Source organism: Manis javanica, chromosome X (genome assembly GCF_040802235.1).
Source record: "Manis javanica isolate MJ-LG chromosome X, MJ_LKY, whole genome shotgun sequence".
Classification (NCBI taxonomy): Eukaryota; Metazoa; Chordata; class Mammalia; order Pholidota; family Manidae; genus Manis; species Manis javanica.
In genome coordinates, this window is record NC_133174.1 from 113642213 (window position 1) to 113930570 (window position 288358).

The following is a 288358-nucleotide window of genomic DNA, read 5'->3' on the forward strand; positions in this document are numbered from 1 at the left end:
TCAATTACCCCTTGAAAAATATGAATTACAAACACTTTACCAATTGAAATGCAATAGCATCCTAGCTTCCAGAAGGAAAATAGACAGGAGCTGCTGGAAATGATCCTAATCATGATGCTAATAAGTAACAGCCCAGTATGTAGTCTGCAAAGCAGGCCAGCACCTGCCTCTTTGCACCTACTGTTATGTGATGTTTTCTTTCCCAATTTATGGTATCCTAGCAACCATCATGCATGTTAGTCCTAATGGAGCTAAAAATGATGCACTGGGAAATCTGGCCCTAAGGGCTTCATGCTCCAGGGAGGAACCCTTTCTCTTTGGAGGGCATGTCAAAAGCCAAATAGTTGTATGGGAATTGGAGTCATTATCTTTGCTCTGAAATTTCATTGCCCTTCCCAATCCTGTGTAATCAGATGGCCTGTAATCCAGGTTTAATTTAAATAGATGGCAGTGCTGCCAAGAGATCCTAATTCCACATGAAAATTCAATAGCACAGCAGACGGACCTCGGGATATTGTCTGCTAGAGATGACCTTAAGTTTAGCAAAAGTAGGCACTGACAGTGGCCCTACATTTCCACATTATTTACTATTCGTTGATTTAAGATGGGAAGGACACTTGAAATTTTCATTTATCCCTGGACTAGTAAGGCTTTAAGTCATTCTCAGCCATTTTCATTTTACATGAATAAGATTAGCTATCAACTCCATTAGGGACCTCTGATAGAGGCTGGATCTTTGTTGATATAGAGAAGGAAAAATTTGGAACTACGGTCAGACCTAAGAGCTGGAGGAAAAAACACATGGAAGAAACCTGGAGAGAAGTCCACCATCTTTAATTCTGTCCCAGGTTGTAAAAAGTCAGTGATCAAGTACTTTCAGGGATTTTTCCAGATAAGCCTTATATGAGGAGGTAGACTATACCTGAAAGACTAGGAAGTCCAATGTAAACCTGAATGGTCCATTAGTATCACAATGTTGACCACAGAGAGATTTTATAGCTAAGTAAGGCAGTACTGATTATTTGAGGGAGTCTCTCCTTTCTGGCCCTGAACTCACTTCAGCAACTCCAACTTCATCTCAGTCATAATGTACATTCCATCATCACTGAGTACAACCTGATCCATGATCCTGAATTCTAATCCTCTTTGACCACAATCTCCTCTGCTCCTAGGGCTCTCTACCCCTTATTTCCTGCCAAATGTTCTCTTTTTGTCCCATTTCTTTTAAAATCCTAAATAGTCCCCATGTCTCCAAGCTCTTTCATTCCACTGCGGTTTCCCTCCGTACTCACCTGGGCTCTCTGGGCAGCTGTTTAGAGGATGGGATTGCTCACTAACACTTTGGGATCCTTTAGCCACTCAACAATCTGTCAAAATTCTTTCCAATTCAGGCCCTGGATAGCCTCCATCAAACACCTTTTTTTTTTTTTTTCCTGAAGTGCTGAGTGTTTCTAAAGAAAGTCACAAAATCATGATGATGTGATTCCCTGTGGTCATACTAGCAAGTTTCACCTGGGCCTTCTTGGCTGTTCCCCTACACTTCTTTTCATAACTTGCTGGCTTCCTTTGCCATTTATTAATTCTTTTGACAAACCTTTATTAGATGATTATCATATTTCATCTATGGGCCAAATACTAAAAGATACAGTGATGATCAAGACTGACCAAAACTCTTCCCTTATGGAGTTTATCATTTAGTGAAGGAATGTGAAAAGTAAACATGTTTTTAAGAAGCAATTTCATGAAAGCAAGTTCTGTGCAGAACAGTAAGTGCAAGAGAAAATGAGATAAGAACAAGCTCAGGGTGTTCAAAGACAGAATGAAAGTTAGTGTAGGTGGACATCAAACGGAGAGGACGAGTGAAAAGATGTAAGGTCACAGAGATAGGCAAGTGTCTTACCAATGGGTTTTAGCCCCGGGCAAGTTTGCTATGGATTCAGTGTGATCAAAGAAATTGGCAGCAAAACGTTCTTTGGGGTGAAAGGGTTTATTATCCGGCTTGTTCTCCTGGTGGTAGGTCAGGCACCAGCGTCTCTGCCTCTGCCCAGAGCAAGGGCTGAGCTCTCTATATAGCACAATAATACCTTATTGCCTAAAGGTGTGGAAGGGCAGCCCAGCAACAGGCCAGTTACATCATCAGGTGATTAAGTTCAGTGAGGATCCTGGCCATAGGAACCCCAACTTCCCCACACTCCAGCCCTCCAGGATTCTCGCCTTACAATCTACACACTTTCAAACTTCCACAGTGGTCCCTGTGCAAGAAAGCTGGAGCACTGTAACCAGATTCCACAATAGCAACAGAGGATAACAACAACTTAGAGATAATAAAAATTAAGATACAGCAAGATTTTGATACAGGAAACAAAAATTAAAATAATCCTCAAGCCAGAGGAGGTTCCCAATCCTCAAAGACTTTAGGGGAGATAAGACACATGTTTTAATGACACCAACATAGGTAAATCTTGTCCATCAGGTAGGATGCATGCAAGAGAGTGATCCTGTGATAGGACTGTAGCAGGAAGGGGGTCCCTTCCAGGTCTAGTATACCATACTTTTACTCCTTTCCCCGTGGGGGTTACTGAAGGGTCTATAGATAGTGCTACTGGAGGTGCATGCACTGGCCATAATGATAAAACAAAGCTCCCCGGTAAGATGCTCCTACCTTTTGGCTGTTCAGGATATACTACTGTTAACTTTGGCAGCCACTCTGCTGTTATTCCAGGAATATACAGGAGACCAGCTTCCAGGCCTTGTCCCCAAGGTGCCATGAGAGCCAGCCATCATTGGTCCATGTGTCAAAAGGTCCAAGGTCATGTCCACTCAGTGGAGTCTCCAGGGTTCAGTGCAGTTGGTGCTGGCAGCAAGATGTTATTCTGGTGGCTGAACCTCGGCTTCAGTGATTCTTCCTTGGTTTGTACTTGCAGTTGTACAGGGGAGGCAGCCATGTGTGTTAGCATGTCTACAGGGCTCAGGGCTCCCTTTCAGGCTCTCTCATTCAAATGCCATAGTATGGTCCATGAGCGGACTGACCATCCCTGCAGACTATTGGTATCTGACTTAATTCTGGATTTTAACAAGCCATTGTGCCTCTCTATCATCCTGCTGCAGTAGGATTGTATGGCACATGAAACTTCCATTTGATTCCCAGCTGTTGCACCCATTCTTGTAGTGTATGTCCAGTAAAATGGGTGCCCTGATCGCTCTCAATTACCTGTGGTCAGCCATAGGCAGCAAAGAGATGCTCCAGGCCTTTTTTGGTCATCTGCTGGTCTGCATAACACGTAGGAAAAGCAACCAGAAGTCCAGTAGCTGTGTCCACACAAGTCATGGCATACCGATGTCCTTCTGACACAGGTAGGGGCCCAATAGAGTCTATCTGCCACCTAACGAGGGGTATAGGCCCCTTAGCTATTATCCCATGTTGCTGTGGAACTCAGTGTAAATCCCTTTTGGAGCACATGACACATTCCTGCCAGGCTCTACTAACTTCTTCGAAGTTTAAAAGCAAGTCCCACTGATAGGCTACAGCCCACATTGTCTTTTGCCTCACATGCGACAAATGCTGATGTAACCATTGGGCAACATCAGAGGCAGGCTTTCCTTCTAACCAACGTATCTGGGCCAATTTATCTGCTTCATTTCCTGGGGATGCCAGCGGCAAATGACCTGTCACATGGTATACTGTAATTATTTTAGTCTGACCACAGGCCCATAAGTCTTGCCACAACTCTTGCCCCCAAAGGGGTTGGTGACCAACTAGCCAGTTGGCATGGCACCAGGTTGGTAGCCACAGGGTCAAGCCCTGATAGACAGCCCAGCTGTCAGTGCAGATACCATAGGGGAGGGCTCCTGGCTAATCACAAGCCACATGGCATGCAACTCTGCCCATTGGCTGCTCTTCCCCTCACCATCTTCCATCCATATTGTCTCAGTCTTAGGATGGAAAGCTATGGCCCTGCATTCTGGGAGCTGCCCACGGCTGGAGCCATCCGTGTACCATTCATCTTCAGGTATAGGAGCTCCTCCCTCCTGATAGGGACTCTCTGCTACTAATGGCTCAAAAGCAAGTTCTTCCTGCTTTTCTCTAGTATATGTCAAAGGCCCCAACAAGCATTGGAGTTCTTCACTCAAGGGGCTACTAGAGAGGGCACTACACTGCTGTAGGTAAGCACCCCACTCGGGTAGTGTGGGTGTTCATGCTACACCATTCCTTGGCTTTTGGGTCCAGTCTCATACCCACCCCAAGAAGGGATAGGTGGTTATTACCTTTATCGGGGCCATTCCAGTGATGGGGTATGTAGCCAGCAAGGCATGATACACGGCAGCCAGGTGTTTTTCTATCAAAGTGTATCATACCTCTGCCATTTTCCAGAGTTGTGACCAGAATCCAGTGGTTGGCAAGTTCGTTCAAGGCACTGCCAGAGACCACAGCCATAACCATCTTCAGTGACATGAACATCCAGCTCACAGGGCCTTGATGGGTCTATCACACTCAAGGCCTGCATGGCCTTGACTGCCCGTTTTACTGTAGTAAAGGCACATCCACATGTCTCATCCCAGTCCCACCTGATGCCCTTTCATACCAACCGGTATAAGGACTTCACAATTTGTGCCAAGTGTGGGATAAACACTCTCCAGTAGCCTAGAAGACCCAGAAACTCCTGTAGCAATGCTACAGTTGTAGTGGTAGGAAAGGCCTGGACTTTATCTATAACTGCTTCTGGTATAACTTTGGTCTTACCCGACCAGACGGACCCCAAGAATCTGACAGACAGACTAGGTCCCCGAACCTTGGTACTGTTCACAGCCCATCCTTTCTCCTGTAAATGTTGCAGCAGTCTAGGTGCTATACCTTTTAGATCTGAAAAAGAATTGGACTTGAGCATGACATCTTCAATATAATGGTACAGGTGCACCGTGGGCAGTTTCTCCCATGTAGCCAAGTCCTGGGCTACAAGTCTGTGACAGATGGTGGGGCTGTGGAGGTATCCCTGTGGAAGGATGGGGAAAGTCCATTGTCGTCCTTCCCACGTGAAGGCAAACTGCTCCTGACCTTCATGCTCAATATCAATGGAAAAGAAGGCATTAGCAAGATCTACCACATAATGGTATGTTCCTAGTTCATGGCTGAGGGTATCCATCAACGCTGGAATAGAGGTGACAGCAGCATGCATAGGGGGTATGACTTTTTTCAGTTCTCTGTGATCCACAGTCATATGCCAGGAGCCACCTGGCTTTTTTACTGGCCACACTGGGGAATTGAAAGGACTATGGGTGGGCTTTATAATACCCACTTTTCCAGCTTCTGGAGAGTTTCTCCAATCTCTTTATGTCCTCCAGGCAATTTGTATTGCTTGGTATTAGTCACCCACCAAGGCACAGGCAAAGCTATGGGCGGGTGCCTAGCATGTCCCCTCAGAACTGCCTTCACCACACGTACTCTCAGTCTGAACTCACCTGCAGTGGTCTGCAGCCATTGACCCTGCAGGATATCAATCCCCAAAATATACTCAGGGATAGGAGATATATACACAGTGTATTCTTTTGGGGGGTAGATGCTCTATTCCCAAAGGAATTTGGGCTTTTTTCACTCTGATAGCCTTACCCCCATATCCATCTATGATAGTGGGGGTCCCAGGGAACTGCTCAGGGTTACCAAGAATCAGTGAACATTCCGCCCCTGCATCTACTAGAGCCAGGACACATTGTATGTTCACTGGGGACCAACTGATAGCTATTTCAACATGTGGCCTCCGGTCCCCTCCCTGGTCCCTCAGGACAGATACCTTGACCTTCCCCTCAGTCAAACCATGTTCTCCAATCACCTCCCTATGTGGGCTCAAGTGAGGTTGGCTCGCTCTCCAGCAGGAAGTCTTGCAAACACACAGGCTGTACTTGTATCTCTGTCTCTGACCTCTTCCTCTTTGGTCTTAATGGCTGGAACTGCTGCTCTGGTTTCAGCTGTTGCCATAGCTCTAGTAAGATCCTATTTGACTCCCCATCTAATTTCCTTCTATCTACCCCTGCCTGTATTAAATCAACCACATCTGGATCCTCATAACCTTCTTGGGGCCCTGTAAATTCTTCTCGTGAGTAACAGGTCTTATTTCTTTGCAGATTCTCGTTGCTTCAGCCTCTCGTAAGTCTGCTACTGTACGTGTCACCTTGCTTATGGGCTGCCCTAAGTGAGGGGAAAGAATGGCCACTAGAGACCCAAAGAGGGATGTGGGAGCCGTTTGAAGTACAGTATTTCTTATCCCAGTAGTGAAAATATCTTCACCTCGGTTATAATTCTCTGGACTATGGATGGCATTTCTTATGCCTAGCTCTTGTAGCACCTGTTGGAGCTCAGCATATGTCTGCCATCTAACAGGAGAGGATGGTAGATCACCCGGATTGGACCACACAGCTCGAAGTGCAGCCATAAGCCAATCCAGGAGGGAGTGACTCCCTGGGGTCTGATGTGCATTTTGTAATTCTGCCTCAAGGCAGGCTGCACTGTCAGGGAAGACAGCTTTCCCAACTCTGGTCCGGACAGAACAATTCCATCCACCCCCAAGTCTCACAGACACAGGAGCCAAGATGATATTGACTCCGAGGGCTTCTGCCTAAACCAGGAGCCCAAATCCACCAGCTCAGCCTGAGTATGGGGTGGAGCATAGAGTGCTCCAGACCTGGGGAGGGGGCTGCTCCTCTCCTGGGGGAACTTTCAGCTTCTGGGTCTTTATTTTCTTTACAACCACTGGGCATGCTTTCAATACAGGAGGGGCCAGTGCCTCTGGCACCACCCCTTCATCCTTCCCCAGCTCCTCCATTTCTGGGGCTGATGGCACCTTTCTCTCCCCTCTCCCGAGTGCCTCCTCTGGTACAACCTTTACCTTTTCTACTGTGTCTTGCAGCAATGCTAGCACCGTCTTTGGAAGCTCTCTTACCTTTACCTCAATCTTTTGCAGCTGATGTTCTCCTGCCACCTCTGCCTGTGCTTCCCTCGGGAGTTCATCCTTTTCCTTGATGGCCTCTTCCTCCTTTAGAACACATGGCAGCGCTGCCGTCTCATCTCCAATGGCAGCTTGCTGCCAGTGCTCTTGTATCAATGCCATCTCTTTTTTCAGGGCATCCACAGAAGTTTTCAGCTTGGGTTCTCATGCCGCCATTTCTTGGGTCTCTTCTGTAGACCTTTTTAATACTGTGAGAAACAGCCAACCCACAGTCCCCGCTGCCTCACGGGCACTCTGCTTCTCAAAGGATCTACTTATTATATCAAGGGCTACCCCTACTGCCTCAGGTGTCACCTCCACTTGCCTCCAGTCCTGGGGTGGGGCCCAGGCCTCTAGGAGGCAAGCCACCTCAGACCACATACCCATTGGGGGACGATACACTGTGTCCCCATTCACAGGGGCAGCCTGCTGAAGCACCCCTCCCATAAGGGCAGCCTGTCTTTTTCCTTGGTCAACAATGAACCCTGCCGACTTTCGCCAATTGTCTTGCCAATGGGTTTCATCCCCCAGCAAGTTTGCTATGGATTCAATGTGACCAAAGAAATGACCGTAGAACATTCTTTGGGGTGAAAGGGTTTATTACCTGGCTTGTTCTCCCGGCAGTAGGTCAAGCACTAACGTCTGTGCCTCTGCCCAGAGTATTGGGCCAAGAGCTTTATATAGTGGAATAGCTTATTGCCTAAAGGTGTGGAAGTGGTATCCTAGCAACAGGCCAGTTACATCATCAGATGGTTTAAGTTCAGTGAGGATCCTGGCCATGGGAACCCCAACTTCCCCACAGCAAGAGACCATGAAAAAGACTTAGAAATTCATTCTATGTTCAATGGGAAGCCAGTGGAGAGTTTTAAGCCAGAGGTGATAATATCTGATTTACGTTTTGAAAGGATCACTCTGGCTTTGTGCAGTGGATGTAAGAGGCAAGTGAGAAAACAGAGGGACCAGTTGGGAGACTGATTAAAGACCCTTCTGAGAGGTGATATTGGCTTGGACTAGGGTTATAGCAGTAGTGATGGTGAAAAGTGTTTAGATTTGAGGAAGTCAAAGGCTGAATGGCATGCCCAGGGTCCAATAAAATGACAGCTGTTACCTTTACAAGTCACATTTAAATTGTCATTTTTCTTCATCTGAAGGAGAGAATGTATGTCTTCTCTTTTGCCGAGCCTTCCGTATTTGGTTCTAGCCCAGATGCAATTATAAAAAGAAAGAAATGCTATAAGCCTCTCTTCTCTCCTTGAGTGCCCTTTACCTGTCCCTTTCCTGGGCATGCCTTGCACATATTTCTTGCTCCTCCTTCTCATCATCCAAACTACCTAAGCCTTGCCTCTTCTGTCCACAAAGGTGACTCCAAGGTGAGAATCTGAGTAAGCAGAAAGAGCTACAAGGAGAGAGGCTACTAAACTGATTTGGGGCCTGAGAGCATCTTTGGAATTCCTCACAGAATACCACATAGTACTGATCTCAGCAGCTACTACTGAGCTAGGTTTCCAAGAAGGCACTTTTGACTACCTTTTTATGGTCAAACATAGAAATACCAGACTTCTTTAAAAACAGAGTTTTGGAGGAGCCAGCAGACCCTGTCAGGTTATTTCATATTTGCTGAGCACCAGAATGGTTCAGAAGGAAATAGAAAAATGATCCTAATCTGCACACTTTCTCTGAGCTTATACTGTCTCTTATTGAGTACACTCAAAGCAGTGCCAGTGGTAATGTATATTACCTTGCTAATCTCAACATGACACTTGTGAGGACCACATTAGTAGTCAGATTCCTCATTTTCCAAATCAATCAACACAGATATTTTTACAAGCATGTACTAGTTTGAGGAGCCATGGCCTAAGTTTTGGCCTAAGATACAGATGTGTGAGTTATAACTCCTGTATTGGGGATACAAGTTGAATGTATAAGAAACACTTTAAGACCAAAGCAACAACTGATCATGTGCTAACCTGGATCATACAGATTCTAATTTTAGCGTGAGTTCTAAAACAAGCAGCAATTTTGATTTAATGTTAAAGTTTAGACAGACCTGGGAAAGAAAAAAGCCTCCTGTACTCATTTCATAAATAATCCAGGATCTGAAGCCCAGGCAGATGAAGTAAATTAGTCTTCATGGTCACAGAAATGGTCTCAGAAAATTCAGTGGTAGTGTCAGGACAGGGACCCAGGTGGTCTCTAATGCCAGTCCAGTGTTGTTTACTCTAAGACACTTTCTCAGCAGTCATGTCCTTAGTGTGCTTCTCTGTTGCTGCATTTTATTGGTCACTTGTCTGTGATTCTATTAACATAAGAGAAATGGCTGCAGGTTCTTTAGCCATTTAAGCACTTCACCCAGGAATGACTTCATTATGGATATCCTAAATCTAGGGCCCAATGTTGTGTGACACAGGCCTCTGAGATACATATTCAGCTGCTCTTGGCATCTATCAGTAATCTCCAAGCTCTGCTCCATGCTCATGTAATTACTTAACAAAGGATTGATGGTCAGCACCATTTGTGAATAAGACTCTGAGCTGGATTGTAGGAGACTTGGTCCTTGTTTGCCTGGAAAGTTCAGTCTACTGGGGAAGACATGCATGCTGCTCATGATGGGGGTCTTAGTATGGTTCCTAGCTTGATTTTATAAGAAAGGAAAAATAGAAAACATAAGCATACATATAAAAGACATGGATGAACACACATATATATGTCACTGTTATGTGCACACAGCACACACACACACACACACACACACACACACATATATATATATATATATATATATATATATATATATATATGTGTCACAGTTACATAGACACCCCCCCCCAAATTGTCACATATCCACAACAAAGAACTCCATCAATTCAGGTTTTATATCATTATTTTGAAAAATATGTGGTTAAGCAAACCCACATACCCTGGTTAAATAAAGAAGCTAGCTGAACTTGAGTTTCTCCCACATAATGCAGAGGGAGTGTTCAAATTCAAATATTGTTCTCATTTAATGTGGACTGTGGTTATTTTGATGAAGACTGATCATTTCACTTAAATATTCACCTAACAGTAGGGCTATAAATTGTATCTTATTCTTGATTTTCCTCTGTTTTGATATTACTTGTTGATATTATTTAAGCTTGACACAGGGATAAGAGTAGGGGTAAGTGGTAAAGAAACTGGTCATTATTGAATATCTCCTGTATACCATATGCTTTATAGAAATTATTCTCATAATACACACCCTGTGAAGTCTGTATTATGTCAATATAAACAATGAGGTAACTGAGGCTGAGATGGGATTGGAAAGCAGATATGTCTGACTCAACCTCATGCTTCTAACCATATATAGACATTTTGAAATATTCTGTTTTGATTCTGACCATTGGGAGTTTGTGGGGGAACTGGAGCTTTAAAGAAAACTTGGGTAAATATTCCAAACAGTTCAATTATTTTTTAAACTATTTTGATGGCAAATATTGTAGATAATGAATAAAATTTGAAGAGAGCAACATTTAAGCAAAGCCAGAATTTGCTTTTAATGAGCTTGTCCAAGGTCTTTAGTTGTTTCAGATCAAATGTTGAATATTTTGCATAATTAGTATTCATCAGAGCTTAGTTATTTTTCAGATTTAACCTCCTTTGGTTGAATACATGTAATCACTGGACCTTTATCTAAACCAGGATTACTGGGTAAAGATAGTAAAGGGAGACTATAAAATGAATATGAACTAAGATTCAGAGAAATTTCTGATTAGTTTCTGACAATGAGAGTTTTAGTCAAACAGTGAATATTTAGATTTAAAGGCAAGTGGGGATGGTTGTACATTATAGCTTTTGTGAAAAGCAGCTATAGAGTGTTGACATATTCATCACCAATTCTCCTTTGCTAATGTACCTTCTTGAGTGGTAATGTGAGAGATGTCAAATCACCATGAAGAATTCTTACATTATAACATTTTAAATCTTTTCTGCATAGATGATTTTTCAGTAAACCCTGACTTACCTGTGTTATTCTAGTAAGCATAAAATACCAAGTTAGCCTTTTAGAAAGTTCTGATGTTAAAGGAATGAGGAAATTAGATCAAAGAGTTAAGTTATCCTACTCCTCTGCTTAAAAGGGTAGGTGGTAACATTGGTTTTCCTTTCTTTTTTTTTTCCTGAGTCATAGAAGAGGCAGTGATTTATTCTTCTAATAACACTTCTTTAAACTCACAATTTTTTCTAATCACCAAAGTAACACTGGCATATTATAACAAGAAATACTGAAATATGTTTAGCATAAAACTGGTCATCACCCACCCTCATTGTTGAAGTTTAAGGTATATTTTTCTAGACTCATATATACTTTTATGGGGGGCAGAGTATATATATATTTAGACTTCAGCTAACTTTATTTCTTTCATTATTATTATTATTTTATTAAGGTATTATTGATAATACACTCTTATGAAGGTTTCACATGAAAAACATTGTGGTTACTACATTCACCCATATTATTGAGTCCCCCCCATGTCCCATTGCAGTCACTGTCCATCAGCATAGTAAGATGCCACAGAGTCACTGTTTGCCTTTTCTGTGCTACACTGTCTTCCCCATGGACCCCCCCCATGAACCTCCAAACCTCCTTGGAGTGGAATTCCAGGGTCAAATGGTATTTTTATTTTTAGTATTTTGAGGAACCTCCATATTGCTTTCCACAATGGTTGAACTAGCTTAGATTCCCACCAGCAGTGTAGGAGGCTTCTCCTTTTTCCGCATCCTCTCTAGCATTAGTTGTTCTTAGTCTTTTCGATGCTGGGGTGGCACTGGTTTTTGATGAAACATTTTTAACCTGAATATTTTTTTGTTAGTTAGTAGGTAATATCAGTTGAAATTTGAATAAGTTGAATAGTTTGTTAGTAAGTTAGCTGAGGTACATTCCAATAAAGTCTCAATTAAATTAAATCCAGTTCCCTTGGATCCTTAGTTATACAAAATTGTGGTTTGTTGTCGTTACCTATCCCTTTGGAAGAAAGAAAAGTAAGTAAAATATTGTCATAATTAGGCATTTAATGGAAGAAAAATATCTCCATAGGATGTCCAGGGTTCATATATTTGCACATAATGTCCTATATCTCCTGTATGATCTTCTATGTGCCTAAGCTTCTGGAGAGTAAATACTAACGATCAGAATGATGACTTTTTAAGATCCTGAGGCAGCAAGGGATGATTCAGTTTTATCCTTTAGATTCTATGTTCTAAAGCATAAAAATGTACTGAGATATTCTGGAAAGATTTTCCAACCAAAAGTGTGAAATTAAAGAGAATTTTTACAGGGTATGACAGAATCTTGGCAGGTTAGAACAGTGGACTGAAACTAACAAGAAGATGTATAATAAAGGCTAATGAAAAGTTCTGAATTCAACTTCCTGACCCCTCCAAACAATAACAAAAAGACTCAAGTGAGGAAGCCAAGGCTGAAGTGACTGCATGTGAAAAAGCCTAAGGGTTTTAGTTGACAGTAGTGGCAAAAACCAGTTTCTGCTGATGTTGTAACCAAAAAGGTAATGAAATCTGACAGCACATTGTATCTTTTCTAGAAGGTTATGGTCCCTCTATTTCTTGTGATGCTCAGTTCACTTACATAACATGGTGTTTGTGATAGATAATTTTAGGGACAATATTGATAAACTGTGGTGTGATAAGCAAAGGTGACCAGAATGGTTAAAAATTTGTTTAAGCAATGGTTGAAGGAACTGAGAGTGTCAAACCTCAGTTGAGGGTATAAGGCATATAGTCTCTTTGTAACTGATGAAGTGCAGATGTGTAAAAGGCAATAAATTTATTTTGTGTGGCTCTAGAGACTTTCACTATGTCCAATGGACATTCAAAGAGAAACCTTTATGGGTTCTATGAGTTGATTCCTGTACTCTGCAGGGGGTTGTAATAAAATGACCTTGCAGATACCTGCAAGTTATGACACTGAAATTTCTGAAATGTATCCAACTGATTGTTAATCCTCTCCTCACCTTAAGCCTGACTATACAAATTTCATTTGGCTGGAAGAGAACAAAATTACACCAAGTCAATTTGAGTTGGATTGCTTCCCACCAACTGTCAGCATTTTCTACACTTTTCAGTTAACTGTGTTGCTTTGTCTTCATGTATTTGATTTTTCTATCTTTGTTGCTCTTTCTCTGTCCCCTAATTTTTAAATTATTTTTTTGGAGATGCGATTATTTAGACTTAGTGAGGCCTAAATTACAATACAGTTATACAGTATCAAGACCATCAGCAGTGTTGTGAGATGATTATGGTGACATAAATCTATGAATTGTGAATTTCAAAAGTTGAGTCCCCTTTTTTCCTGTCTGGAAACTAGTTTAAGTCCTGGAAGGAGGAACAATAACTTTTGGGTTAATTTGTAAGGTATCTGAAAAAAAATAGAACTACATTTCTGAGAAATGTGAAAGTAATTGCTCAAGGAAAAAAAGATCATCATTTTGCAGTTTCAAAGGCAGCAGTGGCAGCAACAGCAGTAGCAAAGAGTCTTAGCCTGGAGTAGACACAGTGACCAGGGCAAGAGGTTGCATGACAGAATAGCATTAAGCCATCCCATAATCTCCTTTAGCCCTGCCCTCCTCAGTACAAAATGCTTCAGGCTAATAGCTTCTCAGCTTAATTGGTAGAAGATACATGTAGTCTGTCACTATTAAAAATAGTTCAACCTTACTAAGCACATGGAAAGATGTTCAATGTCAATAGTCATCTTGGAAATGCAAGTTAAAACCATAGTGAGATACCACTACACACCCACCAGAATGGCTAAAATTAAATAGATTGACAATATCAAAGCTTTGTAAGTATGTGAAGCAACCAAGACTTTTGTACTTTGCTAGTAAGAGAATAAAATGTTGCAACCACTTCGGAAAACTATTTTGTAGTTCCTTATGATTCAACATACACCTATCCTGTGACCCAGCATTTTGACTCCTAGGTACTTTTCCCAGGAGAAATCAAAATATATGTCCACAAAAGAGACTTATGCAGACTTTTTAAAACAGCTTTATTTATAACAACCCCAAGATGGAAACCCCAATCCAAATGTACCTCAACAGATTGGATGAATGAATTATGCTATATCCACTCATTGGCATACAATTCAGCAAAAAGAATGAATTGCTGATATATGCTAAAACATAAAAAAGTCTCTTTAAAAAACCACTTTATTAAGGTATTATTCATATATAAAGGCTGTATGTAATTAATGTATACACTTTGATGAATTTGGAGATACCTATATATCCATGAAACCATCACCAGTCACTGCTATAAACATATCCATTACCTCCAAAAGTTTCCTCCTGCCCTATTTATTTGGTCATTTATTTTCTGTGATAAAAACACTTAAGATCTATTCTCTTTTAGCAGATTTTTAAGTATACAATTCAGTGTTGTTACCTATAGACACTATGATGTACAGTAGATCTATAGGACTCCTGAAACTTTGTATCCCACTTCCCCCTCTCCTAGCTCCTGGCCCTGTGTTTGACTCTTTTATATTCCTCATATAGGTGTGATCATGCAATATTTGTTCTTTTGTGTCTGGTTTATTTCACTTAGCATAACATCCTACAGGTTCATTCATGTTGTTGCAAATGACAGGATTTCCTTCTTTTTTTAAGGCTTGCCAAGAATATACAATGGGATAGTAGGTTCTCTTCAATAAATAGACCAGTCTCACATACGCAAGGTTGAGTGAAAGGAACCAGATACAGAAGGGTATGTACTGTGTAATTCCACTGAAATAAATTTCGAGAACAGACAAAACTATGAAAATGGTGGTTATCTGGGCTAGGGGTTGTAGTGATTGACTGGGGATGGATAACAAGAGAACTATCTTCTGGGATAATAGAGAAGTTCCGTATCTTGATTGAGATGTTGATTACAGGGGTACATACATTTGTCAACTCATTAAATTTCCATAGAGATGTGCATTTCTCTCTATATAAATTTTAATCAAATAAAAACAATTTAAAAATAGGCCAAAATTTAGGCAGTAGAACCTTTTATGTCAATCAAAGCAAGAACCATGTGCTTAGTAGCTTGATATGGAGATGCAACTTCAAGAGGCTCCCTAGGTAGGCCTCTAACCAGATCACCATACCTAAATCCCCTCACCATATACAAATTCTTTAGTTTCTACTAGGTTGACTCCTACAGAAACTAGCTGCTCAGAAGAGGACATAATCTTCAGAAGCCAAGAGATCCCTGGATGGACTGGATATTTGACCTTTGAAACAAGCCAATCTAAAAGAGGAGATAAAGAGTAGAAGGAACTGTTAGAAGGGTACATTTGAAGGGTATACAGAGATTAAAGCCTTCCTTGTGGCTTTTCATGGAAGCCATTTTTGAGAAAGGAAAAAAGTATGGCTTTAGAACCAAACAGGCTTGGGTTATCATTTATGCCTTTTTATGTACTCAAGCCTTAGTCTATGAAATGGAGCTCATACCATCTCCCATAAACAGTATAAGGGAAGGTTATAAATAACTATATATCATCTGGGTCTGTGGGAAACATCTAGTTCAGCACTTGTACATGGGTAATGGGAGCTAATATTAACATTGTTCCATCCTCTGCTATTGCCTCCAGAGTAACCCCTACACTTTGACATGTCTCTCTCTCTGCTCAAACTATCAGGCCCTCCCCGAAGGAAACTCTTTTCCTCTTCAATATGCCAATATATGCCCATCATTCAGGCTCTGACTCTTCTGAACTTCTCTTTGAAAAGAGCTGCTCTTCCTCTTAGGCCTGGTGAATTCCCCCCAAGAACCTTTCCCCATGCCTAGGCCTAAAGATATCTACCTTATAGTTATCTTACAAAGTAGTACAAATTAGATGACTTTGATATTGGACAGAGTTTGGTTTGAATGCTGGCTCTCCCACTTAATAGTTGTATGAGTTTGAGAAGATAACCTTGCTGAGGCTGGTTTTGCCTCTGTAAAATGAAGATAATAATAATACCTCACAAGATTAAATTATGTATGTATAAAGCACATAGAATGATGTCTGGCTCAGAGTAGGTGCCCACTACGCAGTACTTGTTATTAGTAGGATCAAAGGTCCTAACCTGATCCATCTGTATGGTGGACCCACTTGATTGTACTCGTCTTCTTTTCAAATGTATTATCTTGCTATTTCAATTTTATTCTTTGTTGCCCAGTGCCCAATGTGAACTAATTATCACACATATACTCAGTCTGTGATATGCCTGAGCCCTTTTGCCTGGTTGAGACTTCTGACTTGCCTTAGCTTGGATACCACAGCTGGTCTGCTCCTTCTTAACATCCAAAACTATAATATATGCTTTTCCTCTTGGTCAACCTATACCCCCTTTACCTCATTTACCCCCTGGTACTCCAGCTGCCACCTTGAACCTTTTTTCCATGAACCAAACATGACCTACCTGAACTTGGCTCAGTGTCCTGGCTTCCTTTGGCCGGCCTTGTCCTAGTACTACTTTTAGCTCAACACCCATATTGAATTGCTATTTACTTTTCCCTTTGTCTTAGATTCCCAATTATGTCTTATTATACTGGGAAGAAAAGGCCGTGCTCTTATGCATTTGTTGTTCTTTTTAGTGACAAGTTTATATTCAGTCAACACCCATTTTCTGACTGATAAAGAAAAACCAATGCTACTGCACTGTCCAAGATAGTAGCTACTGCTGCATGTGGCTATTTCAGTTTAAATTAAAAGTAATTAAAATTAAATACAATTAAAATTTAGTTGCTTAGCTGCACTAGCCACATTTTAAGAGCTCAATAGCCACATGTGGCTAGTTGCTATTCTAATAGATTGCTCAAATATGGGGTCTCAATTAGGACATTATAAAATGTGTGTTTATAGCATCTCGAAACTCTGCTAGGGAGAGAATGTGGAATGGCAGATGAATTTTGCCTCTGGCCTGATAGTCAAAAGGGGACAAGTATAGTTAAGGTCATGGACTTGAGAGCCAGATGACACAGGTTAAAAACATGTCTCTAACATTTACTAGCTGTGTGACCTTGGGTGAGTCTCTGTTTTTGTCTATTTCTGTATTGGTGAACTTTGCCTGACTCAGCCAGTTTCATGTGAACATTAGACAAGAATATATTTATACATATATACCTACAGAATTTAGAACAGTGTCTGGTGCATAGTAAGTACTGTGTTTGTTGTTATTGTGAAATTGGGGGATAGTGTTTTGGAAACTGGATTTTCAGGCAATGCTTTACCAGCAGTTTTTATACATTATGAGCAGCAGAAGCAGTGGCTTAAAAAATAAGGATTTGATAAAGATTTGAATACCAGTGATTTGCTATAGTAAGGATGCAAAAATCAGGCTGCATGTCTTATACTGGGGACTGTATCTGGCTCTCCTGGGGGAGGAGGAAATGGATATATTTTACTTTCATGCTGAGTTTCAAATCCTGGGGAGATCTCCCAAGTGAGAGTGGAATAAAACAGCAAGAGACTCAGGAATGGTCAGAGGGGAGTATTAGGCTAGAAAATTAGATTGAAAAATAATCTCTTTAAAGATAGCAGTTTCAGCAGGTGGGGAACACCCACTGAAGGATATATTGAGAAAACAAGCTGAGTTTTAGTAAAAGACATGAGCTAAGAGTAGTGCTGGGCAATGAGAAGCTTAAAGAAATACAAAAAAAATGTCCAAAGAGATATTAGAGTCTCTTACTTTTGTCTCTCCCCCTTTCAGTGCTAACCCACTACCCATAAACAGTGGTCCTTCCCCACATGTGATGAGGGTCAAAAATCTTTGAGCCTCAAAATTTTTTTCTTACAGGCCTAACTCAGGATTTGGATATTTTACCATAAAAGAATTTATTTGACTTACAGTACTGAGTAACAGTGTTTTAAAAGTATTTGCGTAAGTGAGGCCCAGTCAAGTCCAGTTTTTGTTGGTTGGGCTGAAAGACATCTGAGCAGACATGTTACTCTTGATTTCCTTCCCCACTTCAAGTCCATCTAACCCATCATTCCCTTCCTCCAGCAAAAATCCCTTTGGTCAATTTAGTCATTTTCTTGTAGGGGTAATGGGAGTGACTGATAAGTGCAGGTGGACTATCCCCAGGAAGAAGATCAAATAACATATCAGGGTACTTTTGTGTGGCTACAAACAGCACAGAACCACTTGGGATTGAATTATTTCCAGTTAACACTTTTTAAACAACTCAATTACAGTCTCCACAGAAAGAAGCAAGAGAACAGTATCTATTTAGTGAGATGTAAGTAAGTTATTATGAAGCAAGGTAAGTGTAAGGAGGTTAAGTTAAAAGACATGACACTACAGTGGTAGCCAGGGGCCTAAACATGAAAAGCATGCTGTGCCATGCTGAGAACAGAGTTAGCAACACAATAAATATTGGTTAAATATATGAGCATTGGATAGTTGTGGTAAAGATTTTGGATTTCATACTGATGGTTATAAACTCTTGGTGCAGAGTTGGAAAGAGAAAAGTTTTGAGAGATAAATAGGATTGTTGACAAGTCTTGATTGTGTTGGAAGGGATGAGAGAGAGATGGAGGAATCAAGATTGATTCCCACACTGAGAGCCATGGTGCCATTCATTGAGAACACTGGAGAAGGAAGAAATTTGAGGTGGGCTAGATGATAAGTCTAGTTTGGTAAAAGTTGAGTATCAGTTGTTTATGGGTCATCAAAGTGGAGTTTTTCAGTAGGAAGCCAGATAATGAACTGGGGCTTAAGAATATAATGGAGCAAAAAACACCAATTTGGAAAATGATTAGCAAAAGGCAGGAAAGTAGATGGTATTTCCTAGGATGATTTTAGGAATGAGAGCCAAGGAAGAAGCCTGGAGTATATTAATATATAAGTGATGGAGGAAGTCAAATGAGCCAGTGAAGGAGAATGAGGAGAAACAGTATATATGGCACATAGAAATCAAAGGTTTTTGCCTTTAGAGGTAATTGCCGATCTTAGTAAGATGATTTTAATAGCAAGAGTATTTCAGTAACCAGACTTTACTGGGTTAAGACAGAAGGAGCGACAGTAAGTGTAAGTTACTCATAAAAGATGCTTGGCTAGGAAGAGGTGAAGAGAGCAGGTAGTATCTAGAGGGAGATAGAGTTAAGGGACTGTGGTGCTTTTTTATTGGATTTGGAGTTTAAAAGCATATCTATGGCGAAGACTGAGCATATTTCTTGACTGATGGAAAAGGTGGTTGCTTGGGAGAAGTTGAGAAAGTGAGATTGTGGCACCCTTCCTTTCACAGAAAGGGCACAGAAATGAAATTTTGACTGAGGTCACAAAAGCTACAGCATTATTGGAGTGAGCCGTGCCTGAAAATCTCATCTGGTGCATGAGTGATCATTAATTGCCTCCTGTATTGAGCATTAATGAGAAGGCGGTGGTGACCATTAATTAGGAGGTGTTTGCAAGATGAGAAAAAAAGAGTTCACTCTTGGGAAATTCAATGGATGACATTAAAGGACACTGGCTCCTAACGGAATTAAAGAGGGGGAGTTAGTGACATGAAAACTTGAATAAAAAGGTGTCATGAAATGATATCCAGTTAGGTGAAAGAAATCAGAAAATTCCCATCTTGAAATGGCCACTAAGCTTGTGTGTAAACAAGCAAAGGTAAATGGAGGATTGAAGTAATTGTTTTAAAATCTCAAGGTCCCCAGCCCCATTATGGAGAAAAGATAAATTTGTAAGATCAGGCAGGGCTTCTCAGGAGTGTACAGGGCTCTGGGTCAATCCCTGGGGTTTTTGAAGCACAGAAACAATAACACTGCTATCTACCTATCATATTCTACTGATTTCCCTCCCCCTATTTATCCAGAAGGAACCAGATTATAAGGAACATAAAATAAAAATCTCAAGGGAAAAGAGGACAGAATAAAGTGTTTACAAAAGGCCTTCCTGTGGGTGTAGCTCCAGGAAGTTAGAGCAGTCCCTTCACTTTCCTTAGGCGATGAGCTCTGTAGGCTATTTACGCACACGAGATTCTGCCCTGGCTTCCTTTATTTGATCATCAGGTGGGTTCCATCTTCTCTCAGCTACAACCTTAATGTAAAGCTCCCTTTGGGTTTCCCCCTCTTTCCTTAAATGTTGCCTTGCCTGATAATTTGGATATTGAGGAAACACAATTGAGACCATGGAGTACTGATTTAAAGTCAGGTGGGTAGATCTGCAAGGCTCACTGCTTTAGGTAGCTTTTGGAGAAGTTCCTTGACGACCTGGAGAAGCTCAATTGCCATTTATTCATTTATTCATTCTGTCAGGGAATATTTGCTAAACACTGGCTGTGTTCCATGGCACTGGGCTAGGTCCTTGGTATATAGCAGTGAGTGAGACAGGCCTTGCCTTCCTGGGGATCATATGCTACTGGAAATTTTGGCTGCAGAAATTTCTTAGGTCTTCACCCTTTGGCCCAGTGTCTGATGTTGCCAGGCCCTATATTCGACAAAAGACTTGACCACTTGATCCTGCCCTGTGATGTGACTTCATGCTGCCCCACTCAGCCTGCCTGCTCACTGGCTTGCCTCATTCTTGCATTTGGGCTCTCTGGTACATGGGCCTTGAGGTACAGGCCACGTTGCTACTGCTGCTTTGCACAACTGAGGGATGCACCAGTACAAAAAAGCTCTTTTGCATCAGTCTTGTTTGTCCAGGCTGTACCGCCAAATTTGGGGAGGAGAAACAACAGAGAATTAGAAAAGTCAGGAAAATATGTCGGCTATTGGCCACACTGCTCTTGTTAAAGTTTGAGACATTGAGCAAGTGAAGGCAATCTCTCCTCTGTACCTTCATTGGGACAATAAAAGAGTTAAACTAGAAAAGTAATTCTCAATATTTTCAGTTATGAAGGAACCTTTTTATCATAAAAAAATTTCACAGACTGCTGTAATAGTAATGTGTACTTAATGTCCCTGGAGTTGAAACTTAACAACAGTAAGACTATACAATTAATATGTTCTTTAATAATTCTTTGATAAAATGAATATGTTCTTTAATGCACAGTTTGAAAAATATAGTACCTAGTTCATTCATTCAGTTATCTATTTGCCCACAATTTACTAGCATCTAAGATGTGGCAGGTACTTTGCTGAGTAGTAGGGAAACTAAGATAGATAAGCCAAGGTCTCCACTTTCAAAGACTAATGGCCCATGGGAGACAGGTAAGTGAACAGACAGTTGTAGCATGACAGGTTGTGTGGTACAGGAACAGGATGCTCTGGCAGCTCAGAGAAGGAGCACCTGATGCTGTGAGAGGTCATCAGAGAAGGCTTTCCTGCGAAGGTCATGTCTAAACTAAGGCCCAAAGCATAAGCAGGAGTTAGGCAGGGAAGGAGAGGGGGTAAAAGGCATTTCAGGCTGAGGGGACAGTAAGGCATGTTATTTATCCTGCCTACAAATGATTCTGGTGCATATAGGTTCCTGTGATGGATAACGCCTTATCTCAGGGTCTTTAACACATAGGATAGGAACTGCTGCACTAAATATATATTAAGATTCCTCCTAATTCCTACAGTTGATGCTTCTGCATTTCTAACTTTTTACATGATTACCATATGCCCATTAAAAAATGTAAATGCAAACTAAAGGGACACAACCAATAATTCCAGAGAATGGACTTCCAGTGAAGTCACATTTTCTTTGCTTAATTAAATTATTGAGACTTTGAAGTCTCCATCTGCCCAGGTCCTCTCAAAAGTGTCCCCACTTTATGAGAACCTTCAGGAGTGCTCTGGATTCTTCCTTGTCAGGGACTCTGCCCCTGCTGCAGTTGTTCTCAGGATCAGTGGCTCTGCTCTGTGCAGGTATTTTCTGCTCACATGCACTGTTGTACCACTACTCCAACTATGGAGTGAAGATCCTGTTTGGTGTCCTGTGTGCCTCACAGCTGATGAAAGGCTGACACTTTCTTAGCAGAACTGGATATGTAATTTGTGGGGCTCGGTGCAATAAAGAAAAGCTCTTGTTCAGAAATTATTAAGAATTTAAAGGTAGCAACCATAGAGCATTAAATTCATTGCAGGCCCCTCCTAAGTGGGTAGCTTTGTACAACTGCTCATATTGCACACTCAGGAAGTTAGCCCTTCAGAACATTTTACTGAAAGTTTGAGAAACATGGAAGGGAAATTTCCCTACCACCATGAGTAGTATGTGTGGCTACTCTCATAGCCCATAGGGCCAAATTCATAATCAGGGTTTCATAAAAGGTATCTCTCTGCCCAGCTTTTGCCTTGCTTCTGTGTGGTCAGGAGCTAGCTAATTGCCAATCCCTGCCCTGAGCCATAAATACTGTGAGCATGCTTACAGAATAAGTTCCAGGCCAAGCTCCAGCTCCTTCCTTGCCCAGAGAGAGAGAAAACATTTCCCCTTCCCTCTAAATGAGGAACAATTTCCATGTTCTTATTTCTTCCCCCAAGCCCTGTCCTTTTTAAGGATGACTGCTAATGGGAATGTCAACTCCTCTCAAAAGACAACTCCCACTCTTGGTTGAAGCCTTGTCTAATTGTGCCCTTACTCTTTCACCCTAAAGCCCGTGACATCAGAAGGTGGTTTATTAGGTATCTGCATTTCTCAAAGTTTTGGTGATTTGGTTTCAAATTTAAAAGTGCAATGCATGGAATACAACCAGTGCAGTCCAACTTAAGCCACACAACCACTATTGTGGTTCTCCTTTCATAAGAAGTGGAGTTACATGGCAGGTAATGATCACCCATATACCTCCTCCCTGTAGCTCTCTAGGGCTCAACTAAGCTACCCAGTGAAACTGCTAGACCCTTCCACATCTCCAAGTGAAACGCAATGAACCAAGCACAGTGTTGTCTACATTTATAGAAACCCATGACCATACCACCCCCAAACCAATAATGTCTGCAGCACAGCTGTGACTCAGTCATATTATAACAGTTTACATTATGGGAGAAAACAGCTACTTCAGAGTCTAAAACATCTACATTCATATTACTTTATAGTTTTCTCCACAGGAAAAAGAGGTGTTTTATATTTGTGTAACAAGTGGCCATTCAGGGGACTTTTTCCAAAACAAAAGAGCAGTCTGCTCCAAAGGTGATTTGAGTTCTTACCAATTGAGAGAACGAAAAATGGCTTGTAGTTTCTACTTGACAGTGTCTTCCTCTTGTGTCGATCAAGAAGTTTAAAATCTTAGAGCCAATTTTCAGTCAGGATAAGCTATCTGGAGAGGAAAAAGAAATACATTACTCATAATTCTGTTATCACTAAAGAACTTGGGAATGTATTTATCTATTTCTGTTGTCTTTATTTAAAAAAATTAAATTGTCCAAGAACATCACAAATACATCCTAGCCACAAATCCTAAATAAAGAAGAAAAAATGAAAGTTCCTATTGGGCCCTCCTGCCCCACTCTCACTCACTTGCCTAGAGGTTAACTATTGAAAAGAGATTGGTTTGCACACTCTCTGGTCTTATTTTATACATTTACATATGTAGGTATGTATATGCAACACATGAAAGTAGGATAATACCTAGAATATGAATGCTTGCTTAGAGGACACACATTTCTAATGGTCATAAACACTGTCAAATCTCCCTCCCAAACTGCATGACCATTTCACACTATGGTGTATGAAACTGCTCGTTGCTTTGCATTCTTGCCAGCACTGGATGTAATCAATTTTTGATTTTTTCCAATCTATTTTTATACTCCTTGCACTAATGCCATAACTGTTTTTATATACAACAGTTAAATTTGATATCAAGTAGGGTGTGTCCTCCTTCTCTAGGCTTCATTTTTCTCACCTGTGGAATGGAACTACAATCAGTGTCCTCTTCATAGGACTGCTGTGAACTTTAGAGGGAAAGCCGAGGTCAGATCATGTACAGCCTTTACAGGGTTTGGTAAGGAGTTTGGATTTTATTCTGAATATAATAGGAATTGAAACAAGGTTTTAAGGATGAGAATGATGTGATTTGATATATGCTTTAAAAGGACTATTGGTGCTGCTAACTTTGAAAAGAGGCCCACATACTGGCTTGCTACCCTCTCTTCCAGAGAAATTTCTGCTGGGATGGTCACAAAGAGAGATGATAGGGAGTAGTGTCATGAGATTTAGGACATGAAAGTGCAGGACACCTGGTTAAATTTGAACTTCAGATAAACAATGAATTTTATTTTTGCATATGTTTTCCCAAATAATGCATGTGGCATACTTCTACTAAAAAGTTATTTGTTGTTTATCTGAAATTCAAATTTAACCGGGTACCCTGCGGTTTACCGGGAAACCCTAGCAGGGCAGTGGTTTCTATGTAAGCCATTATGGCTCCTTTTTCTTCCTTTTTTAAACACTGATTTTAAAATCTTTTCTGATTTCTCATGGCCTTTTACTTATCCCTTTCTTAGTAAACCCCTTGATAGCAGGGTTCATTCACTGTTGTGCCAAACACAGTACCTGCATGTAGTAATTACTCAGTAAATATTTGTTGCATGAAAAATAAAGAGATATATAGAAATGGGAGGCAGGGATGACTTGAATAACCACAATCTCATTATGTTTGGTTTTCCTTCTGTATTTCTGAGTCAGAGTAATCTGCAGAGTCCCCTGAGAGCTGATTCTAATTAGAGCATTTGGTGATATATGGAACTGGGGATATTAGGAGGAACTGGTCTCCATTGAATAAACTTCCAGTCCAGTGATGACACATAATAGCTTATGAGCTCTCAGACTATGTGGGCTCTTCCCTTCTTTGCAGCAGCATCACTATGCCTGACTGCCTCATTCTACTCTTTGTTTCTAGAGGGAGACAAGATCAAATCTTTTGAATACAATCCTGTCTCTTAGTTCTTTAAAGTTACATGTCAAAGCTTTTTTTTTCCTCTTCTTCTGAGAAGGGTAAAGGGAAATACACTGCCATCCCATGTATTTTGTGAGGTGCTAAGTGGTTCATCAGTGGTTTCTTTTCATTAGGCGGACTCAAAAAGACAATTCTAATGACAATGGCTGAATTCTGTTGGGAGGGGGCAGAATGAATTCGTATTTTTCCCAGGAAAAGTAGTTAATGCTCAATTTCTTGCCTTTGAACTTGGAGTAGGGAAGAATGAGGCTGGAACATATGGCTTCCTCTGCCACTCCCATTTACCGCAATATTTATAAACTCTCTCTCTCTCTAAAATCTGTTGTGTATTATATACTATATATATATATACACACATACACATATATATGAATATATATGTATATGTATGTATGCATGTAAATATATACATCTCCAGGTTAAATGTACTGGAAATACAAACACTAAAAGCTATCTTATAGGAGAAAAAATGACACATGGAGCCTGAAACTTGTACATAGAGGGGGAAGAAAAACCAAAGGTTGAGGAAGGAGTGAGGATGGATGGATCAATTGAATATATATCAGTATCAATACCACTCAGAGTTCCATCTCCAATGCGTTAGTTCCTCCATGAATTTTAGATGTTGCCCTTTAAAATTGATGTCTCTCTTTGTGAAGAGCAGCTTATAATTAATTTGAGACTGTCAGTAGTTAAATGTATATTCAAAACTGGGGTGCCTGATGTTGGAACTGATGTCTTGACATACATGTGCATAACTTGTCTTTATGAAAATGAACAATCACCGGGGTTATTTTGGTCAATGTATTTTTAGATTTCTACATCAGTGTCACCTTGGTTTTTCCTGGTTTAGATTTGTTCTATTTTTATCTCTTGGATTATTTGAACATCTGAAAAAGAGAGGACATTACATATTTGAAACAGCACTGTCTAAATACCATGGAGTTTGAGTCGGGTCCTGAACTGGAACATAACCAGGGATGCAGCTGAACAGGTAGTTCTATCATTTGTGAGGAACGGCTAAAATACCTTGATTGATCAGTTTCACTGCTTCCTTCCAGTATGGGCTTTGATATCCCACCTGCATATGTAAATTTCAAAATACCCTGTTACTAGGCAAAAAGCCATTCCAAATGTGGATCCCAGGTGTGATTGTCCTGGATCCTGTGCTTTAGAGGTTTCCTCCTGGGTCAGCTGAGTGGACAGCAAGTCAAAAGATGGCTGATAGGGAAGAACAAGGTAAATTTATAGAATTAAGAGGAATTGACCGCTTCACTTTTGTCAGAGAATTTTATATACCTCTCCAAGAAACTGATAGATCAAGCAGATAAAACTCAGTAAGGATATAGAAGACTTGAATAACAAAATTAACAAGCTTTATTCAGTGGGCATATGTAATTAGAATCCTGTTCCCAACTATTAGAGAATAGAAATTCTTTTCAAGGACATAACAAACTGACCATGTACTATATCATAAAACACATTTTAAAAAATTTATAAGAATTAGTACCATATGGATTATATTATCTAACCAAAATGCATTTAAGTAAGAAATAAGTAACAAATTGTAGCTACCCCCCATATATTTGGAAATTTAAAAGCATGTTATTATCTAAGTCGTGGATCAAGAGAAGAAACCATAGAATTAGAATTTTTCCAGAACTGTAATAATAAAAAAAATAGTGCATACCAATGTACAGTGGAAGATTACAGATAGAGTGATGGTTAAAGGGATTATATATAGTCTGAAATGCTTATATGAGAATTTTTAAGAAGACTGAAAATTAGTAACTTAAATATCCAACTTAAGAATTTCACAAAACAACAAGATAACTGCAAAGTTAGTATATGTATGGAAATAAATGTAAGAGCAAAACAAAAGATATGGTGTTACATAAAGCAGCATTTATTGAATGTTAGGGTCACTTTGGGGGTTTTTAAGCATACAGATATTCAGGCCTCACCCCAGACCAATTAGATTAGAATCACTGGGCATGTGTCCTTAGGCATCACGATTTTTTTTTGTCAAGCATTTTCAGTTGATTCTAATATGTAGAAAGGACTGAGAACAACTGATAGGTGAAAAGGATAAACAGAGAAAAGTAAGATTCTAAGAAAAGGACTGAACTTGACAATTTTTTGGCCACACTGATCACAAAGGGAGAAAGCATAAAATATAAGAATAAAGAAAAATGGAACAAAACTACAGATACAGTAGATATTAAAATGAAATTAAGTAATATTGTGAATGACTTATTGACAATGAATTTGAAAGGTAGATGAAAGGTAAAATTTTCTTTAAAAATAAACCATCAAAACAGACTCAGGAATATATATTGTCAATTATTATTTTTAAATCTTCCCCAAAAGAAAACACCATACCTATATGGTTCATTTCTGAGATCTATGAACTATTTAAGCAACATATAATTCCAATCATGAACAAAAAATAGAAAAATAGGGAACACTCTAAAATCATCACTTTATGAGGTTATCAATAAGCTTGTCAAAAGAACAGATAAGGTTGACATGAGGAAGGAAAATTACAGATTGTATCACTCATTAACATAAATACAAAAATCAAAACCAAAATACCAGCAAACTGAAGCAATATATAAAAAGGATGCTACATAATCACTAAAGGTTTTTCTTTTAGGAATTCAATGTTACTTCAACATTAGAAACTCTTTTAATGCAATTCAACACTATCAGTTTAAAGAATTAAAGGCACGTGATAAATCATCTAATATGTGCAGAAAAAAATAATCGTCCATTCGTAATTTTTAAAAATTCTTAGCAAACTAGGAATATAAGAATACTTGATATTCTTCACTTGGTAACAGGTAGCTGCAAATCACCTCTAGGAACCCTCATAATTAACCATGAACCATTAAAGCATTATTTTAAAATGAGGAACAAAACAAATGATACTCATGATCACCACTTTTAATCAATGATGTAGGTGGTCCTGGCTAGTGCAATAAAGCACAAGTATAAAGTTATATGAATAAGAAAGATAATAACAAAAATTCCATTATTTTCAGGTAAAATGATTACTTACTGAGGCAATCAGAAAAGAACACTTTTTAAAATTAATAAAAGGTTAGCTAGGTTGCTGGATACAAGATAAATATGTAAAAATCTAGACACCAACATTAACAGGCAGCAGCAACAATTAGAGAAAATGTTACTGATTAAAGTTAAGCTACTCTTTAAAATGCTACCATTAAAAAATTATAAATGATAAAAAGTTTATTTTTTAATCTGTGTATTTTTTAAGGTAGCAGTGATATACAATCTTATGAAGGTTTCACATGAGCAACATTGTGGTTAGTACAGTCACCCATATTATCAACTCAGTTATTAATTTTGCAATCACTGTCCATTGCAGTTACTGTCCATCAGTGTAGTAAGATGCTATAGAGTCACTACATGTCTTCTCTGTGCTACACTGCGTTCCCTGTGCCCGCTTAGATTATGTGGGCTAAATGTAATGCTCCTTAATCCCCTTATCCCTCCCTTCCCACCCACCCTCCACAGTCCCTTTCCCTTTGGTAACTGTTAGTCCATTCTTGGGTTCTGTGAGTCTGCTGCTGTTTTGTTCCTTCAGTTTTGCTTTGTTGTTATACTCTACAAATGAGTGAGACCATTTGATACTTGTCTTTCTCTGCCTGGCTTATTTCACTGAGCATAATACTCTATAGCTCCATCCATGTTGTTAAAAATGGTAGGATTTGTTTTCTTATTATGGCTGAATAATATTCCATTGTGTATATGTACCACCTCTTCTTTACTCATTCATCTACTGATGGACACTTAGGTTGGTTCCATTTCTTGGCTATTGTAAATAGTTCTGTGATAAACATAGGAATGCATATGTCTTTTTGAATCAGGGATCTTGTTTTCTTTGGGTAAATTCCTAGGAGTGGAATTCCTGGGTCAAACGGTATTACTATTTTTAGGTTTCTCAGGAACTGCCATATTGCTTTCACCAATCATTGAACTGCTTTACAGTCTCACCAACAGTGTTGGAGTGTTCCCCTTTCTCTGCATCTTCACCAGCATTTGTTGTTCCTTGTCTTTTGGATGTTGGCCATCCTAACTGGTGTGAGGTGATATATCATTGTGGTTTTAATTTGCATTTCCCTGATAATTAGTTGTGTGGAGCATCTTTTCAAGTGCCTGTTGGCCATCTGAATTTCTTGTTTGGAGAATTGTCTCTTCATATCCTCTGCCCATTTTTTAATCAGGTTATTTGCTTTTTGGGTGTTGAGGCATGTGAGTTCTTTATATATTTTGGTTGTTAACCCCTTGCTGGATATGTCATCTACAAATATATTCTCCCATACTGTAGGATGCTTTTTGTTCTGCTGATGGTATCCTTTGCCATAAATAAGCCTTTTAGGTTGATGTAGTCCCATTTGTACATTTTTGCTTTTGTTTCTCACGCCCAAGGAGATGTGCTCAGAAAAAAGTTGCTAGTGTTTATACTCAAGAGATTTTTGTCTATGTTTTCTTCTAAGAGTTTTACAGTTTCATGACTTACATTCAGGTCTTTGATCCATTTCAAGTTTACTTTGTGTATGGAGTTGGACAATAATCCAGTTTCATTCTCTTACGTGTAGCTGTCCAGTTTTGCTAACACCAGCTGTTGAAGAGGCTGTCATTTCCCCATTGCATATCCATGGCTCCTTTATCGTATATTAATTGACCACATATGCTTGGGTTTATATCTAGGCTCTCTATTCTATTCAATTGATCTATGGGTCTGTTCTTGTGCTGGTACAAAATTTTCTTGATTACTGTGGCTTTGTAGTAGAGCTTGAAGTCAGGGAGTGTAATTCCTCCTGCTTTATTCTTCCTTCTCAGGATTGCTTTGGCTATTCTGGGTCTTTTGTGGTTCTGTAAGACATTTAGAACTATTTGTTCCAGTCTGTTGAAGAATGCTGTTGGTGTTTTGATAGGGATTGCATTGAATGTGTAGATTGCTTTAGGCAGGATGGCCATTTTAACAATATTAATTCTTCCTAGCCAAGAGCATGGGATGAGTTTCCATTTGTTAGTGTCCTCTTTAATTTCTCTTTAAGAATGTCTTGTAGTTTTCAGAGTGTAGGTCTTTCATTTCCTTGGTTAGGTTTATTCCTAGGTATTTTATTCTTTCTGATGCAATTGTGAATGGAATTGTTTTCCTGATTTCTCTTTCTGCTAGTTCACTGTTAGTGTATAGGAATGCAACAGATTTCTGTGTGTTAATTTTGTATCCTGCAACTTTGCTGAATTCAGATATTAGTTCTAGTAGTTTTGGAGTGGGGTCTTTAGGGTTTTTTTATGTGCAATATCATGTCATCTGCAAAAAGGGACAGTTTGACTTCTTACTTACCAATCTGGATGCCTTGTATCTCTTTGTTTTCTCTGATTGCCATGGCTACGACCTGCAGTACTATGTTGAATAACAGTGGGGAGAGTGGGCATCCCTGTCTTGTTCCCGATTTTAGAGGAAAAGATTTCAACTTCTTGCTGTTATGTATGATGTTGGCTGTGGGTTTGTCGTATATGGCCTTTATTATGTTGAGGAACTTGCCCTGTGTACCCATTTTGTTGAGTGTTTTTATCATGAATGGATGTTGAATTTTGTTGAATGCTTTTTCAGTGTCTATGCTTTTTCAGCATCTATGTAGATGATCATGTGGTTTTTATCCTTCTTTTTGTTGATGTGATGCATGATGTTGATGGATTTTTGAATGTTGTACCATCCTTGCATCCCTGAGATGAATCCTACTTAATCATGGTGTATGATCCTCTTGATGTATTTTTGAAATCAGTTTGCCAATATTTTGTTGAGTATTTTTGCATGTATGTTCATCAGGGATATTGGTCTGTAGTTTTCTTTTTTGGTGGAGTCTTTGCCTGGTTTTGGTATTAGGGTGATGCTGGCTTCATAGAAAAAGTTTGGAAGTATTCCCTCTTCTATTTTTTGGAAAACTTTACGGAGAATGGGTATTATGTCTTCTGGATATGTCTGATAAAATTCATTGGTGAATCCATCTGACCCATGGGTTTTGTTCTTGGGTAATTTTTTGATTACCAATTCAATTTCACTGCTGGTAATTGGTCTGTTTAGATTTTCTGTTTCTTCCTTGGTCAGTCTTGGAAGATTGTATTTTTCTAGGAAGTTGTCCATTTCTTCCTGGTTCTCCAGCTTGTTAGCATATAGATTTTCATAGTATTCTCTAATAATTCTTTGTATTTCTGTGGGGTCCATCATGATTTTTCCTTTCTCATTTCTGATTCTGTTTATGTGTGTAGATTCTCTTTTTCTCTTAATAAGTCTGGCTAGTTGTTTAACTATTTTGTTTATTTTCTCAAAGAACCAGCTCTTGGTTTCACTGATATTTTCTATTGTTTTATTCTTCTCAGTTTTATTTATTTCTTCTGTGATCTTTATTATGTCTCTCCTTCTGCTGACTTTTGGCCTCATTTGTTCTTCCTTTGCCAGTTTCAATAATTGTGACTTTAGACTATTCATTTGGGATTGTTCTTCCTTCTTTAAATAGGCCTAGGTTGCTCCATCCCACAGAAGTTGGGGCTTTGTGCTATTGTTGTCATTTGTGTCCACATAATGCTTGATCTCTGTTTTAATTTGGTCACTGATCCATTGATTATTTAGGAGCATGTTGTTAAGCCTCCATGTGTTTGTGAGACTTTTCATTTTCTTTGTACACTTTTTTTCTAGTTTTATCCCTTTGTGGTCCGAGAAGTTGGTTGGTAGAACTTCAATCTTTTTAAATTTACTGACACTCTTTTTGTGGCCTAGTATGTGGTCTATTATGGATAATGTTCCATGTGTACTTGAGAAGAATGTGTATCCTGCTGCTTTTGGATGTAGAGTTCTGTAGATGTCTGTTAGGTCCACCTGTTCTAGTGTGTTGTTCAGTGCCTCTGTGTCCTTACTTATTTTCTGTCTGGTGGATCTGTCCTTTAGAGTGAGTGGTGTATTGATGTCTCCTAGAATGAATGCATTGCATTCTATTTCCTCCTTTAATTCCATTAGTATTTGTTTCACATATGTCAGTGCTATTGTATTGGGTGCATATATGTTTTATAATGGTTGTATCTTCTTGTTGCACTGCCCCCTTTATCATTATGTACTCTCCTTCTTTATCTTGTTACTTTTTTTGTTTTGAAGTCTATTTTGTCTGATGCAAGTACTGCAACACCGGCTTTTTTCTTCCTATTGTTTGCATGAAATATCCTTTTCCATTCCTTCACTTTTAGTCTGTGTATGTCTTTGGGTTTGAGGTGAGTCTCCTGTAAGCAGCATATAGATGGGTGTTTTGCCATTCTATTACTCTGCATCTTTTGATTGGTGCATTCAGTCCATTTATATTATGGTGCTTGTCAAAAGATATGTACCTATTGACATTGCAGGCTCTGGATTGGTGGTTACCAAAGGTTCAAGGGTAGCTTCTTTACTATCTAACCGTCTAACTTAATCTCTTATTAAGCTTTTATTTCTGCTGCCTATTCACGCTGCCATCTTGAGCCTCTCTCTCCAACATGATGGTTTGATTTATATATATTGTGGAAATGACTACTGCATTAGGTGTAGTTAATATCAATCATCCCATATAGATATGGTAAAAAGATAAAAAACGTCTTTCCCTGTGAGGAGAACTCTCAGGATATACTTTTAAGAACTTTTGTATGTATCATACAGCAGTCTTAACTTATAGTCATCATGTTGTACATTTCATCCCTAGTACTGATTTAATGTAACTGGAAGTGTGTATCTTTTGACCACCTGCCTCCAGTTTTTCCTACCCTCAGCCCCACCCTGCTCCCAGGCTCTGGTAACCATAATTCTGATCTCTTTGTCTGTGAGATCTGCTTTCTTGGCTACTTCCATCCTATTGGGTCACACCCAAAGTGATATCTCATTTTAGTTTTGATTTGCATTTCTCTGGTGGATAAATATGTTGAGCATCTCTCTGTGTGCTTATTGACTATTTGTACATCTTTTGGGAAAAAGTATCTATTCAGATTCTTTGCCATTTCTTAATTGGGCTATTTGTCCTTGTATTATTGAGTTGTAGGTGTTCTTTATATCCTCTGGATCTAAGTCATTTAACAAATAGGTGATTTCTAAATATTTTCTCCCATTCTCTGGGGTGTCTTTTCTATTTCCTCATGGTGTCCTCTGAAGCACAGACGTTTTTCATTTTAATGATCTTCAATTTATCTTTTTGTTTGTTTTTATATGGTTTTGGTGTGATAGATAAGAAAGCATTGCCTAGTCCAAAGTCACAAGATTTATACCTATGTGTACTCCTAAGATTTTTACAGTTTTAGCTCTTATGTGTAGATCTTTGATCCATTTTTAGTTAATTTTTTGTTGACTATGTCAATATGTTTTTATTATTATGTGTGTAAGGCAACGGTTCAGATTCTTCTGTTTGCATGTGGATATCCAGTTATCCCAGCATCATTTGTTGGAAAGACCATCTTTTGCCTCCTAAATGGTCTTGACACTCTTGTTGAAAACCAATGGACCACAAATGTGTGGGTTTATTTCAAGGCTCTCAATTCTATTCAATTGACCTGTAAGTCCATCCTTATGCCAATATCACACTGCCTTAACTACTGTAGCTTTGGAATGAGTTTTGAAATCAGGATGTGTGAGACTTCAACTTTTGTTGTTCTCTTTCAGCATTGTTTTAGCTATTCTGGGTCTCTTGTGCTTCCATATAAATTTTAGGATAAGCTAGCAATTTCTGCAAAGAAGCTAGCTAGAAGTTTGGTAGAGATTACATTGAACTTGTGGATCAATCTGGGAAATATTGCCATCTTAATAATACTAAATAACATTTAATTAACAACATCAAAATGAACATGAACATATATTACTTTTTTAAATTTATTTTTTATTTTTCTTAAAGCACTTTATTAAATGTCAATGACTTTGCCCAAGGCACCAGCCAGTCTGGGACTCTGCTGGCTGTGAGCAGACCTAGCGCCTGTCAGCCCAGGCCCAGGGACCCAGGTCATGTTGAGCAAGCTACTGCCTGGCCAGGGCAATGTGTGAGAAGGTAGTCTCTCTGAAAAGGCTGCTGAGCAGCAGGTTGCTGTGGAGCACCATGTCCATGATCTCTGGTGTGATGTGCCTACTGCCTGTGTCTGGGCCTCGTTGCCCGCCAGCTCCAAGACCTTAGGCGTCAGGTACTGGATTACAGCTGCTAGGAAGACCGGCATGGAAGGGCTCATGTGCTGGCTGTATGGCCCTCCCTCAGGATGTGTTCCCCATGGCTCACAGAGAACAGCAGCTCTGCTCAGTCAGTGTGAGAGCGGGTCATCCTCTGGCCACCAGATGACGCTCGAGGGCTCCTATGCCACGGCATGTTGGGTGTTGGCTGAGCTTTCTCCAACCAGCCTAGCTTTGCGGTGCGGAGGGATGTGGTCTGATGAGGTGCGGTCTTATGTGGTGGGATGTGCTGCGACGAGGTGCGGTGCGATGCCCTACAGTGCGCCAGTTGACCCCAACCTCTCAAGACAGCTGATACTCAGGACAGTACTCCGTATCCTAGCGACCATGGACTAGCCCCTCATTCCCTCATTGGTCGAGGAGCATGCTTTGTGACATACCTCCGGGAGGTCACTGCTCTCGCGTTGGCCCCTAGCAGGCCTGGGCCTGCAAGGGTAAGGTGCAGGCACGAGCCTGTCACCCTGCTCCCTGACACCTCTCTCTGAGGGAACTCTACATCCTTGCCAATACTTGTTACTGTCTGTCTTCTTTGATTACCAATTTTATTGAGAAATAACTGATGTAGATCACTGTATGAGTTTATGATATACAACGATGTTTTTTTATAGTTAAAGTAAGAATTTATTAGCAAGCAGGCATAAAATAATTCATATAAACTGTTTTGTAAGGTTGGCAGTTTTAGCTCTGTCCTACTAGCTGTCACAATGATATCTTCATAAAAGGTTCACCTATAATGGATGAATGAGGCAACTCAGTCCCAGTGGACAAAGGCCTATTTATTTAGTTAGATAGATTTTTCTTTTTATTATTTTATTTTGCTATCATTAATCTACAATTACATGAGCAACATTATGCTTACTAGACTCCCCCCATCATCAAGTCCCACCCACATACACCTTTACAGTCACTGTCCATCAGTGTAGTAAGATGCTACAGAATCACTACTTGTCTTCTCTGTGTAGTACAGCCCTCCCCATGCCCCCCCTACATTATGTCTGCTAATAGTAATGGCCTTTTTTCCCCCTTATCCCTCCCTTCCCACCCATCCTCCCCAGTCCCTTTCCCTTTGGGAACTGTTAGTCCATTCTTGGGTTCTGTGACTCTGTGGCTGTTTTGACCTTCAGTTATTTCTTTGCTCTTATATTCCACAGATGAGTGAAATCATTTTATACTTATCTTTTTACACCTGGCTTATTTCACTGAGCATAATATCCTCTAGCTCCATCCATGTTGTTGCAAATGGTAGGATTTGTTTTCTTCTTATGACTGAATGATATTCCATTGTGTATATGTACCACATCTTCTTTATCTATTCATCTGCTGATGGACACTTAGGTTGCTTCCATTTCTTGGCTATTGTAAATAGTGCTGCGATAAACATAGGGGTGCATATATCTTTTTCAAACTGGGCTCCTGCATTCTTAGGGTAAATTCCTAGGAGTGAAATTCCTGGGTCAAATGGTATTTCTATTTTGAGTGTTTTGAGGAACCTCCATACTGCTTTCCACAATGGTTGAACTAATTTACATTCCCACCAGTAGTGTAGGAGGGTTCCTCTTTCTCCACATCCTTGTGAACATTTGTTGTTGTTTGTCTTTTGGATGGTGGCCATCCTTACTGGTGTGAGGTGACATCTCACTGTGGCTTTAGTTTGCATTTCTCTGATGATTAGCGATGTGGAGCATCTTTTCATGTGTCTGTTGGCCATCTGAATTTCTTCTTTGGAGAAATATCTGTTCAGATCCTGTGCCCATTTTTTTAATTGGATTATTTGCTTTTTGGGTATTGAGGCACATGAGCTCTTTATATATTTTGGATGTCAACCCTTTATCTGATATGTCATTTTGAATATGTTCTTCCATACTGTAGGATGCCTTTTTGTTCTATTGATGGTTTCCTTTGCTGTACAGAAACTTTTCAGCTTGATATATTATCACTTGTTCATTTTTGCTTTTGTTTCCCTTGCACAGGGAGATATGTTCATGAAGAAGTCACTCATGTTTATGTCCAAGAGATTTTTGCCTATGTTTTTTCTAAGAGTTTTATGGTTTCATAACTTACATTCAGGTCTTTGATCAATTTCGAATTTACTATTGTGTATGGGGTTACACAATGATCCAGTTTCATTCTCTTACATCTAGCTGTCCAGTTTTGCCAACACCAGCTGTTGAAGAGGCTGTCATTTCCCCATTGTATATCTATGGCTCCTTTATCATATTTTAATTGACCATATATTTTTTGGATTAATATCTGGACTGTCTATTCTGTTCCACTGTTCTCAGTCTGTTCTTGTGTTAGTAGCAAATTGTCTTGATTACTGTGGCTTTGTAGTAGAGCTTGAAGTCAGGGAGCATAATCCCCCCTGCTTTATTCTTCCTTCTCAGGATTGCTTTGGCTGTTCGGCATCTTTAGCGGTTCTGTAAGAATTTTAGAAGTATTTGCTCCAGTCTATTGAAGAAAGCTGTTGGCATTTTGATAGGGATTGCATTGAATTTGTAGATTGCTTTAGGTAGGATGGCCATTTTGACAATATTAAATCTTCCTAGCCAAGAGTATGGAATGAGTTTCCATTTGTTAGTGTCCTCTTTAATTTCTCTTTAAGAGTGTCTTGTAGTTTTCAGGGTATAGGTCTTTCACTTCCTTGGTTAGGTTTATTCCTAGGTATTTTATTCTTTCTGATGCAATTGTGAATGGAATTGTTTTCCTGATTTCTCTTTGTGCTAGTTCATCATTAGTGTATAGGAATGCAGTGGATTTCTGTGTATCAATTTTGTAACTTTGCTGAATTGAGGTATTAGTTCTAGTAATTTTGGAGTGGATTCTTTAGGGTCTTTTATGTATATTACCATGTCATCTACAAAAAGTGTCACTTTAACATCTTCCTTACCAATCTGGATGACCTTTATTTCTTTGTGTTGTTTGATTGTTGTGACTAGGACCTCCAGTACTCTGTTGAATAAAAATGGTGAGAGCAGGCATTCTTGTCTTATTTTCAGTTTTAGAGGCTCCCTATCAGAAAGCTTTTCACTGTTAAGTATGTTTTTAGCTGTGTATTTTTCATATATGACCTTTATTATGTTGAGGTACTTGCCCTCTGTACCCATTTTGTTCAATTTTTATCATGAAAAGATGTTGAATTTTGTCGAATGCTTTTTTAGCATAGATGGAGACAGTCATGTGATTTTTTTCCTTCTTTTTGTTGATGTGGTTGCTGATGTTGATGGATTTTCGAATGTTGTACCATCCTTGCATCCCTGAGATGAATCCCATTTTATCATGGTGTATGATCCTTTTGATGTATTTTTGAATTTGGTTTGCTAATATTTTGTTGAGTATTTTTGCATCTATGTTCATCAAGGATATTGGTCTGTAGTTTTCTTTTTTTGTGATGTCTTTGCCTGGTTTTGGTATAAGAGTTCGATGCCTGGTTTGGTATAAGAGTTTGGAAGTATTCTCTCCTCTTCTACTTTTTGGAAAACTCTAAGGAGGATGGGTATTAGTTCTTTACTAAATGTTTGATAAAATTTCGGTGAATCCATCTGGTCCAGATATTTTGTTCTTAGGTATTTTTTGATTACCAATTCAATTTCGTTGCTGGTAAGATTTTCTGTTTTCTTTTGCTGAGTCAGCCTTGGAAGGTTGTATTTTTCTAGAAAGTTGTCATTTCTTTTAGGTTATCCAATTTTTTAGCGCATAATTTTTCATAGTATTCTCTAATAAATCTTTGTATTTCTCTGGTGTCCGTATTGATTTTTCTTTTCTCATTTCTGATTCTGTTTATGTGTGTACACTCTTTTTTTCTTGATAAGTCTGCTTAGGGATTTATCTATTTTAGTTATTTTCTCAGTGAATGAGCTCCTGCTTTCATTGATTCTCTATTGTTTTATTCCTCTCGATTTTATTTATTTATGCTCTCATCTTTATTTTATGCTTCCTTCTACTGATTTTGGGCCTTATTTGTCCTTTTTCTAGTTTTGTTAACTCTGAGTTCAGACTGTTCATATATTATTGTTCATTTTTGAGGTAAGCTGGTATTGCAATATACTTCCCTCTTAGCATGTCCTGAAGATTTTGTGGCATTGAATTATTCTTGTCATTTGTCTCCATATATTGTTTGATCTCTGTTTTATTGGGTCATTGATGCATTGATTATTTAGCAGCATGTTGTTAAGCCTTGTGTGTTTGTGGGATTTTTCATTTTCTTTGCATAATTTATTTCCAGTTTCACACCTTTGTGGTCTGAGAAGCTGGTTGGTACAATTTCAATCTTTTTGAATTTACTGAGGCTCTTTTTGTAGCCTAATATATGATCTATTCTTGAAAATGTTCCATGTGCACTAGAGAAGAATGTGTATCCTGCTTTTAGATGTAGTCTTCTGTAGATGTCTATTAGGTCCAACTGTTCTAATGTGTTGCTCAGTGCCTCTGTCTCCTTACTACTTTTTGTCTGATTGATCTGTCTTTTGGTGTGAGTGGTGTGTTGAAGTCTCCTAAAATGAATGCATTGCATTCTAGTTCCCCTTTTAATTCTGTTAGTATTTGTTTCACATATTTAGGTGCTCTTATGTTGGGTGCATAGATATTTATAATGCTTATATCCTCTTTTTGGACTGACCCCTTTATCATTATGTAATGTCCTTCTTTGTCTCTTGTTATTTTCTTTGTTTTAAAGTCCATTTTGACTGATACAAGTACTACAACTCCTGCTTTTTTCTCCCTATTATTTGCATGAAATATCTTTTTCCATCCCTTTACTTTCAGTCTGTGTATGTCTTTGGGTTTTAAGTGAGTCTTTTGTAGGCAGCATATAGATGGGTCTTGTTGTTTTATCCATTCTATAACTCCATGTCTTTTGATTGGTACATTCAATTATTTACATTTAGACTGATTATTGATAGGTACTTATTGCCATTGCAGGCTTTGGATTCATGGTTACCAAAGTTCAAGGGCAGCTTCTTTATAATCTAACAGTCTAACTTAACTTGCTTTTTATGCTGTTTCAAACATATTCTAAAGGGTTTTTTTTCTCTCTTCTTTTTCTTCCTCCTCCACTCTTTATATATTAGGTGCCATATTCTGTACTGTTTATGTATCCCTTTGACTGACCTTGTGGGTAGTTGATTTAATTTTGGATTTGCTTAATAATTAATTGGTCTAATTCTTTTACTGTGGTTTCATTTTTTCTAATTACCATTATTTAGCCTTAGGAACACTTCCATCTAGAGCAGTCCCTCTAAAATACACCGTAGAGATGGTTTGTGGGAGGAAAATTCTCTCAACTTTTGTTTATGCAGTTGTAGTTTAATCCCTTCTTCATATTTAAGTGATAATCTTTCTGGGTAGATTATTTGTGTAGATTAGTTCTACCTCATCTAATCTGCTTTTAAATCCCTCCATTGAGTGTTTCATTTCAGATACTGTATTTTTCAAAGTTTCTATCTCTTCCTTGAAGTCCTCCCTGAAGTATTGAATATTTTTCTGTAGCTCTGTGAGCATGTTTATGATTTTTATTTTGAAATCTTTATTAAGAAGATTGGTGATTTCTATTTCACTTAGCCCAGTTTCTGGTTTTGAGGGATTTGGGTTTGTACAAATGTTTATGCCATTTCACATTTCTAATGATTACTATGGAATAATATCTTTGTGTAGGCTGCCTTTAGTGCCCAGAAGCTCTACTTCCAGAGCTGCCAATCACCTAGATTGATCGTGTGGGTCACAGACAAGTGGTGCTGGTGACTTTTGGAAAAAAGGAACTCTTTCCTGCTTCCTGGCTACAGTACCTTCTTCCACTGCCAGGGCCAGTGGGCCAAGCATGCAGGGAGGAGCCTCTGCATTATGCCCTTGTAGTTGCTATAGGTGGGGCTGCCTTCTGGCTGGCCTGGTATGATGGCAAGGGCAGCAGTTTTGCAAACTAGTGCCACCCAGGATGAAGTAGTGGCAGGCTGAGTATTGCGGTGGGGGGCCTCAGTGCTTTGTTGTCAGCCAGAAGGATGGAGCACCTGAAGCTCCTTAAAGTTCCCAATCTGCTGGACTGAGTGTGCTGGGAAGATTTTGTCCACCTGTTCTTTCTCCCGAGCAGCAAGCTCTGTGTAATCCTTGCCCCTTTAACAGCCCTCTCTCTATTGGAATGTCTTTCAAAGTGCCCACCTTTCTTTTGTCCCAGAGCAGTCGGTTGTGAGTACCTGTTCTCCACAAGTGGCTGGAATCTCAGTCTCTCTGACTACTCTTCCTGTCTTTGCTTTCCGACCCAACCTATCTCCAGAGCACCATATAATGTGGGTTCATGCCCCAGAGAAGATCTCCAGGGGTGGGTGTTTAGCAGTACTGGGCTTCTACTCCCTCTCATCTCCATTTCTCTTCCTCCTGCCAGTGAGCTGGGGTGGGGTGAGTGCTTGGGTCCTGCCAGATCATGGCTTTGCTACTTTACGCTTTTCCATGAGGTCTCTTTTCCCCAGATGTAGGCCATCTTCCTGGTTGCTCTTTCAGGATTAGTTGTGTTAGCTGTATTTTTTGTATTATATGTGGTTTTGGGAGTAGGTTTCTGCCTCACTTCTCACATTGCCATCTTTTTCACCTTCCCTGATAAAAAGTTTTTGAAAGTTGTAATGAATCTATGTAAAAATGTGTAATGGAGAATATTTAAAAACATTTATGTAAGCCATTAAGTCAAGAGGTCTATCTTATTCGTGGAGAGAAAAACTAAGTTTTGTAAATATGTCAATCCTTTCCTAATTTATCATTTCTAATAATCCAAATGAGATTTTCATGGAACCTAAAAATCTGAATTTAAAATGTGCAAATCATTAAGGGAAAGATAGGTAAATTTGGTGACAGTAAAATTAGAACTTTGTTCATCAAAAGACATCATGAAAATGAAAAGCCAAAAACAGGAGGTGATAGTTGTAACACATTTAAAAGACAAATGATCAGAAGCCAGAAAATATAAATAATTACCGAGAATTGAAAAGAGAAAGATAAACTACTCAGTAGAAATATGCATATGAAGAGACATTTCAGAATAGGAAGCATAATTGTTGAATAACAATATGAACAGACCACAATGAGATACCACTTCACAATGGAAACCACCCATTAAGAAAGATAAAATGAAAAAGATGGACACTATAAAGTGTTGTCAAGGTTTTGGAGCAATTGGAGCTCCAAATTTTGCTGGGAAGAATGTAAAATGATAAGACTACTTTGGAAAATTGTCAGATTCTACTCTTTGACTCAGCAATTATACTTCTAGTTATTTCTCCAAGAGACATGAAGAGACTGTCCACAGCACACTTTGTTCAGGAATGTTCATAGCAGATTAATTAATAAAGACACGAAGTCAGAAATAATCCAGACGTACATCAATGGAAGAATCAACAAACTGTATATTCATACAGTGGAATACTACTCAGTATTAAAAAAGAAAGTACTACTGATACTTGCCACAATATGGATGAATCTCCAGAAAATGCTGGGTAAAAAGTTCTGACACAAGAGAGCATATAGATTGTATGGTTTTATTTATATTAAGTTCTACAATAGGAAAACTAATCTACTGTGATAGAATTAAGTCTGGTGGTTATTGCTGATCTGGGATGAGGGAATTGGATGGGGACTAAGAAAGAACAAAAGGAAGCTCTGAAGCAATAGATTGTTTGATAGCTAGATAGAGATCATCTGGGTTACACAACTGTATGCATGTGGGAGGAATGACTTAAGGTTCGTACTTTTTACTGAATGTAAATTATCCCTCTTTTTTCAAAAGTCTTATAAATACTGAACTTGATTATTTTGTGGAAATAAAAAAAATTAAAAGGTTACTTTAGTTTTAGGATAAAATTTCCTGTGCGAGTCCATGTTCAAATTTTTAAAAATCTGTATCTTAACTTAAATAGAAGAAATGTAGTGTTATTTAAAAAGTAGCTCTAGTTTTGGTAAAAAGCACTTAGGTTGATGATGGATGTGAAGAGTTGAAATAAAATTATTTTATGGATAAAAACAAAAAGAAGTTTGATCTCATCAGTCATCATGGAAATAAAAATAACCTCACTGAGCTAATATTTTAAGTCTATCATATTGTCCAAGTATTTTAAAGCCTAAGAACATCAAATGTTTGTAAAGTGTGGAACTATGAGGATCCTTCATAACTGCTAGTGGGAGAGAATTTATATGGTTGTATTTGAAAATAATTTTCCATTTATTAATGAATTGAACATATGCCTAATGTATGATTCAGAAGTGGTATCACTCTAGACATACATGTTCAGTACTTTTTCATCTTTCCTAGAAAAAAGCCCGAATTCTAACAGTTGCCTAGAAAGTTCTATAGAATTTTTCTGCCCCACCTTGTCATTACCTATCTGACTTCATATATTTTTACTTCCTTCCTTCCTCACTCAGCTCCAACCTCATAATTTTCTTTGCTGTTTGTTTAAAACTCCAAAAATGCCCCATCTTGGGGCTTGTGTGTTGGTTGTTATCTCTGACACAGTCTTCACACAGAACAGAATGTCTTGCTCTCTCATCTATTTAGAGCTTTACTCAAATATCACCTTCTCAATGAGCCTTACTTTGAGCATTCTATTTTAGAATTATACCCTACCAATATTCCCTAACCCTTTTTCTGCTCTGTTTTTTGTTTGTAGCACTTGGCATCATCTAGTATGCTGAATATTTTACCTGTTTATTATCTGTCTCCCTCCACTGTAATATAAACTCCATGAAGCCAAACATGCTTGACTGCTGGTTTACTACTGGAATCCATTAACCTAGATTAGTTCCTGGTTTTAGTAGGTACTCAGCAACTCTTTGTCAAATGAATGCATGGATGTTCATAATAGCAGTACTTTTAAAATGGAGTATTTTTCAGAGCAGTTTTAGACTCACAGCAAAATTGAGCACAAAGTACAAATAGTTCTCATATACCACCTGCGCCAACAGAGTATTTCTACAATCAATGAAACTACATTGACACATCATTATCACCTAAGGTTCAGAGTTTATATTGGAGTTCACTCTTGGTGTAAATTCTGTACAAGATTTGACAAATGTATCATGATCTGTATTGATCATTGTAGTATTATACTGAATAGTTTGCTTTATAAATCCTCTGTGCAACAGCATTGTTTTTAATAGCAAACATCTGGAAATAATCCACTTACCCATTGACAGGAGAATAGTAAATAAAATATATTCGCACAAGGAAAGACTATACAGTGGTGGAAAATAATCAACTATGACTATACATAGGAGCATGAATGAATCTCACAAATATGTATGGTAAAAAGAGTCTTAAGAATGCAAATGGTATGATTCCATTTATATAAATTAAAACATGTAAAACTGGAAATACAAATTTTCAGGCTCCATATAAATTTAGTGAAACTGTAAAGGAAGATAAAATCATATATCAATATGTTTTAGGATAGTGGTTATTTTAATGTGGGAGGGGATGGACCAAAGCCATCTTCAAAATTATTGGTAATACTCTCTCTTAAAGTAAATGAAGGTGACATGCATTTTTGTTTTATTTTGCATCTTTATGCCTTACATATAGTTCATATATATTATTTTGTACACATCAATATTTCAAAATTTTTAAAAAACCACAAATAACAAACTCAGAGGGTGCTACTTCAAATGGAATGGCCAAAGAGTCTCTATGAGTAGATGGTATTTGAACTGAAACCTGAACAATGTGAAGAAATAAGCCATTGCATAGATCTAGGAAAACATGGGTTATAGACAAAAGGAAGAACAATTCTAAAGACGCTGAGCAATGACTGAAGAAAGCCCAAAGAAGAAAAGGGTTGGAGAAAAGGAAGAGGAAAATTGACTGAAATATCTGTAGGACTGAGGTGGAAGAGGCAAGATTTATTCTGGATAACCACAGAAGGGTAGAAATAGGGCCAATGGGTGAAGCTATAAGAGGATAACTCGGTACAAGATGAGGAAGAATTTTTAAGAATCAGAGCCTTACAGGAGACTACTTCAAGAAATAGCAAATTCCTTGGCACTGAAGTGATGCTTAGTAACTTGGAGGGTTATCATGGCTCTTTTTATGTGTATATTTTATCACCCCTTGTTTTCATTTCCTCCTCCATGTGCAATGCTGGTGCAACTAATAGTTAAGATGCCCTGATTTACTCTAGCCAAGTGGCGAGCTTGAAACACAAGCTAAATTCCTTTCTCTGTCTCTCTCTGTCCTGGGGACTTTCGGTCTCCATTAGCACAAGTACAGAGGCAGAAGATCCATTCCATAGGGCTTTCTAGTGAATAATATTTGTACTGGAGAGTTTAATAGTGGACATCAGGTTTGATGCCAAGGACTTGAAGCTGTATTTGCATAGCATTTCATTTTGCATATGATCGACATGATGTAAGTTATCCTTATTAAAAGAATAGAATAGCAAATAAACTCTCTGATGGCATCCATTGGCCCACTCTGAAAAGACTGTTGGTAAGCTTCTGTTTTCTTGATCCCTGGAAGTAATTTGAGTCCTGTGCCCATTTTGGTCCAAGTTCTTTAACTGAGTCTTACATTTCATGATACACCTTTTGAATAATTTCCTTTTCAAAAAATTGGTTTCAATTCAGTCCTCAAACTCAAAATACACATTTTGCTTTCTTTATATTCATTACACAGCGAGTATGGTGCAGTATTACTTGCTTCTGATGGTAAGATCTCAGAAGTGATGGAAACATTCACTAAACCATAGAACCTTTCATTTGGCCTTTGGTGACCATTATGAATGGTGAAATTAATTGAAATTAGATGGTTTGATCATATTTTACCTTTATTTTGGTCACTGAAACCATCCCATACCACTGTTGAGTCCCTGTGGGCTGTGCTAATAATTTGAGATAGTCTTTTAGTTAATTTAGTCTAATTTTGCAGGTGCTGTTAGGAAAAACCAGCTGGCTTGAATAAAATTGCCCTCTAGATGACAGCTAGCATCAGCTTTTTGAGGGTTTTCAGAATAACAGATGAGATAATAGTAGGTTTTTAAAATCCCAGTTTAGATCTGATTTTACTGCATTTAACTAAAATGATTTTGCAGAACCAATTATGATACAGTTCTATCCTGAATGAATTTTCCCTTCTCCTCTTTCTCCATTTTCTCAGCACATGAGATTTCTCCTTCTCCTTCAGTCTCTCCTGTCTCCTTCCCTCCCTTCCTTCCTCCTTCTTTCCCTTTCTATGTCTCTCTCGTACACACACAAAGAGAAGATAAGACAGTCATATAGGTAGTGGGCAAACTTCAAACCATCCTTTGTGCAACAGGAAAGCTCAATTTTCAACGTCGTGATTGCTGATTATAAAAATGCGTGATGGGCCTGTATTAAAAGTTATTCAGGCCAAGCCACCACAATGATTACTTAGTCATTTAAGTGTCACATTCATTCAAAATTCTAATGTTGCCAAACTAGCTCAAATATTTGAAAGAATGTAATCAGTCTCTTCTACTTCTAAGATCTTTAAAGAAAATTAACCAAGTATATTCATTTATATCCATGCATCCTTGTTTTAATAAACTCGTCTTTCCTTTACCTTATTTCCTGAAATATCCATAGTTACTCTTTTGGGTTAAATCCTTCCTTAAAGTGAAGATAGGCCAGCTTGGCAAGTTTTGGTTTAGTAGGAAATATGTGAAAGAGATTTATGACCTGTAAAGAATTCACGGATGGGATATTTTTAAAATGATGCTATTATCCATCATTAAACCCCCTCCTATAGCAGGGTATTCTATTTTTTATTAAAGTACCATTGATATACAATCAAATGAGCAACACTGTGGTTACTACATTCCTCTCTATTGTCAAGTCCACACCACATACCCCATTACAGTCACTGTCCATCAGCTTAGTAAGATGCTATGGAATCACTACTTGTCTTCTCTGTGTTGCACAGCCCACCCTGTGCCTCCCCCCCACATTATACATGCTAATCATAATGCCCCCTTTCTCCCCACCCCTTTATCCCTCCCTTCCCACCCATCCTCCCCAGTCCCTTTCCCTTTGGTAACTGTTAGTCCATTCTTGGGTTCTGTGATTCTGCTGCTGTTTTGTTCCTTAAGTTTTCCTTTTTTCTTATACTCCATATATGAGTGAAATCATTTGGTACTTGTCCTTCTCTGCTTGGCTTATTTCACTGAGCATAATACCCTCTAGCTCCATCCATGTTGTTACAAATGGTAGGATTTGTTTTATTCTTATGGCTGAATAATATTCCATTGTGTATATGTACCACATCTTCTTTGTCCATTCATCTACTGATGGACACTTAGGTTGCTTCCATTTCTTGACTATTGTAAATAGTGCTGCGATAAACATAAGGGTGCATCTGTCTTTTTCAAATTGGGCTGCTGCATTCTTCGGTTAAATTCCTAGAAGTGCAAATCCTGGGTCAAATGGTATTTCTATTTTGAGCTTTTTGAGGAACCTCCATATTGCTTTCCACAATGGTTCAACTAATTTACATTCCCACCAGCAGTGTAGGAGGGTTCCCTTTTTTCTACAACCTCACCAACATTTATTGTTGTTTGTCTTTTGGATGATGGCCATCATTACTGGTGTGAGGTGATATCTCATTGTGGTTTTAATTTGCATTTCTCTGATGACTAGTGATGTGGAGCATCTTTTCATCTGTCTATTGGCCATCTGAATTATCCTGTGCCCATTTTGTAATTGGATTATTTGCTTTTTGGGTGTTGAAGCACATGAGCTCTTTATGTATTTTGGATGTCAATCCTTTATCGGATCTGTCATTTATGAATATGTTCTCCCATACTGTAGGATACCTTTTTGTTCTATTGATGGTCCTTTGCTCTACAGAAGCTTTTCAGCTTGATATAGTACCACTTGTTCATTTTTGCTTTTGTTTCCCTTTCCTGGGGAGATATGTTCATGAAGAAATCGCTCATGTTTATGTCCAAGAGATTTTTGCCTATGTTTTTTTCTAAGAGTTTTATGGTTTCATGACTTACATTCAAGTCTTTGATCCATTTTGAATTTACTTTTGTGTATGGGGTTAGACCATGATCCAGTTTCATTCTCTTACATGTAGCTGTCCAGTTTTGCCAACACCAGTTATTGAAGAGGCTTTCACTTCCCCACTGTAGATCCATGGCTCTTTTATTATATATTAACTGACTATATATGCTTGGGTTAATATCTGGACTCTCTGTTCTGTTCCATTGGTCTACGGGTCTGTTCTTGTGCCAGTACCAAATTGTCTTGATTACTGTGGCCTTGTAGTACAGCTTGAAGTTGGGAAGCGAGATACTCTCTGCTTTATTCTTCTTTCTCAGGATTGCTTTAGCTATTCGGGGTCTTTTGTGCTTCTGTATGAATTTTAGAACTATTTGTTCCAGTTCATTGAAGAATGCTGTCATTAATTTCATAGGGATTGCATTGAATCTGTAGATTGCTTTAGGCAGGATGGCCATTTTGGCAGCATTGATTTCTCCTACCCAAGAGCATGGGATGAATTTCCATTTATTAGTGTCCTCTTTAATTTCTCTCAAGAGTGTCTTGTAGTTTTCAGTGTATAGGTCTTTCACTTTCTTGGTTAGGTTTGTTCCTAGGTATTTTATTCTTTTTGATGCAATTGTGAATGAAATTGTTTTCCTGATTTCTCTTTCTGCTAGTTCATCATTAGTGTATAGAAATGCAGCAGATTTCTGTGTATTAATTTTGTATCCTGCAACCTTGCTGAATTCAGATATTAGATCTAGTAGTTTTGGAGTGGATTCTTTAGGCTTTTTATGTACAATATCATGTCATGTGCAAACCGTGACAGTTTAACTTCTTCTTTACCAATTTGGATGCCCTTTATTTCTTTGTGTTGTCTGATTGCTGTGGCGAGGACCTCCAGAACTATGTTGAATAAAAGTGCTGAGAGTGGGCATCCGTGTCTTGTTCCTGATCTTAAAGGAAAGGCTTTCAGCTTCTCGCTGTTAAGTATGATGTTGGCTGTGGATCTCTCATATATGACCTTTATTATTTTGAGGTACTTGCTCTGTATACCCATTTTGTTGAGAGTTTTTATGATGAATGGGTGTTGAATTTGTCAAATGCTTTTTCATGTATGGAGATAATCATGTGATTTCTGTCCTTCTTTTTATTGATAAAGGGATGATGTTGATGCATTTTTTAATGTTGTACCATCCTTGCATCCCTGGAATGAATTTCACTTGATTATTATGTGATTCTCTTGATGTATTTCTGAATTTGGTTTGCTACTGTTTTGTTGAGTATTTTTGCATGTATGTTCATCATGGATATTGGTCTGTAGTTTTCTTTTTTTGAGGTGTCTTTGCCTGGTTTTGGTACTAGAGTGTTGATGGCTTTATAGAATGAGTTTGTTTTTTGGAAAACTTTCTGTTTTTTGGAAAACTTTAAGGAGAATGGGTATTATGTCTTCTCTAAATGTCTGATAAAATTCAGTGGTATAGCCATCTGGTCCAGGGATTTTATTCCTGGGTAGTTTTTTTTCAAGGTAATAAATCCAGGGAGAGGCTTTCATTTAGAGATAAACTGAGAGGACAGAACTCCTGGCTCATGCCAGGGAGGGTCAAGAGAGCCCATAGTTGTACATTGTCTAGAGGTTTTATAGGCAGTTGGGGATATTTAGTAATGTGATAAAAGGAAAGTGGCGCAGTTGTAAGAGGAACGGTTTGAATGAAGAACAGGGGAATTTTTTCCAAGGCCAGAGATAGAATTCAGACAGAAGCTGCCATGGATAATTATGCAGATGTTTATACTCTTAAACACCAGTTTCTGCCACTGCCTGGGAATCATCCTGCTAGTCACCCACTGTAAGAAATCTTATCTGTGAGACAAGATGTTGTGCAGGTCATCTCCAACTCTCATATAGGCAGCAGCCTAGATGGAGGTTCATTGAGCGCCATTGAATCAATCAGCTGAAGCCAAGATCCAAGACTACTGTCTACTTGTCCTGTCTGTCCTCGGAGTCCACAGATTAGGATAGGAAAGTAGGAAATTGGCTCAGCCACTCCCTGACATTCCCGTCCTTCTGGAGGTGGGGGATCAAGGAGCGGCAGACACCGGGAAACCTTTCACCTGAGACTTAAGACTGGTAGCCTATACTAATCATCTTTTAAGTGGCTAATGGGTGCTCAGACACATTTTTATGATAAAAAAATGTCAAGAATAAGAGCGAAGCATAGTTTTCCCACCTTGCGGTGGTGAGCATTGGGTTCTATGAAATTGATGAAGTTAGAAGAGAGTTAGGAACACCCCCTGCCTCATTCAGTGGCCAGAGTGGCCTGAGAAAGCAGGCTGGAAGTCAGAGAAAGAGATAGAGAGACACTCCTCATGGATACCCAGTCGGCTGTCAGGGTCTGATTCCAGACACCTGGACCTTTGAGAAGCCGCTGAAGTGTAGCCTCAGCCTAGACTCCTGCAGTTGCCCACGGCTTTCCTCAGTCCCTCGCATCCAAGGAGATGCCTCTGAAAGGGAATCCTGGCCTCCACTCAGCTGACTTTCCCATCTCCCAAGGGAGATGTAGATCCACTGAGGGAGGTGCAGGGGAACCTGTCGCTCAACACTTTGAGATTGGCAGCTGAGCTAGTCCCGTTTAAGTGGCTGACGAGTGCCCTATGTTGTGTGCCACAGATGGCTTCCTTCTATAAGGACAGGGAAAGAAAAAGGCAGGCTCAGATGCCACTACTCACCTCTGAAGTTATCCTGGATGAACCCCCCAAAATGATGCCAGTGAGCTTGTTTGCAGAGTCGAAGAATGAACTTAGAAAACACCCAAGGTAGGAGAGCCAGGGAGAGGCTTTTATTTTGAGATAAAGTAAGAGGACAGAGATCCTGGCTCACACCAGGAGGGTACAAGAGAGCCCTGTTGGGTAGTTGTTTGATTACTGATTAGATTTCATTGGTGGTAATTGGTCTGTTCAGATTTTCTGATTCTTCCTGAGTCAGTCTTGGAAGGTTGTATTTTTCTAGAAAGTTGTCCATTTCTTCTAGGTTATCCAGTTTGTTAGCATATAATTTTTCATAGTACTCTCTAATAATTATTTGTATTTTGGTGGTGTCCATAATGAATTTTCTTTCTTATTTCTGATTCTGCTTATGTGTGTAGATTCTCTTTTTTTTTCATAATAAGTCTGGCTAGGGGTTTATCTTGTTTATTTTCTCAAAGAACCAGCTCTTAGTTTCATTGATATCTTCTATTGTTTTATTCTTCTCAATTTTATTTATTTCTTCTCTGATCTTTATTATGTTCCTCCTTCTACTGACTTTGGGCCTCATTTGTTCTTGTTTTTCCAGTTTTAATAATTGTGAATTTAGACATTCATTTGGGATTGTTCTTCCTTCTTTAAATAGGCCTGGATTGCTATATACTTTCCTCTTAGAACTGCCTTCGCTGCATCCCACAGTAGTTGGGGTGTTGGGCTGTTGTTTTCATTTGTCTACATATATTGTTTGATTTGTGTTTTAATTTGGTCATTGATCCATTGATTATTTAGGAGTATGTTGTTAAGCCTCCATGTGTTTGTGAGCCTTTCTGTTTTCTTTGTAGTTTATTTCTTGTTTTATACCTTTGTGTTCTGAGAAGTTTGTTGGTACAATTTCAATCTTTTTGAATTTACTGAGGTTCTTTTTGTGGCTTAGTATGTGGTCTATTCTGGAAAATGTTCCATCTGCACTTGAGGAGAATGTGTATCCTGCTGCTTTTGGGTGTAGAGTTCTGTACATGTCTGTTAGGTACATCTGTTCTAGTGTGTTGTTCAGTACCTCTGTGTTCTTAATTATTTTCTGTCTGGTTGATCTGTCCTTTGGAGTGAGTAGTGTGTTGAAGTCTCCTAAAATGAATGCAATGCATTATGTTTACCCCTTTAATTCTGTTAGTATTTGTTTCACATATGTAGGTGCTCCTGTGTTGGGTGCATAGGTATTTATAATGGTTATATCCTCTTGTTGGACTGACCCCTTTATTATTATGTAATGTCCTTCTTTTTCTCTTGTGACTTTCTTTGTTTTGAAGTCTATTTTTTCTGATACAAGTACTGCAACACCTGCTTTTATTATCCCTATTAGTTGCATGAAATATCTTTTTCTATTCCTTCACTTTTAGTCTGTGTATGTCTTTGGGTTTGAAGTGAGTTACTTGTAAGCAACATAAAGACAGGTCTTGTTTTTTATCCATACTATTACCCTGTGTCTTTTGACTGGTATATTCAGTCCATTTGCATTTAGGGTGATTATCAATAGATATATACTTATTGTTATTGCAGACTTTGGATTTGTGGTTACAAAAGGTTCAAAGGACGTTTCTTTACTATCTAACAGTATACCTTAACTCACTTATTACACTATTAGAAACACAGTCTGATGATTCTTTTTTCTCTCCCTTCTTTTTCTTCCTCCTCCTCCACTGTTTATATGTTAGGTGTCATATTCTGTACTCTTTGTTTATCCCTTGACTGACTTTGTGGGTAGCTGATTTAATTTTCCATTTGGTTAATATTTAGTTGGTCTACTTCCTTTGTTGTGCTTTTATTTTCTCAGGTGATAGCTATTTAGTCTTAGGCACACTACCATCTAGAGCAGTCCTTTTAAAATACACTGCAGAGATGGTTTGTGGGAGGTAAATTCCCTCAATTTTTGCTTCTCTGGAAATTGTTTAATCCCTCCTTTAAATTTAAATGGTAACCCTGCTGGGTAGAGTGTTCTTGGTTCGAGGCCCTTCTGTTTCATTGTATTGAATATATCATGCTGCTCCCTTCTGGCCTGTAAGGTTTCTGTTGAGAAGTGTGAAGATAGCCTGATGGGTTTTCCTTTGTAGGTGATTTTTATTCTGTCTATGGCTGCTTTTAATAATCTGTCCTTGTTCTTGATCTTTGCCATTTTAATTATTATATGTCTTGGTGTTGTCTTCCTTGGGTTCCTGTGTTGGAAGATCTGAGGACTTCTGGTGCCTGAGAAACTATTTCCTTTCACAGACTGGGGAAGTTTTCAGCAATTATTTCTTAAAGACACTTTTTATCCCTTTTTCTCTCTCTTCTTCTTCTGGTATACCTATAATGTGAATATTGTTCCATTTGGATTGGTCACACAATTCTCTTAATATTCTTTCACTCCTAGAGATCCTTTTTTCTCTCTCTGCCTCAGCTTCTCTGTATTCCTGTTCTCTTATTTCTCTTCTATTTACTGTCTCCTCTACCTCTCCTAATCTGCTTTTAAATCCTTCCATTGTTTGTTTCATTTCAGTTATCTCCCTCCTTAATTCATCCTTTAGCTCTTGAATATTTTTCTACAGCTCTGTTAGCATGCTTATGACATTTGTTTTGAAATCTTTTTCAGGAAGATTGGTGATTTCAATCTCAGCAAGCCCTTTTTCTGGTGTTTGAGGGATTTTGGACTGGATAAGGTTCTTCTGCCTTTTCATAGTTCTGGAGAGATGAGAGTGGTCACTGCAATGTGAGTGTCAGCTGGGAGGACAAAGTTCATTCCTGCTTGCTGGTCACTGTGCCTCTCTCTGCTGTTTTTGTATGTTAACCATGCACAGGGAGCAGTCTCTGGGTTAATCCTCTAACCTTCTGTGGGTGGGGTGGCCCTTGGGATGGCCTAGGGCAATGGCGGGGTCACCAGCCAGTGGTGTGGGTTCTGCCATGAGACCATAGCCCTTTCATGTTTCCCAGTCTCAGTGCCTGTCTCCACCGTCTGTGCTGGTTAACTGCATGCAGGGAGCAGCCTCTGGGTGTGGGATGGTTAGCCACATGAAGGAGGAAGCTTCTGTGTTAAGCTTTATGGTTGTAGACGGGCTGCCTTCTGGCTCATCTGTAGCAATGGTAAGGACAGCTCCTTTTCACGCAGGTGCCAATGGGGTGTAAGGAGCTGCTTATCATGGTGAGGGGACTTGAGCTGTGTGCCAATCAGGGGGATAGTTTGCCTGAAGCTCCTGAAAGTTTCCAGCCTTCTGGGCTGAGTGTGCCAGGATGATTTTGTCCACCTATTCCTTCTCCTAAACCCTTTCCCCTTTAGCAGACTCTGACTGTTGAGTAGTCTTTTAAAGTACCTAGTTTTCTTTTGTCCCAGGGCAGCCCTTTGTGGGAACCTGTTCACAGTCTTAGTCTCAGAATTTGCTTTTCAGCCCCTCTAATCTCCAGAGAACCATGCAATATAACAGGGTATTCTTAAAACTATTGATGAGAATCAAAGGTTTGGGAATGCTCAGTAATTTAAATTGGTAATAGGAAAGACAGGATTTAAGTTTCCTTCTACAGCTTCAAATAGACTAACTCCATTTTCATCTATTATGTATTTAGGGCTTCTGTATAAAACTTTGTTAAACAAAACATTCAACTGTGGGCTGAAAAACACTTTACAATCACTGCTCTAACAGGAAAGTCATAATTCTGGCAATGGAAAGGATCATAGAGGATGTCTCTTCCAACCATCTCATTTCACAGATAAGGAAGCTGAGGCATAGATTATGTAGTTTACCCAAGGTCATATAATTAGCCAAGGGCTGTAACCTCATGATCTTGGCTCTGCATATGGTGTTCCCATTTCCCAGAAATACTCTTCCTGGGCTTCTTTTCTTGCCACGTTTAGATGAATTCTTATGAATGAGAACTCATCTAATGGTGAATGAATATCCATCTAATGATGGATAATAACTTCATTATAAAAATAAGCATAAGTGGTCAAAATTTGACCAATGGGCCAAATCTAGCTTGTAGGCAGTTTTTATAGATAGTTTTTTTGGATACACAGCCACATTTCCTATTGTTTGTTGGTCTTTGTGTGCTCCAAAGTGAAGTTGAATAGTTGTAACAGATACCATAGAGTCTGAAAAGCACAAAGTACTTCCAAACTAGCCCTTACAGGTAAAGTTTGCCAACTCCTGACCTGGAGCCTAAAGTCTTTTCTAACCTCAAACATCTACTGAATGGAATCAAAAGGAACAAAAAATGAGGTTGATGACATGTTTTATGGCTTCTTGCCAGCACAGTGAATCCTTGAAATCGCCCTTTTCCAGTTATCCCTTTCTTTGCTTGCCAGTTTCCACGCTGCTCCAGGCTGCTAACACCTCCCCCACATCCACCATTTGCCAGGCCATCTGCATACAATTGGTTTCCCTAGTAATAATTCTGGCACTATTTCTGTTCACTCTTAGCCTAGCTTCTCATTTTTTAAAGTCCCTGCATCTATTTTTTTCATCAAAAGATATTTTGTAAAATACAGATATTCAAAATGCAGCAAGATGTTTTTTAATAGAGAAGTTGCTTCCTCACAGGGAGCCAAACTTCAGATGGTGACCTGCTTCATTTGCTTTGTGGCCTGTGGGATATTTTGCACTAAATGCAGAAGTAAGCCTGGCAACACTGATAAGAATGTCCCAAAGCCTCTGAAATCTTATAGGAGTATTCCTGTCCCTTTCCAAAGAGTTGTGTAGTCTGGACCCCTGCTAAAAGCTAAGGAAGGGCTTTTGGAGAGTAGTGGGTGGGGATTTAAAGGACTACATTTAAACTATAACCATGCGTCAGAAAGGGCCTGTGGAGTGTACAGTAAACCTTGATAATACTTTTCAATATTGTTCACTAATGCTAATTGAGCACTTAATATCTGATAAATGATTTACTACATATTTAATGAGGGGAATCAATAATTTTTTCCACATTTTTTAGGTGATGAAGTTGAGACTCAGATCAGGTGATTTGCCCAAGGTCACACAGTAAGTAGCAGTCAGAATTTGGACCTAAGATTTGTCTGGTTCCAATGACTTTTCTTTTAACTATTTCACTAGACTAGCCTAACTTTTTAATGGACACTCATACAAAACTTTTTAATGCTAAGATGCAGAAACAGAAACTGTTCTTTCTGTGACAGCAGATGAAAGCTCTTGGAGGAGTAATGTCTTTGTCAGAAGACTATTCTAAAATCTTTCTATTTGCTGATCTTTCATACATAAGACATTTAGGTTATAGTCAGAGGTTGAAAGTGTTTTACAATTACTCTATTAAATAAATTCAACCAACATATGCTGAGTACCTGGTATGTTCTAGGGACTGTGCTGGCTCCTAGTCATCTAGAGGTATCAATAATGCAGTCAAAGTTCTCAAGGAGTTCACAGATTGGCTAAGAAGATAGATATAGGTAATTAACAAATACTCATTGAATGAAAGAATGAAGCATTAGGAATACTACAGTGGCTGAGACAGGACTTCTTTCTAAATTTCACAGTTCAGTTGGTGAAGCAAATTATGTAGATAGTAATGAGTGTGTTACATGATAAAGAAAATAGAAGTGCGCATAAGGTAAGGAAATAGGAATTTGGCAGATAAAGTGGGGAAGGACATTTCTGGCAAGGAACCTAGAATGTATAGTCTCATAGATTTGAAATAGCACAATGTGTTAGGGGATTTTTAGGTAGTTCAGTACTCCTGGAGGGTTTCGGAAAGGATGTATATTTGGACAAAGAGAGGAGGAGACCCAGGAGTGTTTTTTTTCTCCCATTTCACCAGCATTCACTGAGTATCATTTGTGAGGGGTACTAGAATAAGATTTGTAGAAGTCATGAGAAATAGAAGAAATTTTATAGAGTGCTATGCTCAAGATAATAGTCTCCTAGAGATATAAACAACTTGGGTACACAGCAAGTGTGTGCACATGTGGTTGACACAGAGTATCTGAGATCTGAAGACTGGAAGGTGATTCCCTGACTTGGATAGAAAATTTGCCCTCAAATTATATTTTCCCCCTTTTCCTAGTCTCCTATGTGTCTTACTTTATGCCATGCCTCTTCTTTTTCTGTTTTTTTTTCAATGCCTACCTTTTCTCCAACTCCTCTCTTGTTTCTGTCGACCCTTTTCTGCTTTTTCTCTACTTTTTTCTGAGAGTATTAGGGAAGTCCCCTAATTAGAATCAGTCTCTCTGTCTCTGTCTCTTTCTCTTTGTAAGGGCTTAGAAGGAGAAGAGGGAAATATTTTTCAATGCTTTTCATTCTGACATCAGACACAGAAATATCACAGTCCACTCATGTGCCAAATAGAAGTTTTTGGACCTAAATCAAGTTGTGCTCTTTGAAGTTTAGATAAGATTATGCAAGGGTGCTATCCCACATTCTGTTGGAAGTTCAATGCCCTCTCAGGTTTTTTTTTTTTTTGTAAATTTAAAGAGACTCACATTTTGTTATCACTTTGGTTCTAAGCTATTGCTTCCACTGAGTTCTCATTCTTACCAGCCTCTTTCTCCCAGGCCAATCCAGAATTGGGGCCACAGTCACATTTCTTTGATTTCCACAACACCCACCTACCTATATAAGCTTTTGCATTTGGGGAAATTTCACATCACGAATACCCTTTTTTCTTCTCCATCACTGCAGACTTTTATTCAATTCTTATGCAAGGGCATTTAATTTGCTGTTTTTAAACTTTTACTTTTCAATCCAGACCCTAATAGTCTTATCTTTTATATCCAGTTGACCATCGTGTTATTTGTTAAAAATATTATCATTCTTTTTCTGAGGGACCCTGTGCAGTTATTAAAATAACATTTTTACCCTGATACAATAATAGTTAAAAGGATATCTTTCTCCTGGGGGTTCTGCAAAGCTCCCTCAGGAGCCATTAAGAGACTGGGGAGAAGATAGAGGCTTAGGCAGTAGGAATCCATACATTCACAGCCCTGCTTCAAGATACCAGTTTCCTTTTGATCTCCTATATATTTGATTTCCTAACCATTTGGGGTGAAAAAAAGTTTCCACTCCTAAAACAAAATTTGAAAACCACTGGTTTAACAGTTGAAATTTATTGACCACCCAAAATAGTATGACTTGGAGATACATAAATTTATTTCAAAGGAAGGCACAGAACGTCAAGGATACTGGATCTACAGTATTGAAAAATGTTCAAGGTAAATGAGGATGTTTAGAGGTCATGTCAGATCCTCAAGTTTGACATAGAGGAGAACAACCAGATCTTTTGGGGAAGTCACCAGAGTCTAAATTCTTGGTAGAATGAACTCTGGGGCATGATGGCATTTCTGGGAAGAGAAGCCCTTTCTGCTTATGGCAGAGTTTGGAGTCCTGATGTATCATGTTTGTGTGGGACAGGAAGACTTGCTAAAGGGACAGCTAAAGATAGAGCTGTATTTCAGAAGCCCAGCTCTTAGTTTCCTACTAAGGCATGTGATATAGGCACACAGGCAGATAGAGTTCAGAGCCCCTGTAAGTTTCAAGGCCCTTGTAAGTTTCAAGAAGCTCCAATCCAACTCAGCTATTCAAAAGTACACTCAGTTAGATAGACCTCAGCTCTGATTGGTTATGCCCTATGCAAATGAAGCATTGTACTTTCACCCAATCAACAGTAGGCTGTGATGTCATTAGTTCAGTTCTCTATTAGGTCCAGATGGGGTGGGACTTCCTCATTTCAGTAGGCAATATAAACCCCAGACAGTACAGCCCTCATGGCATTCTTCTATGGAGACAATCTTGAGTAGCAGGAGCTTTCTCTTTTCTCTCATTAAAAGAGCTTTGCTGGTTGCTCTGCACTCTTGTCTTCTGGCTTCATTCTTCATCACCTCTGAGACACAATCTTGGGAAAAAAACAGTGTTCTCAGCCAGTAACACTACCTTTATTTTTCCCTAGATGTCAATGATGAACCATTTGGCATGCGAGTTAAGGATGATTTTTGTATGTGATGCCATCCTAAAATTTTCTTTCCTTCATCTATTCCCCTGATCTTGATCATACTTGATAATGTGAGACAGGACACCAGCTGTCTCCCAGATGGATTGGTTTGATATGCTGTTATTATTTAAAAAACACAAAATTCTATTTACTGTGCAGTTTTTTCTGATGAACCCTTCTGAGTAATTAAAAATAACTGGTGGGTTTCCTGGGATTTGAGAGATATCTATGGCATTTTAGCTTATTCTTCAAACTGAGGTAATTGTGCACATCTTGTTTAATTTATGGATTATTATCTTCTATAAGGTAGGAGTTGTGTTTGATTTATCTTTACATTTGTCCTCCATAGTACTGGGCAAATGTTAGGTGTATAGAAATAATTTGTTGAATTGAATTTGTGCTAAAGTAGATCTTGGCCCATCACAGTATTCTATTATCCTCAGAATCTTATTATGTCATCTCATTTATTGTGCTTAAACACCAATAGCACAGGTTTCATGATAGACATTTGGATCATCTTGCCATAGTTTTGACTTCTTGTTTGACCTAATATGTAGATTGTATGATTCAGAAAGTCTCATCTTGATTTTGCTGCTGTGACTTAAGCATCAGGGCTTCTTTTTGGGCAGTGACCTGAGATATATGATATCCATTCAATCCAGAGTAGTTAGTTTTGATACCATCATTTTTGGCTATTCTCATTGGGTTTAACAGATATACTCAATGTCTGAAGCTATAACAGGGCACAGAAGTTTAAAGAGGAAGGAATTAGACATACAAGCAACCTTGTTACTATGTACTCTAAATACAGCCCCTTTCTGACCTACATCCTTCCCTTCTTGGTTCTCTAAGTCTACATCCTAGTTCCTCTTTTTTTATTACAGATCAGGTTAGAGATTTCTCTAAGCTTCCCTGGGTATTGAAGGAACTGGTGACTCAGTGTTGTCCACTAATTCCTTCTTCAGCTTGCAAAAAACCACACCTCAAACTTAGGGCTCTTGAACCTCATAATACATCTCTTCATAGTAATCAGTGTTAGAGAATCCTTCTCTTGCTTCTAACCTCCTCTCTTTTACTTTAATTTTTCTTCCATACAGAGGCCTAAGCTCCTTTGATCTTTTGTCCTGCTGAATCCTGGCAGCCCTTCAATCCACTTGCTCTAGTTAGCATGCAACTCTGGTTCTTTGCTTCTCTACATAGTTCCATGTAAATCACAGAATTGTGAGAAGGTCACATATTGAACAGAAGGCTACCAAGATGACCTAGACAATGGGAGAACATTTCTTCCCAGCAGGTGAACTCAGATATGAAAAAATCTGGATTCATGCAACAAATAAATGAAGAGATAATTTTTCACTTTACAGAAGGATTCACCATGGGGTTCCTTTAAATAGCTGGTTTCCTTAGTGCATGTTATGATGTTATTCTGTTGCAAACAAATTCAAATCCAAGTGCAAGTTTTCAGAAAATAGTAATTATTATGACAGCTGGTAAATTTTATAGATTTTTCTACCTTGAAAATAAATTTAAAACAATAGTCCCAGAGTTAATATATACGGCATGATGAGTGAGATCAGTGTTTCACCCCATACAACAACCTGCAGCAGAATCACTTACAGTACTTTAAAAATGTAAACTCTCTAGAAGAAAGGTCTGAGAATTGGTACGTTAATGAATTCCTCCAGGTGATCATTATTCACACTGATGTTTCTGAAAAGCATTAGACTAGATTATTTCCTGCCTGAATCTTTCCTGCTTGTCTTTCCTTGGCTTTAAGGCAAAGCTCATGACCTTAGCTGTTTTAGCTGTTTTATCAATAAGGAAAAGGTGATACTAAATGTAGGGAAAATGAAAGTTGTTATGACCATGATCCTTACCTGACCCTGAACTACGTCAACTATGATGATGTAGTCAGCCTACTGCGTAGGCTAATGCTTACACACAGTTGGCAATAAGCCATTATTGTTGGTGGTACTATATAAGGAGCTCCATCCAGTGCTCATCCTGTAGGGAGAGATGGAAACAGATTAGGAATGCTCCAGAGGCAGAAATGATTCCAGCAATTGACCTGCCACCGTGAGAATAAAGCCTGCTATAAACCCTTTTACCCCTAACATTCCATTGTTGTTATTTGGTTTCACCAAATCCAGAGTGAACTTTACTCAAGGCAATTCCCCTCAGGTGAGACATTAACTTTGACATTGTAAGAAGACAGGGATATTAGGAATAGGGATGGTGAAGGTGGTGAATATGTGTTAGTGTGTATGTGTATAAAGAAAAGAGTCTTAAAATATATAAAGAAAAATCTGGAGAATGGCCTTATGTACACCCTTTTCACTTCTGTTGTATCAGACCCTATGTGATAGGTGAGTAGGTGTTATGCAGCGGATACAGCTCTTCCAACTTTTGGCTTCCTGTGTTTTTGACAATGTGTTCTCAAATAGTTTTGTACTAAGTGATGCCTGCCCTTTATAGATCCCTACTTCTTTTCTTTATTTGCTTTATTACTATCTTTCTCTCTCTCTCTCTCACTCATGTCAATAAAAAGCCAGTTACCTTTTAAATGGTAAGCTTTGTGCTTATCATTATGTCAAGCTTTGAACAGAGAGATGGTCATGGTAGTGAGGGGACTGAGTCAACCAAGAAGCTGTTAGAAGGTCCAAAGTGATGTGGAGTGACTTTCTGACCCAGAGACTAGAAAAAGTACAGTGACGAGCATAAGGTAAAAATACCTGTTATAACTATAACACAGGTTAATAAAGATAGCATTACAAGCCTCCAGATATCCCTTTATATTCATTATTCCCATTAGCTTCCCCAAGGTAACTGCTATACTAATTTCTAAGTCAATAGATTAAGTTTGCTTATTTGGAATTTTATAAAATTTGAAGCAAATAGTTTGTACACTTTTGAATATGGATTATTTCATTCAACATTGTGTTGATATTTTTTATTCTGGATATGTACCCTTTGTCAGTTATATGTCACAGAAACCATCTGGTGGCTTGTATATTTGCTTTCATAATGGTGTCTCCTTTTGAATAGAAGTTACTAATTCTAATAAACTCCCATTCACTGTATATTCCTTCAGGTTAGAAGTCTTCTCCCACCCCCAAGGTCTTGAAGATATTGCCTTATGTTATTCTGTGGAAGTTCTGTTGATTAATTTTTCAGATGTTAATCTGTTATTTTTGTGCATGGTGTTGGTGTCATGTCTCACTTTTTCCCTATGGATATCTAAGCAATCCAATACTTCCTTTTACCACTGCTTTCCAGTACTACATTTGTCATTAATCAAGTGTCCGCATATGCATTGGTTTGTATCTGGACTTCATATTATATTCCACTGATTTCTTTGTACCAATACCACACTGTCTTAATTATTGCGGCTTTAAAATAAATACTGGTTATCTGATAGTATAAGTGCTCCAACATGGATTTTTCATTTTCAAGATTGCTTTGACCATATTTGGCTCTGTATTTCCACTTAAATGTTGGAATTATGTTGCTCATTTCCACCAAAGCAGTAGGATTTTAATTAGAATTGTAATAAAACTGTAGGTAGATCAACTTGGGAGAATCAACACCTTTAAAATACTAAATCTCCCAATCTATAAACTTGGTATATTTCTCCATTTATTTCAGTCTTCTTTAAATTTTACCAACAATGCCTTATAGCTTTTCTGTATAGAATGAATTTTTCATTCTATACTTACTAGGTGGTTTTTTTTTGTTGCTATTGTAAATGGTACCTTTAAAAAATCTGTATTTTTATTATTTGTTTATACTGTATAGGATACAATTGATCTGTGTATATGAACCTTGTATCTACTCATGGTGCTTATTATTAAATTATATTAGTTTACTCTTAGATTCCTTTATATTTTCCATATATGCAATTTTATCATCTGAAAATATTGAGAGGTTTATTTCTTCCTTTCCAGATTTTTAACATTTAATTGTTTTTTTTCTTTGACCTCTTGCTCAAGTGAATATCTTAAGTACAGTGCTGAACACAAGCAATGATGAGGGATATCTTATTCCTTATCTCAGGGAATAAAGCTTTCAACATTTGGCCATAAAGTATTACATTTGCTGTGTTTTATGTAAATCCTTAGCCTAAAGTTGTTTCTTTTTATTATTAGTTTGTTAAGAGTTATTTTTAAAAACCATGAATGGATTCTGAATTTTATCAAATACTTTACTACATTTTAAGTGATCTTTTTTTTTCTTGATTTTATTCATATGGTGAATTGCAAAGATTTGTTTTTGAAAGTTAAACTAGGCTTGCATTCCTAGAAAAAATCTAACTTGGCTTCTGTTTTTCTTTTAGTTCTATCAATATTCATTTCACATATTTTGATGTAATATTCTTAGGTTCATACAAATTAAAATGACCACATCTTATTAATAGAATGTTTCATCAAAATACAGTGTCTCTCCTCACCATCAGCCATGTGTCTTACATTCAAGTCAAATTTTTCTGTTTTACTAGAAGTATGCCATCTCTTTTTGTCGAATGAAAGTGCAATATTTTTTCTAGCTTCTTTCAATTATTCTCTTTTAACTTTCAGCCTTTTTGTGTCTTTATATTTAAGATACATTTTTTGTGAGCAGCATATAGTTCTTGTTCTTAATCAAGATTGGTAATCTATGTATTTGTATTGGAGTTTTAATGTCATTTATATTTAATGAAATTATTGATCTATTTAGGTTTAACTATACTTTCTAACTAGTTGTTTATATCTTTTATTTGTCCCACCATTTCTATGCTCTCTTACCTTTTCTTTATTGCCTTATTTCTTTTAAGCATTTTCAGTTGCAGTATAGTTCACATACAATATTCTGTTAATTTTTGGTGTATAACATACTCAACAATTATATACATTATGAAATGTCCACCATAACAAGTTTAGCAACCATCTGTTACATGCAAAGTTACCAAACATATTCCCAAACATATTCCCTGTGCTGTACTTTTCATTACAGTGACTTATTTATTTTATAACTACAAGTTTGCACCTCTTAATCCCCTTCACGTATTTTGCCCATCCCCCTACACCCTTCCCATATGGTAACCACCAGTTTGTTCTTGGTATTTATGAGTCTATTTCTATTTTATTTGTTTATCGTTTTGTTTTTTGGATTCTATAGATAAGTGAAATAATATGATATTTGTCTTTGACTTATTTCACTTTTCATAATAACATTAAGGTCCATCCATGCTGTTGTGAAAGGCAAGATTTATTCTTTTATAAAGTCTGTTTCTTATGGCTGAGTAATATTCCATTGTGTGTATACTGTGTCTTCCTTTTCCATTCACCCATTGATGGAGACTTAGGTTGCTTCTATATCTTGGCTATTGTAAATAATATTTCAGTAAACATAGGGGTACATATATCTTTTTGAATTAATGTTTTTGTGTTCTTCAGGTAAAACCCATGGATAGAATTACTGGGTTGTATGGTATTTCTATTTTTAATTTTGTGAGGAACCTCTATACTGGCTGCACAGTTTTACATTCCTACCAACGTTGTAGAAGAGTCTGTGAAATAGTTTAAGTTTTTTCCTTGTACCTGGATCCATTTCCTTGCTTTTTAATAACAATAACAGTTTTGAAGAATACTGGTGGGCTGTTTTATAGACTGGCCATTATTTGGGATTTGTCTGATATATTCCTCATGATTAGACTAGGGTGGTTGGTTTGGGGAAAAGGAACACAGAGGTAAAGTGACTTATCAATTTACAATTAACCTTAATCATCTGGCTGAAATAGTATTTGCCAGGTTTCTTCATTATAAAATTACTCTTCTCTCCTTTCCATATTGTTCTCTTCTGTCATCATTTTTGAATATTTTCACTGAGAGTAGAATTTTAAGTTAGTTATTTCCTCCCTCCCTTTGAAAGTATCTTTTGTGTATCAGTTTTAATGCTGTGTGAACTCTTTATGAGTTTCTGTTTGTGATGATTTTTAGCACCTTCACTAAGGTATGTTTCTAAATGTGGTTTTATTTGTGTTTGTCCTGCTTGAATAACTTGAATCTGTGCTCTCTTAAATATGTGCCCTGATGTCTCTCATCAGTTTTGAAAATATCTGTTATTTTTTCAATATCACTTCTACCCCATTCTAGTTCTCCTTTCCCTTTGGGAACACTATCATTCATTTGTTAGACAATGTCACTATGTGCAATGTATGTCTTGAAGTCCATTCTAAGTCATCTGGTGTTTTGTCTAGTCATGCTTTGGTCAGGTCTATTTATTATGTACTTTCATAACTTGTAGTTTACTAATAATTTCTTCTATGTTGTCTAATTTGCTTTTAAATACTGGACTGAGTTGTTAATTTGACTAATTGTGTTTTTCAACTCTAGAGCTTTCATTTTATTTTATAATTTCCAGCACCTTATCACAATTTTCCATCTTACTGTTTAATTCCTTAAACCTATTGATCATTGTTATTTCAATTTTCTGTATATTTTTAATATCTGGATTGCCTATGAATCTGTTTTAGTTTTCTTAGCTTTTGCATAATTGTCTTTTAGTATGATTGGTTATTTTTGATTGCATACCCCACTTCAAGTACGAATAATTGTAAAAGTATTCAAAACTGAATGATGTTCCCTTTCTCTAGAGGGGATTTTTTTGTTGTTGTTTCTGGCATGCAGTTAGGCCAGGGGCTTTAAAGTGATTCAGTGGCTGTAGCCATTTGGCACTTCATCTGTTTCTGCTGAAATCTTACTGTTAAGGCATAGCCATTTGAAGATACCAATTGAAAACCTGTAACATTTAGCAGGAGCTCTTGGCAGGACCTAAATCCCAGTTTTTGTCCTCCCATCCGTGTGAGATTACAGAACATTTTTCTTAGCTTCTCAGCCTCAGTATGATACTTTTTCTTTCATAATTGGTAATTGCCTTGAGATAAAGAGCAATCCCGAAGTCCAGGCTCACCTCTTCCGATTTCTCCCTTCTTTCAGATCTTGGCCCTGCATTCTCTCTCTTGTTATCTCTTTAGTGTCTTCAAATAGATTTTGCTTTGTTTCACTTTGTCCCACTCTCCTAAATGCTCACAGTGAACAGCATAGTGAAACACCATAGTCAACCATTAGTGAATGTGGGATGAATTCTTGGGCCATGCTGTGTGATAATCTGATTCAGTAGGTTTGGTATTGGGCTAAGAATCTACACTTAAGGAAGAGCTGCACAGTGACTGTGACCTAGGTGGTCCCAGACTGTCCATGCAGAGAAGATTCAAGAAATGCTGTTGTTGACTTGTATATGGCATATGGACTATCAGGGAAAATGGACTATGTCCTTTAAGGCTCCCTGTAGCCCAGAGTATTTGGTAATTCATAAGCAAGCTTCAAGTCTATCATTCCATAATTCTCAAATAAAGTGTGCTGAGTCAGATTTCAGAAGAGCAATTATCCTCTAGCTCTGTGCGGTTGTCCCATTATAATGCACCAAACAGCACCCTGAACACTAGTGTTGACATCTTCCCATATCCTGATTGGTACACATAGTGAGAGGAGAAATCATATTTGTTTGGATTGGAGAAAGTAAGATAGGGTAGTTTTTATAGAGGAGGTTACATTTGAACTGGACCTTGAAGGTTTTGTGGACTCATACAGAGATTTAGAGAAAGAACACTCCAGAAATAAGCATCAGTAGGAGCAAAGGCATGAAAAATTAGGACAATGGTTCTCAACCTTTATTGTGCATGAGAATCACTTGGAGAGCTTTTGGAACAAGCAAGTAAAAGATTCCATCTGTGGAGATTCTTGCTTAGTAGTTTTGGGGTGAAGTCCAAGATTTTGCTTCTTTCATAAGTTCGCACAACGATTGTGAAGCAGGTACTGTATGGACCACACTGGGTGAAATACTGGTACTGGTTACAGTGGAAAAGACAAAATAACTATTCTATATGAATTAATTAGAAAAGATTTCAAATTCTAAGTTATTTGGTTCATAGTTACATAAATTACAAGGATGCTGTGTATTAAAAAAGAAAAATAATTTGTAGGAAGGAAGTCATTTATGACATTTAAGAAAGTAATTCAAGTACAAATGTAAGCAAAGAAACCGTACTTTAGGGAAACTGGGTGTTATTTGCCCACGAAGAAAGATGAAGCTTCAAAGCTATGGTGTACAGCTATAGTATCTCAGGAGTTCTCCTCCACTCTCCTTTAAGGAACGTAAGGTGCATAGAGTAATGTGTTGTGATTCACCATACACTTAAAGTTTCTATATGACCTGCCTCCTGCCTGTGTCTCCTAGCTCATATTATTTTTGTTTTATTCTTTTAACATTGTGAATCAAATCTTGTCACCCCTTTGTTTAAAACCTTCCAAATTCTTCCCATTAGAATTAAGGCCAAATCCCTTTTTCTTTGCCTACAACACTATTACCTGGCCACAGGCTTTTCTCTAATCTTATTTGCTACCAGTTGGCTCCGTGTTCACTGCTTTTCTTTCTGTTCCTATAAAATTTTAAATTAATTCCCCTTACATGGCTTTTGAATTTGCTATTTTCCATGCCTGGAATTGTTTTTACTGTGATCCTGATCTCTGCCTGGCAGGCTCCATCTCACTATTCAAATCTTAGGTCAAATGTCATTACCTCAAAGAAATCATCCCTTCCACACTATATGCATCTTCAGTAGCCTCATCCCTGTTACCCTTTATTCTGTCACCTTGTATTCTATCACGCTGCTAAATAAACTTCTTTCATATTGCTCACATAATATAAAATTATATTTTCTAGTTATTTTCTTCCCTAACAGAATACAAACTCCCTAAGTTTGGGGACCTACCTTATATTTTATTTTATTTTATAATTGATGAAGTTCTTGTGCTTAGGAAAGAATTAATACATAGTATCAATATATATTTGTTTAAAAAGGAATGAATTCAGTAGCCATTACCAAAGTTGTCCCTTGGTCTCATCTCTTACACTTATCTTCATATGTCTAAAAATCTGTGAATTTTTTTTTGTCTCATAGAGATATTTTCCTAGGCTAAAGCTCCTAGAGGCTTTTAAAATGAAATATACCCCTGAGAAGTATAATGTCTTAAGATCTGAACAACTTTATATATCCCAGGCAGAATTTTGGGTTGGGGGCAAGACAGGAGGGAGCTGAGACTGAACATTCTGGAGAAAGGGTCCATTATAGGGAAGATAAGCCTAACTGGGGTACCACAGTAGTCAATTCAAATATTGGGTACAGTGAGAGACTAGAAAGAAACTATACATATAAACTGTATGGACTTGCAACTTGGCCAAGGGCCAGTTTTGGAATGAAGGAACTCTTTCTCCATCTTTCAATTTGTAAACGGTTTTCATTTCATATCCAGGCTTTGTACCTGCCCCCTCTTCGGGAAACTGTCTTTTCAAATTCCTGGGACTTATTTGTCATTTTCTTACATGCCACAACCAGTTGTGTCTGTTGTTGCATTGTCCTGTTGACATAACATAATCTACTATGACAGACACAACTACGGTATCTCAGTGACTCATAAATGGGAGACGACAGAGGGTTGGATTCTGGAGAAGTGTGATGGCACATGCCTTTGCTGACAGAATCTTAATGACCAGATGTTGTCCCAAACCTTCATTTGTGGGCTAAAGCTTTAGTGGTTGGATTTAGACTTTTAGTGGAGATAGTTGGTTTAGCAACACAAGCTGAGAATCTAATGTGAACTAAGGGCACCTGCAAGCCAAGACCCCAAGATGTTTAACAAAGTAGTAATAATACTAGATAATATTTATGTGGCTCCTACTATGTGCTAGGCACCATTTCTAAGTGTTTCACATATGCTAGCTTATTCAATCTTCATGATCCTGTGAAGTAAGCAAGCCACAGAGGCACAAAGGAAACTGAGGTTATGAGAGAGTAAGTGAACTGTCCAAAGGCTCACAGCTATGGAGTGGTGGTGCACATACGGAAACTCTAGTATGGCTACCAAACCTCAGCTCTTAATAATGACCATCCTAGTCTATTGGTAAGCCTGGATAGAATGGTGTTATAGTTGTGGTGGTAATAATAATTATAATAACTGTCATTATTCTGTGCTCTGACCTGTGCTAAGTACTTTGACTCCATTATTTCATTTAAACCTTACACTAGTTCTATAAAATAAGTACCGTTAGAAACCTTAGGTCATAGATGGGGAATGTGAGGCTCAGAGCATGTATACTGTCTTACCCGAGGTCTTGTATTTAGAAAGTGGGGCAGCCAGGAGTTGTTCCCATGCTTCTCCAAATCTGGTTCCTCAAAAAATCAGATCCTCTTATCACAGGCCCATGTTTCAGTTACCTTATGGGCCAACATTTAACAGTTTCCTTTGTCTCACAATGAGGTTCTCTGACAAGGTGGGAGAAATCAATGACCCGTTCCCTCAGCTGGCTGTAGGTGGGGAGCTCTCCACTTCTCTAGCCAATTCATCAGAGGTAGCAGTCTGCCTAATGGTCAGCCCTGTAGGAGGAACTGCTCTTGGAGGGTTTTCAAGGCAAGCCTTCTTTCTCCTTTCTACAGCCCCAGTTTTTTCATTGCTGTCTTCATCTACAAAGACAATATATTACATCTACCATCCCTAAATGTTGCTTTGAATTGGTTCTCTAGCTGTATGCAGAGAGCAAACTGATGCCTCCGGCTTTATCTGGGCCCTGTTGTGATTTTTCAAACAGCTGGTCAAGATTAGGGACTCAGGCTGTGGTCAGAGTTTAAGGTCCCAGTCTTATCCAAGGTTAAGGTCTGAGGCAGTGAGGAGGCTAAAAGCAAACTCATGTCTCACAGTGGGATTATCCCTATACTTAAGAGTACTGTCCTTTAGCCAGTTTCCAGCAAGGCAGCACAGATTTCAATTTCTGGTCTTAGTGCCATTTGCAGTGCAATTGAGATTGCCCAAAACAGTTTTTCCTGCTCCCACCTGCTGCCATATATTTGAGTTCCCCATTACTTCTACCCCTTCTCTGAAGTGTGCAGTGAAATGAACCTGTTTTATTTTCCTCACACACAGAAGTCAGCGACTCCCTGTTGGTTCAGTGAGACAAGGCAAGGGTGGGCAAGCATCCCAGCCACCTATTGGGATGTGGCTTTTATAAATCCTTTTGCCTCCCACCCTCACCCACATCCCAGGTCATCACTCAAGTGGCCTGGTAACATCTGCAAAGGGCTTATCAAAGTTAGAGACCAACTCCCTTCCCTACCCCCAACTCAGATATATGGCCACATCTATCGGGAGGGGAACTTGAGCTGAGCTCAGTTGGAATCTCCTCTTTGCATGCCCCCTGCTTCTGTTCCTAATGGCTTCCTTTGGCATTAGCTGCACTTCGCTCCCGGTGGACCTCTTCACCCGCTGAGGATGGACTGAGATGGGTATGCTGCCTTGGTTTTATGAAGTAGCAGTAGTGTCTTCTTGCTGTTACAGCAATATGAAGGTCAGCCCTTTCACAGGGAAAATACAGTTTTTTAAGCCTTAAAAAGGGCATCAGATCTCATTATATCTCTGCCACAGCAGTACGTAATACCTCAGACCTGGCCTATTGATGGCAGAAGGAAAGGCATTGTGAAGAAGGCAATCCCAGGATGATGGGTGGAAGAGATGGCATATCTGCCCTTAAAGGAAATGCACGATTGTCAACTCTATTTGCAAAGAAACAGCATTCTCTTTACTTGCAGTTTTAGTCCTGCTTCATGGCCTGCACTCCACATGGGGCTTTGTGTCTAGGCCAGTGAGTTCCAAGGAATTGGTACGTTTGTCACTCTGTGGGTGTGTGGAGGACAGGAGGGCATGTGGGCAATGCAAAGAGAAGAACTCATCAAAATTGGGCAGCGGACCCATGTGGCTTAGAAAAATATTTACTATTATAGCAATTTGAATGGTGAAAAGTAAAGTTTGATCACTTTTTCTTGCCTGATGGAAATCAGTAGCATATACACTAGCTTCCTCCATGTAGTGATTCTCAAATGGCTGGGTGGCAAGACCCCCTAAGATTTGTCACCACAGCAGGAATGGTTTTATGTTTAAAAAAGGTTGTAGGAATTAAAAACAAATTGAGATGGTCAGTTTTATCTTCCAGGCCTCCCTTGCCCATGCATTCCCCTGACGGATGGCCCTTTGAGTTCACGGGTATCATGCACAGTAGAACCAGGAAGAGTGCCATGACTGACAGCACCCTACCTTCCATAAGAGGCAAGCTCAGAGTTTATCCATTTATTGGTCTTTGCTTTTTAATCTCATTTAGCCAATTCCCAGAACAATCCCATGAAATACAGGAGTATTATTGTGGTCATTGCACCTTACAGAGCTGGAAATAGATTTGGAGGAGTTAATTCCCTTTGTAAGGTCTAACAGTTTCTTCGTGGCAGTGTTTGTATTCAAATCAAGGTCTTTTTGATTGGAGATCATGTGCTCATTTGTTTTGCTTCACTGACCTCTGCTTTCCCAGATTAATTGCCTCTACTTCACAGTGCTTCAGAGTAATCTGGGGAGAGAATTGTTGCCTCCCTACTGTACAAGGCACAACAAATTGTTCCAGGAGCCCATAGAGGGGAGTTATTTTCCCATGGTCCATCCTCAGCTAGAGCATCTTTCTTTCCTGTGGAATGCATTTCATTTCTGAGTTGCCATGCACAAATGTGGCCCTACATGTAAGGCAAAGACCTGAGTTTGATGGAATCTATCCTGCCCATAAGTACTACAAGTGCAATATGTAAGTGAGGGACAAAAAGTCAAGGATTGGAGGTAGGGACCAGAAAATGTGAAATAATTGGGGCAAGTGCCAAAAATAACAGCCTTTGGCAGCAGTCATTGTGGGGATGTGTGCCAGCAGTGCCCTTAGTTCTTGTTCTTTGGCTGTGGTCAAAGATGACAGAGAGTCTTGTGTCCATAGCATATGAATCATATCCTCTCCTTGCCCCAAATGTCTGTAGAGGTTCCTCCACAGAAAAATTTCTATTCAGCTATCTATCCATCAGTCTCTTCATTATTGAGTGTCGGCTGTGTGCCAAGCACTGTGCACTGAATTTTGTAATTGCTGCGTTTGCTGCTGCATTGCAGGTGGTGAGATTAGAAGGGGCATTAATCTCTATGGGAACAGGCCTTTATAGATACTAATGTAGTATATGAAGCTTTTGCCAACTTCCTTTGGTTTGTTGTGTTAGGCAAAAAGACAGAAATGAGCAGGATGAAAAGGAGGGAGGGCCCCTCAAAGATGACTCAGGGAGTTGATCAGATAGAGACAAAAAGCCAGAAATGACTCAGAGAGTTAATCAGATGAAGCCATAGGGTCCAGGAGTGACTCAGGAAATGTCCAAGGTCTCACCAGATAAGAAACATCAGAAGCACAGGCACAGCACAGCCCCTGTCCCCATTTCGCCAATCAGAACAAGCCTAGAGAGCTAACAGCCGTCAATCAAGGACCTCTCTGTCCTGCCAAAACCACATAAAAGATGTCTCAGAATGAGCATCTGGGCCTGTCTTATCTTAGGCAGGCCCACTCTGGTACTCTATGCAGAGTGTATTAAAACTTACTTTACTTTCTTAACTTGGCTTCTGGTCTCACTATATCTGACTTCCCTGTGACACTGAGCCGAGTCCTTTCCTTCTTAACCGTTGGTCTGCCAAGTATGGACCACCACTGCTAAAGCTTTTTCTCCAGCAGTGTGAGGGATGTCTGCCTTTCACGATAGCTTAGTCTTTCTTGGTCTGAGCTGATGTAACCTCCTGTTGATGAATTTTCAGAATCAAAATTCTTTTCTAGTTTTCTATGAGACCACTGCTTCAGAATCACCCACAATAGTTTTTGTTAAAGTGCAGACTCCTACATCCCATCTTAAATTAAAGGAATTGGAATGTCCAAGAAGTTGAGCCTTGGAATATGCATTCTTATCACAGTGATGGTAAAGAACCATTGCTCTAATTGTTTTTCTTCCTCCATTCCAGGTAGACACATGAGTCCTCTTTGATCTTATTGTTTCCTACTTCCAGAACAGTTTAGTGTCTCCAAGAGATGCTTGAGAAGATCTTTTATGTACCTGAGAATTAACTGCTAGTCATTTAAGAGAAATACTTGAAGCCATCAAGGTAATTAAAGCAAATGTATATCACCCATGCCCTGAGGAGTGCAAGGGAAGTTAGGAAGAAAATGTGTGGTCAGTGCCTCCCGCTTGCACAGGATGGCCCTGTAACTAGATCTGAATGCCAGCCCGTAGCCACTCACTAACAACACGTCTCTCATTTCAACCTCAAGTGCACGGGCTTGTCAGTGGGATGGCTTTCTACATCCCAGTTCATCAGCTCCATTGACTGGTGGAGACACTTTTACCTAAAAAAGAACCTTACATACACCTGGCCTTAAAGGCAGAGTTGGGAAGGAGAAATTGATTTCAATTTCCAAGTGTAATGGCTGAAAGTTGCCAGTATATTGTTAGGGTGCAGACTACTGTTATTTTGGAGCACACTCTGGCTCCCAAGATCATGTGCAAGACATGCCTAATAAAATACTAAAAAATAATAATCTTATAAGGGAGAGGTTCCAAACTGTAGAGGTGCCCTGCAGATGTTTAGTGCACTTTGAATACTTAAAAAAGTCAGTCACTTTTACTTGAAGATACTAGTCTTGATGAGATCTAGCGGTGGATACAAAGAAGTCCAAATATTATTAAATTAGAAAAAAAACCCATTTGACCCAAGGAATCGCTTTATCTCAGGTAACCATAATATTCATAGTGCAAACTGGGATAGCTTTGAGAACAGAAAGGGATGCTATTAATCAAGCCAGGACAATAGGCATAAACTGGTGATGCTGGGGTTCTTGTTTGCAGAGTTGAAGAATGAACTTAGCAAACACCCAAGGTAGGAGAGCCAGGGAGAGGCTTTTATTGAAAGATACAGTGAGAGGACAGAGCTCCTTGCTCGCATCAGGAGGGGACAAGAGAGCCCATAGTGGTGTGTTGTCTAGGGGATTTATAGGCAGTTGAGGATTTGGGGGAACTTATAAAGGGCTTAGGGTGTGGATTTGTTTAAAGTGGTTTAGGATGTTTGTCCTTGATGAGACACTAAGTCCCTTTTAGCATGCTAAAGTGTATCTTACACAAGATTATAAATGATTAGCATAATAAAAACATGGGCTACTTTCCTTTATCTGGGGAGTATCAACTGATTTCACTGAAGAATGACTGTAGAGCTCAGTGTTTAACACAGAGTTTTGGTATAGGGTTTCCTTGCATGTAGTTACATTGCTCTGAGTGTAAATATTCTGCCTTGCTTTTTCTGGAGGCCCTCACCCTACTCTGACTACACCCATTGTCCCTGTCTCACTGGTATGTAAGTAAACCTTACTTACATGCCATTTAGCCTGAAGTAGGCATCCTCTGGTATATAGCCTCATCTCCTATTGCAAGGAGCTATACCAGTCAGCATTTTGGGGTACAGCTACACAAATAGATTTGGAGAGAAGATAAATATAAAATCAGCCTGTTTTTCCCTGCTTTGTTCTGAATGATGAGACAGCCTTTTATTTTCTTTTAATTAGCCAAATGTGACTACTGGGAATGTGTTGACAGGTGACTGGATGACCCATCAACCATGGCAACAGTCAGTGTTTTTCAGCTGATAACAGCCAAGTGAAAGGTTTTATATATTACTCTATTTGAGACCATCTGCTAAGCAGTTCCATCACAAAAAATAAGCTTAAAATGCATATGGGCCATTTGGGGCCCAAGTTTGGCTTCAGGATTTAGAGCATTTTGAAGCCCAGTTAATGTCAGGAAGACTCTTTGCCCTTCAGTTCTTTTCCTATATTATTTCAGATACATGCTAACATACTCACATATGTTCTCAAAAGCACAAGAGCTCAGGCACACATGTGCTTGCCCACACATGCATGCTATGTAGCATCTGGTGACCAAACAGCCTGATGGGGATATCAGGATCTAGTGACAACAGAGTGTGGCCCAATGTCAGATCTCTAGCATGGAGGATATCATTCAGTTCTCTGTCCCCTGGGTGTACCAGCTGCTTTGGGGAAGAACTTACTTCCATAGGGGGAATTAAGGGAGGCACCTGATAAGGAGCCACCTCTTTGATTCAGATCCTTCCTTGTTCTCCATTGCCTTTCCCACTTTGTTCCCTGTAGTCCAGATCTTCAACTTTCAGCAAGCTGACTCACAAATTTCCCGTGAGTGAGTACCTCTCACAGAGGATATAATTGAAGTGGTTATTTTATGCAAATGCAGGGCTGACTGACCCCTCCAGAGCCCCAATGCCACACTGTAAAAATCGTCTATAGCTCCTGTTCTTTGACTTCCATGGGTCTCTTGGGGACATTCTGGCCTCTGTATCACCAAGCCCTGTGAAGGTTGCCCAAGATTTAGTTGCCTTTAGTAGAGGATCATTTTCAGAAGTTGGTAGTGAACTTGCAGGAGCTGATGTGCAGAGTATTTAATATTGATTTCCTGTCTGTACTATTGGTCCCCAGAGCTTAGGCTGCCCCAAGGATATGAACTAAGGTTTTACAGATATTTTGTAACTCCTAATTACCCCTTCCTTTCCTGTGACTCTCTCTACAGAGTAGCCTAAGGTTGCTAGGTGATTGGGGTATTGTTTTGTTTCTTCTTTCCAATCCCCAAACCAGTCAGCATTGTCCCTGACCCTCATGGAACACCCTGGGAAACACAAAAGTTATGTTACAGGACCATAACTTGCTGTAGTTTGAACATACTAAAGAGATCAGCTTGTCTAACCACTACTCCTGCAGTTGGTGCACTCTCCTCTTTATGTTCAAATTTGGCTTTGGGATTGGAAGTGCAGGAATTCAAATGTAATTAATTTTAGGAATACCTTACTCTCTCTTTAACTCTTTCCTTCTTTTAATCACTGTTATCCTTTTTACCATCTCTCCCAAGACCAGCACAGGCCCCATATTTCACACATACTTTCCTAACTGTCAGGATTTGATCTGGTAATGGCTTCCTCTTAATTGCTTCTATTTTCCACAGTCAGAAGTGAGAGTGTCACAGGCCTTCTTTTTCCTTGAATTGGGTTAAACAACTAGCCATACTTATTCTCTATATACTTATTCCAGTGTGGGGGGAAATAGAAAGCATAGGCTCTTTCTGAGCCACTGAGTCCTAAAACGTTAGAACCCACCAAGGATAGGAAACCATTAGTTTTGTTATGAAAAAAATGGAAAATCTGGACTGGATCGCTGATGGAAGAACCAAGTGGCACTCGGAGGTCTTGGAGGGTTGAGGTTTTATTTTACACCGGCGGACTCAGAGGAGAATAAATCTTCAAAGGTCTGAGTCCTGAACAAAGGCAAGGGGAGCAATTTATATCTTTCTGCTTCCGTATCTGTAACATTTCTACGTGTGTAGCAAGCAGGCAGCAAGCAGGGTGAAAAAGGAGTTAGGGGGAGTGAGGATGAAGGGGTGGGGGTCTGGGAGTGTTTTGATGTTTCTTTTGAGAAGTGGAGGGGGCCACCTGGACTCGATTGCTGACCTTGTAAATGTTAAATGTTTTCCTTATCAGTTTCTGTGCATCCCAAATCCAAAGCAACATTCAAAACCTGCTACTCCTCAGTTCTCTTTCTCCTTTTTAGGACTCACTCTCCTTCAGCAATGCTTTTAGTTCTATTTAACAGAAATCTTCCTGTGCTTGGAACTACAGTGCCTATCTTTCTCCTCCATTGGATTATTTTAGTTCCTTGAAGGTGGCAGGCAATGAATTAGTCATCTCTGTGTCTCTAAGACCACCAATAGTGTCTGACACACAGAGATATCCAAAAAGTTTTGCTGAATTGAGATTTAAGACATTTTTAAGTGGTATGTTTATTGCAGAACAGCATAATGCTAGATATCACAGTGATTTCATAAACAGCTGATATAGATCCCTGATTATAACTCCATTCTTTAAATTAAAAAATTCAAATGCTTACTATGTTTCAGGCATTAAGGAAATAGCAGGGATTTTTAATGATGTTGGTTTGCAGAGATGAAACACATATAATGTAGATGTTACATCATACTCTGTGCCTGGGTAGCTTGACTTTGTTGTTGATTAGGTCCCTACATTACACTCACGTAGCAACCTCAACCCGAATGAATAAAACTCTAAGTGCAAATCTATGACATTTCTGTCTAGGTCTCTCTCTTTTTAGAGCCCCCAACACTCCCTAACACCTCAGCTCTGATTATCTCCTGATATCTCTCACCACATTGTAATAGGAGAGGACTCTTCTATTTTTTTATGGGTCAGGAACGTGAAATCAAGGAAGGCTTTCTGGAGGAGGCTGTGTTTAAGCTGGGCCTTGAGGGACAGGCAGAGATGAAAGGACAATCCAAAAAGAAATATTATTAAGAGCAAACATACAAATAGTTTACGGAAGTGGCCACCAGCTTTATTTTGAATTGAGATTAACTGGTGTGTATAGAGTCTTTATAAAAAGGTAGATTCTGGACACTCCTCTTCATCTTCAGAGATTTTGATTAAGGAAGTTTTTTGTAAATAGAAACGCAGTCTCCTTTTTAGTTTTCCATTTCAGTGATTATCTCCATTCTCTTCACTGACAATAGACTATTTCCTTCCCCTATCCATAACCAATCCAGACCCGTTGATGGAGACACAGTACAGTTTTTGTCTCTTTAGAGAAGCCCTTCTAGACTGAAGCTGCTAGATATGTATCCTCCATTGTTCTGAAATCTGATCTAAAGCACTGATTGGCCTTACCAGGTATTTGGAGACTAGTTTTCCTAGCATCTTATTTTAGATAGTGAAAGTTCCAGGTTGAGAAAAATCCTGTTTTCTTTGAATTTCCCATACCTTGCACAATGCCTATGCATAGTACACAATATGTAGATGTTTATTAAATGGATTTGGTTTAATATGGCAGACTGACTTTAAACAAAACTATTGGTTGCAATGGGGACTTCTGGGTACTGAGTATATATGCGATCATAACAACTCCAATAATGGAGATTGAACATGCTAGAAAAGGAGTGAATGGAAGTAGGCCTTAACAGATTTTCTGGCTTGAGTCAGGGTCTGAATAGTTCATGATGGATTTAGAACCTTTTTATGAAAGGCTTCCTGGCAAGGAGAAATCATCCATCTCTGTAGTAGTGATTTTCCTATTTTCCCAATTAATAGTTGCTAAAGCCAGAAAGCTATGCCAGGCATGCTGGGGTGTGTGTGTGTGTGTGTGTGTGTGTGTGTGTATGCACATGCTTGTCTTTGAATACTGAAAGTATTACTAAAGAAAGCGTATTCTATATGTCATCTTGCACCTTTAATAAAATTCATGCCCATGAGCTCATGTCTTCCATTTTATTATTTTGTTTGATATCACCTTTGAGGGTGAGAAAAATTCCTTTGTCCTTTCTGAAATTTGGTATTTATTCTTTACTTTTGAAGGGAGGGTAGATGTTTATTGAAGGAAAAGAAAGAACTCTGGATCAGAACCTGCCTATCACTGTGAGAGAAATTAATATGTGGTGCTCCTCTTAATTTTTCACTTAAAGCCAAAAGCCTGAGCACTTTTTATATCATTCTGTGTCTAAATCACCATCTCTCTAGAAATTTGAATGTTGTTATTAGGATCAAAGGCAGGTTTGTCTACCAGTGTCAACATTTCTATGCACCTTGTTTGGCACAGGGAAGTCTTTGAGTATCTGGATTACCTCTACTTTTGGACTTGTAGAAAGACTGTATGCAATGACATATGAGCAGATGTGACATGCATCACTTCAGCATGGTTGCATTTAGTTGCTGGCATATGACTCTCCAACCCTTTCTTACAGTGCAGACAAGATTATGGAGGCAGATGTATATATGGAGGGCTAATAATAAGCCATCACGTGGAAAACAGCTACCCTGAAGAGTCACTTGGACCTATAATACATTTAGCATGAGTGAAATATAATTAAACCTTTATTGTTGGAAGCAACAAACAATTGAGGATTATTTATTACTGCAGTATGGACTAACCTATCCTACCATAAGCATGAAAGAAATACTGTTTTTGCCCTGTAGGGGATTACTTTCAGCCAAAGAAACATAAGAGTTATTTGTCTCTTTTCTCAGCAATAGTTCACTCATTTAATTCATAAATAGCCTGAATTGTGAATGGCCAACACAATGCCATCATCTGGATCATCCTGATTTATCTTATTTTATTTCTATTTTTATTAAAAATTTATTGAAGTATAATTAATATACAATATTATATTGGTTTCAAGTGTACAAGACAGTGATTCAACAGTTACCCACATTTTTAAATCCTCACCCCCACTAGTGGAGTTACTATCTCTCAACATAGGAAGATGTTAAAGAACTATTGACTGTATTTGCCATGGTATACTTTCAACCACATGACCAACTTATAGTATGACTGAGATTTTATGCTCCTTTATCCCCCTTACTCACCCCAGCCACCCATCCCCTCCCCTCCCCCATGGTAACCACCAGTAACTTCTCAGTGTCTATGAGTCTACTGTTTTGTTCACTCTGTTTTATTTTTAGGTCCTATATAAAAGTGAAATCATATGGTATTTGTTTTTCTCCACTTGGCTTATTTCACTTAGCATACTGCCTCTTGGTCTATTCATGTTGTTGTAAATGGCAGTATTTCTTTCTTTCTTATGGCTGAATAATATTCCATTGTGTATATGTACCACATCTTTATCCATTCATCTATTGAAGGACACTTTGGTTGCTTCCATATTATGGCTGTTGTAAATAATGTGGCAATAAACATAGGGGTGCATATATCTTATCGAATCAGAAATTTTGTTTTCTTAAGGTAAATTCCTAGCAATGGAGTTACTGAGTCTTATGGTATTTCTATTTTTAGGTTTTTGAGGAACCTCCATACTGTTTTCCATATTGACTGCACCAATTGACATTCCCACCAACAGTGTAGGAGGGTTGCCTTTTCTTCATATCCTCAACAAAACTTGTTATTTCTTGCCTTTGGATAGTGGCCATTCTAACTGGTATGAGGTGGTATCTCATTGTGGTTTTGATTTGCATTTCCCTGATGATTAGCAATGTGGAGCATTGTCTATTGGCCATCTGTATGAATTGGAAAATGTATGCCCATTTTTTTTTTTTTTTTTTTTTTTTTTTTTTGAGAGGGCATCTCTCATATTTATTGATCAAATGGTTGTTAACAACAATAAAATTCAGTATAGGGGGGTCAATGCTCAATGTACAATCATTAATCCATCTCAAGCCTAATTCTCGTCAGTCTCCAATCTTCTGAAGCATAACGAACAAGTTCTTACATGGTGAACGAATTCTTACAGAGTGAATAAATTCTTACATGGTGAACAGTACAAGGGCAGTCATCACAGAAACTTTCGGTTTTGATCATGCAATATGACCTATAAACCATCAGGTCAAATATGAATATTCATTTGATTTTTGTACTTGATTTATATGTTGATCCCACATTTCTCCTATTATTATTATTATTTTTATTTTTAATAAAATGCTGAAGTGGTAGGTAGATGCAAGATAAAGGTAGAAAACATAGTTTAGTGCTGTAAGAAGGCAAATGTAGATGATCAGATGATCAGGTGTGTGCCTATGGACTAAGTATTAATCCAGGCTAGACAAGGGCAGCAAGACATCCACGGATGCAGAAGATTTCTCTCAAAGCAGGGGGGGTGAGGTTCTGAGCCTCACCTCTGTTGATCCCAAAATTCTCACCTGATGGCCCCCCTGCGACTGTGCCTGTCTTAGGTTGTTCCTCCCTTGAGGAATCTTACCCGTCTCTGGCTAACCAGTCATCTTCCGGGGCCATACAGGGAAATGTAAAGTTGGTAAGTGAGAGAGAAGCCATATTGTTTGCAAAGGTTAGCTTTTTACTTCTTTGCAGATTTATGCCCTGTGGCTTCTATGCCCAGCACTTGTCTCGAGGTATCTTTACCACCTGGAGGAATTATGATACTCGGTAAATTCGATATGAGGCACGAATTCTATTTAAAGTTTGTAATTAGGAAGGAAGAAGAAAAGCTATAGATGTAGCATATGAAGGAAACTTGGGAGGATTGATTATTTCTTTGACATATCTTCTTGTATAGTACCTTTAGTATGTATAGGTTTTAAACTACTAACTAATTTGCACACACATATTGACATAATAGGAATACGGTGACATAAACAAAGCAAATCTATAATTACCAGCCATCTCCAGTGAAGCCAAGAAAACCATTTAGGCACCCTAGGCATTTGTGAAAATTTATCTATGATATGATGGATATTTTCCAACTGTACTTGAACCATCAGACAAATTAAAGCAGCCCATTTCTGGGATCTGTTCACATCCCATATGTTCTTTTAACCATAGATAGTCTATAGTCATGAGATTTTGGGGTGCTACAACTTGCACCCCTCCCAACTCCTGGTTGAGTTCCAACAGTACAGATCCAGTCAAATTCGTTGTCTCACTGTATGCACATGCCAGCCTAGACATCTCCCTCCTCCTTCTTATGGCAAGTCCAGGAGATGGTGGGCTGGATGCAGCCACAACCGCAGCATCGTCCGGATCCCTGTGGAGGCTTTTTGATGATCATCCCCCGGCACGAGTCCTCCAGAGAGTGCTGATGCCGGAAGCTCCTCCTCATATCGTATCTTAGTTCATTTTCTGGGTATCCAAGCTAGGCCTTGATTTTCTGCGTAGAAACAAACAGACCCTTTGCCCACACTTTGACATGCCCTCTATACCACTGTGCAGAACTCATTGGAGGTCAGCACACAGTAACTGCTTTTTTTTTTTTTTTTTAATTAAGAGAAAGGAATATTATCAGAAAAGAGTACCTCCATAGCTGATCATCTGACACCCTTTAAGTGATCAACATTAAGGATATTTAAAGCATGCGTTGATCTTTGATTTACCAATAGTTTTATCCTGTTAAGGAGTAATCCCCCTTTTCTTTCTTTCTTTCTTTTTTTTTTTTAAATTTTTAATCTACACTTACCTGAAGAATACTATGTTTACTATGCTCTCCCCTATATCAGGTCCCCCCTAACAACCACATTACGGTTACTGTCCATCAGCTTAGCAAAATGTTGTAGAGTCACTACTTGTCCTCTCTGTGTTGTGCAGCCCACCCTCCCCTTTCTCCCTCCCCCCCATGCATGCTAATCTTAATACCCCCCTTCTTCTTCCCCCCCCTTATCCCTCCCTGCCCACCCATCCTCCCCAGTTCCTTTCCCTTTGGTACCTGTTAGTCCATTTTTGGGTTCTGTAATTCTGCTGCTGTTTTGTTCCTTCAGTTTTTCCTTTGTTCCTATACTCCTCAGATGAGTGAAATCATTTGGTATTTCTCTTTCTCCGCTTGGCTTATTTCACTGAGCATAATACTCTCCAGCTCCATCCATGTTGCTGCAAATGGTTGGATTTTTCCACTTCTTATGGCTGAGTAGTATTCCATTGTGTATATGTACCACATCTTCTTTATCCATTCATCTACAGATGGACATTTAGGTTGCTTCCAATTCTTGGCTATTGTAAATAGTGCTGCGATAAACATAGGAGTGCATCTGTCTTTCTCAAACTTGATTGCTGCGTTCTTAGGGTAAATTCCTAGGAGTGGAATTCCTGGGTCAAATGGTAGGTCTGTTTTGAGCATTTTGATGCACCTCCATACTGCTTTCCACAATGGTTGAACTAATTTACATTCCCACCAGCAGTGTAGGAGGGTTCCCCTTTCTCCACAGCCTCGCCAACATTTGTTGTTGTTTGTCTTTTGGATGGCAGCTATCCTTACTGGTGTGAGGTGATACCTCATTGTAGTTTTAATTTGCATTTCTCTGATAATTAGCGATGTGGAGCATCTTTTCATGTGTCTCTTGGCCATCTGTATTTCTTTTTTGGAGAACTGTCTGTTCAGTTCCTCTGCCCATTTTTTAATTGGGTTATTTGTTTTTTGTTTGTTGAGGCGTGTGAGCTCTTTATATATTCTGGACGTCAAGCCTTTATCAGATCTGTCATTTTCAAATATATTCTCCCATACTGTAGGGTTCCTTTTTGTTCTATTGATGGTGTCTTTCGCTGTACAGAAGCTTTTCAGCTTAATGTAGTCCCACTTGCTCATTTTTGCTGTTGTTTTCCTTGCCCGGGGAGATATGTTCAAGAAGAGATCACTCATGTTTATGTCTAAGAGGTTTTTGCCTATGTTTTTTTCCAAGAGTTTAATGGTTTCGTGACTTACATTCAGGTCTTTGATCCATTTTGAGTTTACCTTTGTATATGGGGTTAGACAATGGTCCAGTTTCATTCTCCTACATGTAGCTGTCCAGTTTTGCCAGCACCATCTGTTGAAGAGACTGTCATTTTGCCATTGTATGTCCATGGCTCCTTTATCAAATATTAATTGACCATATATGTTTGGGTTAATTTCTGGGGTCTCTAATCTGTTCCACTGGTCTGTGGCTCTGTTCTTGTGCCAGTACCAAATTGTCTTGATTACTATGGCTTTGTAGTAGAGCTTGAAGTTGGGGAGTGAGATCCCCCCTACTTTATTCTTCTTTTTCAGGATTGCTTTGGCTATTCGGGGTCTTTGGTGTTTCCATATGAATTTTTGAATTATTTGTTCCAATTCATTGAAGAATGTTGCTGGTAATTTGAGAGGGATTGCATCAAATTTGTATATTGCTTTCGGCAGGATGGCCATTTTGACGATATTAATTCTTCCTAGCCATGAGCATGGGATGAGTTTCCATTTATTAGTATCCCCTTTAATTTCTCTTAAGAGTGACTTGTAGTTTTCAGAGTATAAGTCTTTCACTTCCTTGGTTAGGTTTATTCCTAGGTATTTTATTCTTTTTGATGCAATGGTGAATGGAATTGTTTTCCTGATTTCTCTTTCTATTGATTCGTTGTTAGTGTATAGGAAAGCTACAGATTTCTGTGTGTTGATTTTGTATCCTGCAACTTTGCTGTATTCCGATATCAGTTCTAGTAGTTTTGGAGTGGAGTCTTTAGGGTTTTTTATGTACAGTATCATATCATCTGCAAATAGTGACAGTTTAACTTCTTCTTTACCAATCTGGATTCCTTGTATTTCTTTGTTTTGTCTGATTGCCGTGGCTAGGACCTCCAGTACTATGTTGAATAACAGTGGGGAGAGTGGGCATCCCTGTCTGGTTCCCGATCTCAGTGGAAATGCTTTCAGCTTCTCGCTGTTCAGTATAATGCTGGCTGTGGGTTTATCATATATGGCCTTTATTATGTTGAGGTACTTGCCCTCTATTCCCATTTTGCTGAGAGTTTTTATCATGAATGGATGTTGAATTTTGTCAAATGCTTTTTCAGCATCTATGGAGATGATCATGTGGTTTTTGTCTTTCTTTTTGTTGATGTGGTGGATGATGTTGATGGATTTTCGAATGTTGTACCATCCTTGCATCCCTGGGATGAACCCCACTTGGTCATGGTGTATGATCCTTTTGATATACTGTTGAATTCTGTTTGCTAATATTTTATTGAGTATTTTTGCATCTACGTTCATCAGGGATATTGGTCTGTAGTTTTCTGTTTTGGTGGGGTCTTTTCCTGGTTTTGGTATTAGGGTGATGTTGGCTTCATAGAATGAGTTTGGGAGTATTCCCTCTTCTTCTATTTTGTGGAACACTTTAAGGAGAATGGGTATTATGTCTTCTCTGTGTGTCTGATAAAATTCCGAGGTAAATCCGTCCGGCCCCGGGGTTTTGTTCTTGGGTAGTTTTTTGATTACTGTTTCAATTTCTTTGCTTGTAATTGGTTTGTTTAACTTTTGTGTTTCTTCCTTGGTCAGTCTTGGGAGGTTGTATTTTTCTAGGAAGTTGTCCATTTCTTCTAGGTTTTCCAGCTTGTTGGCATATAGGTTTTCATAGTAGTCTTTAATAATTCTTTGTATTTCTGTGGAGTCTGTCGTGATTTTTCCATTCTCATTTCTGATTATGTTGATTTGTGTTGACTCTCTTTTTCTCTTAATAAGTTGGGCTAGAGGCTTATCTATTTTGTTTATTTTCTCAAAGAACCAGCTCTTGGTTTCGTTGATTTTTGCTATTGTTTTATTCTTCTCAATTTTGTTTATTTCTTCTCTGATCTTTATTATGTCCCTCCTTCTGCTGACTTTAGGCCTCATTTGTTCTTCTTTTTCCAGTTTTAATAATTGTGATGTTAGACTATTCATTTGGGATTGTTCTTCCTTCTTCAAGTGTGCCTGGATTGCTATATACTTTCCTCTTAAGACTGCTTTCGCTGCATCCCACAGAAGTTGGGGCTTAGTGTTGTTGTTGTCATTTGTTTCTATATATTCCTTGATCTCTATTTTGATTTGTTCATTGATCCATTGATTATTTAGTAGCATGTTGTTAAGCCTCCATGTGTTTGTGAGCCTTTTTGTTTTCTTTGTAGAATTTATTTCTACTTTCATACCTTTGTGGTCTGAAAAATTGGTTGGTAGAATTTCAATATTGTGGAATTTACTGAGGCTCTTTTTGTGAGCTAGTATGTGGTCTATTCTGGAGAATGTTCCATGTGCACTTGAGAAGAATGTATATCCTTTTGCTTTTGGATGTAAAGTTCTATAGATGTCTATTAGGTCCATCTGTTCTAGTGTGTTGTTCAGTGCCTGTGTGTCTTTACTTATTTTCTGCCCGGTGGATCTATCCTTTGGGGTGAGTGGTGTGTTGAAGTCTCCTACAATGAATGCATTGCAGTCTATTTCCCTCTTTAGTTCTGTTAGTATTTGCTTCACATATGCTGGTGCTCCTGTATTGGGTGCATATATATTTAGAATGGTTATATCCTCTTGTTGGACTAAGCCCTTTATCATTATGTAGTGGCCTTCTTTATCTCTTGTTACTTTCTTTGTTTTGAAGTCTATTTTGTCTGATATTAGTACTGCAACCCCTGCTTTCTTCTCACTGTTGTTTGCCTGAAATATGTTTTTCCATCCCTTGACTTTTAGTCTATGCTTATCTTTGGGTTTAAGGTGAGTTTCTTGTAAGCAGCATATAGATGGGTCTTGCTTTTTTATCCATTCTATTACTCTATGTCTTTTGATTGGTGCATTAAGTCCATTTACATTTAGGGTGACTATTGAAAGATATGTACTTATTGCCATTGCAGGCTTTAGATTCGTGGTTACCAAAGGTTCAAGGTTAGCTTCTTTAGTATCTTACTGCCTAACTTAGCTCGCTTATTGAGCTGTTATATACACTGTCTGGAGAGTCTTTTCTTCTCTCCCTTCTTATTCCTCCTCCTCCCTTCTTCATATGTTGTGTGTTTTGTTCTGTGCTCTTTTTAGGGGTGCTCCCATCTAGAGCAGTCCCTGTAGGATGCCCTGTAGAGGTGGTTTGTGGGAAGCAAATTCCCTCAGCTTTTGCTTGTCTGGGAATTGTTTGATCCCACCATCATATTTAAATGATAGTCGTGCTGGATACAGTATCCTTGGTTCAAGGCCCTTCTGTTTCATTGCATTAAGTATATCATGCCATTCTCTTCTGGCCTGTAGGGTTTCTGTTGAGAAGTCTGATGTTAGCCTGATTGGTTTTCCTTTATAGGTGACCTTTTTCTCTCTAGCTGCCTTTAAAACTCTTTCCTTGTCCTTGATCCTTGCCATTTTAATTATTATGTGTCTTGGTGTTGTCCTCCTTGGATCCTTTCTGTTGGGGGTTCTGTATAATTCCATGGTCTGTTCGATTATTTCCTCCCCCAGTTTGGGGAAGTTTTCAGCAATTATTTCTTCAAAGACACTTTCTATCCCTTTTCCTCTTTCTTCCTCTTCTGGTATCCCTATAATACGAATGTTTTTCCTTTTGTATTGGTCACATATTTCTCTTAGTGTTGTTTCATTCCTGGAGATCCTTTTATCTCTCTCTATGTCAGCTTCTATACGTTCCTGTTCTCTGGCTTCTATTCCTTCAATGGCCTCTTGCATCTTATCCATTCTGCTTATAAATCCTTCCAGGGATTGTTTCACTTCTGTGATCTCTTTCCTGACATCTGTGATCTCCTTCCGGACTTCATCCCACTGCTCTTGCATTTTTCTCTGCATCTCATCCCACTGCTCTTGCATTTTTCTCTGCATCTCATCCCATTGCTCTTGCATTTTTTTCTGCATCTCTGTCAGCATGTTCATGATTTTTATTTTGAATTCTTTTTCAGGAGGACTAGTTAGGTCTGTCTCCTTCTCAGGTGTTGTCTCTGTGATCTTTGTCTGCCTGTAGTTTTGCCTTTTCATGGTGATAGAGATAGTCTGCAGAGCTGGTACAAGTGACCGCTGGAAGAGCTTCCCTTCTTGTTGGTTTGTAGCCTTTTCCTGGGAGAATAGCGATATGCCCATTTTTTAATCAGGTTATTTGGTTTTTTTTGGTGTTTAGGCATATGAGCTCTTTATATATTTTGGATCTTAACCCCTTATCAGATAAATTGTTTACAAATATGTTTTCCCATACTGTAGGATGCCTTTTTGTTTTGTTAATGGTGTTCTTTGCTGTACAGAAGCTTTTCAGTTTGATGTAGTACCACCTGTTCATTTTTTATTTTGTTTCCCTTGCCTTGGGAAATGTCCAGAAAAAAGATTGCTCATGCTTATGTTCAACAGATTTTTGCCTGTATTTTCTTCTAAGAGTCTTGTGGTTTCATGCATTACATTTAGGTCTTTAATCCATTTAGAGTTTACTTTTGTGTATGGAGCTAGACAATAATCCAGGTTCATTCTCTTGCATATAGCCATCCAGTTTACCCAACTCTATTTATTTAAGAGACTGTCTTTTCCCTATTGTATATTCCTGGCTTCTTTATAATATATTAATTGACCATATAAATGTGGGTTTATTTATGCACTTTTTAGTCTGTTGCATTGATCTATGGGTCTGGTCTTTTGCCACTACCATACTATTTTGATTACTGTAGCTTTGTGTTATAGCTCGAAGTCAGGGAGCATAATACCCCCACCTTTGTTTTTCTTTCTCAAGATTACTTTGGCTATTTGGGGTCTTTTGGTTTCATATGAAATTTAAGATTATTTTCTCTAGTTCATTGAAAGATACCATTGGTATTTTGATAGGGATTGAATTGAATCTGTTAATTGCTTCGGGCAGGATGGCCATTTTGACAATATTACCTTTTCCTATCCATGAACAGAGATAGATTTCCATTTAGAGGTGGCTTCTTTAATTTCTTTCATCAGTGTCTTACAGGTTTCAGAATACAAGTCTTTTACCTCCTTGGCTATGTTTATTCCTAGGTATTTTGTTCTTTTTCATGCAGTTGTAAATGGAATTGTTTTCCTGATTTCTCTTTCTGCAGTTCATTGTTAGTACATAGGAACACAACAGATTTCTGTGTATTAATTTTGTATCCTCCAACTTTGCTGAATCCAATTACTAGTTCTAATAGAGTTTTGGTGGAATCTTTAGGGTTTTCTATATATAATATCATGCCACTTGCAAATAGTGACAGTTTAATTTCTTCCTTACAAATTTGGATGCCTTTTACCTCTTGTCTGATGGCCATGGTTAGGACTTCTAGTACAATGTTGAATAGAAATTGTGAATGTGGGCATCATTGTCTTGTTCCTGATCTTAGAGAAAAAGCTTTCAGCATTTTGCTATACAGAATGATGTTCATTGTGGGTTTGTTATATATGGCCTTTATTAAGTTAAGGAATGTTCCCTCTATGCCCATTTTGTTGAAAGTTTTTATCATGAACAGATGTTGATTTTTGACAAATGCTTTTTCAGTACCTATTGAGATGATCATGTATTTTTATTCCTTCTTTTTGTTAATGTGATGTATGACATTGATTGATTTATGAATATTGTGCCATCTTTGCATCATGACCACTTGGTCATGATGGAAGATCTTGTAATGTGTTTTTGAATTCAGTTTGTTAATATTTTTGAGGATGTATGTATCCATAGTTATCAGGGATGTCAGTCTAAAATTTTCCTTTTTTATAGTATCTTTGTCTGGTTTTGGTATTAGCGTGGTGCTGGCCTCATTGAATGAGTATGGATGTATTCCCTCCTCTTCTTGTTTTTGGAATATTTTAAGAAGAGTTGGGATTAGCTCTTTAAATGTTTGGTAGAATTCAGATGTGAAGCCATCTGGTCCTTGACTTTATTTTGGGAGGAGATTTCAATTGCTGATTCAATTTTGTTACAAGTAATTATCTGTTCAGATTTTCTGTTTGTACTTGGGTCAGTCTTGGAAGGTTGTACTTTTCTGGGAATTTGTCCATTTCTTTTAAGCTGTCCAATTTATTAGCATATATATTTCCTAAGAATTGTCTAATAGGTTTGTATTTCTGTGATATCAGCTTTGACTATTCATTTTTTGTTTCTGATTTTGTTTATTTGTGTACTCTCTTTTTTTCTTAATAAGTCTGGCTAAGGTTTTGTCTATTTTGTTTATTTTATCCCAGAACTAGCTCTTGGTTTCATTGATTTTTTTCTGTTGTTTTATTATTCTCTATTTTATTTATATCTGTTCTGATCTTTATTATGTCCTACCTTCTACTATCACTGGGTTCTATTGTTCTTCTTTTTCTAGTTTCTTTAGTTGTGAGTTTAGACTGTTTATTGGGGATTGTTCTTACTTCTCGAGGTAGGCCTGTATTGCTATGTACCTCCCTCTTAGAACCACTTTTGTGGCATCCCACATATTTTGAACAGTTGTATTTTTGTTTTCATTTGTCTCCATGTATTGTTTGATTTCCTTTTATTTGTTTATTGCTCCACTGATTATTTAGAAGCATGTTATTTTGCCTCCACCTTTGTGGACCTTTTTGTTTTCTTCATGTAATTCTTTTCTAGTTTCACACCATTTTGATATGAAAAGATACTTGATACAATTTCAATCTTTCTGAATTTATTGTGGAACTTTTTGTGTCCTAATATGTGATCTCTTCTGGAAAATGGGAATGTTCCACATACACTTGAGAAAAATGTGTATCCTGCTGATTTTCGGTGGAACATTCTATATACATCTGTTAAGTCCATCTGGTCTAATGTGTTTTTCAGTGCCTCTGTTTCCTTATTTATTTTGTGTCTGGGTGATCTGTCCATTGATGTAAATGGGGTGTCAAAGTCTCCTAATATGATTACATTGCTGTCTATTTCCCTCTTTAGGTCTATTTCTATTTGTTTTACTTACATATTTAGGTGCTCCTATGTTGGGTGCATAGATATTTACAATTGTTATATCCTCTTGGTAGATGGATCCCTTTATCATTATGTGGTATCCTTCTTTGTCTCTTATTACTTTCTTGGTTTTGAAGTCTATTTTCTATGATATAGTACTACCACTCAGTTTGTGTATATCTTTGTGTCTGAAATTACTCTCTTTTAGGCAGCATACAGATGAATTTTGTTTCTTTATCCATTATGCTATGATATATCTCTTTTTGGTATCATTAATATACAATTACATGAGCAACATTGTGGTTACCAGATTCCCCCCATTATCAAGTCTCCACCACATACCTCATTTCAGTCACTGTCCATCAGCGTAGTAGGATGCTATAGAATCACTACTTGTCTTCTCTGTGCTATACGGCATTCTCTTGACCCCACTACATTATGTGTGCTAATCATATTGCCCTTATTCTCCTTCTCCCTCCCTTCCCCTCTATCCACCCCAGTCCCTTTCCCTTTGACAACTGTTAGTCCATTCTTGGGTTCTGTGAGTCTGCTGCTGATTTGTTCCTTCAGTTTTGGTTTGTTCTTATGCTCCACAGATGACTAAAATCATTTGGTACTTGTATTTCCCTGTCTGGCTTATTTCACTGAGCATAATACCCTCTAGCTTCATCCATGTTGTTGCAAATGGTAGGATTTGTTTTCTTTTTAAGGCTGAATAATACTCCATTGTGTATATATACCATATCTTCTTTGTCCATTCATCTACTGATGGACACTTAGGTTGCTTCCATTTCTTGGCTATTGTAAATAGTGCTGCAATAAACATAGGGGTGCATATGTATTTCTGAGATTGGAAAACTGCATTCTTAGGGTAAATTTCTAGGACTGGAATTGCTGGGTCAAATGGTATTTCTATTTTTAGTTTTGTGAGGAACTTCCATACTGCTTTCCACAATGGTTGAACTAGTTTACATTCCCACCAGCAGTGTAGGAGGGTTTCCCTTTCTCTGTATTCTCACCAGCATTTGTTTGTTCCTATTCTTTTCTATGTTGGTCATCCTAACTGACATGAGGTGATAGCTCACTGTGGTTTGAATTTACATTTCCCTCATAATTAGCGATGTGGAGCATCTTGTCATGTGCCTGTTGGCCATCTGAAATTCTTCTTTGGAGAAGTGTCCCTTCATATCCTCTGCCCATTTTTTAATAGGGTTATTTACTATTTGGGTGTTGAGGTGTTTGAGTTCTTTATATATTTTGGATGTCAACCCTTTGTCAGATATGTCATTTACAAATATATTCTTCCCATACTGTAGGAGGCCTTTTTGTTCTGCTGATAGTGTCCTTTGCTGTACAGAAGCTTTATAGCATGATGTGGTCCCAGTTGTTCATTTTTTATTTTGTTCCCCTTGCCCGAGGAGATGCATTCAGGAAAAAAGTTGCTCATGTTTATATTCGAGAGATTTTTTGCCTATGCTTTCTTCTAAGAGTTTTATGGTTTCATGACTTACATTCAGGTCTTTGATCCATTTTCAGTTTACTTTTGTGTATAGGGTTAGACAGCATTCCAGTTTCATTCACTTACATGTAGCTGTCCAGTTTTGCCAACACCAGTGTTTGAAGAGGCTGTTATTTCCCCATTGTATATCCATGGCTCTTTTATCATACATTAATTGACCATATATGATTGGGTTTATATATGGGCTCTCTAGTCTGTTCCATTGGTTTATGGGTCTGTTCTTGTACCAGTACCAAATTGTCTTGATTACTGTAGCTTTGCATTAGAGCTTGAAGGTGGGGAGCATAATACCCCCAGCTTTATTCTTCCTTCTCAGGATTGCTTTAACTATTTGGGATCTTTTGTGGTTCCATATGAATTTTAGAACTATTTGCTGTAGTTTGTTGAAGAGTGCTATTGGTATTTGGATAGTGATTGCATTGAATCTGTAGATTGCTTAAGCAGGATGGCCATTTTGACAATATTAATTCTTCCTATTCATGAGCACATGATGTGTTTCCATTTATTGGAATCTTCTTTAATTTCTTTCATGAGTGTCTTGTAGTTTTCAGAGTATAGGTCTTTCATTTACTTGGTTAGGTTTATTCCTAGGTATTTTATTCTTTTTGATGCCTTTGTGAATGGAATTGTTTTCCTGATTTCTCTTTCTGCTAGTTCATCGTTAGTGTAGAAGAATGCAACAGATTTCTGTGAGTTAATTTTGTATCCCGCAACTTTGCTGAATTCAGATATTAGATCTAGTATTTTTTGGAGTGGATTCTTTAGGGTTTTTTATGTACAATATCATGTCATCTGCAAACAGGGGCAGTTTGAGTTCATCCTTACCAATCTGGATGCCTTTTATTTTTTTGTGTTGTCTGATTGCCATGGCTAGGACCTGCAGAACGATGTTGAATAAAAGTGGAGAGTGGGCATCCTTTTCTTGTTCATGATCTTAAAGGAAAAACTTTCAGATTCTTGCTGTTAAATATAATGTTGGCTGTGGGTTTGTCATATATGGCCTTTATTATGTTGAGGTACTTGCCCTCTGTACCCATTATGTTGAGAGTTTTTATCATGAATGGATGTTGAATTTTGTCAAATGCTTTTCAGCATATATGGAGATGATCATGTGACTTTGGTCCTTCTTATTGTTGATGTGCTGGACGATGTTGATGGGTTTTCGAATGTTGTACCATCCTTGCATCCCTGAATAAATCCTACTTGATCATGATGGATGATCTTTTTGATGTATTTTTGAATTTGGTTTGCTAATATTTTGTTGAGTAGTTTTGCATCTACGTTCATCAGGGATATTGGTCTGTAATTTTCTTTTTTTGTGGTGTCTTTGCCTGGTTTTGGTATTAGAGTGATGCTGGTCTCATACAATGAGTTTGGAAGTATTCCCCCTTCTTCTACTTTTTGGAAAACTTTAAGGAGGATGGGTATTAGGTCTTCACTAAATGTTTGATACAATTCAGCAGTGAAGCCATCTGGTCTGGGGATTTTGTTCTTGGGTAGTTTTTTGATTACCAATTCAATTTTATTGTTGGTAATTGGTCTGTTCAGATTTTCTGTTTCTTTCAGGTCAGCTTGGAAGGTTGCATTTTTCTAGAAAGTTGTCCATTTCTTCTAGGTTATCCAGTTTGTTGACATATAATTTTTCATAGTATTCTCTAATAATTCTTTGTATTTCTGTGGTGTCCATAGTGAATTTTCCTTTCTCATTTCTGATTCTCTTTATGTGTATAGACTCTCTTTTTTTCTTGGTAAGTGTGGCTAGGGGTTTATCTATTTTGTTTATTTTCTCAAAGAACCAGCTCTTGCTTTCATTGATTCTTTCTATTGTTTTGTTCTTCTTGATTTTTTTTATTTCCACTCTAATCTTTATTATGTTCCTCCTTCTACTGACTTTGGGCCTCTTATGTTCTTCTTTTTCTAGTTTCGTTAGTTATGAGATTAGAGTGTTCATATGTGATTGTTATTGTTTCCTGAGGTAGGCCTGTATTGCAATATACTTTACGCTTAGCACAGCCTTCACTGCATCTCACAGATTTTGCGGTGTTGAATTATTGGTGTTGCTTGTCTCCATGTATTGCTTGATCTCTGTTTTTAGTTGGTCATTGATCCATTGATTTTTTAGGAGCATGTTATTAAGCTTCCATATGTTTGTGGGGTTTTTCCTTTCCTTCGTGTAATTTATTTCTAGTTTCATACATTTGTGATCTGAGACACTGGTTGGTGCAATCTTTTTGAGTTTATTGAGGCTCTTTTTGTGGCATAGTATATGATCTATTCATGATAATGTTCCATCTGCACTTGAGAAGAATGTGTACCGTGTTGCTTTTGGATGGAGTGTTCTCTAGATGTTTGTTAGGTCCATTTGTTCTAATACATTGTTCAGTGCCTTTGTGTCTTTACTTACTTTCTGTCTGGTTGATCTGTCCTTTGGAGTGAGGGGTATGTTGAAGTCTCCTAAAATGAATGCATTTCCCCCTTTAATTCTGTTATTATTGTTTCACATATGTGGGTGCTCCTGTATTGGGTGCATAGATATTTATAATAGTTATATCCTCTTGGTGGACTGACCCTTTTATCATTATGTTATGTCCTTCCTTGTCTCTTTTTACTTTCTTTGTTTTGAATTCTATTTTGTCTGGTACAAGTACTGCAACTCCTGCTTTTTCCTCCCTAGTATTTGCTTTCAGTCTGTGTATGTCTTTGGGTTTGAAGTGAGTCTCTAAAAGGCAGGATATAGATGGGTCTTGTTTTTTTATCCATTGAGTGACTCTATGTCTTTTGATTGGTGCATTAAGACCATTTACATTTAAAGCTATTATCGATAGGTGTGTACTTATTGCCATTGCAGGCTTTAGATTCATGGTTACCAGAGGTTCAAGGGTAATTCCCTTACTATCTAACAGTCTAATTTAACTCAGTATGCTATTACAAACACAACCTAAAGGTTCTTTTTTTTCCCTCCTTTTTCTTCATACTCCATTCTTTGTATGTTAGGTATCGTATTCTATACTGTTTGTCTATCCCTTGGTTGGCTTTGAGGGTAGTTGATTTGATTTTGCATCTGCTTAGAAATTAATTGTTCTACTTTCTTTGCTGTGATTTTATTTCCCCAGGTGACAGCTATTTTGCCTTAGGAATACTTCCATCTATAGCAGTCCCTCCAAAATGCACGGTAGAGGTGTTTTGTGGGAGGTAAATTATTTCAGCTTTTGCTTATATGAAAATTATTTAACCCCTCCTTCAAATTTAAGTGATAACCTTGCTGAGTAGAGAATTCTTGGTTCCAGGCCGTTTTTTCATTGCATTAAATGTATCATGGCACTCCCTTCTGGCTTGTAAGGTTTCTGTTGAGAAATCTGATGATAGTTTAATGGGTTTTCCTTTGTATGTGTTCTTTTTTCTCTCTCTAGGTGCTTTGAAAAAGTATGTCTTTTTCCTTGATCTTTGCCATTTTAATTATTATATGTCTTGCTGTTGTCTTCCTTGGGTCCCTTGTGTTGGGAGATCTGTGCACCTCCATGGCCTAAGAGACTATCTCCTTTTCCCAATTGGGGAAGTTTTCAGCAATTACCTCCTCAAAGACACTTTCTATCCCTTTTTCTCTCTCTTCTTCTTCTGGTATCCCTATAATGTGAATATTGTTCTGTTTGGATCAGTCACACATTTCTCTCAATATTCTTTCATTCTTAGAGATCCTTTTTTCTCTCTGTGCCTCAGCTTCTTTATATCCTCTTCTCTAATTTCTATTCCATTTACTGTCTCTTCTACTACATGTAATCTGCTTTTAAATCCCTCCCTCCTTTGTATGTTTCATTTCAGATATGGAATTTCTTAATGATTGAATCTGTCTTCCATTCGTTCCTGAGTATTTGAATTTTCTGTACCTCCATGAGCATGTTTATGATTTTTATTTTGAACTCTCTTTCAGAAAGATTGGTGAGTTAAGTTTCATTTGGCCCTTTTTCTGGGGTTTGTGAGATTTTGGTCTGAACCAGGTTCCTTTGATATTTCATATTTCTATGTGGTGCCATCTAGTGTACAGAAGCTCTAGTCTCTGTGGCTGCTCAACTCCTGGAGTGAGGTTGGGGTCACAGGGGAGTGGCACTGGTACCTGGGAGGAGGAAAGAGCCATTTCATGCTTCCTGGCTGCAGTGCCAGTCTCCAGTGTCAGAGCCAGTGGGCCGAGCACACAGGTGTAAGCCTCTGTGCTTTGTGTCTATAGCTGCTCTAGGCTGGGCCTCCCTCTGTCTGGCCTAATGCCAGCACAGTGACTGCCCTTTTGTGAGCTGGTGCTGGCAGTCTAGGAGGAAGGTGCAGTAGGCTGCATGTCACAGTGGGGGGCTCGGAGCTGAGTAGCTAGCCAGGGGGATGGAGATGGAGTGCCTGAAGATCCTCAATGTTCCTGACCTGCTGGGCAAAATGCACTCAGACAACCTTGTCCAGCTCTCCCTTCTCCCATGCAGCAAGCTCCCTGCAAACCCTGCCCCATCAGCAGCCCTCTTGCTGCTAGGAAGCCTCTCAGACCACCCCCCTTTCCTTTGTCCCAGAGTGCCCAGATGTAGATCTCTGTCCTTCACAAATGGCCAGAATCTCAGTTTCTTTATCACTCTGCCTGTCCCAGCTCCTCAACCCCACCAACCTCCAGAGTACCACACAATGTAGCTTTGTGTTCCTAAGCAGTTCTCCAGGGCTTGGTGTTTAGCAGTTTTAGGCTTCCACCCTCTCCCCACTCTGTTTCTCTTCCTCCTGCCGGTGAGCTGGGGTGGGGGAATGGCTTGGGTCCCACTGGATCAAGGCTTTGGTATGTTACCCAGTTTTGCGATGCTGCTCTGTTCTCCAGGTTTATGCAGTCTGGTGCAGCCTTTTTTCCTGTTGCTGTTTTAGGGTTAGTTGTATTAACTGTATTCTTGTACTGTATGTGGTTTTGGGAGGAGTTCTCTGTCTCACCTCTCATGCTGCCATCTTGAATTGATCTTCTCCATGCTGTGTCTTTTGATTGGTGAATTCAGTCCAATTATTGATAGGTATGTACTTATTGTCATTTTATTAGTTGTTTTCTGGTTATCTTTGTATTTCTTCTCTGCTCCTTTCTTCTTTCTTATACTCTCTTCTTGTTATTTTATGGTTTTCTTTAGTGTTATCCTTAGATTTCATTTAAAAAAAATTTTGTGTTTCTATTATAGACTTTAGATTTGTGGTTATCCTAAGGTTCATAGTTTCCTAAATATATAATAGTGTATATTAACTTGATGATCACTCTATTTTGAGCACAATTTAAAAATACTACCTTTTTATTCTTCTCCCTCTTCCACACTTTATATATAAGATGTCATAATCTACATCTTTCCATATTTTCCTTGACTGATTTTGTGTATAGTGGATTTTAGTATTTTTTTTAACTTCATGCTCACTTAGTAAGTAATTGGTTTTCTACCTTTACTTTTGGTTTATTTTTGTTGATGAAAAATATGCAGGGTTTGAAGTACTTCTATCTTCAAGTCTCTTTAACATACCCTGTAAGTCCAGTGTAGTGGTGGTGAATTCTTTTAACTGTAGTTTATCTGAGAAACATTTATTCCTTCGTTCAATTATGCATAATAATCTTAGTGGGTAGAGGATTCTTGGCCGTAGGTTCTTCCCTTTCAATACATTAAATAGTTCATGCTATTGCCTTCTGGCCTGTAAAGTTTCTGCTGAGAGATCTGATATGTTCTGGAGTTTCCCATAAATGTAACTGTCTGGCTCTCTCTTGCTACTTTTTAGATTCTCTCTTTATCTTTAATATTTGCAATATTAACTATTACATATCTTGGTGTTGTCTTCTTTGGGTTCCTTTTACTAAGAGCTCTCTGTGCTTTTAGGACCTGGGTATCTATTTACTTCCCCAGATTGGGGTTTTTTTCAGGGATTATTTCTTCAAGTGAGACTTCCTAACTCCTTTGTCTTTCTCTTCTCCTTCTGGGATCCCTATTATGAGAATATTGTTTCTTTTGGAGTTGTCACAGCTCTCTTAGCATCATCTCATTTCTCTTCTATTTGTCAGTCTATTATTCATTCCCTCTATTATATTTTTCATTTTGGTTTTCGTATTCTTCAGCATCTCTTGTATCTCTTTGTTGAAGTTCTCCCTAAGATCATCAGTTCTTTTCCCCAGATCAGTGAGCATCTTTACAACTGTTACTTTTAAATCTTTATAAAGAATATTGGCAATGTACATTTCATTTAGCTCTCTTTCTGGTATCTTATGCTGTTCTTCTGTTTGGAGTGTATTCCTCTGCCTCCTCATTTTGTCTGTATTTTTGTGTTTCTTTTTTGTATTAGATAGATCCTCTTTGCCTAGAATGTAATCCCCAAAGCCCAATACAACATGGTCTCATGTTCCCAAAGCAGATCTCCAGAGCCAGGTGTGCAGACTTACTGGGTATTTGTCCTCTCCCCACTCTGTTCCTCTCCCTCCTGCTTGTGGACTGGGATGGGGGAAGGGATTGAATTCTGATTGATTGTGGTTCTGCCACTTTACCCTTCTCCATGTTGTCTTCTCTTCTTCACTCAGTGTAGATGGTCTCTTCTGCAATCTTTAGGTGATTTTCAGGGTTAGTTTTATTTGCTGTAGTTGCTTCCCTGAGTGTACATAGGAGGTATCTGCTGTCCTCAGTTCCTCTTGTTGGGAAAGTCTGTTGAGAAATTCAATAATAAAAAGGGAGAATTGAGGTCATGTGATACCGTTTCTAGAGAGAGATGCATTACATTAAGGTGTAGAATGTGCTTGGCTGTTTCAGACAGCATCAGCATTATATGAAAACTTTCTAGAAATCCAAGTTTTTAGACCCTCACCACAGACTTATTGAATCAGAAATTCTGGAAGTAAAGGCCAGCTATCTTTTTTATATTTTAATTTTTTTAATAAAGCAATTTGTGTTTCAACAAGCCCTTCAGATGATATTATGATATTGCTACACTAGTTTGAGAACCTAAGGTAGAAGTAACAATTTTTCATTTTATAACTTCATGTAAAATATTATATGAATGTTGTGGGTAATAGTTTTGTGTTTGGTGCCTTGTCAATCTCACTCACTATGTCATCACTATTTAGATAGGAACTTGCCTTTGTGACTTTCATGCTTACTCAGATTGTGAATGCAATTCAGGACATGACTGCCTATTCCTAACCTTTTGAGTAAGTAGACTAGTTTGCAGTCTAGTGGACATGACTTTGGATCATTGGAAAAGGATGAAGATTTAGATTATTGCTTGTCATATTTCCTGACATTTCACCATTAGAGATTCATATGATACTTTTCTATGAAGATGTTAACAGTGTTTAGAGGAGTATACTTTCAACCATTATCACCTAGTACCCTGTTGAGAACAAGACCCTTAGGACTGGCCACAGTGGGACATGTGAGGATAGAATATAGAGTTAAAGACAGATATTACTAACTGAAGAACACTGGTCCCATCTCTGTGTACCATACCCAGTGATACTGCTGTTAGTCACTCACTGTGAGCCTCAGAGCCCAAAGCAAAGTCCTGATCTGGGTATTCTACTTATACCTCTCATATGCCAGTATTTTTGAAATAAACTTTTCAGTCCCTTCAGAACCATCTAATAGATATAAAATACAACATTAAAATGGAATGTTTATATTCCAATAATAAAAAATATATCAATTCTAGAGAATAGAGTGTATAGTATAGGTTTTCTAGAAATGGACAAAAAAGTAATTTGAAATTGAATGACCATATTCTGTATGGAGCAATTCCCAAGCAACATGCTTCGCTCAGCCCACAGGTCATCAGCAGAAGGTAAATTAAAGTTTTAAAAAAACTTCTTAAAGTTCAGGGACTAAATGTAGCTGTTATACCCTTTAGCCTACAGTTAGATGTTTCCAGAGGACAAACACTATAATTTTGACAGTACAGGTGCATAGCATATAATTGTATAAAACAACACAGTATGTATTTACTTCCCTTTCAAGTGCTTCAACATTTACCATTTACAATTTCAAACAACTTTCAGCAATCTGTACATCTCTAAATATAACTAAAACATTTATTTTGGCTATTTGGTGCTGTTCATCAGAGAAAAGCCCCATGGAGACTGAGCTGAATCATTTATAGAAGTCTCATGCCAAAGAGCCTTTGTATTTCTAAACACACCACACCAGCTACATCCAAGCACACGAGTATGTGCATGGTAGCCATTCAGTTTCTAGTTTACTCTGAGAAGTGTGGGAAAATGAAAGACACTTCTACGAATTTTTCTTTTTAGACTAGTGTGAGGAAATGCTAAAATAATCAACATTTGGTGTCTGGTAGCAAAACTAGTAGACCCTCTTTTCCAAAACACAGACTAAATAAGAAATGTCATTATCCCAAATGTTCAGCATTTAATTTTAAAAAATAAACTACTTGACTCTGGCTTAGCGCTTTGCCTTTGTTGGCCCTTTACTCTGGGGAGGGCTTCTGTGAAGTTAAGGACAGAGAAGATAGGCAATTTGTCTCTTGGCCAGTGGCTGGCCAAATATTGGAATAAATCAACCCAGGAACAGCAGTTCTACGATCACAGACCCTGCCTTGGGCATAGTCATTTGCAGAGCTCTGTCACCTCCAAGTGTGCAAAGTCACTTTACCTTTGATGAAGATGGGCTTGTGTAGCTGTTTTAGAGAGGCTTGCTTCAAACTTTTCTCTACAAATATTTCCTGCAGCTGACCACAGGTGGGGACTAAATTCCTTTAAGAGTCATGAATTTCATTCTCAGTAACCAGTGTTGCTGCCTAAATCTGGAATCGAGCTCTGGGGCCAATGAAGTCTAGATTCTGAGTCCTCAATCACATTTAAGTTCCTGGTGTCTGTTGCCCATTGATCACAGGTACTTTTTTTTTCTCACTGACTTTCATGTATTTGAAAAGTCCTCAGTGGCTGTGTATGGAAGGCCACATAACAGCATCAACCAGTGCATAATGTGTTCCTTTTTGTCTGTATGTAAAATATCCCTAGGTCTAGAAATAAGGTGTTGGAGTCCCATTTCTTATGTTTAATGTGAAATTGTCCTTACGCGTCTCGTGGCCTTAGTACCAAATGTGTAGGTCAACATATAATCCACCTGTGTTCGCAGCCAGATGTGGTTTTTAGGTTATAACACTGGCGTACTCATCCATATTGACACATGTAATCTCTGGGAAACATTTTCTGATATTTGTGAAGCCATTCCCTGACTTTATCACCCTCATAGGAAGAAAAACTACAGAGTCTTTCTGTGACTTCTCATGGTTCCTCTGTGTCAGTCAAAGCTTGCAACTCAGAGCCAATAACAGTGTACACATTGATGAAAAAATATACAACAGAAAAGAGCCGAATCCTTAATAGCGCACACTAGTATAACTGTCAACTAGCTTTTGTGAAGCTGAGTATCCTTTGTTTTGAGATTTAGCAAAATCCATGTATTACCTATTTGAAGAGAGCCACTAGTGCTAACAGCTCCACCTGAATGCGTAATTCTCTTCAACCCCTTTCAAAAGAAAAAGCCATATTTAGGGACAGTCATGTTGCTTCTGGAGCATCCCCTCTTCATCAGTGAGTCTAATCTTTCTGATTTGAGAGAGATGGTCATGGGGCCCTATTAAATCAAATCAGTGATACATGAGATTCTAATCATGCATTCAACGTTGTGTAGGTTTCTCTATTTCTTAGCAGATGATGGAGACCTGGCATAGGATGAGGGTTCATGAAGATCCCTTCTGCTTGGCATGCCAGCCTCAGCTAGTAATTCAACAGAAAAGCTGCTTGAGACTGGCACTGGGAACAAGGCAAATTAGGATAAATGTTGCCCAGGCCTCAATTGGAAACTGGATATGCTACTGGGAAAGTGCTCTTTTGTTTCTTGAAAAAAATAAAATATATGAAAAAAATGTTCTTTAGCTTTTTCAGAAAAAAAATTCATCAGCTTCAGCTTGACCTATTATTTCCAATGTCCCAAGAGAAAACAGCTTAGGTGGTAAAAGCCAGCTGGTAATTGAATCTACAAAAAAAATCACACTGTGACATAGGCTCAAAACTGCTTGGAGAGGTGAGATACATTGGGAGGAGGGAAGTTCTACACTTTCTGACATGCTTCCAGCTCTTTCTTAGCTATCCTAGGATAAGTATACAAACTAACAAGCAGGTTGTTACTTCCACACACCCAGCCCTCTTTGAATTGGGAGTAATGTAGGGTATAAGGATCAACTTGCTTCCCTCTGCTCTTCCAATATTTCCTCCTATCCCAAGAATGAGGTGATGTTCTTAACACCCTTTCTTTCATTTCCTCCACATCCCCCTTGGCTACTATGATAAACACATTTGATGAAGGTGTTAATGGTAGATAATGAGAATTCATTACTATTCTGAGGCATTTTTCTACTTTCTTGATGGGCCTTTCACACCTTCCTGCCTTAACATGGAGAAGTAAGAAATTTGGAGATTTCAAGTCAATGCAGTAAGGACTTGAATTAGCAGTATTTTGGAATAGAGGATTAATTACTGTCTACTCCAGCTATTCAAGATTTCTAGCTACCACTCCTCATGTGTCACCCCACACTCCTGCGGTCTGCAAGCCCCACCAAGCAGAGAATGAATGAAAACCAACCCAGAGTTGAACTTTGTGGATTTTGCTTCCCGGAGCCTTGAAATTCAGAGAGAGGGAAGAGTTAATTTAAAAATCTTTATAGCGTAGCACTCCCGACTCCTAGTTCCTTCCTTGCTATTTAAACAGAGACTTGACATTTCTAATTAGGAAGTTTTACATCCAGGCAAGCGGAATTTACCCCCAGCTGGGAAAACATGGCTTAGTAAGAGTTTGACATCAGCCCTCATTGATCTGAAGATTATCTCCCGTTTGAGACTGAAGAGCCTCTGGGAGACCAGGGAGGGGAAGCAAATGTGGGAAACTGTGTGGAAATGCTTTCTTTGACTTCGAGGTTAGGTGGATTAAGCCTGGCAAGCAGAGACTTGGGAGAAGAAATCGTTTTTCTTTCTTCCCTTTGCTGCAGCCTTCCTCCCCCAGCTCTCCTTGTCAATATTCCAGAATCTGAACTTGCTAAAGGAAAGCAAAGAACTTGTTGATCACAGCCATTGGAAAGATTTTCACACTGTTTTAACTTCACTGACAAAATGGCTTATTGCTTTGTTGTTTTCAGAGATTCAGTGGGGATATTACAAGATGTTTGAGCTAGATGGGGAGAGCCCTCAGGAGAGTGAGTTGCCTTGATTTCTCTCCCTGGACCAAGTGTATTGGTCGTCATTGGGAAGCCGACCTCCAAATTGGGAACTATACAGGTTCTCTCCCTTCTCTTCCTTTACTTGGTTTCTTCCTTTAGTGCCTTTGACATACCAGGATTTCGCTTTACCTATGTCTTCACTCTGTGGCTAAGAAATGTCATGTTATGCCCTTTATGTCCATAGTGAGTGCCTGTGAATTGGCTTACCTCCCCTTTGGGATGTCTTATGGGAGGATTTCCCTGTAGTGAAGTATCTTCTTTATTAAGAAGAAAATTCTGGTTTGCAAACTCCTTAGTCCAGGTGTTCAGGGGCATCTCTGGGAAGTGCAGTACGCATTTTTAATTCCAGACCTGGTTATAGGCCACCCTAGTCTCTCCTGAGACTACCCATTTCTAATTCCTGACTCTGCTATCATTATGGATGGTAATGTGACATAAATAGTTAACTTTATGTTGAGCTCCACTGCATATCTATTGTTCAGTAGGCTATATTTCTTTAACTGCTAGAATTTGTAAGGCTTCCAGACTACCACACCTTAGAGTTCTCTTGAGAAATGTTAGTCAGAAACACCATTCAGGACTCTACTTGATTCCCAAGATAGCTTGACAGTGCCTTGAAAGAGGGCTTGTAAAGGCTTAATCTTATTTTGCTTGGGATGAGTTCTTATATGGCTTTAGGAGTTGTAGTGTTTGGTTACCTCCTTCTAGAGGATAATCTTTTACATAGGGGATGTGACAAGATTCCTATACACAAGCCTCTAATAAGTCCTAGTATCCTTTTGTAAATTGACCTAGTGTCCTGCAGTTCTAGAAAAATATAGAAATTTGACCATAATAAGGAGCTAGGATTTAAATGATAAACCTATTAATGGAAGAGGGCCTTGCTACTATAGCGTACCTTAGAAGTAAACTTTCAGGGATAATGTCCTTGCCTTTGAGTCATAGCTTAAAAATGGCTAAGGTAGTGGGGGAGTTTTATACCAAAGAGAGCACTGAGAGAATGAGTTTAGGAGATATTTATGGGTATTTAAGGCCTTATAAGTCCTTTGAACTACTTTAAGTAGGTAGCCACCTGCATTTCCTATACATAAGACTTCCTTGGACCTATAGAAAAGAGGCCTGAGGGTGAAACAAGTGAGAGCAGTGGTAGCAGCAAATTGCGTGTGCCAATAAAGGGACCAGAGTCCTTTCTTGGGGGGCACAGGGTCAGGTGAGTATCAGAGTTCAAAGCAGACTGTAGTGAAAAAGCCAGTGTTGGAATACACATGAGAAGTGGGCAAGTCCCTCTGAGCAGGAAGCCAATTATACAAGACCCAGGTAATAAAACCATCAGAGCAGCAGGGTCATAGCTTTGACTAATACTTGGGTATTAGGTGATCTTCAGGAGTTTTAAGAATAGAGGAAAGCAGATGGTCGGATGCTAGTCAACCAGTTAGGAGCCAGGAATCAGGAACATCCAAACAAGTGAGTCAGGTAGACAACAACACAATTCAAAACACCAGTGTCAGGAGACAGAGCATTAAGTCAGCCTACAAACTTTGAAATATTTTTTTGTGAAGAGAGAGCCCATTTTTAAGTCTCGGTGTTGAGGTAGAAATAACTGAAAACTGCTGACTCGATTGGGGAGTAAAAAGCTTGAGTGATAGGCAGTTTCTCACAGAGCTTGAGTTACCTGTTCTGTCACCCTTCCCAAAAGCAAAATGTCCCCTTGTTCAGTGTTTGGTACATAGTGGGCATTTGTTTAATGTTGAATAAATAAATTGTAATTTTATGAATAATATAAGGACATTAAGAATAAATTCATCTGCTTTAATTACAAGAATTATTTTATTTACAAGTAACTCTGTTCATGCGAGCAAGGGCCATGTCTACCCAGTGCTTCATTGCCTAGCACAGTGCCAGGACCATATTAGATACTAAATGAATATTTGTTAAATGGATGAGTGTAAGTATATGTAAGGGTTCCAGTTGGATCCCATGGGTTGAAGATCAACTTGGCAGCTATTTAGAAATACTGTACCATGTTCTTGATTTTTTCCTTTCTGGTCTGATAGCACAATAGAGGGCAGAAGAGGAGCACACAGGGTTCTCTCTAACTTGCACGTTAAAAGATGGGAATGTGTGTATTTTGTCTGGGCAGAGAAAAGAGCCTTTTCTCTTAGGCAGAATGCAGAGTTTTATTTTCTCTAAATCCTGTACCACATACTAGTTTTTGAGGATGGCAGGGTGCTGTGGCAGTAGAAAATAGTGGTAAAGTATGATTCAATTTATGTAGGTTAGATTTGCAAAGAGCACTTCAGGAATATGGCTATATTGTAAAACATTACACACATGTGGAAACAGCATTATGGATCATTTTTCAGAGGTATTGAAGCCACTTTTTATGATGATTATATATTCCCAATTCGCCTTGGTGGTAAGCAGCATAAAGTATGATTTGGAAGAACCAAGGGGTATGGGTTCAAGTGGGGCCTAAAGTATAAATCTAAGATATGTACGTGTTTTCCTGTTTGGGATAGCAGGCAAACTTGGTACACTGCTTCCTTTTTTATTTATTAAAGATGAGGAGAGCGGGGAGGAGGCAAAACTGTGTAGTCAGCGAAGTTTTTCTTGGAAGCTTCAGCCTTCCCCTTCTGTTCCCTTTGCTCCTTGACATACTCTTTTTCAAGTTCCAAGTATCCTGCTGCTTTCTACCTTCCTACCTTAATTAACCAGGAAATGATTTGATCACTTTAGTTTCACTATATCCCTGTGATGGTGATTTTTCTGCCAGGTATGTTTGCACTTCAGTTCATATCAGTGGCTGTTGAGCATCCACTGCATACAAGGTACCAGCTGGGTTCGCTGTAGCATATGTAAAACCTAATGGATCATGGACCTGTGACCATGGGACCTCGAGAAATTAACAACTTAATATTGAAATAGAAGAGATGAAAGATGGGCTCTAGGATAACTCAGAGACAAAACTGTAAAACATGCTATAAACAAAATTCAAATAAAACATAACAGGAGTACATGAGAAGTGGATTATTCTTAGCAGGTTTTTAATTTGGACTTGGAAGTTTATTATCCAGCAAATAGGGATGTTGGAGAGGGGCATTATGAGCAGAAGTAAGAGCAAAGGAGGACAGGCACACTAAAAGCAAAGTGTAGGATGTGGTCTGAGAACAGTGAGGAGTTACACGTGGTCAGAATGTAGAGTGCATAAAGAGAGTGTTATGGGAGATGATGACAAGAAACTTCAATTATTAAGAAGAATAGTTTAATAGATTTCATTTTTTACAGGATGGCGATCCATCAGTTGCTTTTGAAGAGAGGAGCTCTAATTTAGGAAGGTAAGTCTGATGGGACTATGGGTTGTCCCATAGTCTGATGGGTTGAAGTGGGGAAGCAATTAAAAAGCTCCTGTGATTACTCAGGTGTTATATGATGATGCCCTAAGCCAGTATATAGCAGAGAAGATGGAAAGGTGGAACAGATAGAGACAAGGGGAAGAAGATCTACAGAATTTTACTGACTAACTAGAAATGATAGATGAAGGGGAGGGAGGCTTTAAAGATGGTACCATTACATCCATCTTGATCAACTGGGAGAAGGGTAATTCATAAGTCAAAGTTAGAATCACTGGATCAGCTTGTTGGAGGAGATAGCTGGTAAGATCTGGCTGGGACATGCTGAGCTTAGTTGGTACTTGTATAGTCAGATGGAGGTATTCAGGAGGCAGCTGCAGATGCGTGCAGTATGATTCTCAGGTGAAAATACAGAGTGAAAAATACAGATTTGGGAGAGATGATCATAGGTGTGACCATTTACTCTATAGGACTGGCGATATCACCAAAAGTGGGTATGTAGTATAAGAAAAGAAGAATGAGGACATTTCCTTGTTGAACTCCCATAATTCAGGAAATAGGAGGAGGGAGAAGAGCTCAAGAAGGATATCTGATCTGAATAAGAACAATTCAGAGCAATCTGGTAGTGAGTTAAGTGCATGCTCACTAGCCCATCTGTTCCTTGAGGGCAGAAATTTTGTTGTATTTGTTAGTTTGTCTCACTATCGTAATTATTCAAGAAATACTTGCCAAAGGGATGGATGAGTATCACAGAAGCCAATGGGGAAGACTACTTTTCACAGGGATGAACACTGACAAATGTGGTCTGAAGTTGAATAAAATTGCACCTGAGAATGGCTCTGTATGCGATAAAGAGGTCTTTCATTGGTAATTTGAGCAGAGCAGTCTCTACAGAGAGGTAGGGGCAGAAATCAGATTAGAGTAATTTGGGTAGTGCATTGGAATTAGACATGAAGAAGCAGAACTGAGTATAAACTACTCTTTTAACAAAGATTTGGAGTGAAGAGAATGGGAACTATGGAACCATTTTTTCATGGAAAGGATTTTTCACAAGAGGTTTCATGCATTTAATAAATATCCATTGATTGTCTGCTGTTTCCTAGACACTGCTGGATGCTGGAATGTTTTAATTAAAGGAACTTGCAGGCGAAAGAGAAAGGATCAATGCAAAGAGAAATGACTGAAAATAGAAGAGGCAGAAGGGCTGAACTGACAGTAAGGTTTTAGAGGAGGCCTGAAGAGCTAAAAGGGACAGCAGAGATTCAGCGATTAGTTTTCAGAGAGGTGGATACTTCTTCCTTTGAAACAAGAAGTAAGAATGAAAAGAAAGAAAGGTGAAAATAAAGGAAACTTTGAAGTTGGATCACTGAGAGTTGAAAGAATTCATATGAATTTTTTTTTCCACCTCAGAAAAGTGAATAAAAGAGGTCATCTGTTGAAGTTTAAGGCTTGGGGGCCTTGAGAAAAGTGGAATATCTTTGGTATAGGCACCTTGAAAAATTCCCCAAGTGGGCTAGACTGGTGAAAAATAAAAGCATTCTCAAGAAGTTCTAAAAGTCCAGTCAGGGTTGTACAGTGGAGGTTCACGTGAAAGAGATCGTCATGATATTAACATAACTTCCCCAGCAATGCTTGCCTGCAGGAAAAGGAAAAGAGAAAATGCCTAACTGTATCATTTTCATAAACAATTGATTTGGGAGTTTAGTGAAACCATATACATGAAAAACAAAGGGGTTATAGTTTTGAGGGTACTGGTGAGAGAGAAAATGATTGAATACATTTTTCCCAATTTGTTGAGCATCTTCTAGGCCAAACACACTGTGATAGATGCTTTTCCTACATGTTCTGATTTAAATGTCATGATATGCCTGGAAGGTGAGGTTCTTATTATACTTACTATCCAGTTTATAGATGATGAAACCTCGACTGAGAAAGGTTGCCTAAAGTTTCACAGTTACTTTGAAGGGGAGCTGGAATTCAAACTCTTGTTTGACTATCTCCGAATACCATAAATTTTAAGTCTTTAGCAGTAGAGTAAATGTATTGTCTGCCTTGCTGTTAGAGGGCTATTAGGTGGGAGTGGGATATGGAATTAAGGATATTTGGGAGCTAGAGAGGCTTTTCCTTTGTTCCTAAAAGAGTTCAACACCTCCTTCCTTGTTATCCCTGAAGGTAGCTCCTTGATGCTTAGGGCTTGGGTCCAAGATTCAGTCCTATGGGTGCCCTTCTCCTTCTACTTGCTAGGATGTTATGCTTTAGAATGCTTTAACTTTGAGGTTAGAATGACCTGGTTTGCATCTTGTTACATACCAGTTATCAAACCTTGTATGACTTATATAACCCCTCAGGGTCTTAGTTTGTTCTTCTGTGTAATAGAGACAATAACTACCTCATAGGATTAAACAAGAAAATATTTGTCAATCCACTAACAGTGTTATATGAGCTCAGTAAATGCCATTATCATACAAAACTGTCTTCATTACTATTATTTTTCCCACATTGTTGAAACTGACCTCTCTCATCGCTCCAACCTAGGATTCTTAGATGCCTGGGAATGCTTCTCCAAGAGCTGTGATCATATTCACTTCCACTTCCAATCTGTGAAGCCTAGAAAGCAATTCAAAATCTTACGGTCCAGCATATCAGGTGCCTCAGAACATCTGCACCCAGGATATTTGGCTGGGTCCCTTGAGGCTTGGGGATGGAGCATAACAGAAGCCAGGTGCCCTGGCTCTTAGTGGGTGAAGCACAGGAAGACTTAGTTCTTGAACAAGGCAGAGAAGAACAGTCAGTTGAAGGGTAAACTCAGATGTTAGAGGCTAACATCTGAAACCTGTGATTCATTTAGTTGTGTGATGAGAATGATGATTAAATGGGGTCAGTATAAATTGTCCACAATAGTGCTAAAGAACTAAAATTGCAAAGAGAAATTAATGAAGGCATTTTCATCACTCTACTTTTTAGTCCTTTCTTGATCTGGCTCTTCCCTTGTTTTCCAACATTATTTCTGCTTCACTTACACTCACTCCAGCAGTGATGAACTGCTTGCCTTTTCTTCACACACATTCCATAATGGTTTTGCTGCCACTACACCTTTGCTCCTGTAGTCTGATTGTACTCATTGCACTTCCATTCTTTTCAGAGTGCACTCCTACTTCTCTGTTAATAATCAAGTCGTGTATCACCTCCTCCACAGAGATTTACCTGCCTCTACCTCACATTTTCCAGACTGCATTGTGCTCTCAAAATCATGGCACTTCTAAATCATTCTATCAGATGGTCTTCTCTCTCTGGACTTTGAGCTTCTGGAGGACTAGGGTGGTTTCTTATTTATCTTTGCACTAATAACATTTAGCATGGCATTTAGCAGAGAGTTAATATTCAGTAAATACATGTTTAAAAAACATATGAGTTTGCATGTAGCACAGTAATAATTATGGAGATCATTTAGTGTATATTGGATGACAACTTGGTTGAAAGTTTTATTGGATTACAGTGGTGATATCTTTATATGTTTGCTCAGTCTTCATAGTTTGTTGCTGATATAGCATGGCTGTCTGCTCACAACTTAAACACATTACTGGGAACACTGCTTACAAGGCACACATTTTTCTTTATAGTCCTTTGTTCTTTAACCTCTGGGGATTTCTGAATTACTGTATACCATCTAGTTTGGAACAACAAAGAATGCAGCCTCTTGCAAAACAAGTTAAAAATACATATATAATATTTCAGTGGCTACGCTTCATTGTATAAGTAAAAGCCGATTTACCTGGCCTCCTATCACCAGTAACTCTCCATTAACTGGTCCCTTTCCACAGTTCCTATTCAAAGAGAGCTGATGTTCATAATATGAGCCCTGAGACCCTGTGGCTTCATGATATGCTGTCTGAATCATGAAAAGAAAGTTCAAGCTCTTTTCAGTCTTGTTTCCATATAGAATATATTTTCTTTCCCTATTCTTTGAAAGTTGTCTTATGCAGAATGGTAATTATCAAGTAGAATCTTAGATTAATCACATCCCTTGACCATGCCAGAAAATAGATTTCTTTAAACAGGTCTGATGACAGTAATTGGATTATTGTGTAGAATTTAAATAGTATGCCAAGTATGATTTCTGTCTTTAAAGTTAGGAACCTAGATGCTGTTTCTTTTCCTTCAGAGAGTTATTTTAAGGATTAATTAAGTGATACCTGGATCACACCTCTGCCCTTTCAGAGAAGGGTGTTAGATAAGTGCAATGTCACCAAGTAAAGCAGGTGTCACTTCTGCTAGTCAACATTGAAAAAAATCTTACAGTTTTCATCTAAGTGATGCAGATAATTTTCCTCTTACAGTTAAGGTCGACCACCTCTTGCTTCAATTGGATATAGAGTTTTGAATTGGTGTCTTACTATGTATGCTTTTCCTCGGCTCTGTGACTGATACTATGTTGTATCTTGGAGTGAAATGAATCCTTCCTAATTAAGTGAACAATACTCCACATGACAGGTTATTGTCATTTTGGGGAGATTGATTATTTCCTTCTGGCAATATGCTAATACATGGTTACTATAACATTAAATGTTTTAGTGTGTCCTTTGGCTCAAGTGTCCAGCTCCATCACAGCCAACTGACCCCAAGGTTTATAATATAAACCAAGCTATAGGGCCCACCTCTGGGAAAGCAGATTTTAAAGAATGGCATGTGCCCTGGCCAACACCCCACATGATATCTACTAAAGTGTCCATAGTACAGGCAGATTAAGTTAAACAGATTTTCTTCCTTGGGGAAATTGGAATCAGGATCAGAGGTTCCAGCTATTCTCTTTTGGACTGTCTTGCCTGAGGGTTTCAGCCCTGGGCAGGTTTACTGTGGATTCCGTGAGACTGAGACATGACAATGGAAGTTCTTGGGGTAAAAGGGTTTATACCTGGCTTTATTCTCACCACAGAATCACGTCTGCATCCAGAAAGTCTGCAGGTCTGTAATCCACCTCCATCTCTGCCTCTGGGTTTCTCTGTCACCTCATAGCCTGCAGCCCCAGAACAATGGGCAGAGCTCTTTATATATATAGTCAATAACTTATTGCCCACATATGTTCAAGCCTGCACCTGTGAGCATTGCATGTGTGCAGTGGGCAAGCAGACCAGGGTCAGATGAGAATCCTGGCCATGGAATTTCCATTTTCTCTACATGGATACTCAATGTAGGACATCATGTGAGGCTGAGGCTGGAGTGGCCTTGTTTTGGCTATGTGCACATGGAACAGAAAAAGCCAGGAGGAAGAGAAAGAGAGAAAGAGTTTGTGTTATGGACTGAATGTTTGTGTTCCCCCCAAATTTACATGTTGAAGCACTATTCTCAAATGTTATGAAATTTGGAAGTAGAGCCTTTGGGAGATGATTAGGTTTAGGTGAGGTCATGAGGGTGGGTCTCCATGATGGGATTAGTATCCTTGTAAAAAGATAAGAGTGCCAGAACTTGCATTTTCTCTCCACTATGCAAGGAGACAATGAGAAGGCAGATGTCTACAAGTGAGGAAGAGGGGCCCTCACCAGAACCAGATCTGCCAGTATCTTGATCTTGGATTTCCCAGCTTCCAGAACTGTTAAAAACAAATGTTGCTTAAGCCATCTAGTCTATGGCATTTTGTTATAGTAGGCTGAGCTAATAAAGAGAGAGAGATTAGGAGAAAAGGGCCATTTGAAAAAGACCCAAAGAAAAGAGACAGGCATCTTTGTCTTGATCAGCTTTGCAGTACCTAGTTCCAGGTCCTCATGAAACCTGTCTGTGCTCTCCGACCTGGGGTCTGTGATATATTCTTATATTCTTCTAATAAATTCCACCATCCCTTTTTGCATTGAAAAGTTTAATTGACTTTTTGCTCTGTACTCCCGTATGAACTCTAAATAAGATAGCCACTGGATTTTCATGGAAAAAATATAAACAAAAACAAAATGACACTTTTTCATACATATATTTTAAAACTGGATGGATATTTTATATTGGAAACTTACCTAGTGTTTATAAGGATGATATAAATAGCTGACTTTTATGCAGAAAATATAACAAAACAGTTGTTCAATTTCATTTTTTACCTTAATGCTATTGAGAATTATGCTGCTTTTTCCACATTTTGGGGCATCAGTGCATCTTTAAATGTGGGATAATTATATGTATACACACACACATATACACAAACATGCACACACATTACCCCATTTATATCCATAGTGAAGATATTTAAAGGTCACGTTGCCTTTATGATTTTAGCGCACTGTTGCTAGAGACTGCTGATCTTTAATTAAAAGGTCAAATCTCTCATTTTCCTCCAGTGACTTATGATTATTTTCATTACTAATGAGCTGAATTTGTCTTATTTAATAAAGCTGGATTCAAGTAATTATTTAATCTCTAGAGCTGTGGAAAGATTTCTGAAGACTAAATTGAACTTAAAATATTCCATTTCATTCAACTCTATCCTTCATTATATACATTGTTAGAAATAGTCAAAGAGTATTTTGATCTGCACCTTTTCTCTTTGTGCTTGGCCTCTTGTCCAGACCATCTTGAATTTCTTGGTTCTTAGAACCAAGGCTGAAGGCACATTTGGCTTTGGTGCCTGACTCATTCCCTTAAGCAGCATTTCACTTCACAGGCTAATCCCAAGAACCTAATGCCCTCAGACTCCTGCTGGCTACTGGAGGTGCTGTCTTTTCTAAGCTCCACCCTCCTCCCAGGTCTCATTATGTACCACTTACTACCCCATATCCTCATGCAAAGTTGTAGTGGCTGAAATCTCATCCTACAGGAGTTCTTTTTTTATCTGCTGTTATCATGTGATAAATCAATTCTCATGATGATGTCTACAAACTACAGATGCTTTACCCTGGTGCAACTGAAATTGAAATTGAAATTGGGGCTCCTGTCTCATACACATGTAGTGACTTAACCTATTAAAACACATGATAATGAAAATTTGGGAATTTGGGGTATGAGGTGGGGTAAGGTAGAAGGCTCTTTTCCCTTTTGAATCCTAGTGTTGACTTGGGGAGACATTGAAGTGACCTCATAGGGATACAGGAAGAAGAATAGAGCTGCAACTCTGGAAATAACTCTCTTATTCTACTGTGGCACTTTAGTGAGGTCTTTGGTCTGTGTTATCATTTCATTTACTTTATTCATTCAGTCAGGAAATCTTTACTGAGCATCTACACTATTTTGCTAGGCATAGTGCTAGCTGCTGGGCATATAATGATGATTAAAACCTATACATTTTGCCCTCAAGGAGTATGCAGCTAGGGATAGAGAGAGAGAAATGTACAACATTTTCATGTTAACATGTCATGTTATCATTGCTGTTGATAAGAAAAACACAGAAGAGGGACACCTTATCTATAGCTGGGAATTCAGGGAAGGTTTCTATACAAAGTGACCTCTAAGACGTGCTCTAAAGGATGAGGAGGAATTAGGGATGAAGTGTGTATACATGTGACAGAGAGAGAGGGAGGGAAGGAGAGAAAGGGGTGTTGTAGGTAGGGGAAAGAGGGAACAGAATGTGCAAAGGTTTTGAGGTCTTTTAGGGAATAGGAATAGAAATGAATTTGGTAAGGTTGGAAGGTAGACTACAATAGTAGGCATAGGCAGTAAAAGAAGCTGAAAAGAAAAGCAGGGCCCAAAATGTGAAAGGCTTTTTATGTTCTAGTAAGGTGTCTGAACAGTATCCTGAGGAAATGGGGACATTTTTTTAGTTTTAGGAAGGCAGGTTACATCATCATTTTGCCAAAAAGCCACTTTGGGTGCTGATATGGCATAGATTTGATTGGGACAAAGGAAAATGCTGGGAAATGAGATAGATGACTATTTTAATTGTACAGTTGATGACAGTAGAATGGGGATGGAGAGAAGTAAATTGATTCACATTAGAGCTGAAATGTAGATTTTGAGACCATTTTTATCCAATGTCTATAAAAATAAGTAGCAGAGAATAGGTGGTCAATTAATATTTGATGAATGACTTAATCAAGGTGGCTAAGTGAAGCCTTGTTGTATACTAATACCTGTATGGGAGTAAGTATACAGAGGAAAAATTTTTAAGATTCCACATATAAGAGAGATCATGTAGTATTGGTCTTTCTCTTATTTCACCTAGCATAATACCCTATAGGTCCATCCATGTTATTCAAAATAGCAAGATTTCATCCATTTTTATGGCTGAGTAATATTCTATTGTGTGTATGTATTCCATCTTTTTTTATCCATTCATCTATTGATGGACATTTAAGATGGTTCTACATTTTGGCTATTGTAAATAATGCTATAATAAACATAGAAATACATGTATCTTCTTGAATTCGTGATTTTGTTTTCTTTACATAAATTCCCAGAAGTGGAATTGCTGGGTCATATGGTATTTCTATTTTTAGTTTTCTGAGAAACCTCCATATTGCTTTCCATAGTGGCTACACTGATTTAAACCTCACCTGAGGAATGGATAAAGAATAAGTGGTGCATATACACAATGGAATATGATTCAGCCACAAAAAATAAAGAAATCCTGCCATTTGCAACAGCATGGATGGGACCTAGAGGATGTTATGCTAAGTGAAATGAGCCCAGCAGAGAAAGACAAATACCATATTATTTCACTTATTTGTGGACTCTAAAACCAAAACAAAACAAAATGAACAAATAGCAGTAGACTCATAGACTCTGAGAAGTGATTGGTGGTTACCATGGGGGAGGAGTTGGGGTAGGTGGGTGGGGTGGGTGAGGAGATTAAAGGGGCACAGAAATTCTCAGTTGTAATATAAGTTGGTCATAGGGATGGTAGTACAGCATGGACAACATAGCCAATGATTCTGTAACATCTTTCTATGTTTGACAGATAATAACTACACTAGCTGGGGTGAGGATTTAATAATGTGGGTAACTGTTGAACCACTGTATTGTATACTTGATACTAATATAAGGTGGTATATGAACTATACTTAAATAAAAAAAGTTAGAGATTACATAGATCTTATGGGTTACAATAAAAATACATTTGTTAAGAAGAGAAAAATAAAAACCCAACTCTAGTGTACAAGGATTCCCTTTTCTCCACATCCTCACCAACATTTGTTATTTCTTGTTAATATTTGCCTCTGACTTGTATGAGGTGATATGTTGTTGTGGTTTTTATTTGCATTTCCTTGATGATCAGTGATGAGCATCTTTGCATGTATCTGTTGGCCATCTGTATGTCTTCTTTGGAAAAATGTTTATTTAGGTCCTCTGCCCATTTTTTTAATTGGATTATCTGTGTTTTTGGTGTTGAGTTGTGTAAGTTCCATATGTATTTTGGATATTTAAGCCTCAAATCCATTTTGAGTTAATTTTTGTGAATGGTGTAAGATAATGAATCCAGTTTCATTCTCTTACATGTTAATATCCAAATTTTCCAGCACCATTTATTGAAGAGACTGTCTTTTCTCCAAATATTAGTTGGCTATATATATGCTTAGATTTCTTCCTTGATTCTATTCCATTGGTCTGTTTTTATGCCAGCACCATACTATTTTGATAATTATAACTTCATAATATAGCTTGAAATCATGAAGTTTGATGATGTCTCCTGCTCTGTTCTTCTTTGGATTTCTTTGGCTATTTGAAGTCTTTTGTGATTCCATATTTTAGGAGTGTCTTTCTACTTCTTTAAAAAATGGCATTAGAATCTTAATAGGAATTACATTGAATCTATAGATGGCTTTTGTTTAGTGCTGACATTTTAACAATATTCTTTCAATCCACAAACATGAGATACCTTTCTATTTATTTGTGTCTTCTTCAGTTTTGAAGATGGGTTTTGTGTAAAGAAGGGGGATGCCAACAATTGGATTTATCATTTACACTGACATACTGAGCATTTTGGGCTTTCACTCTCTGCTTTAGGGATAGGGGATGTAACAGTGAACAAAACCAAATGTCTCCTTTCATGCAATTCATGGTGTTTTTAGGGATGGCAGACAATATGCAGATACAAGGTGGATTCACAAGTATCTTCTACAAGGAGATGGTATTGCTTACCTGATATTAATAGGATATGAGCTTTGAGTGACTTTCCAAATAATGGGTTTGTAGCCATCCAAATTCTTATATAGTCCCCATTTTTATTAGGTCTTACCTAAGGTGGTTATTTGATAGAGCAAAGGGGAAAACTTGCATTCTATCTACCAAGAACTGTGCTGGGTTCTGTTTCATCTATCCACCTAAAATGCATGTACCATTTCTTATTTCAAGATAAAGTTACAAGCATTGTTTACATAAATTATTTCCTATTATCTCCCAGTTTGCACATGAACAAACAGGCTCAGAGGTGTAGGAGAATTGCTCAAAAATACACAGCTAGTAAATGGTGGAGACAGGATTTGAATGCTTGTTTACTACCAGAACCCATTGTGCACAAAGTACCACAACACTGTGTTTAGCCCAAATTACATTGAAAACATGATCTACACTTCCTCACCTATGTATTTTAGCAAGCTATAGTAAAGGACTCCTGAGTTTTTGGTTCGGAGTTATAATAAGGCACCATATGACATAATACTGTTGCAGAGTAAGGCCTTGGGTGACTAAACCAAATGGTTTGAGGAAGTGGCTGTTGTGAGGGTTGTGAAGGAGCTCGAGTGCTGCTGAAGCTGAGTCTGTCAGTGTGTTATGTGTGTGAATCGAGAGGATGTTTCTTGAAGTTGTTTCACTGAGCCATACCTTTCTTGCACTCCACTTCTCATGATAAACTTTACCCTTGCTTTTACTTGCTGACTTTCTGGATTTCACAGTGTCATTAATTGCCTGGTCTAGGTCCTTGATGCAGTGCTGTGTTTGGAAAAGCAGGGCAATCTTTCCCTGATCAAGAGGAGGGGCTGGGACTCAGGTATGGGAAGTGGCATGCTGCTTTTAATTAGCTGCAACTTATTTCCGATAACCTGGATGCAGTTCTGGAATGCTGTAGCCCAGATCATTTGAATAACAGGCTGCATTGACTGAGAGCTCCCATCCCCTGATGAGAATCTGCCTAGTTTGAGCTAAAGAAGCTGATGTGATTAAGTGTGGGGTTTTTGATTAGGTGGACTTTGACAAGGCTTATTTGATTGTGTCAGGCTGGGATTTCTTGTATCTGTCTTGAAATTGAACCACAACTTGACATGTCTGGGAACTTGGGATTTCTGGGCTGTGAGGCTGAAGAAATTAATTTTAATTGGGTACAAGTAAAGACTGAGGAATTCAGAATACCATGCAAGCCCCCATTATCTCACCCAACCATTTGTTTTCCTATCGTGGACCCTAATTTAAATGACATCCACAGGCTCTGCAGATAATTTTAATCTTTGCACTCGGCCTGAGAGTTAAAAATGTACCCGGCCAGAGGAAGTTCTTGGCCTCAACCTACAGGTTTCATATCTGGGCTATGTTCAAGTGTCCTTAATAGACTGTGTAAACAGGACATCTGCAGCAAGGCAGTGCAGGGAGTAAGGGAGGTCAGGAATGGGCTTGATGTTTACATCAAGTGCAACTAATTATTCATTTCACTAAATGCTGTAACATTATGTCCTTTCTGGGTAGTAAAAACCTATGGGACCTGCCATAAATATTGAGTTCAATAGTTCCTTAATTGCTGCAAGGCTTCATCTTGTTGGCAATTCAAAATAATTCCCAGGTTACCTCCCCTCTGAATGACAGGAGAGTCTTAACATTGTTGGGGATGGAGTTTCTGTATGTACATATTTCTTGTGTCATCCAGTCAGTAATAACATATTGGCCACACTTGTACAGTGAGCAAGCCAACCAGGGAGAGGTGAGAATCCTGGCCATAAGAACCTTCACTTTTTCCACAATCATTCTTTCCCAAACTATCCCAAGTGCCCTGTCAGAGGTTAAACACTGAGCTGGACTGCCCAGGCAAACTTTGACGCAGCATTAACTATGTTCTTATATATAAGGCTAAATAGTAAAGACAGAGAGGCAAGACAGTGGTTCTCTTTGAGATAAGTGTGGATAAAATGAAGGTTCCCATGGCCAGGATTCTTACCTGGCCCTGGTTGGCTAGCTCACTACACGCGTGTAGACAATATGTTGTTACTGACTCTATATAAAGAGCTCCGCCCAGTGATCTGGGTGACATGGTGACAGGGCTGCAAGGCTGCAGGAGAGCAGAGCAGAGGCTACAGTGGTGGCAGCGCCAAGGAAAGAGGCCCAGAGGACAGCTGTGCAGGTAAAGAGGCCCAGAGGATGGCTGTGCAGGCTGAGATGCCCAGAGGCAGAGACCAGTTTGCTGTGTGCAGACTTGCTCTGAGTGGATGGGATTTTAGTGATTGACCTGCCACTGTGGAAATAAAGTTGGGTATAACCCTTTCACCTCAAGAATGTTCTAATGTCATTTCTTTGGTCACATTGAATCCATAGTCAATTTGTCCAGGGCTGAAACCCATTGGCAAGACAATTGGTCATGTTGGCAGGGCTCATTGGTGACCAAGGAAAAAGAACAGGCTGCCCTCATGGAAAGGAATGTTTCAGCAGGCTGCCCCTATGGACGGGGAGACATTCGAGTGTCCCCTGTGGACATGTGCTGTGAAGGGGTGGAGGACTGGGGTCCACACCAAGAGAAAGCTGACTGAAATGGCATCACTACGAAGTGCTGTGGCCTAAGAGGAAGCAGCACGAGATGGAGCAGTGGCCCAAGAAGAGTGGCACGAGAAGCAGCAGTATGGGAGTGCAGGCTGCCAGGTGCCGGAGGGCAAGAGAAGCATGTAGTGGAGCTGTCAGCCCCAGAAATGGAGGATTGGAGGTTTGGTGAACAGGTGGAGGTGGAGGCCCTGCCGGTGCCGGAGGCATAGGCACCTCCTTGGTGGAGACCCCACCTGGTTGAAAGCTGGTGGGAAGCCAGAAGGACTTGGCAACCGTGGGTTCTTTCAGGAGCCGTGCAGCTCCCTTCTCAGGTCATGGAGCACTCCATGCTCTGCTCCTAGCCTCAGGCTCAAGCACAAAAGGAAATATGGTCTGCTTCTCGAAGGAAGAATTTAAAGGGCCCCATGAAGGTCACGAGGACCCAGATGTGGGTTGGTTTGAAAGGGCAGGAGCAGACAGAAAGAAATTGAATCAATGGAGCTGTGGCAATTGGGACTGGATTGGCGGTTCCGGCTGCTGAGGATGAAGCAGAAGGTAGAGATAAAGCAACAAGATAGGCCTGTGTGTCTGCAAGACTTTTTATTTGAGAGGCTGGAGAAGCTGGATTTTTGTAAGGCCCACCCATGGCCCTTTGGTTAACTCCTTTGAGTAGAACTGGTTTGAATACAACCAGGATGACCACTTGGCGGCAGTGGATCTCCTCAGGCTTGAGGGTTATTATAATTTGTTAGAACTGGTTTGAATATCTCCTCAGGTTTGAGGGTTATTATAATTTGTTATTATTTTTGTTATTTGTATATTGTTGTAGATTATTGAATTTCAATGTTCCAGCTTCCTTACACAGGAACCATTGCAGAGAATTGAGAGTACGTAGATTAAAAGGTAAGAATCCTGGAGGGGTGGAATGTGGATAAAATGAAGGTTCCTGTGGCCAGGATTCTCACCTGGCCCTGGTTGGCTAGCTCACTATACACGTGTGGGCCATACGTTGCTATTGACTCTATATAAAGAGCTCTGCCCAGTGCTTTGGGCGACATGGTGGCATGGCTACAAGGCTGCAGAAGAGCAGAGCAGAGGCTGGAGTGGTGGCAGCCCTGAGGACAGAGGCCCAGAGGACAGCTGTTGTGGGCCGAGAGCTTGTTGCATGCAGACTTGCTCTGAGTGGACAGGATTTTAGTGACTGACCTGCCACTGTGGGAATAAACTTGGGTATAACTCTTTCACTGCAAGAACATTCTACTGTCATTTCTTTGGTCACACTGAATCCATTGTGAACTTGCCTAGGGCTGAAACCCATTGGCAAGACATAAGGAAATTTGATCTCATATTGTAGACACCTCTTTTTTGATCAATGTTATTAATACCCACCTCAGAGCTCTTAGATGAACCCCGCTTTCCCTAGAACTAATTCCAGATTGGCCTAGGATTGTTCTAGTAACCATGTCAGCGCAGGACAGATTGTAAGGAATCATGGTTAATTGTGTGATGCTCACCTAGTATTTCTAACTTCTTGATAGTTAAGAGAAACAGACAACCAGACATACACATTCTTCCATGCTTCCCTGGTCATGGCATCCTCGTTATGAAATAAAATTAACAAAGATTAATTAGTTTGCCACTGTAGAGCATGTGGAAGATGGCTGCTGCTCCCATGATGCATGTAGAGAGAGTGCTACAGGCTTGTGATTCATTGCTCTGTCAGCAGTGTGAGATATGCTGTATGAAAATGCCATATAAATGCAAATACCAATACAAACAGCACCTTCCCCTGTTGGCTAGTGATAAGGTACTCATCCAGATGAGACAGTAAGATTTAAAAGCAGAAAAATAGTAGCTGGGAGGGGGGAAAAAACACAATTACTCCTCAAAGTTTGCTTTTCAAGAAAGTCATTAAAATGCTTGTTGTCCCCCTCCCTCAACCAATGACAGTATTCACACAGCCTAAATGGGTAGGCCATAATCAGAAATGATTCATTTGTGGTTAATTCAGTTAGGATGGGAACACATTCAGAAATGTGGGTGATTTAAAGTCCAAATGGGGTTGGTTTCCTCAGAGGTGAGAAATTCACAACCGAGTTGCCTCTGATTTGGGCTGTAGTTATCAATTGAATAATGAATTTGGATCTTAACTGTATAAAATCCCTTGTATTCTTCAAGTGCTTAAGATGGAAGAGGAAAAAAGCAACAAAGCAGCCCAGTGAAGGCCTCATTATGTGCCTGGCACTTTCTTCCTAGGGAGAAGAGGAGTTTTCAGAGAGCCATTTTCTCAATTGTGCTTCCCAATTATGTTATAGCTTGATGGCTTACTGTTGATATATGAAGAGGTCCTGTAAGATGACTGTGAAAGGAGAATGAATAATGGAATCAGAATTTTAAAGCTGGAATGAGACTGAGGATTTTTACCATTGTTCCAGGACTGAAAATTTAACCAGACCCTGTTAGTGGTGAAACTTTCAGTCCCATCAGCATTCTTGTAGAAGAGCCTGAGAAGTCCCATTTTAGCTTTACCCAATCTAGAATTACAAAAACTGGGACTCCAAACCAAAAGATGTCTCAGGGGTAGACCTGCTTGTCCTTCCTGACATCATCCTCAAAGCTAAGGGACCTTCTAAACATCCTACATTCCCCTTTATAACCTACTTGAGAGATGACACTCACTGAGTTATTGAGACTCTTCTTGAGTCAGTTTATATTATCTGCCTGCCTCCTGTCTTGGAACACTGTGTTTGCTACAACTTCAGTTTATTGGTCCCAAAGCTATTTTCCTGGAGTTCCACATTGGGAATGTGGCCAGAAAGCTTAGTTTTAAACTTTTGGGAATATGTGAGTCTTTCCTCATGAGCAAGAAAAAATTATCAATAATGTCATTCAGGCTCTTAGTGCTGTGACTTTCCTTTGCTTAATACTTGCAGTGGCTTCTAATTGTCTAGTGTATCTTAGCAGCATTCATCAATTTGGCATGCATGATGTGCCACTAATTTAATTATTGATCACCTATATCATGGCTCATGGGCTGGTCAGCTGTTTTTTTTAATTTTTATTTTTACTTTATTTTGGTATCATTAATCTACAATTACAAAAAGAACATTATGTTTACTAGGTTCCCCCCTTCACCAAGTCCCCCCCACATACCCCTTCACAGTCACTGTCCATCAGCGTAGTAAGATGCTGGAAAATCACTACTTGTCTTCTCTGTGTTGTGCAGCCCTCCCCGTGGCCCCCACGCACTATACATGCTAATCGTAATGCCCTCTTTCTTTTTTCCCCACCCTTATCCCTCCCTTCCCACCCATCATCCCCAGTCCCTTTCCCTTTGGTAACTATTACTCCATTCTTGGATTCTGTGATTCTGCTGCTGTTTTGTTCCTTCAGTTTTCCTTTGTTCTTATACTCCACATATGAGTGAGATCATTTGGTACTTGTCCTTCTCCGCTTGGCTTATTTCACTGAGCATAATACCCTCTAGCTCCATCCATGTTGTTGCGAATGGTAGGATCTGTTTTTTTCTTATGGCTGCGTAATATTCCATTGTGTATATGTACCACATCTTCTTTATCCATTCATCTACTGATGGAGATTTAGGTTGCTTCCATATCTTGGCTATTGTAAACAGTGCAGCGATAAACATAGGGGTGCATCTGTCTTTTTCAAACTGGAGTGCTGCATTCTTAGGGTAAATTCCTAGAAGTGGAATTCCTGGGTCAAATGGTATTTCTATTTTGAGCATTCTGAGGAACCTCCATACAACTTTCCACAATGGTTGAACTAGTTCACATTCCCACCAGCAGTGTAGGAGGGTTTCCCTTCCTCCACAACCTCACCAATATTTGTTGTTGTTTGTCTTTTCGATGATGGCGATCCTTACTAGTGTGAGGTGATATCTCATTGTGGTTCTAATTTGCATTTCTCTGATGATTAGTGATGTGGAGCATCTTTTCATGTGCCTGTTGGTCATCTGGATTTCTTCTTTAGAGAACTGTCTATTCAGTTCCTCTGCCCTTTTTTTAATTGGATTATTTGCTTTTTGTTTGTTGAGGCGTGTGAGCTCTTTATATATTTTGGATGTCGGTCCTTTATCGGATCTGTCATTTATGAATATGTTCTCCCATACTGTAGGACACCTTTTTGTTCTATTGATGGTGTCCTTTGCTGTACAGAAGCTTTTCAGCTTAATGTAGTCCCACTTGTTCATTTTTGCCTTTGTTTCCCTTGGCCAGGGAGATATGTTCATGAAGAAGTCACTCATGTTTATGTCCATGAGATTTTTGCCTATGATTTTTCTAAGAGTTTTATGGTTTCATGACTTACATTCAGGTGTTTGATCCATTTGGAGTTTACTTTTGTGTATGGGGTTAGACAGTGATCCAGTTTCATTCTCTTACATGTAGCTGTCCAGTTTTGCCAGCACCATCTGTTGAAAAGACTGTCATTTCCCCATTGTATGTCCATGGCTCCTTTATCGTATATTAATTGGCCATATATGCTTGGGTTAATGTCTGGAGTCTCTATTCTGTTCCACTGGTCTGTGGCTCTGTTCTTGTGCCAGTACCAAATTGTATTGATTACTGTGGCTTTGTAGTAGTGCTTGAAGTTGGGGAGCGAGATCCCCCCCACTCTATTCTTCCTTCTCAGGATTGCGTTGGCTATTCGGGGTCTTTGACGGTTCCATATGAATTTTTGAACTATTTGTTCCAGTTCATTGAAGAATGCTGTTGGTAATTTGATAGGGATTACATCGAATCTGTATATTGCTTTGGGCAGGATGGCCATTTTGACTATATTAATTCTTCCTAGCCAGGAGCATGGGATGAGTTTCCATTTGTTAGTGACCTCTTTAATTTCTCTTTAGAGTGTCTTGTAGTTTTCAGGGTATAGGTCTTTCACTTCCTTGGTTAGATTTATTCCTAGGTATTTTATTCTTTCTGATGCTACTGTGAATGGAATTGTTTTCCTGATTTCTCTTTCTATTAGTTTATTGTTAGTGTATAGGAAAGCTACAGATTTCTGTGTGTTAATTTTGTATCCTGCAACTTTGCTGAATTCCGATATTAGCTCTAGTAGTTTCAGAGTGGAGCTTTAGGGTTTTTTATGTACAATATCATGTCATGTGCAAATAGTGACAGTTTGACTTCTTCTTTACCAATCTGGATTCCTTGTATTTCTTTGTTTTGTCTGATTGCCATGGCTAGGACCTCCAGTACCACGTTGAATAACAGTGGGGAGAGTGGGCATCCCTGTCTTGTTCCCATCTCAGAGGAAAAGCTTTCAGCCTCTCGCTGTTCAGTATGATGTTAGCTGTGGGTTTATCATATATGGCCTGTATTATGTAGAGGTACTTGCCCTCTATGCCCATTTTGTTGAGAGTTTTTATCATGAATGGATGTTGAATTTTGTCAAATGCTTTTTCAGCATCTATGGAGATGATCATGTGGTTTTTGTCCTTCTTTTTGTTGATGTCGTGGATGATGTTGATGGATTTTTGAATGTTGTACCATCCTTGCATCCCTGAGATGAGTCCCACTTGGTCATGGTGTACGATCCTCTTGATGTATTTTTGAATTCGGTTTGCTAATATTTTGTTGAGTATTTTTGCATCTACGTTCATCAGGGATATTGGTCTGTAGTTTTCTTTTTGGTGGGGTCTTTGTCTGGTTTTGGTATTAGGGTGATGTTGGCTTCATAGAATGAGTTTGGGAGTATTACCTCCTCTTCTATTTTTTGGAAAACTTTAAGGAGAATGGGTATTATGTCTTCCCTGTATGTCTGATAAAATTTCGAGGTAAATCCATCTGGCCCGGGGGTTTTGTTCTTGGGTAGTTTTTTGATTACCGCTTCAATTTCGTTGCTGGTAATTGGTCTGTTTAGATTTTCTGTTTCTTTCTGGGTCAGTCTTGGAAGGTTGTATTTTTCTAGGAAGTTGTCCATTTCTCCTAGGTTTCCCAGCTTGTTAGCATATAGGTTTTCATAGTACTCTCTAATAATTCTTTGTATTTCTGTGGGGTCCGTCCTGATTTTTCCTTCCTCATTTCTAATTCTGTTGATTTGTGTTGATTCTCTTTTTCTCTTAATAAGTCTGGCTAGAGGCTTATCTATTTTGTTTATTTTCTCAAAGAACCAGTTCTTGGTTCCATAGATTTTTTCTATTGTTTTATTCTTCTCAATTTTATTTATTTCTTCTCTGATCTTTATTATGTCCTTCCTTCTGCTGACCTTAGGCCTCATTTATTCTTCTTTTTCCAATTTCGATAATTGTGACATTAGACTATTCATTTGGGATTGTTCTTCCTTCTTTAAATATGCCTGGATTGCTGTATGCTTTCCTCTTAAGACTGCTTTTGCTGCGTTCCACAGAAGTTGGGGCTTTGTGTTGTTGTTGTCATTTATTTCCATATATTGCTGGATCTCCATTTTGATTTGGACATTGATCCACTGATTATTTAGGAGCATGTTGTTAAGCCTCCATGTGTTTGTGAGCCTTTTTGCTTTCTTTTTACAATTTATTTCTAGTTGTATACCTTTGTGGTCTGAAAAGTTGGTTGGTAGGATTTCAATCTTTTGGAATTTACTGAGGTTCTTTTTGTGGCCTAGTATGTGGTCTATTTTGGAGAATGTTCCATGTACACTTGAGAAGAATGTGTATCCTGTTGCTTTTGGATATAGAGTTCTATAGATGTCTATTAGGTCCATCTGTTCTGGCATGTTATTCAGTGCCTGTGTGTCCTTACTTATTTTCTGTCTGGTGGATCTGTCCTTTGGAGTGAGTGGTGTGTTGAAGTCTCCTAGAATGAATGCATTGCATTCTATTTCCTTCTTTAATTCTGTTAGTATTTGTTTCACATATATTGGTGCTCCTGTATTGGGTGCATATATGTTTATAATGGTTATATCCTCTTGTTGGCCTGAGCCTTTATCTCTTGTTACTTTCTTTATTTTGAGGTCTGTTTTGTCTGATACTAGTATTGCAACACCTGCTTTTTTCTCTCTGTTGTTTGCATGAAAAATCTTTCTCCAACCGTTGACTTTTAATCTATGCATGTCTTTGGGTTTGAGGTGAGTCTCTTGTAAGCAGCATATAGATGTGTCTTACTTTTTTATCCATTCTATTACTCTGTGTCTTTTGATTGGTGCATTCAGTCCATTTACATTTACGGTGATTATTGAAAGATATGTACTTATTGCCATTGCAGGCTTTAGATTTGTGGTTACCAGAGGTTCAAGGTTAGCTTGTTTACTACCTTACTGTCTGACCTCACTCGCTTATTGAGCTGTGATAAACAAAGTCTGATGATTATTTCTTTCCCTTCTTTTTCCTCCTCCTCAATTCTTCATATGTTGGGTGTTTTGTTCTGTGCTCTATTTAGGAGTACTCCCATCTAGAGCAGTCCCTCTAAGATACCCTGTAGAGGTGGTTTTTGGGAGGCAAATTCCCTCAAGTTTTGCTTGTCTGGGAATTGTTTAATCCCTCCTTCATATTTAAATGATAATCGTGCTGGATACAGTATCCTTGGTTCAAGGCCCTTCTGTTTCATTGCATTAAATATATCATGCCATTCTCTTCTGGCCTGTAAGGTTTCTTTTGAGAAGTCTGATGATAGCCTGATGGGTTTTCCTTTGTAGGTGACCTTTTCACATTCTCTGGCTGCCTTTAATACTCTGTCCCTGTCCTTGATCTTTGCCATTTTAATTATTATGTGTGTTGGTGTTGACCTCTTTGGATCCCATCTCTTGGGAGTTCTGTGTGCCTCTGTAGTCTGAGCAAATATTTCCTCCCCCAGTTTGGGAAAGTTCTCAGCAATTATTTCTTCAAAGACACTTTATATCCCCTTTTCTCTCTCTTCTTCCTCTGGTACCCCTATAATGTGGATATTGTTCCTTTTGGATTGGTCACACAGTTCTCTTAATATTGTTTCATTCCTAGAGATCCTTTTATCTCTCTCTGCATCAGCTTCTATGCATTCCTGTTCTCTGGTTTCTATTCCATCAATGTCCTCTTGCATCTTATCCATTCTGCTTATAAATCCTTCCAGAGTTTGTTTCACTTCTGTAATCTTCCTCCTGACATCTGTGATCTCCCTCCAGATGTCTGTAATCTCCCTCCGGACTTCATCCCTTAGCTGTTGCATATTTCTCTGCAGCTCTGTCAGCATGTTTATGATTTTTATTTTGAATTATTTTTCAGGGAGACTGGTTAGGTCTGCCTTTGCAGATCCTTTCTCAGGTGTAACTATCTTGGTCTGGACCAGATTTTTTTGCCTTTTTCATGGTGATTGCAGTGGCTGTAGGCAGGTTGCGGGTGTGTCAGCTGGGAGAAGAAAGTCCTTTCCTGCTTGCTGTATGCCTTGCCCTTCTCTGCTGCCTATGATGGGTACCTGCACTCCTGGAGCAGCCACCGGCTTAGTCTCCTAAGCTGCTGTGGGTGGGTTGTCCATCAGAGCAGCACTGAGCCCTGCGTGGAGTGGCAGGCACACCAGGTGCTCTCCTCCATGCTAGCAGTGGCTGGTCACCTGTTTTTCGTAAATAAAGTTTTATCAGACAGACATCCTCTTATTTATGTATTGCCATTGGCCGCTTTCCCTTTACAACAGAGATTATATAGTTGCAACAGAGACTGTGGCCTGAAAAGTCAAAAATATTTAATATCTACTCTGATACAGTAAAAGGTTGATAATACCTGCTATCACTATTTTTAAATTAGACATGTATAACATAGTCATAGGAGGAGATTTTTTAAAATACAGATTCCTGGAATCCTACCTTGGTCTTATTAAATAAGAACATTCTTGGGTGTCTCTTAGGCTTGGTATTTTGAAAAATATAATCGAGGTGATAATGATATATCTTGGTTAGGGTGCACTGTTCTCCACAAACATTTTAACTTAATAACAACAGCCTATGGATACAAATTAAAGTATATTTAATTTGCATTAAAAATAGCAACACAAATATTACTAATTTTTGCCAAATTGAAGATAAAATCTCCATATCCCCTCTAAAGTCACATCTAAGATATTGTTCGGAGTTTGCAGTTAGTCTTTTTCTTTTTAATTGAAGTATAATTGACATACAAATGTGTAGTCTTGAATAAGTTTGCCATTGCTAATTGACGCCTGCCATCAATTATTTCTAAATGTGCACTGTGTATCCTTATGCCCATAAAATACTGTCCACTCTGTCAAGTATTGCCTTGTCTGCCAGGTACCACTGCCATCTTTCACAACCCATGAACCAGAGCCCCCAGGGTGTCACAGATACACTGTTTCATTGCGAAGTATGAGCCTATCTTCCCTTTTTCCTCTGTGCTCCATTATACTACAAGTACACCCACGTATTGATGCTGATATCCCATCATCTTCCAGAGACCTTAGCAAACACTTAAGTTTTAACTTGTTCTCCATAAGTTTCAAACATGAAGCCATTACATCTTTCATCCACTCTGCTTCTTTGTTAAGCTTGTTGCAGTCGGTTACTTCTTCACTTAGGAAGGTTTCTATCCTAGAAGGTTTCTTAGGCCCTCAGGAAAGTAGGCTACCAGTTCCTCAGGCAAGACAAGGTATATTGGAATCCCATTTTAGGCTTATTCAGGAAAATCAATTCACTCCTCTGGCCTCTAGCTCTTATCCCACAACAGCCAAAGATTTCTTAGCAAAGATTTCACTTCTGTAATTAGCATGAAGTTGAAATCCTTACACTGTTTAAGTGTACATTTGTTCTTATCAGGAAGTGAGTCACACAGTCCTGAAGTAAAGAGTTGGCTGGGTAGATACTCTCTTGTCTTTAAATGAACAAATAAAACCAAATGTATATCAAGAAGTTTTGCCAAAGGTGTCTAGAGAAGGCTGTTCAGGGTGCTTAAGGAGTGGCTGGAAAGCATTTTAATTCAGGGGATGTGGATATTTAACCTCAAGAAAAGGAGGCAAAAGGGAAATACAAAAGATGTCTTCAAACATCTGAAATGATACTCTATAGAAGCAGTTAGCTTGTTCTTTGTAGCTGAGTTGGGAAGAACTAAGATGCATAATGAAAACCAGAATGAAACAGAGTTAAATTCAATCTAGAAAAAGGACTTTGTGATATTAGGACAGACTGTTGTGAGAAGCACTAAATTAACTTTTACTGTATATATCCTTGTTAAACCTGGATGGCCAACAGCCTGGGATTTATCACATGGGATTCCTGCACTGGGTGGGAGGTTTAGTTAGATCCATAGATTTCAGAATGTGCTCTGAGAGACCCTAAAGTGGTCCACATCATCACATCAAAATCCCCTAGCTAGGGAAGGAGTGGGGAAGGTAGGACAAAAAGATAAAAGGAAATTTACAATAAATCTGGGAAGGCAGAATAATATTGTAACAGTCAACCTTGACCACCACTGCATTCCCAGATGCTAGGGCACTGCTTATGTATGATAGGTACTCAACAGCTAATTTGGTGAATAAATGAGTGAATGAATGAGAAAAAATAGTTCATTACCAATAATAACAACAGCAAAGTTATTGCAAAGTTGTACATGTGTGGAGAGGTGTGGAGGAGCAGTGAATATTTTACTGAAGATTTCTGGAGTAGAGGAAAGTAACTATTGCAGTGAATTTGGGTTTTATTTTTATTTTTATTTTGTTATCATTAATCTACAATTACATGAAGAACATTATGTTTACAAGGCTCCCCCCTTCACCAAGTCCCCCCCACAAACCCCATTACAGTCACTGTCCATCAGCATAGTAAGATGCTGTAGAATCACTACTTGTCTTCTCTGTGTTGTACAGCCCTCCCCATGCCCCCCCCACATTATACATGCTAATTGTAATGCCCCCTTTCTTTTTCCCTGCCCTTATCCCTTCCTTCCACCCATCCTCCCCAGTCCCTTTCCCTTTGGTAACTGTTAGATCACTCTTGGGTTCTGTGATTCTGCTGCTGTTTTGTTCCTTCAGTTTTTCTTTGTTCTTATACTCCACATATGAGTGAAACCATTTGGTACTTGTCTTTCTCCGACCGGCTTATTTCACTGAGCATAATACCCTCTAGCTCCATCCATGTTGTTGCAAATGGTAGGATTTGTTTTCTTCTTATGGCTGAATAATATTCCATTGTGTATATGTAACAACTCTTCTTTATGCATTCATCTACTGATGGACAATTAGGTTGCTTCCATTTATTGGCTATTACAAATAGTGCTGCGATAAACATAGGGGTGCACCTGTCTTTTTCAATCTGGTCTGCTGCATTCTTAGGGTAAATTCCTAGGAGTGTAATTCCTGGGTCAAATGGTATTTCTATTTTGAGCTTTTTGAGGAACCTCCATATTTCTTTCCACAATGGTTGAACAAATTTACATTCCTACCAGTAGTGTAGGAGGGTTCCCCTTTCTCCACAACCTCACCAACATTTGTTGTTGTTTGTCTTTGAATTTGAGTATTATAGGAGATGAAAAATATCAGATGACAGAGGGTAAAGTAAGAGAGAGCAGAGTAACAATGCAAGTACCCTCAGAGCAGGTACCTGATCTGTCTTGTTCATTTCTACATTTCCAGTGCATGGTAGAGTTCCTGGCATACAGTACATGAGAAGATAATTTGTTAAATGAATACATGTATATACATGTGGTGATGGAAATGAGTTAAGTGCAGAGTACAATGGGTTGGTCTTAGAATTTCAAATTTGAAATGTGCAGCAGTTTTCAAACTTATTTTCAAACTTCCATTTTATATGATATTCTAGAATTTTCTTTTTCTGGATAAACATCCTCTAGTATTGCCAACCATTCTTCATTTTATATTTTGCCTATGCTACTTGCTATTGCTAGCTGTGTGTCCTTGGGTAAATTCATAACCACTCTGAGCTTCTGTTTCCTTATCTGTGAAATAGAAATAGTAACAAAGATACCTTTTAGAGCTGTTGTGAGGATGCAACGAGACACCTTGTATAAAGTGTTGGCACATGTTGGATGTTATGTTTTTCTCTCAAAAGTCCAACATGGTATAGTGAAAATGCCTAGACATTGTTTCAAACACTGGTGCCACATCTTATTAGCTGTTTGAACTTTGACTATTTATTTAACATCTCTGAGCCTCAGAGAGTGGCCTTGATCAAAGCATTGTTGTGAGTAGTAAATGAGATAATGTAAAGTATTACCCACAGAACATGATGAGTGCTTTATAAGTGGTGGCTATTAGGATTATGATTATCTTGTTAAATCGCAAAGGCTTAGCTCCCTGTTCTGAACACATGCCTACTTGGTGCACAGTCTTCTGAAGGAGTGGTGGCCAGTAGTCAATAAAATATTGCAAGTGTGGTCCAACCAGAAGATTATGGACCAGCCCTATTATTTCCTTAAATATCATATGTTGAATACTGCAGGTTAGACTGCATTAGCTTTTTTGGTAACCCTCGATCAATGCTGATTGATTTTGAACTCACTGGGAGGAGGAGTATCACATATGATGCCAAATCATACTGTCCCCACCCTTCTCATATTTGTGCATGTGGTTTCTTGGACACACACCCTCAATATTTTTGGCCCGTGGGTCTCTTCTATTTACTTCCTAGCCATGTAACATCCAGTTAACGTTAGAGCATTCAGCTTTTGAATGGGCGTGGTAGCTTACATCTACCTCAGCAAGTTGTCCAAAGAGTTGATAAATTTGAAAAGTCCTTGGGGGATTTTCTCGAAGATATGAAGGAAAACCTGTTACATGAAATAGTTATGTTTCTTCTGGAATGCTTAGCTATATTTCATTGCTTTCTCTAAATACACACTGGAACAATTCGGATGTTTCCGAAGGACATTATTTATTCAACATGCCATTAGGCTTGCCCTGGCTGGTTGTATTGATAACACTTGATCTTGTAGCTTGAAAAGTACATTACTAAAAGGCCACTGAAGTCCATGGCAAGGGCAATGAAAAGTTGAGGTCTCAATTGAAAATATTTTTCTAAAATAGTAGGCAATGGGGAATTTCCTTCTTTATGAGTACCTGTATTTGTGCTGCACTGTGAGCAATAATAAACAATATATCAGAGTTTAAGAGCATGGAGTTTGAAATCAGATTGCTTGGATTTGAATTCTAGCTGTACCATATACTGGCTGTGTGACGTTAGGCAGGTTATTTGTGCCTTGGTTTCCTTATCTATAAAATTGGGATAAAAGTAGTACTTTCTCATAGGGTTGTTGTAAGGATTACTTGAATTTATGTACACATAGCACTTAGAATAGTGCCTGGTGGATAGTAAGTGCTATATGTTAGCTATAATTCTTATTCTAATATTACTATAATTCTATTATTACTCACCTGCTGGGTTTTCCACATCTGTTAATGGCTGTGAGACCCCCAGTTGCTGTTAAATCCATTAGGAAGTTCTGTTGGCTTTACCTTCAAAATATATCCATAATTTGATTATTTCTCATCATCTCCACCTCTACTGAACTGATCCCAATCACTGCTATCTCTTTTCTTAATTATTGCAGTAACCTTCTAATAGCTCTTCTACTTTCTCCTTTGCTCCTACCTCCCACCAGTTTTTCTCAACACAGCAACCAGAGCGATTACTTAAACCGAAGTTGGATCATGACTTTCCAGTGTTGAACACCCTCCAATAACCTTCTTTTCAGAGCAAACTCTAAAGCCCTTACATGGCCTTTAAGGCCCTTCACCTATGACCTCTCTGACCCCCTCTCCTTAGTCTCCCTCTTAATCACTCCATTCCAGTCATTCTGTCATTTTTGCTATTTCTCAGACATGTCAAACATGCTGCTCAGGGACTTTGTGTTTACTTTCTCCTCTGCCTGGAAACTTCCCCCCAAATCCATGTGGCTCTCTTTCTCATCTCCTTCACGACTTTGCTCAAATCTCATTTACTCATTGAAGCCTTTCCTGAATCTATATTTAAAACTGTACCCCCTCCAAAGTCAGCATCCCCTGTTTCCTGACTCTGTGAATATTTCTACATAGCACTGAACACCATCACAGTATATATATATATATATATACGTATATATATATATATATACGTGTATATATATATACATATGTATATATATATATATATATAGTGTATATATATGGCACAGACACAATGTAGACTTTTATTGATATATATAGTTTAATGTATGTATAGAATTGGTACAGTATATAGTTTAATATATAATAGACCAGGCACAATATATAGTTTAATTTACTTAAATATAACTGTGTCTACACTTCCCCATTAGATTATACATTCTTTGAAATCAGGCACCATGTTTTGCCCAGTGCTCTAGTAGATCTGAACTTGGTCATGTAGATACTCAGTAAATGTTGAACAGTGTTTAAGCTATTCTCTGGATGTTGCCCAATAGCGTTTCATAGAACTTGGAGCTATAGACAATAAATACCTTAGCTTTGATCTACTTCCGAATGATCTTGAATTATGTTTTCATTTTCAGAAACAGTGTTAGCAGCTATAGTTAATAGAAGGAGATCTGTGTATTTTATCAGAATCTATACTGTGAATGGATATGTACTAGGAAAGGAACAGTAGCTTGCATATCCTAATGGGGTGAGCATCACAAAGGAGTTAAAAAATCTAAAATAATAGAATTCATAAGCAGAAAGAAGCCTTAAAAAACTTAGAGAACATATCATTTTTTATTTAACAGATAGGAAAATTAAGATGCAAGAGGCCCCATGGTTTGTTAGCAGCACATTGAGCTTTCCTATTCTAGCCTAGATAGTGAGTTCAACACCTTTTTATTATATGTGATCCTTAGCTGTAGGTAGGGGTCAGTGTACTATCTAATTAAGGGACACTCACCATGTGGAAAAAAACAACAGCTAAGACCAACTCTAAAAATGTAGCAAGGGCAAAATAACATGGTAAAACATGAATCCTGAAGGGAAGAAAGAGGAATGGTCAGAATGGATATGGATTAATCTGAGATGCTTGAAAGAGATGCTGTGTGATGTAGTTTTGAGAGTGATAAAGGCTTGAACTGAAACAGGGAAGAGCTTATGTTGTAGATGAGAAGTAGGAATAGACTACTTGAAATCTTTGATCAGGAACTAGCAAGTTATGTCTTTGTTTCTTTGTGGGATTCAATTTCACAGCAAAAATAGACTTGGCTAGAGCAAAATGATTAAGTCTTTGCAAAGTGTGGCTTATTTCACTAAAAACAACTTACTCTCCAGGCTCATAGTCAACTATGATAATTGATTTCCCAGAGATGCTGTTTGCTAAGCAATATTAAAATGGTTGTGTGAAAGGGGGTTAGTGGTTGTGGGTGCTAGGAGAAGGCAGATATTGGATGGATTTTTTTTTTTTGCATTTGAGGTAGGTGCAGGATGACTAAATAGATACCAGAGGGAAATGGGCTTAGGACATTAGTAAGTGAGGCCTAATTTCTAGTAGAGAAAGAAAAAAGAAATTTTAGCATCATTCTCTACCTCATCCATGTTTTGTTTTCTACCTGGTTGTGATAGAGATACACAGCAATATTTTCTTCAAATCCATATTCCACACAATTCTGCCACTTACTAGATGTGTGATACTTAGCAAGCTGCTTAATCACTGAACCTAAATGTCCTTATCTCTAAAACAGGTGATAACTACTATAGCCACCTCTTAGGGTGACTGATGTCTGAATGGAATGAAGCAGATAAAGCATCTAAAACACTACCTTGTGCATGGTGGGTGCTAAATCATATGTAGTTCTTATTCTGTATAACAGAGCTTCCTATTTGTATTGTACTTCAACAAATACAGCATGGTAATACAGGGGACCCTTGAACAATGAGGGGGTGAGTGGTACTAGTCCCCAGTATAGTGAAAATCCACATATAAGTTTTGACTTAACTACTTAATTACTAAAAACTAAGTTAAAAACTTAACTTGTAATAGCCGACTATTGACTGGATGCCTTACTGATGACAAACAGTTATATGTATTATACGTGCTCTTCTTACAATAAAGTTAGAGAAAAGACATTTTTTTTTCAAGTTGTCAAAAATTTCCAGGGATTTTTCCAATATATTTATTCTTATTTGTTCCTCACATAAATCCAGTGAGGTAGATGGCATTTTGGTGGAAGTTGTTATTTTCAATAACTTTATTTTTAAAAGGGCTATTTGCTTCCCATTATCATCACTTAAAAGCAGTTGGTAGCTCATAGGTAAAAAGGCATTCCTTTTTTTCTGTTGCTTTTTCTATGCAGGATCATTCTCTTTACTACATTATTTTAAAATCGAGGACCAATGCCTACGTCTTTCTAAATGACTATTGCTGTAGCTGCTTATTCCTTCTTTGTAGCAAATAGATGTGGGACATTAGTTGAGAGGAGCTCTTTAAAGGGCACTATTATGTTTCTGCTTTTAGAGATGGACTTTTCTGACCTTTTAGAAGCTAAGACCTTTTATCCAGAGGGAGGATAATGTCTGTTTATGTTGATGATTTCTCATCTGTGAGTGTCCAATTGGATGATGTAAAGGGTTGTTGGTAGTGAAGTGCCACATGCTGAGTCCAGGCTGGACATACAGCTTAGGTAAGGGTGCTGGAGGCTGCAGTTGTGAAATAGCCAAAGACACATGTTCCTTGTGTAACATCCATCAGGGGATGAGCTTTCCCACTGTGTGCAAACAGGGTTCTGGGCAAGAGAAACCGATGACACAGTGAGCACCAAGGTGAAGGAACGGAATCAATCAAAGTCTCTGAACACTATTAGAGCTCAATTTCTCAGAGACTTGACTCCCAGAAATACTCTCTTTATCCTTTGAGACATAAACTAAGACAGTGTGCTTGAGAGAAAGACAGAAACAAAGAGAAAAAACACACTTGCGCAGTCACAGACCGAAAACCCAGATTCAAATTAAGAGAGACAGATTGAGTTTGAAACAGATTGAGGAAAACATAGGCAGAGAGAGATGGACCACGAAGAACTCCATTATTCTCTGAATTAATGTAGAACTCCGCTTTGGCTGGAGCTCAGAGTGAGACAAACAACCTGCCATAGGGACTGCTTACAAAACCAGGAGCACAGTGTGTACTGGAAAATATCATTGTTCTGCTGAGGGACCCTGGAGTCACGTGGGACATGTGGGAGAATCTATAATCTGGAAAGTCCATAAAGGGAGGTAGGGATGGGGGATTCCTAAATAGCTATAGAATGTGCAATGCCTCTGGAGTCTCCAAAATAATCAGACTCTAGTGGCCAAGGCTTCCACTCTGCGTCTAGAAGGCCAGAGGCCAGCCTAAGCCTATCAAGTGAAATTGTATCTATAGCCAGGAAGAAATTGGTGTTTTTACCGAAGCAGATAGAATTGTGGGGAGATAATGGAATGATGATGTTCAAAGGTGTCAGATGCAGGCATGTGTAGCTAAATGGGGTGAGGAGGAGCAAGGCAGTACAGAAAATATGGATAGAAATTATCTAAAATATAAGGTAGGTATAATGGAATTTATAACCTTTCAATAATTTAGAAAAATGACAAAAGCATAGTAGACATCCTAAGCTTAACACTAAGAAAGAAAATGAGGCCTCACTCTATGTATCTTGATGGGCAGTTGCTCATCCTACTGGTGAGCAATCCATTAGATTTAGATCTGAGGAGTGCTTGAACTGTCTTGAAAGTGACTACCTTCAGTTAAAGATACTGGGTCTAGTATTCCCATCCAGGCTTCAGATAAGAAATTTCAGAGTGATAACCTCTGGCAGGAACCTTCTGAGTAGAAGTCAGATTTCTTCTATAACAATAACAGTATTGGTAATTTTAAAATAGTTTTTTAGAATTAAATTATATAAGTAAATCATGATGACAACACACAGAAAAATATACAAAGCAGACATGAGAAAGAAAAATCAATTAAGACCACCTCTACTCTCATTGTCCAGAGCTCAACAAAATATTTTATTTGTTCTTTCAGATATTTTTCTAGGCATATATTCATAAGACTCATGCATATATTTAAAAATACAAATCACAACATACTATGTATACCACTCTGATATCTGCCTTTCCTACTATAAGATGTATATATATCTCCATTCATGTAAATTCATAGAGTTCTAGGAAGTATCTGTATCATAATTTGTAATGGACATATAGTCTTCCATTGCATGGAATAGCCACATTTTTTTAAACTAGAATTTAAACTGAGACCTCTGTGACTCCAACGACTTATTTTTCTCCACAAAGGATAAAATAAGGTATAAATAAAAATGTACAAACTGACATGTAAAACAGGAAGGGTATGACCACAATTACAGCATTCTACCATTCCTTGTATCATTCCAGGGGATGGCATAAAGAGAATGATTTTAGAATGTTAACTCAAGTATGTAAGAAAAATTAAGGGTAACTTTTGAAAATAAGGGAAATGAGCAAAAAAACCAAACAACTTTCCCATCCCCTCTCCACATGGTAGCTTGAAAGGTAACTTGATTACAAATACCCTTTGTTTTAGAGAACCCACACAGTGCAGTGAAAAGAGCACTGCAATTGGAGTTTGAAGACCAATAATCCCCTTTTAACTGAACTGGTTGCTAGTTGTGTGACTCAATAGACATATTTACTCAGCAGATACAGGTGAGTAGAAAAGGAGAGTTGAAAGCTTTGGTTTATTTTGTTTTCTAAATTCCACCTATAGTTATCTTCTACCTTTGTTGGGAGTAAGAACAATTTACATTAGTCAGTGAATTTGATTTATATTTAGGCACCTCTCATAAGTGAATGCCAGGGCCATTGCTTAGCTGGCTTTTCCCCTAACCTGATTCTGTTTACTGCCTTACATGTGCTTCAGAAAATAGATTCTGTGGTTGAAATAGGAAGGTTTCCTGAGCTACACAGCCCAGCAAACCCATTACCTTCAAATAGTTTCCTTGTCAACATTTTTCCTGTTCTGCCTTGGGGAGGCAGGGTGACAAGGGGTCAGTAGAAGTGGGGACTGGAGGTGGAATACCCTGCATACTGACAGAGGTAGTTTTCTTGATGGCAATCATCTCTCTAAGCATAGAAACGATCCCCTCAAAAAAACCATTCAAATGGACTAAAAAATTATATAGATGTAGAGGGAGGACACAGACCTTTGTCCGGCCCTTAATAAGCTCTTGCTGCTCTCCTTTTTCTTTGCATGCCTCTCAGTGCCACCTCCCTTTATCATGTCCTGTCTCCCTTCCTGCTGTCTGTGTGTGCCTAGATCACAGTAGCAGGCCTAAAACCCACTTAATATTTTCCTAATATCAAAGTACACTGTATTCACAGCATTGTGCCCAGCGAATAATTGGTATGTCAGGAGAGTATGCAAGCCCACAGCCTATTCTCCTATTTGTCTTTGATAATGGGACTAAGCCAGGCTGGCTAGTTAATGAGCCAATTATTTTAGGACAAGCCAGTAGATCTGGACACATAGATCTAAAGCTTTGGGATTTTATTTTATTAAGGTCCCTTTCTCCAGGGCTTGCCTTTCCCATGGGGAAACTCTTTAAGAGACTCAGAGGCCACACTGCGGGTACTTAACTTGAAGCAATGGGACATACGGATATTTTGAGTCCTCCAAGAGATAAAACAGGAAACGTCAAGGAGGAGATCTTTCTGTCTCTCTCTTCACATACACACACACACACACACACACACACACTTGAATATTTTATAATTTTCTTTAATATGATATAAAACTTTGAAAACATGTGTACCCTTTGTCCGTATGATTCAACTTTGAGAAATTTATGCTAATTAAATAATCAGAGGTATGTAGACAATGATTCAGTTGAAAGAGTGTGTACCTAAGTATTGTCTATAATTGAAAAATCTTGAAAAATCTCAACTGTCCAGTAACAGGGGACATTGGGACATCATATACAAATACTATGATGCCATAAAAAATAATCTTAAAAATGGGAAAACATGTTCATGCAAATGGTTAAATGAAAAATACAAATTGCAAACAGCAGTATGTAGTATGTGAGATCTTATGTGTGTGTGTGTGTGTGTATGTTTAGTAATGATTGGATAGATACACACCAAAATACTTGAAGTGATTTTCCCTGGGAGCTGGGGCTACTGGAGACTTAAATGTTTCCAATTTTTTTAATAATTAAAAATTACATCAGCAATCCTTATAAAAATCACTCAGATTTTTTAGTTATTAACATTGTTACCTTATTTCATCTTTTTATAAGTAAAAGAAATGAAACACTAATAGTATCATTGTCCCTATGTTTTTCCCCCATTCCCCTTATCCTGAAGCATACAGAATAATAAATTCCTCATGTTTCTTTCCAATCACTATGGGTAGTATTTATTTTCTTTTTGTCTTCATTTCCTCATTTGTTATAATAAAATAATATTACTTTGGTCCTGAGGAAAAGTTATTAAATTTCCTCCCCTGATGCATTTACATTTTGATTTAATTTGCAAGAACATTGTGTATGAATGATCTCTTCTTGGCATGAAATTATATGAAGTATAAGCTGTATAGATTGATCTACATATATCTAGCTGTATCTTGCTAATTGACATTGTCACCTATAAACTGTGGGATCTTGTACAAGTTACTTATTCTCTTTGTCCCTCAGTTTCCTCATCTAAAATGGGGACAGCAGTAGTTTTCACCCTATAGGGTTTTTCTATAGATCAATGTAATATATGCATGTAGACTAGTATCCAGGACATAAAGAGAGATTTCAATACAATATAGGCATTATTATTATCACCATCATTCCCAATCTAAAAGGAGTGAAATGAATTATATACTGTGATAGTTTTAAAGCATGACCACACATTCTTTGACCTTCTTCACATTTGAGATGATTGACACCTAAATTCCCTCTGGTTGAGTCTGAATGGACTGGCGACTGCTTTGAACAACAGAGAGTGGTGGAAGTTATACTACATGGTCCCTGAGGCTGAGGTTTCAAAGCCTTCCAATGATCCAGAGAGCACAACATATTGAAATGATTTCTTGAAACAATTTGGGGGCATGTTTTTTTGTCTAACGGAATGGGTAATAAATTAATGCATGCAAAGTGAGCAAAGTTTTAAAAACAAATTATATCAGCTTGGACTGAGAGGGACAGAGGAAATAAAAAATTAAAAGAGAAACTTGGACACCAAACATCTATGATCAGGAAACAGACTGTGAAAACTACTCAGCTGCAAGCACAGCTTACTTTCTAAGAAAAAGGAAGGATGACTCAGAGGGCAGAACCATCAAGACCAACCAGAGAGTGAATCCAAGAGCTAGGGAGTAAAACTGAACCGTAATCAAGAAACTGTGTGGAAACTCTGGATTTCAGAATTGTCCTAGATCCAGAATTGCTGTGTGCTTCCTTCCTCCTTTTTTAATTGGGAGTATCTATTCTTATTATGTTATGCCTGCCCACTGTTATGTGATGGATAGAAGGCAACTTGTCTCATTTCATAGGTTTTCAGATTAAAAGGACTCCATGTCTAAGGAACTGAATCCAAGGAGCCTCATCTTCACCTAAACTTAATTAAGATGGCAAAGTCTTGGATTTTAAACCTATGCTTAATGCCCAGACTGGGTATGGCTCTTGGAGAGTATTGGGAGGAACTGAGTATATTTTGCATGTGTGAATAATATAAATAATTGTCAGCCAAAGAATGTACTGTGACTGTTTTAAAAAATGGTTCCAAATTCTTTGGCATTCTTCCTATGGAAAAGAAGGGTCTGGGTCTCCTCCTTTTGAATCAGGTGGACTTATGATTTCTTTAAAAAATGTGACTGCTGAGGTTAGATCTTAAGAGGAAATGCATCTTCTCATGGTTTTCTTGGGACACTCTGGGGTTAGGCAGCAGCCACATAAGTGCCATCACACTGAGATCACAGTGCTGGAGATGCCATATATCAGGTGCTCTGGTTGTCAGTCCCAGCTAAGCATAGCCTCTAGGCTCTGACAAAATTCAGGGTATGTGAGTGAAGTCATCTTGTTCCCTCTAGCCCTCCTCATCTTCTACTTGAGTACTGCTAAGTGACCTCAGTTGATCCACATGGAACAAAGAATTACTCAGCTGAGTCCTGACTGAATTCCTGACATACAGAAATCATGAGACATAATGAAATTCAGTTTCATGCTATAATGTTTTGGGATAGTTGGTTATGCAGCAGTAGTAACTTGAAAATTTATTTGTGGTGTTACCTGCTAAATAGAAAATGAAATGCCTTCATGTATGAGAGAAACAAAACATGATATTCAGGGATATCCTCAATATTCACTCTAAAATTACTTTTCCTGTAACTGGAAGACACTTGACATTCTTTGATGCCTGTTGTGCTGCATGCAAACCAGAAGTCTTTACAGAAATGGTCTTTGCCCAGGCGTCACCTTTGGGCTGTGACATGGGATAGCATAATGTCTACCTCCAAGATATCCTCCAGCCACTCTCCTTAGTGTCTGAAACTCCTTTTATCTAAGTCATTGTCTCGTTATAAAGCATCCTTTATCTAGGAGGGCTGGGGCAGTGAAGAAAGTGCTACAAATGGGATGGAGAGCTATTATTAGCCACGGCAACCCAGAGCAGATAGCATTATGATATTTTTCCATTGTCCTTGGAAAGCAGAGAGAAAGGTCCTGCAGAAGGGGGTGTAAAATAGAAAGGTTCATGAATGAGAGGAGAAGGAGATCCCAAACATGGGATGGGGAAAGGGTAAATGAAAAAGGCAGCACTGGGTGGTGATCTCAGGAAGTGTTTCTTAGCAGTAGGGAACAGACTGAGAATACTAGGTGTCTATGGATGGGTTTGCAAAAAGCAAGATTAAATTATTCATCACTATGTTTCAAGGGCCAACCCTGTATAGACTTATTTTGTGACAACTTTCAATTGGTAAATGAAGCTTCTATACATATAACTATATAACTATATATATAACTATATATATATAACTATATATATATAAATGGAGCTATGTAGAAAACTATAACTACATAGCTGTATAACCAAATAACCATATATATAGTATGTATATGATATGTGGAGAGTTTGTGTTAGGGGGGTTGAGTTTGTTCTCCTTGGTTCTTGTCCCTACCACAGCAAAGAATTGAAGGGCAGAGACACAGTAGTGAAGCAGAATGAAAGTTTTATTCAAATACACTCCAAAGGAAGAGTGGGCTAGAGTCAAGGTAGAAAAAGTCAGGCTTATTTGATTACACTCAAAGGGAGGAGTGGGCTAGAATCCAGATACACAAAGGCAGGTTTACTTGAATAAAGCAGAAAGGAAGGAAAACCAGAGGGAGGAAAGGCAAGATCATTGAACTGCTTCGCATTGGGCATAATCCCTTGCTAACTCCTAAAGCCAGTGTCACCTGAAATCCAGTGTCTGCTTGAATCTGCATGGTGTGGGATATAAGTCCCTACCACACCAGGATCTGGGGGAGCTGAGAAGCACTGGATGTAGTGAGATTATGTTCTGAGAACTTAAAGGCAAAGAAAAGAGATTTTCAGGCAGGCTACTAAGGAGAATGATTGCATAGCTGCAGTTCTGTCTGAGTCACCCAGGCGATGGGAACTTGCAAGCCCAAATCAGAGCTCTCAGTAGCCCCTCCCTACTTATTGGAGTAGGACAGAGAGAGTGACACACTCAAAGAAAAGTGAGTGTGCGCAACCTCAGAGAGGTGGAGGTGAACCCAAAAGCTGGTATTCTGTCTTTTAAGGAGTTTCAAGAATGGGATAAAGGCAAAGGGTTGGTGGGCGTAGGCTTATCAGGAGGTCTCACGTTGTCTGTCTCTGGTGAGAGACAATATGTCATTGTCTATAATCAGTCCACTAGGTAATTCTGTAGGACAAACTTTTTGTTCTCTCCAAGATTGTGGCCACTCCCAAGCACTGGGAGCACATCAGTTAAGATTGCTTGCCCTGCCTTAGGATAAGTCGTTGGCTGATTACCAAAGAATATGTTGGCAATCTAACCCCCTAACTCTCTGCTCTTAGACTCAAGGTAAGTCCTTCTTGTTTCCACTGTGCTTTTCACATCTCAGCATTTTTCATCATAGGCAGGAAAAGTTAATCATGATTCTTGTCCCATGTCTGACCTCTATCTCACCTGCATTAGCTAGAGCAAGTCTCAAGGTCAGCCCAGATTCAGAGCATGTGAAATGAACTCACATTGCAAAGGGCTTTAGTCCTTTCTGGCTCTCTGGTTTTATCTGATTAACTCCCTGAGTTCTTGGTGGGCCCTACCCTCTTTTCATCCCACTTTTGTCTTTCTGCCTAACATTAGTGAGTTAATCTTGGGTGCTACTGCCTTCATAATAGTATTTCCTTGCCTTTGTATAGTACTTCCCAGTTTATAAAACATATTTGCATGCTGGGAAGGAGCAAAATGTTGTAATCCCTTCATATTTTCACTGGAGGGAACAACTTTTAAGAAAGACTAAATGACTTGCCTCAAATCACAAAACAGGTTGCATAGGAAAGATTATCGTCAAACTTAATGACTATTTCTACCATTCTGCCTTCAAGACTCAATGTTGTTTCTTCTTTGTACAGGTCAAGGTACATTCGAGTGCAGGACAAAGCAAACTGCTCGGTATTGGCACTGCTAATGCATTTTTTCTATTTGCTAATTGATACTGAAGTGCTCATAATGAATGCATCATCAACTCCCAACGATGGTTCACATTGAAGTATTATATACATCTTGGAAGCCTTTTAATTAGACCAGGAATTCACTTTGAATTTTTAATGGTATGATAGCTGTCAGAAGAAATGAGATTTAGAATGTAGATATCAAGTGGAATTAGTTAAAATGAGGTAATTGTGTAAAACATAACTTCTGCTGTATTAAACTAGAAATCGTACATGAATATAGAGAACAGTGGATAAAGGTCCACTGTAAAATGAACTTTCCCATGGATAAGACCAACTGGTTACTCAGCCCAGCATCAGAACCCAGTTTGGATCACAATGAGGGGAAAGCAGAATGGCAGGGCAGTGGAACATAAGCTGCCCATGACGCAAGAATCCTGGTTTCTAAGTCCCTTACATTTTGACTGGTTATGTAGTTTGGATAAGTAATTCTTTGAGTTTCAGTTGCCTCATTAGCAAAGTGGGAATTTATTTTTATCTGCCTGAAGGCAGGCAGCTGGAGCAGATGATCTGAAATCCCTTCCCATTTTAAGGTCTGAGATTGAAGTTTTCCTCTTTGGTTTCCCTTTTCCCCTCTATGGACTTTTCATTCATGAATTTATCTAAGCCCTTTGCAACTGATTTATGTTTTGGCCTTCAGGGTAATGAGTTACACTAACGTTCTCATTCTTTTTTTTTTTAACTCACTCTCTCAAACACCATGGGGTGTGGAGTGAGATTAGTACTCCAGGACGTGGCCCAGTCTGCCCAGGTCCTTGGTGACACAAAGTCTCAGGCTAATTTGAACACCAGAAATGCAAAAGAAGAGCTTTGGGTAAAGGGGAAATAAATCTAAGCCCTGTCTTATTTTCTTTCCTAAATCACTTCCATTTGTAATCCATGAAGCATTTTCTTTGTGAATTTGAAATTGACTTCTCCAATACTGAGCTTAATAAAAATTAATTAAATTTGTTTTCATTGTTGTCAGATAACTTTCATTTCTCAGGGCTGGATATTTGTTATGGTTCTTAATTACATTATAAATTTTTGCAATCATCACAAAAGAAATAATAATGGTGTTATATAACACAAAAGAGTGAACCTAAATCGCAGTGGAGGAAGATAATATGGAGTAAAGTATATTCATAATCCAAGAAAATGGAACTTGCCCACAGCAAATATTAATTATGGGAACAATCATCTGAGCAGCATCACTTATTTGGGGTACAGGAAATAAATCTGAAATCTCATGCCAGTATTGTTTTACAAACTAAGTGATGTTTGTTTTGAGTCAGAAGACAATATGTGGTTTTTAAATTGAATTATTTTTTAGATTAAATTTTCTTTCTGATTTGGTAAGTCAGGACAATGAATAACTCCACATTAACGCAGATATGTTTCTCTAGCTAATATAAAGTCACTTCAAATTTTAGGTGGCACTTTCAAACTGGAATTGTACTTCATGATTTATGTTTTATAAAGAAACAGACAACCCATGTTTGTTCTTTCATTTATTCAGCAAATATTTTTAAACCACCTGCTTTGGGGCAGACACTACTTAGCACTGGGGATATTGTGGTAAACAAGACAGATGTGGTTCCTGCCTTCATGGGATTTAAAGTTAGGAAGACAGTCATGGAACAAGTAATTACAAGTGTTTTTTAGCATTACTAAGGGTAATTCAAGATGAGGATTAAACCCACATTCAGGCTATACATGTCAGCTGTGTGTCCTCAAACAAGTTATAACTTTGCAGAATCTGTTTTTGTTTTTATTTCTAATAAAGGAATAACTGCCTCACAAAACTGTCAGGATAATAAAATATTTTATAGAAAAGTGTTCTTTAAAATGCCAAGCAGTCTATACATACTGCTTCAACAGTACTGCTATTGTTCCTTGTATACATTCATTTGTTTGGGAAATTGGTAGGCATACTTGGGCTGTTTATATTCAGAGCACTCTTACTTGTCCCTTCATGCCTATGCCTGTTCTCACCCTCCTTTATTCCTTATTCCTCTTTCTACTTACTGCCTCCACTGACCCTGGGGCCTCCACAAAGTTGTCTCTGGCTAGGTTAGGACTGTGAGTTTCAGGGTATTAATAGTTTTAGTCTTCTTAGGATGTTCCATGAGTGGCTACATTATATGTTTATCATCTCTTTTCTTAAATGGTGTATTCCATTAGGTTAAAAGGTAATGATGATTTTGCAAGGATGTGGCGTTGCCATTCTTTCCAGTGGTATACCTGGCCACACATCTATTTCTCTAAGCCTCTGGATGCTGGCTAAAATTCTATTAATACAGACTCAAAAATTTACAGAATACTCACATCACCAGAGAAAACTGCAACTTATATGACTGATCATTCTAATGGAAGTGGACTTGCAAAAAGGCCAGAAATGTGTGAAGGTGCAAATGAAAGGAACGCTATGAGAGTTTGCTTCCATCTCCGCACATCATCATTTATCTTGCCAATAAATGTGTAATTGTTTGTTAGTCACTGCTTGCTGCCAAGGCATTGAAGCTAAGAAATGTTTGAATGTTAGTTTTTCTAAAAAATCAGAAAGCATTTTTTTAGAGAAGGTCGGTTTGAGATAAGGTTTCAAAGTTAAGCAGAATAGATTTATTTCATGAGAAATAGGATATCATACACAATATTTGAAAGGCAGAATAATTTAACAAAAATGGAAATTGAAGCCATGTTAGATAGGCAGTGTCATGCAGGATGTTATACAGTGGGAGTAGTGCAAGAGAAGGCTGGTGTGATGACAAAAAGCTTGATTGAGAGTTTGGAAATCTGACTTCTTTCCCGAACTCTGATTATTATTAGCTCTGAGACCTTGAGCTCTTAATAACCTCTTTTGGGTTCAGATATCTTATTTGCAAAAAAAAAGTTGGGGAGTGGAGGTTAGACTAAATAATCTCTTCTATGAAATAAGAAAAGCAGATAGAAGGTTATTAAAATAATCAGATTATGCTGTGAAACTAGATGCATAATGATGGCAGTGGAAATGAAGCAGAAGGAACAAACTGGATAGAGAAGCATCTTGTAGGAATTACTGTTAGGATTCGATGAATAACTGTGTATCAGATGGAGTAGAGGGACGACTCAAAGCTGTTTTCAAATGTCAATTCTGAATGACCAGTAAATGAGAATGACAATAACAGAGGTGGGGAATAGAGAGGAAACTATGTGTGTGAAGAGGATAAGTTATCAGTGAAGTGGGAGGAGAGTCAAGGCAATATGATATTCTGTTGGGATGTGGAAATTTCTAGAGGAAGGGAGTGGACAGCAATGCCAATACCAATACTATTGCAAACTGAGAAAAGCTTAGAAGAAAGAATTTGGTGTTTAGAAGATGAGTCATCTAAGAGAAGATGAGTGGGATCAGGAATATGCAAACATGTACAAACATGTGCACCAGATATTTCCTTCTCCATTATATGCAATATTATTTCTGGACAAAGGAAGAAAACTCAAAACAGTATGATCCATGGAGGAGGTCTTTGGTATACCTTTCACGGTGTACATATACTGGTTGGGAAACAGTAGTCTGGGGGTAAAATATAAAGGGATTGATATGTTGAAGGTTAGAAATTATGAAGCAAAGTAAAAATGAAAGGACCTCCCATGATCTCCGAGTGTTAAGGTTTGGATACTTTCCAGATCAAAAATAGATCCTTTTTCATGGTCAGTGAGAAACTCTACTTTTCAGTTCTCTTGATTTTTCTATAAACACAGAAATCCAAGAGCTGCTTGGTTATTATCTGCCTGTTATTTTGTTCCTTCTCCCTGTCATGTTTCGTTTCACAACCATTTTCCTGAAAATGAGGTTGCATAGGGCTGAGATGCATTGTACTTCATCTGTCTCAACATACTGAGAAGAACTCACAACTGTGTACAGATTGTATAACACCTTTAGATGAATCTTATTCCTTCCCTTAGATGGTGCTAATAGGGTATGAAAGGAAAACATGATTATATAAGATGATGATTATGGTATCATATAAAGGCCTGTAGTCACTTGAATGGTTTGGAATTAAAAACAAATGTGTTCTCTGAGAAGTCTATATTACTGTCTCAGAGATGACAACCTATTTATTTTATCAGCTAGAGTCCCAAGACATTTACCCTCTTTTTTTTAATCCTAGAGACTTTTCAAAATCTCTCCAAAACAATTGCAGTACAAGTGAATAAAAGGAAATCTTATATAGTGCAAGTATTAGAAAATGTTGCTTTTCCTTCTCAGGTCAAAATAGTCTTGTTATCTTTTTGTGCTGTGGCTTAAGTGTCAGTAACACACTTGTGAAAGGGTAACATACTCAGACTAGGAAAACCATTGTTAAAGTCTTTTTGTGTAAGGGATGTTGCTTAATTTGTCTGCCACTTTGGGTACCAGGACCTTGAGTGCAATTGTGAAGTGGGGTTGACCTGTCCCTGGTAACTCACAACAAAATACCACAGAGCTTCTTTAACACTTAACTTAAGGAAATGACAAAAGGGTTAGCTGGGGATTACTAAACAAACAAGATGGAATGACAGTTTCCTAAAGGTTAAGCATATGTACATATAACATATAACATATTGTAAATTAAAACAGATAGTCTTTTGATGCTAGTCTCTAATTTCCCTGCACAAAGAATTTTTTAAAAAGCTTTGACCAGTTGAGGATAAAAGCATTTCTGTGTTCTTATCTGACCCACATTTCTTTAATTTTGGAGGTGTCCAAATTCTTTTGATCTTGGTAAGAGTGCCCTATGCTGCTCTGCCCTGGGGGCATTCCAGACCAGGGCCTTTCATTCAGCCTCTGCTTAAACACTCACTTCAAAATCATTTTAAGTTCAGAGTATTTGTCAGTTTTATTCCTAAAGAACCCTGGATTCTCTCTGAAATGCCTCCAGTGTGTTACATACTACATTGAGAATGATTTCTTGCATGGTTCTTTGGCCCGTTGGATTTCTATTTCTCTTGTGAATGTTTGGTGTTTTCTGGGAAGCTGTCTCTGTTCACGTTGTGAAGATGGAAACAATGTTTTAAATTCTCCACTTATCCTGATAGAGAAACTAATTTCCAGACTGGATCCAAATTGTAATGGCTGAAGCTTGGATGCCATAGCATTCCCTATTTAACACTGTTTAAACATTGTCCCCTGGCTATAGCAGTTCCGGATTTTATGGTTTTATATCCACTGTGATATGGACTGTGCTTGATCTTGGGGTCATAAAACCAGACATGACTTCTACTTTCTTGAACCATGCTCTAGATTGACAAACATAGAGCTGGAGGAAAGAACAAGATACCATGAGGGGTAGGACTTTTTTTACTTAGAATTCTTAATGTGTGGTGGCATTTATAATTGAGTCTGTTTTGCAGATTTTTTGGACTGGTTTATTAGTCATACTAATCACTGCTTGGGCAGAGCATCGGGACTAGTATAGAGAATATCTCTGTTACTAGATACCGATATTTGCATGATACATCACTTTAAAAACCTCAAACGAGAGTGTAATTAAGTGCACTCTGCAGTTAATTGGGATATTTAAGTGAGGCTTCAGGTTTAGGAGAAAATAATAGATAGCAGGAAACAATTCCACATCAAGCATCTAGTGAATGACTTGTTTATACTCATTCATTAACTTAGTACTAGGTACTGGGTATAGTGACAAAGGACACAGCCCTTGCATTCAAATAGAAACAGACAAATGGACAAATGAATGATTACAATGAAATGTTTTAAGTATGGACCTAAGGACAGGATGTTATGGAATGCATGCGATAGGCAACTTTGAGGATATCTGGGACAGGTTCCTGAGGTGGTTACATGTGAAGTTAATTTTGAAGGATTAATAGAAGTAGGCCATGTGACATGGTAGAAAAAGGGCAGAGGGCACTCTAGGCAGAGGAGAACTGTGAAGGCATATAGGAAGAATTGCAAGGAGTTCAGTGTGGCTGCAGCACACAGAAGACATGGACTGTGGCAGAAAAGGCACTTGGACCAGTAGGCAGAAGTTGATCATTAAGGAATGTGGATGTTAGGGTAGGGCATTTAGATTGTATCTTGAAGACTGTGGGAAGTTACTGAAGTTTTCCCATGAAAAGGGTCATGGCTGTATTTATAGTTTAGAGAGAGACCTCTGATGCAGTGTAGTAGCTAGATTGGAGAAATTAAGACAGGAGGGAAGAATAATCAGTTGGCTACTGTATTAGACCAGGTAAGAAATGAGGAGATGGTAGTGGGAATACGGAGGGGCAGATACTCACATTGTGAGATTTATGAATTTGAATGGACTAGTCATGGTGAATTTGACACACAGGCTGAGATGTAGAAAATAAGAGAACTATCAAGATAGGGAATGGGGGCAATGATAAGATCACTCTGTATATGACAAAAACACTTGGAGGTGAAAGCATAGGCTTAGACTTTGGCTGATAGCATACAGTATGACAGTCCTAAAGCCTTGCACCAACCTCACTTAGGAAGGAAAGATTTAAGTATCTTGGCTAGACCAGACTGATGTGATGAAAGGAAGTCTCAGATTAAGCTTGTTGCACAGCAATTAGCTACAATGTACCATTCCTTTAACATCTCACTTATTGAAGCTTTATTGTACTTCTTAGAAGATAAATGTGTACTGGAGTTGGATATTCTGTGATATTACTGTCACTTTGGCACTTTCATTATTTTAAAATGCAGCACGTTTCCCTAATCACAGACAAAGAGCAGCCTCCACTTTACAATTGATCAAATTCTCTTTAGTTTAATTTTCACATTCTCTGTTACCCCAGAGTGGATCTGTTATTTTTATCTTGACCCTTCACTCATATTCATTATTGATTTTTCCTGAAGGATGCCAAAGCAATTACTGCCTATCTCTTCATCCTCCATGAAAGGATCTCAAATGGCTTCTTAGAGCCCTACAAAATCAAGAGTTGTTTACACCAATCACAAAACTGAACATTTTTTCTCAGCTTTTCAAGGTAAAAGTTTAAAGTGCCTCCTGATTAAAGTGCCTCTGTGATTGTTGCTCTGTATCAAGTTCTATACTTACGTGTACTTTCCTTAGAGCTTCTTTTCACAGTCCAGGAGACAATTTAAGGCTCAGCGTCCAGTAAACAAAATGCAAAGGAAGGGAGTTGTTCAGATTTGTGTGACTTCCTAGTTAGCTGTCTAGAAACTAGTGGAAACTCCTTTGTTTCTCTTGCCTTTACTGACAGCCTATTTTTAGAGTATCTAAATCTACATCGTAGCTCAGTGTATCTGTGCTAGTGAATCAAATTGAATTGACCTTTGATGTTTCCTTTGATGAATAGTCTTTTCAGGACTGCTGCCATTAGTCTGAGCTTTATTGATCATTGTCAGTTAAAGATGAAAAGAACATGGCAACAGGGTCAGACAAAGGTGGGTTTGACTTGTGATTCCCATTCGCTAGCTAGGTGACCTTAGTTAAGTCATTTAATTTTTCTGAGTTCCCTATTTCCTCATCTGTAAAAACATGTAATCATGCACACTGTTTTCCTCTTAAGCTTGGTATGGTTTTCAAATTGGGAACGTATTTTACCAATTTCTAGACACTAATGCATGTAATTTGCTAGTTTTGGCAAACATCTGGAAGGTATGGGGAAAAAAGTGAAATATTTTACTGTAATTCTCTGAAAAACAACGATTGGTAAATGGTAATCTGGCAGAGTTTATGTGCTAAACCAAAGATATTTACAGAATATTCATTTTTAAACAAAAATATGACAGCTAACATTTATTAGGTGCTCACTTTATGCCAAACATTGTTCTATAAGCTTTAGATGAATTATTTCACTTGTTGGTCACAAGAGTGAGCTAGGTATTAGTATTAGGAGAATTTTGTAGATGAAGAGAATTGCTCCAGTTCATCCAGATAGAAAGTAGAAGAGAGGATTTAAATTTGATCCTGATCAAAAACTAGTGATTTTAGCCACAATGTGGTTGAGCTTCATAATCTTGATATAAGCCTGTTTTATTTTGATTTGCCAATTTATCCTACAACTCTATTGCAGAAGAACAGTCTAAGTTATTCGGGGTACTAGTTTTTGCTGTGTGCAGGGGGATAGAAAGTTTCCAGCAGCCATACAATCCAGTGGGAGTGATGGTTCCTAAATTTTAGAAATGACTTTGTTTACTGATTTCCGTATCAACTATACTAACTGATTTAACAAAGTCCAGAATAGATACTCAAAGAGAAAACTCTTGAAACAACTTTTGGTTACTAGAATTTAAGTTCCTGCAAGGAAAGATGCCTGGAAGAGATGCTGGAACATAGTTGGTATCCAATGAGTGTTTGCTCTTTTCACTTATTTCTCAGCAGAGCTTTTATCTACCCTGAACCCCTGTTGACTGTGGCTAGCTGTGTAATTAAGAAACTCTGCAGAAGCCAGCATAAAATGAGATTCAAATCTAAGTGTTTGTGTCTACCAAGCAATTCTTAAAAGTTTCTGTACACAAGAGGATTTATATTTAATCAATTGTGAAGCATGACCAAGATATATAATTTACTTTGAAAAAAATCTGTGGTTGATAAATATTTAGGAAATATAAAGTGTATCACATTGAAGCTAAATTTAGATTAAGTAAATTTACATGGAGTGATTTAAGACAACTAGAAAGAATCCTGAGAGTTCACATTGACCCCCGCCCCAACCTTATCTTTGAGTAACTCGGCCTAAGCATTATAAAAAATCTCTGAGAAATTTCATAATAGTTAAGATTAGTTGGAAGGCGATTATACCAATCTTATTAAAACATTTCCATGTGTTCCTACCTTTACTGTTAGAGTAACAATTTTCAAGTGTAATCAAGAATCAGAATCACCTAGAGCAGCAGTTCTCAAACTTTGGGATTTATTATCTCTTTATGCTCTTAAAAATTGGGAGGGCCTCTTTTTTGTCCAATAAATAATTACATAAATAACATAGTTTTATGAAAATTGATCTTATTTACCAAAATCAAAAATATAGTATTGTTTCACATTTTTGCAATTCTCTTTAATATCTGGCTTGATAGAAGGCACCTATATAATCATATCCATTTCGACATTCAATCTGTTGTAATATGCCGTTTTGTTTGGAGAATCAGAAGAAAATCCAGCCGCACCCAGATACATAGTTGGAAAAAGAAGGGGTATTTTAATCGTCTTTATAGATAATTGTGGGTATTCTTCTTTGATAATACATTAAAATTCAGTAAGTGGTAGTTTTTTTTAACAGTTAATTATAATACTGCATTGGAAGCCTATTAATTACTTCATACTCTCTTTAACATGCATTAGTTTATCTTGTACTATGAATGGATATATTACTCATGCATGATTTTATAACATTCATTGGTCATTTGGAAAAATTTAATTCACTGAGTTATACAGATCTTCTAAATGTTGACACATTTTTAATACAATATCAATACTGATTAATATTACCAGTGATCTCTTTTTTTGAAGTACTGTTGATATACAATCCTATGTCAGTTTCAAATATATAACAGTGGTTCAATAGTTACCCATATTACTAAATCCTTACCCCAACAAGTAGTATAATCTTTCAACATCGAGAGATGTTACAGAATCGTTAGCTGTATTCTCCATGCTGTACTGCCATCTCTATGACCAACTTATATTATATTATGATTGAGAATTATTCTGTCATTTTATCCCCCTCACACACCCCACCACCCATCCAAACCCCTCTACCATGATAATCACTAGTCACTTCTCAGTATCTACTGTTATTTTGTTTCTTTTGTTTTATTTTGTTTTCAGATTCCACAAATAAGTGAAGTCATATGGAATTTTTCTTTCTTTGCCTGGCTTATTTCACTGAGCATAATATCCTCTAGGTCCATCCATATTGTTGCAAATGGTAGAATTTGTTTCTTATGGCTGAATAGTATTCCATTGTGTATATGTACCACTTCTTATCCATTCATATATTGATGGACACTTAGGTTGCTTCCATATCTTGGCTATTGTAAATAATACAGCAATAAACATAGGGGTGCATATCTCTTTTTGAATCAGAGATTTTGTTTTCTTTGGGTTAATTCCTAGCAATGGAATTACTGGGCTAAATGTATTTCTATTTTAAGTTTTTTGAGGAAACTTCATACTACTTTCCACAGTGGCTACACCAAGTGACACTCCCACTAACTGTGTAGGAGGGTTCCCATTTTTCCATAACACCAACACTTTTTTTTATTAAAGTATCATAGATATACACTCTTATGAAGGTTCCACAAGAAAAGCAAAGTGGTTATCACATTCACCATTATTATTGAGTTTGTCCCATACCCCATTGCAGTCACTGTCCATTAGTGTAGTAAGATGCCAGAGAGTCCCTATTTGTCTTCTCTGAGCTACACTGCCTTCTCCGTGACCCCACATACACCGTGTGAACCAATCAAGATACCCCACAATCCCCTTCTCCCTCCCTCCCCAACCACCCTCCCACAACCCTCCCCTTTGGTAACCACTTGTCCTTTCCTGGAGTCTGTGAGTCTGCTGCTCTTTTGTTCCTTCAGTTTTGCTTCGTTGTTATGATCCACAAATGAGGGAAATCATTTGGCACTTGTCTTTCTCCACCTGGCTTATTTCACTGGGCATAATATCCTCTAGCTCCATCCATGTTGTTACAAATGGTAGGATTTGTTTTCTTCTTATTGGTGAATAGTATTCCATTGTGTATATGTACCACCTCTTCTTTATCCATTCATCTACTGATGGACACTTAGGTTGCTTCCATAGCTTAGCTATTGTAAATAGTGCTGTGATAAAAATAGGGGTACATATGTCTTTTGAATCTCAGAAGTTGTTTTCTTTGGGTAAATTCCTAGGAGTGGAGTTTCCAGGTCAAATGGCGTTTCTATTTTTAGTTTTTTGAGGAACCCTTCATATTGCTTTCCACACTGGTTGAACTAGTTTACATTCCCACCAGCAGTGTAGGAGGGTTCCCCTTTCTCCGCATCCTCCCCAGCGTTTGTTGTTCCTTGTCTTTCGAATGTTGGCCATCCTAACTGGTGTGAGGTGATAGCTCATTGTGGTTTTAATTTGCATTTCCCTGATAATTAGCCATGTGGAGCATCTTTTCATGTGCCTTTTGGCCATCTGAATTTCTTCTTTGGAGAAGTGTCTACTCATACCCTCCACCCATTTGTTAATTGGGTTATTTGCTTTTTGGGTGTTAAGGCACTTGAGCTCTTTATATATTTTGGATGTTGATCCCTTGTCAGATATGTCATTTACAAATATATTCTCCCATACTGTAGGATGCCTTTTTGTTCTGCTGATAGTGTCCTTTACAGTACAGAAGCTTTTTAGTTTGATGTAGTCCCATTTGTTCATTTTTAATTTTTTTCCCTTGCCAGAGAAGATCCGTTCAGGAAAAAGTTGCTCATGTTAATATTCAAGAGATTTTTGCCTGTGTTTTCTTCAAAAAGTTTTATGGTTTCATGACTTACATTCAGGTCTTTGATCCATTTTCAGTTTACTTTTGTGTATAGGGTTAGACAGTATTCCAGTTTCATTCACTTACATGTAGCTGTCCAGTTTTGCCAACACCAGTGTTTGAAGAGGCTGTCATTCCCCCATTGTATATCCATGGCTCTTTTATCATACATTAATTGACCATATATGATTGGGTTTATATCTGGGCTCTCTAGTCTGTTCCATTGGTTTATGGGTCTGTTCTTGTACCAGTACCAAATTGTCTTGATTACTGTAGCTTTGCATTAGAGCTTGAAGGTGGGGAGCATAATCCCCCCAGCTTTATTCTTCCTTCTCAGGATTGCTTTAACTATTTGGGATCTTTTGTGGTTCTGTATGAATTTTAGAACTATTTTCTCTAGTTTGTTGAAGAATGCTGTAGATATTTTGATAGGGGTTGCATTGGATCTGTAGATTGCTTTAGGCAGGATGTCCATTTTGACAATATTAATTTTTCCTATCCATAAGCACATGATGTGTTTCCATTTATTGGTATCTTCTTTAATTTCTCTCATGAGTGTCTTGTAGTTTTCAAAGTATAGGTCTTTCACTTCCTTGATTGGGTTTGTTCCTAGGTATTTTATTCTTTTTGATGCAATTGTGAATGGAATTGTTTTCCTGATTTCTCTTTCTGCTAGTTCATCGTTAGTGTATAAGAATGCAACAGATTTCTGTATATTAATTTTGTATCCCGCAACTTTGCTGAATTCAGATATTAGATCTAGTAGTTTTGGAGTGGATTCTTTAAGGTTTTTTATGTACAATATCATGTCATCTACATACAGGGACAGTTTGACTTCTTTCTTACCAATCTGGATGCCTTTTATTTCTTTGTGTTGTCTGATTGTTGTGGCTAGGACCTCCAGAACGATGTTGAATAAAAGTGAGGAGAGTGGGCATCCTTGTCTTGTTCCTAGTCTTAAAGGAAAAGCTTTCAATTTCTCACTGTTAAGTATGAGGTTGGCTGTGGGTTTGTCCTATATGGCCTTTATTATGTTGAGGTACTTGCCATCATACCCATTTTGTTGAGAGGTTTTATCATGAATGGATGTTGAATTTTGTTGAATGCTTTTCCAGCATCTATGGAGATGATCATGTGGTTATTGTCCTTATTTTTGTTGATGTGGTGGATGATATTGATGTATTTTTGAATGTTGTACCATCCTTGCATCCCTGGAATAAATCCTGTTTGATCCTGATGGATGATCTTTTTGATGTATTTTTGAATTCGGTTTGCTAATATTTTGTTGAGTATTTTTACATCTATGTTAATCACGGATATTGGTCTATAATTTTCTTTTTTTGTGTGTCTTTGCCTGGTTTTGGTATTAGAGTGATGCTGGCTTCATAGAATGAGTTTGGAAGTATTCCCTCCTCTTCTACTTTTTGGAAAACTTTATGGATGATGGGTATTAGGGCTTCACTAAATGTTTGATAAAATTCAGCAGTGAAACCATCTGGTGTAGGAGTTTTATTCTTTGGTAGTTTTTTGATTACCAATTCAATTTCCTTGCTGGTAATTGGTCTATTCAGATTTACTGTTTCTACCTGTATCAGCCTTGGAAGATTATATTTTTCTCAAAAGTTGTCCATTTTTTCTGGGTTATCCAGTTTGTTAGCATATAAGTTTTCATAGTATTCTCTCATAATTCTATGTATTTCTGTGGTGTCCATAGTGATTTTTACATTCTTATTTCTGATTCTGTTTATACGTGTAGACTTTCTTTTTTCTTGATAAGTCTGGCTAGGGGTTTATCTATTTTGTTTATTTTCCTGAAGAACCAGCTCCTGCTTTCATTGATTCCTTCTATTGTTCTATTCTTCTCAATTTTACTTATTTATGCTCTAATCTTTATTATGTCTCTCTCTCTACTGACTGGGCCTCATTTGTTCTTCTTTTTCTAGTTTTGTTAATTGTGAGTTTAGACTGTTCATATGGGATTGTTCTTCTTTTCTGAGGTAGGCCTGTATTGCAATATACTTCCCTCTTAGCACGGTCTTTGCTGCATCCCACGGATTTTGTGGTAGTGAATTATTGTTGTCATTTGTCTCCATATATTACTTGATCTCTGTTTTTATTTGGTCATTGATCTATTGATTATTTAGGAAGATGTTATTATGCCTCCATGTGTTTGTGCACTTTGTCGTTTTCTTTGTATAGTTTATTTCTAGTTTCATACCTTTGTGGTCTGAAACGCTGGTTGGTACAATTTCAGTCTTTTTAAGTTTACTGAGGCTCTTTTTGTGGCCTAGTATATGATCTAATCTTGAAAATGTTCCATGTGCATTTGAGGAGAATGTGTATCCTGTTGCTTTTGGATGGAGTGTTCTGTAGATGTCTGTTAGGTCCATCTGTTCTATTGTGTTGTTCAGTGCCTCTGTCTTCTTACTTATTTTCTGTCTGGTTGATCTGTCCTTTGGAGTGACTGGTGTGTTAAAGTCTCCTAAAATGAGTACATTTCATTCTATTTCCTCCTTTAATTCTGTTAGTATTTGTTTCACATATGTAAGTGATCCTGTGTTGGGTGCATAGATATTTATAATAGTTATATCCTCTTGCTGGACTGAGCCCTTTATCATTATGTAATGTCCTTCTTTGTCTCTTGTGACTTTCTTTGTTTTGAAGTCTATTTTGTCTGATACAAGTACTGCAACTCCTGCTTTTTTCTCCCTATTTTTTGCATGATATATCTTTGTCCATCCCTTTCCTTTCAGTCTGTGTATGTCTTTGCATTTGAAGTGAGTATCTTATAAGTAGCATATAGATGGGTTTTACTTTTTATCCATACCGTGACTCTATGTCTTTTGATTGGTGCATTCAGACCATTTACATTTAAAGTGATTATCGATAGGTATGTACTTATTGCCTTTGCAGGCTTTAGATTCGTGGTTATCAAAGGTTCAAGGGTAATTTCTTTACTATCTAACAGTCTAATTTAACCCACTTAGTATGCTATTACAAACACAACCTAAAGGTTCTTTTTTTTCCTCCTTTTTCTTCTTCCTGCATTCTTTATATATTAGGTATCATATTCTGTACTCTTTGTCTATCCCTTCATTGACTTTGGGGGTAGTTGATTTGATTTTGCATCTGCTTAGTAACTAATTGTTCTACTTTCTTAGCTGTGGCTTTATTTCCCCTGGTGACAGCTATTTAACCTCAGGAATACTTCCATCTATAGCAGTGCCTCCAAAATGCACTGTAGAGGTGGTTTGTGGGATGTAAATTCTCTCTGCTTTTGATTATCTGAAACCTGTTTAATCCCTCCTTCAAATTTAAATGATAATCTTGCTGGGTAGAGTAGTCTTGGTTTGAGGTCCTTCTGCTTCATTGCATTAAATATATCATGCCACTCCTCTCTGGCCTGTAAGGTTTCTGCTGAGAAGTCTGATGATAGCCTGATGCATTTACCTTTGTGATCTTTTTTTTCTGTCTGGCTGCTTTTAATAGTCTGTACTTATCCTTAATCTTTGTCATTGTAATTATTGTATGTTTTGTTGTTGTCTTCCTTGGGTCCCTTGTGTTGGGAGATCTGTGCACCTCCCTTGCCAACACTTTTTATTTCTTGTCTTTTAGATAGTGGCCATTCTAACTGGTGTGAGGTTTTGATTTGCATTTTCCTGATGATTAACGATGTGGAGCATCTTTTCATGTGCCTTTTGGCCATCTGTATTTCTTCCTTGGATAAATATCTGTTCAGGTCCTCTGCCCATTTTTTAATCAGGTTTTTGTTTTTTAGGTGTTGAGGCTATATGAGCTCTGTGTATATTTTGGGTGTTAACCCCTTATCAGATACATTGTTTATGAGTATATTCTCCCATACTGTACATTGTGTTTTTGTTCTACTGATGGCTTCTTTTGCTGTACAGAAGCTTTTTGTTTTGTTGTAGTCCTACTTGTTGCTTTTTTATTTTGTTTCCTTGCCCAAGGAGATGTGTCCATGAAAAAATTATTCATATTGTGTTCAAGAGATTTTTGGCTATGTTTTTTTCTAAGAGTTTTATGGTTTACTACTATTTTTATTTTGTTTCAGTTTCATACTTGCTTTTTAAGTAATTGGTTTACTGCATTTACTGTGGATTTATTTTCACTGCTGAAAACTATTTAGGGTTAAGAACATTTCCATCTATTGAAGTTCCCTTAACATAATCCTGTACTGCCAGTTGAGTGGCTATAAATTCCTTCAGCCTTTGTTTATCTGGGAAATGTTTAATCTCTTCTTCACATTTGATTGGCAGTCTTGCTGGGTAGAGGATCTTGGTTGAAGGGCTTTCTATTTCAATACATTAAATATTTCATGCCACTCCCTTCTGGCCTGTAAAGTTTCTGCTGAGTAGTCTGCTAACAGCCTGGTGGGGTTTCCCTTATAAGTAATCTCTTTTTTCTCTCTGACTGCTTTCAATACTCTCCTTGTACTTAATATTTGCTATTTCAAGTATTATATGCCTTTGTTTTGTCTTCCTGGGGTTCTACTGTTAGGGGATCTCTGTGCTTCCATGACCCAGATGTCTATATCTTTCCCCAGATTGGGGAAGTTTTCAGGTTTATTTATATTTGTTGTAGTTGCTTCCTTGGTGTGTGTATGGGAGGAAGTTTCCTCCTTGCCTTCTTTTCTACCATCTTTTTCCCCCAAATCCTCACCACTGATTTTAACAGAAAAATTTTTTAAGGGTAGAAAAATGTCATGCTCATGGTTGCAGATGGAAGTTTTCCAAAATCTGAATTTTCACTTGAAAGTTTGAATTTTATTATTGGCAACAAATACTGTCAGTTGTTTTCCTTGAAGTGACAGGCTAATATCATTAATTTATTAAGAAAATATCAAGAAATAAGCCAAGTCTGAATAACCATAGTTTGTCATTCTTTCTCTCAAGTGAAAATAGTGTTCTATGAGAAAAATATCTAGTTCAGCTTGCAACTCAAACAGTGACACAGTACTTTTCCTTGGGAAAACCATCATACCTTGGTATGGGTCAGAAATGCTTTATGAAGATTCTACCTTTACTCACATGTAATATTAGAAAAAAAACGCACTCTCAAGGATCATGATTTAACAACATTAATAATTTTAATGCTTCACTAAGGACATTTTAAAGTGAAACAGGCTTTTTTTTTTGGTCATGCATTTACTGCAAATGCATGGCAGTGAAGAATACTATGACTACTAATACTATATATTGTGCTACTGCCTTGGCTCATACTAAGCTACCAGCAGTTTTACCCACCATTTCTTTTGCACCATTAGAACAAATGCAGAATGAAAAGGACAAATAACGATCATTATTATGAATCAGTGAAGCTCAGGGGTCTGTAGACCATAGTTTGAGAAGTCCTGATTTAGAGAATGTCTTAAAAATGCTGATTTTTTCCTCCCCAGACTTCCAGAAATTACAATTCAAGTGTTTGGACAAGGAATTCAGTAATGTGCATTTTCAACTAGCACTCCAGAGAATTTTGAGAAAGTTAGCATATGGACATATTTTGAAAAATAGAGCATTATAGAAGAGATGTCTTCACTGTGCCTATGAGTATGTAAACTGGAATATATTTCTGACTAAAACAACTAATTATTTAATTTAATGACATTTTTTTCTTTTTAGTCACCTTAGCTGCTTCATTGATTTGTTTTGTCTATTCTATCCAAAAGGTTGAACTGATAGCTTTGTGTATAATAATTTCCCATCACACATTTCCCTCAACTATTCTTTAATTACCTTTTGTTTTCTTTATTTTGGACCCATTTAGACTCTTTCTTTGTTAGATTGTGAAAGTGAAAATTGGACAGACATGTCATCTTTTAAGGCTCTTACTATGCTAAGAGGAAGTCCCTGCTGTTTACTCATATCTTAAAATAATCAGACTGTTCTTCCTTGTAGCTCTTCCCTGTTGCCTGCAGCTTTGTAGCCTTCTTTTTGCTTCTGGAATTCTGACGATGGCTGCCATGCCCGTGGAAAGTCAGAGAATATAAATGATTCTCTCCCAGTACTTTTGTAGTTGAACAGCCTGAGTTCCTTTCCTTAGAGATAGTACACTGAGGTATGTCTGGAGAAGAGGTGAGTAAGCATGAGTTGGAGAGAAAGCTTTAAAGTGCGTATGAACATTCCTTATGTGATTGGCCTACTTCTCTTCCCCTTCCTGACTATGAAATCTCTGAAACTAGGACTCAGCTATTCTTTTGATCTCTATTCATCTTTCTCTCTTCAGATATCTTACAGTTGGCTGCCTGGTTTCTGAGCTTTTTTAGAACTTGGAAGACTTTATGACCCATTGTCTTGTCTTGCTGAAATGTATAAGAAACTTGCAGAGCTCAACCCTTCAGGCTTAAAATCTTCCAGGTGAGAGGAGACTGCCTTGGTCTTGTTTACATTTCTGGTTTGACCTGATCATCTCACCCTTTAGGCCATTCTCTTAGATATTGAGGGCTCAGGTTTTATCACCTTAAATACAATTATGGACCATTACTAGTTTCCAAGACAGCTGGATAGTGTTAAGCAAAATTTGCTTAGCACTAAATGCTCAAGCTGGCAGCATGACACATCAGTGAAACAGACTTTCAATTGTAAAGTTGCTTCGGTTTAAATCTTGCCTGAGGGTCATAATTTGTGTGATGATGCTGTTGGCATAATTTATCTGAAAATACTCTTGTGTACAGTAAAATTTGTTAAAAACCTTTATCATGGTTGAAAACTTTAAACTGATGTAATTTTAGTGTTCAAAGATTTTTAAGTAATGGGTATGGGACTCTGAGACATTTAGTACTTTGTTTCTTAAATATGACTTTCAAACGTGAATATGCCTGCCATGGACTGACCCAAGTCCATGCATAGATATGTATATGTGTATACAACTGTTTAAATTTTAAATATCAAACACTGGTGCTTGCAAGAAATCTACAGCAAAGAAAAAGCTGCTGATTACACTTCTATTCCTAAAACTAATTATGTTTTTGTGCAACGAATGCTTTCAGACTTCATCAGGTGTTAGCAAATATATGTATTTGTTGAGCTTGCCCTCTTTGATATAAAATTCAAATCTATTTGTAGCAAAGCAAGCACATTTTTAAAATAATTACTCCAATCAAATCAGAATCTTTCTTAAACATCACCACCAACAATAAAAAGAGCTTTGGAAACAGAAGAGTGGATTAAGCCATAATTCATGCTTTTGCAAATTTTTATTCTATGCAATAAAAGTTTAAGTAAATGGTATTTTTGTCCATGAGTTCTACCAACTTATATGTGACAGGATAATTTATTGTGATATTGATTCCTTTATTATTCTCACTGGGGTACATATTTTTTCATTCCCCATCCTGAAAACATAGTCAAAACTTCTTGTTTCTTTGCCATGGCAGAGGTGAGAGTGGAGGACTGTCGAAGTTTGAGTTACTGAAAGAATTAGTTTACAGAAATGCAGAAGGTGACTGACATGGAGGCCTTTTGATTTTCCAAAACACAGTTTCCTAGTTGTTAAAGAGAAGAAGTTCCAAGATATGAAAGAGGTGGACTAAGGCCACCTGGAGAGTGAAGATTTTAATTACAGTTTTCCTAAGTCTAATAGTCAAGGATTTTTAAGGTTTCTGGGAGCAGAGAAAAAAGGAATCTGCTTGGTCACAGGGCTGTAGATGAAGAATTACTACAGAATGACTGTAGAAGCTTGGCCATATGTATTGTGCTCTTGAGCATAATGGTGAGGCTCCTTGTGAGTGAATTTTTAGTCAGTTAAGTAGACTATTAGAAGAGTTACTCTGAATCTATCTGAGTAGAATGAGTCAATTAACCTGGATGATCAGAGTTATGTTGCCTAAAAGAAAGCATAAAAGATGATAACTGTGTTGAATTGTAGATTTGCATCATCCCTCAGTTTTGAGTTACCACGTATGCCTGGGATTCTGGTATAATCCTTTGATTGTGATGGTTGGGGGAGGTATCTCCAAAATGGCTAACACCCAGGTTGGTACACAATTTGGGCAGATTGCACAATGTGGAAATGTAATGAAGTAAGACATTCCTTAAATCCAAATACTGTGAAATAAAACTATATCTGTAATAGATACAGCTATACAAACGAGTAATCAGTGAGTGGTACTATTTTTCTCATTAGTCTTTTGATTTCCCCAATTTACAGTAGTTCACTTTTTATTAAAGTATGACACTAATTGTAATCACATATAATCCTGCTACTGATGTACATGTACTTCTGGCCCATTTGAAATATAATGATGACATTTTCATTTGCTGTTACTTTCTGACCACCTATGAGAGTGACATAATTAAGCAAATTAAAGTCCTCACAAAAGATTGGTCAGTGTTGGGGTGATCAAATCTTATACATTATTTATTTTGATTTAGAGTATGTGGGGAATAGAATGACAGAATCTAAACTTGAAAGAAAATGCAGCTATAATTTATATGCCACACTGTTGTCTAAAGGTGCACTTGTTCAGAAATTCCCTGAGAGCATAAAATGACTTTTATGCTCTGTGCTTTTCCACTATGACTTACAGGATTGGTTACTATATATTATAAAATTTGTGGTGTGTGTAGATAGCAAACTGGCCACCTGGAAAACCTATTTGAACTTAGTGGAAAATTGCTCAGTTCATGACATGGGTATAGGAAGCTCTAAGGAAAAGATTTCACAGCTAGTCTAGCTTATTTTGTTGACTGTCATTTGCCATCCACTTAATAAACCCCAAACTGAAGGCTTTGAGAGTTTTCAGTTCTGTCGCTAGACCATGTAGTAAGTGACAAACCATGCATTTTATATACATACATTATCTCCGAATCAGGGAAGAGGCAGTTTGAGGAGGATCATGCGTCTTCCTGCCTCTTTACCCATTTTCAATCATGAAAGACATTAATTTAGGAAAAACCAAACAAAATACAACAAAAACAAGACTGAGTGCTCTGGTTCCTTGTTTTGTAGACTAATATTAGAAAAATAGAGCCAAATCTTGTAAGATCTTGAATTCCTACTCAGGATTTATAGTTAGTCTTTTTAGGCTCTAGGCAGCCACCAGCATTTCTTAAAATGAGGAGATAGAAGTGGCATTTTTAGGGAATAATTTTGTAGTGGTGTGCAAAATAGACTGGACCATGAATGAGATGAGGGCACAAGGAGACTAGTTGGGAGGTACTACTAAAATTCAGTTAAAAAACTATTTCTTGTTTGTAAAATTTACAATACTGAATTGAAATATATACCACTGTTAACACTATTCAACAAATTGTCCCTCTGAATTTGAAGTTTTAAATATTTTTTTCTCTCATATAATACTTGAATGCATGACTTCCTGATTGTCAAAACACTTGCTGGAACTGTTGAGAAACAAAGGAAAACATGCTATAATATCATAATTACTCATTTTTTAAAGAATATGTGAGCTAAACTGTACCTTATTAATAATAGAAGAGAGAAAAATTCCCTTGTGGTTTAATCAAAATTTAAAACAACAATAATTTATCCAATAGAATAAATTAATTTTGTGCTAGAGGAAAGCTATCTAAACTGATTCCAAGTTAAGAAAATGGATTTGATAGAATGTCACCATCAGATATTGGAAGTGAGAGTCTGAATTTTGAATTTGGATTTTGTCTGAGACAGGACTGCTTGGAATTTTATGTCAGGATGTTCGGGTTCTAAACCCAGTTTCATTGCTAATACATTATGTAGTTACATTGTGGTCACAAAAATGAGTCACATGATTTCAAAAGAATCAGTTCTGGCATTTTGAAAATAATACTAAGGAGTGAACTGTAATATCCAAGATGACAATGCTAACAATTCATTTGACTTCTGCATTTTGTTTATTTGTGGCACTTGCATCTCAATGCATACCTGGAAGAAGTTGAATAAATAGTTCCTGAATGAATAAATGAAAATGAAACAATAGCGTAACTACAAACTGTTATCTAGTTTGTGGTTGCTGAGCACTTATCGTAATTCTTGGCAACTGGTAGAATAAATCAACTGTAAATTTCTTAGAAGAAAATTAGCAACCTAGTATATTTTAAAGAATTAATTCTATAAGTTTGTTATATCTCATTTGTGGGAAAATAAAACTTTTTAATGGGGTTAACTTTTTCAAGTGGATTCTTCCTTTTGCATTAATAACTAAATTTAAATCACTGAAGCAAATTGGTCATTGCAGGGTAATCAGTAGCAATAGGGTGCTATACAGATTGGTGACCATGCCTAGAGCTCCTGAAAGTTAATTTGCTACCTAATTGTTACAGTAGTCCTCTGTAGGATCATTTCAGCTCTACTGAGAGCTATGGATTTGGGCTTGGAGACAGGGGGCCTTTTGAATTCAGAGCTATATTAAGTCCAGTGATTTCCAAGACTGCTTGTGTAAATAAGAGATGGAGTGACTGTTATCTCTAAGAAATAAATCCCTTGGAGTTTAGGTATATTCTGGGGCATCCTGTGTTTTTTACCAAATTCAAACCAGGGTATACCATGTTAAAAGTACATGCTAGGCAAAGCACAACGATGCATGCTAAGGAACAAATGTTCCAGGAATTTAATAGTGGTGATGATGGTGAACTGAAGGAGTAGGTGTAGAAGAAAGAGGAGAATGGAGAGGAGCAGCAGCAGCTAGCATTCATAAAATGCCTATAATGTGCCCAATACTGTTAGATGCTTTACATGTAATCTTGATTGCTCTGCATTGTAGTGCTTGTTATAATCAACATTTTACAGGTGAAGAGACTCAGGCACAAATATGTTTAGTAAGTTACCTAAGGTCACTTAGATAGCAAGTGGAAGAGCTGGGATGTAAAACCAGGCAGTCTGGCTTCAAACTCTTAACCCTGTTATAAACTGCCTCCCAATCAGGTGCTTTTCAGATATAATTTCCTTGAAATATAAAGGGCTACAATTTTATACAGAAAACCAATGTGCCAAAGTTCATTGTTTTCCCAATGCTTTACCTTGGGGAACTAAAATATACCTGAATGTTTACTTCTGTGTGTTTCAGAAATAGCTACATAATTACTTCATTTCCACCATCACTTCCTTATCTCCGTAATTGGAAATTGGCTTCAGTACAGGATTTACTGTCTTCTCATTTCTTTAGCTCAGATTTCCTTGATCAATCCATCATTCTGGAAGCTTCCCTGCTAAAGGAAAAGTACTGTGTATTTTGCTGTAAATATTGTTAAGAAGATATGTCCAAGCTGAGGAAGTTTCCAGTCTGCTTGTCCTTTTTGTTTAATTATTGTAGTTTTTACTTTAAGCCACTGAAATGAAACTTTAAACAATCTGTTTGTTGTATGTTTATTTGTATTTAGCTATTTTTTTACATTTATTATTATTATTATAAGTTTCTTAGAAGGAAATATTGTTTCCTTAAAATTATGTAGTGAAAAACTATGTTGCTTTTTGAAAGAGTAATTTGATTATGTCTAGCACCAAATTGTTTTCCAAAGAAGCACATAATCAATTTTACAATGAAAAGTCAATGGAAAAATAAAAGATCTTTTATAAAAATCTGTGCCTTGCAGGCACATTTTGGAACATACATCCACTCCAAAGAGGGAGAAATTTTCACATTGTCTATAGCTCTCCCTGTGGTAAACCCTAGTGCTTTAAAGCTTTTGCTTATTTTTACTTTTTTTAGGAAACAGTGACTGTGAGTTCTAGTCAGTGATGTTAAGGACACATAGGAAGTAGGTAGGCAGCTTTGACATTTAACACCACCACAGATCATGAGTTAATCTTAAAGAAGTTTTTCTCAAAGAAGTATTACCACTGAAACTGGTAATGTTTGGTTTTGAGTCATATCTGAAATGATCCAGGCTTTGGTGTAATTAAAAGAAAATAAAAAAGAGTGTTGAAAGCTGCCCACTGTCTGTTCAGATTGGCAGAGGAGATCTGGTACATTGCTTACCATGCTTGATCTTGTTCAATTCAGAAATAGTACACACAACATCCCTTTTGACAGAAGGCTTCTGGTTGGCCAAAGACAAATTTACGGACTCTTGTCAGTAATGGACCTTGAAACAATTACTTCTGAAAAAGTCCTCTCAGGAGAATAGATCAAGGGTCAGCAAATGTTTTCTGTAAAGCACCAAATAATATTAGGCCTTTGGAGCCATTTAGTCTCAGCTACAACTACTCAACTCTGCCATTTCAGCATGAAAGCAATAATGGGCAGTACATATCATTTTTGCATGTTATGAAATATCCTTTTGATTTTTCAACCATTTGATAATATAAAAACCATTCTTGACTTGCAGACCATACATAAAAGGATTATAGGCCAAATTTGGTCTATATCACAGGTTGCAAACCCCTGGGATATGTCAAATGAAACGGTACTATAATTTTTCATCCCTTCTCACCTCTCATACGTTATATCCCTTCCCATAAAGTGAATTCAAAACCACCATATCTTGCCTGTGAGGAAAGGTGGAAACCATTGAATGACCTATACATGTTTTCTTATGAATCTAATCAACCTCTTATTTCAAGAGATGGCATTGACAGTACCATTATCATAATAGAAACAGATCAAATAAGGGGTGTGAATCAGGGTATCAAAGGTTACAAGATTCTGGACATCTTTTCCAGCACATATGTCCATCACAGTTACAGCAACTGGAGTTGATGGATCAGAGATGGATAAAGCTGTCCTTCTGAAAAAGCACACTAGGAAGGTAAAAGTGTTATTATGGATCCTGGGTAATTAGTCTCAATTCTCCATCAGTGAAATGTTTTTGTATGGAATTACCTTGTTAGGAGATATGATCCAAATCTTTTTCATGTGTGGGTAAAAGGAAAACAATTAAGATCAAGTATTTTTTTTCTTTGATTAAAATTATCTTCTAGTACTAGCTTGTTCATTCCCTTATTTATTCAATAAATATTTATTGAGAAGCCACTATGGCTAAGCCTATTCTAGCTATTTGGTACAAACAGTCTCATTGAGGGTCTTGCACCAATTCCCTTTTCCAAATAAACAAGGAAATTTATAGAGGTTAAATGACTTGTCCAAAGTCACGTAGATTATAGGTGGTAGAACTGTGATTCAAATAACTGTTGCCTAGAAATCTTGTGATCTCTCAGGAGTATTGTGTCAGGTCTGGTACAGGGCAGTGGCTTGCTACTACAAGAACAGATATGATATTGGAGGTTTAGAGATAAGACTTACATAAGTGAAGAGAGCATTGGAGTAATGGCTAGTATAGTTCAGTTTGTGGTAAAATTAAACTCCTCCATCCCCTTCTAAATTGTGATCTTCTGTGTGTATGTGTGTATAGTGTATATATGTATAAGCTTTGTCTGGTTGGTACAACAGTTCTGATATTTAATCCTAACCTCTCTCCAATTCCTTTCCTCCATTGTCTTTCATCCGAAATCCAGCTCCCTTATGAAAAGCTGAAGACTTCCCCCTAGGGCATGCAGATTCTTGAAACAGCTGACTTCCCTAAGTGCAGCAGGCATCATCTTAGTCTATAACACCAGTATCCTATGGCGTTATAGACATCTAAGCCTCAACTCTAATACTTTTTCTCTGAGTGATGTTTTGGTTAAATAACTTATCCTGTCATCTCTACAGAACAGGTCATAAATAGTGCCTGGTCATAGAATTGTTGCCACAGTGAGAACAATTAATGCCTATAAAATAATTAGAATAAGTAATGCTTACACATGGGAAGGGCTCCATAAATGTTAACTATTATGTTTTTATTATTATTATTATTATTATTATTATTATTATTATTATTATTATTATATCATCACCTTCAGGACTTCATCTTAAAGATAAGTATACTGACACCCAGGAGAAGTGACTTTCCCAAGTTCACAGAGCTGTTTAGTAACTAGAACATGGATATCCTGACATCTAAGTTAATACTCTCTCTGTCATAGCAACTGCCTCTTAACTTCCTGTGTAAACAGAGCTTGATAATTTTTTGGTTAATATAGAGAATAGCCAGGAGGAACAGAACTTTTCCACTTCTATTTTGGAGGAGTGTTACTTGATAATAGGGTGTTCAGTCTTATTCTCTGCTCTTTCATGTCTGGGGAGAGGGGTGATCCTCTGCCACTGTTGGCTCGTAGATGCTAATTACCATTGGTGACTGTGCTCAATAATCTACATGGGATTTGATGCTACCTCAACCCTCAATGAAGAGTTCCTACTGGATTATTGCCCAGTGATTACATTCTTCTCCAAGTATTTCTTACTCTACTAGTCTCCCCTAGACCAAATATGTTGGGCTATAAACAATATACTCAAAGTTCCTTAAGAATCAAGTAGCTCTTTGAACCATAGTGTAGTCTGAGGGAGCAGGGCTTGAAGTTCTAACCTAGTAGTTCCTTATGCCAGTCAAGGGGAGGTCTATCTAGATTTAGGTCTTTGAAGAGGAGCATCTCTCTACTCACCTCCCCTTCTTTTCCACACAGCCTGCTCTCCCATATTTGTGTCCTGCCCCTCTCCCTCAGAAAACCCTAGCTTATTCACAGGAGGACACATTTATTCTATAGTTCCTTATTGTATTTTATGAACCTGGAACTTTCAGGTTTTGGCCAAATACTTAATGAATTTCTCTTCTGCTTCAGCGGATGGAAGGTACTGACTCTAATGTAGTCAGATCTCTCTGACACCAGTTCAGTCTTCCTAACAGGGAGACAATGGGCTTAGGATCCTCACTAAATGCCTTAATATTTAAGCCTTAGAGACAATTTAATCTATCATACCTAAAAATGATATTTTTCCTAGCAGCAGGGCTTTTACCTGGATCTTTAAAAAAAAAATGAGTCCTGAGATTCTTACTATCATCAGCCATTCTATCAGTCAACTTAGATTGATTTGCTTCCTTCCTCATTTTGTAAGTTGCTGTGAACTAAGGTATGAGGAGAAGATGCAGGTAGAGTGTATTGTAGGCAACATGATTAGGCTAAGAAGCACTTGTCTCTTCTCTAAGTCTGCCTTGAATTACAAGACTCACCATCTCAACTATTTCTCAAAGTGAAGGTTATTTAATTGGACCAATCTGTAAGAATAAAACTGCCTCTGACAGGAAAACATTTAGGTAGCCATCTCTGGAATATTTGGACACTGATGTCAAGAATGTGTCCACTTAAATCATCCTGGCCTGTGTGCCATAAGGCATTTTGATACATATACTACAAAAGATTATTCAAAGATTAAAGACCTAATCTACATAAATTATGATTTTATAGCTAGTGGATTAATCAGATCAGGTCTACACTAGCACAAGGAAGGTGATGAACTGAGTTAATTATCTGGACTATCCAACTCAATACATTTCAATACCTTTCATTTCCTGTACCTTTCGGGTAAAAGGCTATTTTGGCTTGAATTTGGATAAATTCCTCAGTTTAAAATTTCTCTCTGGCAATGAAGCCCTTAAGGCTTTGAGTCCAGTAGGCATTACATCTATCACAGACATAATGGAAAAAGGCTTATGGGCCTTGGCACTACATTGCTTTTTCAAGACTCCTTGTTGTGCCATGTTGGAATCTCTTGGTGAAATGCACCTTTCTTTAGAAAAGAAGAAAGAGGCACCTAATAAAGATGAAGGGTGTATAGAGAAAGATTAGTGGAAGCAAAACCACTGTTACTACCATCAGCCATATTATCACTAGACATGAGTTGATTTGCTTCCTTTCTCATTTTATAAGCTGCAGTGAACTAAGGTCTGGAGTTCAAGACACAGGCAGAGTTTATTGCAGGCAACATGACTAGATTAGGTGTTCTGAGCACTGTGTGCCTCTTTCCCTTGTTTGGCTTTTCCTAGTGCCTACCTGGACAACCAGGAGCATTTCACTTGGCTACACTGTGCACCTTTTCACATCGGCCTATGTGACTCATCACTCTGGGGCCCGCTTCTTGCTGAATGTAACTGAGCTAAGGTTGTTGATGACTCATAATCACTAAATGTAATGCATTTTCTAAAAGCTACATGTACACTCTCTTTCACTCATGGGAGTAAGTCAAGTGTGCTTTCCAGTCATTTGTGGTGGAGCTAGTAGGAGAGAAACCTGAGGTCAGGGATGTCTTTCCAGTAATTGTCAACTCATAGCATGGTGGTGACTACCTATGCATAAGGATGAATCTGGAATGGGCTATGTTTACCATACAGCAAAACACACAGAAGGAACATAAAGTATCTGGTTAGGTCTTTGGATATATATTTTTTACTACACTTGGTTTCTTGACCATGACCTTATATTCACAGAACCATATTTCAACCCTAACTGGAAGACCTTTCTAGAAAGTCTAGAAAGTACCACTTCTCAAACTTGAATGCACTTAATGAATCACTAAAGAGAAACATGTTAAAATGCAGATTTGGACTTGGTGTGGGATGGGTCCTGAGATCCTGCATTTCTAACAAACTCCTAGGTGATGCACATGCTGCTGGTCTGTGGGCCACACCAGCCTAAGTCTTCTATAGGAGGTGTTTTCAAATTGATCCCAAGGAGCCTAGGATTCTGTGTAGATCCTCCAGGGGCTGACTGAGAGGGGTAAATGAGTAACCAAGGACATGAAATTCTGGACAATGGCTCCCTCCTTCATTCTTTTGAAAAATATGTGCTACTTTTATACGTTTAATATAATGGGATCCTACATAAGATTTCATTAGAGAGATAATAGGGTTTCGTTGCTAAAACTGCAAACAAACAACAATAAAACACTGATCTCAAGTGTTTCACAAAGTAAAGGTCATTCAGTTTCACCAGTTTATGAGTATCATTGCCACTGACAATGAATAGGTATCTTTAGGATATTTGAATCGTAAGGGAGCGTTCCTCAGTTGAACTCCAAATTTCTTAGTGGCCCTATCCAAATGTAAAAGTAGATTTTATAAAATGGAAAATATGATTTTGGCTGTGGTTTTACTACTAGCTAATTTGTTGTTGTAAGGGAAAGAAGATAGAACTAAGTTTTAGGACATCTGTCTTTCAGTTAAGGTTCTTATGCTAATGCATGGGTGACCTAGGACACATTCTCACCTCTGTATGTATAGGAAGGGAATGACCCCCACACTAACTATTCCACAAGATTTTTGAAATGGAATAAAATGATAGGTAAACTGTTGTAGGGCAAGGACAGAGCAGGGAGAGCTGTGAGGAGACTACTACAGTAATCCAGGGTAAAGATTATGATGGCTTGGCTATCATAATAGAGATGGAGGTGGCGAGAGGTCATATTTGGTATTTCCAAAGCAAAGCTGACAGGATTTGTTGGTGAATTAAATATGGGCTGTCAAAGACAGAGAGGTCATTTAATTGATGAGGGTACTTCAGACTCTGAAAATTAAAAAAAAAATCCCTTCCATGAAGTAATACATAGAAAATGGTGAACTTTGCTCACATTGATGCAAAAAAGCTGGATTTATGTCCAGGGAAGCAAGAAATGTTCAGTGTGAGGAAAAGCTACAGTTACCCATTGACTTAAATGATGTGACCAGACCCATATAGCTTTCCATTTATGTCTGCTCCTCTTTCTGAACTGAGGTTTGTTCTCTAGAAAAACAGCAGAACTCTTAATGAGGGGACCATTAGGCCTTACGGAAATCTGATAGGTCATTAATTCAGAAAGAGGATTCACTTCTTGAATACATTTGGGAGAAGAACTGAAATGAACTAGACTGATTTTTTGAGAAATGCAGTTGTCTCTCTCCACCATCAGCTTTATGTGAGTGTTTTGCATTCAGTTACCTAGTCAGGGTATCTTCAAGGCTGTTGAATTCTTGGTGAGAAAAGTCAGGGAAGTCTAATTCTCCTCTCAGGTGTACTTCATTTTCTATAACTGTTGTGTTGCTGAATGCTGGGTTATGGGGAAAAGGCTGTATTTATTTTGATATATTTATAAATCAATTCCTATTTTAATCATCCTTTTTGTGTTTCAAAAAACATTTACTGAATTCCTAGGTGTTAGATACTTTGCTAAAAGCCCAAAATTCAAAGAAAGATAAGACACAATGTTTGCCTATAGGAAATATACAGTCTAGTCTAGCATATGGCACAGTAAATGGGCATGTATATAGTACGGTGTAAAATCCTTTTAAAAGATATATATATATACATATGTATATATATGGAGTAGAAATTTATGGGCTGGGTTTTAAAGGTAAAGTAGGAGTTAGCCAGGTAAAGAAAGAATAAAAGGAAATCATGCTGATAGGCAGGCAGGGCTGCATGTATAGTGGCATGGTGTTTAAGAACTTGGCATGTTCAGAGAACAACTAATTGAGTATGGCTGGGGTTAAGGATGCCTGTGGGGTATAACAGAATATGAGGCTTAAGAGGAAAGCAGAAGCCAGATAGTGAATGATCTTATTTACTAAGCTATGAAGTTTAGATTTTCTAAATAATGATAGCTAACATTTATGAGACTATGTGCTAGCAAGTTACTGTTATATATACTTTACGGTTATATACTATTATATATACTTTATATGCACCATCTAATTTAATTCTCACAACCACAAACACAATTTTATTCTATTTTATGAATGTAGAAACTGTAGCACAGAGATAATTACTTAAGATCATTATATGACAGATCTGGAATTCAAATATGATCAGTGTGTTCTAAAGCTCTTATTCTTTACCAATATACTCTATAGCCTCCTGTTAACCCGAAAGCCATGGAAGGTTAAAGATGGCTGCCAATTCTTTGAAGTACCTTCTTTGAGAGGTTGACTCCCAAGAATGCCTTCTCCTGATCTCAATTGCAACTGTCTTAACTAAGAGTACAGGAAAAGTGGTTTTGTGCCAGTTTCCAAACCTAGCTCAGGAAAGCTGGCAGCTTCTACTGGTTATCTCTTTAAACACTCTTTCTGGAAACCCTGGGCCACCATGTATATGGTCCAAGTGCTTTTGAGTTTGACAAGCTGGAGAGTTCATGTGTAGGAGCTTCAGATGATAGTCCCATGTGAGTTCAGCTTTCTAGGCATCCCAACCAAGGCACTGATTATATGAGGGAAACCATTTCACATTGTCTAGAGCAGTCTGTCTATCCGGTGAATACTATTGAATAATTTTAGTACCATGTACCTGGAGTAGAGGAACCATCCAGCCTAGCCCCTCTTGAGTTCCTGATCCATGATATCATGAGATATGATATAAGAGTTGTTATTTTAAGCCAGAAAACCTTGGCATAATTTTGGCACATTTTGTTGTGAAGTAATGCATAGAGCTAAGCCATTGAAGGAGTCTAAGCAGGTCTTATGTTGAATTCATAAGAAAAGTTTCATATTTAGTGAAACACTGAAATAATTGTTTCTCAACCTCAAATGCCTGGTGCCTCAATAAATGAATGAATAAACCCAGTGTGTAGAGTAGAAATTAGATTTGTGTGTGTGTGTGTGTGTGTGTATAAAATGGCATACCCAAGTACCCTATAAAGGTTGCTGTGCTGGCAATCAGTACTGAATAGTCTGAGAAGACCCAATACTCCATCATCCCTTGGGGCTTACCCTTTTCTTACTGGTCTCATTGGCAGTAAATTTAGCAGAAAGTGTCCTTTTTTTTTTCTGAGCCATTTTAGTCACCAGCATCTCACTCTTTAGAGATCAAATTTCCACTTCCCTCTAATCCTTGGCATGTGTTTTCAGTGTTATTCCCTCTGTACTTGCTTCAGGTTTCCTGATAGAGCAGAGAGAATCAAGGAGTTGAGAAAAGTATTTCCCTAAGTACACAACTTATTTTCAACCAAATGTCAGTTTTAGCAGCTGGAGTAAACTATGAAATGCAACATCTTGAGTATTTGGTGACTTCTTAAATCCCTAAAAGCCCATTGCAACTTGGAATATGAGCCATAAAGGCGTACCTGGTTGGATAGCAATCTCAAAATTTTCCCCTTCAAAAAATGCCCTAATAAAGCTTTACACCTACTGTCATAATATGAATTTTAAAAGATCCCAAACATATATTAATGAACCATAAAGTATACTTAAGTATGTCAGGACTCTGGTTTTAAAATGCAAAAATTTTGATTTCAGGTGGAATTCTGAAACTCCTAAATTTTGGGGGGAACACAACAGTTTAAGTGATATATTTACTTAGTTCCTTCTTGTATTGAAATCTCTTATGTCCTGTTGTATTATAAAACACCTTTTCACTTCTGAAAGAGACCTCATTCCTTATTGCCAAAAGGACAGCTTCCTTCCTTCTTTTCTCCCTCCCTCCTTCCTTTATTCTTTTCTTTTTTTTTCTCTTCTTTCTCTGTTTCAAAGACGGTTCTGTCTCAGAAGAATGAAGATTTATACTATATCAATCATTCACTTTTCACTGGCTCAAAGGCACACTTTTGCCAGGAGAGCTTTCATCCTTTCCAGAAGCAGAAATAAAGCAAGTAATGCCACTCTACCTTCTGAGATGAAAGTAAAGTGATTTATCTAAAGTGCTAAGTGGAAATAGGTACAAATGGACCCATGCTCGACTTTTGCTTATTGTTCCAGCCAGGTAGTGAGGTGGATCCATATGCCTTCTGCTAGAGAAAGAGAATTTGTAGAAGCAAGAGCAGAGGCACTTTTTGAAAGTGGATTGAAAATAGCAGGATTAAACATGTCCGAATCATAGGACAGCAGATAGAACTTTTCTTTCAAACCTGCTATTTTGTTTACCTGATCCAGAACCAGTTCAATAGGAACATTTGTGGAGAACAGAATACACACTGGGTTATGAATAAGTGACTTTGGAGTAAGCCAGGCTTGGCTTCACACTTTATTCAGAGTCATTTGCTGTATGTGATGTTGGTCAAATCACTTTACTGTTCTAAGATCTGGTTTCCTCATCTATAAAATGGGGCTAATAGTACTACTTACTTTTTAAGTTTATCATGAGGATTCCCTGAAGTAGTATGTAGTATATTACAAGTAATATAAGTAAGTGCTCAATAAATGATAATAGGAGTTGATTTGCTGTTAATATGATTATGACTCATTAAATGTAAAATAGCCATGTTCATACACATAGGCAAATTCAGAAGAAAATTACTGGGTAAATTCCAACAACTACCTAGCAAGAGAAAGAGGAGTAATACTTGTTGAGAACCCATATAGTATGTCATTTAATCCTCACAGCCAGAAGGTAATTTTCCCAAGGATGTACAACTAGTAATTGATAATGCTTGAGATGCACACTTTGCTTAGTCTAGTTCCAAAGCCTGTTTCCTCCTCCCCCATTATGCTTCATGATCAGTTTTTATTTCCATTCTTTAAATTTCTATTTATATCCTGTGTCTTCATTCAAGCATCTTTGGTCCATGGTGATAAATGCTACCACTTCTTTGGCCTACAGTTATTTGCATTTTAATTCATTCTCCTGCATCACCAAGACGTAATGTACTCCTAATTCTTTATGGGGCAAGAACCAACCTTTAATTTCTTTGTGGTGTGCACAGTATGTACTCTTACATTTTTTGAATGACAGTAGCCAGTTTGTATGAATTCAACCTCCCACTTCCCCTTCATATTGGTTTATGCATATAACCATATCTATACCATAAAGACACAGGATGAGAGGTGTCTTCTCTTCTATTACTTATCAAGCATAGCTCTTGAATATTCATAAGGCTTCAATTGCATTTTAAATGTTAAGGATCCAATCCTCTGCAAATCTTGTAACTTTATTCTGACTTCTGTAATATCTTTTTTTGTTGAGATAAAGAAGTCATTTCATTAAGAAAATATCACAATTCCAGTGTACATGAAATAACATACCTTCAAGATACATGACAAAAATTAGCAGAACTAAAATATGAAATCGACCCATAATATGAATGGGAAACTTTAAAAGATATTTTTCAATAGCTTGATAAACAAGCAGACAGAAAAAGTCAATAAGTTTACAAAATATCTGAACAATACTGTGAACAAACTTTACTTGACATGTAGAATATGTTACCATACAGTGATAGAATTCTTATGCTTTTAAAAAAATATGGAGGTATAATTGACATGTAACATTATATTGGTTTCTAGTATACAACATAATTATTTGATACTTATATATATTGCAAAATGATCACCACAGTAAGTCTAGTTACTATCTGTCACCATTTAAAATTAACTTTTAGGATATACTCTCTTGACAACTTTCAAGTATGTTCAACAGTATTACTGAATATTGTCACCATGCTATACATTACATCCCCATGACTCGCTTATTTTATAAATGGAAGTTTGTACTCTTGACCTTCTTTATGCATTTTTCCTTCTCAGCAGTCCCCTTTCTTTCTGAGAACCACTATTCTATTCTATCTACTATTTTGGTTTTGTTATGTTCATTTGTCTTATTTTTTAGATTCCACATATAGGTGAAATCACGTGATATTTGTCTTTGTCTGAATTATTTCACTTAGCATAATTTCCTCAAGGTCTGTTCATGTTGTCACAATGGCAAGATTTCGTTCCTTTTTTGGCTGAGTATTATTCCACTGTGTATATGTACCACATCTTCTTTATCCATCCATCTATCTGGACACTTAGGTTGTTTCCATATCTTGCTTATTGTAAATAATGCTGCAGTTAATATTGGGGTACATCTGACTTTTCAAATTAATGTTTTCATTATCTTTGAATAAATACCCAGAAGTGGAATTGCTAGACAGAGCCTGGTACATAGCAAGTGCTCAGTAATATTAAAGTCCCTATTTCTTTTCTTTGGTAGCTCCTTTTGAAGTAAAAATGTGCCATTCTTCATTTATGGAGATATGCTCTTTCTGTCATAGTAAGAATGGGCCACACTGGGCTTTAGGACTTTGAATTTAGCATCACATAAAAGTGAGACATATAGTCAGGGGCTGGGAAGAGATTAGCTCACAGCTAAGATTTTTCTTTAAAAAGCTATTGGCTCATAGAAGACCAAACCTATGTATGACCTTGGCTTTTTATTCACCTTTTTATTGCTATGGAGAAAAAGGCAGTAAATCAGTGCTTTAGGTAATGGATGATGGTGGGGAATAATTAATTCTATTTGTTTATGGTGGCAGCCAAGCTTTTGTCTATTTCTCCTCCTTGGAGGTTAGTGCCAGATTCTTTTGAACCTGCCTGGAAACAAAGGGACAGCCTCTTTGGTCGGGATAGAAACCTTGAAAGAGCTTTTGATGCCAAAATAGTGAAGAAAGCGGTGTCCAGGAATGATTTTTTCCTATTCCTAATTTTGTACAAATTTGTTCAGTCTCTTATAGTACCTTTTAATTTCAAAAATGAGTGATGCCAGCAGATATGAGTATAGGTTACTAAGGTGTGTGGGTAAGCTAAACATGGTGGCCAAGCCAATGACTTTTATAAGTTTGTTGTGGGAGAGCAGGTGCTCAGTGCTGGCTAAGCTTATGTCTTGCTGTGAAGCTGACCGCTTTTTAGAAAGGTACTGGGAAGAGGAAAGGGAAGAACAAAATACCCAACTCCCCAAATTCTACACTTTTTCTGAAGTGCAAGGGAAACAATGTAGGTTTTCTAGAGTTGAATGGAACCAAGTATACTCCAGGCATGCTGTCCAAACAGTAAGGGTCAGTGATTTCTCTTGTCATGCCCCTCTGTCCGTTCTTGATCTTACATTGGAACAAAGAAGAAAGAAAGGAAATAATATTTTTAAAGGATGCATTTAAACAGTTCACACTGCTTTAGTGAAACAGTGAAAATCATAGCCTGAGGCTCTTTCCTGAGCTCAGTGGGGATTACAGATGAATTAAGCAGCTCAGTCTGATATATTCTAGGATTGTACCAAAGCTGAAATTTAGAGTCATCTGTTGACACAACCATCTTTGACCTTAATAAACAGGCTCATTTTTCTTGCCCTTTTCCCAATCCTATGTATTCTAGTACCTAACTATCAGTGGGTGGTTGATTGTTCATATTAGTTTGTGTCCACGTCTTCTTCCTCCATTTACTCATTTATTTAACACTCATTTATTAAATACCTACTTTGCTTCAATATCTTATTTAGGCACTGAGGATAAAGATATGAGTAAGACCTGGCGCCTGCCCTCAAGGATCTTACAGTCTAGTAATATTTCTAGTATTTTTAAAGATATTCTAGGGCAGGATCCATGACTTCTGCCTCTTATTATCTACATAAAACTGGAAAAAAACAATATATGGTGAGGTAAGATTGATTGAATTAAGTTTGGTTGAATTTTGTCTGAAAAGTACAGTCTTCGAGGTTGGCTTTTTAGTAGGCAATGCGGTACTTGAGAAAATGCAAGTGTCCTAAGATTGCATCGAGTTTTATTACTTGAGGCAACATCCCAAACAGATAGATACTTCAAACTACAGATAGATGCAAGATACATTTATTTTTATTGGGAAGAAATTATCAACTAGGTCTATGAAAGATGTCCCCAGGGCAACTTCAACTTTACCAGCAGTGACTCATTATTCTTCTCTTTAAATGTATTCAACCACACTTGGGTACACAGCCCTCTTTTCTTGTGTGTGAAATCTCAGAGAGGTTTAACCAGTTTTTCCTAGCTGATTTTATTCTGACCTGAGCTGTGCTATCTGCAGGGAAGAGTAGGTGGTCACATGGGTTCCATACCCTTTACCTACCCAGTGACGAATTGAATTATTATTGTGGGACTCATAGCAATTAAGCTTTTACAAACTGTTCAAAACATAATGTAATTTTCCAGAGCCTTAATTTATTAAGTGACCCACTGGTCAAGGCAATGTTGGCCAAACCAAGAGTTCATACTTTGCTTTGTGTCAAATCAAAGATCCTAAAGAAAGCAGAGCCATCTGGGAATTCAGAAGTGTATTTTTAGTAAGGAAGAAATGGGTCACATAAAATTTACGTAAGCAATGGAAGTGTTTCATGAATTACCCTACAAAATTCTGACTTTTCTTCCCTTGTCCTAATCCTTCTGGCTGGGGTGATATACCTCTGAGCAAAGAAGCGGTTTTTTTTTTTTTTTAAAGAAGTACTTTAATTCTAACCAGCAAGAAAGGACTGAGCCCATATCCAATACAAGCAGATATGCAGCACTAAGGTGTGGGAAGTTCTCTTCTCTTTCTTTCTCTAGGTATCTGACCATATGGGCCATTTGATTTAAGTCATCTTGGCAAGTTTTCAAAATGCTTGTTTTGAATTGATAGCCTTGAATTGAACAGTAGAAAATTGTTGTATCAACACTTCTCCTTGTACTGCTACAAACAGACAGTTCTTTGCAGATATATTGTCTTCCTCTTCCCTGGGGGCCTGCTTTTCTCTTGGTATTTTTCAGATGAGATGAAAGGAATGGAAAAGTTTAGGCTTGAACTGAAAGTCAAAATGAATTGATTGGCTGAAAACTACCTTAGAGGTACAGATTAGAGGGTAGAGCTCTCTGAAAAGTTCACTTTATATCCCATGCACACACACGAAAGGATAAAAATGTCTAAGGAAATAATTTTCTCTTTCAAATAGCATATATAATTTTATTTTGTACATATGTAATAGAGGCACTTTAGAACATATATTTTTATGTCCCTTTTCTAAAATCACCTTGTTCAGTTAATATATTAGAGTAAAACACTGGCTTAGAAATTGTTGTTTTGGTGCCCAGATAAGGTTATGAGAAACTTATGACTGTGAATAAATTATATATATACATACATATATGTGCATATGTGTGTATGTATATAATATATACAAAACATGCACAATATATAAAATTGCTGAACCTGTTAAATTCAGTGTCTGCAGTTAATAATATGGACCATCTGAGTGTGAGATCTCAACCTCCAGGCAACTAAGAGTGAAACTGAACCTAGCTTGAATTGATTAGGCTGTCATGACTTCATGATGGTAGGCGTAAGTCTACCAAGCATATCACGGGGCAAAAATAATGATGACCATGTGTACTGCTACATGTAGAAGATATTTCTGAGTAAGTGGGTGTTCCCACAGTCTTTTTTAAAACTTTCTGGAGGATAATTTATTTCATTTTTTTCTAATTTTATGGAGATATAGATGACATACAACACTGTAAATTTAAGGTGTAAAGGATAATGACCTGACGTATATATATTGCAAAATAATTATCACATGTTTAGTTAACATCTCATACAATTACAAAAATGTTTTTTCCTTGTGATTAGAAGTTTTAGGATTTATTCTCTTAGCAACTCAAATATATCATATAACATTGTTAACTATAATCATGTTGTACATTACATGTCCAGTGCTTACTTATCTTATAACCAGCAGTTTATGTCTTTTGACCACCTTTACCCAATTTCTCCACCCTTCAACCTCTGCTTCTGGTAAACACAAATCTAATCCCTTTGTCTATGAATTTGATTTTTTTAGATTCTACATATATGTGAGATCATACAGTATTTGTCTTTGAGTTATTTCACTTAACATAATGTCTTCAAGGTCCATCAAAGTTGTTGCAAATGGCAGGATTTCCTTCATCCTTATGGCTGAATAGTATTCCATAATATATACACACATACATACCACATTTTCTCATCTGTTGATGGACAGGTTTATTCCATGTCTTGGCTATTAAGAAAAATGCTACAGTAAACATGGGGTTGCAGATATCTCTTCGATATAGTGATTTAATTACCTTCAGATGTATACCCAGAGGTGGAAATGTTGGATCATATGATAATTCTATTTTCAATTTTTTGAGGAACCTCTACACTGTTTTCCCATAGTGCCTATGTTTATATTTTTACCAATAATGCACAAGTGTTCCCTTTTCTCCACATCCTTTTCAGCATTTATTATCTCTTGTCATTTTGATGATAGCTTTTCTAACAGGTGTGGGAATGCTACCTCTTACTGTGGTTTTGATTTGCATTTCTCTGATAATTAGTGATGTTGGGGATCTTTTCATGTACCTATTGTCCATTTGAATATCTTTGTCAGAAAAATATCTATTCACATCCAATTTTTAAATTGGGTTTTTTGTTTTTTGCTATTGAGTTATATAATTTTTTAATGTATTTTGGATATTAACCTCTTATCAGATATATGATTTGGAAACATTTTCTCATTCCATAAGTTGCCTTTAGATACTTTATCCTCATCTCTTAACTCCCCCTTTCTTTTCCCTGCCCCTAATACATATTTTTTGAACATCACTGATTATTGCAAAAATGTGTAGACTCACCAAGAGCTCATGGTTGAAAGGAGTGTTTGTTTTAATAGAATAATGTTTTCCCAGTGTAATATATGTAGTTGTAATACATATATTGACACTTGATCACAGGAAGAAACTAGTTATTGAATGCATTTCAGAAATAGGGAAATTCATGATATTCAAGCCATGCCCTTTAGTATAATGTATTCAACAGGCATCTCTGATCACTCCTTTTGTACTTTAATGTTTATATACATTTATTTTACATGGAATTCTAAATGTTTCTTAGTAGTCTTTTACTGGTTTTATTTTATACTTTTTCTCTTCATCTAGAATTTAATATTCTTAAATTCAGAGGATCTATTTTCTGTTTCTCCTGAATGCCTTAGTAAGATTAAGTTAAAGACGGAAGAGAGGGAGGAAGTTGCTGCTAAATCATGATGTGCCAGCCAAAGCAGGAGTGGGAATTGGGGGAGAGGTAGTGTTAAAAGGTACACTTTCTGGAAGCTGTAAGGTAATTTTTAGCACGTCTGCCTCAGTTTTTATCTGGGGGAGAGTTCAGCTAAAGTGATTTGCTTCTTTCTGGAAATGATTACCAGTTATGGGCTGAAAACTCTTAATATCCATTAGGAAAGTATAAAATAGGGCAGATAACGAATCATCTCTGTCTAAGGTTAAAGTTCAAATCTCTTCATTAATGCTGATTTTTTTAATCCTTTTTACCTCTGGACTCTGAATCTTGTTTGATTACTTAGCCATTAATGACCTGTCTGTTGCTTCCCACCCAAGCCAACCTCCCTGAATGTAACCAATTTCTTGGCTGCCTAGATCTATGGATCTCCCACTTAGTCAATGGGAAATACAGTGCTAGTACCTCCTGACCAGCCACATTATTTTGTCACCCACACATCAAGTAACAGAAGCTGTAATGGTCAATTGCACATATTGAGCTAATCCATATTCAGGAAGATTAAGTACTGGTTTGGGAATTACCAGTGTTGATTGGGCCGATAGCATGATTATAATTATATTTATTTTGTAAGTTTGATAAAGCTATTAAAGGAGTAACATACACAATGTTTGGCACATGATAGCACACAATAAATGCTATTTTATTTTTTGTATGTTTTTTTCTAAATTCCTTATCTGTTCTTGCCTAAGTTCAGAAACATTGTAAAGTACTCTGATGATGGCCAAAACACACACACACACACATATTGAATATCCACTCCCTTTTTTCACATTTGTATAACTAAAAGCTGCTGCTGCAGTAGTCTGAGCTGAATGGCCAGTTCCTTGATCCTTAAACATCAGTGAGCATGTGGACAGACATTTTGGCAAGTTGCCTTTTATATCATTTAGGTTGTGTGCTTATTGGCTAATACTGTAGTTAGTTTTCACAAAGGTACAGTCCAAACCATAAAAACTGAGTGTCAGGTAGCTTATAGTTTTCCCTTTTCATCAGTTATTCAGTGAAATCTTAGTCTTGGAAACATAGAACAAATGAATGAAGTGCTCTTGAAATGGGTGAGCTACAACATGACAAATCCCATAGATCAGAGCTGATGTTCCAAGAAGCCATTTTTGATATTCAGTGACGATTTTTCACATTGAAAATTGGGCAAAGAGGGAGCACAATGGCTAGTCAAAATAGAGCTTTCCATCTGTAACTTATGACTTTTGTCATTTAAATGGTCTATATATTATACTAACCTGTTATAGGCCGATGGCATATAATGCAAAGAAGATGTCATGCAAATAATTTACAGCCTATTGTATGGGTGATGAAGTGTCTTGTGTGCACTCTTTTCAACCTGCAAGTTGAACCAGAGGCTTTCAGAGCCAAGGTTTCCATTCACTCAGTCACTAATACAGGCCACTGTTTTTCAGTTAGTTGTATGAATTTCATATTTCCATTAGAATACTGGTAAGGATGACATTTTGGTCCATTTGACCAATTTTGGAATATTCTTTAGCATTGTGATTATATTTGTTAATCTTGTTAACCCCTTTTTCCCCAGTCTTAGATGTTCCAAGAAAAAATTATTTCAGTTTTAGCATAATAATAAGGTAAATGTCCTCTCAAGGTTCTATCTACACAAAACAAACAAAATGAGACCTTCCCAAATGTCCTTCCAGTGAAATCCAGGATATACTTCCAATGGAAATAATGCAGGGATGGCTTTAAAGCAGAGCAGAATGGTCATTTTCCTTTACCTGTAAACATCAGGCAGCTGGACCATACTCCTACCCATATTAACCACCATTAATGATCCACAGTTCTACTGTCCACCATTTTTTCTAAACCTTCTTCAATCCTTTATATTATTAACATGTACCATATGTTTATTCCCTATGTATAAACTAAAAAAGCAACTAGTATTATGGACACTGAACAAGTAGCTTTATGAACAGGGAGGAACTCTATCAGCTCCTTATGGTGTAGTTTTTGGACTCTGTGCAGTCTAAAGGATGTTGACATCTGCCAGTTAGCTGTGATTTTGATCAGTGTGGACAGCTGAACCTCATAGTTCATCTAAATATAGGTTACCCTTTGCAGTTACTGAGTAAAAAAGGATCGGGGATGATTCATGAAGCATATAGCCTAGGGCTCAGTTCATCCTAAAGATGGAAGTTGTAAAAGGGCTGATGATAAAAAGGATAGAGGCTGAGTGCTCATTTTGGGGTTGGGACAGATGTCTGTGCACTTGGGCAATACCACCAGGGAGATAAGGGCAATCAAGTGCCAAGGGCAGACAGCAAGAATGAATACAACTTTTGGAGTTAGGGTGGAAAGTGAGATAGGTTGAAAATAATTCTTATAAGCAAATGACAGAGATTCCTTTAGAAGCCCCATCATGGGCTCTGCACTGTGGCATTTCTCAACCATATGCACACAAACAACTAGGTGTTATCTGAGAAACCAACTAAAATGTGACCATAATTGAATAGAGCCTACGTTCAACTACTTTTCTAAATGCCCTTATCAAAGTGATTTTATATACTACATTTCACTTTCCTTTATATGTAAAAAGAAGTAGGTGTATTTCCACACTGAGATAGTATAATCCTCATAGTTAAAGTCAGTCTAAGTATCTTTTTATGAAAATGCATTTTTAAGCATAAAATACCCTTTCAGAGTCAACTCTGCCTTTTGACAGTGAAATGCTTTTTATGAGGTACAGAACTATTATCTCTTCCCTGACCACATTCAGTGATCTTCTGAGTACACATGTTCAAGTGAGATAAAGCAGGTCCTAAAGTCTTAGTTCATTTGCGGTTCAATCATGAAGTAAAAAAAAAAGGTACATGTGCAAAAGATAGGTTCTTCTGTTGACAAGGCACATGTGTGGAATTTAGGGTTTGATGAAGGGACTTTTCTTCAAGCCAAGGCATGGTTAGGGAATTGCAAGGATTGGGTAATAATATATTTAAATATGGTCATTCTTTATACTCATTTTTTTTCACTCCCAGGGATACTATGTTTTCCTGAGAGATCTGTTATAGGTTGGAAGACTTCTTTGTTAGCGTATACCACCCTTTTAACTCAGAAAAAAGATGACCAAAATATGCTCATACTAGCAAACTATTATTATGTGTAAAACTATATAATGTCTAATATAATTTATCTCATATTTGATGCTGGCCCAACTCTAACACTATGTATATCATAAACAATATCAGTTATAATTACGTAATTCATAGATATACCATGGGTTGAACAACAGACTGGGATTTAGGGGACCTAACTGCGCTGGTCCCATTTGTGCCTCCAAATGACAGTGTGAATGAAAGTGTATCACTTTACCTTTCTAGGATCTGTTTTCTCACCTCTAATATGAGGGGGAGGAATATTGGTCCAGATTAGTGATTTTTAGGTGTTTTTTTAAATATGTTTGTGTATGTATTTTCTCAGCAGAAATTTTTCTTCAAATCTTATGTAGAGCTACCACATAAAAAACAGATTGAAATAGAACTTTAAAATACCTCCATTTAATCAAACCTGTTCCAACCATGTATTATCCCTCAGGCTCATTGGATCATAGTTTAAAGTCATTATTTAGGATCTCAGGCCCCTCATCACTCTGATCTTCTATGATTCCTAGACTTGGTAATGCTGAGGCAACATGACCGGATGACTCAGTTAAGGTAAACCTTATCTTTATTCATCAGGATGGGAGAAACCATCTACTTATTTAGTAGTGCCTAACATAGGGAAGATTCATCCAAAGTATTTATTGTGGTAGACACTCAGTGTCAGATGTGGTGAATTAATTCTTGCAGCTGTACTTAAAAAATGATCAGAGCTCTATGTTTATTCAGCCACACATGGCGCTGAAAATGAATTTGCCCCATTAGGAAGGGGCATCGAGAAATAAAGTCTACCATGGAGGAAGGCAGCTAGAAAAGTCAGTGAATTACTAGTGTATTTGTACATGTGTAATATGTAGCAGTGGAGATGTTTGAAGATTTTACTGTGGGGAGTTTGCAGTGACCGCATTACTTACATGTGGCAGCACTAGGTGTAAGTTATGCTGGTCTTCCTAAGTAAGTGGCAATAAAAACTTTATAGCACCCCACTATCATCACCTATTTTATTTAAACCATGTATTTTCTTCAGATTTTGTCTCATTCAATCCATATCTAGATTTTTCTTCTTGCTTATGTTATGTAACATAGAAATATGGCCTCCTTGGAATGGGTGGGGTCAAGAACATTTGATAAGGAGAGAGTGAAATCAATTTATGTTCCAATTAGAAATTTATGTAGTGGTGTGGGAAGCCTTTAGTTTGTCTGCTAGTGGTTATGGTCAAATATGTATTAGGAAGGATAAATTATAAACCACAATTTATAAGAACAAATGGGAAAGGCATTTGGAACACTAAAATGGGAATACAGCTATTAAATATTGTTGACTGTTTCAGTAGCTCTGCTGGGTCAGTGTGCTCACTGCAGTTGTATTGGTAGATATACACAATCAGCCCTCTGGCATATAAAATAATTGTGGCTTTGCTTCTATGTTGAATTAGTATTAAAATATAAGTTTCAATGGAGCAGGTATCCTATATGTGATTCACTACTGTATCTCTAGTGTCTAGAAGACTACCTGGCATATAATAGGTTCTCAGTATTTTTGAATGAATGAATGGATGGATGGATGGGGACAGTCCTTATTTTTAACAAGGAAATGAACATTTTTAGCCTGAATCACTGAATGGCAAGCAAGGTTTATTTAATGCTTGATTGAATCCTCTGAATCTTTTAACCTCTTGAAAAACTTAGAAGTCAGCAGCTCAAGATACATGCACAATGAAAGTCTTGAATCTGGATAGCAGTGAAATGTGCCAGAATGGAAAGTTATACTTGAAAACCGAACACATCCACGTGGGCAGACCAGGTGATTGAGGATAAATCCAGTTTTCCATGATGGAATAAACTAGGTGAGTATTTTGAGAGTATGAAAATAGACAGTGAGTAGCACTGCAGAAATACCCTCAGTTTTAAAGGAGGTACCCCGTTTAAATGGGAAAAAGCAAAGAAAAAATAACAATTTAAAGATGAAGAGAAAATAGATTCTATCCGTGAATCATTATAAATTCATTTATTTTGAATTAAATATTTATGAGTACTACTGTGTATACAGCAGTAGTCGTCCTCAATAAAGACACTGTCCCAAATTCTCTGGATATTTAATTTTTACCAGATGAACTTTAATCTCTTTATCTGAATTTCTGATCTCAACTCATCATCTTCTCTGATATTAAAGTTTTGTGCTGTCTTCTAGCTTCCTTAAATCTTTCAAACCTTCATTCATCTATTCAGTGAGACAACAAAAGGCACTGAGACTATATAATCAAAAAAATAGATGAACTCCCACATATCCTAGAGCCTACGGTCAATTCTTCCCTATTCTCCATATTATGGCATGAAACACTGTTATGACTTTTTCACATGAAAGTGCTTTTTATCATCTCTCAACCGTGTATTTTTATTCACTTAGTATTATTTCCCTTCCATTTCTTCCAATATTTATTTGCTTTTCAAACATAAACTAAGTCTATGTGAAAAGAGGAATGTATTGGTTAATTTTATGTGTCAACTAGACTGGACCACAGGGTGGTCCAGATACTCAGTCAAATATTATTCTAGATATTTCTATAAGGATATTTTTGGATAAGATTGACATTTAAATTGGTAAGCTGAGTAAAGCAGATTGTCCTCACTCAATCAGTTCAAGGCCTGAATAGATCAAAAAGGCTACCTTCTCCTGAATAATAGAGAATTCTTCCTGTTAAAGAGGTTCAAACTGGAACATCAGCTTTTTTTCCTGCCTTTGGACTAGAACTAAGTATCAGCTGTTCCTGGGTATAAGCTTCCTGGACTTCCAACTAGAACTGTACCATTGACTCTCCTAGTTGTCAGGCCTTCAGACTCATACTGGAACCAATTCATCATCTCTTCTTGGGGTGCCAGGATTCATCATGTAGATATTGGGACTTGCCAGTCTCTACAGTCACATGAGCCAATTCCTTATAAGAAATTTCTCTCTATATACATTACATTCTATTGGATGTTTCTTGGGTGGATTCTTTACTAATACAATGGGCTCCTGGGAAGAAATACTACAAGTCCTCTCTCAGAATCACACTTCTCAGTCTCCCAAATGTAGCCTTGTTGAAATCTTATGAAAAAGATGAGAACACAGAGTCATTACTCTACCTTTGCTAACCTATGCCCATTATCAGACTTTATTTACTTTCTTTCTTACCACATGAGGAAAATGATTTTATCTAACTTACCAGATTGCTTACTTGAGCTAAGACTAACCTTCATCATATGCAATATTTATACCATAATTTGGACCTCCAAATTAATCATTTTGAGACATGTATATTTGTGTCAAAGGCATTCTCTATCTAAGACCATGGGATCTCAGCATTAGTAAAATCCTTTCTTCTTTTTATTTTCATTTTGTTCTAAATAGAGACCAACTCGTTTTTCATGCTGCAGTTTAGCCAGGAAACAACAGTGAAATCTGTAAAGGATTGCTTCTATAAAGTATTTATTAGAGTATATTTAGCTGAGTTAATTAAAACATGATTGGTGTCTAATGTGAATATTTAAAATATGCTGAGATTGTAATATCTCCTTCCTGTCTCCTTTGTCTCCACCTTTCTACTCCCAAAGGAACGAACTTTCCATGCATCATGATGACTTAGTTAAAAATGATTGTACTAAGAAGGCGTTAAACTGGCCACGAAAGTGATAACATTAGCTCTTCTGGGCTACTGCACATCCCATTTCTACTTTTAATGATTTGTATGTTTTCCAAACCGTTATATAATTAATATTACTTAATAAGTGTTCATAGGACATTCATCTAAGGGGATGAAATATTTTTTAATGGTTGCAATATAAAACTTTAAGCAAATGAGTTTCTCAGATGATAATATTCTGTGTGTCAAAGTAGGTATTTTCAAACTGTGCACATTAAAGTTTTGACTGCTGGTATCACCTTTAATGTGTATTTCACTAGCTGCTGGGGGCTAGGAAAGAAATCATTACTACTTGATATGGCTTAATGACCTGAGAGCTTTCAGAATCTGGTGAACCTAAAAGAAATGCTAAGGAGTAGATATTTGATTCTAATTACATCTGATTTATGCTGAAAGTAGACCATTGTGATAGTTATATCATTGTCAAATTGCTAGACCTCAGGTTTTCTACTAATTTGACACTCTTGCCAAACACTACCTTACTGAATTCATGAAAAAAAAAGTGAGATAAAGAATGACAGCAGAGAAAAGTAGGGCTTCATGATCTCTACTTGATATAGAGATTGCTATATTAAAAGAAAAGAGTGGGTGAAATGAAGCTAAATGTGAACTTGGTAAGTGATGTTAATTGATTTTGCCCTTATCATTTTACCTTATGGACTTCATATCATAAACTGGAAAACAGGAGCAGCAGAGAACCGAAAATCATTTGGATTGTATATTAACAATCTCTACTTGAAGAACTGGGTCTATTTAGTATTTCCTGGGTAATTTATACTTCTTTGACTGTTGGAGTCTGGGTTGATATCTGTTTTTCCAAAACTGGAAACCATTGTGACATTTATCTGTATGCATTTTTTTCCCCATATACGCTGATAGGCTTTTATTTTGATTAATTTATATTAAGAGAGTAGTCTTTATTAACTTTATCCAACTTGTTGGAATGTATGGGGAATCGAATATAATTTAGCAGAGAATTAAAAGGTAGAAGTTAGCTTTTTATTTCTTATGAAGACTATCTCATTACTTCCTAAATGTACCATGTATTGGGCAGGAAAAGCTCTGAACTTCTTCCTGGTGCAGTGCTGTTTCTGGAAGGTCATAAAGCTATTACAGGTTCATCATCAGAGTTAGCTGAAGGCGTGAAGCCACATTAGTGCCCGAAAAGGAAGGTGTGTCACTTCCAGATTTGTTTCTCATGATCATCAAGTGTGAGAGCTCAAAAAGACCCATTTAACACTCTATTCCAACCTTCAAATAATGGATAAATTACTTTGGATCTGTGCTTTGTCATAATTAAGATTCTGAAGGTCTTTCATATTAGCATTAATTTAATAATACATAATCATTGGTCTTCAAAAGATAAGTATTTCAATATTTTAGGACTAAGAAACCCATTAATGAACAATTCAGATACTCTATTGTTGATTAATTCAATAAATACATATTGAAACATGAAAGGCACTATCTGTAAGTATATATATATATATATATGTGTGTGTGTGTATAAAATTTTATATGGTTTCTGTTTACAGCAAGATTACAATATAATATGGGGATAAAACATGTATACAGAAATCTAAAAAAAAAAGGATGTGATGAATGCCATACTCATATAGGTATAATGGCCATATAATGTCTAAAGTATAATGCTTGTGAGAGTGAAAGGTGCACGATTAATAAGTACACCAATAAAACATATGTAAACCAATGACAACCTAGGAAATTGAAGATGAACTCCATCTACCTATGAATGATACATGTAAAATACTGTCAGAGTTCATAGGTGGTCAAGAGCTCTTTAAAAAAGAAATGATTGGAAGTGTTTATGGAGGGATAGCATTTGAATGGAACTTTGAAGGATAGATATGATCTTGATAAGTAGCTATAAGGGGAAGATAATCTAAGAGGTAGGATTATCATGAACAAAGTTCTAGAGGCAAGGATGGGAGAGGTCTGCTTCAGGAGAAGCAAGCAGTGTACCTTTAATTAGGATGAAACAAAAATAATAGTTGGAAGGTGAAACTGAAGTGGTTAGTTAGTGACAGTTAGTTAGTGGATCCCATAGCATTGAATGTCATACTGAGGAATTTAGACTTTATTTCAGTAGACATTTTGGCCTATTTCAAATGTAGTTGTGTGATTTGAAAAGTTAGTTGTCATTATTGTCTTAACTATTTAGCCTTCACTATATTTTCTAATTAGCCTTAGCAGAAATCAAGATCTTAAAGGAAATCAATGTAAAGTGACCTATTTGATGGGCTAGTGGATGGTATTGTTTGGGATATTCAGAGAAAAGTTGATCACCAAAGGGGGTACACACCTCTTTGGACCTGTACTGTGTGTTAGCAGGATGTATAAAAGTGTACGTTATCAGATTTCGACATCAATGGGATTAAAGATGGCAGTGTGAGAGGAGAGACAGAAGCTTCCTCCTAAAACTGGATACAATTAGAAAATTTAATTGGTGCAACTAATCCTGAGAGAGCAACAGGGAAGAGGACAGCGTCAGACTGCACACACCTGGAGAAAAGAGCAGACCTCAGCGAATGGGGTAACGTACCAGAGCTGTGGCTCCGCAGGACCCGAGACCCTCCCCCACCCCAGCTCACAGGCGGGAGGAAGAGAAAAGGAGTAGGGAGGGAGTGGAAGGCTTGGAACTGCTGAATATGTAGCTCCAGAGAGCTGCTCTGGGAGCACAAACCTACATTTCATGGTGCTTTCATGAGACTCGCATGACTACCAGGTTGGAAAGTTAATACAGGCAGAGTTCCTGGGGAGACTGGGATTCCGGCTGCTTGTGGAAAGCAGGGATCCATATCTGGCTGCTCTGGGACAAAAACTTATACCTGACTGGCTCAGGCAGTGGAGACAGGCACAGGAGCCAGGAGGTGGGGAACAGCTCTTTCCTCCCCCGAGGCACTGGTACCGCTCCCCTGCAACTCCCGACATTGCTTCAGAGGCTCCGCAGCTCCAGTGCAGAGCTTCTGGACACTAGAGGGCGCCATATACAAACATAAAACATGAAAGGAACCTTGTCCAGAGTAAAATTGTTAATACAACTCCTGAGAAAGATTTAAATGATATGGACCTCATGACTCTTCCTGAAAGGGAGTTCAAAATAAAAATAATCAACATCCTAATGGAGGTACGGAAAGACATCCAAGAACTCAAGAATGAATTCAGGTCAGAGATCCAATCATTAAAGTACACGATGGAGGATATTAAAAGCAGGTTGGATATGGTGGAGGAGACAATAAATGAAATAGAAACTAGAGAAGAGGAATGCAAAGAAGCTGAGGCACAGAAAGAAAAAAGGATCTTTAAAAATGAAAGAATATTGAGAGAACTGTGTGACCAATCCAAGCAGAAAAATATTCGCATTATAGGGATACCAGAAGAAGAAGAGAGAGAAAAAGGGATAGAAAGTGTCTTTGAGGAGGTAGTTGCTGAAAAGTTCCTCAATCTGGGAAAGGAGATAGTCTCTCAGGCCATGGAGATCCACAGATCTCCCTACACAAGGGACCCAAGGAAGACAACACCAAGACACATAGTAATTAAAATGGGAAAGATCAAGGATAAGCACAGACTGTTAAAAGCAGCCAGAGGCAGAAATAAGATCACATACAAAGGAAAACCCATCAGACTAACAACAGACTTCTCAGCAGAAACCTTACAGGCCAGAAGGGAGAGGCATGATGTATTTAATGCCATGAAGCAGAAGAGCCTGGAACCAAGATTACTTTACCTGGTGAGATTATCATTTAAATTTGAAGAAGGGATTAAACAATTTTCAGATAAGCAAAAGCTGAGAGAGTTTACCTCCTACAAACCATCTCTGCAGTCTATTTTGGAGGGGCTGCTATAGATGGAAGTGTTCCTAGGGGTGGATAGCTGTCACCAGAGGTAGGAAAATTATGGTAGGGAGAGTGGAGCAGCTGATTGTGAGGCAAATGCAAAATTAAATTGACTATCCCCAAAGCCAATCAAGGGATAGAGAAAAAGTATAGAATCTGATACCTAATATATAAATAATGGAGGAAGAAAAAGGAAGAGAAATAGAAAAGAACCTATAGATTGTGTTTGTAACAGCATACTAAGTGAGTTAAGCTAGACTCTTAGATAGTAAGGAAAGTAACCTGGAACCTTTGGTAACCATGAATCTAAACCCTGAAATGGCAATAAGTACATACCTATCGATAATCACCCTAAATGTAAATGGACTCAATGCACCAATCAAAAGACATAGAGTCACTGAATGGATAAAAAAACAAGACCCATCTATATGCTGCTTACAAGAGACTCACCTCAAACCTAAAGACATGCACAGACTAAAAGTCAAGGGATGGAAAAAGATTTTTCATGCAAACAACAGAGAGAAAAAAGCAGGTGTTCCAATACTACTATCAGACAAAATAGACCTCAAAATAAAGAAAGTAACAAGAGATAAAGAAGGACATTACATAATGATAAAGGGCTCAGTCCAACAAGAGGATATAACCATTCTAAATATATATGCACCCAACACAGGAGCACCAGCATATGTGAAACAAATACTAACAGAACAAAAGGGGGAAATAGACTGCAATGCATTCATTTTAGGAGACTTCAACACACCATTCACTCCAAAGGACAGATCCACCACACAGAAAATAAGTAAGGACACAGAGGCACTGAACAACACCCTAGAACAGATGGACCTAATAGACATCTATAGAACTCTACACCCAAAAGCAACAGGATACACATTCTTCTCAAGTGCACATGGAACATTCTCCAGAATAGACCACATACTAGGCCACAAAAAGAGCCTCAGTAAATTCAAAAAGATTGAAATCTTACCAACCAACTTTTCAGACAACAAAGGTATAAAACTAGAAATAAATTGTACAAAGAAAGCAAAAAGGCTCACAAACACATGGAGGATTAACAACACGCTTCCAAATAGTCAATGGATCAACGACCAAATTAAAATGGAGATCCAGCAATATATGGAAATAAATGACAACAACAACACAAAGCCCCAACTTCTGTGTGATGCAGCGAAAGCAGTCTTAAGAGGAAAGTATATAGCAACCCAGGCATATTTAAAAAAGGAAGAACAAACTCAAATGAATAGTCTAGTGTCACAATCATAGAAATTGGAAAAAGAACAAATGAGGCCTAAGGTCAGCAGAAGGAGGGACATAATAAAGATCAGAGAAGAAATAAATAAAAGAAGAATAAAACAATAGCAAAAATCAATGAAACCAAGAGCTGGTTCTTTGAGAAAATAAACAAAATATATAAGCCTCTAGCCAGACTTATTAAGAGAAAAAGAGAATCAACACACATTAACAGAATCAGAAATGAGAAAGGAAACATCATGACGGACCCAACAGAAATGCAAAGAATTATTAGAGAGTACTATGAAAACCTATATGCTAACAAGCTGGGAAACCTAGGAGAAATGGACAACTTCCTAGAAAAATACAACCTTCCAAGACTGACCAAGGAAGAAACACAAAAGTTAAACAAACAAATAACGAGCAAAGAAATTGAAACAGTAATCAAAAAACTACCCAAGAACAAAACCCCGGGGCCGGACGGATTTACCTCGGAATTTTATCAGACACACAGAGAAGACATAATACACATTCTCCTTAAAGCATTCCAAAAAATAGAAGAGGAGGGAATACTCCCAAACTCATTCTATGAAGCCAACATCACCCTAATACCAAAACCAGGCAAAGACCCCACCAAGAAAGAAAATTACAGACCAATATCCCTGATGAACGTAGATGCAAAAATACTCAACAAAATATTAGCAAACCGAATTCAAAAATATATCAAAAGGATCATATACCACGACCAAGTGGGATTCATCCCAGGGATGCAAGGATGGTACAACATTCGAAACTCCATCAACATCATCCACCACATAAACAAAAAGAAAGACAGAAACTACATGATCATCTCCATAGATGCTGAAGAAGCATTTGACAAAATTCAACATCCATTCATGATAAAAACTCTCAGCAAAACAGGTATAGAAGGCAAGTTCCTCAACATAATAAAGGCCATATATGATAAACCCACAGCCAACATCATACTGAACAGCAAGAAGCTGAGAGCTTTTCCTCTGAGATTGGGAACAAGACAGGGATGCCCACTCTCCCCACTGTTATTTAACATAGTACTGGAGGTCCTAGCCATGGCAATTAGACAAAACAAAGAAACACAAGGAATACAAGATTGGTAAAGAAGAAGTTAAACTGTCACTATTTGCAGATGACATGATATTGTACATAAAAAACCCTAAAGACTCCTCTCCAAAACTACTAGAACTGATATCGGAATACAGCAAAGTTGCAGGATACAAAATTAACACACAGAAATCTGCGGCTTTCTTATACACTAACAATGAGCCAATAGATAGAGAAATCAGGAAAACAATACCATTCACAATTGCATCAAAAAGAATAAAATACCTAGGAATAAACCTAACCAAAGAAGTGAAAGACCTATACCCTGAGAACTATTAGACACTCTTAAGAGAAGTTAAAGAGGACACTAACAAATGGAAACCCATTCCATGCTCCTGGCTAGGAAGAATTAATATCGGAAATATGGCCATCCTGCCTAAAGCAATATACAGATTTGATGCAATCCCTATCAAATTACCAACAACATTCTTCAACGAACTGAAACGAATAGTTCAAAAATTCATATGGAAACACCAAAGACCCCGAATAGCCAAAGCAATCCTGAAAAAGAAGAATAAAGTAGGGGGGACCTCACTCCCCAACTTCAAGCTCTACTACAAAGCCATAGTAATCAAGACAAGTTGGTACTGGCACAAGAACAGAGCCACAGACCAGTGGAACAGATTAGATACTCCAGACATTAACCCAAACATGTATGGTCAATTAATATTCGATAAAGGAGCCATGGACATACAATGGGGAAATGACAGTCTATTCAACAGATGGTGCTGGCAGAACTGGACAGCTACATATAAGAGAATGAAACTGGATCACTGTCTAACCCCGTACACAAAAGTAAATTCCAAATGGATCAAAGACCTGAATGTAAGTCATGAAACCATAAAACTCTTAGAAAAAAATATAGGCAGAAATCTCTTGGATGTGAACATTAGTGACTTCTTCATGAATATATCTCCCCGGGCAAGGAAAACAAAAGCAGAAATGAACAAGTGGGTCTATATCAAGCTGAAAAGCTTCTGTACAGCAAAGGACACTGTCAATAAAACAAAAAGGTACCCTACAGTATGGGAGAATATATTCGTAAATGACAGATCCGATAAAGGCTTGACATCCAAAATATATAAAGAGCTCATGCTCCTCAACAAACAAAAAGCAAATAATCCAATTAAAAAATGGGCAGAGGAGCTGAACAGACAGTTCTCCAAAGAAGAAATTCAGATAGCCAACAGACACATGAAAAGATGCTCCACATCACTAGTTATCAGAGAAATGCAAATTAAAACCACAATGAGATATCACCTCACACCAGTAAGGATGGCCACCATCCAAAAGACAAACAACAACAAATGTTGGCGAGGTTGCGGAGAAAGGGGAACCCTCCTACACTGCTGGTGGGAATGTAAATTAGTTCAACCATTGTGGAAAGAAATATGGAGGTTCCTCAGAATGCTCAAAATAGACTTACCATTTGATCCAGGAATTCCACTTCTAGGAATTTACCCTAGGGATGCAGCACTCCAGTTTGAAAAAGACAGATGCACCCCTATGTTTATCGCAGCACTATTTACAATAGCCAAGAAATGGAAGCAACCTAAGTGTCCATCAGTAGATGAATGGATAAAGAAGATGTGGTACATATACACAATGGAATATTATTCAGCCGTAAGAAGAAAACAAATCCTACCATTTGCAACAACATGCATGGAGCTTGAGGGTATTATGCTCAGTGAAATAAGCCAAGCAGAGAAAGACAAATACCAAATTATTTTACTCATCTGTGGAGTATAAGAACAAAGGAAAAACTGAAGGAACAAAACAGCAGCAGAATCACAGAACCCAAGAATGATCTAACAGTTACCAAAGGGAAAGAGACTGGGGAGAATGGGATGGTAGGGAGGGATAAGGGCCGGGAGGAAGAAAGGAGGTATTATGATTAGCATGTATAATGTTGGGGGTGGGGAAAAGGGGAGGGCTTTGCAACACAGAGAAGACAAGTAGTGATTCTACAGTGTCTTGCTATGCTGATGGACAGTGACTGTAATGTGGTTTGTGGGGGGACTTGGGTTTGGGGAGAGCCTCGTAAACATAATGATCTTCAAAAAAATAAAAATAATTAAATTAAAAAAAGAAGTGTACATTATCATTATTGTTTCTATTCCTCTTACTGGCTGGATGAGCAAGTATGATTTCATTGTGTAACTTATTTGCTTTTACAATTTCATGTCTTATATTTTGTTGAGTCAAGGTTTTGCTTTTTGTCCTCTCAAAACTGTCTTTTGTTTGGTATGGACAAATGTGGCCTCATCTTTTTAAAAATTCTGCATTGTTCTTCATGTAAAATGCTTTATTTGACTGTATTTTATAAAAGCATTTCTGATTCTTTTCTGACTTCTTTCCATCTCTGCTCTGTCAGTTTTCAAAAAGAATACACAAGAGTCAAGATAGAAGAATCACACAAATGGAGCCATTTTCTACCTTAACAATATGAACTCATTTTCAAATATTTGCAGTGAAGAACCTTCATTAAAAACATCATGAAGTCTGTTAAAGCTGTTTGAAGTCTGTTGTTCAACTCCATGTTACTTATGTGTCGGACAGTAACATTGGCATTACCTCTTAGTCCAGGCTAATCAGAATTATAGTTATTCCAACTTGACATCTATGGTACTGACATAAAGTAGAAGGATATAAAACAAAAGAGAAGAAAAATACTAGGTTAGTCTCATGCAACTTGGCCTTCATATGAATTTGAGAAGCTTTTATTTATTTACCCTATTTCATCTCTGACTGTTACACACAATGGCTTCTGGGATATGTCATTGAATGATGCCACTAGTCTATTCAAATCCTATCTACTGGCATCTCGTTTATCTCCTTAGTAGCATCCTTATAATAGAGCCCATCAAATATCTCACTTAGTTTCTATCAAAGTTTGTTTTCCTTAGTTAAGGAAGACATAAGACATCTAGAAAATATCCAGAGAAAATAAATGTAAAGCTAAGGAACTGGGGATTTCTGTATCTGGACATCCTAAAAGAGGTAGTTTCTTCTGTGTCAAAAGATAAAACTGAGGGATTATAGGCTAAGAGTAAATAATATCACAAAGGTACTTAGAAGATGAGCCCAAAGTTGTTCCTCAGTTCCTAGAAACCATATTCTTAAAGACCCTGTTATAGCTTGTGCCATATTTTGAGGTATGATTTAGCATCATCTGTCACAAAGAATTCAGGCAGATTCAGGATTCAAACTGGGATACACTACTAAAGACTTGATTACAGTGTAGCTAGGAGGACAAAGGAATGGGAAAAATGTGACTCTAGAGACTGATCAATGCAAGGGAAACAGGAGTATAATGCAGCATTCAAAGAAGTGTAGAAAATATGGGCTTGTTTTTAAAAGGTATTGGTCCTCAAGGTGTTTCAACTTGGTGGGTGGGACTTGCATCTAGAATCCAAGAATCAGGCAGCACACTAAGATAGATCAGTAATGTTTTTATGGTTCCTAGTAACCAATACACTGACAGCAAGGTGAGGTAGGCTTAAACATTTTGTCTTCATAGAGACCTTAGAAGTAGGCAATAAAACTTAGGCAGAAATTCAGTAGTATGGCCTGAGGCAACTCTGAGGGGAGCAAGGGAAAAACAAATTTTGAGAACAGATGGGCATTCAGGGCTGACCACTTGCACATTAGATTCTGTTTCATTTTTTTCCCAGTGCTTTTTTTTGAGGAATCTATGACATATACTATTATACTAGTTTCAGGTGTACAACACAGTGATTCAGTATAATTTGTATACAGTTGTAAACCATTCACCACAGTAAGTCATTACCATTTGTAACCTTACAAGTTAATGCAATATAATTGACTACATTCCTCATGTTGTATATTACATCCCATGACTTATTTATTTTATAACTGAGTTTGTACTTCTTAAGCCTCTTTACCCATTTGATCTCTCTCACCAATCCCCCTCTCCTCTGTCAACCACCAGTCTGTTCTCTGTATCTAGGAGTCTTAGTTTTATTTGGTTTTTGTTTTTTAGATTCTACATGTAAGTGAAATTATGAAGTAATTGTCTTTTACTCTCTGATTTGTTACACTCAGTGTAATACTCTCAAGGTCCATCTATGTTGCTACAAATGTCAATACTTCATTCTTTTTATGGCTAAGTAGTATTCCATTGTATTATAAACAGCACATGTTCTTTATTAATTCACCCATTGATAGATTGTTTCCATGCATTTGGCTCTTAGAAATAATACTGTAATGAGCATAATGATGCAAGTATGTTTTCAAATTAGTGTTTTTGTTTTCTTTATGTAGATATCCAGTAGTGAAACTGCTGGGTCAAATAGTAGCTCTATTTTTAATTTTTTGAGGAAATTTCAAACTGTTTTACACAGTGGCTGAACCAGTTTACTGTCTCACCAGTGTGCAGGGATTCACCTTTTTCCAGAGCCTAGACAATACTTGTTACTTCTTTTTTTTGATAATAACCTTTCTGACAGGTGTAAGGTTATATCTCATTATTGTTTTTATTTGAATTTTCTTGTTGATTAGTGATTTTGAGCATCTTTTCATGTGCCTGTTAGCCATCTGTATGTATTCTTTGGAAAAAATGTCTGTTCATATCCTTTGTCCATTTTTCAGTTAGATTGTTAGTTTTGTTTGTTATTGAGTTGTATGAGTTCTTTATATTTTTTGAATGTTAACCCTTATCAGATATATGATTTCAATATATCTTCTCCCATTTGCTGTATTACATTTTCATTTTGTTGATGTTTCCTTCACTATACAGAAACTTTCAGTTTGATGTAGTCTCGTTGTTTATTTCTGCTTTTGTTTCCCTTGCCGACAGATTCAGATTTAAAAAAATGCTGAGAACAATGTCAGAGAGACTACTGCCTATGTTTTCTTCTAGTATTTTTATGGTTTCAGGTCTTAAATTGAAGGCTTTAATCCATTTTGATTTAAATTTTGTATATTGTTAAGATAGGAGTCTAGTTTCATTCTCTTGCATGTGGCTGTCCAGTTTTCCCAATGCCATTTATTGAAAAGATGGTTCTTTCCCCATTGTATGTTCTTGGTTCCTTAGTTGTAAATTAAATTATCATATATATATATATATGGGTTTATTTTTGGACTCTCTGTTCTTTTCCATTGATGTATGTGTCTGTTTTTATGCCAATACCATTCTGTCTTGATTTGTGATACAGTTTGCAATGAGAGAATGGGCTACCTCTGCCTTTTTTCTTTTTTAAAGATTGCTTTGGCTATCTACGGTCTTCTGTGGTTCCATGCAAATTTTAGAATCGTTTTTTTAGTTAAGTGAAAAATGCCATTGGAATTTTGACAGGAATTGCATTGAATCTATAGGTTGCTTTGGATAATATGGACATTTTAACAATATTAATTCTTCCAATCTATGAGCAAGGCAGATGGAGAGTATAGTGGGCAGGGGACACTGGAGGGCTTCAGGAAAGCAGTGGGAAAATGTCTTGACTGTGCTTCAGCAAGGTAGCTGAAAAGTGATTTGTCTTTGCATGTGTACTAGCTTTAGGCTGGGTGCAAAAGAGTGCCACGATTGCTTGTGTTCACCAGCTCCAGATAGGTGTTGGGGAGTGTTGAAACCTGTATTCTCAGACTTAGCAAAGAAATGGGGGGACTCCATGACTATGTTTCATGCTTGCTCTTTCTAACCAGGGAGGGGGGAGCACTGTAACTGCCCTGCTTGCTGGCTTCAGTAAGTGCTATGACCACTCACACCACTCATCCCAGCAAGGTGATGGGAAGGTGCAGTGTCTGAGCTCACCACCTGTGCTAGCAGGCCGTGTGAAGAGTATAACAATGGTGTCTGCCAGTGCCTCTGTCTCCCAAGAGCATCTTAACTATTCCCTGCCCCTCTAGCCTATACCCCTATATCAACTAATGAATGAATGTCCCTTGCTATTAATCTAAGCACTTTTAAAACTCCTGTTTTATTTGTTGAGTCTCAGGGCAAGTGAGACCACATGTGAGCCCTCCAAGAGGGGCATCTGTTTCCTATAGCACTTTGGGACCCCCAGATGTCAGCCCCATTGATTTTCCAAGCAGATTTTCTACAGGCTCATCTCTCCAGTGCAGGCCCCAGTGGCCAGGATATCTGATGTGGGACTCTTAACCCCTCACCCCTCTGCGAGAGGTGCCTGTCTTGCGGTTCCCTCCATATTGTGTGTCTCCATGCCAGGGGTAGGGTTTTCTGCAAGACCTTGTCTTACCTCTCCTACCCATCCAGATATGGTCCTATTATTTTTTGTTGTAGAGAGCAGTTCATGTAGTTGTTCAGTTTTTTCTCAAAGGGAAATGATCCATGTGTACCTTTGGGTTTGGTATGTCCATGGGAAGAGGTGAGTTCAGGATATCTTCCTGTGCCTCCATCTTGGACCCTCCTCCTCCAATTCTGTGTTTCTGACAGATGGTATGTTGTTTATATTATAGGACTGGTTCAAGATTTGAACAGATATGAGATGGAGACATAGGGTATTAATGATTCCAGCTGGAAGTTGCCCAGTGAAGGAGGAGCTAAAATGGATTGACAGGTTCAATGAGGATGAAGTGGTAAGGGAGTGCCTCTGCTGAGTTGAAATAAAAACCACTCTGATTGACAGAATCCATCATTGATGTGCAAATAGTGTTCACAATCATAGACAAGCTGTAACATGAATTAAAGGAGGTATGCTTGAAAGTAGTTGGTGTATTGTGTCTATGAATCTTTAAGTAGTTAATAATCAGAGATTTGCCCAGGCAAGAAGGCATCCAGGAAGTTCAACAGCAGGGACCCAGACACAAATTTGGGATTCTGAATCAAGACTTTTCTTTTGTAAGGACTGGCAAATCCAAGACAATGCCTTAGGCCGAGGCTGCTAAAACTACTAAGATAGAGACAGTCATTAAGAACAAGGCAGGGATGTGGCAGGGTGGGGTTCCTGTGGTCAAGGACCTTAACAGTGGGAAGTGTGTAATGGAAACAAAAATAAAAGGAGATGCTTTGCATATGGTTCATGTTTATTACCAGTTTTTCAGTTGTTTAGTTGAACAACTTTTGCACAGTGAGGAGTAAATTATGGATTAATTCCCTCAATGGGTGGCACAAGTTGAATTTTTTAAAAGTAGCTATTAAAAGAAACAAAGTCTGTGGCATTTGACATCTGGGAGAACCACCAATGAAGAAGGGAGTCCCTGGATTGGCTTCAATGTCAGCCTGCTCTGGGCTTTTGTTTTTCTCTTACTTTGTACCATTTTTCTGCTACCTGAATATGTAAACATGGAATCCCAAAATGTATATTAGCATTTTGAGGTCTATTCTGGGCTGTGTTCCTCAGAAAGCAGAGGCTGAGGCAAATTCTTTATTAGGGTGTGCAGTCTCAGGAAGAAAGAGAGAGGGAAAAGATGAGCAGGACAAGGAAGGAGGGAGAGCCAACGCAAGGATTAAACTGGTCACGACTTGATATCAAGAGCTTCCTCGAGTTCGTGAGACTGTCCTCTGAGAACCTGTGTAAACAACTGCGTATCTATGGAAAGGGAAACACTTTATTCTTCAGCACCCGTCTCCCATTGGTCAAAGCTAAGCCCTTGGGGCAATTACCCCTGCATTTTGAAGTTGTACTCTAAGAAAGTACCTGGTTTCTCACACCCTTGCAAAAATAGTGAAGCCCCAGAAAAATTGGATAGGTGCTAACAGGTTTGCCCATATGGGGTAAGTCAGACCCCACATAGACTAGACTGTCCTAATGGTAGCTGAGGCTGTAGCAGATGGCCAAAACTCTTGCACACAGGAGTGCCTGAAGTGGCATATAGGAAATGTGTGATGCATTAGTACATTCTGTTCTAGCCAATTGTGGTTTCCCTTGAACTTTATTGAATTATTTCCCCATACACCAAAGTTCAGTTGCCTAATAAGGTTATCTGTACTGGTTAAGGTCTTTTGGTACAGTTATAAATAATGCCAAGGCCTGTGAGGGAGAAAATGAAGAGCTGACTGATGTCTGTAGCAATCTGATGTATTCCCTTTCTCTAAAATGTCTCTCTCCCCTATTTCTGTCTCCCTTGCCTCTTTCTGTCTCTCTTGCCTTATCATTACTCTTTCTTCTCTCTTTTCTACCATTCTCCTTTAGTGATTAGTCATAGAGGCTTCTCTCCTTATTTTATTCCCAAGTGTTTGAATGGAATTTTACAACTACATTTTGGTAAATTCATTATTTTCTATTGATTTTCATTATTATTTCTACAATTTTTTAATCCTCATTTTGAATTGGTCTTCAGGGATAGTGACCCTAAGCTTTAGCTGTCAGCCTTTGTGCATAGGAGTTAATAATCTATAATCTAACAACTGCACAGTTTAAAGAACCTTCCTATGAATTATTTTAGAAAGGGAAAATCACCTTTGTGAAGCCAATAACTTCTTTATTTACCTTTGTTCAGGGTTTGGGTCTTTTGGTTTCTAAACTGAATATTTTCTTAATACAAAATGAGATAATGGAAATGAACTCAAATGAAAGGCAAAAAAATTGCAACTCACTCTTTTGTTTCATAAGTTGAAGTTCTTTTGGAGGGAACCTACGTGCTAGGATGTTTTTGTGATTATCTCTTTTACCATTACTCTTACACAGATATGTGGATTTGCTGGTTTCATAAGGTAGACATTGCTTGTGAATTCTTTTTGTGTCCTTGGTGCCCCAAGAAGATATTGTGAGGTCATACTGTGAGAGTTACATGTGTCTAACTGTTGATTGCCTTACTGGTTTCTTAATTTGTGTTATCTCAAGGCCTCCTCAGTTTAACGTGTTACCATAGGTTGAAAAGAGTGCAGTGGATAGCTTTGTGTTCTATATCAGGGTTGGAGATATTGGAAGTGCTAAATTTTTCAGGACAGTTCTTTTATAAAGAGTTAAAAATTTTGATAGTGATGTAGAGTTTTACTTTGTAGTTTATTTTGTTTGCTTTATTTAACATCTAGATATCTGGCTATTTACTTTCACTGGTCTCTCTTCTATATTTTTTCGTGTTTCCATTGCTTTGATTGTTTCTCTTCTACTTCCTCCTTCTTACTTCTCTTCACTCAAGGTCCACTTCCTTCTTCTCCTTCTCCTCTTGACTTTTTCTGTTCATTGAACTCACCTTGATTTCTGGCTTTTCCTTTCCCAACTTTTTTACTCCTCACCTTTCAAAAAATTTCTTCCCACCACTCCTCTTCTGGTTTAGTTTTTTATCACTACCCAAGAGAGTTTAGGCTAGGAAGAAGACCCTAGGATAATTTATTTTAATTTAAGGATAGCTCCGAAATACAAAGCTTTTTGAATTTGTACAATTTGTGAATTTCACAAAAAGATGTGTAATTTTCTGAACAAAAGTTTGTAGAAAAGCATGAGAAAATAAATTGGGTTAGGACTGAATAATTTACTTCAGTCATACAAAATTGCTGTTCCTATATATTTAAAAAAATAAATACCCACAATTTTAACCCTTTTGTAAACCTTTATGTAAACTTGGAGGCCTAAGAGGGTTTAGCTTCCTTGTTCTTGACTATCAGTCCCCATATCCCAACATACACACACGTGCACGTGCACATACGTACATGTGTGCACATGCAACACCAAATTTATTTTGTGACTGAATTTAGTCCCATCACAAGTGAATTTCATACAAATTTGATAGTTTATTCTATTGCCTACCAGGAAATATGACCTTGTGATATTGTTTAGGGTCAAGGCTGAGTGGCTAAGCCCATAGACACGCAAAATCTGCCAGCTTTCTAAAGTTAGAAAACACATTGTTTTTCAAGTGATTTTGCCTTGGCCTATTGCAACCATTTCCATTGAGGGGAGAATTCTAGAAGGCCTCTTTTGTTCTATTATATGATTGGGTAGATAAAAAATAATGTTCAGACTTCATTTTGGAATGTTCAGAATACCAGAAGATTGATTTTTTTAAAGAAATAGTTTTATTGAACTGCACATAAACAGAAAAGAACATAAAGTGTAAGTATAGAGCTCTGTGAATTTTCAGAAGAAAAACCACTACTCAGATCAAGAAAAGAACATTTCCAGCCCCCCAGAAGACCAGTCATGCCTACTCCTACTCACTACCTCCCCTCCACCCCAAGGTAAACACTAGCTTGACTTCCTGACTTCTAATGCCATAGATAAGTTTTGAACTTTATATAAATGGAACTATGCATTATGTACTGCTTTGTTCAATATTGTGAGATCCATCTATCTTACAGTAGGTATTAGCAGTTGGTATTATGTATAAACCTATTATTACAATTGCTGGGTCCTAGAGAATGCCTATGTTCAGCTTTCATAGCCCCAATTTTTCCAAAGTGGTTGTGCCAATTTATATTCACACAAGCAGTATAAGAGTGCCAGTTGCTCTACATTCTCTCCAACATTTGGTATGTGCAATCTTTTTAAAAACTAATTTTTAAAAATTTGGTAAAACATAATATATATAATATAAAATTTACCATTTTAATGATTTTTAAGTATACAATCCAGTGGCATTAAGTACATTCACATAGTTTTACAACCATTATCATTACCCATCTCCAAAATATTGTCATCATCCTAAACTGAAACTCTGTACCTATCAAACAATCACTCCACAGTTCCCACTTGCCCTGGCTCTGGGTAACCACTATTCTACGTTCTGTCTGTATAAATTTAGTTATTCTAAATACCTCATGTGAGTGGAATCACACAAAATTTGTCCTATTGAGTCTGGCTTGTTTCACTTGGCATAATGTTTTTAAGGTTCATCCACAGGGCAGCATGCTTGAGAATTTCATTCCCTTTTAAAGATTCACTCCTTTTTAATATTCCATTATATGCATATACCACGTTTTGCTTATCTGTTCATCTTTCAATAGACATTTGGATTATTTCTACTTTTTTCACTGTTGTGAATAATTACTCTATGCACATGGGTGTACAAATGCCTGTTTTGAGTCCCTGCTTTCAATATTTTGTGTATATATCAAGAAATGAAATTGCTGGATCATACAGTAATTTTATTTTTAATATTTTGAGATATCTCCATAGTAGTCTCTTAGTTATAGCCATTCTCATCTATGTGTATTATGATATCTCTTTGGGGTTTTAATTTGCATTTCCCTCCTAACTAATGAATTTGAGCATCTTTCATCTGTTTAGTAGCCATTTGTATGCTGACTTTTCTATTGGGTTATCTACCTTTTCTGTACTCCTTGGTCAGGGTTTTATATATTCTGAATATGAGTCTTTTAATGAATTGCAATGATCTCTTCACACATTGGCTGTCATATTTTCACTTTTAATGGTATTTTTTGATGAACAAAATGTTCTTAATGTTAATATAATCCAGTTCATCAATCTTTACTTTTTGGTCGATGCTTTATGTTTCTTATTTAGACTATATTTGATACCTGAATCTCATGAAGGTACTGTCCTATGTTACATTCTAAAGGCTTTGTTATTTTACCTTTCAGAATTATATGTACAATCTATCTAGAATTAATGTTTGCATATGGTATGAAATAGAATTCAATATTTACTTTTTTCATGTGAATGAATAATTGATCTCTTCTACTTATTTGGAAAAGGCTCATTTATCCAGTTTATTATATCATCTTGCTTTTTACATAAATCGAATTCCTTGTATGTGTGGATCTGTTTCTGGGACTTCTATGATTTTTCTATTGGTCTACTTTTATAGAAAATCCTTTGTCTTAAATTTGGTAATTAGAGTCTTATTATTTTATAATACAAGTCCTTCAATTTTGTTTATCTTTTAAAGATTATTTCAGTTATTCTTTATCTTTTGCATTTCTATGAAGCTGTCAGTATCAACTTATCTATTTTCACAAACAAAAAGCCTGCTAGGCTTTGACTGGAACTTCATTTAAATTATAACTTTATTTGCCCAAATAAAAAACTTTATTTGTCATGTTTACAATCCAGTCCTCCAGTCCATGACTGTGGTATATCTTTCTTATTTAGGGTACTTTGGTATCTTGCAATATCGGTATGCAATTTTCTGTGTAGAAGTATTATGCATATTTTTAAGATTTATCACCAGGTATTTTATATTTTTTTTGATATTTTTTATAATATCAAAAATGTTATCTATTTTTAAATAAATTTTTTATAAGAACAGAATGGTATCTTTTAAAAATTGCATTTTCTAATGCCATATTTCTCATATGTAGAAATATTTCTTTTAATATATTTACCTTGTACCTAGTGAATTAATTACATTCACTTACTCATTCTAATTGTCTGTCTATAGGTTTTTTTGGATTTTCTATGTACCTTATCATGTCACCTGAGAATATTAACTGTTATATTTTTCTCTTTTACTCTAAGAATTTTTTTGATTTACTGTATTGGTTAGGAACTATAGCATAATGTTGTAGGTATTTGGTGATAATAATCCTCACGTGTTCCCAATTCCAGTTTAAAAGCTTTCAAAATTTACTGTTTAATATGAACTTTGCTGAATTTTTGTATATAATAACAAAATTTTAAGTTCCCTTCTATCCCTTTTTATATGTTATTATTTTATTATTGTGAATGGATGTTAAATTGTACACAATGTTTTTTTACCATCCACTGACATGTTCTTATGATTTTTCTTTTCTTTTGTTAGAGTAGTGAATTATATTGTTTGGTTTTTTAATGTTTACCCAAGTATTCCAGGAATAAGTTAAATTATCTTATTACAGTATCCTTTAGTAAAGTCCTTGGATTCAATTTGCTAATATTTTGTTTAGGACATTCTTATATTGCTCATGAGTAAGAATGCCATGTATTCTTTCTTTCTGTTAATATCCTTCTCAGGTTTTGATATCTTCATTATAGTTACCTAATAAGACTAGCTAAGAAGTTTTTTCATTATTTTTTGTTTTATTACTTAGAAATCTTTATGAATTGGTGTTACTCCTTATATGGGTTAAACTAATTCTGATTTCTTATTATTAGATAATAGTGTTCCAGGGGTCCCAACTGTATGACTGGCAGGTTTTTGAGGGCCATTCTTACCTGACAGGATGTGAACACCATTTTTTATATCTCTTATTCCATGAGATTTCTCAAAGCTTAGTTTGTCTGTGCAGCTTGCCAGACACTGATTTCTGTTTGATTTGCTTGTCTCCCTGTTGCCAACTTTTCATTGGCAAATACCTGAATAGATAAGTAGAAGTGAATTTGGGGCTCAAATTTTTTTCCTTCCTTTTTTTTTACCCAGAATCTAAGACCCTGAAATCTTTATTGTCATAATAATTCTTGAATCCATTCAAATAGATTAATTTTTAAAATCTTTCTTTCCTAGTTGCTCTTGTCAGGAAGATATATCTATCATAAAGTAGTCTGCTCTATCTATAAGAAAAAGCCCCCCCAAAAGTTTTGAAGATAAGTGGGGAATCACAAGAGTTATATGGTTGGGGAGTCAAGCTGCATAATTCACTTACTTATTTCATTCATTCAAAAAATTGTTTTGAATGTATATTCTAGGTAAGACCATAGTTTGCCTTCAAATGATCAGTTAAGTATGATCAGCTTAATTCATTGCATTTGGGGTTCAAAAGAGAAAAAAATGGTGTTCTTCCTTAAAACTTTTGACAGAAATGACATTTGCTTATGCACCTGTGATATAACATAAACTATTCTAAGTGCCATAAAGGAATGTGAATAAAAATTCAGAGAAATGTGATAATACTTCTAGATGGGTACTCTGAAAGACTCCTTGGAGCAGGAAGCGTTTAAACTAGGCCTTGCAGACTACGTTGAATTTGGATACGTAGAAATTAGAGAGACATATCAGGCAGAAGAAATCATGTTAGCAAAATCGCATGGATGGAAAGATGTGAAGTAAGCTCTGTGAATGAGTAGCACACTAGTTTGAATACAAAACAGAGTACATAGAAGGGAATGTTGGGATATGGTTCTGAAGAGGGAAGGGGATGGGTTTAAGATCTTGGTGTGTCCTAAATACCATTCTTAGGAGTTTAATTTTTCTTATATCAAATGTTTAACTTAACTAAACATTTACTTCTTTATTCCCTCCTGTACCAATTATTTAACTTATCATTTTATTTTGTTGTCTTTTTTCCTTTGTATTTTCTGACCACATTGACATCATCTAGGCCTTGGCAAAATAGGACAAGCACATAATTCACAGGTAGCTGTTGGTCATAATTTTTACCCAAGTAGATACTGAGAGAAAAATTTCAAACAGAAGTGAAGACTTGTAAACTATCTGAGTTGTTTAACAATCGAATGGGATGCCTTGTATAGTCATAATCAGCTTAATACTCTGGGAATAATGGTGATAAGTCAATGAGTAGTTCCTGGACTTAGTATGAACTTTGCCGTATTTCACAATTATCTGTCAACCAATGTTCCTTGAGTTTAGAAACTGTGTAGGAAATGTCCAAGTAAGCATTTAGAAATTGTGTAGGAAATGTTCAAGAAAGCAGGACCTAAGAGGTATAACTAGAAAAATGTTTTTAATTTTGATTTGAGAACCACTCAGACTTACCAGTTATCTGTGCCTTGTTTCTAATAATCATGCTATAAAACACTGGCACATAGTAGATACTGAATAAATGTTTTATTTTAGGAAAAGAAAAATTCCTGTGGCCATTTTTATTAAATATTAAACTTAACTTTTTGTTCTTTATTTGTTTAGAAGTGAGAATGCATCTTCTTTGAGCTAGCCACCTATTCTTCTATTCTTGGTTCCTTCTGATACAGTAGCATGAATTTTCCAGAAGAAAATATATGTATCATTAGAAGTACCTGTAGATTGGTGAAATAGCGTCTCTTACACATCACTTGCTACTAATGGATTTGATGTGCTTTAAATTCAGTGATGCCAAATCTCAGGGGATTCAGAATGATTACAAAGCGTATATGAATCCATCTGTTCACAAACTTACTTGTTATAGATTGAAGAAAGAACATGACTCAAATACTAACATAATATTATTTTCAAATGTATGCAGATATCCATGTTGAAGTTCATTTGTTTTGCACATGGATATCAAACTGTTCCCATACCATTTGCAAAAAGATCACCCTTCTTCATTGCACTGCATTTGCACATTTGTCAAAATCAACTGACCATATTTGTGTGGGTCTATTTCTGGTTTCTGTTGTATTCCATCAATCAGTTTCTTTATTCCTTGCTAGTGTCATACTGTTTTGATTATTATGGTGCGCTTTTATATCTTAAAATAAGGTAAAGTGAGTCCTCCAACTTGATTATTCTTTTTCAAAATTTAATTTTCTATTCCTGTTCCTTTGCCCTTCCAAATGAATTTTTGAGTCAGCTTTTCTGCATCTCCTTCTAGGAGTTTGAAATCAAATTGCATTTAATATATAGATGAATTTGTGGCAATTTGACATCTTGACTATACAGGTCATATTTTCTTACATCTTGATATGTCTTATAATTTTTTCTTTTTAATTAGACATTGTGAATATTTGCATTGTTTTGTTGATTGTCTGAATGTTTTCATCTTCTCTGAAAAATGTTGGATTTTGTTTTGGCAAAAAGTAAGTAACTTGCAGATCGATTTCATCCCCTCAAGGTCTATTTTTAATATTTCCTAAGGGAATTCTAGGTTAATGTTTACTCCAGGGATTAGTTCAACTGTACTACTAAGGAGTGATTCATTTGGGTTTTCTGCTGAATATCCCTGGGATTACCAAGGACTCTGTTCTGGCTATTTGGAACTTAGAATTTTACTCACTTGTGTGAGAGCTATGAATTGCTTAGCTTGTAACTCTCTGGCCATTCTTTGCCTAGCCTTATAGGGTTTTGAATTATGCATTCACAAGGGATGGCTATATAGATTTCTGGGGCTTTTATTATGCACAGCTCTTGCTTATCCAGAATCGTGCCTTACAAATTCCAGCCTCCTTAGTATTTCTGAACTCTGATCTCCATCTCCAACTCAGCAAGGCCACTGAGCTCTGTTTGTATTCTATATAGCTATAAACTCATTGTGGGAATATCCTCCAGGTTGAAAGCTGGAACTCTTGTGGGCTTACTTTGTTTGTTTCCTTTCTCTCTGGGATCCTGGGCCTGTGCTGTCCATTGTTCAATATATGGCAACTGGTCTTTCATATACTTTGCCCTGTTTTCTAATTCTTTATGTTGACAAGTTAAGTGTGGTCCTTGTTATTACAATAAAGTCCGGGTAGAAGTAACTTAATAATTTGTTGTTTACTGTTGTCTTTGTATCTGAATTTATTGGTACACTTACCAGACATTCTCTTTCTGAAGCTTCTTTAAGATTAACTGAAGAATACTTCTATTGCTGTATTGATTTAAACAATGAAAATACAATTTCCAAATCATAACTATAGTCACCTTGGTCCTTTGGACTAATCTTGCACACTTAGACCATTATTCTAAATACCTCATGTGTATGCTATGCTCATTTACACTGACAAGTCTTCTCAGACCTTAAGTATCTTCACTCTTTACTCCAAATCTTCCCACTTCAACAAAGAAGCCACCTTCCATAACTGGGTCTCAAACCTGAATACTTCCCTTGGACAGAAATGTAATTCAAATGTGGGACTATCCAAGCTTAATTCATATGCTACCTTTCATATAGACTGTGATGGTAACTGACCCTGCATCACTCATTATAGAGATCTGTGGCAAACTGAAAGTAAAGAAAACCCAAATTCATTAAAAATGAACAACTGGAGTTAACGCTTTAAATATATAAATATCGTGAAAAACAACCAGAAATTGAAGAACCATTCCAGTTTAAAGTAGACTAAAGATGCATGACAGCCGAATGCAATCCATGCTTTAGATTGGATACTTGATTAGAAAAAATTGATCTAAAGTAAAATATGGCAATAATTGAATATATGGCTTTTACTAAATGATAATTTATCAAATTAAATTATCTAAATTTGAGAATTTTATATGGGTGAGTAAAGGAATGTCCTTGTTCTTGGGAGATATATGCTGTAGTGTTTGGAGTTTAATATTCATTATGTCTCCAACTTGCTCTTAAGTTATTTGGGTGAGGGGGGAGAGAAAGAGATAATTGGGAGAGTGAGTATGAGAAAATACACATGAGAGTATACAGATCAATTAGATTCAATGTTAACATTTGATGAATTTAGGTGAAAGTTTGTGGGAATTAATTTTATTATTACAACTTATATATTTTAGAACATGTTTTAAAAATAGAAAAGTTTGAGAGAAACCTAACTGAATAAAACTAAACAAAAATAACATTCTTATTAAACAAAACAGATCTCTATGCCATATTTGCCAATAAACCACTAAAACATCTGATTAGTCCTTAGAACAGCCTACATATTTTTGGTTCCTCATATTTATTATCTCTACAATATAAGCTTGGTTACATTCTACTTTCTCTTGTTTCTTCCTGTGTACATCTTGCCTTTTAACAATTGAGTAAGATACTTCAGGACAGGTTCTAATCTCTGTCTTAATTATACATTCCCTCAGCAATCAGAAAAGTTCTGAGCACAAAGTCTTCAATGAATAATTCTGAATTTGGCAAGTTTACATGAATTTGGCAGGTTGACCAAGAGAACATTTTGTATTGTGGCCTGGCAGTTCCTATTATCCTTACCATTTTTACTCAAGTTTTTATTTCCTAAGCAATCAGGTCAGTCATTTAATATTGCTCCTTTTAAAATGATTCTAAGCTTGGGAGAAACTCAGTGGGAGTTTTGCCAGGAGGATAAAGTATTCTAGAGCACATGAAAAGGTCACTATTCTTTTTTTGATATCCAAAGTAGGTCACTCTCTCTGTACTTTCATCCTTAGACCCAGTTAGATATTCAAAAGTGGAGCCTTACTGAGTTGCTCAAACTGAAAGAGCCCGAACAAAGCACTGACATGTTAGTGAAGCTCAAAAAAGTTTCAATAGAAGACCCCCCCTTTTTTAACCTTCAAAGGATAGAATAACAGTTAACTATTGTTTTCTTGTTATGGATGTCTGCCCAGAAAGTTAGGTTTGGAGGCTTTCAGAAGCGTTTCCTTATATGGGAGAGTTCAGAAGGTATAATCAGTTTTAACAGTTCAGAGTAAACTTGTCTGAGTTGTATTCATCAGTTGCCATTAGAGGGTGCATATATTAACTTTGTCCTCAAAGCCATATGCATTGCCTCTGTCCTAGCAACTCAGTCAAGTGTATTGTTAAGTGTATCCTGTAGTAATGAGAAACTGAACTAAGGATGTGACTTAATTTTGATGGGATCACCATGGGTCCAGGGCCAAGTTTTGTATCCATTCAAAATTTCCCCATGATTAATAGCTCACTTTCCTAGCTGCTTTTTAAAAAATATATATATATATTTATTTATTTTTGACAGTTAAATATTGTATATATTTAAGGTGTACAATGTGATATTTTGATGTATGTATACATTGTGAAATGATTACCACAAACAAATTAACATAGCCATCTCCTCCTTTACTTACCATATTTTTTTTATGAACAATCATTTATTAAAGAGTAATCATGGTTCTTAATTAATCTTAAATTGATTTGTGGCAGGAAACCAGTATAGATATTTATATGGCCTAAGAATCTGATATCTATATAGAATCCTGTTAGGAAAAAAACATACTGCTTACTGAATATATAACTCAAGAAATGGGAGTTGTTAAGAGCTCTTACTAGCAATGAAGACATTCTGATGTTTATCTTCTTTAGAAATATTTCTCTTCAAGGGGTTCGGATTTCTCTAGAACATGGCTACTCAAGGTATGGACTATGAATAATGTTACTCATGGTCAGAATATAGCAAGCTAGAAAGAGATTTGGTCTCAACCTAAACATAAAATAGTTAGAATAGTTACTAAATCATAAATTTGCTCAAATCCATCAGAGAATTGAGGTTGAATAACAACCAAGTAGCCTAAAATCTAAGGAAATATAGGATTCTCCAAGGAGAAATGGGATGTAAGAGCACTAGACAAAGAGAGGCCATATGCTGTGCAATTCATTACAAAAAAATCAGATAAAATGTTGAAGGGAATTCTAAAGGTTGATATGGGTTACTGCAAAAGTATATAATCTGGGATTTCCAGACACACAATTCTTTTCCATGAGTGACCAATGAGTGTTCATGAGAAATAGGGTTGGTGACATGAAAAGGCATCCCTCAGTGGTGGTGGAAAAAAATGGATTTACCAATAAATGAATCCAAAAGATGACAGAAAAGAGGGTAAAAAGAAGCAAAGAACAGAAGAAACAAATTGTAGATCATAATTCAAACATATAAATAATTATACTAATTATAAGTGGTATAAACACACCAATTAAACAACAGAGATTGTCAGATTATGTTTATAAAAAATCCACTTTAAATATAAATACCTGGATAGTTATGAAGTAAAAGGGTAGAAAAAGATAAACCATGTAAATAGAAAAATCTGTATTTGATATAAGTTTTAGGCAGAAAATATCAAAGATACAGAAGACTGAAGCAATACTGTCAACCAATTTATGCTATTAAGATTTAGAGAACAATTGGCAAAACAGCAGTTGAATACATGTTCTTTTCAAGTGCACATGAAACATTCATCAACATGGATCATATTCTAGCATATAAAACTGATCTAAACAAGCACAAACAGTTGAAACCATATAAAATATGTTATTTGAACACCAAGAATGAAAGAAGAAATAAATAGATATTGGGAAAACACCAAACCTTGGACAAGGGCATGCTAGCAGTCAGTTTATTTGGGGGGAAAATGAATATATGGAGATGACAATAAGCACAGGAAATGGTGACCAATATTAATAATCATTAGGAAAATAGAATATTAAACTACAATGAAACTAACAGACAGTTTGAATGACCAAAACAAACAAATGAAACCCAGCCATTCTGACTGTCAGGAGAATGCATAGCAACTAGAACTTTCATACATTGCTGGTGTTAATATAAAATGATATAGTTACTTTGGAAGACAGCTAGGCAGTTTATTATGAATTTAAATATACAACTACCCTATTACCCAATAATACTAGTCTGAGATATGTATCTAAGAGAAAGAAAAAGATAGTTCACACAAGTACAAACATGTGAATGTCTATACTGGTTTTATACATAATTAGGAAGGAACTCAAATTTCCACCAAATAGTGAAAGGATAGATAGGCTGTGGTTCATTAGTACAATGAAATACTATTCACAAAAAAGTAACAAACCACTGATATGTGAAAAAGCATGGTTGAATCTCAGACTTCTAAGTGAACGTGTCCAGATGAAAAATGTTTACATACCATATCTATGATTCAATGTATCTGACATTCCAAAAAGTTAAAAATAAAAAGATGGAAATCAGTGGTTGCCACTCAGCCATACAGATATAGAAAGAACTTATCTCAACACAGTAAAGGCCATATATGAAAAGCCATGCTAACATCAGTTAATGAGGAGAAAAAGAAAACTTTTCTTCAAAGATTTGGTAAAAGACAAGGATGCACACTCTTACCTATTCAACATAATACTGGAAGTTCTAGCCAGGACAGCTAGATAAGAAGAAGAAATGAAAGGCGTCCAAGTAAAAAAAGAATTAAAATTATGTTTGCAGATGATATGTGTAGAAAACTATAAAAACTCAACAACAAAAGTATAAGAAATAATAAATGAATTCAGGAAAGTCACAGACTACAAATCAATGTACAAAAATCAGTTGTGTTTCTATACATAAACAAAGATCTATGCAAATAGAAACTTATAAATCAATCTTTCTTAATATCAACAAAAATAAAAAGTTTCTTAGGAATGAAATTAACAAAAGAGGTTAAAGACTTATATACTGAAAATTATAAAACATTATTGAAGGAAATTTAAGAAAATAGGTAAATGGAAGATATCCTCTATTAATTGATGGAATAATTAATATTTTAAAATGTCCATACTACACAAAGTTATCTATAGGTTCTGTTCAATGCCTATCAAAATCCCAATGTCATTCATTACAGAAACAGAGAAACAATCATAAAATTTATATGGAACAACAAAAGAACCTGGATAGCCAAAGCAATCTTGAGCAAGAAGAAAAAAGCTAGAGACATAGCACTTCTGAATTTCAAAGCTATAGTAATAAGAACAGCATGGTACTGGCATAAGACAAACATATAGACCAATTGAACAGATCAGAGAACCCAGAAATAAATCTGACCAACTAATATGACCTAATATGGTCAACAGATCTTCAACAAGGGGGCAAAGAATACACAATAGAAAAAGTATATTCTCTTTAATAAATGATTGAGAAAACTGGATATCCACATGCAGAAGAATGAAACTGGACCATTATCTTACCACATATACAAAAATTCAGAATAGATTACAGACTTAAATATAATACCTGAATCCATAAAACTATTAGAAGAAAACATAGGCAAAAATCTTGAAATTGATGTTGACAATGATGTTTTGGATATGACACTCAGAACAGAGGCACCCAAAGCAAAAATAAACTGGGACTACATTACACTAAAATGCTTCTGTAAAGCAAAGGAAACAGTCAATAGAGTGAAAAGGCAACCTATGGAATGGGAGAAAATATTTTCTAACAATATAATAAATAAGGAAATCATACAACTCAATAGTAGGAAAACAACCTAATTAGAAAATGACCAAAGGACCAAATAGACATTTCTCCAAAGAAGACATACAAATGGCCAACAGATATATGAAAAGGTATTTGACATCACTAATCATCAGGGAACAAAGCCACCATGAGATATCACCTCACACCTGTTAGAACTGGTATTACCAAAAGATGAAAAATAAGTGTTGGCAAGGATGTGGACAAATGGGAACCCTGGTGTATTGTTGATGGGAATGTGAATCTGTAAAGCCATATGGAAAGCAGTATGAAAGTTCCCCCCAATGCAAATTAAAAGCAGAGCTACCATTTGATCTAGTAATGCAACTTCTAGATAAATATCAAAAGGAAATGAAATCATGATTTTTAAGAGATACCTGCACACCATATTAATTGCAGTATTATTCACAATAGTTGAAATATGGAAACAACCCAAACATTCATCTATGATGAACATAGAATATGTGATTAGCATATAGATGTAGTTATATCTCTGTATCATATAGTCATTTAAATCTGTATCAATATCTATATCATCTATTTATAATGGAATATTATTCAGCCTTAAAAAAGAAATCCTGCCATTTAGACACCATGGATAAACCTAGAGGACATTATGCTAAGTGAAACAAGTCAGATATAGAAAGACAAATACTGTATGATTTCACTTGTATGTGAAATACTGTCATACTCATTAAAGCAAAGACTCGAATGGTGGTTTCCAGGGAATGGGGGAAAGGGGAAAACTGGAGGTGTTGGTCAAGGGATACAAAGTTTCAGGAATGCAGGATGAATAAGTTCTGGAGATCAAATGTATAGCATAGTGACTCTAGTTAACAATACTGTATTGTACTCTTGAAATTAGCTAAGAGAGTAAATCTTAACCGTCCTCATCGCAAGACAAAAAAAGAAAAAGAAGAAGGGAAAGAAAATGTTAGTTATATGAGGTTATAGATAGATATATAGGGTGATAATTGTTACTTAACTTAATTGTAGTGATTACTTCACAATGAACATGGAGTGCAGATAATACTTCAAGATCCTGATATCATTTCCTTTGGTTGTATGGAGAAGGATCTGAGAAGAATGTGTCGTCTGCTGCTGTTGGACCGAATGTTCTGTATATGTTTGTTAGGCCCATTTGGTCAACAGTATAGTTCAAATATGTTTCCTTATTGATTTTCTTTCTTGATATTCTACCCATTGTTGAAAGTGGGATATTGAAATCCCTGCTATTATTGTATTATCTATCTCTCCATTTAGATCTGTTAGTATTTTCTTAATACCTTTATGTGCTCCTGTGTTGGGTATATATAATAAAATTGTTACAGCCTCTTGATAAATTGACCCCTTTTATTATTATATAACAACCTACTTTGTCTCTTGTTACAGTTTTTGACTTAAAGTATATTTTGACTGATGTGAGTCTGATGTAAGTATAACACTGCTTTGTTTTGGATTCTTTTTTGTGGAATATTTTTTCTATTCCTTCACTTTGAGTTTATGTGTCCTTGAAACTGTGTTCTGTAGGCATCATGTAGTTAGATTTATTTATTTATCCATTCAGCCACTCTTTTCATTAGTTTAATCTAATAAATTTAAAGTAATTATTGATAGGTAAGGACTTACTTTTGTGATCTTGTTAATTTTTTTCTGGTTGTTTTGTAATTTCATTGTTCCTTCATCTCTTGCTGTTTTCCTTCATGAATTGGTGATTTCCCACAGTGGTATACTTTGATTCCCTTATCTTTATCTTCTTTGTGTCTACTACTATTTTTTGTTTTGAAGTTACTCTGTGGGTTACGTGAAACATAGATATAAGAGTTTGTTTAAATCTGACAATTTAACCTTGATTGCATGCAAATCTCTACCCTTTTACTCCCTCCCTAAACATTGTATGTTTTTGATATCATAATTTACATGTTCTTATATTGTATATCCATTAATAAATTACTGTAGGTATAGCTATTTTTAATACTTTTATACTTTAACCTTTATACTAGAGTTAAGTAGTAACATACCATATTATAGTATTCCATATCTGTATCATAAACAGTATTCTAAATAATGACTATATGCTTACTTTTACCAGAGTGTTATATAATTTCATATATTTTCATGTTATTTGTTACCATCCTTTCATTTCAGCTTGAAGAAATTCTTTCTGCATCTCTTGTAAAGCAGGTCTTGTGGGGATGGATGGACTTCCTCAGGATTTGTTTATTATAGAAAGTCTATTTCTCACCTCTATTTCTGGAGGAGAATTTTTCTGGGTAGAGTATTCTTAGTTGGCAGTTTTTGTCCTTTATCACTTTGAATGTCCTGGCCTGTAATATTTCTGCTGAAAAATCCACTTCTAGATTTATGGGGGTTTCCCTGAGTCAGATAATTGTTTTTCCTTTGTTACTTTAAAAAATTCTCTATCTTTGATTTTACATAGTTTTATTATAATGTGTCTTGGGTAAGGTTGGTTTAGATTGAAATTTTGAGGTGGTCTCTTAGCTTTATAAACTTGACTGTCCAAATCTCTACCCAGGCTTGGGATTTTTCAGCCATTATATCTATAAATAAGCTTTCTGCCCATCACCTCTCTCTTTACGCCTTGAGACTCCAGTGATAAGTAGAATATTTCTAGTAATGGTTGTCTTTAAATCCCATTTGCTTTCTTCATTCCTTTTCATTCTTTTTTCTCTTTGCTACCTTGACTGGATAATTTCAAATAATCTATCTTTAAGATCACTGATTCTTTCTTCTCTTTGGTCTCTGTTGAATTCTTCAGTTTGCTCATTGTGTTCTTCAGCTTCACAATTTCTGTTTGTGTATGTGTTTTTTATGTTTTCTATATCTTTATGGAACTTCTCTTTCTGCTCTTGTATTGTTTCCCTGATTTCATTTAATTGTTTATTGTGTTCTCTTATATTTCTCTGAGTATCTATAGAATAATTACTTTGAATTTTTTTGTCTGGAAATTCCTGTATTTCCATTTGTTTGGGGGCATTAACTGGAAATGTATTGTATTCCTTTGGTGGAGTCATGTTTTCCTGGTTCTTCATGATCCTGGTAGCCTTATGCAGATGACTGAGCATTTGAAGAGATGGTCACCTCTTCCAGAGTTTATGGACCAATTTCAGTAAGGAAAGACCTTCACCTGTGGGTGGGGGTATGATGGAGAATGCTGTGTCTTGAATGTAGTAGTGCAGGGCACCAAATATTGGAGACATATATTGACCCCAGGTCTGGAGGCCATGGTTACTTGTTGGCTAATGCCACTATAATATCGATAACTCTGTGGTCCTTGGTAAATGTTGCAGGGGGGTCCACAATTCTAGGTCCATTGGCTAGGGCCAAGGGTAGGCATTGGTGGTGGTTGGATCTAGCAGTGTGTATGTGCTTAGCTGTGGGGGCTAGTTGCTGGTGACTAACGATTTTAGCCTGAATAGTAGCAGAGGCCAGTTGCAAACACATGGGTAGTGGTGGAGGTCAGGGGAAGCATCAAAGGTTGGGGCTAACTGCTGGTACAGTGGCAGTTGTTAGTGTGTACTACTGTGACTGCTGTTTCTCACCATGGGCACCACCTGACAATGGAGGCTGGTGTTGGGAGTCAGGAGGGAGACATGCAGGTGCATGGCTGGAAGGGCTAGCAGCAGGTGAGCCCAAAGGTACAGGCCAGGGACAGAAGACAGGGCTGGATCCAGGCCCACAAGGAGCCATGAAGGCCCTGGCTGTCAGTGCGAACTCCTGTGGCTGCATAGTATTCCTATGGGTGTTCACCAGTAGTGGAAGCTGGTGATAGAGGTTGGGCTGGGGGAGGGGGAGTGCAGGTGGACATCTGGAGGGTAGTTGCCCGTGAGCCCAGTGGTGCAAGCCTGTGACAGAAGATGGGACCAGATTTGTACCCACCAGCAGCTTGGGGGCCTTGGTTACTGACATGCACTTCTGTAGCTGTAAGATATTGCCATAGGTGAACACACAGCAATGGAGATGGGTAAGTGTCAGGCCAGCAGAATGCAAGTGCACAGGGGGTAGGTGGGACTATCCCCAAGTGTGTGCATGGTGGTAGTAGTCAGCTGTGGGGTTCTAGGCTGGCATCTTGCACTCACACAGCTGCAGATGCCTGGGCTGGTTGCCAGTGTGGGTCTTGGACTCTGGTGGGGGTGGAGTAGAGGTAGAGAGCAGGGAGGGACTCATAGACAGGTAGCATCAGCAAATGTGAATGCCTTGTGGAACAAAAATTGATGAAATCTGTAGGGGGTCTGTTGGTGGCCATGCTGGCCATGGTTTTCTTTAGCAGTGGAAGCTGCTGGGGTCATGTTCAGGGCATGTCCCTGGGTACTGTGGTTGCTTCCACTATGTAGTTCATACTGGAAACCCCTGCTTTTTGCCTTTGTCCCTAGCTGTCTCTATACATCGCAGCTTTGCTAGTCTCTAGGTGGCGTGAAACTAAAGCAAGTCCTTCATGTGTTGCCCTAAAAGGCTGGGGAAGCTGGCCGCTCACCCTGCTTTCCCTTTCCTCATGAGGGGAATTCTTTCTAGCTGAGGAATTACGTCTTGGTGCTGTGTAGTTTGGACATTGGGGATGGGATGATGCAAAAAAAGTGAAGCCATTTTTTGTGTGGTTATTTTCAGGTTTCTTATTCCACTGAATTGTTGAAGTTTTTTATGTGGACTCCAGAGTTGTCCCAGAGCTGCATTTGTTAATGGATAGCTGTCTTATTATTGGCCTTCATTGGGGAACAGAGGCTGGGGTCTCCTACTCTACCATCTTGGTGCTATCACTATTTTCTCAAGATTTTTTAAATTACCTGTTGATTTTTTCTTTGAGCCTTTGGTCGTTCAGCAAAGTATCTTAACAGAGCAATAGCACGAAGAGACTTTAGTTGGATCTAGTGCAGTTATGAAATGAACAAATTGCTCTGTTTAATTATGTGAGGCATGAGCAATCAGAGAAGTAAATACAGTACTACAAATGGTTGTGTCAAGTCTTCTTCCAGGCCAGGAGCCTTCAGTTTCTATCCTGTTATGAGGTTGTTATCTCTTTCATCTTTTGTTGAATATTTTTCAATGAAATTGAGCAAGGAATGAAACATATATGCTTTATTAGCAAATCTGGTGGAAAGCATGCTGAAGTCTCTTGAAAATAATATGTGTCTTCAGCTCAAGAACAGATACCTCATTTTTGTTAGGTCTAATAGAGGTCTCTTTATTTTGAGGACAATCTCCTTCCATGGGTTATTGAGGGAAATTGGCAGTGAACCTGCCAGCTCTGTTTCTGGCTCCAGAAATCCTCCTTTCTCTCTCTACACAAAACAGTTTTTCAAGGCAAGTAGGTCTCCCCCAGTAGACTGTGAACTCCTTTCTGAGCAAAGGCCATGTTGATTAATCTTGTGTGTTTACCTCCACAAGCCCAGTGTAGTATCTGACACAGAATAGTTGTTCCATAAATAATGGTTATGGAAAATCAAACCCATCTAAGCTTCATGTTATCCCCTCAAGGCTCTGTGGTCCTTCAGAGAAAATGACTATTGATAGATTAATCAGGTAAAAGGGTATATGAACTAGCTTATGTGTTACTTCTCTTGAATCAAATGCAGCTTAACCTACTTAAAATACACAAATCTCCAGAAAGATTCCTACCAAGTGACTATAATTGTGGATATATCATACTGGCAAATGAGAGCAAATAAAATGAGTTTTCTGTAAAGACTGAATTCACTTTAGATGTATGGACAGTCCTACTTTAAACCTGTCTTTGAACCTGGTCTACCCATCAGAATAATCTGTGGATCTTTAAATACACTGCGATCTATAAAGAACTGAAACATCATAGATTCATTTCTCAGTAGCTAGATTATATATTAACATTTAGTATGCGCCAAGTTCTAGAGGTATACTTACATTTGCCAATTTTGTGGATTAGAGCTTGCTGAAGTAGGTTCTGGGGCTATAGAGCACAGGTCATTTTGTGTAGTATACTACAAACCTACATAGGTCCTAACAATGTTTATTGCTGCTCCAAACAGATGGGGTGAGCAACATGCACTGTAAAGGTCATAAGCAGAGAGTGGTCTAGTGTGTCTGAAGTAGCTGTCAGTCACATTGGCGTTACCATCAGCAAAGTCCCAGGAGAAGCTAGCAGTGAACCAGGCACCCCACAGCCATTTCAATGGCACATTTTCCCTTAGCTGCTCAGTATGAAACTTGACTCCTTGCGCCCAATGAAGACCCTCATGAAGGCAGATGAAGCAAATAATATAACTCTGTAGTTTTCAGAGTCTTATGGGAATTAATTAATTTTGCATATTACTTCATACTCAGTTAAGAGGCTATATTTTTATTGAAGTGAAAAGTGAACCACCATGATTTCTGCTTAAGAGACAAGTAGAAACCAACATGAGAAAGAGTTGTCAAAGTTAACATTTTTTTGTACCATCTCTTTCATGTGAGACTTTGGTCTATTATTTTTGTGTACAGACAGTGAAAGGAATCCCATAATGGACATGCTGATGGGTGAGGGTTTTCTCTACAGTTAAAGTGGTATCCCTTCAAGTTCATTTTCCAGAAGGATGGGTCTCTGCTTTATTTCCATGACACTCTAGAAGTCCCCTAATTAACATCTAATGTGCCACTTGATTGGGTATTGTGTTCAGAACTTTAACATACCTTGAGACCAGTGGCCACCTAGATCCCCAGTTAACACACTGTGCAAATCTTCCTTCCTATGAGGGTAGTTTCAGAACTTCATGATTTGTACCACCTCTTTCTTGAAGACTTGAAGAAATCAAAGAATATAACTGGGCTGCTGTTCCTCTACCATTGACAGTCTGGAATAAATTATTATAGAAACGAATGTGTGCCTGTGACATAAGGAATGAATATTGAACAGTTGTAAGATTATAAAAATAACTGTGGTAGATCCATTATAATTAGTTTGGCTATATGCTCATATATAACATAGGTACTAACTGATTTTTGAAAGTGTTTAATCATTTTCTGAATCACCTATATACAGGCTTTGGGTACAATCCTTCATATACATTAAGTCTGGCTTGGGACTTGCCATCTGAATATTTAAAGTATCCCAAGATGTTGATTTGAAACCAGAGTGGAGAACTTGGATATAGTCATTTCTGTTTGCTCTTCTGTTCTCCAAAGCACACACATATGTGCCCTGAAACTGAGTATTGAGAGCTGCCAGTGACTGAATCATAGCCCTTCCCAACAGTTCTCTAAAGATCTTTACACCACTGTTCTGGTGATATTTACTTAATTATACATCATAATTACGTAGCTTCACATTGTGATTATATGATTACACGTGTTTACACTCAATAGACAATTAGATATAATCACTCTTATCACAAAAACACATGATGAGAAAAAGTTACCTGATGAAAACCAGGAACCTACGTAGAAGTGAAGTAGATTAAATGCTATTCTGATTCTGCTATTCAGATCCTTTCTGCCTGGTAGTTTTCATAAAGTGGGACTAGCAAGACACCTTGCATCATGAAGGAGAAAGCTTTGGAAAAGTATTCTAACTAAAGAGAATGGAAATGAAAAAAAATCAGTAAAGCCTGTCTTGGTTAAATTTTCCAAGATGATACTATTGAATTAATACTGAAATAAAAAATTTTAAATTATATCTTTTTTGATAATTTATATACTTGTTGAGGTATTGATGGATGGCAATATGATGACACATAGACAGCATTTCAGAAACAGAAGCACAAACTCCTCCATCTGTCTGCCCATTCATTCATTCAGTCCCTCACTCATTCCTCCACCACATGTATAATGAGTACCAACCATGTACTGGGACATGAGTTAAACATTGTTCCATGTCCTTATTCTTCAGTCAGCACCCTTGCTCCCGGTCTCCAGGGGTTTTAGCTTCCACCAGAGTGTGTAATGCATACTCTTATCAAAACCTCCATCTGCTGTTACTATCATGGCTGGATTGTCATCTAGGTCATAATGAGTTGTCATGGTCTCAAAAGTAAAAAAATATCCATTCTGAACTATTTTGGACCTAAGGGATGATTTTAGTGCTGGTACTGATAGGCACTGAGGCAACAGAGCTCCTGTCCAGAGCTCAGTATGTTCCAAGTTCTGCTTCTACTTAGACCTAATGCTGTAAGCTGAGGCAGTGTGTCCAGTCCTCAAACAAAACACCCTCCTAATGTCTATATCCACCACTCCCACTGGACTGTGTGTTCCTTGAGGAAACAGATACCATCTGAATGACACCTAGTGCATAGCAAAGGATCTCTTGTGGGACAGATGTGCTTTATATGCTTGCTAACTCTGAATGAAAAGGAGCTAAATAATGCAGGGCATCCCTGCCCATATTTTATCTCTGTAACAACCAAAAGCAAGGAATTTTTCATGAGAGTACTATTCATATATTTCTAAAATCTTTTAAGTCAAATGTCTGTAGTTATACTCTATTTAGTTTACGAAGTACCAGTTATTATTTTGTTCTGGAGGAGCTTAATTTAAATATCTATTAACTCTTTGATTGTAAACTAATGCTAGCTATCTCATGGTAAGCAGATCATTGAACCCCAAGGGAATCTTCTATTTAAATAAATTTTGTGGTAAAATATTTTCTAAGAATAGAATCACAGAGTTGTAGAATCTTGGAGTAGGAAGGGACTTCGAGGTCATCTGGTCCGATCTTCTAGTTTTCACTGAGTATGGAAATCCACATATTATATTCTAGGCAGGAAGGCATTTAGCCTGATCTCAAAGGAGCTCAGTATATAGAAAACCCATTCTGTTCTATTCATGGATCTCTTTACATTGAACTGAACTTACTTCCATTCTCCTAATTGTACTAAAGCAACTACACAGAGTAAGTTTATATCTTCTTCCACATAGTAGCTCTTCAGACAGGTAACTGCCATCCTTGCTCAACTTCTGCTTCCATTTCTTTGTTTCCTTTTGCCACCTAGACATTGTCAGGTTTTCAAATATTTTTTATATGTCATGGTGTTAAAACTACTTGGCCCAGTTCTTTGGATTTTTCTCGTGGTTGTCAACATCCCTCTGAAAATGTGATATCCAAATCTAAATACCTTATTCTGGGTGGCTTAACCAGGTCATTGAGCAGAGAGCCTTTTGAACTCCACTCCCATTGGGGAAGGTTTTTTTTTTCTTTCCAAGTAAGATCTGTTCTTTATTAAATTATATCATTTGATTTATCATTCCATTCTGTTGAGATGTCTTTGAATCATGATTCTGTCATATTAACTGTCTGTTTCTACTTTGGTTAATTGGTAAATGTGTCAATCAGTCAACTTTCTGGGACTACTCCAAATTATTGATACAATGGATAAGACTTATAACAGAACTTGTTCATTCAGGTAACCACTGATTTATTCTTTGGGGTGCATTCTCTGGGACAAAACAACTTATAATTATCTTCTGACCTGAAACCACTCAACACTGTTCTGTGTAGTTGCCAGAGTTATCACATCCCTTTCCAAATCTGCATGAACTCTAATTGTAGTATTCAGCAAATCTGCCAGCAAATCTGCCAGCTAAGTAACACTATGGAAAAAAGAAATGAATGTGAATTTTTAGGGAACCCATATTGGCTGATTTCATAAATGCCTAAAAGCCATCTGCTTAATAACCCATTCTTGAATTTTGCTGGAAATCAACATTTGTCTCTGGATTTTTGTTCCAGAATCCTGCATTTTTCTGATTTTGAAAATCAAGCCATTTATCCATACCTAGGCTTCAAGTACCTTTCTCATTGCTGGTCATTTCTCAAAGATTACTTAGTATGAGTAGGTTAACATTTGTGAATACATACTCTTCTGTCCTTTACGATTGAATTAATCAGTCTAATTTATTTCAACTTTGTCCTGCCATCTTACAGTCCCCAGGTCTTACTTAGGGTTTAATCCCCTCCCAAGAGTACTTTTTGAACCTTCCAATATGGGGATATTCATATGGGTTTCACTTCTAGGGTATGCCTTAGGTTAGAAGGATTCACAGTGATTCCAGAAGCGTAGAATTCCTGGGGAGCATATTCATTTAACATACTCACTATGAGTTAAATCTGACTAAACCTGTGTTAAAATTTCCCCAGCACCTTTGGAGTTCTCCATCTTCTCTAAAGTTACGATACATCAACATTTTCTGTATCTTTCCAATCCTTATGTGCCCTTCTTAGTGGACCTCTTATCACAGATAGAGGAAACATACCCTTCTTTACAGTGCCCTCTTATTTACCAGTGGCATTTTCTTTCTTCCCCTCATCCTACTAGCAGCCCAGAGCTCTCATACTGATTCCTGAACTTCGAGGACCTCCTTGTGGTGTTCCCACTAGACCTAGACAGGGTTCTATACTTTGAACATTCTCTTAGGTTAATTCTCCTGCAGTACCAAATAGTCCTCCAGGGTTCTGCTCTCTGCCACATGACAGGTGAATTAGTTTCTACAACTACGCTAAATAGGATGTCACCTATCTCGGTTAACAGAATGTCTTAACCCTGATGAAATGTACATGACTCTGAAGATTGTTAAATGTTGCTTTGGATGATGTTAATTGCCAGCATCAAGGAATACTAGGACAGGTGGAGTGGGAAAAGGGATATTTTAGAACAAGTAAGTTTTCCGGGGGTGGCCCTTAGAATGGAACACTGTGTATACTCACTCACTCTGCCATGACACTGGAAGAAGCAATTAGTTTGAGGCATTTTCTACTGATTTATGCCAGGCTTGTGACAAATTGGAGGAGGATGACAATATGACAGGAAATGTTTCTGACTCAATAGACTGAATTTCAAACACCAGTCTCCTCTGGGCTCTTAACTGCAGGCTATGGTCTGTTTCCTGGGTTACATATTGGGCTGTAATGTTCTAATCTTGGCTCTTTCTTCTCCAGAGGCGGTGAATAGTCTGTGTCACCTCCTCATGCCCGGGTTAGACATAAAGGCTGAGAAAATACTATTCTCATTTCTGATGGGGTGAAGAAGAGTTAATTAGAGAAGAATGAGTTTTTTTCTTCCCTGGCTCCAGCTTACGTGCATCTGTATTTCTCTTTTATGTATCACCTTTTCTCATTTCTGAACTTCCAGAGAGAGGTAAAACAGTTGACTGCTGCTTCCTTTATGATAAGTTGCGTGGCCAAGTTAGCAGCAATCTTGAGAAACCTGGGTTTTGATATCCGTGGCAAATAACTGACAAGAATAGCCCAGTTAATCAGATCACCTGCCACTTGGTGATTATTCAGGAAAATTTTGAATAAAAATACAGTCATGTGGTCCAATACGTACTCTGCCTACAAAATATATGCATCACACATACATACTCTGCAAGCACACACATAGGAGCTGACTTCCTAAATTTCTCCCAGTTTTGTCAACTTTGCCATCATAGATTTTTGAAATTGGAGTCAGAAGGAGAGGGCAAAGGTGCACAGTTGATTTGATATAATAACTCTGGAGCTTCTGTGGCTTTCTCATTCTGCCTCCTTTTTTCTGTACTTCAGCATAGCTCCATTGGTATCCCTGCTGGCACACATGGGCAAGGTACAATGTCACTTAACATGTACTAGAAATTCTGAATTTTGAGAGTATAATTGTTGGGGACACTGGGGAATTGATAGGAGACAGGTAAGTAAAAACACTTGCAATAGGTTCTTTGTATTCAGAACCTGATACCAGGAGCTTCAAAGAGGGCAGAGTATTCCAAAATAGAAAAAATTGGATTTAAATCTAGTTTCTTGACTTTTCCTCACTTATCCTCTCTGAGCCTCTATTTTATCTTAAATTGTGAAATTATTGTGAATATTAAAGGAGATATTATATAGAAAACAGTCTATTTAATTTTGGCCACATAGTAACTATTAAAATAACATTATTTTTTTGAGTAAGTGGGGGAGGTGGAGGTGGAAGAAGAATCGACCAATGAAATTCTACATGGTCAACTGGAAACAAGGGTCAAGGTAACATGGATTATGTAGTTTCTGAACTTTTGTTCACTTGCTATCCTATAAGCTCACCTATAACATTTAAAGAATTGAAGGAGTCAATATATGCAAAATGGTTCCCTGCTGACAACATAATCTCAAGGGGCTAAGTTACTGTTGCAAATTTAAAGTTTTCAACATGAGTCATGAAAGAGACTCTACATATTTTGCTCCCAGGCAAGCTTGGTACCTTGATTACTGTGACTGTATGATTCAACCAAGTTTTCTAAACTCAAATATAGCCTTACAAATTGGACTCCATAACTATAATTCTCATAGTGGTTTTGTCTTAGTTCTATGTTCTATTTCATTTAATTTCCATCAGCAGTCCTTTAACCACAGTGACTAATTCCTGAGATAATTTATCTTATTCTCAGGAAGTTTTGGCAAGAAAAACTAATAGTTGCTCTAGTCTCTGAGTTCTTGCTTAAGACATTCTGTAACCTTTATTCTATAATGCAACTTGGCTAGGTATCATATATTTGCATCACCCTTTATTTCACACAGTTTGGTAGATACTGTTTCACCATCTTCTGGCATTGAATGTTTCTGTGGAGAATTTTGATAACAGCCAAATCTCCCCTCTTACACCTAATCTGTTCAATGCCTAAATGAATGAATATTTCATTTATTAACATTGGAAGTCAGTGATTCAACCAGGCTATGCATTGATTTGAGTTTTTGATGTCAATTTCCTTATCTTTTTTTTGTGGAACATGATGTGCATGATGTGCTGTCTTCTGCAGAATCAGTTCTTTCAGAGGAATTTTCTTACGTTATATATATATATATATATATATATATACGTATATGTATATATATGACATATAACTATATATATGTACATATAATATGCATGATATGTTTTTTTCCCTGACTGGATTGTCTTTACCTAATCCACACACATACACACATACCTATAATTTTATCTCTAATTGCTTTATTATTTATCTTTGTTTCCTGATTCTCTGTAATTTTCACAGGTACTTCATCTTTTTCAGTAGATTTTAAACCATATCTAGTCTATTTCATGAATATTAATGTTTATTCTGTAATGGTCTTGTTATGATACTTAGTTTGCTTTTTATCTCAGTAACCTCATTTTTCTTCTCAATGTGGTATTTTATTTTCTCATCATCTCTGAGACCTTATTTTACTGAAATCATGTTACTAAATTCTTCCATTTCATGAAGTACACACAGGGAATTTTCTTCCTTTCATTGGTCTGTCTTCCCCCGCCCCCCCCCCATTGGATTATTTAATCTTCTTTCTATGTTTTAAATTGGGTTCTCCAGAAGCAGACCCTGGGAGGGAGGATTCCTGAGTAAGTATGGTTGACCCCTTGAACAATGTGGGAGGTAGGGGTGCTAACTCCATGTGCAGTTGAATTTGCATATAATTTTTGAATCCCTCACAATTTAATTACTAAGTCTACTGGTGACCAGGAATCTTAATAATAATATAAACAGTTGATTAACACATACTTTTTATACGCATTATTTACTGTATTCTTCCAGTAAAATGAGCTAAAGAAAATAAAACATTTTTTCAAATTGTTACAAATATCCAAAAAATTTTCAGTATATTTATTTTAAAAATTCCATGTGTAAGTGGACCCACGCATTTCAAACCTGTGTTGTTCAAAGGTCAACTGTAATTTATTAAAGAAGGAATTACTACCTGGGTAAATCCACAGGAAGTAAGAGAGGGAAGGGGAGAAGCCATGCAAAGATGTGTCTTAGGCAAAGCCCTATAGAAGGTAGGGTAGATTCAGCCTGTTCATGCAGGGGCATTCTAGAATGTATGTTGCAGCTTACATTTCCCTCAAACCAATTCAAGAAGAGTTTCATACTCTTTTCACCCATCAGCATTGGTTATACCCCAGACTGATTGCAGTGGAAGAAGGGAGAGCAATAATTCACGAATGCTTCCATTTCTACTGGACTGTAGCCAAAATGGACTCTAGTAGACCAAGGGCAGACCTGTAAAAAAGAGCCTTAGATGCTGGTTGTTAGAAAAAACTTCACATCAAGACACCCACAAAAAAAGTATAAGAAAGGATTTGAGGGGATTTGGAAGGAGCACCAACATTGCTGCAGTTGCTATATTTACTTTTGTGTATTATTTTTAATAGGTTTCATAGTTTCCATGCAATTCTTTTCATACTGTCTATTGGTCACTTTTACCATGTGTAAGCTCTTCCAGTTCCTTCATTTATTCTCATCTAAAGTAGATGAAATTTCCTTGATTTTCTTCCTATTGTATTTGAAACTTGTTCTTTACATCCCAGGTATATTTTGAAGAATGGAGCATAAAAAGATAGGATAGTTAAAAGGGGAAGAGCTCCAATGGTCATGGATATAACTTTGTATGGATGGCCTAGATTCTGGTGTTTCTTCAAAGATTATATAATAGGTTCTATATCTGGATTCATTCCACTAACTTGGAGGAAAATTCCTTTATCAATATATGCTTGAACTATAGATAAATCTTACAATTTGTCATGGAACCCTGAAAATTGTTAGGGTTTTCCTGCCTGTGCTGAACCTTCATGATGGTTTGTATGGTCTTCTACTCTTGAAAATTTTTACTTCAACTTTTTTCTTGGATTTGTCAACTTTTGGAGTTCATGAAAATACTCTGGATCTTGATGATCAACTGCCTTTCCTCAAAATGGGCTTTATAGGAACCCTGAAGAACCATACCATATTCTGTTTTTCTCTTTGGCTGCCATTTTTTCTGAGTTTATAACATAAGGTTTTATTGTTTTCTTTTTATGGATGCTACTGTGGAATTTCTTTTTTTCATTTGTTTGTTTGTTTAGGGAAAAGATCCTGTGATCTAGTTTTACTCTGCCATTCCAACTGGGGTATTTACTGTCTTTTCAATCAGAAGCTTCCCTGTCTCTTTTGGTGAAGTAGAATAAAATCTTCCCATCAAATATATTTCACATGTGTACATCTTCAACTGTATCTTACAGATGTTGAAAAATCACATAATGGTCTTCTTGGCATCAATCAACTTTTTAAGCTTGTCTATAACACTTGGGGTTGTAAAAATCTACTTTAGAGAATAAACAGTTTCTTAAAGAGTTCATTCTCTAATCAGAGGAAGCAATTTTCAAACAACCTTTAACCAGAATTAAACCAATTTTAGTCATAGATTTTCAGTGGTTTTATCCCAAGAAGGAATGGATAACAGTAATCAGCTCTTTACACTCTCCCTGTGAACATTTTGTGATTGTTAAATCAGAATATCAGCCACAGATCTGCCTTGGTTCAAAGTCACTGAAATTGAATGAATGTTGCTTTCATGGTATCTGCTTTCATCACTCTAGATAATGGTCAGCCTGCCAAATATGCTATGTACATTGTTTGGGCATCACAGAGAGGATGAAAACTGGAAGAGAAATGTGAAAGATTTTCATTGTGGAAAAGGGGAGCAATCTTCGTAAACATCTGTGAATGTTTACTCTTTGAATAGGATGTGGATTCTCCGTTGCCTACTCCTGTGCTCAGTAAAATTTCCCAAGATAATAATATACTCTGGATAGTGTCTGTCCTCACTACAGTACAGTTACTCCAAAAGGAGACCTCATAACAGTTTGGAGAGGGTCTCTTTCTTTTGGACTGTTGTGAAAGGAAGGCAGCTAACTGAAGTTTGGGGCTGCTTGAGATCTTGAAAAGGTGAGGAAAGTTTTTACCTATATTATTTGATTGCTTTGCCTGTGAAACAATTCTGCAAGGCAGTTCTCTTGTGTCTATTTATTTCTGTTTATTCAGCTTGGGTTGTCAGGACAGAGAAAATAAGAGAACTCTGGTCTGGGATAAACTAGATCACTAAAAAGGGAAACAAGGTGAAGAGGAAATAAAGATTTTTGCTGTAATATTTTCTCAGACAGAGTATTTTTAAAAATACTTGGTGGATTCTATTTACATCTTTACTAGCTGAGGAGTTTGGGAATATGTGTTGGTAGGTTCTGTTTGTTTCCAGTGGACAGATGTGAATGATTCCTTTCTGTCAGCTTTCCCATTCTCAGAAAACTAGATTTGTCATTCTGTTGTTGGGGTCATAGAGTCACCCAGTCATCAGCTGCTAACTTCCTATTTGCTTTGACAGGGAAAGAAATTGAGAGTGTTAGTAGAGATTATTTAGGTTCACTCAGTGAATGTATTGGAAAAAAAAGCACAAGTACTTTGGCAGATTTGAATTTGGAAGAAGATAAGACCAAATAGAAAAACAGAAAGTATTGTTATCAAGTGTTCTTTTGTAAAAAGGATTGTGTTGTATCCCTTCCTCTGTATGTCTGTGGATGTGTATTTTTCTTACCTTTCCCATCAGTCATACCATAAAATATGACATGATCAAATGATCAAGTTGGCATTTATAGTTTTCCAAGCTATGTTACTACATTCCTAATTACCAGGATACATATGTATATTTGTGTGCATATGTATTTTATGCTGAGCCATATGAAATTGCCCTTGTTATAGATAAAAAATAGTCAAATTTTGGCAACTTCATATAGTTTGATATAATATATTTCAGATGATTAAAACATTCCCAATTTTATATATTATTCATGGGTCATTCAAAAATCACTACTTTTAGTTACTATTTTTATTTTACTAAGACAAAAATTTAAATTGCATGTATAATAAGGCAAGTATATGTGAGGAAGTCCTTAACTAATGAGTGACATAGTTACCAGTGTTAACTGGCCTTCATAAGAAAATAACATGGTTTTTACTGGAAAGAAACATTTTTTCCAATGATTGCTGGAGATAATATGGAAAAAAGAGGGAGTGATGGCTCTTAGTTGGAAAATAGAATATGTTGGTAAATTTAAGAATACATGGTAGCTCTATCTATTATCATGTGAATAATTCACCCTATGTACTCTGTGTGGAACTAAGACAATTTCACTTCTGAAATTATTTCGTCCAGTGTTCTAAGTGCAAAAAATGTTCATTGAGAGAAAGAAAAATTATCAAGCACTAAAATAATGGCTTGAGATTGCTGTCCTGGTTTTGCTATCCAGCATCATTAATATCCTCTTACAATTACCCTCTCCCTACCCCTTCCACATTCTCAGCCATGTGATTTATATGGGATTGATTATATATTCAGCTTCAGGAGGGTTCAGATTGGCCTAAGCCAATCAGTGTATGACATTCACCTAATAATTGGATCATGGGTAGACACATGATGTAATTCATTCAGACCATAATGAATCTCAGGAGTTTTGCTGAGAATCCAGGATAAAAATTTTCTCTTTTCCTCTGCATTTAGTACTCTGAGAATGTATGATGTGGGATTACTGCAGCCATTTTTGACATCATGAGGAGAAATAGCCTAAGGGCAAAGTTTGAAGGCAGAGGAAGACAGCAAGAGGGACTTGCATGACAACAGGGCTGGAACCCTGATGGTATCTTCAATTTCTGGATCAAACTCTGTCTAAAGTCAGCCATACTTTGGATATATCAGTTCTCTGAGCCAATCAGTACTCTACTTTGTCAAAACACTTTTATACAGGTTTATTTCTCACCATAAATCAAAAACATTCTGACCAATATAAATGGTTAATTTGAGGCTTGAGGATATACATAAGAAACATGTGATTCTTAACAGAAATGTGACTTGAGAGAGAGCCAGAAACTGTTCAAACACATCTATTATGTAACTGTTAAAGGAAACACTAAAGTGCCTGCTTGAACAGATCTTTACCATAAGTAAAATTTGAATGAATAATTAAAATGCATTTATTAATCATTCTTCCTGAGTATAAAATTACACACCCATGTGAAAAAAATTAAGATAGTCAAGTGTAAGGCAGAAGACAGGACTCACCGATACCCCTACCACCAAGAGGAAAATGCTGTCATTATTTTAGCTTATTTGCTTCTATTCTTCTTTCAAAGCATTTTTGCATAGTAGAGATCACACTGTATATACAATTTTCATCCTGCTTTTTTCATTCAACACCAAATAATAAGCATTTTCCCACATCATTAACAACTCTTCGTGAAGAACATGCTTTTCTTCCCAAAGAAATTACACTTTATTTGTGGATGTGATACAAATACGCATGAAACAGTGAATGGTATAGTAAAATAATTGTGTAATACAATCAATTTGAGAATATGGCTATGTGAAACATTATGTGACTGTGTTATTTAAATTATCAATTTAAAATTGAGTTTTAGAAAATCAGCAAATTTGTCATAGCAAAGGTGGAATCTAGAGAGGAATAGAGTATAGTTTAGGAGCAGGAAAGGGATTAGACAGGGATTAGACAGTCTAGACCAAGAGAATTGCATCTTACATATATTCTGATCCAGTTGTGAAATGATCTATGTAGAAGGAACAAAGGCTGAGATGAAGATTTAATAAGAGTAGTTAGAAATAAGGTGGGTGTATGAAGTGTTTTGATTTTGGAAGACCTTGTAAATCAGGCAAAAAGTTTCTATTTCTGTAGAACAAGGAGGTACATGAAACATCTGGATAAACCTAGGACTTACTAGTTTAAGGAACCTAAAGAGGACTATGTTGTCGTACGTGATATGTTGTTTTAACTAAGACTTATAAAGAAGGAAGTAGCCAAATGGCATGAATAGGACCCTTTCAAGAGGATACAATGAAAACTACAGTGTTGATTTTGCCTGAGAATTTGAAATCAGGCATTCTAGCTGAATTACGTCACTTTTTAAAAATTGTATTGTGGTCCTATATGCTTACATTGCTTATTGTCCTCACTGTAAACCTATGATATAGACATCATTGTTGTTATCTTTTTTATAAAATAAAAAACTAAGGCTCAGAGAAATTTCAGGGACAGTAATCCAGCTCAAACTAGCTTAATATAGTTTAATATAAATATAAATATGGATATGAATATAAATACAGGTTTAGTTTGAGCCAGATTACTGACCCTTGCAACCATATAATACTGATATAGTTTAATTCCAACACAGATCTTTTCCCAACCAGTCCTATGTCTTTTCTACCACACTTCATTGAATGGCTAGTGTTAATGTTAGGCCCCTGGATCTTTGGCTGTGGTAGCAAAGGCATCAGTATTTTCATATCATTACTTCTCTGTTTGTGAATCCTAAATATTCATTCACAGTTTGGGCAGTGGTCATATAGTCCAAATATTTATTTTAAGGAATTATACATGATAATATAATTGAACCATTGACTACCTGAGAATGTTCCTTAGCACATGAAAGACAATTAGGCTTAGTATATACAAACTGATCCTTGAACAACAGGTTTGAACTGTGTGTGTCCATTTATATGTGGATTTTTTTTAGTAGACATATTGGAAAAAAACTGGAGATTTGTGACAATTTGAAAAAAATGTTTTCTTTTCTCTAGCTTATTTTATTATATACACAGTATATTGTACATATACAAAATATGTGTTAATTAACTTTATGTTATCAGTAAGGCTTCCAGTCAGCATTAGGCTATCAGTAGTTAAGTTTTGGGGGAGTCAAAAGTTACATGCTAATTTTTGCCTGCACAGCAGGTCAGTTCCCCTCACCCCCATGTTGAAGGGTCTACTGTAATTCCTATTTCACAATATTTCCTCTTAAAATTCTGTTGATATTGCTTCATTCATTGTCTTTTGGAATAGAGTGCATGTCTGAGATGTTTTAAGCTAACTTGTATTTTGTAGCTTTATAGATAAACCTGTTTATTTTTATCCATGGATGCTTGTAGGATTTTTTTTCATCCTCCTAATACAAATTTGTTTTGGTCAGGATATGTCTAAGTGCAGGTCTTTTTCATTGATTTTTTTAAAACCAGAAAAGGTTTCTTCAATCATGTCTTTGATTATTGCTTTTGATGTCTTCCTCAGTAACCTCTATAATTCTTGGGTTGGATTTCTATTCTCTGTTCTCTAGATCCATCATTTTTCTCTTATCTTGTGTTCATGTGTGCCGGCCAAGTGTTTTCTGGGAGTTTATGTCTCTGGATATAGACAGAAAGACAGTAATTGTTTGAGGATAGAGAGAAAATGAATTTTGGTTGCTTCAAAGATAGACGTATATACTAGGTGGTCAGCCCTTGCTTTGCTGAATCATGGGACAGACTATGGAGGAAGGATGAAGTGTGTTTTGCTCTTATTTTCAAGTGAGTTATTTGTTTCCAGTTGAGATGGGCCATATGAGCTAGTATTTGCATTTCCTGTACTGCACAGGAATCCCAGACAACCTTGTGAGCCAATCTTCCTCATTACCTTTGGTTTAGATTTGCAGGTTCAGGTTAGTTCTCCACTAATACTACAAAATAATAGAGTTATTTTAGTGGCCAAATTAGTTTTCTTAGCTTAATAAATGATTGTTGCCCTGTACTTTGTAACATTTTGTAACTCTTGGGGGAAAATCTGTTTCCAGCCCCAGGCAAATAAACTTTGAAGCTAAAATCACTCAAAGGGAGAAATAAAGTGGGAGAAAGCCATTTATTGCTTTAAAGCAGTCGTCCACTTCTGTTCGTCCGTGTCTCTCCTAAACTGACTGCAGAAGGTCCCCACCACACCTCTCCAGTCCAGATATGCCCTTGCTCCCCCTTGTAATCACCTATCGATATGGAGATGCACTAAGGCCAGGTGAGAGATTCTGGAAGTACTGCAATTTTACCCACACATTTTAAAGGAAAAATTATATCGTATAAGTTCACAAATTTGGAATATGTGTAAGTGTCTAACTGTATACCTTGGGGATATCAAGGCTCTACTATACATATGTTTATTTGAATCTATGTATTTTACATATTAACAATGAATGCTGCTTATGTACTATGAATTTTGTAAGTAATTTACATATGTTAAGTCATTTAATTTTCATTAAAACTCCATGAGAAGGGTCCTATATTTGTCTCCATTTTAAAGATAAGGAAAACAAGGCATAGTGATATTAACTGACTTCCTAAGGTCACACCACAAGGAAATGTTGTAGTCTGGATGGAAAACCAGACAATCTGCTCCAGATCCCCTGAACTAGAGCATTACGTGATTCTATCTCCTGTATGTATGTATCGACTATGTATCTACCTGTCTATCCATTAATTCATTGATCAGTGTGTGTGTGTGTGTGTGTGTGTGTGTGTGTGTGTGTGTGTGTGTGTGTAAAGCTAATTTGAAATGAATATCAAAGATAGCCTCCTTTTCTGGGTCATATCAAGTTCTATCAGCTAGATCCAGGTCTCTCCAGTTGTTAAGCCTGTTGTTCCCCAAGCCCCAGTTTTCCTGTAATCTCTGATCTTTGCTTCTGGATTTCACTTCTGATTCACTGCTGCTTGTACTTCCACTGTCACAAGCATGAAGACCAATCTGCATCTTGGAGTGAGAATGTGTTTGAGTTTCATTTCCTATGAATGGCACTTGGGTTGTCCTTGTCCTTTCTTTTTGGACTGATGTCCAAATTGTGGACCTACTTTGGATTTTATATTTATTCTGAAAAATCACTGTATGCTTGATCGTAGAACAACTATCAGTTGGCCTTGTTCCCTCATGTAGTTGCCATTCTTTTAAGTGATCCTTATCCTTTGGTCAACCAGCACTCTGGCCTAAACTTTAACTTCTTAAGCCTGAGTGATAATACCAACCTGGGAGGGTTGCAATGTGGATTAAATGAGAGAATATATACAGAGCATGTAGCAAAGTAACTGGCACTTTGCAAGGACTAAATTAGTGAGAACATGTGGACCATTACTGTTATGGGTTGAATTGTGTTCCCCTAAAAGATGTTGAAGCTCTAAGCCTCAGTACATATGGATGTGACCTTGGAAATAGTCTTTGCAGATAATCAAGTTGAAATGAGATCATTAGGGTATCCCCTAATCCACTTTGACTGTGTCCATGTATAAATGGAAAGTTTGGACACAGAGACATGCACACAGGGGGAATATCATGTGACTCCAAAGAGAGATTGGGTGATGCATTTACAAGCCAAGGAACACAAAATATTGTTAGCAAACAACCAGAGGCTAGGAGGAAGTTACGGAACAGATTCTCTTAGCAGCCCTCATATGGAACCAAGTCTGCTAACACTTCAGAGCTGGGAGACAATACATTTTTGTTATTTAAGCCACCTAGTTTGTGATGCTTTCTTATGGCAGCACTAGCAAACTAATAGCTACCTAAACTTCTCATATTCATGATTGGCTCTGACACTCCTTACACAAAAAGATAGTAACACAAGATCATTGCAAAGACAATATGACTAAAACTATACTCTGTAATACATCATAAGTCATGATGGTGAAGTATGAGTAGTCCCATACGTTCCTCATTTGTGGAACTAGGTAGACATACAAGTTTGTTTATAATAAGACTTAGGCCTGTTGTCTTCTGTCACTTTCGTAGAAATAAAATTAGAGTAATTGGGAAAGAATTGAAATGTGACAGTTCTAGAATCTGAAGTCATTTTTCAAGGCATTGCCCACTGGACAGTACCACCAAGGTGCTGTGTATCTATCAAGTCTGCAAGGGCAGTTGGGAAGCTTATATAAATTATCTGAAATATTTACATGCCTGTCACACTGCTTCAAGCTGTCTCATGTTTTTCTTTTTATTTCTTCCCCCCACCCTGTTTCCTTATCTCATGAATAAGAAGGAAGCCTTCATCAGCTCATGAAGGGTGCCTAACCTAGGCTTGAACTACCACTAGCTTAAATTCCTCACTAGAATGTAAGGCTAGGGAAGCTCACTTTAGATCAGTGACATTTCTTGGCTTGATTTTGCGTTGGTTTCTATATTTTACAGTCTATGGCCTTGACCTCTAAGTTTGAACATTGGCCCTACTTCTCCAACTCTGGCTTTGGCCCTTGACTCTCCACTTTACAATGATCATACTGTCACCTTTCTCCTCTAACACTGTCTTCAGTGTGATTTTTCTAAATCTGACACTTACTTTCCTACATCAAAGCCTCCAATAGTTACCCATTGCCTAAATGATAAAGTTTAAGCCCTTTCAAATAATAGTATGTAACACTCTTCAAAATCTGATCTCTGCCTGTCTTTCTAGTTGCGTATCTTGCCTAGGATTCTAAAACATGCTTCCTCTCTAGAGGGGCAAATGATGGGCAACACCTGAGCTTCACCATAGTAGCCACTCAGTGAATGTTTGTTCAATTAATGAAATAGTAAAAGATCTTGGACTGTGGCATGAGGGTGGGGGGAGTGCTAGGCTCCAGGTATTGCCTGGTGTCTAAGTGGGATGCCAAAGCAGGACCCGAGAATCTCCTTGAGTGCTGTGGCATGGTGTCAGGGCACTAACAAGAGGCATGCAGGGAAGCTGCAGATAAACTGTGTGTTCTGCAGCTCTGCATTGCTAAGAACACTTCTTTAGTACGTGTGAAGCAAAGTTCATGTCTGAGAAGGAAACTTACTAGGGCACATTGTTTTTGAAGATCTATTATTTGAATCCTGCCGTGTCAGTGAATAAATGGATATTTGGCTAATCTATGCACATCCTTCCCTTTGCACATCCGGACCTGAAACATTACACTGTCCCACTAAGGCCTTAGACAATAGGATTTGTGCATCTGCAAAATCAGAATCAAAGACTAATCCATACTTGGTTATTCTGAGTAAACTAAAACACAGTAATTCATTTTCATTATAGATCGGGCATGCTGAGGAGAGGAACTGATCCATTACTGAAATCTGCTGTCTGTTCTCCACTAAACCTGCTGAGACAAGGGTCAGTCTGACACCTCACTATGGGAAAGGCAGGGGGAGGGGAATCATCCCCAGGAGTGTGAAGTTGGCCAGGGTAGTCTGCATTGTAATTTTGGCAGCTGAAAGTGCACTTTAACTAAATGGCTCCTGTCAGAGCCTTCTGTGGTAAAGGCTTTAGCAGTAAATGTGTGGGCTGATGGCTGAGGACGCTGCATGAAAGCCAAACAAATATGGAACGCTTGTCTTTATAGAACATGGAAACCAATATTTAGATATGTGTTTGATCTTCCTTGTAAAAGGATCCCTAGGGATTAAGTAGATTCCAGTGGGATCAAAAGGGTGGTGTCTTCTGCTGCTCTTATTGTTCTGAAATGTTTGCAAAGGTATTTTAGCAGAGCTAATGCACGATTTTAGTCTTCATTTCTTTCCAGGTGGCCATCTTCTGTTAACCTTTTTGGCTCTAAAGTTGTTGTTTTTTTAATCAGTCCACTCAGCCCTCATGAACTCATTGCATCACAACTTGGAGATTTTGTTCCTGTGCCTTGTCGTTGTTACGCTGAATGTGCATTTGTCTGTGACTGCATATACATGATATGCATATGGATATATGTATGTATGTTCTTGCTCTTCACTTAATGTACAAGGTTGTAATATGCAGAACATTTGGTTGTTTTCCTTTCTTTTGAAATCCCCCTGTGCTTTTGAGCCTGTGTAGCACAGAGCTTGATATAATTCTTTTCCCACCAGAGTGTGTTGGAAAAGCTAATGTAGAAAAGCCATTCTTGAAATTGTCAGAGACAAACTGTAATAAAAGAAAGAGGGGAATAATGAGTTCTGAGTTTTAACTCTGGATATGCCACATTCTTCCAAATCACCTGAGGCAAGTCTGTTTCTGTCTCTGCATCTCTGGTACCTAAGAAAAAAATGAGAGGGTCAGACAGCATGACCTCTAAGGCTCCTTCCAGTTCAATCTTCGGGAATCTGTCATGACTATTCTTTGTTATGGTATATATAGAATTGAGCTTGTGAAGAAATCTATAATAAATCAGGTTTTTACCCCTGAATAGCTTAGTCCAGCTACTGTTTATTGAGAACCTACTATATAAAAAGTATGATTCTGGTTCCTTTACAGGCATTATCACATTTAATACTCAAAACAACCATATGAGGTTGACACTATTTATTTCTCCATTTTCAGAGGAGAATTGAAGTAACATGCCCACTGTTATGGCTAGAATGTGACATAATACAGATCCATATCTGTCTGACTCCCAAGCCCATGTTTTTAAACCACTGTGCTGTACCACCATACTTCACTATGCTACCACTTGAGGATATAGGACAGACTCAGGCACACAAACATACATAGACTTACACATATACAGCTAACAGACTAGCAAGAGGCCAAGTGTGAGCCTGATAGACTGTGGTTATCTGTGAGTGGACAAACTTCAACCTATTTCCCAAGAGCTGGCCTGTGATCTAGGTGTACACAGCCCTGAAGTTAAAGCTAACTCAACACTTGAAAATAGGTAGGAAAGGATGCTGAGCAGCATCATGGAAAATAAGGAGGCAACCAAGAGCATAAGAGCAGCGCTGCAGGAAACCCTCTACCTGTACAAGTTAAAAAGATACCAGTAGCAGGCAGTAGCATGAGAAAAATCAGAAAAGAATGAGAAAAGGGGTAATGGAAAGGAATCTGGCACAATGTTCTCCTGATCCCTGTCCAGACTGGCTCTGTGTCCTCTTTTACTACTTGTGTTCTCAAGCTCTGAGATTCAGTTACTTCTGCTCTTACCTAAATAGGAGTTTCAAATCTTCTTAAACAGCTAATGATGACATACAGATAGCAAATGGACCATGAAAAATTCCTGTCTGACCTATGAGACTTAAATGGAGGAGGCTTACAAAGGAGAAAAGCCTGTTTCAAATTTAGTATTGTTCTTTGAGGTTAGGGGAGGAGTTGCCAAACAGTTGGTCAAAGTGAGAGCTCGTCCCTAGCGCCAAGAACATATACTGTACAGTCACTCACCTGCCTTCCTCAACTCCGTGTTGGAAGAATAGACCTTTTACTAGTCTGTTCATTATTTTTCAGAGTGAGAGAGAATTCCAGTAGCTCATATGGTTTGAGAAGAAAAAGGGGCTGAGGTGCTGGGATGTGGTACACTCTGTACCATTGGAAAGAAATCACATGGTCCATTTAAGCTATGCTCTAAAGCAGTCATTTAGTGAAGTTGAATTGTACTTAGCTCCTGGGGTTAAAAGCAATGACCTGGGTAAGATCAAATGTTATGTCTTTGATCTGGGTACTATGAAGGAGGGGGTTAGGAACACAGTGCATGCATTTGGAAGGTATCCTTGTAGAAGATTAGAATGACAAGGGACTAAAATCTGCTCTGTGTAGAAGTCTCTAACCAAGAGGCTGTGTCTCTGTCTGGCTCAAGTGCAGCCATTGTATTAAGCTTAGCCATTAAATCCTCACTTCGTATGACTTCAGGTCTTCCATGTCCTATATTATTTAGAAACTCTCTGAGCAAAGCACAAAACATTTTCTGAGGTCATTTGTCTCTCTTGGAAGGGGCAGTTGAACTGAGCTGTTAAGACGATGGAGTAAGGCAGGAAGAAGCTTTCAAAAAGGAGAGAAAAGAGCAGAGAGCCTTAGCAATGCTCCCTCATTCCCAACAGGGCAGTGCCAGAAAGAGGGCAAGAATCATTCTGGAAAATTAATGGCATCCAAGTGAAGAGTCCTTTAGAGAACCCCAAAGTTATAGAAAATTATTTGCAGTGGATGGAAGGCTTGTTTATTATCCTCTACACCTCCTTTTGTGAATGTTTCCTCCCACCTGCTTCCATGAATATTGTTCACTCTATGGACTAGCAGCTGCCAATTTAGAATGCCCCAAATCCAGCATTCTGAGTCTCATAACCTCAGGATTCTCATTAGCAATGTACTAATTTTATTATTAATCCAAGCCAAATCCCAGAAACTAAAGCTGCAGCAAAAAAAAAAAAATATGTGTGCAAATATCATACATCCCAAAGCCAGATATGAATGAATTTACATAATTGCCTCTTACTAAATTTTCGTGACTATCCACTAATACCATGAAAAATCAAGAGTTTTTTGGCATGCTGGATGGACCTAATCAGATAAAGAAGAAAGCACTGAACTGCATTGCAAATAGCTAAGGCTTTGACTAATGTGATGATCTCTGATGCAAACAAGGTATGCTGCCCCATTAGCTTCTGTGGAGCATTAAAGGATTCCCAGTGATTACAGCTGCATGCTAGAAAGCTCTTTATTTTTTTTCTTGGACATACAGCAAAATAAGACTTTACAGGTATCTTTAGGTGGAAAAAAGTAGCTTTGACCTGTGTTCCTGTGAGAGACCTGAGAAACGTGCCTGGGAAAGCACCATTTTATGTTATATTCAAGGTACAAAAGTGAATGTACAACAGCGAGCCTCTGGATGCCACCTAGTTGAAGCAGAAATGTGGAATTTGATCTGATCTTTGTTTTCTCCTGTGGAGGCAAGGTAGAGACCTGCAGCATTTCTTTCTCTGCTCCATTAGTGACTCATGCTACTAGTAGACCCCAGGATCATTTGGAGAGCCCTGATATTCTAAAATAATCTCTTTCCAGGAAATCCCAAAGGCAAGGTAGAGTCTGTTTTCATTCCAGGCCAGAGTTAAATCCCAGGGATCACAGGCACCATCTGTAAGTGTGAGGTAGGATTCATACCACTTGGCATTTGCCTAGGTTTAGAACTGGCCTTGGAGCAATATCAAATCAACCTGTGGTAAGCCTTTTCTGGGCTCAGTGCTGCTTGATTTTTATTGTTTCCTAGGTACTCAAGCATTCAGAGAATGATGATTACCAACATTTTGGCTGTGTCTGATGGTTTTCAAATCATTTTATATTGCAGTTCTTTCTTGTTTAGCATTTGTCAAGAATCTACCATGCACCAGGCACCATGTTTTTACCTATATTGCATAATGTAATTATCGTGTCAATCCTGTGCTGTGGATTTGAATACTCTCATTTTATAGATGAATTAATTGACACACAAACATTCAAGGAATATGCCTAAGGTTCTGAGGCTTGTAAATTGTGGAATTAGGGTTTCCATATACTTCTGCTTGATTGCAAACTGTGCACTGATTCCATCACATGCCATGCTGGTTCTGTGGTGGGAAAGTATGATTCACACAAATGTTGTTCTCCACTCTGTCTTAACACACTCACCTCATTTGCATTGCCTTTTCATGCCTCAGCTTGTCAAGAGCTGGTTTCCCTAATCTTTCCACCCAAAGTATTGGCTTTGACCTGCTTCCAAGATGCGAATATAGGAAGTACTCAAAGCCAGTAATAGGAAATGATTTGCATCCCATTCTAACACTCATAGATTGGCAGTAACTACTTGGAACACTTCAGAAGACTTATGTGGTGGTATCCAGGAACAGTTGCTGTGATCAATTACTGATGGCTGTAATGGGCATGGGAGGAAGGAGCACATGGGCTTTATATTTGCTATCCCTAACTCAAGCAATCCCCTGCTCCACTCCTGGTGAGGGGAGAAGTGCATGTTTATGTCAGTAATGTCAATAACTTACAGCCTTTGACAGGCTTCCTCCTAGTTTTGAACAGTAAATCTTTATGTAGTTCCCTGAGTTAATACTAACTGCTTCTCTTACTACCTCCCTTCACTACACACTCTTTTACTGATGAGGCAATTCCTTCACTTGGCTTCCAGAAGCTGATTTGTACTTGAGCTTATTTTCATGGCTTCCTGTTCCTTGGCACTAAATGAGACATGACTAAAACATTGACCATGAAAATTGTGTATCTAGAATCTGCATCTCAAGGCTTTACCACCTCCTGGAAACTATGTGGAAACTATGCCACATAGTTTTAATTTCCTATATACCAATTGAAAATTGCCTTACCTTGGAGATAATGTGCCTTGATCCACAGTCTCCATTTCTGTTATTTCAGCCTTCTCTATATCTATTCCATCCTAGTGGACATGTACTGTGCCAGATCCCATTCTTTCTGGATCGAGCTCTTGCTGGACCTTGGTGCATGAATGTTTCTGTGACACATGGATTTCAATTCTGGATACATCAGGATATACTGTTTACATAACATTCACTAGTCATACTATTCTTGGTCTATATAACCTTGGAACTTTGATAATTACAGACCAAATCCTGCAAAACAGCCAAACTGTAAAGTTGGGTCCAACCTCAGATACCCACACATCAGTGAAGGCATACCAAAATTAGGTTCCAGACCTGATTCTGGGTATTTAAAAAATAGTTTCAAAAATCCAAGTAATACATGTACATAGTATGAAAGTCAAATGATTCTAAAATATGTATTACCAAAAACAGTAACCCTTCCTTGCCTCTCTTCTACTCATGAAATGGGAATTAGACCCACCTCATAGGCCTGTTAAGCCAATGTATTTGCATAGTATTTGGCCCATCTAATAAGTATTACATGATATCTGTCTGTTATCATGAATATTAAACTATACATCCTAGCAAAGATTGGAGTGCAAGACAACTTGTTACCATACTCAGCAGAGATCTCTAAGGATTTCATTTTCTTCCTCCCTCAGTAAATGGACATGAAAATCCTGAAAGCACTGAGAAATGAACTACCATGTCTCTTTAACAAAATGGAGAACAATTGATGAAAAAAATGAAACTTTTGCACTCTGTCTCCCCTCCCTAAGTGTCCTGGAGAACCCTATTGGCAAATATGAAGTTTTCAAGTATAAGAAAGGCATATTATGATCTGACTGCTGGAAAGAGGTTTACCTAGCAAAAGATCATTCTGAATATAAAGGAAGAAAAACTTCCCTTTCACTTTCTGATTAATATGTTTTTTGCTGAACAGATACCAAATGCTTGGGAGACTAGAGAAGTCATCTACTTTTGCAATTTGATCATAACTTCAGATTATCAGGTGATAAATTTGTTATGAGGAATGATAAAAATTGTAATTCTTCCCACCCACACAAATGTGTAAAACCAATTTCCCTGTTCAGATTCTTGAAAAATAAACATGCCAACACAGACAGGCTATTTATCATGGCTGTCATAATTAGGTCCAATTGGGGAAGTCAGTCCCCTTTCGCAAATGACAAACTTCAAATTCCAACTCACCAGCACCATTTTGCAGGACATGTCTAATAACCTCCAGTCATTTATCACTATCCCCAAATGCCAGGATCATCAGAGGCAAGGCAGGTGTTCTTTATCTGAATTCACTAACCTAAAATTATTGCCTTCATTTTACCAGTATGAAGATACTGCCTGGCTTCTGATATAAGCACATTTTTAGAGGATTGTTTTTTCCATTTTTTTTAGGCCTAGAAAGTACAGTTCATAAAAATTATTAATGTAGCTTTTTCCCCTGACTTTTGACTTTATAAATAGACAGTCACCTGCTAATTTTAGCCAGAGCATACACACATGTGAAATAGAAGACAAGGGAATCAAAGAAACCCCAGGTATCTCCCATTCCACTTCTTGCCAGCAGAGGGAAAAAAAGAGAACAATGCATGGCCGGAGCAGGTGTCTGCCAAACCACTGGCTAATAAGGTTTGTGCATTGTCTGGACTGATAGACCGAAGACAGAACTGAAAGTTCTGCTTAAACATCATAAAGATCATGCTAAATATATCACCACTTCAGTTAACAGGAAGGCTCAGGGATTGCGGGTGTGGTAGGACAGGGTGTGACTAATGAATGGATTCTAGTTTATGAGATCCTGTCATAAACTGAGAAAGCCCATTTGTTTCATCTCTCGGGATTTAAAATCTTACTAAAATGATGCCTGCTTCCTTCATAGTAAGTATAGTTTAGTGGCTTTTATGGGTTAGATGAGAAAAGGCAGGGAAAGAGCAGTGGACTTGACATCAGCCAAACTACTGCAAACTGTGTATACTTAGGCAAGTCATTCAATTATTCTGGACTATGATTTCTTTTGTAGAGATAAATACTACTGCCCTTCTGAGAAACCAGGAAGACAATGCATGGGAGATAAGTACTACTAGTTTCATATCACAGAAGAAAGTAAAGCTCAGAAACCATGAGTGACTTTCAGAAACAATGACAGCCTGGTTTGCACAGCTAATACCTATCAGAGTCAGACTGTGAACCCAGGCGTAGTTAGCTCCCACACCACCTTTCATTCTTATGTGCTACATTGATTACCTATTGGAATCTGATCAAATGCTATTAATAGTTCACTTGGGCAAAAGACCATTTCTTTTGTAATGCCACCCCCACAGTACCTTTCTATCACTGCACTGAATTCATTGTATTCTAGTTGTCTACTTGCATGTCAGGCTCCTCATTAGGGGATATGCAAGGACAGAGACTATGCCTTAGGGATATTTCTATCCCTAGAACCTAGTCCAGTGTTCAGCAGTATGGACAGCAGTCAGTTAATACCTGTTGTAAGAAAAGGAGGAAAGATTGGAAGGAAGAATAGGCAATTTGGAAGGCACTTTGAACTCCTGTCCGGTGGTTATTTCTTTTGTACAACACCTGGAAATATTTCGGACTTTCTTAACTTTCTCGGGATTTGAGATCTGGATAAATGTGAGTTTACAAGGCTGCTTAACGAATTTGAACTTCTTGAATGCTTTAGTGATAAAGCAATCAGCCCAGCCAAATCTCAGGCCATGTATCAGCTAATCAATAGGAATGTTCAGGCTACACCAAGATTTTCTAACAGCTGTCAAGGATGACTAATCAGTGGTTGTTCAAAAATTACACGGGAGAGAGAACCTTTCTCCCCTCCTGGGGATTTGCTGTGAGAAAAGACCTTGGATAGGAATTGAACTACTCAATTCTCAAATGATCTAATTATTATTAGGAAGACTGTAAAATGAGGAAGCAGGGAGGAGGAAGGGGGAACCGAGGGACTTAATCATGCTCATCATTTCAACCTTGTGAACAGATGTAAACATATATCAGACCCCCAACTCTCTAGATTCTCTCAGAGGACTGCAGGAGGTGAGGAGTAGGGAAATAAGAGACGGTTAGGAAATGAGAATAGAGAGAAGGAAGATAGATAACAATGGTGTGTGGCACCCACTCCTCCTATAGCACTTGAAAAAAAATTCCCAGCAACTTTCTCCTTTTTAAACAATATTCTCACAGGATTAATGAATTTGAGTCACTGTGCACACCTCCCTACCCCCATCCCTCAAATACAGACAGACTTACAAGTCTTAGCACTTTGTATACCACCTGCTGTTTTCACACTCCTAGAGCCCAGTCCTGTTGACAGTGGTATGGTAAAGGGTCTGTCACTATTTCCATCAAAAACTGTGTTTACCCTTGATTTGTTAGTTCAACTATTTCAGATCCCATAAGGCTCAAGATTGGCACCAAACATCAGAGGACAGATGATTTTTAAAATGTTGCTGCTTTTTTAAAGCCCAAATAATCAAAATCTGTTAAAATAGTGTTAATTTAGAGGTGACAATATATGTCTTTACTTCTGATTCAGAGTTATTTTTAATCCTTCTTTTAAAGATATCTGATTTAAAAATAATATTAGAGATTTGTTTTTGGAGGGGGGCAGGCAAGAGTCCTTGGCGATGCCTAACCACAATTTGTCATGCGGAGGGGTAAGAAGGAAGTTGGTAAGAAAAAAGTATAGTGAGATTTGAAGTAGATAGTTTAAGATTTTATTGTTGATACTTCGAAGAGAATTTTTATCTCCTCATGATTCAGGGAAGATTATGGGTGAGCCCCACCTCTTTCCAGAATGACAAATTCAGTGCACATCCCCATGGAATAGATTCAAATGTCAGTGGAATGACTCAAGTTGCAAATGCTTTCAGAATTCTACCAGTTTTGCCAGGATTAGGTGTACCTGTCCAAAACAAGTCCTACACTCTGATGAAAGGTATGATTATGCCCAAGCTTCCATGCCTAAATAATGCCTTTAATCATTTTATGAAAATAGTTTTATGCCCACAGTCTTGAGAGTAGGTAAATAATGGGGACTACTATATTTAAGGCACCCACTTCGTGTCTATGTATTATGGGACTTGTGTATGTTGTCTTAATCTTCACACAAAAAAATATGAGTTAGGTATTGTACCCATTTCTACTTGAAGAAAACAGAGACATCAGAGTTTGGGCCCAATAAGAAGTTAAGATCTTCAAATTGTCTTCTAAGTCTGACTATAGAAAGTGTTTGGATAGGGACTTACAGAGACACTATTCAAGTTAATAATCTGCAGAGAAAGATTGGTAAAACAGTTAGTTTTTATTTTCAGTGTATGTGTGTGTGTGTGCACATGTGCATGTGTGTGTGTGTGTCTTGGGTGAGGGTAAGGGGAATTAATACCAACTTAGATTCTCCTCTGGGTCATGAAACTTGGCAGCTAACAAGCTATCCACCTATGGAGCACTAATCTAGATTCATTCATTCACCTTGCCTTATTTTCCCCCCCTCTCTAGAAGTTCCTTCAGCAGGGAGAAAAAAAGAAAGAAAAACACAACCTGAGCTGTTCTTTCCAGCATCTGTTTTCCACCACAGGTTCCAGGGATAACTGATTGCTTTGCCAGAAAATTCATCCTTTTCCCTCTTCACCATTAAGACTCACCTCACTCACCTTCATCCCTACTTCTACAGCCTGTCAGTGCTCTCATAGGCTTTGTGTTTAATCAAGAGAAAAATTTCTGGCCTTAGAATGTGCTCAAATATGCCCAATATCCTGGAGACAGGTAATAACTCAATACTGGCAACAGTCGCCCAACCCAGAAGAGTGCATCTGGCTCTTGTCTCTGGAAGACTCAAGGACTACGAAATGGACTCACTGCTTTACCTCAGGTCTGGTCCCACAGATGGGAGGTGTGAAAATGAATATTCTCTGGCACTGGCTGCCACATAGATAAGCATTAATTTTGTCCTTTTCTAGTTCTTTATAGCTTTTCTCTAGTCTATTGCTCAGAATAAGATGTCACTTTTGTCACTGGCAGTGCCATTCTGGGCAAAGTTGAAATACCGTCCTCATCCCTGAAAAGATGTCCCATCCCATAGAAGCCAGAACAATAGCTCTGTACAGTCAGCCTCTCCTAAAACCCTTAAGACAATCCTGTGCATTGCCATACTGCCCCTGACCCTCCATTCAAAAGTGATATGGAGACAGTAAGAGCTTTACAGAAATGGAGACCCTTTTTGAAAAGATGTCCTGCTGTCTTTCTAGAGCTCTGCAGCTGCTATCAATAACTGGTTCCCCCAAATCATCAACATAGTCTGTTAAGCAGACAAAGCTGATTTTATTCAAAAAAGGGTGAATGCCATCTCCACAAAGCTTCAGCAATGTCTTAGACGGGGTGCAGGAAAGATCAGAATTCATTGAGAATTGGAAGTTTGGTTTAAGGTGGGTCTTTCAATGTCAGAACTTGAATAGGAGTGGGTAAACATCATGGTGCAATAAATAGTCCAAGATGGGTAGACACAGCAAATTGAGGATTTTAAGATAAGGTATTCAAAGAATCTTATGACATTTTCCTCTGAAGAGTTGATGGATCTTTCAGAAAGTTCCTGTAATGAACAATCTAACCATTTGTTTGGGTAGGATGCTCCCAGAAGAGTAAGGAAATATTAATGAAGACAGTGGAATACGTAGCAAGGTCAGGTTTTAATTGACTTCAGAAAGACTATAGAAACTTATTTTGCTGTTTATTTTGTATTTTATGTATTTGTTTCTTTTTGTGTTCCTTTGGATACATCAAAAATACTTCTCTTGTTGTTGTTTTGTTTTAGTGCTAGCCTACTTTAGCTATGGTAAGATGTATAGCTACCTTAGCGACAGGAATCAGGGGGCATATTTGGGGTAGAATGTTAAAGCCAAGCAGCTCACCTCTGGGCCCTGAGCATGGTGTTGACTCCTCTAATTATCAAAAGGAGGAATGAAGAGATCCTTGAGGGGATGGAAACAGGGTGTCAGCCCCATTTCTGACTGGTCAGCTGTCTGGAACTGCCTAGATAGCCAGAGCAGTGTGTTTTACTTCAACGAGAATGAGCCTGTTCCCCTGCAGTGTGCTCTGGTTGCTAAGTACCAATCATGTTCTGATGTTAGTAAAGCTCTTAGCCCGTGGTACCTTGAATAGGGACTTTGTCAGAATCCATTTCTTCTTTCCTGATTCTGCCTCCATTCTGGAGTATTGTTTTCCTGAGTCTCACAGTGGGTCAGTGACTTCTTTGAACATATTATCTGATAAGTAGATTGTGGACAGGCTTTCCTAAATCTCTCTCTCTACAAATGCTCAGAATTCACCAAGTACAGAACCTTGCTGTCTAAAAGTAGAAAGAATTTACCTACTGTTGTAGCCCTTTTCATATTCCATCTCTCTTAACTATCTCTATTTCTATTTTCTATTGAGATGATTGGCATATAAATTATATTAGTTTTAGGTATACAAGGTAATTATTTGATACATGTATCTGTTGCAAAATGACTATCAGAATAAGTTTAGTTAACATGCAGTTACATTTTTTTTCTGGTGATGAGAACTTTTAAGATCTACTCTCTTAGCAGCTTTCAGATATACAGTACAACATTACTAACTATAGTTACCATGCTGTACATTACATCTCAAGGACTTATTTATCTTGTAACTGGAAATTTTTAACTTTTGACCAACTTTACCCATTTCACCTACCCCTACCCCCCACCACTGGCAACCACAATTTTTTTTCTGTATCTGTGAGTTGGATTGTTTTTTAGATTTCACATTTAAGTGAGATCATACAGTATTTGTCTTTCTCTGTCTGACTTTGCTTAGCACACTGCCTCCAAGGTCCATCTACGTTGTTACAAATGGCAAGATTTCCTTTATTTCTTTGGATGAATAATATTCCATTGTGTATATATATACACACCACATTTGCTTTATCCTTTCATCTGCAGATATATACTTAGGTTGTTTCCATGTCTTGGTTATTGTAAATAATGCTGCAGTGAACAGGACGGTACAGATACCTTTTCAAGATAGTGATTTCATTTCCTTCAGATAAATACCCAAAAGTGAATTTGCTAGATCATATGGTATGATTATTGTTAATTTTTTGAGGAACCTCCATACTGCTTTCCATAGTGGCTGCACTAATTTATATTCCCTCCAACAGTGCAGGAGAGTTCCCTTTTCTCCACATCCTTGCCAGCACTTGTTATTTCTTGTCTTTTTGATGATAGCTACTCTAGCAAAAGTGATGTGGTATCTCATTGTGGTTTTGATTTGCATTTCCCTGATGATTAGTGATATTGGGCACTTTTTCATTTACATGTTGGCCATTTGTATGTCTCCTTTGGAAAAATGTCTATTCAGTTTCTCTTTTTTTATTTTTTGTTTATCCTATTGAGTTTATGAGTTTTCTTTTTCTTTTTATCCTATTGAGTTGTATTTTTTGTTTATTTTTAATCTGTTGAGGTGTGTGAGTTCTTTATATATTTTTACATAGGGACCCGTTATCAGACATATGATGTGCAAATATACCTCTCATTTCATAGGTTATCTTTTCATTTTATTGGAGGTTTCCTTTGCTCTACAGAAGATTTTTAGTCTGATCTATAGTCCCACTTGTTTTGTGTGTTTTTTTATTTTGTTGTCTGATCCAAAGAATTATCACCAAGAATGATGTCAAGGAGCAACCTTTTCTTCTAAGAGTTTTATGGTTGCAGTTATTACACTTGAGTTTTTAATCCATTTTGAGATCATTTTTTTATGGTGTAAGGTAGTGGTCCAGTTTCATTCTTTTGCATGTAGCAATACAGTTTTCCCAACATCATTTATTGAAGAGACTGTCCTTCCCCACTGTATGTTCTTAGCTTTTTCATAAATTCATTTGTCATGTATGCATGGCTTTATTTCTGGGCTCTCTATTCTGTTCCACTGATATATATATCTGCTTTTATGCCAATAACTGACTGCTTTGATTGCTATAGTTTTGTATAGTTTGAAATCAGAAAGTACAATGCTTTCAGCTTTGTTCTTCTTTCTCAAGATTGCTTTGGCAATTTGAACTCTTTGTGGTTCCATACATATTTTAGGGTGGTTTGTTCTATTTCTGTGAAAAATGCTATTGGCATTTTTATAGAGAATATTTTGATGTGTAGATTGTTTTGGGTGATATGGACATTTTGACAATAATAATTCTTCTAATCTATAAATGAAGAATATCTTTGTATTTGTGTCTTCTTCAGTTTCTTCCATCAGTACCTTATAATTTTCAATGTACAGTTCTTCTACCTTGTTGGTTAAATTTATTCCTAGATATTTTATTCTTTTGATACAATTGTAAATGGGATTGTTTTCTTAATTTCTCTTTCTGATAGTTTGTCACTAGTGTATAGAAATGCAACTGATTATATATGTTAATTTTATATTTTGCAACTTTACTGAATTTGTTATTTACTTTCACAGGGTTTGGGTGGAACCTTTAGAGTTTTCTATATATAAGATCATGTCATCTTCAGATAGAGACAGTTTTACTTCTTCCTCTGATCTGGATGACTTTTATTTATTTTCTTTGTCTAATTACTGTGGGTAGGACTTTCAGTACTATGGTGAATAACAGTGGTGAGTAGGGATCCATGTTTTGTTTCTCATGTTAGAGGAAACACTTTCAGCTTTTTACCATTGAGTATGATGTTAGCTCTGGGATAGTCATATATGGCCTTTATTATGTTGAGGTACATTCTCTCTAGGAACCCACTCTGTTGAGTTTTTATCATGCATAGATGTTGAATTTCATCAAATGCTTTTCCTGCATCTTTTGGTTGATTATGTGACATTTATCCTTCATTTTGTTAATATGGTGCATCACATTGATTGATCTGCAGATGTTGAACCATCTTTGCATCCCCGGAATAATTCCCACTTGATCATGCTGTAAGATCCTTTGAATGTATTGTTGAATTTGGTTTGCTAATATTTTGTTGAGGATTTTTGCATGTATGTTGCATGGATATTGGCCAGTAATTTTCTTTTCTTATAGTGTCCTTGTCTGAGTTTTGCATCAGGGTAATGGCTGGTTTTGTAAAATGAATTTGGAAGTATTCCCTCCCATTCCATTTTTTTGGAAGAGTTTGGGAAGGATTGGTGTGAATTCTTCCTTAAATGTTTGGTAGAATTCACTAGTGAAACTGATCCTGAATTTTTTTGTTGAGATATTTTGATGACTGATTCAATAGCCTTTTTATTAATTCATGTATTCAGATTTTCTAATTTCTTCATGATTCAGTCTGAATCATGAACAGGTTATCTGTGCAAATAAAAAAAGAAATTGAAATTCCTTGAGGTCTCTCCCTATTAAACATATTGTGTGTTTCTAGGAATATATAAATTTCTTCTACGTTGTTCAGTTTGTCAGTGTATGATTGTTCATAGTGGTCTCTAATGATCCCTATGCTTCTGTTTTTGTAGTTAAAATGTCACTAAGCCATTTACACAGTGCTGAGCTGAGTGTGGGGGGAATAGTTTTGGTTCTCATTGCCTCTTAAGAGGGAGATTGAAATGGGTCATTTCTTTTTCTGTATCCCCAAAGACTTGATCAGTCCAAAATACAGTTCAATGGTCCTTTTTTAAGCTAAAACGCAGAGCCTATGTTCATAATATATCAGTGTCATATGTTGAAACAGCACTGAATTTTAGGGAATCAAAATACTGTGTTCAAGTCTCAGCTCTGCCCTAACATGCTGTATTACTTTGGGCAACAGAGTATATTTTACTCAGCCTTGTTTGGTTTTCAATTCAACTCAAACATGTATAACTTTCTAAGTTGGATTGAAAAATCTCTAAGGCCACTCTATCACTGAAACTCTGTCTCTGTTTCTATCTTATTCATGTAAAAAATGAGGAACATTCTGGAACTGAAGTTAAAGATAAAAGAATTAGTTTCCTATTGGTCTATAATATGATTTTTAAAATGTTTTATGACAGCACAAGCCTCTCGACTAATAAAGCCAGATGAAAATTCTAAGAACAAAATATAAGAAGGTCCCCTCTCTAAGAAGTGACAATTGAAAAGCCACAAAATTATGCAATATAATTGCAATGGATACTTATACCAATGTACTTTTTAGACACCAAAGCACTTCTTAGATATGGTAGTTCTAATGCTTAATTAAGCCAATTTTGGGGGCAAAGAAGGGGTAAAATAAGGTGTAAAGCTATTAAAGTTAATTCTGTAGAAAAATTATTAATACTCCAGAAAATCATCCATGTTATACTGTTAACTGAAAGAAAATCATATTATAAGCCATATATAGTTTATAGTTACAGTTTTGTATAAAAATACTTATATACACATATTTGGAGCAAAAGACAAAGTACATAATCTAATATTAAATACTAATATGAGTATACTAGATTTAATTTCTTCTTTAGTTTTTCTGGATTTTCCACATTTCCCTCGGTGAACACAAATTAAATTTTTATTCATATAAGCCAATGTATGCTATTTAAAAGAAGGAAAAGAAAAAGGAGGGGAGAACAGGCTGCACCTTTGTTTAGCATTTATATTTGGTATAATGGAAACCAATAGTCTGCCATGATGCTTGAAATTCCTATTAGGTGCTTTTGCTGTGGAATAAGTTACCCTTCCTAGGAGGGCACTGCTTAAAATCAAGAAGGTTATTTAGGATAGAATAACCCACGAACTCATGAATACCCACTCACAGAGAACACAGTCCTGAAGGAATGAGACACAGAAGAGATACAGTAAGTTAGTGGTAGTGATGATGGTGGATTCATAAATTGTCTAAGGAGGATGTGGTAGGTGGTGGTAATTGAACCCCATGAGCACGGGTGGTTGCTGAAGCTTGCCAACATTAGAGCTTCCAGAGAGCAAGCTGGATTCTTACCTTATGTTCATATTTCATTATGATGTCTTCCTCTATTTATGAGTCTTAAAACCAATGAAATTTCCTTCCATGGAAGTTTCATTACATAATCACATTTTATTTTTCATTCTTACAAATTTCATTCATTTCTCAGTCAGTAGAGAGGAAGAAATCATTCCACTCAGAAAATCAAAGTAGGTAAGATATGAAATTGTGATGGTGGTTAACTTCTTTGCTTGTACATAGCTTAGGGTTGGGAGGTGAAGTGAGGGTAGAGATGGCAATGTGTATAGCACAAGTGTGATTTCTTTTCTCCAGACCTAGGGCAATGCTAGCATATTATGTGGATCCTTCATGTGACTTTCTCTCATTCCATTATAGTCAAGATACTGGACAGTGATGATACATGAAGAATTCATATTTCCAAGTATTCCCAGTTATAATTTTTCTTAAAGGCATGTTTTCCCCTTTCTTGTGTTAAATAATTCTCTTTTTGCTGGAATATTCTGTGCAAATAAAATAAGAAATTGGAATTCCTTGAGGCCTCTCCCTATTAAATAATTAGTGTCAAGCCTCAATCAGCAGCATTAGTGGAGGGAAGCAGCCATCTGGGAAAAACCTATATTACTTTGACTTTGGAATGCATCATGTGAGGTTTTTTTCCTTGACTCCAATGTATTTATTTTCCTAAAAGTCATAACTGTGTAGATAATAAGTTGATGACTTTATATTATATGATTATATAAAAATTTTTGGTGAAGGATGACCGCTTAGGTACAAAATACCACAGTGGTTTAGAGAACAGGTTGGAATTTTAACTTTGTTATTGACATTTATTAGCTGTTGCATTTGGGCAAGTTTTACCCAAGCCTAAGTTTCCCTATCTGTGAGCAAAAATTAGGATAATTCTAGTACCTACCTCTTTGCTGTGTTTGAGAACGAAAAGATTTAATGAAGCAAAAATGCTTAGCATTATGAATGGTACTCATTAAGCACTCATTCAAAATTAGTAATTATTGCATCAAACACTGCAATGGAAGCACTGATTTGGAACATTCACCAGCAGGAGTACACAAAAATGTACCAGAGATTATGTAAGTAGTTCATATAAATACAGCCCATGTATCTGTTGAAGCTTGACTAAACCGTAAATCCTCCACAAAATTGTCTAATAAAGATATGGACTATTAAAGACACTACACTCTTGTTAGAGTCCTTGTCTGCAGTGTTGTAAGGCAATTGGCACAAGAATTTGGCAAGGACCTTTATCTAGGTAAAGTTCTTCCACAGCATTCATTTTAATGGTTACAGACTATTCCATCATATTGATACACATCTGTCTGTTTAATCAAAATCTTGGACATTTTGGCTGTTTGTAATGTTCCTCCGTGGCAGAGACTGGTAGACATACATCTCCATTCTCCTCTTACTTATTAACTGAATCCATAAATTTAGGTGGATTCATAACTACCCAACTTTATACTATATTTCTTATATAGTATAAACTCCTTTGCAACTTTGGCCATGTGATTATATTCTGGCAGGTGGGATAGGAGGAGTAGAAGTGGTTATTCCACTTCCTAGTTCTGTCCCTGCAAATGAATTGATGTTCTATGCTCCCCTGGCCTTTCCTACTTTTCTCTTAGCTGAGAATGATGAGAATTGGAGCAGTAACCTTGGTTCCAGAGATCAAAACTGTATGATAAGATTTGAAGTGCTGCTTATCCAGTCCTGGACTACTTACATAAGAAAACCACGAATGTCTGCTTTACTCATGCCACGTATTTAGGTGTCCCTTTGTTATGTAACTTATAACCTAAGTCCTTACATAGGCATATCTCAGAGACACTGTGGGTTTGGTTCCAGACCACAGAAATAAAGTGAATATTGCAATAAAGTGAGTCAAATGAATCTTTTGGTTTCTTGGTGCATATAAAAGTTATATTTACACTATACTATAGTCTGTTAAATGTACAATAACATTATGTCTAAAAAATATAATGTAGATACCTTAATTAATACTTCATTGCTAAAAAATTCTAACCATCATCTGAGCTTTCAGTGAGTCATAATCATTGATTGCAGATCACCATAACAAATATAATAATAATGAAAAAGTTTGAAATATTGTGAGAATTACCAAAATGTGACACAGAGACATGAAGTGAACAAATGCTGTTGGAAAAATGGTACCAATAGACTAGCTCGGTGCAGGGTTGGCACAAACCTTCAATTTGTAAAAAATGCAGTATCTGCAAAGCACAATAAAATGAAGTATAACTGTATAAGCACTGCTTTGATGTTGACCTTTGTATCTGTGAATTTCTGATTATTTAGGTAGGATAAACTCCACAGAGTAGAAGTTCCTACTCAAACATATATATTTGAGGCATTTGTTACATATTTTGAAATAACTTAATAGCATTGTATGAAAATGCCAATTTTTCCCACACTGACTCTAGGTATTGTTATATTTGTTTTTATCTTTGTCAGTTGATAGGTTAAAATGTCATTGTAATTTGTATTTAATTGGCTACTTGTAAGGTTGAATATTTTTCTTAGGTTATTGTTCCCATTCTTGAACCATTTTTTAAGATATTGTCACATTTTTAAGTTATTTTTGAAAAGCTTTTTGTAATTTAAGGATATTAACGCTTAATTTTAGTTCTATCTTGAAAATGCTTCCCAAGCTTGTCATTTACTTGTGACATCAGTTTAGCAATTTTTAATGTTAATACCAAATACAGGTCTATCAGTAGTATCTTTATAATTAGCCCCACGGTGATCATAATCCCAAAGCCTAAGATCAATAATTATTCACAATACTTTCTTAGTAAAATTTCACTTTTTAATGTTCAAATCTTTAATCCATAGGAAATTGTTGTTTTCTATATGATCTAATTTTATTTTCAGTGTTGTTTTTACAGATGGCTAGCCAGATTTTCCCATACTATTTATACCACTGCTAGTCAACAACTAGCAATATCTCCCCTTTAAGGTTAATTTGTAAATGTGTATAGACTTTTTTGTATGTCACAATGACTTGGGGGTGCTATTGACATTTAGAATCTTGGGACCAATAATGCTAAATATCCTGTGATATGTGGGATAATGCTATATAATGAAGAGATGTTCTGCCCAAAATATGAAAAATGTCCCATTAAGAAATACAGATATATTTTTATCCTGCTGATTTTAATTGCAACCTTTATCATTGAATAAACTTCCAAAGGTTACATATATGTATATATACACACTCTCTGATTTGTTCCAATACTACCACTGTATTTTAAGTGATCTTTGTTTAATCACATTAAATTGTTATTTCATTGCATTATTCTTCCTTTGGCTAAAATTCCATGGCTATTTTCCTCAAGTATTCTTTCAAATGAATAATGTTGTCAAATTCCATCTTTTCACTTATACGATTTTGTCTAATTCTGTTTTAAATATGTCCTGTAAAGAACAGAGAGCTTGATTTTATTTTTATAATTTATATAAAAGTCAATGTCCTTTAATAAGGGATTATTTTGGTAACTTCTATTCAGTTTGACTTCTGTCTTTTTATCGAACACTGCCTGATTTTTTATGTTTCTTTATTCTCTCCTTTGATAATCTGATCATCTTTTCCTTGCTTGCTTTCTATAGGGGTTTAGAAGTTATATATCTTATTCTTACTGTGATAGCTTAAAGGATCAAAATAAAAATAAATGGATGACTTGGACAGATAATTCACAAAATAAAGAAGCATTAAATGGGTAGCCTGATTTTCAAATAAATTATATATTCAATATATTGAAAATATTCAAATATATAGTCATAATTAATGTGCATATTTAACATTAGATATTTTTTGTATCTCAATTTAGTGAAGATTAAAAACTCTAATAGTGTTTCATTCACAATTGTTGGGGGAATATAATCTTTGATGATTTGACAATATCCAACAATATAAGGGTGCATACCCTTTGCCTTGCACATGTCTATAACTCTGTTTTTTTCCATAATTTAACTAAATACTCTTTTGCCTATGAACAAATGATCAAAGATTTAAAACCTCACTTTTGTTCAAGATAATATAAAGGTAATCTCATCTTTCTTATAACACAGTTGTTGGAATTTTTTAAAATGGTAATTTAGGTTGTTTTTAAGCATCGAAAATGTCACAAATTTTAGGAGGGAGGTCAAATTTTTGAAAATTTCTGTCAAGTTTTTTTCTTACATGGCTCATAAGATTGGGACTAATTTTCCACAATCTAGCTTCTAGGTCTATGCATTTCAAACCTTGCTTCTCCTCTACTGCTCACATGTTTCTGATGATAGATGCTGGAAGGCATGGACATGTTTACAGTTTCATGCAACCTATGCTCTTTTATGCCATGACACTAAGAATGCTGGCACAGTAGGCACCGCAGGTATTCCTAGAAGCTATTCCTACCTATACTGAGAGGCTACTAATACTATACATTGAAATATATAGATATCCCAGTATGTAATTGATCCTTGAACAACGAACAACACAGGTTTGAACAGCATGGATCCACTTACATGTGAATTTATTTAATTTATTTCAAGAAATGTATTGGAAAATTTTGTGGAGATTTGTGGCAATTTGAAAAACCATTTTCTTTTCTCTATCTTGTTTTATTGTAATAATACATGTACTTAATATGTGTTAATTTTATCAGCAAGACTTCTGCTCTACAGTAGGCTCTTCATAGTTAGATTATTAGGGAGTCAAAAGTTATATGTGGATTTTTGACTGCACAGGGGGTTGGTAGCACTAAACCCCATGTTGTTCAAGGGTCAGCTGTATAATATAAATTACATATATAACAGAATTTATAATATATACTATCATTTGTAATATATGTAAATAACATATAAATATATATCATATACTAATATATAATGGTACTTACATATATAAACATAAGATATAAATTGTTATTAGTATTAATATATAATTAGTATTATATATACACATACCAATAAACACAAACAAAATATATCCCCGATTCATCTTTCTTTTGGGTGAGTTCTCAAAATTCCCCATGGATTGTTTGATGCTCCTGACACAAGGGAAAATTTAACAAAAGAATTGTTGTGTGAAAGTTGAAGTGGAAACTAATTGGAACAAAAGTATCTTATTTTTGCTTCTTTTTATCAAAAAATAGAACCGTGTAAACACATTGCTAGAAACCATTCCTTCCAGAGTCTTAGGAAGGGCTGGAGCATGTGAGGGACTTAAAGCTCAAGTATCTTGAAATTCATTGTAAATCTGCTTCTGATAATCAGAAAAAAATCTAAACATTCCATTGCTCCCTTTATAATTACATGTGCTCTACATTTCCCTCAGTTCTTTGTTCACTATTTATTTTATAACATACCCTCCCCATTCTCAAATTCATTTTTTTGACTCCTAATCTTGATTGACTAGAGTTATTCTTTTTTTAGGGAGAAAAATTAGGTAGCATATTTTCTCATCCTTGAATATCTGAATATCTGTATGTCTGTTAGTCTCATAGATATATAATAGCTTGGCTGGGTATAGAATTCTGTTGCCATTTTCTTTCTTCTCAAAACTTCATAGTTATTTTTCACTTGTTTCCAGCCTTTAATGTTAGGGGAGGCATGACAAATAAAAGCTATATGTGTTTTTATTTTTAAGAAAACGTTTTTTGATTTGCTTGTTTTCATTTTAGTTTGTTGGTGTGGATATTTATAAAATATAGGAATTTTTATTTTCCCTTGACATTAAAAAATTATACATAGTTATGGATTTGCTCAGTAAGTCTTTTCTTTCTACAGACTTTAAAAAAATTATATCTCCCAAATTTGCTGTGTCTTTTTGTGGATTTCGATCTGTATATTTGGATTTAGATCTGTATATGTGGATATGTATATGAATGTTAGGTCAGTTATTAAAATACAGTAGAATTACTTGATTTAGCTTTAGGACTTTGAATCAGGAAAACATAGTTTTGAATCCCAGCTCTGCTGTTTGCTAGGTATGTGACTTTGGGGAAGTTATATAAATTTACTATGCCCCCTTTTCCTACACAATAAAATAATAATAATATCTACTTCACAGCACTGAGAGTAGTAAATGAGCTATAATGCATAATATATTTAGAACAGCTGTTAACACATAATTAACATTCAATAAAGTTAGATAGTTTTAATTTTCTTCCATCACATTTTTAAGTGAATAAGTTATGCATCTCCATCAAATGTTCCCTGATTTTATTTTGTTCCCTTTTCATCACTCTCTGCCATGTTTATAGATTCAAAATGCTATAAATTCTCATTGAAAATACATGATTATGTATTACAGATTTTCTAACATTTTCTCTTGTTTTTTTGTTTATTTGTTTCTGGTTTATTAGTTTTTAAGTGACTCAATTTCATAGATCATTACAATTCCTGAAGAAAATTTCCCAGGGGAAGGAAATTGATATACTTGTGGCAGATATCCTGTTGCTGCTTCATTCAGTTTTATTCTGTTTATTAGAACCTACTCAAAGATCTTCATCTGAACTCATTCTCTGTGATGGTATAAATGAATACTCTTTGACAAGTATATCTAAGAATTGCTTATAACAAACAGTTCTTGGGTAACTGCACATTTCTATGTAATAGTTGATTTTAGGAGATGATGGGTTTTCAGTATTGGGTGATAGCATGTCTACATCGAGCCAGAATTGTGGTTACAAACTGTTAACCCACTGATTATATTTCATTTGACTAGTGCAATATTTTTTTAATTAAAATACCTTTAGACATTACATGTACTCTCTATTTCTTTACAATCCCAACTACTCTTAGTTGGTTTTACATCAGGGCCACATCACTCATTTCTATAACTAGCTCTGTAAGCACTTAAGATTGTGATTCCTAAGCTGGTATACTGTTTGTGGAAGTGAACCTCACTGTGATGATCAAGAGTGGAGAGAAGCCATAAAAACATACCTAAATCCATCACTTGGGACTTTAATTGATCAAAGCATTCACCAAATATTCATTTAATACCCACTGTGTGCCAGAATTTGAGACAAGTGCTAAGGATAGAACAGTAAATAACATATACATAGTCATTGGCCTTCTTAGAGTTTATAGTGTAATGGAAGAAACAGAAAATTAGCAAGCTACATAAATGAGACTTTGTATGGTGATTAACTATTTTGGAAAAAGGTAGAAAAGAAAGAGGGAGAGAGGGACAAAGAGAGGCATAGAGAAGTGGCTGAAAGAGAAAGAGAGGAGGAGGAGAGAATAGAGAAGAGGAGAGGGAGGGGTGATATTAAAGTGGAGCCTTCAGCAGGAGACCAAAGAAAGCCTCTGAATTTGTGATAACATTTAATAGCCAAAGAACACTTTAGTGATTTGAGTCTACATAACTATTTAAATGTGAATGTGACACAATCCTCTACTTACTAGGAAAACAAAACCATTTGACAGTTAGGTTGAGGGTCTCAACTACCACCTGTTTATAACTACTGTATTAATTTTATTTCAAAACAGAATTATTTTTGCTGAAGATACAGTAACTTTTAACATGGTCACCATATAAAAATGTTATAGAACTGAGAGGCCTAAATCAAATGTGGAGAATATAATTTTTGGATAAATATTAAAACTTTGCAGCACACCGAAGTTTTCTTTTTCCAGCCCCTTTTCACTAGAATGTATGCATGATCAGAATGACTTTTTACATCCTTTATGACTTGTCTGGTGTATATATACCAAAAATAACGGGGTGATTTTAATTTGGTACCCTAAGTAGTAAAACCTTTTTTTCCCCTGTGAATCTGGACTCCCTAGCAAAAAACAAATTTATTCCTGATGTCTGCTATGCTGATACCTGAAAATATGTTATGAACTTTGTGAAAATGAAAAATGTGAGAAAGATGTTATTTCCACCATGAAAAGACTAATATAAAATTGCTTATTTGGTAATTTAAAGAATTTTTTCCAGTAAATAATTTTTCTTGTAATTTTGCTAGCCAGCCCTCTGACACCACTGCAATCATTGCAAGGGACAGTTTTCTTTATTTTTCCGAAAATTTCCTTTAACATAATCTGTCTACCTGTCTACCCACCCAACTTCCTACCTTCCTTCCTACCTATTCAAACCTTTATAGAGAATTATTCACCTGCACATTGGTATACACCTACCTAAGTACAGAGGAAAATTGAACTGTGCTAAAACATGAAACTCTGACAAAACTTAAATTTTTTAGAAAAGTTATTAAGAAGTAGGGGTCTGCAATTAGACTACATTGAGTCCCTGCTGTTGCACTTCATAACTGAGTTATTTGGACCAAATTACTTAATTTTCCCAGCCTTTGCTTTCTGATCTATAAAGTTGGAACAAGAAGAGGACTGTATGAAGGTTGAATGAGACTATATATAAAATGTGCTTAGTACACAGCCTGAACCATAATAAATGCTCAAAAAGTACTTTTAATATGGTCATTAAAATATTCCTCAAGTTCTTTAAAAAGCCATTTAAATTATTATTATTTAAAAATTTTCTGATCAGCCGGTATATTTACAAGTAGATTGCTTTCTGTAAATGGCCAGTGACATAGCTCACTGACTTACTAACCTGATTGCAGTCCACTTAACACTCTTTGCTACTTTCAACCAGATGGCTCAACCCAAAGTTTCTCATCCATGAATTTATTAAAGCAGCCTATAAGATTTCTCTTTAATTTCTTAACTGTCTGTCCCAAGCAGTATGTGGGAACTTGTGGCTTCCAGCCCTACTGGACTGAGTTATCTACTAAGTCTAGACTGCAGACCACTGAACATTTAACAAGTACTTTATGTCAGGTACCATGCTAAGGGATAGTGAATCACCCTGTTATTTTTGGTATTATGTGCCAGGCAAGCCATAAATGAAGACATGGCAGCATGGCTTCTCTCCCCTTCTCTCCTCTCCTCTCTCACAGTCTAGTTTCATGTACTCTGTGATTCATTTCAATCATCTATAAATTAGAGTATTCTTATGTAGTTTCTCCTTCTCAGCAAACATACATATCCAACAATGTATACACACCACCCATACATTTTAAGATCTTCTTCAAAGCCTATACTGAATGTCTAAACATTCCCTGAGCACATTATAAGCATCCAGTACTTATTCAAATTTATTCTTCACACTGTTCCCTGAACCTCTCAATAATCTCTTTTGAGAACGCTTTTACTTTACCTCTTTGTCCCTTGGAGGGAGGTCACTCTAAGTGCATTTTAATGTATGTAGAAAAAAGGACAGCACAGCTTGATTGAAAATCTGATCTTCTCCCTAATGTCACAAGGACATCCTGAGACAGTGACGGAGGAGCTATGCACCAGTACCCAGCTGGATCCCTGATACTTACATTGACAGATGCATTATCAACAGAGACATTGATTTAGAGTGAATTAAGTAACCAATTTCCATTTTCAAGCCTCCAGTTCCATTTTAGCACCAGGAGATATTAACCAGTACTCTTGTAGGTGAAACCTGATTGTGTTAAGGAGGGTGCCTGGGCAACTGGAGGGAGCCAGGATAGGAAATTAGTCTTCAGAGTTTTGTTCCCATCTCCAGCCTGATGGGTCACCTTGAGAAACTTACATCATGACTGAGTCTCAGTTTCTAAAAAATCAAATCTTACTTGTTGTAATCATCAAAGGGAGTTTTGGATATTACTGACTTGCTATGTATAATTCTCTCAAGGTAGGTAGATGCAAGGAATTGCTGTAGATGCAGGATTTTTCAAGTTGTTGAAATGAAACACTGAGTTGGCCTTGAAATATACTACTTTTCATTTATATAGCCAGCAAACTAAAGAACAAAATGAAGCACTTAAATGCTATCATTTCCAGCATGATTCTAGCAGATTGATCGAGCATGGCAGAGGAGGGAGAGAAGAACTCTTATGTACAAAGTCACTGTAAGCATACAAAAATATTAATATTATGTAATAACTCTTCTGGGTAAATTGTGCTACTTTAAATATTTTAAGATGTATTGGTGCTATTTGTCATAAAAATACTTTAAACAACAAAGTGTATCCTGAATTATGTTGAGACAAATTGTGCATACATAGTTCTACTCTTTCTCATCTCTCTCATATATATACACACACATATAGTAATAGCATAATTATAAGCATTTTACAATTACATATAAGTCAATTAATTGTACCTAGTACTATTCTCTTTATTTCATAGTTAGAGATATTGAAGCTTGGGAAGATTGTTACTAGCCAATATTTCAAAGCTAAGACCTCTCTATCTACTACCACAAGATGCTATGTATACCTAAATTGTGCACAACTAAAGAAAGCCATGATACCTGAGAGATTCAAAATATTAATTTTGGCCAAAGGCTTCAGGCAAAGAACATTTCATTACTGTGGTAATATGTTTGAAGTATGAGATTTATTTCTATTAGAGAACATTCAAAACACATGGTACTTTACCCTACATTTTTTTTGGTATCATTAATATACAATCACATGAGCAACATTGTGGTTACTAGATTCCCTCCGTTATCAAGTCCCCACCACATACCCCATTACAGTCACTGTCCATCAGTGTAGTAAGATGCTATAGAGTCACTACTTGTCTTCTCTGTGCTATACTTCCTACCTCATGCCCCCCCATGTTATGTATGCTAATCAAAAGGCCCCTTATTCCACTTATCCCACCCTTGCCACCCACCCTCCCCAGTCCCTTTTCCTTTGGTAACTGTTAGTCCATTCTTGGGCTCTGTGAGTCTGCTGCTGTTTTGTTCCTTCAGTTTTTTCATTGTTCTTATACTCCACAGATGAGGGAAGTCATTTGATACTTGTCTTTCTCTGCCTGGCTTATTTCACTGAGCATAATACCCTCTAGTTCCATCCATGTTGTTGTAAATGGTAGGATTTGTTTTCTTCTTGTGGCTGAATAATATTCCATTGTCTATATGTACCACATCTTCTTTATCCATTCATCTACTGATGGAGACTTAGGTTGCTTCCATTTCTTGGCTATTGTAAATAGTGCTGTGATAAATGTAGGGATACATATGTCTTTTTGAAATTGGGATCCTGCATTCTTAGGGTAAATTTCTAGGAGTAGAATTCCTGGGTCAAATGATATTTCTATATTTAGTTTTTTGAGGAACCTTCTTACTGCTTTCCACAATGATTGAACTAATTTACATTCCCACCAGCAGTGTAGGAGGGCTCCCCTTTCTCCACAACCTCACCAAAATTTGTTGTTTGTCTTTTGGATGTTGGCCATCCTAACTGGTGTGAGGTGATATCTCATTATGGTTTTAATTTGTATTTCTCTGATGATTAGTGATGTGAAGCATCTTTTCATGTGTCTGTTGGCCATCTGAATTTCTTCTTTGGAGAAGTGTCTGTTCAGATCCTCTGCCCATTTTTTAATTGGATTATTTCTTTTTGTGGGTTGAGGTGCATGAGCTCTTTATATATTTTGTATGTCAACCCCTTATCGGATCTGTCATTTATGAATACACTCTCCCATACTGTAGAATGCCTTTTTGTTCTGCTGATGGTGCCATTTCCTTTATAGAAGCTATTTAGGTTGATATAGTCCAACTTGTTCATTTTTGCTTTTGTTTCTCTTGCCTGGGGTGATATGTTCATGAAAATGTTGCTCATATTTATATTCAAGAGATTTTTGCCAATGTTTTCTTCTAAAAGTTTTATAGTTTTATGACTTACATTCAGATCTTTAATCCATTTTGAGTTTAGTTTTGTATGTGGAGTTAGACAGTAATCCAGTCTCATTCTCTTATATGTAGCTGTCCAGTTTTGCCAACACCAGATGTTTAAGAGGCTGTCATTTCCCCATTGTATATCTGTGGCTCCTTTATTTTATATTAATTGACCATATATGCTTGGGTTTATATCTGGGCTCTCTATTCTGTGCCATTGATCTATGAGTCTGTTCTTGTGCCAGTACCAAATTGTCTTGATTACTGTGGCTTTGTAGTAGAGCTTGAAATTGGGGAGTGTAACCCCCCACCTTTATTCTTTCTTCTCAGGATTGCTTTGGCTATTTGGAGGCTTTTTTGGTTCCATATGAATTTTAGAACTATTTGTTCCAGTTCATTGAAGAATGCTGTTGGTATTTTGATAGGGATTGCATTGAATCTGTAGATTGCTTTAGGCAGGATGGCCATTTTGATGATATTAATTTTTCCTATCCATAAGCATGGGATGAATTTCCATTTATTAGTGTCCTCTTTAATTTCTCTGAAGAGTGTCTTGTAGTTTTCAGGGTATAGGTCTGTCACTTACTTAGTTAGGTTTATTCCTAGGTACTTTATTCTTTTTGATGCAATTGTGAATGGAATTGTTTTCCTGATTTCTCTTTCTGCTAGTTCCTCATTATTGTACAGGAAGGCAACAGATTGCTGTGTTTTAATTTTGTATACTGCAACTTTACTGAATTCAGATATTAGTTCTAGTAGTTTTGGAGTGGATTCTTTAGAGTATTTTATGTACAGTGTCATGTCATCTGCATACAGGGACAGTTTGACTTCTTCCTTACCAATCTGGATGCCTTTTATTTCTTTGTGTTGTCTGATTCCATGGCTAGGACCTCCAGTACTATGTTGAATAAAAGTGGGCAGAGTGGGCATCCTTGTATTGTTCCTGATCTTAGAGGAAAAGCTTTCAGCTTTTCACTGTTGAGTATGATGTTTGCTGTGGGTTTGTCATATATGGCCTTTACTATGTTGAGGTACTTGCCATCTACACCCATTTCATTGAGAGTTTTTACCATGAATGGGTGTTGAATTTTGTCAAATGCTTTTTCAGCATCTATTATGATCATGTGCTTTTGTCCTTCTTTTTATTCATATAGTGGATGATGTTGATGGATTTTCAAATGTTGTACATTCCTTGCATCCCTGGATGAATCCCAATTGATCATGGTGTATGATCCTCTTGATGCATTTTTGAATTTGGTTTGCTAATATTTTGTTGAGTATTTTGGCAGGAATGTTCATCAGGGATATTAGACTGTAGTTTTCTTTTTTTGTGTGGTGTCTTTGCCTGGTTTTGGTAATAGAGTGATGCTACCTTCATAGAATAAGTTTGGAAGTATTCCCTCCTCTTCTATTTTTTGAAAAACTTTAAGGAGAATGGGTATTACGTCCACTCTAAATGTCTGATAAAATTCAGTGGTGAATCCATCTGGTCTAGGGGTTTTGTTCTTGGGTAGTTGTTTTATTTCCTGTTCAGTTTCATTGCTGGTAATTTTTCTGTTTAGATTTTCTGTTTCTTCCTGGGTCAGTCTTGGAAGGTTGCATTTTTCTAGAAAGTTTTCCATTTCTTCTAGGTTTTCCAGTTTGTTAGCATATAGATTTTCATAGTATTCTCTAATAATTCTTTGTATTTCTGTGGTGTCTGTAGTGATTTTTCCTTTCTCATTTCTGATTCTGTTTATGTGTGTAGATACTCTTTTTTTCTTGATAATTCTGGCTAGGGGTTTATCTATTTTGTTTATTTTCTCAAAGAACAAGCTCTTGGTTTCATTAACTTTTTTATTGTTTTATTCTTCTCAAGTTTATTTATTTCTTCTCTAATCTTTATTATGTCCCTCCTTCTGCTGACTTTGGGCCTCACTGATCTTTTTTTCCACTTTCAATAATTGTGAATTTAGACTATTCATTTGAGATTGTTCTTCCTTCTTTAAATAGGCCTGGATTGCAATATACTTTCCTCTTAGAACTGCCTTCGCGGCATCCCACAGAAGTTGGGGCTTTGTGCTGTTGTTTTCATTTGTCTCTATATATTGCTTTATCTCTCTTTTAATTTGGTTATTGATCCATTGATTATTTAAGAGCGTGTTGTTAAGCCTCCATGTGTTTGTGAACCTTTTTGTTTTCTTTGTACAATCTATTTCTAGTTTTATACCTTTGTGATCTGAGAAGTTAGTTGGTATAATTTCAATCTTTTTGAATTTACTGAGGCTCTTTTTGTGGCCCAGTATGTGGTCTATTCTGGACAATGTTCCATCTGCACTTGAGGAGAATGTGTATTCTGCTGCTTTTGCATGTAGAGTTCTATAGATGTCTATGAGGTCTATCTGTTCTAATGTGTTGTTCAGTGCCTCTCTTTTCTTACTTATTTTCTCTCTGGTTGATTTCTCCTTTGGAGTACGTGGAGTTTTGAAGTCTCCTAGAATGAATACATTGCATTGTATTTCCCCCTTTAATTCTGTTAGTATTTGTTTCACATATGTTGGTGCTCTTGTGTTGGGTGCATAGATATTTATAATGGTTATGTCCTCTTGTTAGACTGACCCCTTTATCATTATGTAATGTCCTTCTTTGTCTCTGTGAGTGTCTTTGTTTTGAAGTCTATTTTCTATGATCCAAGTACTGCAACACCTGTTTTTTTATCCCTGTTGTTTACGTGAAATACTTTTTCAATCCCTTCAGTTTTAGTCTGTGTATGCCTTTGGGTTTGAGGTGAGTCTCTTGTAAGCAGCATATAGATGGGTCTTTTGCCATTCTATTACTCTGTTTCTTTTGATTGGTACATTCAGTCCATTTATACTATGGTGCTTGTCAAAAGATATGTACTTATTGTCATTGCAGGCTCTGGATTCATGGTTACCAAAGGTTCAAGGGCAGCTTCTTTACTGTCTAACTGTCTAACTTAACTCACTTTTTACACTTTTGTAAACACAGTCTGATGATTCTTTTTTTTCTCTCCTTTCTTTTTCTCACTCCTCCACTCTTTATATGTTAGGTGTTTTATTCTGTACTCTTTGTGTATCCCTTGGGTGACTTTGTCAATAGCTGATTTAATTTTGCATTTAGTTAGTATTTATTTGGTCTGCTTCCTTTGCTGTGATTTTATTTTCTGGTGACAGCTATTTAGCCTTAGGCATGCTTCCATCTAGGGCAGTCTCTTTAAAATACACTGTAGAGATGGTTTCTCAGAGGTAAATCCCCTCAACTTTTGCTTATCTATGAATTGTTTAATCTCTCCTTCAAACTTAAATGACAGTCTTGCTAGATACATTATTCTTGGTTCAAGGCCCTTCTGTATCATTGCATTGAATATCTCATGCCATTCTCTTCTGGCCTGTGAGGTTTCTTCTGAGAAGTGTGATGATAGCCTGATGGGTTTTCCTTTGTAGATGATATTTTTCTCTCTCTGGCTGCCTTTAATACTCTGTCCTTGTCTTTGATCTTTGCCATTTTAATTATTATATGTCTTGGTGTTGTCCTCCTTGGATCCCTTGTGTTGGGAGATCTGTGGGCTTCCATGGTCTGTGAGACTATTTCCTTCCATAGATTGGGGAAGTTTTCAGCAATTATTTCTTCAGTGACACTTTCTATCCCTTTTTCTATCTTTTCTTCTTCTGGTACCCCTATAATGTGAATATTGTTCCATTTGGATTGGTCACACATTATTCCTTCATTCCTGGAGATCTTTTTTACTCTCTCTGCCTCAGCTTTTCTGTATTCTTGTTCTCTGATTTCTATTCCATTAACAGTCTCCTCCACCTCTTCAAGGCTGCTGTTAAATCCTTCCATTTTTTATTTCATTTCTGTATTCTCCCTCCTGAATTCATCCCTTAGCTCTTGAATATTTTTCTGTAGCTCCCTCAGCATGCTTATGACTTTTATTTTGAATTCTTTTTCATGAGAATTAGTGATTTCAGTCTCACCAGGCCCTCTCTCTGGTGTTTGAGGGATTTTGGACTGAGTGAGGTTCTTCTTCCTTTTCATGGCAATTGGAGTGATCTCTGGCATGTGGCACATGTGTCAACTCAGAGAACAACGTCCCTTTCTGCTTGCTGGTCACCTTGCCTGGTTCCACTGTCTGTGCCCATTTACCACACACAGGAAGCAGCCTCTGGGTTAATCTCCTAGGCTGCCATGGGCAGGGTGGCCCTCAGGATGGCTCAAGGTCACTGTCGGGGGTTCCAGGCCAGCAACTCATGTGTCTGCCACAAGGACAAGGCCCCTTTGCACCTCCTGGTCTCTGCGCACATCTCCTCTGTCTGTGCCAGTAAACTGCGCACAGGGAGCAGCCTCTGGGTTAATCCTCTGAGGTGCTGTGGGCAGGACCACCCTTGGGATGGCCTAGGGCACTGGCAGGGGTTGCAAGCAAGTGGTGTGTGGTCTGCTGCAAGAACAAAGCCCCTTCATGCCTCCCAGTCTCTGTGCCCGTGTCCACTGTCTGTGCCGGTCAGACACGCACAGGGAGCAGCAGACTTTGGGTCTGGGCTGGTTAGTTTCATACAGGGAGAAGCCTCTGTGTTAAGCTGTTTGGTTGCTGTGGGGGGGGCTGCTCACCAGCTGGTCTGCAGCGATTACATGGACAGCCAGTTTGCTTGTAGGTTCTGGTGGGGAGGAAGGAATGGCAGGCTGCTTATTGCCGTGAGTGCTCTCAGAGCTGCATTGCCAACCAGGGGGATAGGGCACCTGAAGTTCCTTAGAGTTTCCAGCCTGCTGGACTGAATGTGCCAGGATGATTTTGTCCACCTGTCCCTTTAAGACTTTTAAAGTGCTCCCTTTTCTTTTGTCTCAGGGGAGCCGGCTGTGGGGACCCACTCGTAGTCTCAGTCTCGGATTTTGCTTTTCCACTCCTCTAATATCTAGAGCACCATGCAGTGTGTGTCTGTGCTCCTGGAGCAGATTACTAGGGCTGGTTATTTATCAGTCCTGTGCTTCCACTCCCTCCTCACTCTGATTCTTTTCCTCCGGCCAGTGAGCTGGGGTGGGAGGTGTGCTCTAGTCCTGCCAGGTCATGGCATTGTATCTTACCCTTTTCCGTGAGATGTTGGATTCTTGCAGATGTAGACTGGCTGGTGTACTCTTACTTCTGGTCACTCTTTTAGGAATAGTTGTATTTGCTGTATTTTCAAAATGTATATGGTTTTGGGAGGAGATTTCAACCACCCTGTTCATGCCATCATCTTTTCTTCTCTCACTTTACCTTATTTTTAACCTCATGATGATGCCTATAGTTTCTGAAAAATAAGTGGCTTTTGATATTTTATTAGTAGTATGTTTTACAGATTCTATTTGGGTGAGGAGTTCCATGAAAACAAGGACAAATACCTTTGAGAAACGTTGTATATGATCTTTGATTGGAGATTCATAGTATATATTAATAGATGAAAAGTTCTGAGATATCCTATAAGAACAAAATTTGTTCAAGTTTGTTACACTCGGTTATTCTTTCTTTTTAAATCCAACACCTTTTAAACCTCTCCTAGAACACTAATATTTAGTAGTATAATTTGGAAAGTGGAAAGCAATCATTCCATTTCTCCTCCTAACCACATTACTCATTTTCTTCCATAATTATCTTTTAAGTGAAAACTGAAAAAATCTAAGATAAATTGATGGTCAATATGGCTGTACTTTTGTTTGTATCATTAGAGTAGAAATGTATAAAGGCCAAGATCTGTTTTTCCTGTGCTTACAAAAGAACTTCACACATTGTGGTTGTTCTGTATATTCTAATGATGTTTGTATGCAATTGACATGTAAATCTGCTGTGAATATTTTTTTCCATGAGAAGAATAAAATGTTCATAGACTTTTTAAGAAAAATATGTGTTCTGAGACATTAAACATTTATCTTTCTAACAGTTAAGGGCTGAAACAGTTGGTTTTTTATATTTCCTATAATTTTGTTAACAGGGGTAATTTTTATGGCATCTTTCCATTGCTCTTATTCAGCTCTTTAACTAAATCAAATATTAGTTGTAAGGTAATGACTTCTTTGTTGCTTTCTGGATGTAACTCTGTTTGACCTATTGGATTAGATTGAATGTTGTTTATACTGATATGCCTATTAGAATAAGGCCACATTCCCATGTGGTTTGTGGCAAGGCCTCACTTGAAATAGGAAGTCATTCTTGATGTCCAGCCCCTTGGGAAAGGACCACTTATTTCAGACCAGAAACAGGATTTGAAGGCGAATTCTAACTGCATTACACAGACAGGAAATCTTTCTCCTTTCAATTGATTAAGATGTCCAAGTTTACTCTTATATGGTACATTGTGAGATTTTGCTCCTTACTTGGAGGAATTCTGGAAGATGGGAAGTAAGAAACCTAGCCAAGATCCTGTTGAAGATGCACTAGAATTTTGTGGCTAAAGTACTGATATTGTAAAACAGTGAAAAGAATTGGTGCTAAGGCCCTCAAACCCTAGAAACAGCTAGCCACAGTAGGATCCAAGAGTTGAATGTTTACCTCTCCAGTTTCATCCTATATCACTCACGGTTTCACCAACCTTCTCTGGAACAAATTTATTAGACATGTTTTAGATTCTTAAATGGATTACTCTCTCTTCCCTTTTTTAGTTTTCAAATTCTATCCCCTCTATACCCTACTCTCACTCTAATTTGATGAGTTCCTACACATGCTTCAGTTCTTCCCTTCAGGTATTGTTTTTTCTAGAAATGTGCTCTCGATTCCTGTTCACCCACCTTTTTTCACTTGGGCTATGACTTGAATATCCCTCCTCTGTGATCTCAGAGCACCCTGCATTTTTCCTGTATTTTTACCCACACCACCACATAGCAAATGTCTGTTGAGTCTGACTCTCTCACTGAACTTTGAGCTCTCTTTGGATAAAGACTATGTACTGTACACCATTTTATTTATAATAGTACTTAGCAGATAGTAGGTTCTCAATACATATTTGCCAAATGAATAAATATGTTATTTTACTACTTTCCTGTATTTTTTCCTGTAATTTTTATTCTAGATTGCCAGAAGGGAGAAAAGGGGAGAAATGAATGACTTTCAGAATTATAGCATCTTGGAAATTCTAAGCAGAATCATTCTGACAAGGGGGACAGGTGAGTATGTACCATTGTTTCTCAAACTGAAAGATCAGCAACACTTCAAATTTATTTTTGATGGTATCATTACAAATGAGGTCTTCTCTGTGTGATTCTCTTTCATTCTAAATAGTGGCAATTGTTCAACTTTAATTCCAGGAAGAAAAACCAAAAACAAAAAAAGAAAACAAAACAAAGAACCTATTTATTGATCTTTACAGAGATTAAAAAAAGCAAATGAAAATGACTCTCCTATTAGTATAGTGTAAAGGGAAATATGTAGAACATGATTTATTTATATCAGGTATTTTAAAATGTGCTGTTCAGATGCATGGCTTACCTCCCCCCCCAACACACAAACATGAAGGTGTTAGTTCTTCAAAATGTAGGATATGTTGTTTGCGAAGAAGCCCCATTCTTACCTTTTCCTTTGCTGTCAGCCTCCCATATCTGCCTCTGGCTGTTTGAGATTCTAACCATGGCCCTTGAACAGAAATGATGAAAAGGAAGAAACAACCAGGTTAGGCAGTTGACAAAATACCAGGAAGGAATGGGTGCATAGAAAATTTATCTTTATTTGGTTATCTGTCTGAAGTAAGGAGACAGCCTCTGATTTCTTTTTATTTGTAAAACTAAACTTTTCTAGATTCCCTAGTTTGGCCAAAATAATAACAAATTCCAGTATTTCCCCATGTATAAAACAATAGCTTCTCTATGGTTTGTAATGTTTCCGCCGAAATCTTCATACCTATCGCTGGTGAACAAAATGGTACAATTCTTTGGGACATTATAGTTAAATAATCTAATGGTTTGATTTTGAAAGGAAGGAAAGAAAACTTCAGACAGTTGACAGGTGACATTTTTATAGAATTGTGATACTGTGCTGATATTTTTTGCTCCTGAACTTTAAATTTTAGCCTCAAATAGGGTGAAACAGACTAAGCTTAGATTGTAAAGTGAATTGGAGAAAATTTAATTAATCATCAGTCAGGCAATCATTAAGCAAAAGCTGCTAAGTTTTTATAACTTGGCTAGCCCTGTGTTAGATGTTACTGAAAGTACAACTAAATGGATCTATATTCCCAGACTTTTAAAAAAGCTTATAATCTTGGGTGGGAAAGCAAGTCTCACAGTCAAAACATGATATTTCACCAACTGAGAGAATGCTAGGGATGTGTTATAAAGTGCATTGTTATATAAGTTCAAGAAAAGTAGAGATCCCTGTGGGCTGGGGCTACCAGGGAAATGAGGGAAAGATTCTTCAAAGGATGGTGTGTGCTATCTGGCCGTTAAAAGACTAGTATGATTTCTCTTGCTAGAGGTTTAATGACATTTTTCCATTTGCTTAATAAATGCATGTTCAGTTAAATCTTTATATAAATTTATTTTTTATTGAAGTATAGTTGAGATACAATATTATATTGGTTTCAAGTATACAAAACAGTGTAAATCTTTTGAATTACTAGAAGGAAAGGAAATGAGCAGAGAAGAGGGGAACACAAATAATAGTCTCTGAGATAGAGGAGACCAGCTTGACAAAGGGCCTGGCCTGTCATTTTTCTTTGTTTGAATGCAAATTATGATAATAACCTACATTAAAGTATAGGCTAATCTTCCCACACTTTCCTCTTAGTGCCCATTACTTATGGAACACTGGACAGATTTAGAACTATGGCTTACAATAAGAGCAAACACTTACATAGCACATGCTGTTCGTCAGACACTATTCTAACTAGTTCACAGCTATTTGTTTTAGCCTCATAACTCCATATAAGACATTACAGATGAGGAAACTAAAGCACAGAGAGATTAAAGTAACTTGCCCAAGATCATATAACTTGTAAGTATTAGAACCAAGCCTTGAACCCAAGCAGCTTGTTTCCAGTTTTCAGCACTATTCATTGTGGCTCAGGTTACGCTAGTGTATTTACAGAACTTCAGTTGACTTCTAGATGTATCTGTATATGATTAAACTTGTCTCCTAAGTGACTTTCTTTGTTTTTTTTGACCTCTAATTTGTTTCAACATATATATTATGTAAGTTCTGAGAAATTGGTATGAGTGTAGGTCCAGAGATCAGGGAGAAGGCTACATATGTATGAAAAGTAAAAGGTTTTCCATATCTCTGCCTATGAGAATTATTGAATAGTCAGCTAGCTTCCTTGAGTAGACCCTAATATAACAGTGAGTTGAGGACTATAGTGATCTACCTCTTGACTATAAGCCAACAAGGCGTAACTTGTACACCCTGATCAGGATAGGGCAGGATTCTATACATAATTATATATGTAACTGTCCAGGGTAGCTCTCCTCCATTGAACAGATGTTCTGAGGAGGTACAAATACTTCTCCATCAGCCTCTATCTTCCCATTTGTTTGGTTGTCCTTTACCATGGAGTCTTTACAACAAATATTTATGAGTAATAATTTCTTATATTTCACCCTCTAGTAATCCCAACCACCTACTATGAAAGTATTTGATAGATAAGACTTGATAGTACTGCACAGTAAAGCTATGCCTGATAGATCGTGAAGTTGGGTCACCTTCAATTCCCTTAGTTTTTGAGAACCTGTACCTACAGCATAAATAATTCTGCCAAATTCCTTCACAAATTTTCTGAATTCACATCTAGAAGGAAAAGCTATGCATATCTGCTAAAGACTTTTCTCTCCAGCATATTGCATAAGCTCTTTGCTCTTTCACCTTCTCCACTGGCTCAGACTAATTCCCACTCTCATGCTTCTCTCACCACTGACCCTGCTAAGGGATATCACTACAGTCCACACTGCCCCCAACCTGAGAACAGGTCTTAAGGTATATTGGAAATGGAAAATAGTTCACCTTCACTGAAATGCTGAAGTTCTACATCAAAATGTTACTTTGTTTATTTTTCTTCTGTTTGGGAAAGGCAGAGGAAGGGAATTCCTCTATGCCTGTCACAGTGATTGACAGAAATGAAGCATGAAAGAGAGAAAATGTGTTTATGAGCCAGGGAGGTAAAAACTAGACAAGACCTGGATCATATATTTTTAACAACTCAATAAATTTCTTTCACCCATTCGCCCAATCTTCACGTTCCAGTCAGAAAAGAGTGACATCAAGTTTCAGCTAGAAATGAATTTTGTTTGTGAAGGTTGGAAAGTTATAAGACTATAAAACATATTTTTTAATGAAAATGCAGCATCCTCCAGAGTCTCACTCAAATCTAGTCCTTGGGGCCATGCTATTCTTATAAGAAAGAAACCTTCTAGCAAAGTCTTTGTGCTACCTCAGCAACTAGATTCTTTTGGACAGGTCTGAAACATTCTCTTTTTATGTGGCGATCTGGGTTGTTTCTTCATTGTATTAGAGGAAAATCTGATTTATTTTACTGCCCTAAACCCTTGTCATTTGGAATGGACCCATGAAAGAATTAGTTATGGTAAACACATTTGTGGATGAGGTTTGACAAGCTTGGAGCCTGTCAGTGGGCAAATGTCTCATTTCCAGGAAATCCTGAGGAAAGAGATTTGTCTTAGAAAGGCAAACTCCATATTTTTCCTTTTAATTATATACTCCTACACCTTAGAGGTATTCTGCAACTCCTTACTGAGTTAATATAACATATTGAAAGAGCACAGACTTTGAAACAAAACAGACTGAAAACACAATAGCTGGGCAAATAAGTAGCTCTGAGTGTAGTCTTGGAAAAAACAACAGCTCTGACTCTGTTTCCTTCTCTGTAAAAAGCAATAATAGCACTCATCCTGCAGAGTGGTTTATAAATGACATATAAATCTATAAATAAGATAAAAATCTGTATCAATATAACAAGTACTGAAGTCTCGTACTTACTACGTACATTTCATGTTCCTGTTTATCCTCAAATGTGAATGATGGTCTTACAATCTAAGAAATGTGTTGTCAGTCTTTTCCTGTATGATTTCTTCTTTTCCTTACTTTTCACTGGAGTAAGTTTGTTTTGGAAGGAGCTCCTAAGCATATGCTGAATAAATTTGATTGAAAGAATAGTCACAAGGGACTCTTTTCCCAAACAGGTTGGCTAATTGTTAGTCATAAAATTAACAGCTCTCAAATGGAGAGCGGCCCCTGTGATTATAGCGTAGGACTTCACTGGAAACTAGATTGTAGGCACAAGCATCTACATGATGAAATGTGTGAACAACTGGCAAAAGGCCCACCTGATCCTAATGGTCTTCACCATGATAGCCCCTGCCACCTGCCCCTTTCACTTACCAGTCAGCTGTTTCTGTGATGAGGCACACAAGCAAGTAGGAGCTCCCCCATCTTCCCAAAAAAATGAAGAATGTCTTTGTAACTGTCATGAACATAATATTACATGATACCAACCATGTGAATTGGACACATGTTATGGTGTTCTTTGTTCCATAACAGTGTACAAATTGCAAAGTGTCCACAAATCTGAAGAAGAAAAGGAATAGCTGTCAGCAATTTTGGATATCTCAGCTGACAATACATTTTACAAAATACCTAGCAGATGTTCTCCACTCCATCCTATCCCTCACACTTACTTTTATTTAGTTTTTCCATATACTTTCAAGCTCATTTTACTTGACACCTTTTATGTGTGACACACTCTTTTAAGTGCTAGGGATAGAACAGAGATCAAGGCAAATGAAGACTCTGTTCCTGTGGACTTTACATTGTAGTGGGAGATCAGACAATAAAAAGGCAAACCAGATCATTAAAAATTGGGAGAAGAGCTATGATGAAAATGAACAGGCTGATGAGACAGACTGTTTGGAAAGCTGTAGTTTATATTGGATGATCAAGTCCTCTCTGACAAGGTGGTGTGTAAACTAAGGCATGAATAGTAAGAATAAGCCAGCCTTGCTGAAAAATGGGACTAGAGTTAGAGGAAAAGCAACACCCTCTGCCATGGGAGAGAAATAGGTTTGTTTAATGAATCAGAGAAATCAGTGTGGCCAGATTGTACAAAACTAGAAAGTAAGGGAGAAGATGAAGCCGTGTATAACCAATTAGGCCAAGGCAAGCCAGCTGAATTTTATTATAATGTGAATGGAAAGCTATCGGAGAATTGTAAGTGGAGAATGGTGTCCAATTTTCGTTTTGAATTGATCACTCTGTCTTTTGTGTGGCTAATGGACTTTAGGTGAACATTCATGGAGACTAGAAGTCCTGTTGTGTGGCAAGTGGAGAATTCCAGGTAAAAGGTGATGGTAATAAAATTTGAGATCCCAAGCATACTATTTGAATTCTTGGAATAGAATTTTAACATTGGAGAAGTTAGGTGTGTTCAGATTTAGGGTATATTTAGGAGATGGGGCTGCTCAGAATCATGTTATTGGATATGGTAAGTGAGGGAAAAAGAGAAGTATGGGACAGTTACTAGGTTTAGAGCTTGAGCAACAAAGTGAAAGATTAAATTTGCCGTGATGGGGAAGGTAGGAGATGGGAGATCATGTTTTGTTTCTGACATGCTATGTTTGAGATGCCTATAACATACACAGAGAAGGGAAGGAGGCAGTTAGACATACAAGTCTAAATTTCTGGGGAGAGGTCAGGGCTGGAGATATGTGTTGTATGTACAGCCATGTATCTAAGATGAGATTACCTAGGAGACATTATAGTGATGATGTCTGAAGACAGACCAGGGATGTGCCAATATTTTTATGTCCCCATTTGCATACTTTTATCTTTCCCCGCCTTCCTATCCCTCTCTCTCTTCCTAGCTCTCCTTTATTCTTCTATCTGCTTCTTCCATCACTGGGTTCAACATTCCTAGGAGAATTAAGAAAAGAGTTACAAGTACCTTTTTTATTAGGGCCCACAGAATGGAACAGGGAAAGTTGCTGCCCTCTCTCTCCGAGAAATTTTAGCTAATCTTTTCTTATTCCTGGTGCATGCAGTGAGCAGCTGTATGTATGTATGCAAAAGTGTAGCTGGTGTCAGGAAAATCTAGGGCTGTCAGTCCTACAGGGTAAAGGAAATTAATTCTACCAATGACCTAATTGAACCCCCAGATGAAAACACAGTATGGCCAATACCTTGATTATGTGTGGACTTGTAAGACCCACAGCTGAGGCACCAGGTAAGCTGTGCTAGGGCTCCTGACTCAAGAGAAACTATAAGATAGTAATGAGTTTGTTTTAAGTTGCTTAATTTGTAGTAACTTACTGTAATGTGATCTAACACTCCAAGAGAGTGTGAAGTCAGGGTGGGACTAGCAGCAGGTGCACTTGAGTTCACTTGAACTTATCCAGGATGACAGAACTTGTTAGTATGGCAGCTAGCCTCTTAAGTCCAGTCAGCCTTGCTTCAGAACCTTGCTTGCACACTTGGTCACTCTGCCACACTACTACCTTTTGTTAATGGTTGCATAGCATTTCTTTGTTACTAACTTTCCATTATTTGACAACTCTAGTGTAACTGAGCATATATTTCCAGATTGTACTATTATAGCTAACTCCACAACACACATCATTATACAAACATCTTTCTTCACGTCTTTTATTATTTCATTTGGACATATTTTTAGTAGGCTTACTTGATAAAACCATTTCCAGGTCTTTACTAGATGAGGACATTGAAATTCAGTGATATTAAGTATTTTGTTCAAGGTTGCACAGTAAATAAAGATTCAAACCCAGTTCAGTCTGGCTCCAGAACTTGTTTTGTGATCACTGTTCTCTTCTTCATGTAGTAGGAATACAGAACAGATTGATGGAGGAATAAATGTTAGGAGGATTTTACAGTAATTTATAAGGAGTGGATTAAGACAGTGTTCTCAAAGTGTGGTCCCCAGACTACAGCAACACACCATCTGGGATTGTTTAACCATGCAAATTCTTAGGGCTCATCCCAGACTTACTGAATCAGAAACTCTGGGGGAGGGGCTCAGTTATCTGTGGTTTAACAGTTCCTCTAGGGTAAAACCACAGAACTAAAGTGAGAACAGTGGAAAATGAGAGACAAAGGAAAAGATATAACTTGGAGAGAACATAGAGAATTTTAGAATTGAACATGTCCATTTGAAGCATGGGTGATAGGAAGAATAGTGATGGCACAGAAGACAGGGGAGAAAGAATCATTCCCTCCATCAATTTGATATAACACAACTTTCAACAGGTACATTCTGGATACACAAAAATAACTGAATAGTGAGGGCTAAGTTATTTTCATTACTGCCTCGCCAACTCTCCTAATAGTTAAAGCTAAGCATCTAGATGTTTGCATTCTGCATTGAGGTAAGCAGGAGGGGGTGGTAACAGTGGGAAGTGTGTAGTCCAATTAAGCATAAAAGAAAAAAAAAGATGCAAGGCTCCTGTGAAAACGAAAGATTGTAGAAGTTAATTTTAAACACACGCACATGTGGCTGGGATGATAGTATGAGTCAAGGAGATGACTATATTAATAAAAGCAGTATTATAGCAAGTGGAAGTAATAAAACACTGTGGCATTAACTGGGCTACATCAGAAGCCCTACTGTTCTTAGATGCTTGCCTTTCAACCTTATTGGAAATTAAAAACTAAGCCCCTTGTGAGGAAAACCTGTTCCATCTGAAACAGTATCAAAAGCCTTCATCTCACTCAAATTAAAGCACTAGTATTTGCCATAGCTGAATAAAACACCAGGAGTTAATGATAAACAAACCATTTTCATGAGCTAAGTTTCTAAGGAATTGCCTCTGATCACCTAAACTAAAAAGACCAACATATCTGGATAATACTTGGCAATTTTCAAAGCATTTTAACAATACCGTCTAAACTAAGACCCATACACTGGTGAATGAGGCAAGGAAGGTGTTACTGCTCTTATTATATGGTGGGGCAGCCTCCTATGACAAAGGTCTTGTTTCAGGTCAAGTTACAATTCTTGGTGAAATCTGTTCTGTGTAACTTTCTCTTCCCTTAAGATGAGTTCTGCTTAAGGAGGTCCTCATTTTCCCATGTGATATTCTTCGGGTGGGTTTACCCCATTAATTATCAAATGAGACTAGATATGTCTGAATTGCAGAACACAAGGTTTGAGATCAAGTTTGGTTTCCCAACCCCAGACTTCTTCTTCCACTTAAAATTATATTGTGAATATTACGGTGTGTCATTAAAATATTCTTCTAAAATATATTTGTTTTCATTTTTTGAATTGCTGTTTATGTTTATAGGAATATCCTTATGCATAGGTATTTGTGCATATCTTTCATTTCATCAGGACAAAATCCTAGCAGGGGATTTACTGTGCCCTAGGGTTATGATAATTTGCAAAGCCTTTGGTACACATTTTAACAATATCCCCAAGAAAGAGTTTACCTATTTACATTCCACCTTATGATAGTTGATACCACACCTTCCCCTGAACCTTTGTCAATACTGCCAGTTTGATAGTTGAACGTGATTTCCTATTTTTGTTATTTTCATTTTTTGATGACTAGTAGATGGAACAATTTATATTTACAAATAGATTGGCCACTTGCCTTTCTTCTTATGTGCTTTCTCTGTTCATGTGTTTAGTTCAGGCATTGGGCAACTGTTATTGTAAAGTAAAGGGCCGGATGGTCAACATGTTAGGCGTTGTGGCCATATAGTCTGTCACAACTACTCAACCCTTCCATTGTAATGCATAAATAAATAGGCATGGCTGTAGTCCAATAAAACTTTATTTACAAAAACAGGCAATGGGCCAAATTTGGCTCATTGGCTATCGCTTGTCAATCTCCAGTTTAGTTCATTATGCTACTGAAGGTATTTATCATTTTCTTACTGACTTTTGACCATTCTGCATATATTAAGGACAATCAGCAATTTGTACTCTATGTAAAAAATGTGTCCTAGTTTGTTCTAAAAATTTATGTATTTATATATACTGTCATTTTCCTTTTCATTTCTGCTTTGGTTTTTATGCTTAGCAAGATTTTGTCCCACCAAGAAAACAGATAACTATTTACCTATGTTTTCTTCTAGTCCTTTTAAGGTTTGATTTTTATGATTCACTCTTAAATCCATCAAATTATCAAAATAATTTTGGTTTGAGGATTGAAGTAGAGAACTGACTTCATGTTTTCCAACCAATAGTCAGTCAATGGTGTCAGCACCTTTTGTTGAATAAACCTTCTTTGCTCAGCAGGGCTTCTTTTAAAGATAAGTCTCTACTAAACTGGATATGTCTCTATTGAACTTAGAGGTGTTGTCCTTTGAATCTAGTCTGAAAATAATGGCTCTAGAAGTAATATTCACTCTAGGGGGCCTCTCAAGCTCTCTTTATACTTACTTTAGACCAGTTTGAAATGTATCAAGAATTCTGCCTTAACTACAGCTATTGCCATTGGTAGCTGCTGCTGTCCTAACACTTTTATCTTCTGTATGTCTCTGCCTCTTTGCATGTGAATATAGTCTTGTATTGTTCAGTGGAAGACATATCTTTCTTATAAAGCCAGAAAAAACTATGACTCCTCTTTTTGTTGTAATTTAGCCTCAGTTCACTGTTCTCACTTGTGATGGGCTTAGTTTCTTCATGGTATGGAGCTATTTGCCTATAATACGCTATGCTCCTTTTTCACACTTCTCTTTTTATTTGTGCCTAAAAGCTATCTTTATTACCAGACTGTAAGGATAACTTCAGGCTTCCTGGACTCCTAAGGAGTCCTGCTCTGGAACTGTTGATTAGGGTAATTGGCCTTTCTTTTTCTGATTCCACTCACCATAATGATAACTCCCAATATAGTGGTACATTCACCTTGACCATTTCATCTCTGTGTTTTTTTCTGACACTAAAATCATAGTAGGACCTTCTGGCTTCCCTGAACCCCCTTATCCCATTTGTCACTCTCTGTTCACTATTATGAATCTGCTAGAAGTATGCTGAGGGGTTTGGATGTCCTTTCTGCATTTGAGAAAAGAAGGATTGGCTTCCATGTACAAGACTCCTAAGAAGGTTAACCACCAAACCCTGGGCAATAGAGTTTCTTCTTAATTCTTTTCCTGTTTCAGTTTAAAAATTGCCATATCCTTACAACTTCAGGGAAAAAAAATGGTTGTATCTAAAATATGCAATTTATATTTCTGATTTCTTAACAAAGTCATTTTGAAATCTTGGATTTCCTTCTGATTCCACTATGTATGTAGTTTACACAGTGGAGGTGGGACAACATATACAAATACATATATAGAATCTGGAGTATAAATTCATCAAAACTCTGTGGCTAATGAAAAACTCAAGATACAAGGTCTAATTTTAGGGAGAACTTTTTAAACCTTTTGTACTAGAAAATCAATAAATATATTTTATTAAACTTTGCTTTTGAATAAAGCATAATCCTATAGTGATACTTTAGAATCTAAAAAGTTGATTAATCAAAATTTCTCAAAAAGTAGTTACCTTCAGGTAATTAATTATAGTGTTTCATATGTCGAATGCAACTTTGGTTTGTGCTGTTCTAAGCACTTTGCACACCTTTACTTGTAATCCTGGCAGGGCCCTTATAAGGTCCATTAAGTAATATGAACTTGTTAGGCACTACAAAGAAACCAAGATACAGAGGATGATTATAATGATGGCAATAATGAATAAGTGGGACCCTCTATGTCTCACCAACATCTTTATGCCTTCCCTCACATATCTGAAGGTGACTGGGTGTGGCAAATTCTTTCCTGTTATCACTAAGAAGCCTCAAGTGAAGAAAATGCATCTAGCTCTTTAGGAAGCATCCATTCCTCTCCCTTGGTTTTGATCACAGCATTCCTCCATTTTCTTTCTGTGCTTGTAAACACAGTTTATGTTACATGGATTTGCCTTATTTAGGAGTATTATAAAATGACTAAAACACAGGGTGTTCTTTGTTCCAAATTCTGTTGAAAGCTACTTGGCACTGGAAAAAATATGATCTTTGTTTCTTCTATCTCTTTTAGTATCTAGTTCAGGGCTGCAGGACTATATACAGTGGGGGGCCTGACACTGAATCATTCTAAGGAGCATACACTGAACTGAAGATGGTATAGTAGAAGAAATAACTGACTAGGAGTTGTATGTCATTAGCCACATCACCCTGTCTTTCTGGTCAGTGGTTCTTTTCTATTAAAAAAGGGACTAAGGCATCTTATCTCTAAGATTCCTTCCAGTTTTAGCATTCTGATTCTCAAAAATTACTTACTTTTTATAGCACCTGTATAGCACAGTTGCTATGCACATGGGTTTTGGAATCAGATAGATTAAGGTTAGAGGTACAAATGTATTACCCCATAGTTATATAATCTTGGTCAAGTCATTTGGTCTCCCCAAACTTCTTTTCTTTATTGTAAAATGGGCATGATAATACTTTGTCAAAAACTCATTGTGAGATAGTGCATGCAAAGTAATTTGCACAGCTATTAACACATAGAAGTAACTCAGTGAATGTTAACTGTAACTATAAATTATATGTAGGGGCAGCCCCTGGCAAAATTGTGAAAAGCAAAGTTGGAGTTTGATGCCTCCATTTCCCCCTTTCTGTGCTCTTCAGTTTTGTTTTCTCCATCGTTGCTCCCTCATCATTTACCACATCCAGTTGAGAGGTTGTCAGATGTTGAGGGAGGGCTTTTGCTGGGAGGTCAGTGACTATACAAAACTGCAGTGACTATGTCTCTATCTAAACTAGTCATGTATATACAATGTTAATATTTTCAGATATTTGAGTCTGTAATTTTCCATATCCCACTTAAGAAATTTCCCTTGTAATTAATGCTGAATATCTGATTCCAGGAACCATGCCTCAAGAGAGTTTTCCTGCATGCGATGTACATTAGTTATTAGGAACTGCCTGGCACTCATTTATAAAGCTGATTACAGGTCTGTTTTCTATCACTTACAGAATGTTCATAATAATTGCATGAGTTTAGGCAGACTATGTCTCTCTGTGAAGCTATATATTTTCAGAGAAAGAAATCTTTATCTTTATTACATGACAGCTCATGTGCTCACATCCATCACTTTTTTGAGTGTAGCTTATTTGCAGCCTGGTGAGAGTTATATAATATGCCACTAAAATTTCAATAAGGAAACGAGAGGGAATTAAGAGAGAGGTGCACCACTCAGATTCCCACAAATTCTGTTTTGTTAATAGAAGTGATACAGATTCGTCTGCCTGCTCCAAGTAGCACTGATATGCTATTCTATTCAAATCACTAATAATCTCTTTCTCTTACTTACACACATGCACACACACACACACACACACACACACACACACACACACACACACAGGTGGTAGGTTGTGATAAGTATATAATGGACATTATAAATACCCCTAAAGTCAAGCCAGTGGGGTCCATTTGCATGGACTTTGGTCATGCTGATCAAGCCAGGCACTAATTTTACATCAAGCTGGAAAATATCCATGAGCTGGGATTTGTGGGGCACTATTAGGCTGTGTCTGTCTAAGGCAGGGTTTCTCAACTTGGACACTGTTGACATTTTGGACCACCAGCATCCTGAACTAAATCCTCTAGATGCCAGTAGCATCTTTAACCACCCCCATCCCCTCTCCAGATTGTAGTCACCAGAAATGTCACCAGATACTGCCACATGTCCTTGGGGGACAAAATTACCCCTAGCTGAGAACTACTGGCCTAAGGCTATCTCCTTTCCTCTGTTTCTTCCCCAATAGGGTTACTGATTACCACAGAGCCAATTAAAAAAAAAAATTCATGTGAAAGCTTTGTTCCCCAAAAGCCACAGTTAAGAGGTATAGGCCTTTCTTAGGGAAGAAATAAGACACCAGTGAGTCTCAGCCTTGCCATTATACACGCTGGGATCAGCTGTAGGTCTTTATAATATACTGTTGTCTGGTTGGCATTGCTTCCAGAGTTAGATGTTTAGGGTATGATCTGGGTATTGGGAAGTTTAAAAACTGCCTGATTCTACTACAAAGTTGGCAAATCACTGTTCTGGATGTCACCCTTAAGGAAATAGGCATTGATAAGAAAGTTATGTAAGGAGCTTGACAATATGCGAGTCACAAGAGTTTGGCACATGTGCTGGGCTGTGGACTTTCTCTAGAAGGGAAGTGGTGAATATGAAGTGAGTGACAGCTAATGCTGCCAGCCGATCAGAGAGGATCTTAGCTCGAGAGTACTTTGGCCCACACTGTATTCTGGAAAGCACTCCTGCTACTCCCTGTACCCTCCCTGCCACCACATGACAAAAATAAACATGTAAAAATGCTATTTTAAGCTAGGAGAATTTATTTGGTTTAGATCAACTTCATGGATGGTTAACTAATTTTAGGTTAACATAAAGGCAGCCTTAAAGGACAATAAAGTAGCCAAAAAGACAAGCTCCTCCAGAACAGGCCATGGTGTAGAACAGAAAATAGGTAACTTTGCTTAGCTCCAGAGGTGGAGGATAGATGTGTGTCTTAGTCTTTATGCAGATGAGTGACAGCTGGCAAAGGCATCTCTTTCCTCATCTGGCTGCCTCCCTGGGTCACAGCCCAGTCACCAGTGACAGTGACTGCAGCAGCTTTGTGCCCACCAAGAAGACTGGCTGAGCACCTGATAGGCACAGAACAGAGAGCTGTGTTTTGCATTTAAAGGAATCAATGTAGATGACTAGACAAAACAAATATTTCACCATTAACTTACAGCTGTGCAATGTCCATGCCATAAGCAATCATTTCTGCCCCAAACAAAGAGATTAGATAGCTATAGAATGTCTCACATGTCTCTTAACAGCTCATTATGTGTGAATCTGTCACTCTTTGAATTTTTTCCTAATTCATCTTGGACTGGTTTTTATTTTCAGCCTCTCTTTTGGGAAAAATAATTTCATAATCCTAATCTTTTTCATTTGTCCTAAAAGTATTTACTGGAATTATCAAGTCCAAGCATTGAAAAAGGAGCCCAGTTAGAGGTCTTTGAGGCCAATGTTTCTCAGACTTTAATGTGCATATGAATCACCTGTGCCCTTGTTAAATGTTACTCTAAGTGTGGTCAGGGGATTAACACCAGCATTACTTGGGAGCTTATTAAAACTGCAAAATAGAGGCCCTCTTCCCAAATCTATTGATGGGAATCTGCATTTTTAACAA

General features: G+C 37.5%; 1 pseudogene; it reads right to left on the reverse strand.

Moving 5' to 3' along the window:
- Positions 1 to 33879: 33879 nt before the first annotated feature.
- On the reverse strand, positions 33880 to 223910 carry LOC108389397 (histone H2A-Bbd type 2/3-like; annotated as a pseudogene).
- Between the last annotated feature and the right edge of the window lie 64448 nt (positions 223911 to 288358).